At 48.0% G+C, this 254,419-nt stretch overlaps 9 protein-coding genes, 1 non-coding gene and 3 pseudogenes across 15 annotated transcripts; 2 read left to right on the top strand and 11 right to left on the bottom strand.

Moving 5' to 3' along the window:
* Window positions 1–7,199: 7,199 nt before the first annotated feature.
* On the bottom strand, window positions 7,200–39,384 carry NLRP2 (NLR family pyrin domain containing 2). Its single transcript, XM_050771670.1, has 13 exons — window positions 39,281–39,384; window positions 33,293–33,591; window positions 29,091–29,135; window positions 26,149–26,220; window positions 22,928–22,996; window positions 20,880–22,449; window positions 19,420–19,590; window positions 17,072–17,236; window positions 13,262–13,432; window positions 12,786–12,956; window positions 10,579–10,749; window positions 9,851–10,018; window positions 7,200–7,579 (listed from the first exon to the last, which is right to left on the bottom strand). Exons 2-13 carry the CDS (start codon window positions 33,570–33,572, stop codon window positions 7,441–7,443), a joined length of 3,192 nt encoding a protein of 1,063 aa, XP_050627627.1. The 5' UTR covers window positions 33,573–33,591; window positions 39,281–39,384; the 3' UTR covers window positions 7,200–7,440.
* A 19,165-nt stretch (window positions 39,385–58,549) lies between these two features.
* NLRP7 (NLR family pyrin domain containing 7) lies at window positions 58,550–79,934 on the top strand. Of its 3 annotated transcripts, XM_050771671.1 has the most exons (11): window positions 58,550–58,859; window positions 60,669–60,743; window positions 61,205–61,279; window positions 61,751–63,329; window positions 65,092–65,289; window positions 67,393–67,563; window positions 69,193–69,363; window positions 70,473–70,643; window positions 72,626–72,793; window positions 75,513–75,683; window positions 79,577–79,934. In XM_050771671.1, exons 1-11 carry the CDS (start codon window positions 58,583–58,585, stop codon window positions 79,707–79,709), a joined length of 3,189 nt encoding a protein of 1,062 aa, XP_050627628.1. In that variant the 5' UTR covers window positions 58,550–58,582; the 3' UTR covers window positions 79,710–79,934. The 3 variants fall into 3 exon arrangements, with proteins under 3 accessions (XP_050627628.1, XP_050627629.1, XP_050627630.1); XM_050771672.1 differs by lacking the exon at window positions 60,669–60,743 and having other exon boundaries at window positions 58,553–58,859; XM_050771673.1 differs by lacking the exon at window positions 75,513–75,683 and having other exon boundaries at window positions 58,553–58,859.
* Window positions 79,935–88,174: 8,240 nt separating this feature from the next.
* NCR1 (natural cytotoxicity triggering receptor 1) lies at window positions 88,175–94,673 on the bottom strand. Of its 2 annotated transcripts, none has more exons than XM_050771786.1 (7): window positions 94,525–94,673; window positions 94,412–94,447; window positions 93,938–94,222; window positions 92,047–92,325; window positions 91,507–91,554; window positions 89,354–89,404; window positions 88,175–88,898 (listed from the first exon to the last, which is right to left on the bottom strand). In XM_050771786.1, the coding sequence occupies exons 1-7, from the start codon at window positions 94,556–94,558 to the stop codon at window positions 88,708–88,710; spliced, it is 924 nt and encodes a 307-aa protein (XP_050627743.1). In that variant the 5' UTR covers window positions 94,559–94,673; the 3' UTR covers window positions 88,175–88,707. The 2 variants fall into 2 exon arrangements, with proteins under 2 accessions (XP_050627743.1, XP_050627744.1); XM_050771787.1 differs by having other exon boundaries at window positions 89,354–89,401; window positions 94,525–94,672.
* Window positions 94,674–99,417: 4,744 nt separating this feature from the next.
* On the bottom strand, window positions 99,418–115,902 carry FCAR (Fc alpha receptor). Of its 3 annotated transcripts, XM_050771790.1 has the most exons (5): window positions 115,722–115,901; window positions 114,679–114,714; window positions 106,849–107,139; window positions 103,369–103,656; window positions 99,418–101,336 (listed from the first exon to the last, which is right to left on the bottom strand). In XM_050771790.1, the coding sequence occupies exons 1-5, from the start codon at window positions 115,753–115,755 to the stop codon at window positions 101,122–101,124; spliced, it is 864 nt and encodes a 287-aa protein (XP_050627747.1). In that variant the 5' UTR covers window positions 115,756–115,901; the 3' UTR covers window positions 99,418–101,121. The 3 variants fall into 3 exon arrangements, with proteins under 3 accessions (XP_050627747.1, XP_050627750.1, XP_050627749.1); XM_050771793.1 differs by lacking the exon at window positions 106,849–107,139 and having other exon boundaries at window positions 115,722–115,902; XM_050771792.1 differs by lacking the exons at window positions 114,679–114,714; window positions 115,722–115,901 and adding an exon at window positions 108,348–108,733.
* Window positions 115,903–121,454: 5,552 nt separating this feature from the next.
* On the top strand, window positions 121,455–121,561 carry LOC126943642 (U6 spliceosomal RNA). The gene has a single exon (XR_007721786.1). It is a non-coding gene; the product is annotated as a U6 spliceosomal RNA (small nuclear RNA).
* A 2,052-nt stretch (window positions 121,562–123,613) lies between these two features.
* Window positions 123,614–163,967, bottom strand: LOC126943216 (killer cell immunoglobulin-like receptor 3DL1; annotated as a pseudogene).
* On the bottom strand, window positions 133,282–138,548 carry LOC126943266 (killer cell immunoglobulin-like receptor 3DL2). Its single transcript, XM_050771867.1, has 4 exons — window positions 138,476–138,548; window positions 136,138–136,173; window positions 135,097–135,390; window positions 133,282–133,664 (listed from the first exon to the last, which is right to left on the bottom strand). Exons 1-4 carry the CDS (start codon window positions 138,507–138,509, stop codon window positions 133,282–133,284), a joined length of 747 nt encoding a protein of 248 aa, XP_050627824.1. The 5' UTR covers window positions 138,510–138,548.
* On the bottom strand, window positions 140,508–145,803 carry LOC126943300 (killer cell immunoglobulin-like receptor 2DL1; annotated as a pseudogene).
* A 1,968-nt stretch (window positions 163,968–165,935) lies between the features above and the next one.
* On the bottom strand, window positions 165,936–178,558 carry LOC126943224 (killer cell immunoglobulin-like receptor 3DL2; annotated as a pseudogene).
* Window positions 178,559–180,573: 2,015 nt separating this feature from the next.
* On the bottom strand, window positions 180,574–221,658 carry LOC126941690 (uncharacterized). The gene is given in 20 exon segments (XM_050768357.1): window positions 180,574–181,016; window positions 181,019–181,202; window positions 181,302–181,354; window positions 181,825–181,929; window positions 184,325–184,375; window positions 186,947–187,240; window positions 204,940–205,272; window positions 206,469–206,637; window positions 206,737–206,789; window positions 207,252–207,356; window positions 211,929–211,979; window positions 212,563–212,646; window positions 215,258–215,350; window positions 215,353–215,544; window positions 217,072–217,371; window positions 219,138–219,241; window positions 219,243–219,359; window positions 219,361–219,415; window positions 220,134–220,169; window positions 221,600–221,658. Coding segments are annotated over 20 exon segments (2,670 nt in total). The 5' UTR covers window positions 221,634–221,658; the 3' UTR covers window positions 180,574–180,759.
* On the bottom strand, window positions 187,847–189,769 carry LOC126943260 (killer cell immunoglobulin-like receptor 2DL4). Its single transcript, XM_050771859.1, has 3 exons — window positions 189,449–189,769; window positions 189,216–189,251; window positions 187,847–188,415 (listed from the first exon to the last, which is right to left on the bottom strand). The coding sequence occupies exons 1-3, from the start codon at window positions 189,480–189,482 to the stop codon at window positions 188,087–188,089; spliced, it is 399 nt and encodes a 132-aa protein (XP_050627816.1). The 5' UTR covers window positions 189,483–189,769; the 3' UTR covers window positions 187,847–188,086.
* A 2,780-nt stretch (window positions 221,659–224,438) lies between the features above and the next one.
* Window positions 224,439–237,688, bottom strand: KIR3DL3 (killer cell immunoglobulin like receptor, three Ig domains and long cytoplasmic tail 3). Its single transcript, XM_050771759.1, is given in 10 exon segments — window positions 224,439–224,506; window positions 224,509–224,659; window positions 224,760–224,812; window positions 225,274–225,378; window positions 229,636–229,686; window positions 232,449–232,742; window positions 234,296–234,595; window positions 235,862–236,146; window positions 236,940–236,975; window positions 237,655–237,688. Coding segments are annotated over 10 exon segments (1,329 nt in total). The 3' UTR covers window positions 224,439–224,486.
* A 5,085-nt stretch (window positions 237,689–242,773) lies between these two features.
* On the bottom strand, window positions 242,774–248,116 carry LOC126943208 (leukocyte immunoglobulin-like receptor subfamily A member 6). The gene is made up of 7 exons (XM_050771732.1): window positions 247,595–248,116; window positions 247,148–247,432; window positions 246,696–246,998; window positions 246,191–246,487; window positions 245,633–245,935; window positions 243,279–243,329; window positions 242,774–243,130 (listed from the first exon to the last, which is right to left on the bottom strand). Exons 1-7 carry the CDS (start codon window positions 247,836–247,838, stop codon window positions 243,039–243,041), a joined length of 1,575 nt encoding a protein of 524 aa, XP_050627689.1. The 5' UTR covers window positions 247,839–248,116; the 3' UTR covers window positions 242,774–243,038.
* Between the last annotated feature and the right edge of the window lie 6,303 nt (window positions 248,117–254,419).

The raw sequence follows: 254,419 nt of genomic DNA, 5'->3' as shown, positions 1-254,419 counted from the left end.
GCTACTCAGGAGGCTGAGGCAGGAGAATCACTTGAACCCAGGAGGTGGAGGCTGCAGTGAGCTGAGATTGTGCTGCTGCACTCCAGTCTGGGTGACAGAGTAAGACTCTGTCTCAAAAAAAAAAAAAAAAAAAAAAAAAAGTGATACTGAATATTGATGTGCAGACGTAGACATAAACATTGGAAAAGAAAAAACAGTAAGAACACTGTAGAAGAACTAAGTCCCTGCCTATTATGATAGGAATCCAGTAAGTGTAAGCTCATTCACATGGTTACACATTTTTAGAAATCTAATATTAACAAGTTCCTAAAGAAAACAGCTAAAAGTGGGTGTCTCTTAGGCGGAGCAATGGAAGAGACGGTTGGTTAAGCCACTGCATTTTGTACACACCCTTTTAGTGCTATTGGAATTTTTTAAGGAGGTGTGTGTATATTTTTGTAACACAATAAATAATAACAGTATACATCTTTTCTTTTAGACATATGCTGTTAAACAGAATTAAGAACAGGAAGTCTCAAAATTGTTTCCTTCAGGAGAGAAGACTTACTGACGGGAGAGAGTTCTGAAACACCTGCTTTGCATACTGCTGCCTGAAGGGGTGGCCTACCCCTCCACACCTGTGGGCGTTTCTCGTTTCTCGTTAGGTGGAACGAGAGACTTGAGAAAAGAAATGAGACACAGAGACAAAGTATTAAGAAAAAGTGAGCCCAGGGGACCGGCGCTCAGCATACAGAGGACCCACGCCCGCACTGGTCTCTGAGTTCCCTCAGTATTTATTGATAATTATCTTACCATCGTAAAGAAAAGCAAGTGGCAGGATAATAGGATCATTGTAGGGAGAAAGTCAGCAGTAAGACATATGAATAAAGATCTCTGTGACATGAATAAATTTAAGGAAAAGTGCAGTGCCTTGATATGCATATGTAAACATCTCCATAAACCTTTTTAGTGCATAAAGAGCAGCACTGCGCTAGCAAGTCCCACCTTCAGCCCTAAGGTGGTTTTCTCCTTTCTCAGTAAACAGAACATACAATCGGGTTTTATACCGAGATGTTCCATTGCCCAGGGACGGGCAGGAGACAGATGCTTTTCTCTATCTCAACCGCCAACAACCGCCAAGAGGCCTTCTTCCCTCTTACACTAGTCCTCCTCAGCACAGACCCTTCACGGGTGTCAGGCTGGGGGACGATCAGGTCTTTCACTTCCCACCAGGCCATATTTCCGACTAGCACATGGGGAGAAACCTTGGACAATACCTAGCTTTCCTAGGCAGAGGTCCCTGCGACCTTTGGCAGTGTGTGTGTCCCTGGGTACTTGAGATTAAGAGAATGGTGATGACTTTTAACCAGCAAGCTGCCTTCAGGCACTTGTTTAACAAAGCACACCCTGCACAGCCCAAAATCCTCTGAACCTTGAGTCACCACAGCACATGTCTCTTGCAAGGACAAGGTTGGGGGTAGGGTCACAGATTAACAGCATCTCAAATACAGAACAAAATGGAGTCTCTTATGTCTACTTCTTTCTATATAAACAGTCTGATCTTTCTTTCTTTTCCCCACAGCTACTTAGTTAAAAAATCACATTTTAACTTCAAAATATCCAAACTAATAACACAGTTTTAAAATAACAAATTATTACAAATACTACAAAATAATAAAAATACAAGTAGTGCAGAGTGGAAATGCAAAGCTATGTGTGCTAGAAGGCTAACATTCAATTAGTCATAACAAACAACAACAAAATTAAAGAACAAGATAGTTGTGACTTACCTTGGTCAATCACTTTCCATAGTAATTCAAGCCACTCAATCCAGGACCTCGTCTCGGAAAATGAAGGAAAAAAACAACAGAAAATAGTGCAGAGGTCTCTGGTGTTCAAAGAATAGGCGCTGGAGGGAGATGTGGGTGCCTGAGCTGTGCCCAGTCACTCAAAGGGCACACCTGACGCTACCTGTTCACTTGGGGCTTCGGAGGAGAGGGGAAAGACAAGTTCCTCCCGGCCACTTTCTGTCTCCTGACTTCACTTCTTGCTTACCTTCGACTGCACTTCCTGGGTTGACATCACTTCCTGTCTTCTGACTTTGCCTCCTGTATGACCTCACTTCCTGTCTTCTACCTTCACTTCCTGTCTTCTGACTTTACTTCCTATATGACATCATTTCTAGTCTTCTACCTCCACTTGGTGTCTTCCGACTTTCCTTCCTATCTTGACTTCACCTCTTGTTTTTTTTTGTTTTTTGTTCTTTTTTTCTTGACAGGGTCTCGCTGTGTCACCCAGGGTGGAGTGCAGTTGTGTCAGCTTGAAACCACTTTTGCAAAATTATGACTGAGACAGTGAAAGAGACTTAACTGACTCCATTTTGCTTGTAACCTCCAAGCTGTCCTTTTTCATTCCTGGGTGTAGGCTGAACTTTGGGAGAAACTTAGTTTATGGTTTAAACAAAGACGATAGCCCTTTCCCAAAGCAGACCTCTTTGTTGCCTGGGGACTAGATTGGCTCTGTAGCACTAACATTAGCCACGAGATTAGAAATTATGATTTAGGACATGCAGCTGGAGGCTACAAGATTGTGACCCTCCCTAAACTGCTTCTAAGGTAAGTGCTTGAGATAATTTGCAGAACCTGCACTGGATGGATCAGCTGGCACCACCCATCTCAATAAACTGGCCCATCTTATCTTTTGGCCTCCACTCAGGAACTGACTGAGTTCAAGAAGATAGCTTTGACTCCCATTATTTCATCCCTGACCAATCAGCACTCCTAGCCCACGGGCTTCCCACCCACCAAGTTATCCCTTAAAACAACTCTTCTCCCTGAATGCTGGGAGACACGGATTTGAGTAATAAAACTCTGGTCTTTTGTAGAGCCAGCTCTGCATGAATTATTTCTTAATGCAACTCCCCTGTCCTGATGAATCAGCTCTGTCTAGGCAGTGGGCAAGGTGAACACCTTGGGTGATTACAATCTTGGCTCACGGCAACCTCCACCTCCTGGGGTCAAGCGATTCTCCTGCCTCAGACTCCCAAGTAGCTGAGATTACAGACGTGCAATACCATGCTCAGCTACATTTTTTTTTTTTTTTTTTGAGACGGAGTCTCATTCTGTCCCCCAGGCTAAAGTGCAATGGCTCACTGCAACCTCCACCTCCCGGGTTTAAGCGATTCTCCTGCCTCAGCCTCCAGAGTAGCTGGGACTACAGGCATGCGCCACCACGCCCGACTGATTTTTGTATTTTTAGTAGAGACAGGGTTTCACCATGTTGGCCAGGCTGGTCTTGAACTCCTGACCTCATGTGATACACCCGCCTCCGCCTCCCGAAGTGCTGGGATTACAGGTGCGATTCACCCGTCTTCCGACTTTACTTGCACAGAGCACATTTACATGATCTACACTGCTGTGTCTGGGTGAGTAGAGGAACCTTGGAGAAGCCTGGGTCAGGGCTCAGGGAATGAGCAAGGGAGGAAAGGATGTGGTGACCATGGAAGTTGTTTTGGGGCACAGGATGTGATCTGCGATTGGGGATTGTGAAAAGACCCTCACTGAGGTCTTTCTTCCAGAGCTGCGGCTGAGCCAGAGGATCTCGAACAGCAGAGAGTTCTTCCTATTCTCGTGGAAGAGTTGAGGATTGAGAGAAGCTGGGCGTAGCTCATGGGAGTGACCTTAGCTTTGAAAAGCCTGAAAATGAGACTTGGATATAGAGTGGTGTGTGTGTGTGTGTTGAGGGAGGGGATCAGGCTCTCATGACCTCTGGCTTTTTTTTTTGCTCCAGGAACACTTCCCAAGCCCACCATCTGGGCTAACCCAGCCCTCGTGGTTCGCGGGTGCAAACATGGCCATGGAATTGTGGAATGATTTTTTTTTTGTATCCTTAGCAGAGAACCCAGTGAACTTTGTTCTTGATCATCAATGTGATGAGATCCAGAATTCAGTGATGGGCAGAGGCGAGTGGTCACAGGTGAGGTGCAAGAAAACGGACAGCAGTACTTTTCATCTCTGGACATAGATTCAGACACACATGAACGAACCCATGTGCCACAGGTTTCACTGTTTAGTACTTGTAGGTCATGAGGGTAGGCATCTGAGAGCTTGGCTAGATGAAGTACACACGTTGGAGAAAGATGGTTAATTATGAGTGCAAGTTTACATTTTATGGGCCCCTGGGGTATCAATACAGTTCCTAAATGGATGTGGATACATTACTCAATTTCTTCTGTAAAGATGGGGCTAGATTACAATGGTTCTCAACCTAAGAAAATTTTGCATTTCAGCAAATATTTTCTAATGCCCAGAGACATTTTTGATCGTCATAACTGTGAGGATGCTGGTATCTAGTGGGTAGAGGCTAGGGATGCTGCCAAACATACTGTAAATGTAGAGGACCATGTTTCCTAACAAGTAGTGATCTGACCCCAAATGTCAATAGTGTGGAGAATGAGAAACCTTTAGTGTCCTTTTAAAACTCTGTGCCTCTCTTTTACCAACTTCGCCCCTTCCTCCCAGTGAACCTGAGAATAAAGATGCTCTGGAGGCCGGGCACGGTAGCTTATTTCTGTAATTCCAGCACTTTGGGAGGCTGAGGCAGGTGGATCACTTGAGATCAGTTCAAGACCAGCCTGGCCAACATGGTGAAATCCTGTCTACTAAAAATGTAAAAATTTGCCGGGAGTGTGTGGGGCAGAATTGCTTGAACTTGGGAGGCGGAGGTTACAGTGAGCCGAGATCACGCCACTGCACTCCAGACCAGGGAATGGAGCGAGACTGTCCAAAAAAAAAACAAAAAAAGAGGGGGGGGGATGCTCAGGGAATGACCTATGCTGTGTTGGATAAGGAGACCTTGAAACAGGGAACCTCAGAAGCCCACACAGTATGCAGTGGAACTGGAAAGTGATGGAGTGGTTTAAAGGTAGTATCAGAGAACTTGGATCTAGTCAGTAAAAATAAACCAATGGCCCCTGATGAAGAAATGAAAGTGTAAGAGTGAGATTAATTTTTTTAGTTTTCAATTTAAATATTGCTGGGTGCGGTGGCTCACGCCTGTAATCCCAGCAGTCTGGGAGGCCGAGCCGGGTGGATCACAAGGTCAGGAGATCGAGACCATCCTGGCTAACACAGTGAAATCCCGTCTCTAATAAAAATACAAAAAATTAGCCGGGTGCGGAGGCGGGCACCTGTGGTCCCAGCTACTCGGGAGGCTGAGGCAGGAGAATGGCGTCGGCCCAGGAGGCGGAGCTTGCAGTGAGCTGAGATCGTGCCACTGCACTCCAGCCTGGGCAACAGAGCAAGACTCCGTCTCAAAAAAAAAAAAAAAAAAAAAAAAAAAATTAAAACTACTTTTGGCCAGGTGTGGTGTTTCAGACATACAATCCCACCACTTGGGGAGGCCAAGCTGGGCAGATCACCTGAACTCAGTAGTTCGAGACCAGTCTGGGCAACCTGGTGAAACCCTGTCTCTACAAAAAATACAAAAATTACCTGGGTACAGTGGTGCACACCTGTGGTCCCAGCTACATGGGAGGCTGAGATGGGAGAATTGCTTGAAATGAGGAGGCGGAGGCTGCAATGAGCTGAGATTGTGCCATTGCACTCCAGCCTGGGCGACAGAGCAAGATTCTGCCACAAAGAAAAAAAAAAAAAAATGTTGCTGGGTGCGGTGACTCACACCTGTAATCCCAGCACTTTGGGAGACCAAGGCAGGTGGATCACCTGAGCTTAGGAGTGCTGCGATTACAGATGTAAGCCACCGTGCCTGGCAATAGAAAAGATTCTATTTTAAGTTGGAATTTTTAAAAAGCAAATCAGAGCAATGACATGGTCGTATATGAGCTACACTGAAGCACCTAATATATTGGATGTTGGTAGGAGAAATCCTCTGGCAAGTAACACTCAACAGGCAGTGATCCATGCAGGTCAAGAAATAACAAGGCAGGCTGGGCACAGTGGCTCACACTTGTAATCCCAGCACTTTGGGAGGCTGAGGCAGGAATATTACTTGAGCCTGGGAGTTTGAGACCAGCCTGGGCAACATAGTGAGACCCTGTCTTCAAAAAAAAAAAAAAAAAAAAAAAAAACCCCAAGAACTGGCCTGGTTTGGTGGCGTGCATCTGTAGTCACAGCTACTGAGGAGGTTGAGGCTGGAGGATCACTTGAACCTGCGAGCTTGAGGCTGCAGTGAGCTATCGTGCTGTTGTACTCCAACCTGGGCAACAACAGAGCAACACTCACTCTTGAGGAGAAAAAAAAAAAAAAAGGCTGGGTACAGTGGCTCATGCCTATAATCCCAGCACTCTGGGAGTTTAGGTGGGCGGATCACTTGAGGTCAGGAGTTTGAGACCAGCCTGGCCAACATGGTGAAACCTCATCTGTACTAAGAATATAAAAAAAAAATTTAGGCCGGGCGCGGTGGCTCAAGCCTGTAATCCCAGCACTTTGGGAGGCCGAGACGGGCAGATCACGAGGTCAGGAGATCGAGACCATCCTGGCTAACACGGTGAAACCCCGTCTCTACTAAAAAAAATACAAAAAGCTAGCCGGGCGAGGTGGCAGGCGCCTGTAGTCCCAGCTACTCGGGAGGCTGAGGCAGGAGAATGGCGTAAACCCGGGAGGCGGAGCTTGCTGTGAGCTGAGATCCGGCCACTGCACTCCAGCCTGGGTGACAGAGCGAGACTCCGTCTCAAAAAAAAAAAAAAAAAAAAAAAAAAAAAATTTAGCTGGGTGTGGTGGGGAATGCCTGTAATCCCAGCTACTCGGGAGGCTGAGACAGAATCGCTTGAACCTGGGAGGTTGTAATGAGCTGAGATCGTGCCACTGCACTCCAGCATGGGCAACAGAGTGAAATTCAAATCTTAAAAAAAAAGAAAAAAAAAAAAGGAAATACCAAGAAGGCAAGGCAAAGATTGACAAGGCAATAGAAATCAATGCAATTAAACACTGTCAATTTCCCCCACCCCCCAGGTTCTCCCCAGTAAGATACCTTTTTTTGGCTGGGACTACAGGAGCCCGCCAACTCGCCCGGCTAGGTTTTTGTATTTTTTTAGTAGAGACGGGGTTTCACCGTGTTAGCCAGGATGGTCTCGATCTCCTGACCTCGTGATCCACCCACCTCGGCCTCCCAAAGCGCTGGGATTACAGGCGTGAGCCACTGCGCCCGGCCAAGTATCTTTTCTCTAACGTGTCTAAGTCCATTATTAAGTAACAGCTTCATTTGTGAATGCTCTCACCTTTATTTCTCTCAATGTACCCGTGATACAGATATTTCATATGTAACAAAGTTAAGGACGTGTGCACGTGTAAAACAGAGGCAGAACCATGGCTGAAACATCTAGCCTAGCAGTGAGCTCATTATCCCTGAGGAGTGGGGGCGGGGGAGAAGAGGAGTCACAGGCAGTTCACCAACACCTGGAAAATCAACGACTTCATGGAGAATGAACGACTCTGGGGGGATTCAGATCATGAAGTCATGAGAAGAAGGTCTTTTTTTCCAGGGATCATGTTTCTCAGTATCAATAATCAGTTGTGGGTTGTTTTCTTCTATTTCTTCCAGCAGCTTATGGAGTTCATCATTAAAGTCATCTATTTTCAACCTGGGGTACAATGGGGGAGGAAAAGGTTACTTTGTGTATCAAGAAGATTTTTCAAATTCCCAAGTACCTGAAATTCTGTTGAGGTCACCTTTCCTGATTATTCTACGTGGCAAAGGAGTGTTCCATATTGATTTTCTTTTTTTCTTTGAGACAGTCTGTCGCCCAGGATAGAGTGCAGTGGCACCATCTCAGCTCACTGCAACCTGTGCCTCTAGGGTTCAAGCCATCCTATCCTCTGCCTCCTGAGTAGCTGGGACTACAGGCGCCTGCCACCATGCTCAGCTAATTTTGTATTTTTAATAGAGTTGGGGTTTTACCACGTTGCCCAGACCACACCTGGCCTGATTGCTTATTTATTTTTAAATATAAAATGAGGCCAGATGTGGTGGGTCATGCCTATAATGCCAGCACTTTGAGAGAGTGAGGGGGGCAGATCACTTGAGGTCAGGAGTTTGAGACCAGCCTAGGCAAGATGGTGAAAGTCCATCTCTACTAAAAATATAAAAGTTAGCTGGGTGTGATGGTGCATGCCTATAGTCCCAGCTACTTAGGAGGCTGAGACAGAAGAATCACTTGAACCTGGGAGGTGGATGTTACAGTGAGCCGAGATCGGGCCACTGCACTCCAGCCTGAGCAACAGAGTGAGACTTTTGTCTCAAAAATAAATAATAAAATGTAAAATTAAAGACTTTCATTTCTCTTTTTAATCCTTTTTCTCATTCCTCTTATTCTCAACCATGTCGATCTGATAGAGAAAAACATAACATCAGGTTAACCTTGTAATGGTATCAAGCCACTGTGTATTTTTAGATTCTTGTTTATCATGCACAGAAAATGCAATTGCTGAGTGTGGCTGGGCTGTAGCTCTAACACCTGCCTACCTGCTCCATCACCCACTTTGGCAACTTCTACTCAGTGGACCCAAGAGTACCAGGTTAAACAGAGGAGATGCAGGCCAGGCGCGGTGGCTCACGCCTGTAATCCCAGCACTTTGGGAGGCTGAGGCAGGCGGGTCACCTGAAGTCGGGAGTTCGAGACCAGCCTGACCAACAGGGAGCAACCCCGTCTCTACTAAAAATACAAAATGAGCCAGACGTGGTACACATGCCTGTAATCCCAGCTACTTGGGAGGCTGAGGGAGGAGAACTGCTTGAACCCAGGAGGTGGAGGTTGCAGTGAGCTGAGATAGCACCACTGCACTCCAGGCTGGGCAACAAGAGCAAAACTCCGTCTCCAAAAAATAAACTCAAAGCTTAAAAAGCCCTTAACGTCCATATGTCTTTTGACTTGCAAAGTATCTTAAGCTCAGTTTCATGTTAAATAAATAAGTAATCTATGTTTCTCCTACATAAAGATTTTAAGCCAGCAGTAGACTATATTGCTTGTGAGAATTTCTGGAAGTTCCCACACTTCTAGGAAGGGGCTCTTGGTTCTTGCCATGGTATTGAAATACAACTCAGGCTGGGTGCGGTGGCTCATGCCTGTAATCCTAGCACTTTGGGATGCTGAGGTGGGTGAACCACCAAGGTCAGGAGTTTGAGACCACCCTGGCCAACACGGCAAAACCTGTCTCTACTAAAGATACAAAAATTAGCTATGTGTGGTGGTGTATGCCTGTAATCCCAGCTACATGGGAGGCTGAGGCATGAGAATAGCCTGAACCTGGGAGGTGGAGGTTGCAGTTAGCTGAGATACTACACCACTATACCCCAGCCTGGGCAACAGAGCGAGACTCCATCTCAGAAAACAAAACAAAACAAAACAAAACAAAACCCAAAACCCCAACAAAACCCAACAAACAAAACACAATCCAATGACAACTGGCTCTCGTGAGCAGGTAGACAAGCAGCCATGGCTGGGTGCAATGGTTCATGCTTACAAACCTGGCTACTCAGGAACTGAGGTAGGAGGATTGCTTGAGCCCAGGAACTGGAGTGAGCCATCACTGTGCTGCTGGACTCCAGCCTGGGGAACAGAGTGAGTTCTTGCCTCCAAGGAAAAAAAAGGGCTGGGTGCAGCGGTTCACGCCTGTAATCCCAGCACTTTGGGAGACCGAGGCGGGTGGATCACCTGAGGTCAGGAGTTCGAGACCAGCCTGGCCAACATGGTGAAAGCCCGTCTCTACTAAAAATACAGAATTAGCTGGGTGTGGTGGCGGGAACCTGTAATTCCAGCTACCGGATCAGTCTCCTACAGCAGGTCCACGTCATTATGTTTCCCCTAAACCTACCACCCCGGAGGAAGCCTGATGGGGAAGTAAATAGATCATACCGGAGTGTCTGGAGGGTGCCAGGACGTGTCAAGGTTTTAAACAGCATCTTCACTCCACTAGACCCCAAGGGATTCTGGCCCAGGTCCAGAGTGAGGAGGCTCTGGTTGCAGCTGAGGGCAGAGCAGAGGTCTTCACAACTGAAGGGAGGGATGGAACATCCCCACAACCTGAGGAAACAGAGAAATGATTCAGCTCGTGCTGATCGATGCCCTCCCATAAGCCAAGCACAGCCTCGGGGCTTGGGGACCTGCATGACCAACACAAGTCTCAGGCCGGGCGCGGTGGCTCACACCTGTAATCCCAGCGCTTTGGGAGGCCCAGGTGGGCGGATCATGAGGTCAGGAGATCGAGACCATCCTAGCTAACCTGGTGAAACCCCGTCTCTACTAAAAAATACAAAAAACTAGCCAGGCGCGGTGGCGGGCGCCTGTAGTCCCAGCTACTCGGGAGGCTGAGGCAGGAGAATGGCGTGAACCCGGGAGGCGGAGCTTGCAGTGAGCTGAGATCCGGCCACTGCACTCCAGCCTGGGCGACAAAGACTCCGTCTCAAAAAAAAAAAAAAAGAGAGACTTAGACATAGACTAGAACTATTCCTTTAACTATCTTAGTGAAAGCTCGGTTGACTCTATCCGAGTCCTCTCAATTACCGGTTTCACTGATTGCTTCACGTTAGCCACAGATTCAATAAGGTCTAAGTAGAGGAAGTTGAACTTATAAGCTAACTCACCACAGACATCTCAAGTTGCACAGTGGTTTGCTCAAAGCCTCGCACAGGACCTTCACTCCGGTAACTCCTATGTGATTCAGTCCAAGATCCAAACACGACAGGCTTGATTTTTCTTGGAGGAGCTTTGCGAGACTGCAGCAGCCATCGCTCGTGATGTCGCAGTTCCACAGCCTAGAAATCAACCACAGGAAGAGAGCAAGCCTGAACCTGTGAGTTCTCACTGGTGTGAGGCACCTTCGACTCTGAGCCATGGGTTTTAGACACGCTTAAGAGACAATGGTGACCTGGAAATGGAATCATGGGGTGGCGTGGTAGACAGAAGAATGGCCTCCCCAAGATGTCCAAGTCCCAACTTCTGGCACCTGTGAGCAAAAGGGACCTTGCATCTTAGATGTGACTGAGCTTCTTAAGATGCTTTATATCCTGGTTTATTTGGGTAGGTCCAGAAATCACAGGGATCCTCGTAAGAGGGAGCTGACAGTCAAAGCCAGCAGGAGGTGACGCGATAAGGGAGCCAGAGCAATGTTTGAAGATGCTCTGCTGAAGCTGGAGGAAGGGCCACAAGCCAAGGAATGCAGGTGGCCAACAGAAGCTGGAGAAGTAAAAAGGATCCTCAGCGTGCACGGTGGTTCACTTCAACCTCCGCTTCCCGGGTTCACGCGATTCTCATGCCCCAGTCTTCTGAATATCTGGGATTACCGGCACATGCACACGTGTTTTTTTTTTTTTGTGTGTGTGTGTGTGTGTGTGTGTGTACCACCACACCCGGCTAAATTCTGTATTTTTAGTAGAGACAGGGTTTCACCATGTTGGCCAGGCTGGTCTCCAACTCCCAGCCTCAGATGATCTGCCCATCCTGGCCTCCCTAATGTGCTGGGATTACAATTCTATTTCCTAAATTCAGTTGCTAGAGAGGTAGTGTCTTACAGGCAAAAGACGCCAGCTCAGACTCCAACGTATCTGGTAGTTAAGATCTGAGATACCAACCAACACAGCTTATCAGACAGATTTCACCTTAAGTTCTGTTTTCTTTCTTCTGTCTCAATAGAGTTCTAAACCTTAACTATAATTCGAACTATAATGCCCACATATCTTTGGGTCCCAAGCAAAGCATACCACTAGCCGAGGGACACAGGACCTGGAAGGGCCATGGAAATAGAGGGCAGATTGGAGCCCATGACGACAGAGGAGTGAAAACATCCCCCCAAATCTTAAAGGTTTGTGAATGTACAGAAACTTTTTTTTTCTGAGACAGTCTTGCTCTGACGCCCAGGTTGGAGTACAGGAGCACAGTCTTGGCTCACTGCAACCTCCGCCTCCTGGGTTCAAGCAATTCTCTGCCTCACCCTCCTAAGTAGCTGGGATTACAGACATCCGACACCGCGCCTGGCTAATTTTGTATTTTTAGTAAAGATGGGGTTTCACGTATTAGCCAGGCTGGTCTTGAACTCCTGACCTTATGATCCATCTGCTTCAGCCTCCCAAAGTGCTGGGATTACAGGCGTGAGCCACTGTGCCAGGCCACCTGTCCTGTGATTTTAGTATTGACAGGAAGATCATATTGAGCATGTAGCTTCCAATAGCTTCCGTCGGGAGTCTGAGCCTACGATGGCCCAGACGACTACCTGATTTGCAAATCATTAAATAAATGAATTCCATTTACAACCAATTGCATGCAATTTATGTTACACAATGATAGGTCTAAGAACACAGATTAAGAGAAAACACAGCGTGGGGCGAGATGGCTCATGCCTGTAATCCTAGCACTTTGGGAGGCCAAGGCAGGCAGACCTCTTGCGCTCGGGAGTTTGAGACCAGCCTGGGCAACATAGCGAGACCCCATCTCTAAAATACATGCATAAAGAGGAGGAAAAAAAAAACCCCTGAAAACCAGCTACATTCTCCAAATCCCTATAGAATATTACTACTACTACTACTACTACTACTACTACTTATACTTTTTTTCCTATCACCATCTCCCCAGATCTCACCAGTTGTAACCATTAGCATCATGCTTGGGGCATTTAGAGGAATTAAGTGTTCTCATAACCACCCTACTAGAACCCAGAGGTGGGGGGCTATGTACATACACACACACACACAGGCAGCCAGCTATGTACACACACACACACACACACAGGCAGCCAGCTATGTACACACACACACACACACACACACACACACACACGCAGCCAGTGCAGACTTACACCAAGGCCTGCAGTTTACACTCGGGGTAGCTCAGGCCCTCACACAGAAACTTCACCCCTGTATCCTTGAGGGAGTTCTTGGCCAAGCACAGGTGTGTCAGCTCCCGGCTGACCACCAAAACAGCAGCAAGGTCCTTGCAATTGGCTTCTGTCAGGTGACAGTTTTCCAACCTGCAAAAGAATCACAAATGGCAACATGGTTGACATTTCCAACTTCAACCTTCTCGGCTATCTCCAAATGCCAGCATCCGAAAGCCCCTTCTTGTGAACGCCCCACCCTCTGTCACACGCTGGTGATCCTATGAAGGAACAGGAAGGAGAGAACAAGATTCACAAGCCATCGGCCTGGATCTAAACATGGGAGCAGCTGTTCACATCAGCGAGAGGTTGCAAACAGCCAAGTCAGGCGTGACCACGCCCCGTCTATGGCCCCAGATCGAAACCACAGCTGCTCTGGAAGAAAAGGAGAGACTTACGACAACCTCTGCAGGAAGCACTTTGGGTGCCTCAAAGTTGTGTACAGCAACTTGGCACCCTCATCCAGGAGCTCATTGTCGGAGAGGTTTACGCACATCAGGGACCGGTTGGCTTCAAGGGCCAAGGAGAGATCAGCCCACTGCTGGGTGGTAGCAGAACAAGACACCAGCCTGTGGGAGAAACGGGAACAAGTTTTTTGTTTTTTTTTTTTTTTTTGAGACGGAGTCTCACTCTTGTTGCCCAGGCTGGAATGCAATGGCAGTCTCGGCTCACAGCAACCTCCGCCACCTGGGTTCAAGTGATTCTCCTGCCTCAGCCTCCCGAGTAGCTGGGATTGCAGGCATGCACCACCACGCCTGGCTGATTTTGTATTTTTAGTAGAGACGGGGTTTCTCCACGTTGGTCAGGCTGGTCTCGACCTCCTGACCTCAGGCGATCCACCTGCCTTGGTCTCCCAACGTGCTGGGATTACAGGCGTAAGCCAGCGTGCCCAGCGGAATACGTTATTCTTGAGAATCTAACCACGGAATCATCTTTGATTTATATCTCACTGGTTATGTTATACCCCAACTTGAATTATCTGGAGCAGTGATTGTCAAAGGATGGTCCCCAGACCAGCGGCATCAGCATTGTCCAGGAATCAGCTGGAAATACATGAGCCTCAGTCAACCTGACTCAAATGTTGGATGCAGAGTCCACTAACCTATGTTTCATTGTTTGGTTTTTTGAAAGGGAATTATGCTGTGTCACCCAGGCTGGAGTGTAGTGGCATAATCTCAGCTCACAGCAACCTCCGCCTCCTGGATTCAAGCAATTCTCCTGTCTCAGCCTCCCGAGTAGCTGGGATTACAGATGCGTGCCATCTTGCCTGGCTAATTTTTGTATTTTTAGTAGAGACGGGTTTTCACCATGTTGGCCAGCCTGGTCTCAAACTCCTAACTTTGGCCAGGGCAATGGCGCACACCTGTAATCCCAACACTTTGGGAGGCCGAGGCGGGCAGATCACGAGGTCAGGAGTTCGAGAAACCCCAGCTCTACTAAACATACGAAAATTAGCTGGGTGTGGTGGCGCATGCCTGTAGTCCCAGCTACTCAGGAGGCTGAGGCAAGAGAATTGAACCCAGGAGGTGGAGGTTGCAGTGAGCCAAGATCACTCCACTGCACTCCAGCCTGGGTGACAGAGCAAGACTCCATCTCAAAACAAAAACTCCTGACTTCAAGTGATACACCAGCCTAGGCCTCCCAAAGTACTGGGATTACAAGTATGAGGCACCATGCCCAGTCCACTAACCTACGTTTCAAGGTGCTCTGTGCTCATCCGGAAAATGTGTTAGAATAAATTCGTAAGAAATGAGTGGCTGGGCATGGTGGCTCATGCCTGTGATCCCAGTACTTTGGCAGGCCAAGGCAGGTAGATCATGAGGCGAGGAGTTTAAGACCAGGCAGGACAACATGATAAAACCCCGTTTCTCCTAAAAATACAAGAATTAGCTGGGCAGCGTGGCACGTGGCTGTAATCCCAGCATTTTGGAAGGCAGGTGGATCACTTGAGGTCAGGAGTTCGAGACCAGCCTGGCCAACATGGTGAAACCCCATCTCTACTAAAGACATAAAAAAATTAGCTGGGCGTGGGGGATTCCCGAGGTCAGGAGTTTGAGACCACCCTGGCCACCAGCATGGCGTAACCCTGTCTCTACTAGAAATACAAAAATACAGCTGGGTGCCTGTAATCCCAGCTACTCAGGAAGTTGAGGCAAGAGAATCACTTGAACCTGGGAGGCCGAGGTTGCAGTGAACCAAGATTGTGGCACTGCACTCCAGCCTGGGAGACAGAGCAAGACTATCTCGAGAAAAAAAATAGATTAGTGACCCACATCTTTAATTTACTCGATGTTCCCCCTCACCCTGTACCCCATTATTCTCATGTAACAAAGAAAAGAGGGTAATTGTAGTGGTTAGTGACGACAGCAGCCACTATTGAATACATGGGCTTGGATCTGGTTTCATTTCAACCTTCAAATACCTGTGAGACGTACAGTATCCCATTCAACTGACAAGAAGATCCCATTAAGCAGCCTAGGATCGTTATCAGTAGAGCCAGAGCAATTTTTTTTACCCTCGAGATGGAGTTTTGCTCTGTTGCCCAGGCTGGAGTACAATGGCGTGATCTTGGCTCACTGCAACCTCTGCCTCCTGGGTTCAAGCAATTCTCCTGCCTCAGCCCCCACGAGTAGCTGGGATTACAGGCGCCTGCCACCATGCCCGGCTAATATTTTTGTATTTTTAGTAGAGATGGGGTTTCACCATGTTGGCCAGACTGGTCTTGAACTCCTGACCTCAAGTGATCCACCCACCTTGGCCTCCTGAAGTGCTGGGATTACAGGCATGAGCCACCGCACCCGGCCAAGATTTTTTTTTTTTTTTGAGATAGTCTCGCACTGTTGACCAGGCTGGAGTGCAGTGGTGCGATCTCAGCTCACTGCAACCTCCGCCTCTCAGGTTTAAATGATTCTCCTGCCTCCGCCTCCTGAGTAACTGGGACCACAGGCGTGTGCCAACACGCCTCGCTAATTTTTGTATTATTAGTAGAGACGGGGTTTCACCATGTTAACCAGGCTGGTTTCTAACTCCTGACTTCAAGTGATTCACTGCCTCAGCCTCCCCAAGTGCTGGCATCACAGATGTGACCTACTGTGCCTGGCCCAGGGGAACAATGAGGCCAGTGACCACCTACTATGCCAGTGTGGCCAAGTGAGGCTCCACGGAACCCCATGACACATGATGGTTCCCATCACCTGGGCAGCCACGTGGAGAGCTTCCCAAGGGGAGAGCTCTCAAACCAGAGGACTAACAGAAAAGGGGCAACTCGATGTTCCTGAAGGGATCTTGCTTGAAAAATGTCAATAGCCGGTATTCTGAATCATCATACAGGAGAAGCATGAACCATGGTGAATGATCTCTGACAGAAGCTAAAGATTCTGGGCTGGGCACGGTGGCTCACGCCCCACTTTGGGAGGCCGAGGAGGATGGATCACCTGAGGTCATGAGTTCGAGACCAGCCTGGCCAATGTGATAAAACCCCATTTCTACTAAGAATACAAAAATTAACCAGGTATGGTGGCGCGTGCTTGTAATCCCAGCTACTCAGGAGGCTGAGGCAGGAGAATCACTTGAACCCAGGAGGTAGAGGTTGCAATGAGCTGAGATCATACCATTGCACTCCAGCCTGGGAGACAGAGCAAGACTCCATCTCAAAAAAAAAAAAAAAAAGGGAACATAAGGATTCTGGCTGGGCACAGTGGCTCATGCCTATAATCCCAGCACTTTGGGAGCCTGAGAGGGGGCAGGTCACCTGAGGTCATGAGTTCAATACCAGCCTGGCAAATGTGCCAAAACAGTCTCTACTAAAAGCACAGAAGTTAGCCGGGCGTGGTGGGTGCCTGTAATCCCAGCTACTTGCGAGGCTGAGGCAGAATTACTTGAACTCGAGGGGCAGAGGTTGCAGTGAGTCAAGATTGTGCCATCGTACTTCGGCCGGGGCAACAGGGCAAGACTTCATCTAAAAAAAAAAAAAGATAAAGATTCTGGGAATTTCCTCAGATTCAGGGTCCTCACGTATGGTTGTCCAGGTTGTTTACTGCTCAAGGCAGGTAGAAACTCAAGTTCAGCCCATGCTGTCTCCTGGGTCATCTGCCTTTAGTACTGTTTCTAGTCAGAATAACAAACTTTTTCTCATTTACACAAAATTGCCACATAAGCTTGTGGTAGCTGTTCGTATGACGAAGGATTTTAACGATGAAGAGATATACCCGAGATATCGCAGGTTACATTCTGGGTGTCTCAAGACCTCACACAATGCAGGAAGCATATCCTTCTGGTCAGTGCCTTGAAGGGTCAGATGCGTTACAGTCTTGTGACCTCGAAGAGCTAGGCAGAGGTTCCGATAAGCATCAGCTGGGAAAATGTTTTTGAACCTAGGGAAAACAAAAGTGAAATCTTGACTGTCTATACCTGTGGGGAAAAGAAAGAGATCAGCCTGTTTCTGTGTCTCTACAGAAAGAAGTAGACATGAGACTCCATTTTGTTCTGTATTTGAGATGCTGTTAATCTGTGACCCTACCCCCAACCTTGTCCTTGCAATAGACATGTGCTGTGGTGACTCAAGGTTTAATGGATTTTGGGCTGTGCAGGATGTGTCTTTGTTAAACAAGTGCCTGAAGCAGCTTGCTGGTTAAAAGTCATCACCATTCTCTTAATTTCAACTACCCAGGGACACGTACACGGCCAAAGGTCACAGGGACCTCTGCCTAGGAAAGCTAGGTATTGTCCAAGGTTTCTCCCCATGTGATAGGCTGAAACAATGCTGCTGAAAGGTTTATGGAAATGTTTGCATATGCATCTCAAGGCACAGCATTTTCCTTTAAACTTATTCATGTCACAGAGATCTTTGTTCATGTCTTACTGCTGATTTCCTCCCTACAATGATCCTATTGTCCAGCCACTCCCTTATCTTTAAGATGGTAAAGATAAATATCAATAAATATTTTTTTTTTTGTTTTTTGAGGCGGAGTCTCGCTCTGTCGCCCAGGCTGGAGTGCAGTGGTGCGATCTCAGCTCACTGCAAGCTCCGCCTCCCGGGTTCCCGCCATTCTCCTGCCTCAGCCTCCCGAGTAGCTGGGACTACAGGCGCCGCCACCACACCCGGCTAATTTTTTTTGTATTTTTAGTAGAGACGGGGTTTCACCGTGTTAGCCAGGATGGTCTCGGATCTCCTGACCTCGTGATCCACCCGTCTCGGCCTCCCAAAGTGCTGGGATTATCAATAAATATTAAGGGAACTCAGAGACAGGTGCCGGCATGGGTCCTCTGTAAGCTGAGCACCGGTCCCCTGGGCCCACTTTTTCTTTCTCTATACTTTGTCTCTGTGTCTTTTTTTTTTTTTTTTTTTTTTTTTGAGACAGTCTTGTTCTGTCGCCCAGGCTGGAGTGCAGTGGCCGGATCTCAGCTCACTGCAAGCTCCGCCTCCTGCCTCAGCCTCCCGAGTAGCTGGGACTACAGGTGCCCGCCACCTCGCCCGGCTAGTTTTTTGTATTTTTAGTAGAGATGGGGTTTCACCGTGTTAGCCAGGATGGTCTCGATCTCCTGACCTCGTGATCCGCCCGTCTTGGCCTCCCAAAGTGCTGGGATTACAGGCTTGAGCCACCGCGCCCCGCCTCTCATTTCTTTTCTCAAGTCTCTCCTTACCTAAGGAGAAACGCCCACAGGTGTGGAGGGGCAAGCCACCCCTTCATATACCTATGTTGTACTTAAATAGAAACTAGGGGCTCAATATATTTAGGCTATTTTTTCCATGTTTAATTTTTTTATTTTAAATCTTTATATAGATTTTTTTTTTGAGATGGAGTCTCACTCTGTCGCACAGGCTGGAGCGCAGTGGCACGATCTCAGCTCACTGCATGCAAACTCCACCTCCCGGACTCAAGTGACTCTTACCTCAGCCTCTGAAGTAGCTGGTATTACAGGCGCCCGCCACCACGCCCGGATAATTTTTGTATTTTTAGTAGAGGCGGGGTTTTGCCATCTTGGCTAGGCTGGTCTGGAACTCCTGACCTCAAGTGATCTGTCTGCCTCGGCCTCCCAAAGTGTTGGAATTACAGGTGTGAGCCACTGTGCCCGACCCCTAAAAATTACTTTCTACGATTATCCCACGAGACAAATTTAAGGACAGGACTCTTAATTCTCTGTGTCTTCAGCACTTAAGAGTCTACGGGCCGGGTGCGGTGGCTCACGCCTGTAATCCCAGCACTTTGGGAGGCCGAGACAGGCGGAACACGAGGTCAGGAGATCGAGATCATCCTGGCTAACACAGTGAAACCCCGTCTCTACTAAAAACACAAAAAATTAGCTGGGCATGGTGGTGGGCGCCTGTAGTCCCAGCTACTTGGGAGGCTGAACCAGGAGAATGGCATGAACCCGGGAGGTGGAACTTGCAAGTGAGCCGAGATTGTGCCACTGCACTCCAGCACTCCAGCCTGGGCGTCAAGCGAGACTCCATCTCAAAAAAGTCTATGACAGGAATTTGAATATTGTTCCAATATTAAAATTGTAACATTTTCACACCCTTAGGATTTTAGTTCATGAATTAGTGTCTACTTACACCAGTCTCTGGAGATGACAGTTGTCAGAGGCTATCTGTTCACACAGGATCTTTACTAGGGAGGCACTCAGAAAGCTATTATTGATTTCTAGACCCATCAGATCCTTATTTGAGCCAAATATGGAACAAAGGTCCGTCCAGAAAGGAAGCATGTCCTGATCATCCTGGGATCTACAGGGAAGAGAAAGGGGTTACATCAATGTAGGTTCATCATGGCTGAAGTATTTAGGGTTTCTCTGGGCATATACCCCTAACAAATAAGTAGAAATAAGTATAACTGAAAGCTGGACCATTTAATCTTTTGGCACCACCATCAGACAACTCAACAGCCAAGAAGCATCACAGAAGAAAGAACCTACTCTTACACAAAAATCCAACAGAGGGTAAAAATAAGTTAAAATGCTAAGCACATCACTGATAAAAGAATACAGGCCGGGCACGGTGGCTCATGCCTGTAATCCTAGTGCTTTGTAAGGCTGAGGCGGTGGGATCACCTGAGGTCAGGAGTTCGAAACCAGCCTGGCCAACATGGTGAAACCTTGTCTCTACTAAAAGTACAAAAATTAGCCGGGCGTGGTTGTGGGTGGAGGTAATCCCAGCTACTCGTGAGGCTGAGGCAGGAGAATCAGTGAACCTGGTGGGGTGGAGGTTGCAGTGAGCTGAGATTGGGCCACTTCACTCCAACCTGGGCAAAAGAGTGAAACGCTGTCACCAAAAAAAAAAAAAAAAAAAAAAAAAAATCGTGAATATACATGTCAATAAGAAATATTTAGGCAGGGTGTATGGTACCTCATGTCTGTGATCCCAGTTCAAGACCAGCCTGGGCAACATAGTGAGATTCTCTTTCAAAAAAAAAAAAAAAAAGTCACTTAAGTTAGCTGAGCACGATGGTGCACACCTAATACTTGTCATCCTAGGTACTCAGGAGCTTCACTTGAGCCCAGAAGTTTGAAGCTGCAGTCAGCTATGATTGCACCATTGTACTCCAGCCTGAGCAACAGAGCAAGACCCTGCCTTAAAAAATAGATATTTGGGCCGGGCACGGTGAATCATGCCTATATTCCCACTTTGGGAGGCTGAGGCAGGTGGATCACCTGAGGTCAGGAGGAGTTCAAGACCAGACTGGCCAACATGGTGAGACTCTGTCTCTACTAAAAATACAAAAACTAGCCGGGCATGGTGACAGGTCCCAGCTACTCAGGAGGCTGAGGCAGGAGAATCGCTTGAACCCGGGAGGCAGAGGTTGCAGTGAGCCAAGATCGTGCCACTGCGCTCCAGCCTGGGTGACAGAGCAAGACTCCTTCTTAAAAAAAAAAAAAAAAAAAAAAAAAAAAAAAAAAAAAAAAGAGTCCAAAAAGAGGGAATTCCTGAGCCTAAGCCACAGCACATAGGAGGCTCTGGCCTCTTCCTAAGGGCGCATGGGATGAGGTTAAACGACCGGTCGAGTGAAAGGTTCCTACCTCTCAGCCTCAGCGTTGGATTCAGACGCAGCGACATTCTCCGGGAGCGTCTCCTTTTTTATCACCTGCAGTGACATTTTCTGCAAGTTTTGACAGTGCTTGAAGCAGAATGAAGAGGGCGCAATGTCTACTGCATTTAAGTGCAGGGATATTTCTTTGAACTGAGCCATCACCTCCTTCACCAGCTCGTCCTCCTGAGACTCGTACAGACAGCAGAGGAGCTCCCTCAGGTCTGCCGCCGTGAAATGTCCATTCTTACGACTTACGTCGCATCGCAGCAATTCCTGTTTGATCTCTGGTGACATCCGCCAGCCAAAGGTGGCCTCCAACTCCTTGACTCTCTTCTCATTAGCCAGGCCGAACAAGAAGCGTCCTGCCTGGATCAGGTCGGGGTTCTTGAGTCTTTCTTCTCTGGAAAGCAGTTTCTGCACGTCCCCAATGTCCCAGGCATGGCCGTCCCTGTCCTCCTCCTCCTCCTTCTCCAGGGCGTAGAACAGCGCAGTGAGAAACTGCTGGAAGCTGAGGTGGATGAAGGAGTAGCAGCCTTTGGAGACTCTGTCCTGGCGGAGGATGTCTAGGTCCAGGAACAGGCGGAGGTCGGACTCCTGCACCCCAGCGCTTTCCAGGTCCTCTCCGTGGAGCACGGACATCTGCGCCCACAAACCCTGCGCGGCCAGGAGGCTCAGCGCCCGCAGCGCGCCCCGGAGCTGTGCGCCCTGCGGGAACTGGCTGCAGAGGAAGCGCAGGAACAGCCCCGTGCTGGTGAGGCAGGTGGGGGCCGGGTCCTCCCCCTTCTCCATCTGCAGCTTCAGAGTCGTGCACACGATCCAGCACACCGCGGGCGCCGAGCCCAGCTGGAACAGGGCCGCGTTGCTCCTCATCAGCTCAAAGGCACGCATGGCTTGGTCCTCGTCTCCAAAGTGTCTCAGGAAATAGGCCCTCCTGTCCTCCTCCAGGAACCCCTCCACCCTTATGTAGATGGGCTGCTCTGCCAGGAACCGGAGGTCCCTCAGGGCCCTGGGCCGCGTGGTGACCAGCAGGGTTGCCTTGGGTAACATCTTCCTCTTCAGCAAACTCCCTAGGAGGACCGGCACCGGCTTCTGCTGCTCCCAGTCCCCGCAGATGTCCTGGATCAGCGCCCCAGGTGGGGCTCCCAGCTCATCGAAACCGTCAATCACGAACAGGATTTTCTGTGCTTGGGCTAGGATGTGTGGAATGTCATCCTGCAGTTCAGGCCAGTCCCTGAAGACCATCTGTGCAAAACTGCACGGGCCCAGGCGGCTGAGCTCCCTGCAGCTGAGGTAGAAAGCGTATTTGAATTTCTGGATGAGGTTGTCCTCTGTCCAGTCCAGCATTAGTTTATTGGCCAGCGTGGTTTTCCCAAGGCCTGCAGGACTGTGCAGCACCACTGTGTGTGAGAAGGGCCCGGGAAGCACCCTGGGGTTGCTGAATGGGATCAGCATCCTGTATCTCTCAGCCATAACATGGACCTCTTTGCTGTCTCCAGGCCAGCTCTGCCACATCTCCCGGAACTTCGTCTTCAGTATAAGCCTGTACCTATCCTCGTTATCTTTGGTGAGGAGGGAAGGGAGAGGATGTAATCAGTTATCCATAGGGAAAACCAGAACAACAAAATGTCTTGTGTTGGCTGGGCGCGGTGGCTCACACTTGTAATCCCAGCCCTTTGGGAGGCCGAGGCAGGCCAATCACCTGAGGTTGGGAGTTCAAGACCAGCCTGACCAACATGAAGAAACCTTGTCTCTACTAAAAAATAAGTTAGCTGGGTGTGGTGGAGCACGCCTGTATTCCCAGCTACTCGGGAGGCTGAGGCAGAATTGCTTGAACCTGGGAGACGGAGGTTGCAGTGAACAGAGATCATGCCATGGCACTCCAGCCTGGGCAACAAGAGTGAAACTGTGTCTCAATACATACATATATACACACATACATACATACACGCTTTGTGTTACATAGGAAAGTTAAGAGGACTTCAAGTTTATAAAGAGAAACCTGATCCCAACCTCACTGCAGGAAGATACGTTACAGACCTGACTTTTCTCCTTTGACTTTGAAGACTTCAGTCAGGACGGCGACGTCTTCCTCTGTTTCTGTGCACTCTACAAAATACAAACTCATGTGAACGTGACACAAAATCAGGTGTATTTCCTGTGGAGTCCCAATGAGGGAAAAGGAGTGAAGCTGACAGGACCAGCTGGAGAAACAGATAAAGCAAGTGAGCTACAAATATGTTTTCCGGCCAGGTGTGACGGCTCATGTCTCTAATCCCAGCACTTTGGGAAGCTGAGGTGGGCGGATCACTTGAGCTCAGGAGCTCCAGACCAGCCTGGCCAACACAGAGAAACCCCGTCTTTACTAAAAATGCAAAAAGTAGCCAGGCGTAGTGGTACACAGCTACTTGGGAGGTTGAGAGACGCGAGGTTGCAGTAAGAGATCCAGCGCTCCAGCCTGGGCAACAGAGCAATACTCCATCTCAAAAAAACAAGCTTTCTTCCATGGTTTAGAACATACAAACAAGAGGAAACAGGTCAGCTATAGGTTTTTTTTTTTTTTTTTTTTTTGAGACAGTCTCACTGTTGCCCAGGCTGGAATGCAGTGGCGCAATCTTGGCTCACTGCAACCTCCGCCTCCCGGGTTCAAGTGATTCTCCTGCCTCAGCCTCCCGAGTAGCTGGAATTACAGACATGCGCCACTGCGTCTGGCTAATTTTTGTATTTTTAGTAGAGACGGGGTTTCGTCATGTTGGCCAGGCCGGTCTAGAACTACTGACCTCAGGTGATCCACCCACCTCAGCCTCCCAAAGTGCTGGGATTACAGTGTGAACCACTGTGCCGGGCCAGGTCTGCTTTTATGGTCCAGGAGATATGGTCCAAGATGTTTAGCCTTCCTGACCAGATCACACACACAGCTGCTCACAAACTCCCTGCTTGCCATGAAACGCCTCAGTTTATCAAACATGTCTGCTGAAGGAAGATGGCAAGTTAAACCGCCTGTTGACTTGACCTTATCAATCAGCCCAAGCCCTATTCTATAAAATCTGCAGGAAGCTGTGGTCTCCTGGCAGTGAGTTTCTCCCGTGACAGCCTGCCTGCTGTGGTCTGCCAATGTCTTCTCCTACTTTCTCCAATAAATCTGCCTTTACATACGATTGTCTTGATAAATTTCTTTACCCGTCGTGCCACCAAGCACTATTCACCCCCATTTCCTGCTGAAGCATGACAGACAGCAGGCTCCACAGTGCCCCCCCAGTCTCACTGGAATTCTTTGTCGAGATTGTGTGCTGGGAATGACATTGGCCACGTCTAGAGAGATGAACAGGGCAAACAATTCCTTCAACCAAGTTACTCACCTGTATTCTACAGAGCCATAACAAGAAATACTTGCTCTATCAAAAGTCAATGTGGGCTAGGTACAGTGGCTTACACCTGTAATCCTAGCACTTTGGGAGGCCGAGGCAGGTGGATCACCTGAGGTCAGGAGTTTGAGACCAGCCTGACAAACACGGCGAGACCCTATGTCTACAAAAAAAAAAAAAAAAAAAAAAAAAAAAAAAAAAAAAAAAAAAAAAAGAAAAAGAAGAAAAAAAAAATTAGCCAGATGTGGTGGTGGGCACCTATAATCCCAGCTACTTGGGAGGCTGAGGCAGGAGAATCGCTTGAATCTGGGAGGTGGAGGTTGTGGTGAGCCAAGATCACGCCATTGCACTCCAGCCTGGGCGACAAGGGAGAAACTCTGAAGACAAAACAAAAATGCTACCAGGAAGATAAAAGGGAACATGAGAGTAAGCAAGGCTGATCTTAAACTGATCACAGGCTGGGTGTGGTAGCTCCCACCTGTAATCCTAGCACTTTGGGAGACCCAGGTAGGCAGATTACTTGAGGTTAGGAGTTCCAGACCAACCTGGCTACCCTGGGGAGACTATCTGTACTAAAAACACAAAAGTTAGCCAGGCATAGTGGTGGGCACCTAGTAGTCCCAGTTCCTGGGGAGGCTGCGGCAGAAACATCCCTTAGAACCTGGGAGGCAGAGATTGCAATGAGCCGAGATCAAGCCACTGGACTCCAGCCTGCGTGACACAGTGAGACTCCATTTCCAGAAAAAAACCCAGAAAAAACCTGATCACAAAGTCAGCTCAGACAAGTCACCTACCCGTAAGACTCAATTTTCTGAGTTGTTTAAAGTTGTCTGAACAATGTACCATAAATACATTTATACCTGTCAATTTTTTTTGAGACGGAGTCTCGCTCTATCACCAGGCTGGAGTACGGCGGCACGATCTCAGCTCACTACAACCTCTGCCTCCCAGGTTCAAGGGATTCTCCTGCCTCAGCCTTCTGAGTAGCTGGGACTACAGGTACACGCCACCACACCCAGCTAATTTTTGTATTTTTAGTAGAGACAGGGTTTCACCATGTTGGCCAGGATGGTCTCAATCTCTTGAACTCACGATCCACCCGCCTCAGCCTCCCAAAGTGCTGGGAGATTACAGGTGTGAGCTACCGTGCCTGGCCACCTGTCAACTTGTAAAGAATTTAAAGAAGGCCGCGTGCTGTGGCTCATGCCTGTGATCCCAGCACTTTGGGAGGCTGAAGGGGGCAGATCTCTTGAGGTCAGGAGTTCGAGACCAGCCTGACTGAGATGGTGAAACCTGTCTCTACTAAAAATATAAAAAAAGAAAAAATTAGCTGGGCTTGGTGGCGTGCACCTATAATCCCAGCGACTTGGGAGGCTGAGGTAGGAGAATCACTTGAACCTGGGAGGCGGAGGCTGCAGTGAACAGGGATGATACCACTGTACTCCAGCCTGGATGACAAGAACAAGGCTTCGTGTCAAAAAAAAAAAAAAAAAAAATTAGCTGGGTATGGTGGCAGGCACCTGCAATCCCAGCTACTCAGGAGGCTGAGGCAGGAGTCAGGAGAATCGCTTGAACCTGGGAGGTGGAAGTTGCAGTGAGCAGAGATCGCACCACTGCATTCCAGCCTGGGCGACAGAGAAACTCCATCTCAAAACAAAAACAAACCTGCACCATGCTCCTAACTTTCTACAGACTGGTTCTAATTCTCCGCAACGTTTGTTCTTCCCGCTATGCTTACGGAAGGGAGGTTGGAATTCTCTAGGAGACAGTGGGCAGATTAAGAATAGTGGAGGAAAAGATCGGAAAGAGACGGGGTTCTTAAAAGGAACAGGAGAAAGCAGCAAGAAGGGGCAGCTTCCCTCAGCTGACTCCAGCATCGGAGGTCCTGTCACCCACCTAGTGTTCCTGCTTTGAAACGCTCCAGCATTTCCTCCACGTCTACAGGTTGTCTTTCTTTCCGTGTTATCCCTGAAGAAAAAGGGGGGGCATTACTGGCCTGTTGCTGTGCTGGCAGTGGGCCTCCAAGATGGCTCCAGTGCGACCACTGAGTCTCAATAGTTAAGCCTAGATGAGGTAATTTACTAGATTACTAAAAAGGATGTTGACGAGGTACTGGATGTAAAAGTGCAAGTACATTAGGCCATGATCCCAGGTTTAGGTGCCTTTCTGGTGCGAATTCTAAAAGTTCAGAACTCAAGGCGTGAAAAACAGACACACAGACACACACACAGTACTCACGCATAAGGTCACTGGAAAGGCTTTGAGGATTAACTGCCTAATTTTTCTTGAGACGGAGTTTCGCTCTTGTTGCCCGGGCTGGAGTGCAGTGGCGCGATCTCGGCTCACTGCAACCTCTGCCTCCTGGGTTGAAGTGATTCTCCTGCCTCAGCCTCCTGAGTAGCTGGGACGACGGTCATGGGCCACCATGTCCGGCTAATTTTGTATTTTTAGTACAGACAGGGTTTCTCCATGTTGGTCAGGCTGGTCTCAAGCTCCCAACCTCAGGTTATCTGTCTGTGGGGCCTAACTCCCTAGTTTCTGATGAGGTAGATAAATTTAAAATGAACTGGGAAAGAATATAAGTACAAGGTGGAATCAGTTGGGTGGGGTGGCTCACGCCTGTAATCCCAACACTTTGGGAGGCCGAGGCAGGTGGATCATTAAGTCAGGAGATTGAGACCATCCTGGCCAACAGGGTGAAGCCCCATCTCTACTAAAACACAAAAAATTAGCCGGGCATGGTGGTGCCCAACTGTAGTCCCAGGTACTTGGGAGGCTGAGGCAGGGGAATTGCTTGAACCCAGGAGGCAGAGACTGAAGTGAGCCACGATTGCGCCACTGCGCTCCAGCCTGGCAACAAAGCAAGTGAGACTCAATCTCAAAAAAAAAAAGAAAAAAAAAAGAACAAGGTGGAATCCTAATATCTGGAGCTTAACCCTGGATAATGAAGGGGCGAGTCCGTGGAACTCCTGAAAAGATGCTGGGGAGGCAGCTGGACACGGGCATGTGACCCTCAGGACAAAGGCTGGTCTGAGAAGAGCCTTTAGAGTCTTCACCACCAGGCGTGGTGGCTCACACCTGTAATCCCAGCACGTTGTGAGGCTGAGGCAGACAGATCACTTGAGCTCAGGAGTTCGAGACCAGCCTGGCCAACATGGTGAAACCCTGTCTCTACTGAAAATACGAAAATTAGCCAGGTGTGGTGGTAGGCACCTGTAATCCCAGCTACTAGGGAGACTGAGGCAGGAGAAATCTCTTGAATCTGGGAGGCGGAGGCTGCAGTGAGATTGTACCACTGTACTCTAGCCTGGGTGACAGAGCAAGACTGTCTCAAGAAAGGTCTTCATGAGGCTGGGCACAGTGGCTCACACCTATAATCCCAGCACTTTGGGAGGCTGAGGCAGGTGGATCACGAGGTCAGGAGTTCGAGACCAGCCTGACGAACATGGTGAAATTAGCTGGGTGTGGTGGCGGGTGCCTGTAATCCCCAGCTACTCTGGAGGCTGCGGCAAGAGAATCGCTTGAACCTGGGAGGCGGAGGTCAGGTTACAGTGAGCCAAGATCATGCCACTGCATTCCATCCTGGGCAAAAGAGTAAGACTTTGTCAAAAAAATAAAAATAAAAATAATAATAATAATAAAATAAAAAGTCTTCATGGCCAGGTGTGGTGAATCATGTCTGTAACCCCAGCACTCTGGGAGGCCAAGGTGGGAGGATCACTTGAGACCAGGAGTTTGACACCATATCTGGCAACACAGTGAAACTGTCCCCACCAAAAATACAAATATTAGTCAGGTGTGGCAGGGCACACCTGTAGTTCCAGCTACTCAGGAGTCTGAGGTAAAAGGATCTCTGGAGCCTGGAAGGTTGAGGCTGCAATGAGCTATGATTGTGCCACCGCAATCAAGCCAGGGCAACAGAGCAAGAACCCATCTCAAAAAAGAAAAAATCTTCAGGATATAAATAGCTGGTAAGGGCCAGGTGTCATGGCTCACACCTGTACCCCAGCACTTTGGGAGGATAAGGTGGGAGGACTGATTAAGTTTAGTAATTCGAGACCAGCCTGGGCAACATAGCAAGACCCTGTCTCTACAAAAAGTGAAAAAATTAGCCAGGTGGGGTGGCAAGTGCCTGTGGTCCCAGCTACTCAGGAGGCTGAGGCAGGAGGATTGCCTAAGCCTGGGTGGTCAGGGCTGCAGTGAGCCATGATTGCACCACTGCACTCCAGCCTAAGTGACAGAGTGAAGTCCCGTTTCAAAAAAAAAAAAAAAAAGCCAGGTGTGGTAACTCACTCACACCTACAATTCCAGCACTTTGGGAGGCTGAGGTGGGCAGATCACTTGAGGTCAGGAGTTCAAGACCAGCCCGGCCAACATAGTGAAACCCCATCTCTATACATCTCTATAAAAACCACAAAAATCTAGCCAGGCCTGGTGGTGGGTGCCTGTAATCCCAGCTACTCCAGAGGCTGAGGCAGGAGAATTGCTTGAAGCCGGGAGGCGGAGGTTGCAGTCAGCTGAGATTGTGCCACTGCACTCCAGCCTAGGCGACAGAGCAAGGCTCCATCTCAAAAAAGAATTCTCTAGCTCATCCACTTTCAAAGGCCATGCTTACCCTTCCCCACTTTGTATGTATCTATAGATTTCCAACAAATGCTATCGTGTTTCAGCTTCCCAGGGCTTACTGCTACCCACCTGTGTGACCGGCTCCGTCCTGGGAGCAGGGATGAGAAGTCCGGCATTTCTTTACATTCTTAGTAGTCAGCAGCCTCTTCTTAAAACAAAGCCCCAAGTCCCCAAATCTCACATGAAGAATAAGTCATAAATGAGTAACTTACCTAATGATAAAGGCTTGTTTTTATTAAATGATTTCAAAGCTGCTTCTGAAAAAGGAAAACGGGGGGGAGATTTGCATTTTAATATAAACTCAAGATTTTATCACCTTCATAAAAGACAACACTTAGAACTGGATCACTTGGTCTTTTATATCCTCCCAGTTCAAAATGCTTGCATCTTTTTTTTTTTTTTTTTTTGAGATAGTCTCACTCTGTCACCCAGGCTGGAGTGGCAAGATCTTGGCTCACTGCAACCTCCGTCTCCCAGGTTCAAGTGATTCTGCTGCCTCAGCCTCCTGAGTAGCTGGGACTACAGGCACACACCACCATGCCTGGCTAAGTTTTATATTTTTAGTACAGATGGGGTTTCACCATTTTGGCCAGGCTGGTCTCAAACTCCTGACATCATGATTCGTCTACTTTGGCCTCCCAAAATGCTGGGATTACAGGCATGAGCCACCGCTCCCGGCCGCTTGTATCTTTTAGCCAGCATCCTTAGATCTGCAGATAGGATCAACGCACTCAAGCCTTAGCACAATCTTCTTTGTAGTTTTAGCCTTTTTCCAGAAGATTGGCTTAGTCTGCCCACCGTAGTCACTCTGCTTCCTGGTGTAACACTGCTTCCCCTGGGCACACCAAAATCCTTGCCCTGTGTCACTCTGTGGGGAAGGTGCTTGCCACACCTCTCACAGAAAGTCCGGTGGGTTTTAGGAACATTCACCATGTTTGTGTGAGCGCGATCGGCACAGAAAGAAACTCTGCATCTTTTTCAGAGCCCAGACCCTCGTAAGTTTACAACTCTCTGGGTTTCCTCCTTCTATTTTCAAACTTGTAACATCCGGAGGCCAGCTAGAGGTAAAAACCCTTGGCTGGGCATGGTTGCTCACGCCTGTAATCCCAACACTGGGAGGCCGAGGTGGGCAGATCACCTGAGATCGGGAGATTGAGATCAGTCTGGCCCACATGGTGAAGCCCCATCTCTACTAAAATACAAAAATTAGCGAGCATGGTGGTAGGCGCCTGTAATCCCAGCTGCTTGGGAGGCTGAGGCAGGAGAACCACTCCTTCCCGGGAGGCGGAGGTTGCAGTGAGCCGAGACCGTGACATTCTACTCTAGCCTGGGTGACGAGTGAAACTTCATCTCAAAAAAAAAAAAAAAAAAAAAAAAAAAAAAAAAAAAAGGGGCCGGGCCCGGTGGCCCGGTTACAAGCCTGTAATCCCAGCACTTTGGGAGGCCGAGACGGGTGGATCACAAGGTCAGGAGATCGAGACCATCCTGGCTAACACGGTGAAACCCCATCTCTACTAAAAAATACAAAAAACTAGCCGGGCGAGGTGGCGGGCGCCTGTAATCCCAGCTACTCGGAGGCTGAGGCAGGAGAAGGGTGTAAACCCGGGAGGCGGAGCTTGCAGTGAGCTGATATCTCCACACTGCCCTCCAGCCTGGGCGACAGAGCGGAGACTCCGTCTCAAAAAAAAAAAAAAAAAAAAACCAAAAACCCTCACCCATCCATTAAAGATAGGAAATATTATGCTAAGAAGTGATCTCCAACTGAAATAAAACTGGCAATTTTTACAGAAGACAGGATTTCCTTAAGGTTGAAGAGTATTCCATTGTGTAATTAATACCAATTTTTTTTTTTTTTTTTGAGAGGGAGTCTTGCTCCGTCACCCAGGCTGGAGTGAAAGGGTACAATCTCAGCTCACTGCAACCTCCAACTCCCTGGTTCCAGCGATCCTCTTGCCTCAGCCTCCCAAGTAGCTGGGACTACAGGCGCCCACCACCATGCCTGGCTAGTTTTTTTGTATTTTTAGTAGAGACAGGGTTTCCCCACATTGGCCAGGCTGCTCTCAAACTCCTGGCCTCAAGTGATCCACCCGCCTTGGTCTCCTAAAGTGATGGGATTACAGGCGTGAGCCACCGTGCCCAGCCTACCATGTTTCCTTTTTGAGGCTTGGGGTCCCAATAATCTCGTAACCCAGGCAGTAGGCAGTATACCCAACGGGCACCACATTTTCCATTTATCCAGTGATGGTCACTTAGACTGACTCTGTATCTTGGTAACTGTAAATAAAGCTGCACTGGCCAGGCACTGTGGCTCATGTTTCTGATCCCAGGACTTTGGGAAGCCAAGTCAGGAGGATCAGCTGAGCCCACAGGAGTTTCAGACCAGCCTCGGCAACATGGTGAAACCCGGTCTCTACAAAAAAATACAAAGATCAGCGAGGTGTGGTGGGAGGCTATAGTGGCAGGATTGCTCGAGTCTGGGAGGTCGAGGCTGCAATGAGCTATGATTGCCCCACTGTACTCCAGCCTGAGCCACAAGGCGAGACCCTGTTTCAAAAAACAGTATAGCCAGGTGGCGGCTCACGCCTGTAATTCCAACACATTGGGAGGCTGAGGCGGTTTGATCACGCAATCAGGAGTTCAAGAGCAGCCTGTCCAACATAGTGAAATCCCGTCTCTATTAAAATACAAAATTTAGGCCGGGCGCGGTGGCTCAAGCCTGTAATCCCAGCACTTTGGGAGGCCGAGACGGGCGGATCACGAGGTCAGGAGATCGAGACCATCCTGGCTAACACGGTGAAACCCCGTCTCTACTAAAAAGTACAAAAAACTAGCCGGGCGAGGTGGCGGGCGCCTGTAGTCCCAGCTACTCGGGAGGCTGAGGCAGGAGAATGGCGTAAACCCAGGAGGCGGAGCTTGCAGTGAGCCGAGATCGCGCCACTGCACTCCAGCCTGGGCGACAGAGCGGGACTCCGTCTCAAAAAAAAAAAAAAATAAAAAAAATAAAATAAAATACAAAATTTAGCCAGGCACAGTGGCAGGTGCCTGTGTAATCCCAGCTACTCAGGAGGCTGATGCAGGAGAATCGCTGGAACCCGGGGGGCGGATGAACTGAGATTGCGCCACTGCACTCCATCCTGCACGACAGAGTGAGACTCGTCTCAAACAAACAAAAAGTGTAAAATAAAGTTGTGGGGTAGAAAGGAGAGTTGTTTTAAATGCACTAGCTGGCTGGGTGCAGTGGCTCACGCCTGTAATCTCAACATTTTGGGAGGCCAAAGTAGGCAGATCACGAGGTCAGGACAGAGACTATCCTGGCTAACATGGTGAAACCCCATCTGTATTTAAAACACAAATAAAATCAGCCAGGCATGGTGGGACGTGCTTGTAATTCTGGCTACTCGGGAGGCTGAGGCAGGAGAATCACTTGAACCCAGGAGGCGGAGGCTGCAGTGAGCCGAGATCATGCCACTGCACCCCAGCCTGGGTGACAGAGCGAGATCCTCTCTCAAGAGAGAAATAACCACAGTTCATGTGCATTTTATTGTAATTTTTAATTGTCTTTGCCCCCATTATTTTTGATCTGGGATTGGTTAAATCCACAGATATGTCAGGCCAACGGTACGATCCCTGAAAGGGATAGAAACAGGTCGAAAATAAGGACCAGGACAGACACCAGAGTTGATGAAGATCTAGCACCTGTATTCAGAACAAGCAGTCCCTCTCTAAGCCTCAATGCCATTTCTTTTTTGAGACCGAGTTTTGCTCGTTGCCCAGGCTGGAGTGCAATGGCGTGATCTCGGCTCACTGCAACCTCTACCTCCTGGGTTCAAGGGATTCTCCTGCCTCAGCCTCCGGAGTAGCTGGGATTACAGGTGTCTGCCACCACGCTTGGCTAATTTTTATATATATATATATTTTTTTTTTTTTTTTGAGACGGAGTCTCGCTCTGTCGCCCAGGCTGGAGTGCAGTGGCGCTATCTCGGCTCACTGCAAGCTCCGCCTCCCGGGTTTACGCCATTCTCCTGCCTCAGCCTCCCGAGTAGCTGGGACTACAGGCGCCCGCCACCTCGCCCGGCTAATTTTTTTGTATTTTTAGTAGAGACGGGGTTTCATTGTGTTAGCCAGGATGGTCTCGATCTCCTGACCTCGTGATCCGCCTGTCTCGGCCTCTCAAAGTGCTGGGATTACAGGCTTGAGCCACCGTGCCCGGCCTAATTTTTATATTTTTAGTAGAGATGCGGTTTCACCATGTTGGTCAGGCTGGTTTCAAACTCCTGACCTCAGGTGATCCACCCAAGTTGGCCTCCCAAAGTGCTGGGATGACAGGCGTGAGCCAGTGCGCCTGGCCTTCTGAAAGTCCTGGAGAGGTCGCCTGCTTCCTCCTAGGACACAGTGCGGACCGATTTCTGCTTACCTCTGAGTTCGTCCTTTGCTCTCTCAGACAGATCCACTCGATGCATCTTTTCAAAGACCTGGATGGTCGCCAACTCCGTCCAGTAGCTGTGACAGTGGCTGATGAGGATTTCCGCCAGTTGCTTCCCATCCGCCTCGTCTACCTCCTTCTGGGGGATCTTCTGGACCTCATTTCCCAGGGAGACTGTCCTGAGCAGAGACTTGAACTTGCTCAGCTCATCCTGGCTGAGCTGCTCCAGGAGAGCCTGCAGGTTGAAGTTCACCTGGGTCGAAGACACCATCTTGTCCCACGTGGGAGTTCTGAGGAGAATTAAGGGAGGAATGGAGAGGGATGGTGATCAGCACTCCTGTCTCAGTGCCAGTCCCCTCGGTGCCATGAACAAGGGAACTCTCACATTACCCTGCTTCTTCAAGAACAAACTCCCAGCCTGGGCAACACAGTGAGACCCCCATCTCCACAAAAAATAAGTTAGCAGTGGGTGGTGGTGCATGCCTGTAGTCCCAGCAACTCAGGAGGCCGAGGTGGGAGGATCGCTTGAGCCTAGGAGATTGAAACTGCAGTGAGGCTTGATGGTGCCACTGCACTCCCATCTGGGCAACAGAGTGAAACCTCATCTCGTTTTACTTTTATTGACTTATTTTTGAGATAGTTTCACTCTGCTGCCCAGGCTGGAGTACAGTGGTATGATCTCAGCTCATTGCAACCTCCGCCTCCCAGGTTCAAACAATTCTCCTGCCTCAGTCTTCCGAGTAGCTGGGATTATGGGCACCCACCACACTCAGCTACTTTATTTTTTATTTTTTTTTTGAGACGGAGTGTCACTGTCACCCTGGCTGGAGTGCACTGCTACAATCTCAGCTCGCTGCAACCTCCACCTCCCGGATTCAAGCAATTCTCCTGCCTCAGCCACCCGTGCAGCTGGGATTACAGGTGTTCACCACTATGCCCAGCTAATTTTTGTATTTTTAGTAGAGATGGGGTTTCACCAAGTTGGCCAGGTTGGTCTCGAACTCCTGACCTCCTGATTCGCCCACCTCGATGCCCAGCTAGTTATTTTCATTGCAAAATAACTAGCTACTGTTAGGGTTTTCCCTGAGGGACTGCTCAGGCTCTAAAAGTTAGCCTATGAAGTAAAAACACTCTCTCATTACAACAAAGTAGTAACACAACAATGAAAGGACAAGCACAGATCGGATGAGGAAGTGGAAAGCTATGTGGATCACCCAGGAGATAAGACACTTCATGAAAACTGGGGTGAATGTGAAAATGCAAACACACAGCCAGGCACGGTGGCTCATGCCTGTAATCCCAGCACTTTGGGAGCTGAGGCAGGTGGATCATGAGGTCAGGAGATCAAGACCATCCTGGCTAAAACAGTGAAACCCCGTCTCTACTAAAAATACAAAAAATTAGCCGAGTGTGATGGTGGGCACCTGTAGTCCCAGCTACCCGGGAGGCAGAGCTTGCAGTGAGCTGAGATGGCGCCACTGCACTCCAGCCTGGGCGACAGAGTGAGACTTCATCTCAAAAAAAAAAAAAAAAAAAAAAAAAAAAAAAAAGAAAATGCACACACATGGAGACCTCTCAGGAGTGATCCAGGACTTCGCTTCGCCCTCTGGTCTTGCAGTGGCAAAGACAATGGTTTGTCAAGCATTTGAGGAGCAGTGGCCTCAGGCTAGGGTGGGGCAGCGAAGCTGGGGCAGAGAGGCCTCAGCAATTCACTGTGCTGGTGTGCTAGGGTTTGCTTTTTTGAGACAGAGTTCAAAAAACTCCCCAGGCTGGAGTATAATAGTGCAATCTCGGTTCTCTGTAACCTCCGCGTCCCAGGTTCAAGCGACTCTCCTGCCTCAGCCTCGAGTAGCTAGGATTGCAGGTATCGGCCACCACGCTAGGCTAATTTCTGTAATTTTAGTAGAGATGGGGTTTTGCCATGTTGGCCAGGCTGGTCTCGAACTCCTGACCTCAAGAGATCTGAACCACCTCAGCCCTGCAAGGTGTTGGGATCACAGGCATGAGCCACCGCATCTGGCCAACACTGTTTATTATCTAACCACTCTTTTTGGCTCTGGCCACTCCCCAGGTGGGTTGGATTCACACAGAATAAATGGAAAACAAAGAGCTAGTGAATGGAGGTTATTTAAATGGAAGTAAAATGGCAAGTTTAATTAAAACAGGCTTGAGGCTGGGCCTGGTGGCTCATGCCTGTAATCCCAGCACTTTGGGAGGCTGAGGTGGGTAGGTTGCCAGAGGTCAGGAGCTCGAGACTGTCAGGCCTCTGAGTCCAAGCGGAGCCATCACATCCCCTGTGACTTGCACATATATACGCCCACCTGGATGGCCTGAAGTAACTGAACAATCACTAAAGTGAAAATGCTCTGTCCCTGCCTTAACTGATGACATTCCACAACAAAAGTGCAAATAGCCAGTCCTTGCCTTAACTGATGACATTCCACCACAAAAGAAGTTAAAATGGCCAGTCCTTGTCTTAAATGATGACATTACCTCGTGAAATTCCTTCTCCTGGCTCATCCTGGCTCAAAAAGCTCCCCCACTGAGCACCTTGTGACCCCCACTCCTGCCCGCCAGAGAACCCGCCTTTGACTGTAATTTTCCTTTACCCACCCAAATCCTATAAAACGGCCCCACCCCTATCTCCCTTCACTGACAGACTCTTTTCGGACTCAGCCCGCCTGCACCCAGGTGATTAAAAAGCTTTATTGCTCACACAAAGCCTGTCTGGTGGTCTCTTCACATGGACGCGCATGACAGAGACCAGCCTGGCCAATATGATGAAACCCCGTCTCTACTAAAAGTACAAAAATTAGTCGGGCATGGTGACACATGCCTGTAGTCCTGGCTACTTGGGAGGCTGAGGCAGGAGAATCGCTAGAACCCGGGAGTGGGAGGCCGAGGGTGTGGTGAGCCATTGAACTCCAGCCTGGGGCAACAAGAGTGAAACTGTCTCAAAAAAAAAAAAAAAAAAAAAAAAGGCTTGAAGATGAGTTAGAGGTGGAGCCTGGTCTCAGGACACAGGTGTGTGGCTTTTACTTTACTGAAGCTGGCTGGGGGCCGTGGCTCACACCTGTAACCCCAGCACTTTGGGAAGCCAAGGCGGGAGGATTGCTTGGAGTTTCAGACCAGCCTGGCCAACATGGCAAAACTCTGTCTCTACAAAAAAAGCAAACAAACAAACAAAAAAGCGCTGGGCATAGTGGCATGCACCTGTAGTCCCAGCTACTCAGGACACTGAGGTGGGAGGATCACCTGAGCTAGGGAAGTTAAGGCTGCAGTGAGCTGTGATCGCACCACTGCACTCTAGCCTGGTAAAACAAAAACACAACACTGGGGGTGGTGGCTGACGCTTGTAATCCCCGCACTTAAGGAGGCCGAAGCGGGAGGATCACCTGAGGTCTGGAGCTTGAGACCAGCCTGGCCAACATAGTGAAACCCTCTATTGACTAAAAATACGAAAACTAGCTGGACATGGTGACAGGCGGCTGTAGGCCCAGCTACTTAGGAGGTACGAGAATTGCTTGAACCTGGGAGGTGAAGGTTGCAGTGAGCTGAGGTAGCCATTGCGCTCCAGCCTGGGAAACAGAGCTACTTTGTCTCAACAACAACAAAATTATATATATATAGCAGTAGCAACAAAAACTTTACAGAAAGGGTGTAACACCTCTCTATATGTGAATAACGTGAGAATGACAACTAGCATAGGTATTTGCATAAGACTCAGGTCCAGAAGCTGGAATAGAATGAGGATAAGAGGCTCCATCACCTCAATGAATAAAAGACAATACCTTCTGTTAAGAGGACTCATTAGACACAACCTCAGCACCGCCCAAGACTCCACACACAGCAACCACAGCATCTGACCTGTTCCATTTTTGTTTTTTGAGCTCTATTCTAAATCCCCCAAGAGAACAGAAATAAAAGCACACAAACTTATCCTCTTATGAACCAATGTAAACTAGAGACACTCTAGATCTAAGCATCTGCTACTCTTTCCCAAGTCAGAACTACTGCATTTTTTTTTTTTTTGAGAGAGTTTCTCTCTTGCTGCCCAGGCTGGAGTGCAGTGGCACGACCTCGGATCCCCGCAACCTCCGCCTCCCGGGTTCAAGGGATTCTCCTGCCTCAGCCTGAGGAAAGAGAGACCCTCTCGTATTGTTTTATACTCAGTACTTGTTTCAAGAAAAAAAACCGGGAGGTAAAACCAAAGACAGGCAGCCCGGCACCAAGCCCAGAACCAGGCCTGGGTCTGCCTGGCCTAAACCCAGTAAGTAGTTAAAAATCAACTCATGACTTAGAAACCGATGTTCCGGACGTTGTAGGGAAGAACATTGTGATACTCCCTGCCCTGTTGTTTCTGACTACCAGTGCATGAAACCCCCGTCCCGTATCCCCTAGATTGCTTAATCACAACCCTTTCATATGAAATCTTTAGTGTTGTGAGCCCTTAAAAGGGACAGAAATTGTGCACTTGGAGAGCTCGGATTTTAAGGCAGTAGCTGGCCGATGCTCCCAGCTGAGTAAATCCCTTCCTGCTACAACTCGGTGTCTGAGAGGTTTGGTCTGTGGCTGGTCCTGCTATAACCCCCCCAAGTAGCTTTGATTACAGGCATGCTCCACCATGCCCACCTCATTTTATACTTTTAGTGGAGACGGGGTTTCTACATGTTGGTCATCACCTCAGGTGATCTGCCCGCCTTGCCCTCCCAAAGCGCTGGTATTACAGGTGTGAGCCACTGAGACCGGCAGAACCACTGAACTTCTAACAGAAGATTTAGGCCTGGGACGGTGGCTCTTGCCTGTAATTCCAGCACTTTGGGAGTCTGAGGCAGTAAGATCTCTGGAGCCCGGGAGTTAGAGACCAGCTTGGGCAACATACTAACACCCTACATCTAGTGAGTCTCTACAAATAGTGATAATATTATTTAGCCATAACAGATGTGGTGGCACCCTCCCACGATCCCAGCTACTTCAGAGGCTCAGGTGCGAGGATTGCTTGCGCCCAAGAGGTCAAGGCTTCAGTGAGCTGAGATCCTGCCACAATGCTCCAGCCTGGGAAACAGAGTAAGACCCTCAAAAAAGAAAACAAACAAACAACGAAAAAAGACAACTCCAGGTTCCAGCAAGAAAAGAAAAGCTATTCAATGTTTTCCAAGCATGGTGGCTCACGCCTGTAGTCCCAGCTATTCAGGAGGTTAAGGCATGAAAAAATCGCTTGAACCTGGGAAGTGTTCAAGCTTGAACCTGATTGCACCACTGCGCTCCAGTCTGGCCGACAGGGCAAGACCGTCTCCCCGCCAAGAAAAAAAAAAGAAGACCGGGCGCAGTGGCTCACGCCTGAAATCCCAGCACTTTGGGAGGTCGAGGCGGTGGCTCACAAGGTCAGGAGATCGAGACTATCCTGGCTAACACGGTGAAACCCAGTCTCTACCAAAAAATGCAAAAAATTAGCCGGGCGTGGTGGCGGCGCCTGTAGTCCCAGCTACTCGGGAGGCTGAGGCAGGAGAATGGCGGGAACCCGGGAGGCGGAGTTTGCAGTGAGCCGAGATCGCGCCACTGCACTCCAGCCTGGGCGACACAGCAAGACTCTGTCTCAATTTAAAAAAAAAAAAAAGGCCGGGCGCGGTGGCTCAAGCCTGTAATCCCAGCACTTTGGGAGGCCGAGGCGGGCGGATCAGAAGGTCAGGAGATCGAGACCACAGTGAAACCCCGTCTCTACTAAAAAAAATACAAAAAACTAGCCGGGCGCGGTGGCGGGCGCCTGTAGTCCCAGCTACTCAGGAGGCTGAGGCAGGAGAATGGCGGGAACCCGGGAGGCGGAGCTTGCAGTGAGCCGAGATCGCGCCACTGCACTCCAGCCTGGGCAACAGCGTGAGACTCCGTCTCGAAAAAAAAAAAAAAAGAGGAGACATTTTACCAACTGTGGAATGGAGAAATAAAGAAATGAAGTTGCAGAGTTGCCAGAGAGATACTCACCTCGTAACACCTGGCACCACTCCCCGGCGGCACTGAGGGATGGAGGCTGAGAAAGCGCTAATAAAAAGGCTCCTCTCGGCCGCAGCCCTGTGATTGGCCCTCGGGGCGTAAACCCTGCTGAGCACTTCCTGTATCCGCCGGAATTACTGAAAGGTCGGGGGGCGGGGGTCAATGCCTGACCTGAGCTTCCGGTTCTGCACCTGTGGTTCTCAGTCTAGGCTGCCTGTTAAACTTACCCATCTGGGGCCTCATTTCAAAGCACGAACGCCCAGAGATGCTGGTTGATGAGTTAAACTGCGGCTGCCCAGACCCTGGAGTTCTTTAAAGAGTCCCAGATAATTGTGATTGCCGCTGAGGATCACCGCTTAGAAGCCTCAGCTGTGACTGGCTACCTTCTCCCACCACCCCAAGTATATTAATAAAAATCCAACCGCATTTCAAGTGAACTATCAATGACACGTCAACTACGAGACACATGAAAAGCACCAAGTTCATCGGTTTTACACTCACAGTATTATTATTTTTAATGGAGTCTTGTTTAGTTGCCCAGGCTGGAGTGCAATGGCATGATCTCGGCTCCTTGCAGCCTCCGCCTCCCGGGTTCGAGCGATTCTCCTGCCTCAGCCACCCGAGTAGCTGGGATTACAGGCATGCGCCGCAACGCCTGGCTAATTTTTCAATTTTTTTTTTTTTTTTTTAAACGGAGTCTCGCTCTGTCACCCAGGCTGGAGTGCAGTGGCGCGATCTCGGCTCACTGCAAGCTCCGCCTCCCGGGTTCCCGCCATTCTCCTGCCTCAGCCTCCCGAGTAGCTGGGACCACAGGCGCCCCCACCACACCCGGCTAATTTTTTTTTTTTTTTTTTGTATTTTTTGTAGAGACAGGGTTTCACCGTGTTAGCCAGGATGGTCTCCATCTCCTGACCTCGTGACCCACCTGCCTCGGCCTCCCAAAGTGCTGGGATTACAGGCCTGAGCCACCGTGCCGGGCCGAATTTTTTTTTAGTAGAGACGGAGTTTTGCCATGCTGGCCAGGCTGGTCTCAAACTCCTGACCTCAGGTGATCCACCAGTCTCAGCCTCTTAAAGTGCTGGGATTACAGGTGTGACCCACCGTGCCTGGCTGGCAGTATTAATTTTGTAAACATATAAATAAGACTAAAAAGTTGAGTTTTATTGCTTTTTTTCATGTTTTTTTTTTGTTTTGCTTTTTTTTTTTTTTTTTTTTTTTTTTGGAGACAGAGTCTCACTGTCGCCTGGGCTGGAGTGCAGTGGCACCATCTCGGCTCACTGCAACCTCCTCCTCTAGAGTTCAAGCGATTCTCCTGCCTCAGCCTCCTGAGTAGCTGGGATTACAGGCGTGTGCCACTGCACCCGGCTAATTTTTGTATTTTTAGTAGAGATGGGGTTTGACCATGTTTGGCCAGGTTGGTCTTGAACTCCCAACCTCAGGTAATCTACCCACCTCGGCCTCCCAAAGTGCTAGGATTACAGGCATGAGCCACTGTGCCTAGCCTTTTTATTTTTATTTTTTTGTATTTTTAGTAGAGACGAGGGTTCACTATGTTGGCCAGGCTGGTCTCAAACTCCTGACCTAGTGATCTGCCCGCCTCGGCCTCCCGAAGTGTTTGGATTGCAGGCAGGAGCCACCGCGCCCGGCCTTTTCCATGTTTTAGAACCAATATATGTATATGTACATCTATATTTCTTTCCTTTTTGTTTTTTTCTTTTTGAGATAGGGTCTCAGTGTCACCTAGGCTGGTGTGCAGTGGCACAATCATAGCTCACTGAAGGCTACAGGCATACGGCATCATGTCTTACTAGATTTTTGTATTTTTTGTAGAGACGGGGGTCTCACTATGTTGCCCAGGCTGGTCTCAACCCCATGGGCTTAAGCAATCTTCCTACCACGGCCTCCCGAAGTGCTGGGATTTCCAGCGTGAACCACCATGCTTGACCCTGTGTTTACTTATTAGGTCCTCTAAACTTTGCTACACAGTAGTGATTGCCATGACCTTACCCATTTTTCACATTCTTTGAGAAAATGAAGGCAAGGTATATTTAGAAAACCTGCCTGAGATCTTGAAGATCACGAACAGCTGTCAGCTTCTGGAAGCCCAGCTCTTCACTGCTGCACTCAGTTGCCTATCCTAGGAAGAATAAGGAAGTGAGGGGCCAGGTGTGGTGGTTCACTCCTGTAATCCCAGCACATTGGGAAGCCGAGGCAGGTGGATCACCTGAGGTCGGGCAGTTTGAGACCAGCCTGACCAACATGGTGAAACCCCGTGTGTACTAAAAATACACAAAACATTAGCTGGGCGTGGTGGCAGGTGCCTGTAATTCCAGCTATTCTGGAGGCTGAGGCAGGAAAATTGCTTGAACCTGGGAGGCAGAGGTTGCCGTGAGCTGAGATTGCGCCATTGCATTCCAGCCTGGACAACAAGAGCAAAACTCTGTCTCAAAAAAAAAAAAAAAAAAAAAAAAAAAAAAGTGAGGGATGGAGGGAATAGGAAGGATGAATGAAAATGTGCCAGGAGCAGTTTTCAGACCACATTTCAGTGAATTATTTTTCTTTTTTTTTTTTTTTGAGATGGAGTTTCGCTCTTGTCACCCAGGCTGGAGTGCAATGGTGTGATCTCGGCTCACTGCAACCTCTGCCTGCCAGGTTCTTGTGATTCTCCTGCCTCAGACTCCTGTGTAGCTGGGATTACAGGCAGACACCACTACAGCCGGCAAATTTTGTATTTTTATTAGAGACGGGGTTTCACCATACTGTGTTGGCCAGGCTGTTCTTGAACTCCTGACCTCAGGTGATCCACCTGCCTTAGCCTCCCAAAGTGCTGGGATTACAGGCATGAGCCACTTCCCCCCACCTTTTTCTACTTTCTTAATATGGACACCCTACCATAATTTGGAGATACCTTTTTTTTTTTTCCTTTTTGAGACAGAGTCAAGCTCTGTTGCCCAGGCTGGAGTGCAGTGGCGCGATCTCGGCTCACTGCAATCTCTGCCTCCTGGGTTCAAGCAATTCTCCTGCCTCAGCCTCCTGGGTAGCTGGGATTATAGGCGCCTGCCACCATGCCAGGCTAATTTTTAGCAGAGATGGTATTTCACCATGTTGGCCAGGCTCTTCTTGAACTCCTGATCTCAGATCCACCTGCCTTGGCTTCCCAAAGTGCTGGGATTACAGGTGTGAACCACCATGCCCAGTCACAGTGCCTTTTTTAAAAAAAAAAGTATTTTCTTTTATTTATTTATTTTGAGACAGAGTCTCGCTGTTGTTGCACAGGCTGGAGTGCAGTGGCATGATCTTGGCTCACTGCAACCTCTGCCTCCCAGGTTCAAGTGATTCTCCCGCCCTAGCCTTCCAAGCAGGTGGGATTACAGGTTCCCGCCACCATACCAAGCTAATTTTGTACTTTTAGTAGAGACAGTGTTTCACCACCTTGGCCAGGCTGGTCTCGGACTCCTGACCTCAGATGATCTACCCACCTGAGCGTCCCAAAGTGATGGAATTACAGGCGTGAGACACCGTGCCCGGCCCCCTCCCCCTCTTTTTAAAATAGAGACTGGGTCTCCCTTTGTACACCAGGCTGGTCTTGAACTCCTGGGCTCCATGGCCCTCCCACCTTGACCTCCCAAAGTACTGAGATTACAGGTGTGAACCACTATGCCTGGCCCATTTTTTATATTTTAATATAAATATTTACATTTATAAGTTTCCATCAGTGCAACACACACATTTCCACAGCTATTTCACCACCACTCAGTTCTAACATTTTAAAAAATACCCTTTGTTATTTCTTCTTTGACCTATGAATTATATAGATTTTTTTTTAAGACTCAAACACATGGGACTAAGAAATTATCTTTTGTTATTCTTGCTAAATTATGTTCTATTGAGGAAATTGAGACTGAAATGGTAAGTAGCAATCCCAAGATCACATAACTCATGGGTGGCTAGGGAGAAGGATGGATTTAAACAGGCTTCTGGCTGAGCGTGGTGGCTCATGGCTGTAATCCCAGCACTTTGGGAGGCCGAGGTGGGTGGATCACTTGAGGTCAGGAGCTCGAGACCAGCCTGGTCAACATGGTGAAATCCCGTCTGTACTAAAAATACAAAAGTTAGCTGGGTATGGCGGCAGGTGCCTGTAATCCCAGCTATTCAGGAGGCTGAGGGAGGAGAATTGCTTGAACCCAGGAAGGGGAGGTCACAATAAGCCGAGATCTCGCCACTGCACTCCAGCCTGGGCAATAGAGGGAGACAAGGTCTCAAAACAAAACAAAACAAACCCCAGACTTCTGTTGGAATAAATGAGTTTGGTTCGGGTAGATGGAGCCTGCAAAGGCGTTTGGAGATCCAAAAGCGGAACTACGTGGTCAGAACAGAGTATTGGATGAACTGATAAGAAACCACAATTTAAAAACAATTCAACAAAATGCCCAGGTCTGTGAAAGCCTGTCTAAATCAGGCCTTGGGTCTCTGTGTACATTGCCTGCTTCTAACAAGGCTCTGCAGCCAGGAGTCGGCTCTCAGGGTTGCATGGCTGGGAACAACAGAAGCTCAAGGGCAGACCTAAAACACAGCAGTTGGGTAAAATGAAGCTGTCTCCATTTATTTTCTACAGACAGACTAATTTTTATTTTTTTGTAGAAACAGGGTCTCACAGTACTTGCTTTGGCAGCACATATACTAAAATCGGAAATGGGGGTCTTGCTATGTTGCCCAGGTTGGACTCGAGCTCCTGGGCTCAAGGGATCCTCCCACTTCAACCTCCGGAAGTGCTGATCTGACCTCATAATCTGCCTGCCTCAGCCTCCCAAAGTGCTGGGATTACAGGCATAAGCCACTGCGCCTGGCCACTGGTTATTATTATTATTTGAGACAGAGTCTCACTCTGTCCCTTGGGCTGGAGTGCAGTGGCCTGATCTCAGCTCACTGCTAGCTCCGCCTCCCAGGTTTACGCCATTCTCCTGGCTCAGCCTCCTGAGTAGCTGGGACTACAGGCGCCCGCCACCTCGCCCGGCTAGTTTTTTGTATTTTTTTTTTTTTTTTTTTTTTGAGACGGAGTCTTGCTCTGTCGCCCAGGCTGGAGTGCAGTGGCCGGATCTCAGCTCACTGCAAGCTCCGCCTCCCAGGTTTACGCCATTCTCCTGGCTCAGCCTCCCGAGTAGCTGGGACTACAGGCGCCCGCCAACCCGCCCGGCTAGTTTTTTTGCATTTTTTAGTAGAGACGGGGTTTCACCGTGTTAGCGAGGATGGTCTCGATCTCCTGACCTTGTGATCCGCCCGTCTCGGCCTCCCAAAGTGCTGGGATTACAGGCTTGAGCCACCGCGCCCGGCCGTTTTTTGTATTTTTTAGTAGAGATGGGGTTTCACCGTGTTAGCCAGGATGGTCTCGATCTCCTGACCTCGTGATCCGCCCGTCTCGGCCTCCCAAAGTGCTGGGATTACAGGCTTGAGCCACAGCGCCTGGCCTGTTTGTTTGTTTTTGAGATGGAGTCTTGCTCTATCTCCCAGGCTGGAGAGCAGTGGCACAATCTCGGTTCAGTGTAACCTCCGCCTCCCAGATTCAAGTGATTCTCCTGCCTCATTCTCCGGAGTAGCTGGTATTACAGGCGCGCGCCACTGCGCCCAGCTAATTTTTGTATTTTTTTAATTAGAGATGGAATTTCGCCATGTTCACCAGGGTAGTCTCAAAGTCCTGACCTCAAGTGATCTGCCTGCCCTGGCTTCCCATAATCCTGGGATGACAGGCATGAGCCATGGCGCCCGGCCCTGTTTTTCCTACTTTCACACTCAACACAGAATACTTCACCAAAAATGTTTGTTTCTCCCCACCAACAACCAGTTCTCCAGCAGAGACCAGCTGGGTGTCCTCTCCTTTGGTTCGGTTCTGACACTCTCTACCTGGGGACAGCGTCAGATCCCACAGGTTCAGGGCTGAGTCCCACAAGACTGCCCGCCCTCCCTTCCTTCCTTCCTTCCTTCCTTCCTTCCTTCCTTCCTTCCTTCCTTCCTTCCTTCCTTCCTTCCTTCCTTCCTTCCTTCCTTCCTTCCCTCTCTCTCTCTCTCTCTCTTTCTCCTTCTCTTCTCTTCTCTTCTCTTCTCTTCTCTTCTCTTCTCTCTTCTCTTCTCTTCTCTTCTCTTCTCTTCCTCTCCCTCTGTTGCCCAGGCTGGAGTGCAGTTACGAGATCACGGCTCACTGCAGCCTTTACCTCCCAGTCTCAAATGATCCTCCTGCCTTGGCCTCCTGAGTAGCTGGTACTAGAGGCATGCACCATCACAGTTGGCTATTTATTTATTTATTTATTGAGACACAGTCTTGCTCTGTCATCCAGCCTGGAGTGCAGTCCTGTCATCTAGGCTGGAGTGCATTTTTGTATTGCAATTTTTGCAATTGTGTTGATGATCACAGTTCACTGCAACCTCAGCCTCCCGGGTTCAAGTGATTGTCATGCCTCAGCCTCCTAAGTAGCTGGGATTATGGACGTTCACCCCCATGCCTGGCTAATTTTTGTATTTTTAGTAGACACGGGGTTTCACCATGTTAGGCTGGTCTGACTTCAAACCTCGGCTTCCCAACATGCTGGGATTACAGCCACCAGGCTCAATCGAAATTTGGTATATTTTATTGAGATGAGGTTTTGTCATGTTGTTCAGGCTGGTCTGGAACTCCCAGGCAGGTGGAAGCTCAAGCAATCCACCTGCCTGGGCTTCCCAAAGTCCTGGGATTCCAGGCATGTGCCACCATGCCTGGCTCAAGGCTGCTCTTCCTAAAGAAAATTATTCCACTGATTTTATTTATTTATTTATTTATTTATTTATTTATTTATTTATTTAGTTTTGAGATGCAGTTTCACTCTTGTTGTCCAGGCTGGAGTGCAGTGGTGCGATCTCGGCTCACTGCCACCTCCGCCTCCCAGGTTCAAGTGATTCTCCTGCCTCAGCCTCCCAAGTAGCTGGAATTACAGGCATGCACCACCACAGCCAGCTGATTTTTTTTGTATTTTAGTACAGATGGAGTTTCTCCATGTTGGTCAGGCTGGTCTTGAACATCTGACCTCAGGTGATCCGCTCGCCTTGTCCTCCCAAAGTGCTGGGATTACAAGCGTGAGCCACGGTGTCCAGCCACCAATGATACTCTTTAAAAGCAAGTAAGGATGGGCTGGGCATAGTGGGTTCTTGAATCTCACGCCAGAAAGAATTCAGGGCAGGTCCATGGAGTATAGTGAAAGCAAGCTTATTAGGAAAGTGAACGAATAAAAGAATAGCTACTCCATAGACGGGTTGCTGGTTGCCCTTATTTGTTTTTTGAGATGGAGTTTTGCTCTTGTTGCCCAGGCTGGAGTGCAATGGCGTGATCTCAGATCACTGCAACCTCTGCCTCCCGGGTTCAAGCGATTCTCCTGCCTCAGCCTCCCGAGTAGCTGGGATTACAGGCGCGCGCCATCACTAATTTTTTTATTTTTAGTAAGAGATGGGGTTTCACCATGTTGGCCAGGCTGATCTCGACCTCCTGACCTCATGTGATCCACCTGTGTAGGCCTCTGAAAGGGTTGGGATCACAGGCGTGAGCCACCGCACCCAGCCTTGGTTGCCCATTTTGATGGTTCTTTCTGTGGATATGCTAAACAAGGGGTGGATTATTCATGCTTCCCCTTTTTAGATTAGGTAACTTCCTGACTTTGCCATGGCATTTGCAAACTGTCCTGGGGCTGGTGGAGAGTGCAGCAGTGAGGACAACCAGAGGTCACTCTTTTTTTTTTTTTTTTTTTTGAGACAGAGTCTAGCTCTGTTGCCCAGGCTGGAGTGCAGTGGCGTGATCTCGGCTCACGGCAAGCTCCGCACCCCAGGTTCATGCCATTCTCCTGCCTCAGCCTCCCCAGTAGCTGGGACTATAGGCGCCCGCCACCACGCCCGGCTAATTTTTTGTGTTTTTAGTAGAGACGGGGTTTCATCATGTTAGCCAGGATGGTCTCGATCTCCTGACCTTGTGATCCGCCCACCTCGGCCTCCAAAAGTGCTGGGACTACAGGCGTGAGCCGCCGCGCCCGGCCAACCAGAGGTCACTCTCATCACCATCTTGGTTTTGGTGGAGTTTGGTTGGCTTCTTTATTGCTAAGGGAGGAGACCACCCCTCACATTGTCTATGCCCAACTTCCGCTTCCAAAGAAAGAAGAAGTAAAAACTAAAAGGCAGAAATGAAATCCACAGGCAGACAGCCCGGCGCCACACCCTGGGCCTGGTAGTTAAAGATTGACCCCTGACCTAATCGGTTCTGTTATCTGTAGATTACAGACATTGTATAGAAAGGCACTGTGGGCCGGGCGCGGTGGCTCACGCCTGTAATCCCGGCACTTTGGGAGGCCGAGGCGGGCGGATCACAAGGTCAGGAGATCGAGACCACGGTGAAACCCCGTCTCTACTAAAAATACAAAAAATTAGCCGGGCGCGGTTGTGGGCGCCTGTAGTCCCAGCTACTCGGGAGGCTGAGGCAGGAGAATGGCGTGAACCTGGGAGGCGGAGCTTGCAGTGAGCCGAGATCGCGCCACTGCACTCCAGCCTGGGCGACAGAGCGAGACTCCGTCTCCAAAAAAAAAAAAAAAAAGAAAGGCCCTGTGAAAATCCCTGTCCTTTTTTGTTCCGATCTGATTACCGGTGCATGCAGGCCTCAGTCACGTAACCCCTGCTTGCTCAATCGATCACGACCCTCTCACACGCACCCCCTTAGAGGTGTGAGCCCTTAAAAAGGACAGGAATTGTTCACTCGGGGAGCTTGGCTCTTGAGACAGGAGTCTTGCCCATGTCCCCGGCTGAATAAACCCCTTCGTTCTTTAACTTGGTGTCTGAGGAGTTTCGTCTGTGGCTCGTCCTGCTACATTGCGACCTGTCTTACCAGCAAGGTCCTTATGACCTGTTATCTTGTGCTGACTTCCCATCTTATCCTGTAACTTAGAATGCTTTTTTTTTCCTTCTTTTTACTGCAACCTCCGTCTCCCGGGCTCAAGCAATTCTCCTGCCTCAGCCTCGCAAGTAGCTGGGATTACAGGCATGCACCACCACGCCCGATTAATTTTTGTGTTTTCAGTAGAGACGGGTTTTCACCATGTTGGCCAGGCTGGTCTCGAACACTCGACCTCCACTCGCCTCGGCCTCACAAAGTGCTGGGCCACCGTGCCTGGCATTTTTTTTTTTTTTTTTTTTTTGGAGAATGCCTTAATTGTCTGGGAATGCAGCCCGGTAGGTCTCAGCCTTATTTTACTCAGCTCCTATTCAAGATGGAGTTGCTCTGGTTCACACGCCTCTGACAGTAGGTGCGCTGCCCAGTGCACGCTGTGAGTCCATTTTCCGTGTCACTGGGTTGCAGAAGAGAAGGAAGTTTAATCATAGGGCTGAGGAATGAGTAGATGGGAGGAAACCTCTAATCCATCTCCCCCAGAAGTTTGGGTCTAGGGTTTTTTTTTTTTTTTAGATGGAGTTTTGCTCTGTCACCCAGGCTGGAGTGCAGTGGTAGGATCTTTGCTCACTGCAACCTCCGCCTCCCAGGTTCAAGTAATTCTCTTGCCTCAGCCTCCTGAGTAGCTGGAGTTACGGGCACCCGCTACCATGCCCGACTAATTTTTTGTGTTTTCAGTAGAGACGGGATTTCACTATGTTGGCCAGGCTGGTCTTGAACTCTTGACCTCAGGTGATTCACCTGCCTTGGCCTCCCAAAGTCCTGGGGTTACAGATGTGAGCCACTGTGCCTGGCCAGGGCTGGGTTTTTTTTTTTTTTTTTCTTCTTCTTTTTGAGATGGAGTCCCACTCTGTCACTCAGACTGGAGTGCAGTGGTATGATGTCAGCTCACTGCAACCTACACCTCCTGGGTTCAAGCGATTCTCGTGCCTCAGCCTCCTGAGGAGCTGGGACTACAGGCACCCGCCACCACACCCGACTAATTTTCGTATTTTTAGTAGAGACGGGGTTTCACTATGTTGGCCAGGCTGGTCTTGAACTCTTGACCTCAGGTGATTCACCTGCCGTGGCCTCCCAAAGTGCTGGAGTTACAGGTGTGAGCGTCTGCGCCCGGCCGCGGCTAGGGTTTTTAAGTGTTTTGGTGTGGGCCAGAGTGTGGCCATGCTGAGTGCTGGTGGAGACGGGGACCTGAAGACGCAGTGTTCTCATGCTGACCCCGTTCCTCAGTGGGGTCTTCACGCTGGTTAGTGTCAGCTGTTTGGCTGGAATTCAGGGTCTGAAAAACATCTGAAACCATCCTTAAACAAAAGCCTTGTAATTCTAACGTCTCAGAGTTTTATCTATAGGAATCATGCAGATGCAAATTCGTTTGATGACCCTCCTGTCAGAAATCCGATCTACAGGAACAATGAGGAGGCAAAGGTGCCCTGTCTAGAGCCATGTGACACTCAGCAGCCAGGACCGGGGCCACAGTGCAGGCTGATTCACACTTTTTCATTTTTGTTTTTGTTACTAAAAGAGGGTTTTCTTTTTTCTTCTTTTTCTTCTTCTTTTTTTTTTTTTTTTTTTTTTGTGAGATAGAGTCTCACTCTGTCGCATCCAGGCTGGAGTGCCGTGGTGCGATCTCGGCTCACTACAACGTTTGCCTCCCGGGTTCAAACGATTCTCTTGCCTCAGCCTCTCGAGTAGCTGGGATTACAGGCATGAGCTACCATGTCTGGCTGATTTTTGTATTTTTGTAGAGACGCAGTTTCACCATGTTGGCTGGGGCTGGTCTCAAACTACTGACCTCAAGTGATCTATCTGCCTCAGCCTCCCAAAGTGCTGGGATTACAGGCCTGAGCCACTGTGCCTGGCCTACAAAGGATATTTTAAAGGATATTTTAAAGGATATAAATGAACAGTGAAGGAGGAGATGCATTGGGGGAGGTTCAGAGGAGTCCCGAGTGCAGGAGTTTCTGTCCCTGTGGACCTGGGGTGCACCACAGTCCTGGCACATGGGTGCACCCCAGTTCACCAACCAGGAAGCTCTTCTGAACTCTTTCGTGGTTTTTTTTTTTTTTTTTTTTGAGACAGTCTCACTCCGTCACCCAGGCTGGAGTGCAGTGGTGTGATCTCAACTCACTGCAGCCTCTGCCTCCTGCGTTCAAGTGATTCTCACGCCGCAGCCTCCTGAGTAGCAGGGTCCACAGGTGCACTCCACCATGCCTGGCTAATTTTTCATTTTTTTTGTAGAGCTAGGGTCTTGCTATCTTGTCCAGACTGCTCTAGAATTCTTGGGCTCAAGCAATCCTCCCATCTAGGCCTCCCAAAGTGTTGGGATTACAGGCATGAGCCACATGACGCCCGGCCCAAACCCTTTCCTTTTGGAGTTTCTGGAGGATTCCTTAGGTGGGCTATGCTGATGATCACATAGCTGGCAGTTCATAATCAATTCAACCTTCGGCGCCTCTCCCCTCCCTGGAGGACACTTGGAGCCTGGGGCTGAAAGTTCCTAATGTCTAATCGTTGTCATCGGCAGCCAGTCCCCCGCCCTTGTGGGGTTATCTAGGGGCTTTCCAAAAATCACCTCGTTAACATAAACTCAGGTGTGGTTGGAGGGCCTGGCCATGCATAACAAGAGATACCTCTTTTACCTTTCTCTCTCTATAGCTGCTCTAGGACTAAAGGTCAAATGCTTTAACGAAATATACTCTCTCTCTTTTTTTTTTTGTCAGCTAGAATAGAATTTATTTTGATTGTTTTTATTTTCTTTTTTTTCAGAGAGGGAGTCTCACCATGTCACTTAGGCTGGTCTTGAACTCCTGGACTCAGGCCATCCTCGCGCCTCAGCCTCCCAAAATGCTGGGATTCCATTCGTGAATCACTGCGGCTGGCCATCTCTCTCTCTCTCTCTCTCTTTTTTTTTTTTTTTTTTTTAAGATGGAGTCTCTGTCGCCCAGGCTGGAGTGCAGTGGTACAATCTGGGCTCACTGCATTCTCCGGCTCCCAGGTTCAATCAATTCTCATGCCTCAGCCTCCTGAGTAGCTGGGATTACAGGTGCATAGCACCATGCCTGGCTAATTTTTTATTTTTAGTAGCGAGGAGGGGGTGTTTTGTCATGTTGCCCAGGTTGGTCTCGAACTCCTGACCTCAGATGATCCACCCGCCTTGGCCTTCCGAAGTACAGGGATTACAGGCGTGAGCTACCGTGTCCGGCCTCCACAGTGCCTGTCTCTATAGCTGGCATGCTGCCGCTGATATATCCGTCTCCATTTGTGGGATCATTTGCTTCCGTTAAATTAACAGTTTACCAAAATTCTGTGCTGAATGCTTTCCACAACATACGCTGTTTTATTTAAAAACAATTTTAGGCCAGGTGCGGTGGCTCATGCCTGTAATCCCAGCACTTTGGGAGGCCGAGGTGGGTGGATTGCCTGACATCAGGAGTTTGAGACCAGCCTGGCCAATATGGTGAAACCCCGTCTCTACTAAAAATACAAAAAATTAGTCAGGCATGGTGGTGTGTGCCTTCAGTCCCAGCTACTCGGGAGGCTGAGGCACAAGAATTGCTTGAACCTGGGGAGCGGAGGTTGCAGTGAACTGAGACTGCACTACTGCATTCCAGCCTGGACCACAGAGCGAGACTCCATCTCAAAAAAAAAAAAAAAATTAAATATCAGTTATTTATTTTTTTGAGACAGGGTCTCCTCTGTGGCCCAGGCTGAAGTGGGGTGGCACAATCACAGCTCACTGCAGCCTCAAACTCCTGGGATCAGGTCATCCTCCCAGCTCAGCCTCCTGAATAGCTGGGATTACAGGTGCAGGCCATCATGTATGGATAATGTTTTTTGTTCTTGTTTTTGTTTGAGACAGTCTTGCTCTTGTCACCCAGACTGGAGTGCAATGGCGTGATCTCACGTCACTGCAACCTCTGCCTCCTGGGTTCAAGTGATTCTCGTGTCTCAGCCTCCCAAGTAGCTGGGATTAGAGGCACCCGCTACCACGCCTGGCTAATTTTTGTATTTTTAGTAGAGACAGGGTTTCACCATGTTGGCCAGGCTGGTCTTGAACTCCTGACATCAGGTGATACACCCACCTCGGCCTCCCAAAGTGCTGGGAATACAGGCATGAGCTACCACGCCCAGCCTATGCATGGCTAATTATTAAATATTTTTGTAGAGAATGCATCTTGCTATGTTGCCTAGGCTGGTCTCAAACTCCTGGCCCCTAGAGATCTGCTGGCCTAGGCCTCTCGGCCTGCTGGGATTTATAGGCAGGAGCCACCACAGTTGGCCACAAAGTAGACTTGTTTTATTTGTAACTTAGGAAGTCACAAAAGTTTTTATCCTCTTCTTTTAAAAATTTTAATTAATTTATTTTTGTTTAATTTTTTTTCTCTGCAAGCGTTTCTAGAGCTGGGAGCCAGGTACCTTGCAAAATCCAAAATGTGTATTTCCTGTTCTGTCACCTATCACACCTGACCCCGGTGGTCTAGGAAGGGAATTGCACATTAACCTCACCTGGGGAGATTCAACAAGCAGTGCTTCCCCAAAGCCCACTGCAGCCCAATTACAGCTGAATCCCTGAGGATGGGGCCCAGGTGATGTCAAGGTGAGTCTGAGGTCAGCGGTTGGGAATCGCCCAATGTTAATCTCAGTGGGGTGGCTCCACCCTGGGCAGGAAAGGTCTCCACCCTGCGTACTGAGGGCCAATCAGAGACCTCCCCTTTTTATCCAGTTCCTTTGCAGAAAATACAGGCTGGAAGCAAGTCCAGACCTAAGGGAGGTGAGTGCTGGTTCTTGAATCAATTTATTTGTCTCTTCAAGGGAGAAGTAATTAGTGGTTGAGTTTTATATCCAGTTCCTTTGCAGAAATTACAGGCTGGAACCAAGACCTGACCTAAGGGAGGTGAGTGCTGGTTCTTACATTGATTTTTCTCCTCGTTTAAGGGAGAAGACATTATTGGTTGAGTTTCCACCATAGCCCTTCCCAAGCCTTAATGGTTGGTGTGAGGATGCTGGAAGGATGTTTTTCTTTCTTTTCTTTTCTTTTTTTTTTTTTTTAGACAGAGTCTCACTCTTGCCCAGGCTGGTGTACAGTGGCATGATCTCTGCTCACTGCAACCTCCGCCTCCTGGGATTTTCTTGCCTCAGTCTCCTGAGTAGCTGGGATTACAGGCACCCGCCACCACGCCCAGCTAATTTTTGTATTTTTAGTAGACACAGGGTTTCACCATGTTGGCTAGGCTGGTCTTGAACTCCTGACTTTAGGTGATCCGTCTGCCTCGGCCTCCCAAAGTGCTGGGATTCCAGGCGTGAGCCACCGCGCCTGGCCTAATGTTGTCTTAAGGACTTCTATTCAAATATAGTTTAGAGGAGCTCAGGAGTTTGAGACTAGTCTGGGCAACATGGTAAAACTGTCTCTCCAAAAAAGACAAGGCCAGTCACAATGGCTCATGCCTGTTATCCCAACACTTTGGGAGGCCGAGATGGGCGAATCATTTGAGGCCAGGAGTTCGAGACTAGCCTGCCCAAAATGGTGAAACCCCGTCTCTACTAAAAACACAAAAGTTAGCCAGGTGTAGTGGTGCATGCCTGTAATCCCTGTTAGTTGGAAGGTTGAGGCAGGAGAATGGCTTAAACCTGGAAGGGGGGAGGTTGCAGTGAGCTGAGATCGTGCCACTGCACTCCAGTCTGGGACACAGAGGGAGACTCCGTCTCAAAAAACAAAGAAGGCCAGACCGCGTGCTGTGTCCAGGCTACTTGTGGGGTGAGGTGGGAGGATCACCTGAGTCGGGAGGTGGGGGCTGCAATGAGGTGTGATTGTGCACTGCACTCCAGCCTGATGAGAGGTAACCCTGTTTTTTATTTTTTTTTGAGACAGAGTCTCGCTCTGTCGCCCAGGCTGGAGTGCAGTGGCCGGATCTCAGCTCACTGCAAGCTCCACCTCCCGGGTTTACGCCATTCTCCTGCCTCAGCCTCCGGAGTAGCTGGGACTACAGGCGCCGCCATCTCGCCCGGCTAGTTTTTTGTATTTTTTAGTATAGATGGGGTTTCATTGTGTTAGCCAGGATGGTCTCGATCTCCTGACCTCGTGATCCGCCCGTCTCGGCCTCCCAAAGTGCTGGGATTACAGGCTTGAGCCACCGCGCCCGGCCGACACTTTTTTTTTTTTTTTTTTTTTTTTTTTTTTTTAAAAAAAAACAGGAAGCCGGGCGTGGCGACTCACTCCTGTAATCCCAGCACTTTCAGATCACCTGAGGTCGGAAGTCTGAGACCAGCCTGACCAACATGGAGAAACCCCGTCTCTACTAAAAATACAAAATCAGCCGGGTGTGGTGGTGCGCGCCTGTAATCCCAGCTACTTGGAAGGCTGAGGCAGGAGAATCACTTGAACCCAGGAGGCGGAGGTTGCAGTTAGCTAAGATCACGCCGTTGCACTCCAGCCTGGGCAATGAGAGTGAAATTGTCTCAAAAAAAAAAAAAAAAAAAAAAAAAGATTTCTGGATGCCCTGGCTCACACCTGTAATCCTAGCACTTTGGGAGGCCGCCGCGGGTGGATCACCTTGAGGTCAGGAGTTCAAGACCAACCTGGCCAACATGGAGAAACCCGTCTGTACTAAAAATACAAAAATTAGCCAGGTGTGGTGATGCGCACCTGTAGTCCCAGCGTCTCGGGAGGCTGAGGTATGAGAATTGCTTGAACCTGGGAGTTGGAGGTTGCTGTGAGTCAAGATCATGTCACTGTGCTTCAGCCTGGGCAACAGAGTGAGACTCCATCTTTTTTTTTTTTTTTTTTTGGGACGGAGTCTCGCTCTGTCGCCCAGGCTGGAGTGCAGTGGCCAGATCTCAGCTCACTGCAAGCTCCGCCTCCCGGGTTCACGCCATTCTCCTGCCTCAGCCTCCCGAGTAGCTGGGACCACAGGCGCCGCCACCACGCCCGGCTAGTTTTTTGTATTTTTAGTAGAGACGGGGTTTCGCCGTGTTAGCCAGGATGGTCTCGATCTCCTGACCTTGTGATCCGCCCGTCTCGGCCTCCCAAAGTGCTGGGATTACAGGCTTGAGCCACCGCGCCGGCCGAGACTCCATCTTAAAAAAAAAAAAAAAAAAAAAAAAAAGTACTTGGCCGGGCCCAGTGGTTCATACCCTGCACTTTGGGAGGCCGAGGTAGGTGGATCACCTGAGGTCGGGAGTTCAAGACCAGCCTGGCCAACATGGTGAAACCCCATCTGTACTAAAAATACAAAAAAAAATTAGGGTGTGGTGGCACATGCCTGTGATCTCAGCTACTTGGGAGGCTGAGGCAGGAGAATCACTTGAACCCACGAGGCGGAGATTGCAGTGAGCCTTGCACCACTACACTCCAGCCTGGGCAACAGAGCAAGAATTTCTGGAAAAAAAAAAAAAAACCCTGAATTTTTCTAAGTAGATCAAATGTTCTCTCTGCAAAAAGGAAAGGCAACTATATGAGGGAGTGGATATGTTAATTAGCTTGATTGTGGTAATCATGTCACTGTATATATAACATTGCTCCATGCTGTACACAAGTAAACATTGTATATATGACTTTAAAAATACTTCAAAAATAGAGACAAGGTCTCCTTGCATTGTTGCATTGCCCAGGCTGGTTGGGAACTCCTGGGCTCACATGCTGTTCCCACTCTGTCCTAAAATTGTATAGATGTAATTATACCTCACAGCTGGGGAAAAAAGTTGCTGTTCCCTCCAAGGGTAAAGCTGTCCACCTCTATCACCACCTGGGCTTGGCAAGTCATTTTCTGTTATTTATTTTCCAGGCTGCCTCCCTCTTTTTTTTTTTTTTTTGGAGGCAGAGTCTCACTTTGTCACCCAGGCTAGAATGCAGTAGTACGATCTTGACTCACTGCAGCCTCAGCTTTTTCCGGGCTCAAGAAATCCTCCTGCCTCAGCTCCCCAAGTAGCTAGAGTAGAGATAGGTTTTGGCCTTGCTTCTCAGGCTGGTCTCCAACTCCCCAGATTCAAGGGATCCTGCTGCCTCGGCCTCCCAAAGTGTTGGGATTACAGGTGTGAGCCACCGCGCCCAGCCATTAGTTACTTACTTTTGAGACAGGGCCTCACTCTGTCACCCAGGCAAGGAGTGCAGTGGCTCTCTGCAACCTCCAAATCGCAGGCTCAGACGATTCTCCTGGGTCAGCCTCCCAAGTATCTGGGACTACAGGCATGTACCACCACCAGGCCTGGCTACGATTTTTTTTTTTTTTTTTTTTTTTTTTTTTTTTTTTTTTGAGACAGAGTTTTGCTCTTGTTGCCCAGGCTGGAGTACAATGACGCCATCTTGGCTCACTGCAACCTCCGCCTCCTGGGTTCAAGTGATTCTCCTGCCTCAGCCTCCCAAGTACCTGGGATTACAGGTTCCTGCCACTATACCTGGCTGGCTTCTATATTTTTAGTAGAGACGGGGTTTCTCCACGTGGGCCAGGCTGGTCTCAAACGTCTGACATCAGGTGATCCTGCTGCCTCCGCCTCCCAACGTGCTGGGATTACAGGCGTGAGCCACTGCACCTGGCCTTATTTATTTAATTAATTTATTTATTTAAACGGAGTTTCGCTCTTGTTGCCCAGGCTGGAGTCCAATGGCGCCATCTCGGCTCACTGCAACCTCTGCCTCCTGGGTTCAAGCGATTCTCTTGCCTCAGCCTCCCAAGTACCTGGGATTACAGGTTCCTGCCACTACGCCTCGCTGGCTTCTATATTTTTAGTAGAGAGGGGGTTTCTCCACGTGGGCCAGGCTGGTCTCAAACGGCTGACATCAGGTGATCCACCTGCCTCGGCCTCCCAAAGTGCTGGGATTCCAGGCCTGAGCCACCGCACCCGGCCAGTACAGTTATATTTACATCTGACCTCTTGCTATTTGTTTTCAATGTGTCTCATTCAGTGGAGGGCTGAAATGTTAAACAAGTGGCCCCGGGGGTTGGTGGCGAGGAAGTCTTGGTTTGTAGTGTTTGCTGATTTCTTTTTTTGTTTGTTTGAGACAGAGTTTTGTTCTTGTTGCCCAGGCTCGAGTGCAATGGTGAGATCTCAGATCATGCAGCCTCCACCTCCCAGGTTCAAGTGATTCTCCTGTCTCAGCCTCCCGAGTAGCTGGAATTACAGGCACCGGCCTCCATGCCTGGCTAATTTTTGTATTTTCAGTAGAGATGGGGTTTCACCATGTTGGTCAGGCTGGTCTGGTGCTCCTGACCTCAGGTGATCCACCCGCCTTGGCCTCCCAAAGTGCTGGGATTACAGGCGTGAGCCACTGTGCCCTGCCATGTTGCTGATTTCCGTGGCATAAACACTCCCCTTTGTACTATCAGTGTGAAATCACGACCCACAGACTTGGTATAGGTATGTGTAGGAAGCCCCCATTAGCCAGCACAGGCTGGCCCTAGCATGCCACTGACTCTTCTTTCTTTGTATTTTTTTTTTTTGGTTCGTCCTTTTTACCATGTTAGCCAGGCTGGTCTCGAACTCCTGGCCTCAGGCGATCTGCCCCCCTCGGCCTCCCAGAGTGCTGAGATTGCAGGCATGAGCCACTGTGCTGGGCCAGATTTTCCGTCTCTTAATTCAGTCTACGTAATATTTTAGCACTCCTGGTGCAGCGGGAACAGTCTCATTCTCGGCACATAGGCAGCTGTTGTTTCATTTAATGGTGGTAACTCATGAATTGTTTTTTCTTTCTTTTTTTTTTTTTTGAGAGGGAGTCTGGCTCTGTCGCCCAGGCTGGAGTGCAGTGGTGCAATCTCGGCTCACTGCAAGCTCTGCCTCCCGGGTTTCACGCCATTCTCCTGCCTCAGTCTCCTGAGTAGCTGGGACTACAGGCGCCCGCCACCACGCCTGGCTAATTTTTTTTTTTTTTTTTTTTTGAGACGGAGTCTTGCTCTGTCGCCCAAGCTGGAGTGCAGTGTCGCAATCTCGGCTCACTGCAAGCTCCGCCTCCCGGGTTCACGCCATTCTCCTGCCTCGGCCTCCCGAGTAGCTGGGACTACAGGCGCCCGCCACTGCGCCCAGCTAATTTTTTCTATTTTTAGTAGAAACGGGGTTTCACCATGGTGTCGATCTCCTGACCTTGTGATCCGCCCGCCTCGGCCTCCCAAAGTGCTGGGATTACAGGCGTGAGCCACCGCGCCCGGCTAATTTTTTTTTTTTGTGTGTATTTTTAGTAGAGATGGGGTTTCACCGTGTTAGCCAGGATGGTCTCCGTCTCCTGACCTCATGATCTGCCCGCCTCGGCCTCCCAGAGTGCTGGGATGACGGACGTGAGCCACCGCGCCCGGCCATGAACTGTTGTTTCTTTTTTCTCCCAGTTCTTCAGCCTTAACCTAAGGTCTCATACGTGGAGCACTATGACATCGCCACAGCTCGAGTGGACGCTGCAGACCCTTCTGGAGCAGCTGAACGAGGATGAATTAAAGAGTTTCAAATCCCTCTTAAGGGCTCTTCCCCTGGAAGACGTGCTGCAGAAGGCCCCATGGTCTGAGGTGGAAGAGGCTGACGGCAAGAAGCTGGCAGAAATTCTAATCCACACGTCCTCAGAAAATTGGATAAGGAGTGCAACTGTGACTGTCTTGGAAGAGATGAACCTCACAGAATTGTGTAAGATGGCAAAGTCTGAGATGCTGGGTAAGTAGAACCTGGGGTGTCCTGGTCATTTGTAACAAAGAAGGAGCCCTGGCCGGGTGCGGTGGCTCATGCCTGTAACCCTAGCGATTTGGGAAGCTGAGTGGGAGGGGGGGATCACCTGAGGTCAGGAGTTTGAGACCTGCCTGACCAACATGGTAAAACCCCGTCTCTACTAAAAATACAAAAATTAGCCAGGCGTGGCGGGGTGGTGGGTGTGTGTAATCCCTGCGATTCGGGAGGCGGAGGTTGCTGTGAGCCGAGATAGTGCCATTGCACTCCAGCCTGGGCAACGGAGTGAGACTCAAAAAAATTAGATAGATTTGTACATATACTCATGATCTTAACTTTCCTATTACCTGTTTTGCATTTTTAGCATATTTTAAGAGATGTGGTCTTGCTACATTGCCCAGGCTCTTCACAGCCATAATCACAGTACACTACAACCTCAAACGCCTTGCCTTAAGCAATCCTCCTGCCTCAGCCTGTTGAGTAGCTGGAGATACAGGTACCTGTCCTGTGCTTGGCTCAGCATTTTTTTCTTTTTCCTTCGAGACAGGATTTCAATCTGTTGCCCAGGCTGGAGTGCAGTGGTACGATCATGGTTCACTGCAGCCTCCAACTCCTGGGCTCATGCTATCATCCCATCTCAGCCTTCCAAGCTAATTTTTTTTTCTCTTTTGTAGAGATGGGGTCTTGCTATGTTGATGAGGCTGGTTTCGAACTCCTGGGCCTCTTGCCTCAGGCTCCCAAGAGGCTGAGATTACAGGTGTGAGCCACCATGTCTGGCAGCATGCTTTTAAACACTGTTTTGGAATAATTTTTTATTATTTTATGTTTTTTTGAGATGGAGTTTTGCTTTGTCGCCAGGCTGGAGTGCAGTGACGCAATCTCACTGCAACCTCCGCCTCCTCCGGAAACATTACGGAGAAACGATCTTTGGTCTGGAAGGATACCTATTGACTCTGTTCTGTGGGGGCAAAATTGCTAGGTCATATGGTAATTCTGTGTTTTTGAAGAAGCAAGTTGTTCTATTTTTAAATGCGGGAAAGATTCGAGTTTCTATTTGTCAGGAAATAACATGCTAGTTATTCTAGAGAGAAAAAAAAAACCAGACAATCTTCTAAACCAGGTACTGAATTGTGTCCAGAAAACTTTTACTGAAGCTCTAACCGCCTCCCCACCTGCCATGTGACTATGTATTTGGAGATAGGACTTCAGGAGTAAAGATGAAATGAGGTTACAAGGGTGGGGCCAATAGGACCAAAAAAAAAAAAAAAAGAATATTTGAGCCAAAGGCAGTGATGTGTTCCTGTAGTCCCAGCGACTTAGGAGTCTTGAGGTGGGAGAATTGCTTGAATCCAGGAGTTTGAATCCAGTCTAGGGAATATATCGAGACCCCATCTGTAAATATATGTGTATATATTTGACACTTTTTTTTTTTTGAGACAGAGTCTCGCTCTGTCACTCAGGCTGGAGTGCAGTGGTGAGATCTTAGCTCACTGCAACCTCCGCCTCCAGGTTCAAGTGATTCTCCTATCTCAGCCTCCCGAGTAGCTGGGATTACAGGCCTGTGCCATCATACCTGGCTAATTTTTTTTTTTTTTTTGGTATTTTTAGTAGAGATGGGGTTTTGCCACATTGGCCAGGCTGGTCTTGAGCTCCTGACCTTGTGATTTGCCCACCTCAGCCTCCCAAAGTGCTGGGATTACAGGCGTGAGCCGCCACGCCCGGCTGACACTTTATGTATAATAATGTCTGATTTACGCAGTGCAAATTACTGTGTCAGGCTTACATCTAAGTATTTTACAGAGGCCGGACAGGTGCAAGAAATAGATAACCCTCAGCTGGGAGATGCAGAAGAAGACTCAGAGTTAGCAAAGCCAGGTGGGTAAATATGGTCGTGTGGTCATGAGTGTGGTGTTTGAGAGCGTGCAAGGTGCATCACTTCCTGGTTTTCTTCATTTCTGGTTTTTTTTTTTTTTTTTTTGAGACGGAATCTTGCTCTGTCCCCCAGGCTGGCGTGCAGTGGTTCCATCTCTGCTCATTGCAACCTCCGCCTCCCGGGTTCAAGCAATTCTCTGCCTCAGCCTCTTGAGTAGCTGGGATTACAGGCGCCCGCCACTACCCCCAGCTAATGTTTTGTATTTTTGGTAGAGACGGGGTTTCACTATCTTGGCCAGGTTGGTCTTGAACTCCTGACCTCAAGTGATCCACCCACCTTGGCCTCCCGAAGTGCTGGGATTACAGGCGTGAGCCGCCACGCCCAGCTGACACTTTATGTATAATAATGTCTGATTTACGCAGTGCAAATTGCTGTGTCAGGCTTACATCTAAGTATTTTACAGAGGCCGGACAGGTGCAAGAAATAGATAACCCTCAGCTGGGAGATGCAGAAGAAGACTCAGAGTTAGAAAAGCCAGGTGGGTAAATATGGTCGTGTGGTCATGAGTGTGGTGTTTGAGAGCGTGCAAGGTGCATTACTTTTTCCTGGTTTTCTTCATTTCTGGTATTTTTTTTTTTTTTTTTTTTGAGATGGAATCTTGCTCTGTCCCCCAGGCTGGCGTGCAGTGGTTCCATCTCTGCTCATTGCAACCTCCGCCTCCCGGGTTCAAGCAATTCTCTGCCTCAGCCTCTTGAGTAGCTGGGATTACAGGCGCCCGCCACTACCCCCAGCTAATGTTTTGTATTTTTGGTAGAGACGGGGTTTCACTATCTTGGCCAGGTTGGTCTTGAACTCCTGACCTCAAGTGATCCACCCACCTCGGCCTCCCGAAGTGCTGGGATTACAGGCGTGAGCCACCGTACCCGGCCCTCATTTCTGGTACTTGGCAAAGTTATTTTCAGAAGAGTGTAATCATCAACCTCAACTGTCCTGTGGGCTGTCACTGCAGGTGAAAAGGAGGGACGGAGAAATTCAGTGCAGAAACAATCTTTGGTCTGGAAGAACACCTTTTGGCAAGGAGACATGGACAGTTTCCATGACGACGTCATTCAGAGAAACCAACGGTTCATTCCATTCTTGAATCCCAGAACACCGAGGAAGCTAACACCTTACACCGTGGTGCTGCACGGCCCCGCGGGCGTGGGGAAAACCACACTGGCCGAAAAGTGTATGCTGGACTGGACAGACTGCAACCTCAGCCCGACTGTCAGATACGCTTTCTACCTCAGCTGCAAGGAGCTCAGCCGCATGGGCCCGTGCAGTTTTGCAGAGCTGATCTCCAAAGACTGGCCTGAATTGCAGGATGACATTCCAAGCATCCTAGCCCAAGCACAGAGAATCCTGTTCGTGGTCGACGGCCTTGATGAGCTGAAAGTCCCACCTGGGGCGCTGATCCAGGACATCTGCGGGGACTGGGAGCAGCAGAAGCCGGTGCCGGTCCTCCTGGGGAGTTTGCTGAAGAGGAAGATGTTACCCAAGGCAACCCTGCTGGTCACCACGCGGCCCAGGGCCCTGAGGGACCTCCAGCTCCTGGTGCAGCAGCCCATCTACATAAGGGTGGAGGGGTTCCTGGAGGAGGACAGGAGGGCCTATTTCCTGAGACACTTTGGAGACGAGGACCAAGCCATGCGTGCCTTTGAGCTGATGAGGAGCAACGCGGCCCTGTTCCAGCTGGGCTCGGCGCCCGCGGTGTGCTGGATCGTGTGCACGACTCTGAAGCTGCAGATGGAGAAGGGGGAGGACCCGGCCCCCACCTGCCTCACCAGCACGGGGCTGTTCCTGCGCTTCCTCTGCAGCCAGTTCCCGCAGGGCGCACAGCTCCGGGGCGCGCTGCGGGCGCTGAGCCTCCTGGCCGCGCAGGGTTTGTGGGCGCAGATGTCCGTGCTCCACGGAGAGGACCTGGAAAGCGCTGGGGTGCAGGAGTCCGACCTCCGCCTGTTCCTGGACCTAGACATCCTCCGCCAGGACAGAGTCTCCAAAGGCTGCTACTCCTTCATCCACCTCAGCTTCCAGCAGTTTCTCACTGCGCTGTTCTACGCCCTGGAGAAGGAGGAGGAGGAGGACAGGGACGGCCATGCCTGGGACATTGGGGACGTGCAGAAGCTGCTTTCCGAAGAAGAAAGACTCAAGAACCCCGACCTGATCCAAGTAGGGCACTTCTTGTTCGGCCTGGCTAATGAGAAGAGAGTCAAGGAGTTGGAGGCCACTTTTGGCTGGCGGATGTCACCGGAGATCAAACAGGAATTGCTGCGATGCAAAGCCAGTCTTCATGCCGATAAGCCCTTATCCATGACAGACCTGAAGGAGGTCTTGTGCTGCCTGTACGAGTCTCAGGAGGAGGAGCTGGCGAAGGTGGTGGTGGCCCCGCTCAAGAAAATTTCTATTAACTTGACAAATACTTCTGAAATGATGCACTGTTCCTTCAGCCTGAAGCATTGTCGAGACTTGGAGAAAGTCTCACTGCAGATAGCAAAGGGGGTGTTCCTGGAGAATTACGTGGATTTCGAAGCAGACATTGAATTTGAGAGGTAAGGACTGTTTTCCCAACCCACGCTCCACTAGGAAGAGGCTGGCGTCTCCTGTGCCCTGTGGCTGACGGTCACAATTTCCCTCTGGCTGGACTTTCTTATTTTTTTATTTTTTTAATTTTTTTTATTTATTTATTTTTTTTGAGACGGAGTCTCGCTCTGTCGCCCAGGCTGGAGTGCAGTGGCGCGATCTCGGCTCACTGCAAGCTCCGCCTCCCGGGTTCCCGCCATTCTCCTGCCTCAGCCTCCCGAGTAGCTGGGACTACAGGCGCCCGCCACCGCGCCCGGCTAATTTTTTGCATTTTTAGTAGAGACGGGGTTTCACCGTGGTCTCGATCTCCTGACCTTGTGATCCGCCCGCCTCGGCCTCCCAAAGTGCTGGGATTACAGGCGTGAGCCACCGCGCCTGGCCATGGCTGGACTTTCTTCCAGTTTCACAGTTCAATACAGAGATGCGATTTGGCAATTAGGAATTGGGGCTTTTTTTTTTTTTTTTTTTTTTTGTGGACAGAGTTTTGCTCTTGTTCCCCAGGCTGGAGTGCAATGGCTCACTGCAACCTCTGCCTCCTAGGTTCAGGCGATTCTCCTGCCTCAGCCTCTCTGGTAGCTGGGACTACAGCCGCCTGCCACCACGCCCAGCTAATTTCTGTAGTTTTAGTAGAGACGGGGTTTCATCACATTGGCCAGGCTGGTCTTGAAACCCTGACCTCAGATGATCTGCCCGCCTCGGCTTCCCAAATTGCTGGAATTACAGACCTGAGCCACTGCACCCGGCCTGTCTGCACTGTTTGGTCTGCTGCACCACCTCCTTCCCCCTCACCTGTCTTCACTCACTCAGCCCGGCCAGGAATTGAGGCTTAAAAGACCGACTTTTCTTTTTTTTTTTTTTTTTTTTTTTTTTTTTTTTTTTTTTTTTTTTTTTTTTTTTTGAGACGGAGTCTCGCTCTGCCGCCCAGGCTGGAGTGCAGTGGCCTGATCTCAGCTCACTGCAAGCTCCACCTCCCGCGTTCACGCCATTCTCCTGCCTCAGCCTCCCGAGTAGCTGGGACTACAGGCGCCCGCCACCTCGCCCGGCTAGTTTTTTGTAGTTTTAGTAGAGACGGGGTTTCACTGTGTTCACCAGGATGGTCTCGATCTCCTGACCTCGTGATCCACCCGTCTCGGCCTCCCAAAGTGCTGGGATTACAGGCTTGAGCCACCGCGCCCGGCGGTAAGACCGACTTTTAAGTGTTTAGTTTTCAGGTGGGAATGGTGCTGAATATCCCCAAACACTTGAGCCGTTTCATATATAACAATGGCAGGGAGGGAATTTTTTTTTTTTTTTGAGACGGAGTCTTGCTCTGTCACCCAGGCTGGAGTGCAGTGGCTCAATCTCTGCTCACTGCAAGCTCTCTCGCGAGTAGCTGGGACTACAGGCGCCCGCCACCACGCCCGGCTAATTTTCTTGTATTTTTAGTAGAGACAGGGTTTCACTGTGTTAGCCAGGATGGTCTCGATCTCCTGACCTTGTGATCTGCCCGCCTCGGCCTCCCAAAGTGCTGGGAGGCCAAGGAGGGTGTGAGCCACCACACCTGGCTATTTTTTTGTAAAACTTAAGATCTATACTCCTAGCAAAGTATGTGATTCAATATTGCTTACTATAGACACTGTTTTAGGTTGGTGCAAAAGTAATTGTGGTTTTTGCCATTGAAGTGTGGTTTGCAGACCCCCGTCCCCCGACGCAGGTACTAGGCATAGGAGACGAACGTGTGTTCTCCCGCAGGTGCACCTACGTAACGCTTCCCAGCTGGGCTCAGCAGGATCTTCGCTCTCTTCGCCTCTGGACGGATTTCTGCTCTCTCTTCAGCTCAAACAGCAATCTGAAGTTTCTAGAAGTGAAACAAAGCTTCCTGAGCGACTCTTCTGTGCGGATTCTTTGTGACCACATAACCCGTAGCACCTGCCATCTGCAGAAAGTGGAGTAAGCAGAAACTCATCTTGCAGGGGAGACCCTGAACCATGACTCAGCTTCTTTTTTTTTTTTTTTTTTTTTTTTTTTTTGAGACGGAGTCTCGCTGTGTCGCCCAGGCTGGAGTGCAGTGGCCGGATCTCAGCTCACTGCAAGCTCTGCCTCCCGGGTTTTTACGCCATTCTCTTGCCTCAGCCTCCCGAGTAGCCGGGACTACAGGCGCCCGCCACCTCGCCCGGCTAGTTTTTTGTATTTTTTAGTAGAGACGGGGTTTCACCTTGTTAGCCAGGATGGTCTCGAACTCCTGACCTCGTGATCCGCCCGTCTCGGCCTCCCAAAGTGCTGGGATTACAGGCTTGAGCCACCGCGCCCGGCCGACTCAGCTTCTTGCACTTTTTTTTTTTTTTTAAATTTAGAAATGTGGCCGGGCGCGGTGGCTCAAGCCTGTAATCCCAGCACTTTGGGAGGCCGAGGCGGGTGGATCACGAGGTCAGGAGATCGAGACTATCCTGGCTAACATGGTGAAACTCCGTCTCTACTAAAAATACAAAAAACTAGCCGGGCGTGGTGGCGGCGCCTGTAGTCTCAGCTACTTGGGAGGCTGAGGCGGGAGAATGGCGTGACCCCGGGAGGCGGAGCTTGCAGTGAGCCGAGATCACGCCACTGCACTCCAGCCTGGGAGACACAGCGAGACTCCGTCTCAAAAAAAAAAAAGAAAAAAAAAATTTAGAAATGTGTTGTTTCATCTCCATGGATTTGGGGATTTTCCAGCTATGTTTTTTTCTTTTCTTTTCTTTCTTTCTTTTTTTCTTTTCTTTTTTTTTTTTTGAGACAGAATTTCACTCTGTCACCCACGCTGGAGTGCAGTGGTGCAATCTTGTGTTTTCAGTAGAGGTGGAATTTCTCCATGTTGGCCAGGCTGGTCTCAAACTTCTGACCTAAGGTGATGCACCCGCCTTGGCCTTCAAAAGTGCTGGGATTACAGGCATGAACCACCATGCCTGGCCCAGCTATCTTTTTTTTTTTGGTTTGTTACCAAAGCAAACCAAAAAGTAGGTACAAGTGCAGGTTAGTTACACAGGTAAACGTGTGTCATGGGAGTTTGTTGTACAGATTTTATCACCCGGGTATTGAGCCTAGTATCCATTAGTTGTTTATCCTGATCCTCTGCTGCTTGAGTGTTTTTTTCTTTAGACGGAGTTGTGCTGTGTCGCCCAGGCTGGAGTATAGTGGCGTGATCTCGGCTCACTGCAACCTCCACCTCCTGGGTTCCCGCCATTCTCCTGCTTCAGTCTCCTGAGTAGCTGGGACTACAAGTACCCACCATAATACCCAGCTAATTTTTTGTATTTTTAGTAGAGACGGGGCTTCACCATGTTGGTCAGGCTGGCCTTGAACTCCTGACCTCAGGTGACCTGCCTGTCTCGGCCCCCGCTAATTTTTGTATTTTTGTTGTTGAGATGGAGTCTTGCTTTGTCGCCCAGGCTGGAGTGCAGTGGCGCAATCTCGGCTCGCTGGAACCTCCGCCTCCCAGGTTCATGCCATTCTCCTGCCTCAGCCTCCCGAGTAGCTGGGACTACAGGCGCCCGTCACCACTCCCAGCTAATTTTTTGTATTTTTAGTAGAGACGGGGTTTCACTGTGTTAGCCAGGATGGTCTCGATCTCCCGACCTCATGATCCGCCCGCCTCGGCCTCCCAAAGTGCTGGGATTGCAGACGTGAGCCACTGCGCTCGGCCTTTTTGTATTTTTGTAGAGTTGGGGTTTCACTATGTTGCCCAGACTGGTCTCAAACTCCTGACCTCAAGTGATTCTCTTGCCTCAGACTCCCAAAGTGCTGGGATTACAGACGTGAGCCACTGCGCCTGGCCTTCATTTTTGTATTTTTTGTAGAGCTGGGGTTTCACCATGTTGCCCAGGCTGGTCTCGAACTCCTGACCTCGGGTGATCCTCCTGCCTCAGCCTCCCAAAGTGCTGGGATTACAGACACGAGCCGCCGTGCCTGGCCAAGAACTTCTAACAGTTTCTAAATGTGGAACAGCTTTTCGTTTATACATGTCTCTACACAATGTGAGGATTATTCGCTCAAAGTGGAATCTCTTCTGCTTTTCCCTAGGATTAAAAATGTCACCCCTGACACTGCTTACCGGGACTTCTGTCTTGCTTTCATTGGGAAGAGGACCCTCACACACCTGACCCTGGAGGGGCACATCGAGTGGGAACGCACGATGCTGCTGCTGCTGTGTGATCTGCTCAGAAATCACAAATGCAACCTGCAGTACCTGAGGTGGGTCTCACGGTCTCCGCTCTCCCCAGTACCCAGAGTCCACTGCCCCGCGTTGCCGGGGGATCTAGGGAAAAGGGTAACCACTTTGGATGCCGTCCCAGACGGGGAATGTATTCCTCAAACAGGCCTGTGTGGGGAGTCAGCCTCTCCTCTTTACCCCGCCAGCTTGGCTTCTGCGTCGCCTAACCAGCTCTCGATGCAAAGAAACCCCCCGAATTCTGTGCTGTGTTCCGGCTCTAGGGACGTGCTATTCCTGACTGCAGCTTGCCTACATGTTGGGATGGAGAGCAGCGGCCCCCAGCCTTTTGTGCAATGGGGGCCGATTTTGTGCAAGAGAATTATTCCATAGACAGAGGTTTGGGGTAGTTTTGGGATGAAACTGTTCAATCTCAGATCATCGGGCACTGAAGCTGATTGTTGGTGCCTGAGCCCTATGCAGTGCTATGATCCCAGCACTTTGGGAGTCTGAGGTGAATGGCTCATCAATCTCAGATCATCAGGAGTTAGGTACTCATATGGAGCATGCAACCTTCTCTGCACTTCTATGAGAATCTTGTTTTTTTTTTTTTTTTTTTTTTTTTTTGGGGGGACAGAGTTTTACTCTTGTTGCCAAGGCTGGAGTGCAGTGTTGCGATCTCGGCTCACAGCAACCTATGCCTCCTGGGTTTCAAGCGATTCTCCTGCCTCAGCCTCCCGAGTAGCTGGGATTACAGGCATGCACCACCATGCCCAACAAATGTTTGTATTTTTAGTAGAGACGGGGTTTCACCACGTTGGCCAGGCTGGTCTTGAACTTCTGACCTCAAGTGATCCACCTGCCTCGGCCGGATTCCCAAAGTGCTAGGATTGCAGGCATGAGCCACTGCACCTGGCCAGGATAAAATTTTTATTTTGAGTATTAAGCATCAATTTGCCCCTTCTAGTCCCAGCTACACTGGAGGCTGAGGTTGGGAGGATCATTTGAGCCCAGGAGACAGAGGTTGTGGTGAGCTGTGATCATGCCACTGCACTCCAGCTTGGGCAACAGAGCGAGATCCTGTCTCAAAAAAATTTTTTTTGCTCCCTACAAAATCATCCACACAGGCCATTTTGGTGAAACATTGCACAGAATTGTATTACAGTCTCTTGGAGATGTGGCTGGATGTTACTCTAATGGCCATGGGGATACTTGAAAGAGCAGAGGAAAGATTAGATCTCTCCAATAATTCAGGCCAGGGTTGGAGACATGAGTAGAATGAGATAAACCAAAGACGTACGTTTTGGGAAGTGAAGCAGAAGAAGCTGATCTGAGCCGGGCGTGGTGGCTCACACCTGTAATCCCAGCACTTTGAGAGGCCGAGGTGGGTGGATTACCTGAGGTCGGGAGTTCAAGACCAGCATGGTCAACATGGTGAAATCCCATCTCTACTAAAAATACAAAAATTGGCGTGTGCCTGTAATCCCAGCTGCTTGGGAGGCTGAGGCAGGAGAATTGCTTGAACCCGGGAGGTGGAGGCTGCAGTGAGGTGAGATCACGCCATTGCACTCCAGCCTGGTTGACAGAGTGAAACTGTCCCCCCTAAAAAAAAAAAAGCTGATAGGTTATACTCTGTCCTCCCAGAAGAATGACTTTTCCCACGCTTTTCACAGGTTGGGAGGTCACTGTGCCACCTCGGAGCAGTGGGTTGATTTCTTCTATGTCCTCAAAGCCAACCAGTCCCTGAGGCACCTGCACCTCTCAGCCAGTGTGCTCCTGGACGAGGGTGCCAAGTTGCTGTACAAGACCATGACACACCCAAAACACTTCCTACAGATGTTGTCGTAAGTCTCCTCTTCCCACGGGCAGCTCCGGTTTAGCTCTGGGGCCATAGAAGAGAAAGGGTAACACCTGACTTGCTGGGCCACCCACATGGCACCTCTCGCTGACATAAACACCTGCTTCAGGCTGGGCATGGTGGCTCTGCCTGTAATCTCAGCACTTTGGGAGGCTGAGGTGGGCGGATCATCTGAGTTCAGGAGTTCGAGACCAACCTGGCTAACATGGTGAAACCCCATCTCTACTAAAAAATACAAAAAATTAGCCAGGTGCGGTGGCGGGCGCCTGTAGTCCCAGCTACTCGGGAGACTAAGGCAGGAGAATGGTGTGAACCCAGGAGGCAGAGCTTGGCAGTGAGCCGAGATAGCGCCAATGTACTCCAGCCTGGGCGACAGAGCGAGACTCCGTCTCAAAACAAAACAAAACAACAAAAAAAACCAGCCAGACGTGATGGTGCACATCTGTAATCCCAGCTACTCAGGAGGCTGAGCCAGGAGAATTGCCTGAACTGGGAGGTGGAAGTTGCAGTGAGTTGAGATTGTGCCATTGCACTCCAGCCTAGGTGACAGAGCAAGAGACTCCATCTCAAAAACAAACAACACCTGTGTCCTGTGACGGCTCCAGGTGGACCGCTACATCTTGGCCTTCTCGCATTTCTGGTCTTTCGTGGCCGTGATGACTTGCACAGGACAGAAGGCAGGGGATGAGGCCGGGCGTGGTGGCTCAAACCTGTAATCCCAGCACTTGGGGAGGCCGAGGCGGGCGGATCACAAGGTCAGGAGATCGAGACCACAGTGAAACCCCATCTCTACTAAAAATACAAAAAATTAGCCGGGCGCGGTGGCGGGCGCCTGTAGTCCTAGCTACTCAGGAGGCTGAGGCAGGAGAATGGCGTGAACCCAGGAGGCGGAGCTTGCAGTGAGCCGAGATCGCGCCACTGCACTCCAGCCTGGGCAACAGCGTGAGACTCTGTCTCAAAAAAAAAAAAAAAAAAAAAAGCAGGGGATGAACAGGGAGGGCTGAAGCTGAGGACCCTAGCATGTGGACATCGCCAAGCAGGTTGGAGTTGTGGAAATGTTCTCATCCTTTTACCATTTGTTTCATACTTTTGCAGGTTAGAAAACTGTCGTCTTACAGAAGCCAGCTGCAAGGACCTTGCTGCTGTCTTGGTTGTCAGCCAGCAGCTGACACACCTGTGCTTGGCCAAGAACCCCATCGGGGATACAGGGGTGAAGTTTCTGTGTGAGGGCTTGAGTTACCCTGAGTGTAAACTGCAGGCCTTGGTGTAAGTCTCTGCTGGCTCTGTGTGTGTGTGTGTGTGTGTGTGTGTGTGTGCGCGCACGTGTGCATGCGAGTGAATTCCAGCAGGAGAGAGAAGAAAGTACTGGTTAATTCATTTCAAATGTAACTTTTAAGAACTTGATAAGAATTAAAGAATAGGCAGAGGCCAGGCACGGTGGCTCACGCCTGTAATCCCAGCACTTTGGGAGGCCGAGGCAGGTGGATCACGAGGTCAGGAGATCAAGACCATCCTGGCTAACATGGTGAAACCCCGTATCCACTAAAAATACCAAAAATTAGCCGGGCATGGTGGTGGGTGCCTGTAGTCCCAGCTACTTGGGAGGCTGAGACAGGAGAATGGCATAAACCCGGAAGGCGGAGGTTGCAGCAAGCCAAGATCTCAGCACTGCACTCCAGCCTGGGTGACAGAGCGAGACTCTGTCTCAAAAACAACAAAAACAGGCAGATACAGGTAGAAGCATGCTAATATTTGCATGTCTGCAGAACCTCTTCCTGCTACGAAGGAAGATTTGAGATGGGCAATTGGTTCTTGGATCTGATGCTTTGTGTGTGTTCTTTCAAATTCATATGACATAGCACTGCCTGCTATTGGAGGTTGATTAAGTTACATGGTAGGGCCAGTGACACCTTTTGTAAAATTTTTATTTCCATAGGTTATTGGGGAACAGGTGGTGAATGGCGGACAAATCACCTAGGGTTCGAGACCAACCCGGCCAACATGGTGAAAACCTGTCTCTACTAAAAAATACAAAAATTAACCAGGCTTGGTGGTGCGTGCCTGTAGTACCAGCTACTCAAAAGGCTGAGGTAGGAGAATCGCTTGAATCCGGAGGCAGAGCCTGCAGTGAGCTGAGATCGCGCCACCGCACTCCAACCTGGGCAACAGAGCGAGACTCCGTCTCAAGAAAAAAATAAAAAAAAACTCAACCAAAAAACCTTATTTATAAAAACATAGGTGGCAGGTTGGAATTGACCCATGAATTGTTGTTGGCTGAATCTTGTTACATGGGTAGAAGCCCGGCCTGAGTTATCTGTTCACATTAAGATCGTGGTTAGAACAATATTCAAGAGATTGCGTAGTGTCGAAGAACTATTCCTGTTCAGAAATTCTAGCTAGTGTTCATTTCTGAGATTTTTTTTTTTTTGGCATGGAGTCTCACTCTGTCACCCAGGCTGGAATGCAGTGGTGCGATCTTGGCTCACTGCAACCTCTGGTTCCTGGGTTCAAGTAATTCTCCTACCCTCAGCCTCCTGAGTAGCTAGGATTACAGGCGTGCACCACCACACCCGGCTAATTTTTGTGTATATGTATATGTGTGTCTCTGTGTGTGTGTGCGTGTGTGTGTGTGTGTGTGTGTATGTGTATATATATATATATATATATATTTTTTTTTTTGAGACAGAGTTTCACTCTTGTTGCCCAGGCTGGAGTGCAATGGCGCAATCTCTGCTTACCGCAACCTTCGTCTCCCAAGTTCAAGTGATTCACCTGCCTCAGACCCCCGAGGAGCTGGGATTACAGGCATGGGCCACCACACCCAGCTAATTTTGTATTTTTAGTGGAGACGGAATTTCTCCATGTCGGTCAGGCTGGTCTCGAACTCCCGACCTCAGGTGATCTGCCTGTCTCAGCCTCCCAAAGTGCTGGGATTACAGGCTTGAGCCACTGTGTCTGGACCAATGTTTGTATTTTTGTATTTTTTTTTTTTTAAGTAGAAATGGGATTTCACCATGTTGGCCAGGCTGGTCTTGAACTCCTGACCTCAAGTGATCTACCCGTCTCGGCCTCCCACTGCTGGGATTATAGGCATGAGCCACTGCACTGGGCCATTTGCATGCTTTTTATGTACAAGCCCACCTGCAAGTAGACAGCTCAAGGTGGAAGGTATACAGTGCTGGAAATAACTACGTCACAGGGCATTAGCCAGACGGTAACAGGCTTCTCTTCCTTTGATTATCCTGCAGGTTACAGCAATGCAGCATAACCAAGCGTGGCTGTAGATATCTCTCAGAGGCACTCCAAGAAGCTTGCAGCCTCACAAACCTGGACTTGAGTCTCAACCAGATAGCTCGTGGATTGTGGATTCTCTGTCAGGCGTTAGAGAATCCAAACTGTAACCTAAAACACCTACGGTAGGCAATTTCCTTTTTCTTTTTTCTTTCTTTTTTTTTTTTTTTGAGACAGGGTCTTGCTCCGTCCCCCAGGCTGGAGTGCAGTGGTGTGATCACAGCTCACTGCGGCTTCAGTCTTCCAGGCTTGATCGGTCCTCCCACCTCAGCCTCCTGAGTAACTGGGACTACAGGCATGTATTACCATGGCCAGCTAACTTTTTTCTGTAGAGATGAGGTCTTGTCATCTTTTCCAGGCTGGTTTTGAACTCGGAGACTCAAGGAATCCTCCCACTTCGGCCTCCCAACGTGCTAGGATTACAGGCATGAGCCATCACGCCCGGCCTCGTTTTTAAAGTTTTTCAAAATCTGGAAATCCTTAATTTCTGTTTTATTTATTTATTTATTTTTTGACACAGAGTCTCGCTGTGTCGCCCAGGCTGGAGTGCAATGGCATGATCTTGGCTCACTGCAACCTCCACGTCCCAGGTTCAAGTGATTCTCCTGCCTCAGCCTCCTGGGTAGCTGGGACTACAGATGCCCGCCACCACGCCCAGCTAATTTTTTGTATTTTTAGTAGAGATGGGGTTTCACTGTGTTAGCCAGGATGGTCTGGATCTCCTGACCTCATGATCCGCCTGTCTTGGCCTCCCAAAGTGCTGGGATTACAGGCGTGAGCCACCACGCCCGGTCAATTTCTATGTTTTCAGTATCTCAGACTGTATCACTTTGGATCCAGTTTTAAGATCAAACCCCTCCAGAAACTGAATATAGGTGGGTGGGCACTTCCAAAGTCATGTAGAGGGCCTGGAGAAGTGAAATAGGTGAGAATGGCCCCCAGTGACCTGGACTTCAGGAACATGGCTGCTTCTGCTGGGATCCAGTAATCAGGAAGCCGTGAGCCTGCCCCAGCTCATAAACCAGGGAACTGGAGATGGGATACCACCCCAGGAAATGCAAAGCCTCCACAAATGGAACAGTGAGCTGTTTATCACTTCTCTCTCCGAAGCTTGTCAGTTGTATCCTTGGATGCACCATATTTTCCAACTAGAATCTGCAATCCTAATGAGAAGAGAATCTGCATCATGTCATTATTACTTAGCTTTGCTGTAGAGACAAAAAAAACACGAGAACACAGGGTACTTTTTTTCTTCTTTGAGACGAAGTCTCACTCTGTCACCCAGACTGGAGTGCAGTGGTGCCATCTTGGCTCACTGCAACCTCAGCCTCCAAGGTTCAAGCGATTCTCCTGCCTCAGCTAAGTAGCTAGGATTACAGGGGTGCACCACCATGCCCAGCTAATTTTTGTATTTTTAGTAGAGACCAGGTTTCACCATGTTGGCCGGGCTGGTCTCCAACTCCTGACCTCAAGTGATTCCCCCTGCCTCAGCCTCCCAAAGTACTGGGATTACAGGCATGAGCCACTGTTCCTGTCCTCCTGAAGTTTCTTAACCCATCACCCTGAGGAACATTTCAAGCTGCAAGCCAGACCGTGACACCTTACTATTTCCAAAGACTCAAAAGCTCAGTGCAAATAAAGTAGTGGATCACCTGGTGGCTTGTGCCTGTAATCCTAGATTCTCCGGAGGCTGGGGCAGGAGAATCATTTGAACCTGGGAGGCGGAAGTTGCAGTGAGCTGAGATCACGTCATTGCACTCCAGCCTGGGCAACAAGAGCGAAACTGTCTTAAAAAAAAAAATCTAAGGCTTTTACAGTGGCCTACAGGGCCTTATGGTCTCGTCTTATCAGTTATGAGCCAAAATCATTCTACTTTCTTACTAGCTCAGTATTTTATTGACAAGATTCCTTCCCTCAATTAGCAAGCTGGTTCACGATCTAACATCCTTCAGTTTTTTCCCTCATATCACTTTCCCAGAGAGAACTTAAATGACTGGCATAAATCTAGCCAGTGCCTCTCTGGTTGACTTACCTCTACCCTGTTTATTTTAATACCATCATCCATTGTCTGCAATAGAACACATCCGGATGTCTGCTGTCTGCTGTCACTAAAATAAACTCTGAGGATTTCTTCATCTCACTCCTCTCTGCATTTCCTCAGTACTGGATTCCCAGCACAAATGTTCCTTTTTTTTTTTTTTTTTTTTGAGACCGAGTCTCACTCTTCCACCCAAGCTGCAGTGCAGTGGTGATATGTCGGCTCACTACAACCTCTGCCTCCTGGGTTCAAGCAATTCTCCTGCCTCAGCCTCTCGAGTAGTTGGAATGACAGGTGGCAACACCATACCTGGCTAATTTTTGTGTTTTCGTTTTATGTATTTATTTATGAGATGGAGTTTCACTCTGTTGCCCAGGCTGGAGTGCAGTGGCACGATCTTGGCTCACTGCAACCTCTGCCTCCCAGGCTCCAGTGATTCTTGTGCCTCACCTTCCCAAGTAGCTGGCATTAAAGGCACTCACCACCATGTGTGGCTAATTTTTTGTAGAGATGGGGTTTCACCATGTTGGCCTGGCTGGTCTCAAACTCCTGAACTCAGGTGATCCACCTTCCTTAGCCTCCCAAGGTGCTGGGATTACAGGTGCCTGCCTCCACACCCTGCCTCATCTTTGCATTTTTAATAGAGATGGGGTTTGACCATGTTGGCAAGGCTGGTTTCGAGCTCCTGGCCTCAAGTGATCCACCTGCCTTGGCCTCTTGAAGTGTTGGGATTACAGACATGAGCCATGGCATCTGGCCACTACCTGCTCAGTGAATGCACGGGTTTCCATGTTCTTCTTCAACAGCCTCTGGAGCTGCTCCCTCATGCCTTTCTATTGTCAGCATCTTGGATCTGCTCTCATCAGCAATCAGAAGCTTGAAACTCTGGACCTGGGCCAGAATCATTTGTGGAAGAGTGGGATAATTCAGCTCTTTAGGGTTCTAAGACAAAGAACTGGATCCTTGAAGACACTCAGGTATGGCTTTTTTTTTTTTTGACATGGAGTCTTGCTCTGTCACCCAGGCCGGAGTGCAGTGGCGCGATCTTGGCTCACTGCAACCTCCGCCTCCCAAGTTCAAGCAATTCTCCTGCCTCAGCCTCCTGAGTAGCTGGGCCTACAGGCACGCCAGCATGTCCAGCTAATATTTGTATTTTTTTCTTTTTTTTTTTTTTTTTTTGAGACGGAGTTTCGCTCTTGTAGCCCAGGCTGGAGTGCAGTGGTGCGATCTCGGCTCACTGCAAGCTCCGCTCCCTGGGTTCAAGTGATTTTCCTGCCTCAGCCTCCTGAGTAGCTGGGATTACAGTCGCTTGCCACCACGCCCGACTAATTTTTGTACTTTTAGTAGAGACAGGGTTTCACCATATTGGCCAGGCTGGTCTTGAGCTCCTGACCTCAGGTGATCTGCCTGCCTTGGCCTTCCAAAGTGCTGGAGTTACAGGCATGAGCCACTGCACCTGGCCAATTTTTGTAGTTTTCAGTAGAAACAGGGTTTCACTATGTTGGTCAGGTTGGTCTCAAACTCCCAACCTCAGGTGATCCACCCGCCTCAGCCCCTCAAAGTGCTGGGATTACAGGTGTGACCCACCACACCCAGCCCTGGGATGGCTGTTTCACATGGTGAATTTCCCATGCAGAGAAGAGCGGTTTTTTGGGAGTGGGTGCACTCTTTGTAGGAATCAACTTAAGGCATCTTTCTATAGCACACTCCTAGCTTAGGAGATAATTTAAAAATTAGATACTTCTGTAAAATGCTCTGTGAATTGAATATTGTCCAACATTCCCCCCAAACACTTAGTACTTGGCATACTGACAGTTTAAATCATCCTGGAGTACAGACTGGAAGCTTGAGTGTATGTGTGTGCATGAGCGTACACACGCACACACACCCCCCTCATCGCTACATCCAAAAATAGGTAGTTCCCAGAGTTGTCCTGGGTCTTAGCTTTTCAGAAGATCATCCTACAGATGTTCCCTTAATTGTGAACCATGTATATCTTTTCAATGACTTTTTTTTGTTTTTTTTTTTGAGACGGAGTCTCGCTCTGTCGCCCAGGCTGGAGTGCAGTGGCACCATCTCAGCTCACTGCAAGCTCCGCCTCCCGGGTTCACGCCATTCTCCTGCCTCAGCCTCCTGAGTAGCTGGGACTACAGGCGCCGCCACCTCACCCGGATAGTTTTTTGTATTTTTCAGTAGAGATGGGGTTTCACCGGGTTAGCCAGGATGGTCTCGATCTCCTGACCTCGTGATCCGCCCATCTCGGCCTCCCAAAGTGCTGGGATTACAGGCTTGAGCCACCGTATCAATGACTTATTTTGACATAATCTACCTCAGTTTCTTCTTGCCTTTTTCTTTTTCCCTTTCCCCTTTCCCTTTTCCCTTTTCTTTCCTTTCCTTTTCTTGAGACAATGTTTTGCTCTGCTGTACTATGTAGCTATGTTGCCAAGGCTGTTCTCAAACTCCTGGCTTGAGAACAGCCTTGGCAGCGATCCTCCTGTCTTGGCCTCACAAAGCACTAGGATTATAGGCGTGAGCCACTGTGCACAGCCCACTTGTCTTGTTCAAGAGTTTAGTTGTAGAGATGATACACATTTAAACTGCTTAACGATGTCTAGTGTTCCATTATTGGAATGCTAAGCATGTGGGAGTTATTTATATCCTGCTCAAGGTCATTGCCAAGGTACGATTTTTCACACATGTCTGCAGTTCAAATAATTGTAACCTCTGGCATAAATGGGTTAAGATTTTAGGGGTATATCATGAAAGTTAGCTATACAGTGTCACGCTTCTCTTGCTAGTGGGACCATGGTCTGTAATGCCACCAAGGACTATTGGTGACACATCTCTAACCCTGTGGTCTCTTGTGTCATATGTTTTGGATGTTATTTCTGTTCTCATTCCTCAGTTCCTCCTCTGGGAGGCCAAGGTGGGAGGATCGTTTGAGGCCAGGAGTTTGAGACCAGCCTGGGCAACATAGCAAGCCAGTGCCTCTACAATGACCACCCCTCATGTTCACATGCACAGGGTTGCATGCTGCTATCATGTTAGAGCCACGTTTGCTATGATTAACCCTGGGGTTCACTCTGGCATTCTCTTAGTTCTACTGAAGGTTTGATTTGCCACTAGTTTTTATTTATCTATTTGGAGAAGGAGTCTTTTTCTTGTTTGTTGGTTTGAGACAGAGTCTCGCTCTGTTGCCCAGGCTGGAGTGCAGTGGTGCAATTTTAGCTCACTGCAACCTCTGCCTCCCGGGTTCAAGCAATTCTCCTGCCTCAGCCTCCTGAGTAGCTGGGATTACAGGCGCGTGCCAGCGTGCCCGGCTAATTTTTGTATTTATTTTATTTTACTTTTTTGAGACGGAGTTTCACTCTTGTTGCCCAGGCTGCAGGGCAATGGTGCGATCTCTGCTCACTGCAACCTCAGCCTCCCAGGTTCAAGCTATTCTTCTGCCTCAGCCTCCTGAGTAGCTGGGATTGTGAGCATGGGCCACCATGCCTGGCTAATTTTTTTGTATTGTTAGTAGAGATGGTGTTTCTCCATGTTGGTCAGGCTGGACTTGAACTCCCAATCTCAGGTGATCTGCCTGCCTTGACCTCCCAAAGTGCTGGGATTACAGGCGTGAGCCATCATGCTTGGCCAGTTTTTGTATTTTTAGTAGAGATAGGGTTTTGCCATGTTGGCCAGGCTGTTCTCAAACTCCTGACCTCGTGATCTGCCTGTCTTGACCTCCCAAAGTGCTGGGATTACAGGCGTGAGCCACGACGGCCGGCCAAGGAGACAGAGTCTTGCTCTGTCACCCGGGTTGCAGCACAGTGGCACGATATTGGCTCACTGCAACGTCCACCTCCCAGGTTCAAAGTGATTCTCGTGTCTCAGCCTCCTGAGTAGCTGGTATTTCAGGTGTCTGCCACCACGACCAGCTAATTTTTGTATTTTTAGTAGAGACGGGTTTTCACTATGTTGGCCAGGCTGGTCTCGAACTCCTGACCTCAGGTGATCTGCCCGCCTCAGTCTCCCAAAAGTGCTGGGATTATAGGCATGAGCCACCATGCCCCGGCCTGATTATCTAGTTTTCAAATTTATTTTTTTAAAGACATGTTTTACTGTGTTACCCAGGCTGGAGTGCAGTAGGGCAATCTCTATCTTGTTGCAACCTCCGCCTCCTGGGCTCAAGTGATCCTCCTCCCTCAGCCTCCCGAGTAGCTAGGACTATAGGCATGCATCACCATTCCTGCCTAACTTTTTGTATTTTTGGTAGAGACAGGGTTTTGCTGTGTTGCCCAGGCTGGTCTTGAACTGCTGAGCTCAAGCAATCTGCCAGCCTTGGCCTCCCAAAGTGCTGGGACTACAGGTGTGAGACACCGTGCCTGGCCATAATCTTTTTTCTTAGACTTACAAGGATCCCCATTGTGTGGGTCTAAATTTCTTTTTAGAAAATGTTTCTGGCTGGGTGCTGTGGCTCACATCTGTAATCCCATGGCTTTGGGAGGCCGAGGTGGACGGATCACTCGAGGCCAGAAGTTCGAGACCAGCCTGGCTAACATGTCGAAACGCCGTCTCTACTGTAAATGCAAAACTTAGCCAAGCGTGATGGTGCACACCTGTAATCCCCGTTACTCAGGAGGCTAAGGCATGAGAGTCGCTTGAACCTGGGACCTGGAGGTTGCGGAGAGCCAAGATGGCACCACTGCACCCCAGCCTGGGCAACAGAGCAGAGCCAGAACCTGTCCCCCCAAAAATCCCAAAAACGTTTCCTGCTTTGAGTGTTTGAAGACAGATGTTCAGGCATCCTGGGTAGTTGAGAATGAATTTCTTGGGACAATGAAACTACAGGCGCCCTGGGAACATTTGTGTTCTCTGATCCCTGCAGGTTGAAGACCTATGAAACTAATTTGGAAATCAAGAAGCTGTTGGAGGAAGTGAAAGAAAAGAATCCTAAGCTGACAATTGATTGCAATGCTTCCGGGGCAACGGCACCTGCGTGCTGTGACTTTTTTTGCTGAGCAGCCTGGGATCGCTCTACGAATTACACAGGAAGCGGGAATCTGGTCTCCAAGATATTTTGTGAATGAAGGTCAGAGGGTCACGTGTTAACACTAGAGTCTGTGTCAAGATGTCAAATTTGACACTGGTTTTCTCACTGTTTGTGGGAGATTCTGCACAAGTCACACACCCCCTTCACATCACACTACGCACCTTCTCACAGGGATAATAAAGTGAGCACTCTCGTTGCAGCTGCGTTTGTTGACATGCTCAAGGGTAAACCTGCCATAAACATGCTACTCTGTGCTTAGTCTAGGAAGAAGTATTGCTGAGAAGTTCAGGGACGATTCTGTTGATTCTTCTATTTCTCTTTTTTTTTTTTTTTTTTTTGAGACGGAGTCTTGCTCCGTCACACAGGCTGGAGTGCAGTGGCCGGATCTCGGCTCACTGCAAGCTCCGCCTTCTGGGTCCACGCCATTCTCCTGCCTCAGCCTCCCGAGTAGCTGGGACTACAGGCGCCCACCACCTCGCCCGGCTAGTTTTTTTGTATTTTTTTTTTAGTAGAGACGGAGTTTCACCGTGTTAGCCAGGATGGTCTCGATCTCCTGACCTCGTGATCCGCCCGTCTCGGCCTCCCAAAGTGCTGGGATTACAGGCTTGAGCCACCGCGCCCGGCCTGATTCTTCTATTTCTTTTTTTCTCTAACTCAGGCACCCCTTGGTCTAGTTTACTAACTGTCTGGTTGCATCTATGTGATCAGTGTGTCTTTGTGACTTATTTGATCATATCCTAACCCACGCGTTGACAAACGGGCCAGATAGTTAATATGCTTGGCACCGTGGGCCCCGTGGTCTCTCATCAGCTCTCAGCTGTGCCTTTGTACACGGAAGCAGTGCAGATGATCCGTGCCAAGGGCCTGGCTCACACCTGCGGAGGCTTCCCAGAAACAGCTTGAGGGCCACGGGCAGCCAACCCTGTTCTAATCCATCCTGTTACCCACGAAACAAGCTTCCAGGCACTGTTGCCTTTAATTCAGAAGATGGCCTTGCCTCACACTGGCTCTGCCTGGCTCCTACGGGCCGGCTCCTACTTTCTGTGTGTGTGTGTGTGTGTCTTTCTGTTTCTCTGTATCTCTTTTTGTCTCTCTCTCTCTGTGTCTCTATCGCTGTTTCTGTGTGTGTGTCTGTCTCTTTGTGTGTGTCTGTGCGTCTGTCTCTGGGCGTTTCTGTATCTCTGTCTCTGTATGTGTCTCTCTGGCTGTCTCTTTCTTTTTTTTCTTTTTTTTGAGACGGAGTTTCTCTCTGTTCCCCAGGCTGGAGTGCAATGGCGTGATCTCGGCTCACTGCAACCTCCGCCTCCTGGGTTCAAGAGATTCTCCTGCCTCAGCCTCCCGAGTAGCTGGAATTACAGGCATGTGCCACCATGCCCGGCTAATTTTTTGTACTCTTTCTAGAGGGTTTCACAACGTTGGGCAGGCTGTTCTCGAACTCCTGACCTCAGGTGATCCACCCGCCTCGGCCTCCCAGAGCGCTGGGATCACAGGTGTGAGTCGCCGCACCCAGCCTGTCTGTCTGTTTCTGTGTGAGTCTGTGTGGCTGTCTCTGGGAGTCTCTGTATGTCTCTGTCTCTCGCCTCCCCGGTTCTCTCTGCTTCTCATTGCCATGGCAAACACAGCTTTTCCACACCCTGTATTTGGTCATTCATATAAAATGCATAGAAGCCACTCCACAATTTTCCTTAAGAATGACAAGTTGTCAGGCTGGGTGCGGTGGCTCACGCTTGTGATTCCAGCACTTTGGCAGGCCGAGGCGGGTGGATCACCTGAGGTTGGGAGTTCGAGACCAGCCTGAACATGAAGAAACCCCGTCTCTACTAACAATACAAAATTAGCTGGGCGTGGTGGTGCGTGCCTGTAATCCCAGGTACTCAGGAGGCTGAGGCAGGAGAATCGCTTGAACCTGGGAGGTGGAGGTTGTGGTGAGCTGAGATCACACCATTGCACTCCAGCCTGGGCAACAAGAGCAAAACTCGGTCTCAAAAAAAAAAAAAAAAGGATATGGGGGAAGTTGTCACGGTTCCAGGCACAAAAACAAGGGCATATGACTAATGCTTTAGGTTGAAAGCTAAGATGACAGTTTTATCTCGCTGTTTCCCAGGCTGGAGCGCAGTGGTGTGATCTTGGCTCACTGCAACCTCCACCTCCTGGGTTCAAGTGAGTCTTCTGTCCCAGCCTCCTGAGTAGCTGGGACTAGAGGTGTACACCACCACGCCTGGCTGATTTTTTGTATTTTTAGTAGAGACAGGGTTTCCCCATGTTAACCAGGCTGGTTTCGAACTCCTGACCTCAGGTGACCTGCCTGCCTTGGCCTCCCAAAGTGCTGGGATGACAGCCGTGAGCCACTGTGCCTGGGCTGACAAAGTTCTTACTAACCCAAGCCTGGAGGTTGAGTGGCGTCAGCACTGAATGGCACCATGAAGGCTGTCATTTATCTTGCTGTTGAGCATTGCTGTCTTTCGTGAGCCCTTGTCAAGATAAATCTTCTCAAACGCTCGAGATCGCCGTGGTGTTTAGGGCTACCGTCAGCTGGTAGTGATGCAGACTTTGGGTAACTGTTTAGTGGGATACAGTTCACATCAGTGGGAAGTGTGGTGGAGACACTGAGCGTGAATAAATGAAGTGGTCCAGTCATGACAGGTGGGGCTGAGTCAACATTTACGGTTCTACATGGGCATGAGGTTCCTGTGTAGAATTTGCTAAAAATAAAGACACAAAGATAGCAGGTAGAGGCTGGGAGTGAAAACGTTTGGGTCAGATTGCTGCATATTTGAAGTTTTTTTTCCCTAAATATTTTATCTACTTAAAATTTTGATTTTATTTAAGATGGTAGGTTTTATTTTTTTGGTGGGGTGGTGGGGTGGACAGGGTCTCACTCGGCTGCCCAGGCTGGAGTGCAATGGCGTGATCTCAGCTCACTGTAACCTCCATCTCCCAGGTTCAAGTGATTCTCATGCCTCAGCCTCCCGTATCTGGGATTACGTGTGCCTGCTACCACCCCCAGTTAATTTTTATGTTTTTAGTAGAGATGGGGTTTCACCATGTTGGCCAGGTTGGTCTCAAACTCCTGACCTCAGGTGACCCACCTGCCTCGGCCTCCCAAAGTGTTGGGATTACAGGCGTGAGCCACTGTGCCCAGTCAAGATAGTGGTGTTGCTCTGTTGCTCACAGCCAGGTTGGAGTGCAATGGTGCAATCTTAGCTCATGGCAGCCTTGAACTCCCGGGTCAAGCGATCCTCCCACCTGAGCCTCCTGAGTAAGTAGCTGGGATTACAGGTGCGTGCCAAACATGCCTGGCTAACTTTAAAATGTTTTATAGAGATGGGGTCTTGCTGTATTGACCAGGCTGGTCTTGAACTCCTGACCTCAAGTTATCCCCTTGCCTCAGCCTCCCGAAGTGCTGGGATTACACGTGTGAGCTGCCACACTGGGCTCTTACCCACTTATAAGTAATAAACACAGAACTCCTAAAGTGCTGTGATTACAGGCGTGAGCCACGGTGCCTGGCCAGCATTAATTACCTCTGAAAAGCCCTGTGTCCAAATAGAGTCACACCTGGGGCTAGGGCTTTTACGTGAAGTTTGGCAGGACCAATTCAGACCGTGACAAGGACTGTGCTGTGTGCCACATGATGCATAGCAGCACACCTGGACTTTGCCCAGGAGACACCATGAGCCTGAGCCTGAACCTGCCCCCACTGCAACTCGTGACAACCGAAAAGCTCTCGGGATATGGCCAGATGTCCCCATGGGGACAAAATCACCCCAAGTTAAGAATGGCTGGCTCCTTTGGGAGGCTGAGGTGGGAGGATCAAGAGGTCAGGAGATCGAGACCATCCTGGTTAACACGGTGAAACCCCGTCTCTACTAAAAATACAAAAAATTAGCCGGGCGTGGTGGCGGGTGCCTGTGGTCCCAGCTACTCGGGAGGCTGAGGCAGGAGAATGGCATGAACCCGGGAGGCGGAGCTTGCAGTGAGCCGAGATGGCGCCACTCCAGCCTGGGCGACAGAGTGAGACTCCGTCTCAAAAAAAAAAAAATAAATAAAATGTCTGACTCAAAAATTCACAATTGCAAAGATGTGGAACCAACGGAAGTGCCCATTGACTAACAAGCAGGTAAAATGTGGTATCTATACGTCATGGAATACTATTCGGCCATTAGAAGGAAGGAAATAATGTCATTTGCAGCCACTGGGATGGAGCTGGAGGCCATTATTCTAAGTGAAGTAACCCAGGAGTAGAAAACCAAAATCCGTATGTTCTCACCACTGCATGCATTCCATCCTGGTTGACACAGCGAGACTGTAATTTATTTTTTTAATTTTGAGGAGGACTCTCAGTCTGTCACCCAGGCTGGAGAGCACGATCTCGGTTCATTGCAACCTCTGCCTCCCGGGTTCCAGCGATTCTCCTGCCTCAGCCTCCCACGTAGCTGGGACTGGCTCTGGTGGTGGGGGTGCCGGTAAAACTGTCAGAAAACGAGTCACAAGAAGTGTCCGAGAGGGCCAGCGAGGTGACACCTTTGAGGAGGAAGTGGTCAATGTGTGAAATACAACAATGGAGAAGCAATAATGAGAAGGACTGAGCAGGGTCACTGTGTTCCAGGAAGCTCATCAGGGTTGGTCACACACACAGCTTCAGAGGAAGTGTGGGCAGAGAAGCCGGTTTCCAGCAGGTGGGGACCACAGGTGAGAGGTCAGAGCAAAGGCTGCCAGTGTGGGTTATGTCTTAGGGAACGTGGCCCCCAGAGCCACGGACCAGTGAGGGTCAGTGGGAGTGGGTCTCCTGGCTGGGCGCGGTGGCTCAGTAATCCCAGCTACTCTGGAGGCTGAGGCAGGAGAATCGCTTGAACCCGGGAAGCGGAGGTTGCAGTGATCCGAGATGGCAGTACTGCACTCCAGCCTGGGTGTGCAGAGCGAGATTCTGTCTCAAAAAAAAAAAAAAAGTGGTTGATCTAGAAGCAAGACTAGGTGGCGGTTACCAGGGGCTGGGCGTGGCAGGGGAGGAAGATGTTGGTCAAAAGGCACAAGTAGCTGGGCGTGGTGGCTCCTGTCTGTCATCCCAGCACTTTGGGAGGCCAAGGTGGGTGGATTACCTGGGGTCGGGAGTTCGAGACCAACATGGAGAAACCCTGTCTCTACTAAAAATACGAAAATTAGCTGGGCGTGGTGGCATGCACTTGTAATCCCAGCTACTGAGGAGGCCGAGGCAGGAGAACTGCTTGAACCCGAGAGGCAGAGGTTGCAGTGAGCTGAGATTGCGCCACAGAACTCCAGCCTGAGTGAGAGAGACTTGATCTCAAAAAAAAAAAAGTATTCAGTTATAAGATGAGTTACTTCTGGGGATCCAACGTTACACGATGGCGATTATGGTTAACACGAGCAGGTTTTAAATGTCCTTAGCCCTGTTACCAGCTGAAGGTGTGAAGTCCTGGGTCCTTGGTGGTGTGAACAAAGCATGGGTCATGATACACACACCTAGCAAAGCAGCAGCAGTTTATTAAGCACAGGATTACACTCGGAGAGGGGAGAGCAGGCGGACCTCTGCAAAATGAGATCGGCGTCAGTTTGCTGTACTTCGGGTCTTTTTTTTTCCTAATTAGGGATATACAACCATTTATTGACCACTGTTCACCAGTATTTACAATAAAGTAAACCATATACAGTTGAATAACACTCGGATTACCACAAAGTTGTGTTTCCTGGCTTTTGCTGAACCAGTAAAGCAAATACTGAAAAGACTGAGCCTACACTTTTTTTTTTTTTTTTTTTTGAGATGGAGTCTCGCTTTGTCACCAGGCCGGAGTGCAGTGGCGCGATCTCAGCTCACCGCGACCTCCACCTCCCAGGTTCAAGCGATTCTCCTGCCTCAGCCTTCTGAGTAGCTGGGATGACAGGTGTCTACATGTAAGGAATGAGTTGGGGTAAAGAAAAAATATGCAAGTCAGCAGTTTGTCTTTTTGTTTATCTATTTATTTAGAGATGGAGTCTCGCTCTGTTACCAGGCTGGAGTGCAGTGGCGTGAGCTCGGCTCACCGCAACCTCCACCTCCCAGGTTCAAGCGATTCTTCTGCCTCAGCCTCCCAAGTAGCTGAGATTACGGGTGCGAGACACTGCGCCCGGCTAATATGTTGTATTTTTAGTAAAGATGGGGTTTCATCATGTTGCCAGGTTGATATTTAACGGAAAAATCAGATTTAGAGAATAAATTTGACTGGCATGAGGCACCAGAATAATGGGAGGGTGTGGGGCCCATGTGGTGAGTATGTAAATGGGTTGATAAGTTGAAGTTCTCAGGGAGGAAAGCGATGGTGGTGTCCAGACAGCATTTAAAGGCCCCTAGTGAGAAGTCTCAAGTTGCAGGCTGTGCCACAGCCCCCGTATATACATTCCTTCATTTGACATACATTTCCTGAGAACCCCTTTAGAGTTGCCGGAGCTGTGAACGCAGCCACTAAATCTGACATAGATCAATTCACACGAGTTCACGGCGGAGACAGGAAAATGGACATGCATGCCGAATCAGGGTTCAGGTGCTGTTACAAGGAATTAGCAGGTGCTTTGGGATGAGAAAAGTGTCTTGGCCAGGCATGGTGGCTCACACCTGTAACCCCAGCACTTTGGGAGGCCAAGGCAGGGCGATCACCTGAGCTCAGGAGTTCAAGACCACCCAGGGCAACATGAAACCCCATCTCTTCTAAAAACACACAAAAAATTAACGGTGTGGTGGCGCGTGCCTCTAGTCCCAGCTACTTGGGAGGCTGAGCAAAGAGAATCGCTTGAGCCCCAGAGGCGAAGGTTGCAGTGAGCTGAGACTGAACCACTGCACTCCAGCTTGGGCTACACAGTGAGACTCCGTCTCAAAACAACAACAACAAAAAAAAGTGCTGTCTTTGTGTGAAGTCAGAGTTATTTCCATAACTCTTGGAGGAAATGGTATCTACGCAGAGCCCTGAAGAACAAGGCAAAGTGTGGATAAAGAAGAGAGAACGGTGGCCAGGCGTGGTGGCTCACACCTGTAATTCCAGCACTTTGGGAGGCCGAGGCTGGTGGATCACCTGAAGTCAGGAGTTCGAGACCAGCCTGGCCAACATGACAAAACCCCATTTCTACTAAAAATACAAAAATTAACCAGGCGTGGTGGTGCATGCCTGTAGTCCCAGCTATTCAGGAGGCTGAGGCAGGAGAATCACTTGAACCCTGGAGGTGGAGGTGGCAGTGAGCTGAGATCGTGCCACTGCACTCCTTCCTGGGCAACAACAGTGAACCTCTGTCCCAACAAAACAAAAACAAAAACAAAAAAAATAGAAGATGGAATTCTGTGGTGCTTTGGGGTAGGAGGAATTGGGGCGTGGTTGGGATGCAGCCAGGACTCATTATTATTTTTTCTTTTCCTTTTTTTGAGACAGTCTTGCTCTATCACCCAGGATGGAGTGCAGTGGTGTGATCTCGGCTCACTGCAGCATCTGCTTTCTGGGTTCAAGTGATTCTCCTGCCTCAGCCTCCTGAGTAGCTGAGATCACAGACAAGTCCCACATCATGCCTGGCTAATTTTTGTATTTGTATTTTTATTTATTTTTTGAGACAGAGTCTTGCTCTATCACCCAGGCTGGAGTGCAGTGGTGCAATCTTGGCTCACTGCAGCCTCTGCCTCGCGGGTTCAAGCTATTCTCCTGCCTCAGCCTCCCAAGTAGCTGGGATTACAGGCACACACCGCCATACCTGGCTAATTTTTGTATTTTTAGTAGAGATAAGGGTTCATCGTGTTGGCCAGGCTGGTCTCGAGCTCCTGACCTCAGGTGATCTGCCCACCTCAGTCTCCCAAAGTGTTGGGATAATGGGCATGAGCCACCGCCCCCGGCAGGATTCACTTATAAAGCTGCTTCTCTATGACTGGCTGTTGCCACAATGCCTCCTGAACCATTCGATACAAACCTATTCTATATTGGTCATTAACTATTTTGAATGGCTTCCTGCAGAGAAAGGGAAGAAAGACCAAAGTAGAAAAAAAAAATATTTCCATGGCCATCCTGTTAAAGAAGAAGAGATCTTTTCAGAAAAGACCAGAGTGCTTAAAAGTATGGTTTGCAGTAAGTGGCACAAAAGTACTTAGAGCCTAGAAGAGACCATAAGATTTTTTTTTTTTTTTTTTTTTGAGACGGAGTCTTGCTCTGTCGCCCAAGCTGGAGTGCAGTGGCGCAACCTCGGCTCACTGCAAGCTCTGCCTCCTGGGTCCACGCCATTCTCCTGCCTCAGCCTCCCGAGTAGCTGGGACTACAGGCGCCCACAACCGCGCCCAGCTAATTTTTTCTATTTTTAGTAGAAACGGGGTTTCACCATGGTCACGATCTCCTGACCTTGCGATCCGCCCGCCTCGGCCTCCCAAAGTGCTGGGACTACAGGCGTGAGCCACCGCGCCCGGCCAGACCATAGGATTTGTCTACAAAAGAAATTCAGCGGCTGGGCGCGGCAGCTCATGCCTGTAATCCCAGCCCTTTGGGAGGCCGAGGCGGGGGGATCTCTTGAGATCAGGAGTTCAAGACCAGCCTGACCAACAGGGAGAAACCCCGTCTCTACTAAAAATACAAAATTAGCCAGGCATGGTGGCGCATGCCTGTAATCCCAGCTACTCGGGAGGCTGAGGCAGGAGAATCGCTTGAGCCCAAGGGATGGAGAGGTAGAGGTTGCAGTGAGCCAAAATCACGCCATTGCACTCCAGCCTGGGCAACAAGAGCAAAACTCTGTCTCAAAAAAAAAAAAAAAAAAAAAAAACCAGAAAGAAACTTAGCATGTAGTTCTCCCACCCTCTGCGTCGTCCGGGATGCTCTGACAAATGGAATGCCAGTGTCCCCTGTCCCCTGTTCCCTGCAGTGACTCCCTCCTCCGTGGGTCTGACACAGAGCTCACGCCACCGAGGCTCAACACCAGCTTTCAGTTCCACCCATGGCCACTGCGTCTCATGGTCATTCTTCAGAGTCTTTGTGTTTGTTCAACCTTCTCCTGCCTTCCCAAGTGGAAGCTCTGCTGGCTTGCTCTCTAGTCCTCTTCCTGCTGAGCCAATCTTCAACCAGGAGACACACTAGAGCCACCAGGACTAGGAAGGCCAGGCCCATCCGAAGGAGATTCTGGGCAGTGTGGTCCCAGAGGGCAAGGTCTGTGGGCAGCAGGAGAACAGGGTGATTGCTGACAGGGATGTAAGGACACCCTCTTTTTTTTTTTTTTGTACACGGAGCCTCAGTCTTGTTGCCCAGGCTGGAGTACAGTGGCACGATCTCGGCTCACTGCAACCTCCACTTCCCGGGTTCAAGCGATTCTCCTGCCTCAGCCACCCAAGTAGCTGGGACTACAGACACACACCACCATGCCCGGATAATTTTTTCCTATTTTTAGTAGAGATGGGGTTTCGCCATATCGGCCAGACCAGTCTCGAACTCCTGACCTCAGATGATCTGCCCACCTCGGCCTCCCAAAGGGCTGGGATTACAGGCGTGAGCCACTGCGCCTGGCCAAGGACACCCTCTTGTTCCGTTCATCCCGATCTCCTTCCCAGGTCATTACTCTATGCCCAGCTCCTTCCTTCAGAGCCTATGGCCCCAGGTGTCTACTTACCTTTCTGGAGTCCCGTCTCTCTGGTTAAAAGGCAGGTGTCCCAAGAGTCTGCTGATAATAAGGGAAGTGAAGAAAAGAGAATGATGTTGACGTCTTCCGCCCCCGCCCTCCTTCCCTTGGGTCCGCCCCATGAGGTTCTGCAGCTTTGCAAGGTCCTACCCTACCCTGCAAGTCCCAGGAGCTTCATCCAGCAGGTAAAGCGGAAGGATCCACAGATGGACACATCGGAGGAGGAATTCCAGTCTAGAACTCATGAGCATGTATCTTTGCACCAATCATGTCTTCTATTTTTGTTTGTTTGTTTTTTTTTTTTTTTTGAGATAGAGTCTCGCTCTGTTCCAGCCTCCCGAGTAGCTGGGACTACAGGCACACGCCACCACACCTGGCTAATTTTTTTCATATTTTTAGTAGAGATGGCGTTTTTGCCAGCCAGGCTGGTCTCGAACTCCCAATCTCAGATGACCTGCCTGCTTTGGCCTCCCAAAGGGCTGGGATTACAGGCCTTCCAGGCTGGAGCGCAGTGGTGTGATCTCAGCTCACTGCAACCTCAGCCTCCCGAATTAAGCGATCCTCTTGCCTCAGCCCCGAGTAGCTGTAATTACAGCATGTGCCACCATGCCTACCTAATGTTTGTATGTTTAGTAGAGATGGGGTTTCACTGTGTTGGCCAGGCTGGTCTTTTTTTTTTTTTTTTTTTTTTTTTTTTTTTTTTTGAGACGGAGTCTCGCTCTGTCGCCCAGGCTGGAGTGCAGTGGCCGGATCTCAGCTCACTGCAAGCTCCGCCTCCGGGGTTTACGCCATTCTCCTGCCTCAGCCTCCCAAGTAACTGGGATTACAGGCGCCCGCCACCTCGCCCGGCTAGTTTTTTGTATTTTTTAGTAGAAACGGGGTTTCACCGTGTTCGCCAGGATGGTCTCGATCTCCTGACCTCGTGATCCACCCGTCTCGGCCCCCCAAAGTGCTGGGATTACAGGCTTGAGCCACCGCGCCCGGCCGGCCAGGCTGGTCTTGATCTCCTGATCTCAAGTGATCCACCCACCTCTGCCTTCCAAAGTGCTGGGATTACACGTGGGAACCACACGGCCCAGCCCCTGTCTTCTGTGTAAGCCTCATTTTCCTCATTAAGTCATCATTACCTCTTTCCCCTCACAGGTAGTCAAATTCAAAGTCTCACTATTTTTTTTTTCAATGTCCTAACCGTGCAGCCCCAGCCCCATCCCATCCCCACTGTCATTTTCCAAACATCATTTTCAACCCTCCTGGCCTCATAGTTATTATTTTATTACCCCAGTCATCGTCCTGCCCCAGGGCACAGGCAGAGGCCATTTCCTCTCTCTGGAGCCTCCTTTCTCATACTATGCACTATATATATATATAATTATATATATATAATATACACTATATAATATATATATACACTGTATATTATATATATATATATTTTTTGTTTTGTTTTGTTTTTGTTTTTTTTGTGAGATGGAGTCTCGCTCTGTCACCCAGACTGGAGTGCAGTGGCGCGATCTCGGCTCACTGCAACCTCCGCCTCCCAGGATCAAGTGATTCTCCTGAGTAGCTGGGATTATAGGTGCACACCACCACCACGCCCGGCTGTTCTTCATTTTAGTTTTCTTTTTTTTTTTTTTTTTTTTGAGACAGAATCTGTCTCTATTGCCCAGGCTGGAGTGCAATGGTGCAATCTCAGCTCACTGCAACCTCCGCCTCCCTGGTTCAAGCGATTCTCCTGCCTCAGCCTCCCAAGTAGCTGGGATTACAGGTGAGTACCACCATGCCTGGCTAATTTTTGTATTTTTAGTAGAGATGAGGTTTCACCATGTTGGCCAGGCTGGTCTCGAATTCCTGACCTTGTGATCTGCCTGCCTCAGCCTCCCAAAGTGCTGGGATTACAGGAGTGAGCCATAGTGCTCAGCCTAATTTTTGTATTTTTAGTAGAGATGGGGTTTCGCCATGTTGGCCAGGCTGGTCTTGAACTCCTGACCTCAAGTGATGCACCATCCTGGCCTCCCAAAGTGCTGGGATTACAGGCGTGAGCCACTGCTCCTGGCCTTGATGAATATTTTGAATGAATGCCATGTTTTTAGTGTCCCTGGGAGGCTCTGATCTCTCCTCTGAGCTTAGAAGGACTAGTTACTCACCGGGAAACGTGGGGTCTGTAGGTGCAAGGCTGGTGTTCTCAGTGTCGCCTGGAAAAGGAGATAAAGAAAAAAAGTAAGGATTTTGGGTTTCCTCCAGTCTTGCCATTTTTTTTTTTTTTTTTTTTTTTTTGAGATGGAATCTTGCTGTGTTGCCCAGGTTGCAGTGCAGTGGTATGACCTCAGCTCACTGCAACCTCTGCCTCCTGGGTTCAAGCGATCTCCTGCCTCAGCCTCCTGAGTAGCTGGGGCTACAGGTGTCCGCCACTCCATCTGGTTAATTTTTGTATTTTTAGTAGAGACAGGGTTTCACCGTCTTGGCCAGGCTGGTCTCGAACTCCTGACCTCGTGATCCGCCCGCCTTACCATTCCTTTCTCTGCTCCCTCCTCCTTCCTGCTTCTGGTGTTCTTCCTCACATGACCAACTGGGCTCCCGGGAAGTGGACGTCCCTTGGACACCCTCCCCATCACTCTCTGGGCATCCCTTAGGGCTCCGGGTAGGACATGGCGGCGGGGGCTGTGGGGAATTGAGCATTTCCTCACCTGTGACCAGGAGCTTCACTGGCTCACTGGGGAAAGACCAGGCATAGTTGTTATAGGAGCCAAAACATCGGTATGACCCTCTGTGGGCTGTGGTCACAGGGCCCATGGGGAACTCCGCCTGGACCTTCCCGTAGCTGCGCTGCACGTCTCTGGATCTTCCCTCCTTGAGCAGTAAGAACATGCTTGTTGCAGTGTCTAGACGGCAGTAGAAGGTCACCTTCTCACCCGAGGTCACTTCGGGTCCAGGATGAACCGAGAGGGTGGGTGTGTCATACATTTCTATGAGAGAAGGTGGGGCCACCGCACCAGAAACTCAGAGATGAGCAGCCAGCTATTTGTATATTTTCTTCTTTCTTTTCTTTTCTTGTTTTTTTTTTTTGTTTGTTTTTTGTTTTTTTGAGACGGAGTCTCGCTCTGTCGCCAGGCTGGAGTGCAGTGGCACGAGCTTGGCTCACTGCAACCTCCGCCTCCAGGGTTCAAGCGTTTCTCCTGCCTCAGCCTCCCGAGTAGCTGGGACTGCAGCGGCCCGCCACCATGCCTGGCAGCCAGCTTTTTTTTTTTTTTTTAAATTATTATTATTTTGGTCAAATACACACAATAGAAGATTTACCATCTAAACCATTTTTTTTTTTTTTTGAGACGGAGTCTTGCTCTGTCACCCAGGCTGGAGTGCAGTGGCACAATCTCGGCTCACTGCAACCTCTGTCTCCTGGGTTCATGCCATTCTCCTTCCTCAGCCTCCTGAGTAGCTGGGAGTATAGGTGCTTGCCACTATGCCCGGCTAGTTTTTTGTATTCTTTAGTAGAAACGGGGTTTCACTGTGTTAGCCAGGATGGTCTCGATCTCCTGACCTCGTGATCCACCCGCCTTGGCCTCCCAAAGTGCTGGGATTACAGGCGTGAGCCACCGCGCCTGGCCACTAAACCATTTTTTAAAATGGTACGGGGTCTTGCTCTGTTCCCCAGGCTGGAGTGCCATGGCACTATCTTGGCTCACTGAAGCCTCGACCTCCTGGGTCAGGAGTTTGAGACCAGCCTGGCCAACATGGTGAAAACCTGTCTCTACTAAAAATGCAAAAATTAGCCGGGCGTGGTGGCCCATGCCTGTAATCCCAACTACTTGGGAGGCTGAGGCAGAATTGCTTGAATCCGGGAGGCAGAGGTTGCAGTGAGCTGAGATTGCACCACTACACTGAAGCGAGGGTGTCTCAAAAAAAAAAAAAAAGCTAAATTTTGTTTTTTAGAAAAACACCACCTGGCCAGGCGCGATGGCTCACACCTGTAATCCCAGCACTTTGGGAGGCTGAGGCGGGCGGATCACCTGAGGTCAGGAGTTTGAGACCACCCTGGTCAACATAGTGAAACCCTGTCTCTACCAAAAATACAAAAATTGGCGTGGTGGTGGGCGCCTGTAATCCCAGCTACTTGGGAAGCTGAGGCTGGAGAATCACTTGAACCCAGGAGGTGGAGGTTGCAGTGATGGGAGACTGCACCATTGCACTCCAACCTGGGTGACAAGAGTGAAACTCTTCTCAAAACAAACACAAAAACCCCACCACCTGTGATGGGTGAGGGAAGCAAAGTGTTAGCCACTGCGCCTGGCCCACAGGCGTTGTTTTTGAGGACGTTCCTCAGTCATACCCCTGCACACAAATATCTATCTCAGAATCTGTGTCTTGGAGAACTTGACCGAGGACACATCTGCTCGTAGGACATAGAGACACTGTCTGCAGACAACGCCTTGTAGGCTGAGATTGTGATGGGGATCACCCCTCCTCCAACCTCCTACCGAGACAAGCAGTGTCTGAGTGGGGCTTGGAAGAGTTTATAGATGATGCTCCATCCCGGATGCAGACTGAGCTCACTCTCCAGTTAGAGAACCGGACAGTTACCTGTTACCACCAGATCCAGCAAGTCGCTGCGCTCTGACCAGAGCTCCCCAACCCGATAGATGCAGCTGTATCGCCCTGCCTTGCGGGAGTTCATGTCCGGGATGTGGAATTTGACTCCATTAATCCGTTCAGGTGGTTTTGGTCTCTCCACGGCAAAAAGGCTTCCTTCAAAATGCAGCTGGTATTCAACAGCTCCATAACTTCCCTGGCAACAGAGGGTCGCTTGCTTTTCCTTCGGAACCATGTAAGTGGATTCAGCCCTGATGATCGGTTTTGGGAGAGTCTCTGGAAGGGAATCAGAGGCTGGAGTTCCAGCTGAGCCCCGTCCCCCCAACCATAGGCTCCACCCTGCTGCTGGCCCCAGGCCCTCCTGGGAAGCCAGCACCCCGCCCCCCTCTCCCCAGCCGTGCTTGGGTGGAGGGTGCTTGGCCTGAACCCGAAAGAGTGACCCTGGGCTTTGAAGGAAGGACTCACGCTTTGGGGCGCTGATTCTCTGGCTCAGACACATCCCTGGAAGACGGGAATAATGAGACCCGTTGCCTCCCAGGCACACCCTGATCCCATTCCCCTTCCATGCAGGAACTCACCAAGGCAGAGCAGGGCACGGAGCGTGGAAGACATCGCTCAGATTCTACCGGCCGAGTGCTGAGCAGCGGGGTGGGGACTGAGCCCAGAGGGCCAGGGAGATGCACAGGAAGTGGTGGGTGAGCCCCAGCGCCCATCGCCAGGAAGCTTTCATGTTGACTTTTTTCATTAGAACGTTCACCACTCCCCCTCCACCTCTGACCATGAGCCTACGGAAAGGCCATGGTCCCTCTGACACATCCGCGGTCTAGCCAGCTCCTCTGACACTTGTCTGCTCAGCCTGAAATGCATTTCTGGGTCAGCTTCTCAATTCTGCAATGTGAAGGTGGTACCCAGAGCTGACGGTGAGAAGTCAGGCCTAATGACGCTCAGAGGAAACCCCCCGAGAATCGTATAAAAACACAGGGAATTTCACAGTGAGATACTGGAACAGGAATGAAAAGAAATTAAGGAAGTGTCACAGAACGAGCCGCAGACAAAACTCCTCAGACACCGGATTAAAGAAGGAAGAGGTTTTTTATTCGGCCGGGACCGTCGGCAGACTCACGTCTTAAGAGCCGAGCTCCTCAAAAAAAGAAATGCTTGGCCTTTTTAAAGGCTTACAACTCTAAGGGGTCCACGTGAAAGGGTCGTGATAAATCGAGCAAGCGTGGGAAACGTGACTGGGGGCTACATGCATCAGGTAACAGAACAAAAAGTTTTACAATGCTTTTTTCATACAGTGTCTGGAGTTTACAGATAACACAAGTAGTTTAGGTCAGGAGTTGATGTTATTATTATTCCTTTTTTTTTTTTTTTGAGAAGGAGTCTCACTTTGTCTCCCAGGCTGGAGTGCGGTGGCGCGATCTCGGCTCACTGCAAGCTCCTCCTCCCGGGTTCATGCCATTCTCCTGCCTCAGCCTCCCAGTAGCTGGGACTACAGGCGCCCACCACCACGCCCGGCTAATTTTTTGTATTTTTAGTAGAGACGGGGTTTCACTGTGTTAGCCAGGATGGTCTCAATCTCCTGACCTCGTGATCCGCCCGCCTCGGCCTCCCAAAGTGCTGGGATTACAGGCGTGAGCCACCGCGCCTGGCCTATTATTCCTTTTTTTAACTCCTAGGGCCGGGTGGTGGTGCCAAGGTTGTCTGGCTATTTATCTTACTTTTGCTTCTTTCTAACTTTTTGCTTTCTGTCTCCTCCTGTCTTGTGAACTAGGCAAGGTTGGGGGAGGAGGGCAGCAGGAGGAGTAGTGGTCTCCTCCTTCCTTAACAGCAAAAGCTCAGTTGTATGTAAGAAAACTCAATTCCCCCTGAGGAAGAGAAAGAGGTGGAATCCTTTAAAAATTAGCTGCCTGTTTTTCTTTTCTTTTTTTTTTTTTTTTTGAGACTTTGAGACGGAGTCTCGCTTTGTCGCCCAGGCTGGAGTGCACGATCTCCGCTCACTGCAAGCTCCGCCTCCCGGGTTCACGCCATTCTGCCTCAGCCTCCCGAGTATCTGGGACTACAGGCGCCCGCCACCGCGCCCGGCTAGTTTTTTGTATTTTTTAGTAGAGACGGGGTTTCACCGTGTTAGTCAGGATGGTCTCGATCTCCTGACCTTGTGATCCGCCTGTCTCGGCCTCCCAAAGTGCTGGGATTACAGGTGTGAGCCACCGCGCACGGCCTTTTTTTGGTATTTAAAAATACAACTTGATTGAGATATAATTTACATGCCATAAAATTACCCATTAAAAATGCATAATTTAATGGCTTAGATTTGGTGGTATTCAAAGAGTTGGTGCAACCGTCAACACAGTCTAATTTTAGAATGTTGTCATCACTGCCCTTCAGAACCCCAGGCCCATCAGCTGCCCATCACCATGATCCCCTCACTTTCCCGGCCCTAGGCAACCACTCATCTACTCTCTCTAAAGACCACAAGGTACTTCTCAAAAATTGTGGCAAAATATACATAACATCAATTTTAATATTTATAAAGTTTTCTAAGTTCAGGTGTGGTGGCTCACGCCTGTAATCCCAGCACTTTGGGAGGCTGAGGTGGGCGGATCACGAGGTCAGGAGATAGAGACCAGCCTGGCCAACGTGGTGAAACCCCGTCTCCATTAAAACACAAGAAATTAGCTGGGCGTGGTGGAGGGCCCCTGTAGTCCCAGCTACTCAGGAAGCTGAGGCAGGGGAATCACTTAAACCTGGGAGACGGAGATTGCAGTGAGCCAAGATCGTGCCAGCCTAGTGACAGAGACTCCATCTCAAAAAAAAAAAAAAAAAAAGTTTTCTAAGGCTAGGTGTGGTGGCTCATATCTGTAATCCAAGCACTTTGGGAGGCTGAGGTGGGCGGATCACCTGAGGCCAGGAGTTCGAGACCAGCCTGACCAACATGGTGAAACCCTGTCTCTACTAAAAATACAAAAATTAGCCGGGTGTGGTGGCGCCTGCCTGTAATTCCAGCTACTTGGGTGCGGGGGTCTGTCCTGCAGATCTCAGCTGTATGACAGATGAGACACGTACTCAGACACCAATACAATTCAGTGAAAGAGCGGGCCTGGGACTGCCGGCACTAGGGGTCAAAGAGAGTTTGCAGCCCCTCTAAGCTGGCAACGCTTGCATTTATGTAGTACAGATTTAATTGACAAAGGCTTTGAGTCAACACACCTGTGGGTAATTAACCTTGTCACCCTCACCCTGGAGAGGGCCATCCTGCCTGCGAATGATCAAAGGTTGATTTTAGGACCACATGAGTCAACAAGCTATTTAGATAAAATACTTTGCATTGCTTTGTATCTGCGCCCTAAGCTCTTTGGCTCCTGAAAAGAGAATCTGGCTGCTTTCAGCCAAACTATCTGAAGCTATGCCAACCTCCCTGGCCTTCCAAGAAGGTTTGCTTCTTTATTTTATTTTATTTTTTATTATACTTTAAGCTCTAGGGTACATGTGCACAACGTGCAGGTTTGTTACATATGTATACTTGTGCCATGTTGGTGTGCTGCACCCATCAACTCGTCAGCACCCATCAACTCGTCATTTACATCAGGTATAACTCCCAATGCAATCCCTCCCCCCTCCCCGCTCCCCATAATAGGCCCCGGTGTGTGATGTTCCCCTTCCCAAGTCCAAGTGATCTCATTGTTCAGTTCCCGCCTATGAGTGAGAACATGCGGTGTTTGGTTTTCTGTTCTTGAGATAGTTTGCTGAGAATAATGGTTTCCAGCTGCATCCATGTCCCTACAAAGGACACAAACTCATCTTTTTTATGGCTGCATAGTATTCCATGGTGTATATGTGCCACATTTTCTTAATCCAGTCTGTCACTGATGGACATTTGGGTTGATTCCAAGTCTTTGCTATTGTGAATAGTGCCGCAATGAACATACGTGTGCATGTGTCTTTATAGCAGCATGATTTATAATCCTTTGGGTATATACACAGTAATGGGATGGCTGGGTCAAATGGTACTTCTACTATGACCCAAGAAGGTTTGCTTCTTTCTATTCCCGTAGTTTCTTCTGCTACTCTGACTGATCTCCCACACTTGGGAGGTTGAGGCAGGAGAATCACTTGAACCAGGGAGACAGAGGTTGCAGTGAGCCGAAATCACACCACTGCACTCCAACCTGGACGACAAGAGTGAGACTCCATCTCGGAAAAAAAAAAGTTTTAAAAATTGTAGTGAAAGCATAACATACAATTTACCATCTTAGCCACTTTTAAGTGTACAGTATAGTAGTGTTAAATGTATTCACGGTGTTGTGAAATGGATCTCCAGAATATTTTCATCTCTATGCCTAAAAGAGGAATTGTTCAACACATAGAAGTTTCACTTTAACCATTTTTGTTGTTGTTGTTGTTTTTGAGATGGAGTCTTGCTCTGTCGCCCAGGCTGGAGTTTAGTGGTGCGATCTCGGCTCACTGCAACCTCTGCCTCCCGGGTTCAAGCCATTCTCCTGCCTCAGCCTCCTCAGTAGCCGGTACTACAGGCGCCCACCACCACACCTAGCTAATTTTTGTATTTTTAGTAGACACGGGGTTTCACCATGTTGGCCAGGCTGGTCTCAAACTCCTGACCTCGTGATCCGCCCGCCTCAGCCTCCCAAAGTGCTGGGATTGCAGGTGTGAGCCACTGCGCCCGGCCTGGGAAACGTATACTTCAGAGATGGTTGGATTTTCAGGGCCCTATGTGGCTTGACGTCATCTGGAAAAGTGTGGTCATTGGGAAGATATTACTTTGCTTGGTTGTCACTCATGCTTGCGTGTTTACTGAAATGAGTCGGATTGGATGACTTTTAGAAGCAAGGAGCTGTCTGATTGGTGGTAACATAACAATATAAAATGTATGGAGTGGCCGGGCTTTGTGGCTCATGCCTGTAATCCCAGCACTTTGGGAGGCGGAGACGGGCAGATCACTTAAGGTCAGGAGTTTGAGACCAGCCTGGCTAACAAGGCAAAACCCCATCTCTACTAAAATACAAAAACTTAGCTGGGCGTAGTGGTGCACGCCTGTAGTCCCAGCTACTTAGGAGGCAGAGGCAGGAGAATTGCTTGAACCTTGGAGGCAGAGGTTGCAGTGAGCCGAGATCGTGCCACTGCACTCCAGCCTGGGTGACAGAGCAAGACTCCGTCTCAAAAAAAAAAAAAAAAAAAAAAAAAATCAGAACAAACTGAAGATATGGGCCAGAACTTGTATAAAGTGTGAAAAGCAGTCAATAAAGAGAATTAGAAATACTTTGCATTTTTTTTTTTTTTTTATCACAGGACGTGAGTTAAGCCAAGAATACAGTAGAAATTTTATCAGGTAGAGATAAGCTCTCAGTGAAGGATAAAAGTGGGCATAAGTCCCTCCAGTTTCACTGGAAGTAGGACCTTACATTTTTATAATTTTATATATATATATATATATATATATATATATATTTTTTTTTTTTTTTTTTGAGAGACGGAGTCTCGCTCTGTCGCCCCGGCTGGAGTGCAGTGGCGCGATCTCGGCTCACTGCAAGCTCCGCCTCCCAGGTTCACGCCATTCTCCTGCCTCAGCCTCCCGAGTAGCTGGGACTACAGGCGCCCACAACCGCGCCCGGCTAATTTTTTGTATTTTTAGTAGAGACGGGATTTCACCGTGGTCTCGATCTCCTGACCTTGTGATCCGCCCGCCTCGGCCTCCCAAAGTGCTGGGATTACAGGCGTGAGCCACCACGCCCGGCCTATAATTATATTTTCATACATAAACTACTGGACGATGAAGTAAATAGTAATCAGTGAAAGAGCTACATATGACCAACTTCGATTTCCTTTGAATAAAGTCTGTGAAGGGTAAAGCTGTGAAAGTTTATAAGAAAAAAGAATGGAAGACTATTTGAGTTTTGTACACAAGAATTTAATGTTTGCACACTTGGTAATATATATGAATATTATGAAAACTAAGTGAAAAAATAAATTAATGAGTTGAGGCAAAACACATGCCTGTGTTCCTTGTATGAAAATCCCACAGAAATAGGGTTTGTGAAATAAATAGGGTAATCCCCCTGTAGGATTATGACTTTCACCCTTATCAATTTGTAGATGAACAAACACAACAGGAGGCTGAGGTAGGAGGATTGCTTGAGACCAGGAGTTCAAGACCAGCTCGGGCAACATATAGGGAGAGCCTCACTTCAACAATAAAAAATAAAGGAGGGAGGTTCCTGAATATATTTGGCATGCTTACCAACCATTTATATTTGGGGAAGACATATTTAAAAATATAAAAAGAAGGCCGGGCGCAGTGTCTCACGTCTGTAATCCCAGCACTTTGGGAGGCCGAGGTGGGCGGATCACGAGGTCAGGAGTTTGAGACCAGCTTGGCCAACATGATGAAGCCCGTCTCTACTAAAAATACACAAAAATTAGCTGGGCATGATGGTGGGAGCCTGTAATTCCAGCTACTTGGGAGGCCGAGGCAGGAGAATCGCTTGAACCCAGGAGGCAGAGGTTGCAGTGAGCTGAGATCGTGCCATTGCACTCTGGCCTGGGCAACAGAGTGAGACTCCGTCTCAAAAATAAAAATAAAAATAAAAATGAATAAAATAAATTAAAAAAAAGAACAATGAAGGAAGAAATTAAACAGGATATAAAAAATCAGAAGACAGATAAAGGTGGAAAACCATAACTGATGTTCAGAAAGGTAGGGGGCAAATCGATCAGTCCTGCATAAGAAAACACCATTTGATTGGTTTGAAAATGCATCTGGGCAGGCGCGGTGTCTCACGCCTGTAATCCCAGCACTTTGGGAGACCCAGGTGGGTGGATCACTTGAGGTCAGGAGTTCGAGACCAGCCTGGCCAACACGGTGAAACCTTGTCTCTACTAAAAATACAAAAATTAGCCAGGTGCGTTGGTGTGTGCCTGCAGTTCCAGCTACTTGGGAGGCTGTGGCACCAGAATCACTTGAATCCAGGAGGCAGAGGTTGCAGTGAGCCGAGATCGTGCCACTGTACTCCAGCCTGGGTGACAGAGCGAGACTCCGTCCCAAAAAAAAAAAAAAAAAATGGATTCAAGCTTGTTAGTGCGCTTTCCTCTCTTGTGTCCTTCAAGTAGCTTTGTCGGCCTCACAGTCCTGGCTCGTCTCTGCCTTCACTTCCAGATGTTTACTTGCAGACACTTGGTGTTCGTGCAAAGGTCCATCCTGGCTGACACATCTGGTGGCTCCAGCTCGGTTCAGCCACATCTGCCGAGGCTTCCTTGTTCAGCGCCTTATGGCTGTGCCAATTTTCAACCAGTATGGCCAAGAGAGCCACGAGGACCAGTCCTGCCATGGCCATGCGGATCAAGTTCTGCATCGTGTAATCTCGGTTTATGGAGTCTGGAGACACAATTCGGGGAGATGAATGGTTGGCGGGTGTGTTCCATTCCATCCCAACCCCAGAGCCCTGAAACGGGAGCCCATTTCCCTATTCGCTTGCCAAAATGTGACTCCCTCAGGCATCTCCTCGATGGGCTCACACTTTGCAAGCACCATATTGATCAGTCAGCAAGACTGTGTCCACAGGCAGGGAAGTTCCATAAACTGGGAAGGGGGTGATTACGGGCAGGTTGTTTTTTTTTTTTTTTGGAGACGGAGTCTTGTTCTGTCGCCCAGGCTGGAGTGCAGTGGCGCGATCTCGGCTCACTACTACCTCCACCTCCTTGGTCAAACGATTCTCCTGCCTCAGCCTCCCAAGTAGCTGGGATTACAGGCACCCGCCACCATGCCTGGCTAATTTTTGTATTTTTAGTAGAGATGGGGTTTCACCATGTTGGCCAGGCTGGTCTCGAACTCCCGACCTCAAGTGATCCACCCGTCTCGGCCTCCCAATGTGCTGGGATTACAGGCGTGAGCCACCGTGCCCAGCCATGTTTTTTTTTTTTTTCTTGAGATGGAGTCTCGTTCTGTCACCCAGGCTGGAGTGCAATGGCGCAATCTTGGCTCAGTGCAACCAACGCCTCCTGGGTTCAAGCGATTCTCCTGCCTCAGCCTCCTGAGTAGCTGGGACCACAGGCTCACGCCACCACACCCGGCCAGGCAAGTTGTGTTTTCTTTTCATTCTCTCCTCACTTGGTGATTTCACTAAATATCTAATCATATCTCTACACCACCACCAGAACTAGGTGGAATCCTAATCAGAATATCTGTAGCTCAACCCTGGATAATGAAGGGGCGAGTCCGTGGAACTCCTGAAAAGATGCTGGAGAGGTAACTGGACACGGGCATGTGACCCTCAGGACAAAGGCTGGTCTGAGAAGAGCCTTTAGAGTCTTCACCACCAGGCGTGGTGGCTCACGCCTGTAATCCCAGCACGTTGTGAGGCCGAGGCAGACAGATCACTTGAGGCCAGGAGTTTGAGACTAGCCTGGGCGACATGGCAAAACCCCATCTCTACTAAAAATACAAAAAGTAGCCTGGTGCGGTGGTGCACGCCTGTGGTCCCAGTTACTTAGGAGGCCGACGCACGAGAATTGCTTCAACCTGGGAGGTGGAGGTTGCAGTGTGAACAGAGATTGTGCCACTGCACTCCAGCCTGGGCGACAGAACGAGATTCTGTCTCAAAATAAATAAATGAATAAAATAAAAATGGGGCTCATGATAGAGGTTTTAAAAGTCTTTCCTATGACCTCTCACTCACTATTTGGTCACCAAATATGGTCACTATTTGACCCCTCACTCACTATTTGGTCACTAAATGGTCACCATGAATGACCATTTGATTACTCATGGTAAATTCTAGTACGGTTGGTGAGTTCGAGGATTTCCAGCTGCAACTGGAAAGGAGAGGTGTGGTAGACAAGGTTGAGCCTGGTATCTACTGTCTCAACATAGCCCATAAACCTGTGACTCTAAGTTAGCCTTTTTTGACTGGGCACGGTGGCTCACGCCTGTAATTCCAGCACTTTGGGAAGCTGAGGTGGGCGGATCACAAGGTCATGAGATCGAGACCAGCCTGAACAACATGGTGAAACCCTGTCTGCATGGTCCCAGCTACTCAGGAGGCTGAGGCAGGAGAACTGCTTGAACCCGGGAGGCGAAGCTTGCAGTGAGCCGAGATCGCGCCACTGCACTCCAGCCTTGGCGACAGAACAAGACTCCATCACAGAAAATAAAATAAAATAAAATGAGTCAGTCCTTCTTTTCTCCATAGACCACAAGTTTTCAATGAACACTGTCTGGAGAACTCTAGCGAGGAAGTGAAGGTGGAAAGTGTGATGGGAAGACTTTCTTTCTCCACTGTCCTGGAGTGGGTGAGTCTTTGCCTCTCTTCACATTATTCTCAGTGCACCACTTCATATTCATATTCCTGCCCAGTGACAAGGGCCTGGACAGCCAACCCGGACACAGGGCTGGACGGGGAGGTACCTACCTGTGACCACAAGCTCCAGGGCATTACTGGGGAAGGACCACAGGTAGGGACTCCTGTTGTACCAGCCGTAGCACCTGTAGCTCCCTGAGACATTGAGGTCCACAGGACCCAGAGAGAAGTTGGCCGGGTGTTCCCCACTTTGGTGCTGTGGCAGAGAAAGTTCTCCCTCCTTGGCCAGTGAAAATCTATCAAATGGGATGTGTGCTGAGCTGCACGTGACGGAAATATTCTCTCCCGGCATCAACACTGGACCCCGATCTGCAGAGAGGGAAGGTTTGCCATACAAGCCTAAGAGAGAGAAGAGTGAGCTGTTAGCAACACCTTTTCTCCTTTATTTTTTTCTTCTTCTGATTATTGCTATTATTATATATATTTTTTGAGACGGAGTTTTGCTCTTGTTGCCCAAGCTGGAGAGCAATTGTGTGATCTCGGCTCACTACAACCTCTGCCTCCTGGGTTCAAGTGATTCTCCTGCCTCAGCCTCCTGAGAAGCTGGGATTACAGGTGTGCACCACCATGCCCAGCTAATTTTTGTATTTTTAGTAGAGATGGGGTTTCTCCATGTTGGTCAGGCTGGTCTCGAACTCCTGACCTCAAGTGATCTGCCCATCTTGGCCTCCCAAAGTGCTGGGATTACAGGCGTGAGCCACCGCACCCGGCCTATTATTGTGTTTTGAGATGGAGTCTCGATCTGTCACCGAGGCTGCAGTGCAGTGGCACAATCTTGGCTCACCACAACCTCCACCTCCGAGGTTCAAGTGATTCTCCTGCCTCAGCCTCCTGAGAAGCTGGGATTACAGGTGTGCACCACCATGCCCAGCTAATTTTTGTATTTTTAGTAGAGACGAGGTTTCACCATGTTGGTCAGGCTGGTCTTGAATCTCTGACCTCAGGTGATCCACCCGCGTCAGCCTCCCAAAGTGCTGGGATTACAGGCGTGAACCACAGTGCCCAGCCTCTTTTTTCTTTTTAAAATTTTATTTATTTATTTATTTTAGAGAGGGTCTCACTCTGTCGCCCAGGCTGAGGGCAGTGGCATAATCGCGGCTCACTGCAGCCTCGACCTCCCAGGCTCAAGTGATCCTACCATCTCAGCCTCTCAAGTAGCTGAGACTACAGGTGGGTGCCACCATGCCCAGCTAATTTTTTGTTTTTTTTGTACAGATGGGGTCTTACTATGTTGCCTCGGCTGGTCTCCTGGGCTTAAGTGATCCGCCTGTCTTGGCCTCTCAAAGCGCTGGGATTACTGCACCCGGCCTCCCAAAGTGCTGGGATTACAGGCGTGAGCCACTGCGCCCGGCCTCTCAAAGCGCTGGGATTACAGGCGTGAGCCTCGGTGCCTGGTCACAGTCACTACTTCAGCCAGGCTTTCAACAACAGCCAGTTCAGCATCAACAGTCATATTCCCATGGACAGTTTAAACCTTTGCTATGAGGAGATGAAATGGCACTTTGCTTCTGTGGTCTTCAACAACCCATAACTCAGTCTAGTCATGAGCAACACATCGGACAATTTCCAATAGTGGGAGTACCCTTGAAAGTGATGGACTTCTTTTTTTTTTTTTTTTTTTTTTTTTTTGAGACAGAATTTCGCTCTGTCACCCAGGCTGGGGTGCAGTGGCCGGATCTCAGCTCACTGCAAGCTCCGCCTCCCGGGTTTAGGCCATTCTCCTGCCTCAGACTCCCGAGTAGCTGGGACTACAGGCGCCCGCCACCTCGCCCGGCTAGTTTTTTGTATTTTTTAGTAGAGACGGGGTTTCACCGTGTTAGCCAGGATGGTCTCGATTTCCTGACCTCGTGATCCGCCCGTCTCGGCCTCCCAAAGTGCTGGGATTACAGGCTTGAGCCACCACGCCCGGCCAATGAAAGTGATGGACTTCTACTCTCAAAACTGACAAGGCCATGGAAAACCAGCAACATCGGAGAAGCTGTGAGAGCCGGGAGAAAGCTAAAGATACATGACACCTGAATGCAATGTGAAACCTGTGTGTGTGTGTGTGTGTGTGTGTGTTTGTGTGTGTGTGTGTGTGTGTAACCTCTGTGTGTGTGTGTGTGTGTGTAACCTCTGTGTGTGTGTGTGTGCGTTTGTGTGTGTGTGTGTGTGTAACCTCTGTGTGTGTGTGTGTGCGTTTGTGTGTGTGTGTGTGTGTGTAACCTCTGTGTGTGTGTGTGTGCGTTTGTGTGTGTGTGTGTGTGTGTAACCTGTGTGTGTGTGTGTGTGTGCGTTTGTGTGTGTGTGTGTGTGTGTGTGAGAGAGACAGAGTCTCGCTCTGTCACCCAGGCTGGAGTGCAGTGGCGTGATCTCGGCTCACTGCAACCTCCGCCTCCCGGGTTCAAGCAATTCTCCTGCTTCGGCCTCCCAAGTAGCAGGGATTACAGGCACGTGCCACCAGGCCCAGCCAATTTTTTCCATTTTTTTTTTTTTGAGACGGAGTCTCGCTCTGTTGCCCAGGCTGGAGTGCAGTGGCGCGATCTCGGCTCACTGCAAGCTCCGCCTCCCGGGTTCACAGCATTCTCCTGCCTCAGCCTCCTGAGTAGCTGGGACTACAGGCGCCCGCCACCGCGCCCGGCTAATTTTTTGTATTTTTAGTAGAGACGGGGTTTCACCGTGGTCTCGATCTCATGACCTTGTGATCCGCCCGCCTCGGCCTCCCAAAGTGCTGGGATTACAGGCATGAGCCACCGCGCCCAGCAATTTTTTCCATTTTTAGTAGAGACGGGGTTTCACTGTGTTGGCCAGGCTGGTCTCGAACTCCTGACCTCAGGTGATCCACCCACCTCGGCCTCCCTAAGTGCTGGGATTACAGGCGTGAGCCACCGCGCCCGGCCGCAATGTGAAATCTTGAATGGGCTCCCGGAACAGAGAAAGACTGTCAGGTAAAAACTAAGAAAATGTAAATAAGTGATAGACTTTAGCTGAGAATCTGTCACTATTTGTTCATTAATGGTAAGAAATGTGCCATAGAGCCGGGCGCGGTGGCTCACGCCTGTAATCCCAGCACTTTGGGAGGCCGAGACGGGCGGATCACGAGGTCAGGAGATCGAGACCATCCTGGCTAACACGGTGAAACCCCGTCTCTACTAAAAAATACAAAAAACTAGCCGGGCGAGGTGGCGGGCGCCTGTAGTCCCAGCTACTCTGGAGGCTGAGGCAGGAGAATGGCGTGAACCCGGGAGGCGGAGCTTGCAGTGAGCTGAGATCCGGCCACTGCACTCCAGCCTGGGCAACAGAGCAAGACTCCGTCTCAAAAAAAAAAAAAAAAAAAAAAAAAATTAAAAAAAAAAAAAAAAAAAAAAAAATGTGCCATAGTAATGTCAGATGTTAACTCTGGGGGAAGTGGGTGCCAGATAGCTGAGAACTCTGTGAAGCAGTCATCTCAATTTTTCTTTTTTCTGTAAATCTAAAACTTATCGAAAAATACTCTATTAAAAATAAGAAAAAAAATCACACCAGGGCTGTGGACCCTGGATGTTTCCTTACCTGTCACCACTAGCTCCAGGGTGTCAGTGTACCGGAACGTGGAGAACCCTATGCTATATCGGCACCGATAGCGCCCTGCTTTGTTTGCGTCCATGTGGTCAATGACGAACTCAGGCGTAGTATCATTCCAAAACCCCAGTTTTTCGTCTCTCTTCTCGTACGTGGAGTTTTTTAGTATCATCAGCCAGGTCAGGTAAGCGTCAGGAATGGCCTGGCACTGGATTCTCACAGACCCACCCCAGGGAACCACAGGACTTGACCTGGTAGATATGAAAGGCGTGGAAAAGTTCCCTGGAAGAAAATTAGGGTATGAAGAACCTGTCATTCTTTTTTTTTTTTTTTTTTTTTTTTTTGAGACGGAGTCTCGCTCTGTCGCCCAGGCTGGAGTGTAGTGGCCGGATCTCAGCTCACTGCAAGCTCCGCCTCCCGGGTTCCCGCCATTCTCCTGCCTCAGCCTCCCGAGTAGCTGGGACCACAGGTGCCGCCACCTCGCCCGGCTAATTTTTTGTGTTTTTAGTAGAGACGGGGTTTCACCGTGTTAGCCAGGATGGTCTCGATCTCCTGACCTTGTGATCCGCCCGTCTCGGCCTCCCAAAGTGCTGGGATTACAGGCTTGAGCCACCGCGCCCGGCCCCTGTCATTCTTTATTTAAAGAAAAATTTAGGCCGGGCGTGGTGGCTCACGCCTGTAATCCCAGCACTTTGGGAGGCCGAGGCGGGTGGAACACGAGGTCAGGAGATGGAGACCATCTTGGCTAACATGGTGAAACCTCATCTCTACTAAAAATACAAAAAATTAGCCAGGCGTGGGGGTGGGCGACTGTAGTCCCAGCTACTTGGGAGGATGAGTCAGGAGAATGGCGTGAACCCGGGAGGCGGAGCTTGCAGTGAGCTGAGATCCCGCCATGGCACTCCAGCCTGGGCCACAGAGTGAGACTCTGTCTCAATTAAAATAAATAAATAAATAAAAATAAACATGTAAATAATTTATGATGCTGAGGTTTGGGGTACGATGGATCCTGTCACCCAGGTACTGAGCATAGTACCCAGTAGGCAGTTAGTTTTTCAAGCCCCTCTCTTCCTCCCCGTCTAGTCGTCTCCAGTGTCTATGGTTGCCATCTTTATTTTTTTTTGTTATTATTTTTCGAGACAGAGTCTCGCTCTGTCGCCCAGGCTGCAGTGCAGTGGCGCAATCTCGGCCCACTGCAAACTCCGCCTCCCGGGTTCAAGCAATTCTCCTGCCTCAGCCTCCCGAGTAGCTGGGATTACAGGTGCCCGCCACATGCCTGGATAATTTTTGTATTTTTAGTAGAAATGGGGTTTCACCATGTTATCCAGGATGGTCTCGATCTCCTGACTTCGTGATCTGCCCGCCTTGGCCTCCCAAAGTTCTGGGATTACAGGCGTGAGCCACCACGCTCCGGCAGCTCTGGGTTCCCCTGGGAAGCACTGAGATGGCAGATCAGGTGGTTCCAACCGCCCTTGCTGAGAAGGACTCACCAGCTTGGGTGGCGACTGAGCGGTGAGGAGCCCTCATTCTCAGAACACTCAGAAGAATGAAACACGTGATTTCATCAGCCTGCAGAGGAGTGGGGTGGTCCTCCCTCCGTAGGCTGGCTGGGGAAGGATACAGCCTGTCTTCCCACCATGCACTGCCTGAAGGAACCCCGTGGGCAGAACAATCCTAACAAAGGAAAGGTGTGTGCAGAGCCAGTGATTGTAGGAGGCTCCTCCAAGGCCCAGGAATGGACCAGGTGAGGGAGTCACCCCTCCCCACAACCACAGAGCACTACTGCTAACTTTGTCAAAATACAAGAGTTGGGGGGCCAAGGGAGGCAGATCACTTAAACCCAGGAGTTTGAGACCAGCCTGGCAGACATGGTGAAACCCCATCTCTAAAAAAAAAAAAAAAAAAAAAAAAAAATTACAAACATTTTCTTGGTATGGTGGTATGTGCTTGTAGTCCCAGCTACTTAGGAGGCTGAGGCAGGAGGATCACTTAGCCTGATAGATGGAGGCTGCAGTGAGCCGAGACTGTGCCACTGCGCTCCAGCCTGGGCGACAGAGCAAGACCCTGTGTCAAAAAACAAAACAAAAAACGAAACAAAACTTCAAAACAGCCGTGTGGCTAAGATCCTGTATGCTGGCCAGCCCCTTTTAAGTGCCACCTACTGGATCACACGTCAAAATACAAGACTGAAATATTTTGCCAGTAGACAACGAAGTGAAAAATCCAGCCACAAATAAAGATTCCGTGCAGAGTCCTGGCATCTGAAAACAGCCAGAAATGAAGCTAAGTGACTGTATTCAACTGACATCACAGTTAAAGGAACACCAGCCCTCACACAAGAGAAAGAATCGACACCAAGGCCGGGCACGGTGGCTCACACCTGTAATCCCAGCACTTTGGGAGGCCCAGGCGGGCGGATCACCGGAGGTCAAGAGTTCAAGACCAGCCTGGCCAACCTGACAAAACCTGGGTTCTACTAAACATACAAAAATTAGCTGTGTGTGGTGGCACGCAGCTGTAATCCCAGCTACTTGGGAGGCTGAGACAGGAGAATAGCTTGAACCTGGGAGGTGAAAGTTGCAGCCGTGAGCTGAGATCACGCCACCGCACCCCAGCCTGGGCAACAGAGTAAGACTCTTGTCACACAAAAGGAAAAAATAAAAGGAACACAAGAACGCTGGCAACTCGATAGTCCCCTGGAAATCTGGTTCTTAGCTAGATTGAGATGAATGAAACGAGGGACATAGAATTCAGAATCTGGATGGCTGGGAAGCTCATGGAGATTGAGGAGAAATTTGAAACGCAGTGCAAGGAGTCCATGGTGGGGACAAACTGGGTTTCTGAGTTCCCACAATTCTTTTTCACGTGTCGGGGACTGGTCATTATGCCACAGCCATCAGACAGAGAGGAGTCTAGTCTCTCTTCCCCGTGAGCCCCCACCCCCACTTTACCAGGCAGAGCCCCCGGGGGTGGGACTGCAGAGCAGCTGCCCTACCCTCAGCATCCTCACTGGTGGTGGCTCCGTGTTTCCCTGGGGAATGGCTCCCAGACGCAACTGACGGCCCCTCTGCCACCGCCATGGCAAGGATTCTGCCCCTGCTGCCTGTGGTCTGGGGAAGAACAAGGAGCCTAGGAGCTTCATTCATGCTTTATTTTATTTTATTTTATTATTAGTATTTTTTTTACTGAGCGTTTGTAGAAATGATATATATATATACACACATATATATACACACACACATATATACACACACATACATATATATATACACACACATATATATATATATCTTTTTTTTTTGAGACGGAGCCTCGCTCTGTCGCCCAGGCTGGAGTGCAGTGGCCGAATCTCAGCTCACTGCAAGCTCCGCCTCCCGGGTTCACGCCATTCTCCTGCCTCAGCCTCCTGAGCAGCTGGGACTACAAGCACCCGCCACCACGCCCGGCTTAGTTTTTTGTATTTTTAGTAGAGACGGGGTTTCACCGTGTTAGCCAGGATGGCCTCGATCTCCTGACCTCGTGATCCGCCCGCCTCGGCCTCCCAAAGTGCTGGGATGACAGGCGTGAGCCGCCGAGCCCAGCCTTCATTCATGCCTCTAGCACACCACAGTCACCGTAAGAGAGGAGCTCAGTCTCCTCTCCCTGCGAGCCCTCAGCCCCCTGCTCTTCACCAAGCCCCAGCCTGAGCCCGCAGCACAGCAGCCCCACCCTCTGCGGAGCGTGCCTGGGAGCTGTGGGTCTGCATTTCTCTGTGGCGGAGCTCCCAGAGGCAACTCACAGCCCCTCTGCGGCTGCTACTGCGGTGGTCCTGGCCTTGCTGCCCTCAGACTGGGGAAGGAGCAAAGACTCTGAGTGCCTTAACCACACCTCCCGCAAGCTGCCCTAAGGAGAAGAGGCCAGTCTGTCACCCCTGTGACCCACCTGTCCCCGCTGCTCATCACTAGGCAGGGCCCCTAGCTTGGGCCCACAGCGCAGTCGCCCCACTCTTGGCTCATCACACTACTGATAGTGGTTCCACATCTCTCTGGGGTGGAGTCCCAAGGGACAAGTGAAAGGCCATCTGCCACAGCCACTGCTGAGGTCCCTTCCCCTGCTGCCCCCAAGCCACGGAGGGAACATAAAACCTGAGCTCACCCCGGCGCTGTGATGGGCAGCCTGGGAGTGCGGAGCCCAGATCTGCAGCCAGCGCTTGAGTGGGAGAGGAGCCCACACGTTCAGAGCATGAGAGGGAGCACAGCGGCCGTCATGAGGAATGACCTACTGGCCATTATGCTTAAGCATCACTTACTGGATTGCAGCCCAAACTTCAACACCAAAAATGCTTGCTAATATACCCCCCGTTATACCAAGGACAAGAATTTAGCTATCAGTAAAGACCCTGTGCGAAGCCCCAGCCCTCTGAAACCACCCAGAAAAGAAGTCTACTGACTGTACTCAAATTACACCACAGTTAAAAGAAAAAAGAAAAACACTCCAATTGCACCACACTTAAAAGAACATTAGCCCACACGGATGAGAAAGAATTAGCACAAGACTCAAAAAGCAAGTGTCTTCCTTCCTCCAAATTCCCACACGAGCTTCCCAGCAAGGGCTCTTTACCAGGAGGAAGTGGCTGAAAGGACAGAAATAGAATTCAGAATATGAGTGGAAATCAAGGTCATCAAATTCAGGAGAAAGTTGAAACCCAATGCGAGGAATCGAAAGATTACGATAAAATGACACAGGGGCTAATCTATGAAACGGTCATTTTGAAAGAACCGAACGGATCTGATAGAGCTGAAAAACACGCTGCAAGATTTCATAATGCAATCACAAGTATTAACGGCAGAATAAAGCAAAACGAGGAAGGAATCTCAGAGCATGAATACTGGCTCTCTGAACTAATTCAGTCAGACAAAAATGAAGACAAAAGAATACAAAAGAATGAATGAAATTTGAAACCTCTAAGAAACATGGGATTATGTAAAGAGACCAAATAGGCAACCCATTGGGGTCCCCGAAAGAGATGGGGAGAAAGCAAGCAATATGGAAAACATAGTTTTCCATGTTGGAAAACTAGCCGGGCGTGGTGGCGGGCACCTGTAGTCCCAGCTACTCGGGAGGCTGAAGCAGGAGAATGGCATGAACCCGGGAGGTGAAGCTTGCAGTGAGCCGAGATTGCACCACTGCACTCTAGCCTGGGCAACAGAGTGAGACTCCATCTCAAAAAAAAAGGAAAAGAAAAAGAAAAAAATAAAGACAGAACATGAAGACCTAACTATCCTAAATATCATGCATCTAACACAGAAGCACCCAGATTCATAAAGCGTGTTCTGAGAGACCAACAAAGAGACTTAGACAACCACACAATAATAGGGGGGGACTTTAACATCCCGTCAACAGTGTTAGATCACTGAGGCAAACAAAGATATTCAGGACCTGAACTCAGCACTGGACCAAAGGGACCTGATGGACATCTACAGAACTCTCCACCCCCAAAACAACAGAATCTACATTGTTTTCATTGCCCCGTGGCACATACTCTAAAGTCAATCATGCAATCAGACATACAACAATCCTTAACAAATCCAGAACAGTGAAATCATACCAGGCACATTCTCAGAGCACAGTGGAATAAAAATAGGAATAGATACTAAGAAAACCACTCAAAACTGTACAATGCATGGAAATTAAACAGTCTGTTCTGGAATTTGTGGGTAAATACAGCAGAATCTCTGGGACACAACTAAGGCAGTGTTAAGGGGGAAGTTTATAGTACTAAACTCCCACGTCAAAAAGTTAGAAAAAGTTCAAATTAACAACCTAACATCACAACGAGAGGAACTGAGAGAACCAAGAGGAAATCAACCCCAAAGCTCGTAGAAAACGAGAAATAACCAAAACCAGAGCTGAACAGAAGGAGATTGAGATGCAAAAAACCATTCAGAAGATCAGCAAATCCAGGAGTTGGATTTTTGAAAAAAATTAGTAAGACAGGTGACTAGTTAGACTAATTAAGAAGAAAAGAGAGATGATCCAGATAAACACAATTAGAAACAACAAAGGGGATATTACCACTGACCCCACAGAAATACAGTCATCAGAGAATATTAGGAACACCTCTGTGCACACAAACTAGAAAATCCAGAATAAATGGAGAGATTCCTGGACACATACATCCTTCTGAGATTGAACCAAGAACAAACTGATTCCATGAACAGACCAATAATGAACTCCAAAATTGAATCAGTAATAAAAAGCCTACAGAGCAGAAAAAGGCCAGTACCAGACAAACTCACTGCTGAATCCCATCAGATACATAGAGAAGAGCTGGTACTATATCTACTGAAGCTTTCCAGAAAATTCAGGAAGAGGAATGCCTCCCCAAGTCATTCTATGAGACCAGCATAGATGCAAAAACATGGCAGAGACACAACAAAACCAGAAAACTTCAGGACAATATCCTTGTTGAACATAAATGCAAAAATCCTCAAGAAAATACTAGCAAACAATCCAGCAGCACATCAGAAAGCCAGTCCACCACCATGAGGTAGGCTTTATTTCTGGGATGCAAGGTTGATTCAATATACACAAATCTTAAATGTGATTCATAGAACAATCCCCCGGCCACACACATATAATCATCTCAATAGAGCTTTTGATAAAATCCAACATCCCTTTATGCTAAAAAACCTCGACAAACTAGGCATTGAAGAAACGTACTTCAAAATAATAAGGAAGATCTATGACAAACTCACAGCCTACATAATATTGAATGGGCAAAAGCTGGGAGTATTCCCCTTGAAAACTGACACAAGACATGGATACCCTCTGTCACTATTTCTATTCAACATAGTACTGGAAGTCCTAGCCAAAGCAATCAGGCGAGAAAGAAATGAAAGGCATCCAAATAGGAAGAAAGGAAGTCAAACCATCCCTGTTTGCAGATGATGTGATTCTATACCTAGAAAACCACAATCTCTGCCCAAACACTTCTTAATCTGATAAACGACTCTGACAAAGTTCCAGGACACAAAATCAATATACAAAAATCAGTAGCATTCCTATGCACCAAAAACGTCTCAGCTAAGAGCCAAATCAAGAACAGAATCCATTCACAATTACCACAAAAAGAATAAAATACCTAGGAATACAGCTAACCAGGGAGGTGGAAGATATCTGCAAGGAGAACTACAAAACGCTGCTCAAAGAAATCATAGATGACACAAACAGATGGAAAAACATTCCATGCTCATGGATAGGAAGAATGAATATTGTTCAACACACAAATAATTCAGGCTATAGAAGGAGCTGGAAGAGAGCAGACATGGATGGACATGGGGCTTACACCCATTAGGAGGCTAAGGCAGTAGTAGTTGGGGTGGCAGAATATTCAGTAGTACTCTAAGACTACTGCATGCTTAGTACTGCAGTAGTACTATAGAATAGTAGAATGTTCAGTAGGATTAGACTATGGCAGTATCCCTTTAAATGAAGTGACAGGAGGAAGTAGGTTGCTAAAACAAAGCATAAGGAAGGATGTTGGGCAAATGACTCCTGATTTCCTCATTCTTGCAGTTTTGAGCATTCAGTAGATTACAGATCCTTCATGGGCAGTCTAACACAGGCAAGGACTAACTATAAATCCAGGTCTGAGCATTAATGAGTCTGAAGGATTTGGCTATAACAAAGTGTGATAGAAATTATGCAAGAGAAGCACAGCAGAAACAACTGGAATGGGGACTAAAATAAGAATCTGTACTTCAGGCTATTCCTCAATTTCTTTATCCTGAGCTTCCAAGAGAGTCTAAAGGGGCTGGGAGAGATTTACAGGACACTTACCTTCCTGTGCCTGAATCCTCTGGCCCAGACAGAGCACTGGAAGAGAGAGATTTATGAAAAATCAAGCTTCCATTTCCAATCTTTATGACAAATCACCCTCTGTAATGATAGACCAGGAAAAGACCAGTACCAGATGGAGACACAGCTCAGTCCCACTAGATATATAAAGAAGAGCTAGTATTTTTTTTTTTTTTTTTTTTTGAGACAGAGTCTCGCTCTGTCGCCCAGGCTGAAGTGCAGTGGTGCGATCTCAGCTCACTGCAAGCTCTGCCTCCCAGGTTCATGCCATTCTCCTGCCTCAGCCTCCCGAGTAGCTGGGACTACAGGTGCCCGCCACCACATCTGGCTAATTTTTTTGTATTTTTAGTAGAGACGGGGTTTCACTGTGTTAGGCAGGATGTGATCTCCTGACCGTGTGTTCCACCTGCCTTGGCCTCCCAAAGTGCTGGGATTATAGGCGTGAGCCACTGCACCTGGCCAAGAAGAACTAGTATTATTCCTACTGAAACTATTGAAAAAATCCAGGAGGAGGGACTCCTCCCCAACTCATTCTATGAGGCCAGCATCATCCTGATAACAAAACGTGGCAGAGACGCAACAAAACCAGAAAACTTCGGGATAACGTCTTTGTTGAACATAAATGCAAAAATCTTCAACAAAATACTAGTAACCATATTTCTATATGGGGTTCAATCATATTTTTTCCTTCCACAACAATCACAGTTTTGAGGCTCATTCTTTATTTTTACCTTTCAGATTCCAGCCCCTAAGTCTCTCTTTGATGGGAACCTTGGAACCATCATTAATCCCAGATAACACACTATAGGTTTAATAAAAATATTAACCCTTGAGTCCCACAAGCTAGGTCGGACTTGGGCAGAGACAAAGTTATAGACATATTGATAAAGACTGCCTTTCCACTAAGGAGGTCAGAATCTCCTTGGCAGCCACTAAAATCTCCTAGTCATACTGTCAAGAGACACCCGGATTATTTTGGGATTTCCCTGTTTTCCCCTCTAACCCACTTTTACTCTGAAACTCACCGAGACACAGGAGGGTGGTCTCTTTGGGGTCCATCACGCTGACACGGCCTCAGCCCTGTTGGCCTCCTTTTGATTCACATTAGCAGGATGGCAGATACTCTTATGACAATAAGCTCCACAGGAAGTATGAGGAAGTATGAGGACAGAGCCCCTGGTCAGTGAATTTCCACATCTGTTGCCTCACAGCAAAGTGGAACAGTTTGTTCCTGAAGAACTTAGTTTCAGGTTGCTCTTGGGTGGAGCCCAAGAGAAGACATATATATATATATATATATATATTTTTTTTTTTAATAGAGATGGGGTCTTGCTATGTTGGCCAGGGTACTCTCTAACTCCCGGCCTCAAGAAATCCTCCTGCCGAAGACCTATATTTCTATGTATGTTTCAGATGAGAAGTGAATGAGAAGTGAATTTTCATCAAGCCAGTGTCTAACGGTGTTCAAATCCATCTTTGAACCAGATCCTACATCCAAATGGAAGGGCTTGGGACAGACTATAAGGTGGTGGACACCATTCAGGCAGAGATTGTCTTCACTGGGCCATCAGTCAGAAGCTCCGTGGCTTTGTCTGTTCTGAACCTATGTTTCATCTCTGGGATTCATGGTCTGAGTATATTTACTTGGGCTTGATCAGGCATGCAGTATACCCCTTACCCTGGGGATGATCTCAATGCCAGAATGTGGAGGCATTTTCTCTGGCACTCTTTGTCATCTCTAAAGAAAGAATCTACTATTTTATTATACTGTTCTTTTTATTTGTATAAATTTAAGGAGCACAAGTGAAATTTTGTTACATGGATATTTTGTGTGGTGGTGAAGTCTGGACTTTTAATGTAATTATCCTTAAATAATGTACATTGTTGCTCATTAAGTTTTTTTTTTTAACTTTTAGGTTCAAGGGTACATGTGAAGGTTTGTTATACAGGTACACTTGTGTCATGGGGGTTTGTTGTACAGATTATTTCATTACCTAGGCACCAAGCCTATTACAGAAGTGTTGCTTTTCCTGCTCCTATCCCGCCTCCCATCCTCCACCCTAAAGGAGACCCCATTGTCTGTTGTTCCCTTCTTCGTGTTCATGAGTTCTATTATTTAGCTTCCACTCATAGGTGAGAACATGCTGTATTTGGTTTTCTGTTCTTGTATACTTTGCTAAGGATAATGGCCTCCAGCTCCATCCATGTTCCCACAAAAGATATGAACTCATTCTTTTTTTTTTTTTTTTTTTGAGACAGAGTCTCGCTTAGTCGCCCAGGCTGGAGTGCACTGGTGCGATCTCGGCTCACTGCAAGCTCCGCCTCCCGGGTTCACGCCATTCTCCTGCCTCAGCCTCCCGAGGAGCTGGGACTACAGGCCTCCGCCGCCTCGCCCGGCTAATTTTTTGCATTTTTAGTAGAGACGGGGTTTCACCGTGTTAGCCAGGATGGTCTCGATCTCCTGACCTCATGATCCGCCCGCCTCGGCCTCCCAAAGTGCTGGGATTACAGGCGTGAGCCACCGCGCCCGGCGAACTCATTCTTTTTTATGGCTTCAAATTAATTTTATTTTTAATCTTATTATTTATGTTGTTTTGATTGTAGACTCCTGGCTATCATGAAGTCTTCAAGTGTGGAAAGTGAAATATTCGAGATTAAACCTTCTACAATCTTATTTTCATTTTAATACGTCATCACTTAGGCCTTCCAACGCACGAAGTAGTTTGAAGTCCTGAGCTTGTCCCATATTTCAGAAAGCAGATCCGCTTCCACGTTGGCTGTTTCATTTGTGCAAATTTAAGTGATCTTTTGTTTCACCACATTTTGTTAATTTCCACATACGTATTTACGTTCAGGAAATTTGGAAATATTATGTTCTGGAAATTTGGTGTTGATGATTGCATGAAATTGACCACATTTGGCCGGGCGCGGTGGCTCAAGCCTGTAATCCCAGCACTTTGGGAGGCCGAGACGGGTGGATCACGAGGTCAGGAGATCGAGACCATCCTGGCTAACACGGTGAAACCCCATCTCTACTAAAAAATACAAATAAAAACTAGCCGGGCGAGGTGGCGGGCGCCTGTAGTCCCAGCTACTCGGGAGGCTGAGGCAGGAGAATGGCGTAAACCCGGGAGGTGGAGCTTGCAGTGAGCTGAGATCCGGCCACTGCACTCCAGCCTGGGTGACAGAGCAAGACTCTGTCTCAAAAAAAAAAAAAAAAAAAAAAAAAAGAAATTGACCACATTCTAATTTTCTTTTGTCATTGTTGTTGTTGTTACTTATGCCTTATTTATTTATTCCTTTGTTCTCACTTGAATGGGACTTTGGGTGAAAGACAAGTAATGGCTGTACTCTTAGTTGAGTATTTAAAGTGCAGATAGGAGTAGTGGAAAATTCATAGATTGTAAAGGCAGGATGACCTGATTAAAAATACTATTGTTGACTAGGTGCAGTAGCTCACGCCTATAATCCCAGCACTTTGGGAGGCCAAGGTGGGTGAATCACTTAAGGTCAGGAATTTAAGACCAGCCTGGTCAATATGGTGAAACCCAGTCCCTACTAAAAATACAAAAAATTAGCTGGGTGTGGTGGTGGGAGCCTGGAATTCCAGCTACTCAGAAGGCTGAGGCAGGAGAGTCACTTCAACCCAGAAGGCAGAAGTTGCAGTGAGCCAAGATCACTGCACTCCAGCCTGGGCAACACAGAGCGAGACTGTGTCTCAAAAAAGCAAAAAAACAAGAAAAACGGTTGTTATGGTTTACAAATGATACGGCTTTCTATTGGGAGAGAGATACTAATTGGTTGAAGTTCAGGAACCTCAGTGGCCATCATTTACTAGTGGGCCGGAACAGATTGCGTCAACTTACCACCACGTTTGCTGTGGTTTCCTCTTTCTGTGGAACAGGAATGGTAACGTAGCCATGGGGTGCCGAGATATTTGGTTAAACATTATTCTGTGTGTGTCTGTGGGGGTGTTTCTGAATGAGATTATCATTGGAGTTAGTGTAATTTATAAAGCAGATTGCAATCCCTAATGTGAGTCGGCCTCATTCAATCAGGTGGGGCCTGAACAGAACAAAAAATTGAACTGGTAATGTAAAATGAAGTTCCTTTTGCCTGGACATCAGTCTTTTCTGGCCCTTGAACTCTCACTGAAGCATTGACTCTTTAGATGTTGCGCCTGCTAGCTTTTTTTTTTTTTTTTTTTTTTTTTTTTGAGATAGAGTCTCACTCTGTCACCCAGGCTGGAGTGCTGTGGTGCGATCTCGGCTCACTGTAACCTTCACCTCCTGGGTTCAAGCAATTCTCGTACCTCAGCCTCTGAGTAGCTGGGATTACAAGCGAGCGCCACTACACCCGGCTAATTTTTGTATTTTTAGTAAAGATGGAATTTCGCCATGTTGGCCAGGCTGGTCTTGAGCTCTGACCTCAGGTGATGTGCCTGCTGCCTTGGCCTTCCAAAGTGTTGGGATTACAGACGTGAGCCACCATGCCTGGAATGAGCCTGCAGGCTTTTGGACTGTTATGTACACTGCTGACTCTCCTGGTTCTCAGATTTTTGCATGTAGACTGGAACTACAGGTGGACTTTCCTAGGTCTCCAGCTTGCAGATGGCAGATCATGGGACCTGTCAGTCTCCATAGTTGCATAAGCCAATATATAAATACCCTATCTGTGTATCAATCGTTATATACCTGCCGTTATCCACCTGTCTGTCTATCATTATTTGTGATATCACTATATATCTATCATTATCCATCTATCATTATTTGTGATATCATTATCATTATCCATCTGTCTATCATTATTTGACTATCAATCATTACCTGTATATCTATCATTATTAGTATTGATTATTTTTTTCTGGAGAACCCTGACTGCTATAGCTTCCATGTTCCTGTCTCAACTGTCACCAATCCCCTTAGCACAGGGTCTGTCGTAGCCATTCTGCAGCCCGAGGAATTACAAGCCACATAATTATGTGAATCACAGTGATCCAAGGATTTAGACGGAGACACAGAAGAATTGAGGCGTCTATTGGTCTCTGCATATTTTGGGATTTAGGATTTCCCAGTAGGGAAATTTGCCTTGAATCTGTCTAACTGGTCACTAAGAGTTGATTGATAGGTTCCATTCTCCTTGTACAGCATAACCCTAACAAGCCCAAACTGTGACTGGCAATGGAGACCCTCAACCCTCAATGGAGACCCTCGACCCTCGATGGGACTTTACAGTGCTCAGCTGCACCTGTGTGGAGAATTTGTCCCAAACGCCTAAGAAAGGAGGAGGCTTCCGTTTCGAGGAAGAAGAAGGGGAGCTGCTTCTCTATCCACTGACCTCAGAGGTACCGGAGAGCGGCCAGCGAGGGCCTTAACTCTCTGCAGTTTTTTTTTTTTTTTTTTTTTTGCCGTGGAGTCTCACCTGTCGCCCAGGCTGGAGTGCAATGGCACAATCTTGGCTCACTGCAACCTCCGCATCCCGAGTTGAAATGATTCTCCTTCCTCAGCTTCCTGAGTATCTCAGATTACAGGTGCCCAACACCACGCACAGCTATTTTTTTGTATTTTTAGTAGAGACGGAGTTTCACCATGTTGGCCAGGCTGATCTCGAACTCCTGACCTCATGATCCGCCCGCCTTCACCTCCACCTCCCAAAGTGCTGGGATTATAGGTGTGAGCTGCTGCGTCCAGCCACTCTGCAGTTTTAAAGGCAATTTCCATGAATTAGAGTATACTTCGGTACTGAGGTAAGCATGGCACAGCTTTCTGAAAATAAAGTTGAAACTTAGAGGTTTCTTTCAGCTTTATTGCGACATGATTGACAAATGGAAATTGTATATATTTAAGGTGTATTACACTTCATGTTTTGATGTATGTATACATGGTGACATGATCATCACAGTCAAGCTAGTTAACATATCCATCATCTGGTGACATGATCGCCACAGTCAAGCTAGTTAACATATCCATCATCTGGTGACATGATCGCCACAGTCAAGCTAGTTAACATATCCATCACCTGGTGACATGATCGCCACAGTCAAGCTAGTTAACATATCCATCATCTGGTGACATGATCGCCACAGTCAAGCTAGTTAACATATCCATCATCTGTCAGGGTAATTGTTTCGTTTCTTTCTTTCTTTTTTTTTTTTTGAGAGGGAGTCTCACTCTGTCCCCCAGGCTGGAGAGCAGTGGCGCGATCTTGGCTCACCGCAACCTCTGCCTCCTGGGTTTAAGTGATTCTCCTGCTTCAGCCTCCTGAGTAGCTGGGATCACAGGCTCGTGTCACCATGCCTGACTAATTTTTGTATTTTTAGTAGAGACAGGGTTTCACCATGTTGGCCATGCTGGTCTTGAACTCCCGATCTCAAGTGATCTGCCTGTCTTGGCCTCCCAAAGTGCTGGAGTTACAGGCATGAGCCACTGCGCCCAGCCTACTGTTTCTTTCTTTTCTTTATCTTCTTTCTTTCTTTCTTTCTTTCTTTCTTTCTTTCTTTCTTTCTTTCTTTCTTTCTTTCTTTCTTTCTTTCTTTCTTTCTTTCTTTCTTTCTTTCTTTCTTTCTTTCTTTCTTTCTTTCCTTTTTTTCCTTCCTTCCTTCCTTCCTTCCTTCCTTCCTTCCTTCCTTCCTTCCTTCCTTCCTTCCTCTCTCTCTCTCTCTCTTTCCTTCCTTACTTTCTCTCTCTCTCTTTCTCTCTTTTTCTTTCCTTCTTTACTTTCTTTCTTTCGTGGTGAGGACCCTTAAGATGGACTCTCCCATGCTCGCCTCCGCAGCACATATACTAAACTTGGAACGATACAGAGAAGATTAGCATGGCCCCTGCGCAAGGATGACACGCAAATTCGTGAAGTGTTCCATATTAAAAAAAAATCTACTCTCCTGGTAAATTTCAAGTATAGAGTACAGTGTTGTCAACTACAGTGGCCAAGCTGTATAAGAGACCTTCAGACCGATTCCTCCTGAATACCTGAAACTTTGCATCCTTTGATCAACATCTCCCAATTCCCTCCCCTACACTGACCCTGTAGTTCTAGTGAGTTCCCCAAACTCTGGTGTCTCAATTTCATTTAGTCATTTTCCTGCAGATACATCTACCCCTTCCTACTGCCTCTTATTATCCTGAACCTTGGGGGCAGTTTCTGCGCCAAGTGGAAATGTGGAAATTAGATATTACAAAGAAAAACCTTTGCCCACCTAGACAGGGATCTGATATTTTCCAAGAGGACACATGATTACATGTTGAAATGATAATATTTTGAGTCTATTTGGATTATAAAATAATATTTTGGATCTACTAGGTTAATATTTTGGGTCTATTGGGTTAAGGATATTATGGGTCTATGGGATTAACTTAAATTAATTTTATCTGTTTCTTGTTAGCTTTTTATTTTGGATTCTAGCGAATTTAAAAGAATGTATGTGGTTTGCATGATGTTTCTACAGGACAGAACTTTATCTGTAGATTTAAGGGAGTCACAACAAAATTACAAGCATTGTTTTTGGTGAAAATGAGAAAAATTATTACAAATTCACATGGAAAAGCAAATAACCTATAATAATAATAATGGCAATCTTAAAGAGGAAGGAGAAATTAGAGGATTCAGGCTACCAAATGTTAAGGGGTTCTCTAAGGCTACATAAGGTGCAGCATCCTCGTGAGAGTGGACACAGAGAGCCACTAAGCAGGAAAGAGTGTAAAATACATCCGTGTACACACAGTCCCTTTATAGTTGACAGAGGCTGCCATGTGGGTTAAGGTGGAAAAGAATGTCTTCTCCATAAATAACATTGGACCAGAGGGTTACACGTAGGAAAAAATAAATCTAAGCTTATTTTCACACTGTAAAAACACTGCTTATTGTTTTATCTTATTATTGTGCATTTTGAGGATTTATTTCTAAAATTCATGAATAAAAATTATATACAGTCATCCTTCACTATTCGCGGGTGATTGGTTTCAGGATCTCTGCTCTGACACCAAAACCTGCAGGTGCTCAAGCCTCTTACATAAAATGGTACAGCGTTTGCATATAACCCATGCTCATCCTCCTGTGTACATGAAATCATCTCTAGATTACTTATAATTCCGGATACAGCCTACACACCATTCCGTTTGTGTCCATTCAACATAGTTTTGCTTTTTGGAACTTTGTGGATTTTTTCTCTGAATATTTTTGATTTATAGTTGGCTCAATAAACACCTGTAAACCCCTCAGATACGGAGGAGCGACTGTGTATTTATAGTATGAAGGATGATGTGTTGACATGTGTCCCTGTGGAGATGAGACTAACAAGGCCTATGACTCTACAAATGTTTCATCTTGGAATGGCTCTGCCAGCTTTCCAGGTCTGCAGAGAGTAAGAATATCACTTGTTCATCTCATTCACGATCCTTGCAACCTCCTATGCGCTGCATCGTTGGATGGAAATTGGAGTTCCAGACAGAAATCAGGCTCCACCTTGCTTCCAGAAGCTCAGAGTCCAGGGGTGAGAACCCAATGGAGAACATACGGGGCTATACGGACATAGTAACGATAACACCAGAAACTTTCGGCCAATAAAGGGTCACATTACCTAAAGGATGAGGGCAGACGTGTTTATTTGAAGAGGAGAGAGCTACATTGAAATGATAAAAAAATTTATAAGTTTCACTGCTGCCAAGGGCTGAAAGATAGTCTGAGGGGAGGTGGAACAGCATGAGGGAAGATGGAACAGCACGTGTCTAAGTGCTGTGTTAACAGGGAGTCTCTTGTATGTTTGGAATTGTGAGTTCCTCAGTGTGATCACAGCCTCCAGTAGGACTAGGAAGTAAGCCAGTAGGTTGGAGAGGTGGGCAGGGGTCAAGTGAAGTGGAGAATTGTGGGCTAAGCAAAGGAGTGTGTTTTCTCTGCAGCAGGCAGTGGGGACCTTAGACATTTGTAAGCGAGAGAGAGGCATGTTCAGATTCGTGGTGTGAGGAAGAGCGATGTCCTAAGATGCAGACTCACACCTTCAGATTCCTGCTGCTGGTACATTGGAGCTGTGAAGCCGGTTTTGAGACAGGGCTGTTGTGTCCCTAGAAGACCCCTTCAAGGCCTGATGGTGGTGCTCATGGATAGAAGACAACTTTCGATCTGGGCTCAGCATTTGGAAGTTCCGTGTACACGCTGGGATCTGTTGGGGGTGTCTTGGGCCTCTGAGAAGGGCGAGTGATGTTTCCCTGTGTGAGAACGCGGTGATCCAACTGTGCGTATGTCACCTCCTGAGGGTCTGGTTCATCAGAGTCCTGGAGAGAGGGAAATGTTGAGTGAGGGAGGGGCTCACATTCTTCAGGACTAGTAGGGAATAAGATTCGATCCATGAGGCTGGACCGAGGAGGACCTACCTCCCTGTTCACCGTTCTGTCCCCCGCAGGCTCTTGGTCCATTACAGCAGCATCTGTAGGAGACAAAAGTCATCAAAACAGCTGGGAGGGCACGTCTGGGTCCTCATTTCATGTGCAGAGCCCAACACACAGGGGAGGCCGTAGGTGCCTGAGGTCCCTCAGCTGCCAACAGCGAGGCTCAGACATTCTGTTTCTCTGAGTTCAAGACCCCTTCCCATGAATGGCTCTCAATTTCCATCCCATTGATTCTGTCTCCCACTTTCTGCCTGTCACGGAACCTTCTCCTGGATGTCAGGGGCTGCAGGGACATGAGGATACAGTTCAGAATCAGGCAATGGTCTGTGAGCTGAAGGCAGGGACAGGGGGTCTGGTGCTCTCTCTAGAAAGCTCTGCCTCTGTGGCTCCTGCCTTGGGCCAGAGACCATCCTGCCGGTGAGAAACACACACCCGCGTGCTCCCATCCCGCTTCCCCACAGGGCCCTGAGGTCTGTGGCCTCTGCTTCGTGAGACTTACTCTTTTTGTTGGAGCACCAGCGATGCAGGAGAAAGAAGAAGATGGTGAAGAGGATCATGGCCACTGAGGTCCCAATCAGAACATGCAGGTGTCTGGGGATACCTGGAGGAAGACGAGACTCCAATAAGAAGCTAATCATAGCAGTTCCTTGTTATGGATTGTCTCTCGTTTCTTGATTGACAGGTAACGATGTGGAATGTCTCCTCAGGACAAGCGGCCCGATGGCGGGAGACCCAGCTTTCTCCTGCTCTCTCAGTTATAGCTCTCACAGTCACCATGGAACATGCTGAATATACAACTGCTTTAGTTTAGATGTTTGACCCCTTGAAACCTTACATTGAAATGTAACCCCCAGTGTGGGAGGTTGGGCCTCTTGGGAGGTGTTTGGGTCATGGAGCTGGATTCATCATGAATAGATCAACGCTGTCCCCACATGATGGGGTTAGCAAGTTCTCCCTCTATTAGATGCTGTACAGCTGATTGTTAAAAAGAGCTTGGAAGCTCCATCTCTCCCCCTCTCCCTTGCTCCCTCCCTTGCCATGTGATCTCAGTGTTCTCTGCACGCACGGACCCTCCTTCTCTTCTGCCAGAGTGGGAGCAGCCTGAGGCCGTCACAGCAAATAGATGGTGGTTCCATTCTTCCAGTACAGTGTGCAGAACTGTGAGCCAAACAAATCTCTTTTCTTTAGAAGTTACCCAGGCTCAAGTGTTCTTTTAGAGCCACAAAAATGGACTAAGATGGCAACATCCTGAGAGCAGGAGGAACGTGCCCGAACGGGCTGGGCTCTCTTCCTGTTCTTCCTAGAAGGACTGGCTCACACCGAAATGCAGGCTTCTGTTGTCACTTGCTGGTTATCTGTTAGGAATGAACCTGCCTATGTCATGTATTCTCTGTGTGTTCTGTCTCCCTGGAGTGACGGTGAGGGACAGAAACTGGCAGAGCCCCAGGTGCAGTACAGGAGGTGTTTAGAGTCTTCTCTGGGGAGACTGGACTGGGATTGATACACAGTGAATGTGCCTTACACATTCAACATCCACAGCATTCTTGACTCAAGCAACTAACATTCTCCAAGAAAAGGAAACAAAAGTGAAATCAAGATCAAGAAAGCGAAGCAGAATTCTCTTATGTCAAACAACCAGGAAATAATGATGAAGCCCGTGTGAAACGTGCTACTCTTTGTGATCTCGGGAGACGCATATAAGGCTGCTGTTCTACCGGAGAGTCTGGGGGAAGGACAACGTCCTCCGCCATCTGTTGCTTCACCTCCACCATCTGTTGCCCTTGTGTGTATTAGTAGGAAAGGGGGACAGGAGCTAGTGCTGGTGCTGATGTCTGATTCCAAGATCTGAACTCACTCTAAGGAGAGTTAGTGTTTACCTCCTCATGGTCTATCTGAATCTCCACAGGTGATTGCAAGTTGGGGTGAGGTGGGGGATTTGCGTGAGGGGGAAAGTGTTTTGCAATGAACAGAGCACACGTTCTCTCTTCCTGGACCTGTGCTGGTGGCTTCAGGGGGCTTTTATATTTTCTCTATGATCTCATGTTCACAGAAAGTCAAATAGGGAAGAGGTTTTAGGCTGATATTCTAATGGATAAGATAAAGGATCAAGGAAGTAATTACAGAGATCTAGAAAAATGATGATTGGAATGGAGGTACCTTTGTCATTCATGTATGTTATATTATATTTTTGTATTTTTATTTTTTGAGATGGAGTCTCCCTGTGTCACTCAGGCTGGAATGCAGTGGGTGATCTCGGCTCACTGCTTCTGCCTCCGGGGTTGAAGTCATTCTCCTGGTTCAGCCTTCAAAGTAGCTGCGATTACAGGCATGCACCACCATGCATGACTAATTTCTGCATTTTTAGTAGAGACAGGGTTTCACCATGTTGGCCAGGCTGGTCTCGAACTCCTGATCTCAAGTGATCTATCCACATCAGCCTCCCAAAATGCTGGGTTAGAGGCATGAGCCCCCATTCACAGCCTTGTATATTATGCTGTAATCGGTCCCTTCATTTGCACCATGCCTCGTCTTTCTATCACTCCTCTGCCAGGAATTGATTTACATGTAGGAGAAATAAATCTCAGAAAGAAATTAATGAAGCAAGGAATAAACAACTAGGAAAAATCAAACCCAACAAGTCGTCCCTGCAAATGATTCTACCTCACAAACATATCCTGTATCCATCCACTTCATCTACTCAGTGTCTAAGTCAGCACCACATTTCACCTGTGGGGCGGGAACTGCCTTTTCCACGGTCTCCTAGATTCCAGTTACGCACCTGGGCCTCCCTTATGTTCATGTCAGTCACTATTAATCATGTAGGGATTCCTAGTTAGCCCGAGGTGAATCCAAGGGCTGTGAGTATAAAACACACACTCCTTGTCCTCCTTAGTTTCCTGTGTGCCCAGTGTGCTCTCCTCTCTCTCCAGTGGTCTTGTAATTCTCCCATCTCACTCCCAGCGTTTCAGGCAGAGCCGCTTCCTTCCACATAAGATTGTTTTCACCTTTGTGCCTTCACGGCTGACAGCTGTGTGTGGAAAATCTTTCCGCCAGTCTTCCATTTTTTTCATTAACATCACTAATACGTGATTAGTGAGAACTTCTCTGTCACCTGAAGTTATACACTCAGCATTATCTCTTATTTATTTTAAATTCTGGCTGGGTGCCGGGGTTCACGCCTATAATCCCAGCACTTTGGGAGGCTGAGGCGGTCAGATGACTTTAGATCGGGAGTTGGAGATAGACTGGGCAACATGGTGAAACATCGTCTCTACCAAAAATCTACAAAAAGAATTAGCCAGCTGTGGTGGCGGGTGCCTGTAATCCAAGCTACTCAAGAGGCTGAGGCAGGAGAATCACTTGAACCCAGGAGGCGGAGGTTTCAGTGAGCCAAGATCGTGACACTGCACTCCAGTGTACGGGATAGAGCGAGACTCTGTCTTAATAAAAATAAATAAATAAATAAATAAACAAATAAATAGATTTTATGCACAGATATTTCCCAATAGATCAGCCATTTATAGGTCCACTTGTGCATTCATTTTCTTTCCTCTCGTTTACCCATCTGCAACGTCAGTGTCCCAAGAGCACAGGCCAAATGCATCCTGTTTACTATTTGTGGAAGGTAGGAGAATCCACCCCACCCCAAAAATGTCCCTGTCCTAGCCTTCATACCTTGTGAATATGTGATTTTACATGGAAAAGAGGAATGAAGATTGCAGATGGAATCATGGTTGCAAATCAGCTGAACTGAAAAGGAGGGTATCCTGGATGATAGTAGGGAGATGATGATGGATTATCTTGGTGAATGCAATATAATCCCGAAGTCCTTAAAAGATGAGGAAGAAGGCAGAGAAAGAGGCATGGACAAGGAAGAAGGGTCTGAGTGATGCCATGTGAGTCGTGACCAGTCTTTGTGGGTTTTGAGGAAGGAGGAAGGGGACCAGGAGCCAAGGAATGTGGGAGCCTCTAGAAACTGGGACATGTGAAGAGCAGATTCTCGCCTGGAACCTTCGGAGGGAAGGCAGCCTTGCTGTCACCTTGATTTTAGCCCAGTGAGGTGCATTTCATCCTTTGAGCTACAGCACTGTAAGATAATTAAAAAGCCGTTTTGTTTTCATCCACCAATTTTGTGGAAATGTGTTATGGCAACAATAGAAAAGGATTCTAACTGCCCAGCCTGAGCATGGGGCCATGGCTGAATGAGTCAGTGAGTCGGAGTGTGCGTGCAAGGCTCTTTACTGCAAGGCTCTTGCTCTGCTGAGTCAGCCAGGGTTGCCTCATGACCCACAGGAGTTCATTCCTTGGCAAGTGGAACTTCTCTAAAACACCTCACCCTCATTAGATGTTCCCTTCCCTTCCCTCTTTCAAGCCCCCAGGAATTTATCCTCCAGTTAGGAATGCAGGGAGAACACTGCATTTTTCCTGAGAAGGATGTCAGATTTGCAATCATTCTTTCAGCTTGTAGGAGGTCTCAGCAACAGAAAATTAGAGATTAAGAGACTTCACTGAGCCCTGTGCTGGGCCAAGATCCCTTTTGCTGTTGGAGTGTCTGGAGTTCAGAGAGATGGTGGAAAACAGGCCCACGGTCAGAGCTGGGAGGTGCTGAGCCAAGGCTTGAATCCAAGGCTTCCACCTCCCCAGGTTTCCAAAAGCAGAGATAAGAGGGATTCTTTACTCACTGGTTTTGGAGCTTGGTTCAGTGGGTGAAGGCCAACTACGTGAAGGGTTTCCTAGAACAGGGACAGGAGAGAGGTGAGGAAATGAGGGTGCCTGTCCTCTACTCAAGGGAAATCTTTGAGGTTGGTTCACGGCCAACACTCTGTTATCCAACACTGGGCTCTGGGAGTCCTGGGATCCTCTTCTCCATAATTTTTGTATGTGTTACCCATTGTCTCGAGACTTTAAGATATAGAGAGAAAACAGGAACATCACATTACCTGACTTAAAAATATGTTACAGAGCTGTAGTAAACAAAACAGCATGACGCTGGCATAAAGAAAAGTGCATAGAACAATGGAGAAAAATGAAGAACACAGATATAATCTATCCGTCTACATTCAATGGTTTTTTTTTTTTTTTCTTTTTTTTTTTTTTTGATGGAATCTTGCTCTGTTACCCAGGCTGGGGTGCAGAGGTGCAATCTCGGCTCACAGTAACCTCTGTCTCCTGAATTCAAGCAATTCTCTTGCCTCAGACTCTTGAGTAGTGGTATGACAGGAGCTGACCACCATGCTCAGCTAATTTTTGTACTTTTAGTGGAGACAGGGTTTTACTATGTTGGCCAGGTGGGCCTGGAACTCCTGGTCTCAGGTGATCCACCCACCTTGGCCTCTGAAAGTGCTGGGTATGCAGGTGTGAGCCACCATGCCCAGCCAATCCAATGCATTTTGACAAAAGTGTCAAGAACCGACAATCAGGAAAGGACAGTCTTTTCAATAAACGATGCGGGGAAAACGGGTTATCTGCATGCAGGGAATGAAACTGCACCTCTACCTCTCACCATTCAGAAAAGTCAAATCCAAATGGATTAAATACATGAGTCTAAGTCCTGAACCTATGAAACACGTAGAAGAAAATATTGGGGAAATGCTTCAGGACATTTGTCTGAGAAAAGACATTTTGTTTAAAACCTCAAAAACACAAGTAATCAAAGCAAAAAACAGACCACAGGGATTATATCAAACTAAGCAGCTTCTGCACTGCAAAACAAGCAACCAACAAAGTGAAGAGACAACCCACAGAATGCGAGCAAATATTTGCAAACTATGCATCTGAGACGGGATTTATAACTGGAAATATAAGAAGCTCACATAACTCAATAAAACAAAGAATTTAACTAAAAAATGAACAAAAGACATGAACAGACATTTCTCCACAAAGAAAACATATAAATGGCCATCATGTGTATGAAACACTGTTCAGTATCACTCATTATTAGAGAAATACAAATTAAAATCACAATGAATTTTCATCTCACCCCATTAAAATGGCTTTTATCTCTGCAAGACAGGGAAAACAAATGCTGGCAAGATGGTAGAGAAAGAAGAATCCTACCAACCCTGTTGGTAGGAAGGTAAATTAGTACAGCCATTAAGCAGAAAAGTATGGAAGTCCTTTAAGAAACTAAAAAGAGGCTGGGCATGGTGGCTCATGCCTGTAATCCCAGCAGTTTCGGAGAGTGAGGCGGGCACCTTGCTTGAGGTCAGGAGTTTGAGAGCAGCCTGGCCAACATGGGGAAACCCTGTCTGTACTAAAAAATACAAAACGTAGCTAGGCGTTGTGGCGTACACCTGTAATCCCAGCTCCCAGGGAGGCTGAGGCAGAAGAATCATTTGATTCCAGGAGGCCTCTGCCTCCCAGGAGGTTGCAATGAGCCTAGATTGTGTCACTTGCCCGCCAGCCTGGGCTACAGAGGAAAGCTCTGCCTCAAAAACAAAAACCAAACAAAAACCAAACAAAAGACTAAAAAGAGAATTTTCATAGTATTCACAAATTCACTACTGGGTTTACATCCAAAGGAAAGGACTTCAGTGTATGGAAGTTCTATCTGCACTCCCATGACTGTTCCAGCACAGTTCACAGTAGCTAAGATGTGGAGTCCACCTACCTGCCCAACAGTGGGTGAACGGATAGAGAGAATGTAGTACATACACACAGTGGAGAAAACTCATCCTAGAGACAGTAACATCCTGACATTTGCAGCCACATGGATGGAACTGGAGCTCATTACAAAGATTCCCCGTCCACCTACCTCACCCTTATGCAGGAGCTCTAAAGTGGATCTCAAGAAGGTAGAGAGAAAATGGTAGCTACCAGAGGCCAGGAAGGGAATGGTGGAGGGTAAAAACAACACAAAACAAAAAACAGAACAGAATATAAATGTATTTATGACCACTAGACTTTACACTTAAAAATGGTAAAGGTGGTCAATTTTATAGTTATTTTTAACCTCAACAACTATTTTTTCAAATGAAAAGGAAAGGGTGTAAGGGTTGCTGGTGATGATATGTCTGTGTGGGTGAGAGGCCGGGATGGGCTTCTGGGAAATGGGTAAGGTTAAGGGGCTGAGGGAACCTCTGATCTCCCCAAACTGAGCCCAGTCTCCCTCCTCTGGGTCTGTCCTGACCAGTTTCTCCATCTGCCTGGGTGTCTGGAGCCCTGACCACGGACCACCACGCAGGCCATGCAGGAGGGTTTGGAGGTGCCCTCTCTGCCATCCTGCGTCCTGATCCCGCCCTCACACCGAAGCTTGGTCTTCTCTCTGAACCTGTCCATGCTTCTCTCCATCATCAGCAGCAAGTTCCTCAGCTATGGCTCTGGGATCATAAGACATGGGACAGGCATGGGGTTTCCTCACCTGTGACAGAAACGTGCAGTGGGTCACTCGGGTCTGACCACTGGTAGGGTGCGGTACGGAAAGAACCGAAGCATCTGTAGGTTCCTCCGTGGGTGGCAGGGCCCAGAGGGAAGTCGGCCTGGAATGTTCCATTGATGCTTGGCACTGCAGAGAGACTAAGTTCACGAGCCTCCCCCTCCCTGGATAGATGGTACATGTCAAACGAGTTCTGGGAGCTGCAGGACAAGGTCACGTTCTCTCCTGCCTGAACCGTGGGGCCCGGCTGGGCTGAGAGAGAAGGTTTCTCATATTTACCTGGAAGGAGAAGAGGCAGTTTCCCTCAGGGAGGTTCTTCCGTGTCACAGCTCCCCTCACATCTGAGCTGAGAACTCACTCCCCTGCTCTATGACCTAATGCTCTCTCTGTCTCTCACCCTCCACCCCGTCTCTCTTCAGGTCTATTTCCTCCTTCCACCTTCTCTGTCTCTCTAGGTCTCTGACCTCACTTCCCCAGCCCGAGGTGTGTTTTCCCTTTTTGTATTGTTTTCTTCTCTCTGATCCTCCTTGGATTGTTGACTTGATCTTCCTTTTTCTTTAATTCTGAGTTTCTCACTTTCTGTCTTGTTCATAACCTTCTGCACATTTCTATCTATTATCTATCGATCGATCTATCTATCTACTACCTGTCAATCTATCAATTATCTATCTGTAATCTATACCTATGTATCATGTATCTCTCTCTGTATCATTGTCTGTCTCTCTATCCATCCATCCATCTATTATCTATATCTATGTATCATCTGTCTATTCCCTCTCTCTCTGTCTGCCTCTCTGTCTCTATGTATCATCTACGTATCTGTGTACCTATCTATGTGTCTATCTATCTATCTATCTATCGATCTATCTATCTATCTATCTATCTATCTATCTATCATCATCATCTCTCATGATCATCTATCTCTATCAATCGCCATCTATGTATCTATAACCCATCCATTATCTATCATCTACCTATTTATCATCTATCTATATCTATCTATCCATCTACCATCTGTCTCTCTCCATCTCCTTGTCTTTCTCTGCCTCTCAGTCTCTGTAGTTCTATTTGGAATCTCTGCAATCCATCCCCACATCTTTATCTATCTCTGTTTGTGCCCCCGCCCTCAGGGTTCTGATTTTGGAGCTTTTCTCTCCTCCCTTCCATCATTCTCTCCACTCCTCTGCTCTCTTTTCTGTCTCTTTATGTGTCTGTGAGTCTCTCAATCTCCTTCCTCTGGCTCCTTCTCTGTGTGTTTTTGTCTTCGCTTTATGTCTTTGCTTTTTGTTGTTCCTGATTTCTCCCTGTGTCTCTCAGGAATCCTATCATATGTGGGATTATGTGGAATATGAGCCTCAAAATCCAGTGTGGGGACCCCAAGTACACACAGTATACAGGGATTGGTGTTCTGGGGTCATGATATCCTGGGACGATGACTGTCCACTGCACGGAAGGCAGAGGTGTCAGAACAAACACGGCATCTGTAGGTGCCACAAGGCTCTGAGGCCACAGGGGCTGACTCAGGACAGAAATATGGGCGTCCTTGGGTTCTCCTGGTAGAAACGCTTTGTGGAGGTAAAACAGAAATGAAATTTCTAACCTGTGCCAAGTCTCTGAGCAAAGTCAGCATGGAAGGACACCTCTGGGACATGTCTGTCTGTCTGGTGTCCCCTTTAACTCTTTCTCTCTTTTCTACCTCCCTGTATGGCCCCTGTGTCTGTCCTCTGTTATGACACCTGGTCTGTACTTGTGTCTCCTGTTTCTCTGTCTCTGTTGGTACAGACCTCGCCAAGTCAGTCTCTCTCCATAAGAATCCCACACTCATCTTCCTCATGACCACCCGGGGCTTCCAAGTCCTGGATCATTCACTCTGTGTCCCAGTGACAATGAGAAGAATGTCCGGACACTCTCACCTGTGATCACGATGTCCAGGGAGTCACTGGGAGCTGACAACACATAGGGGGAGTGAGTGACAGAACCGTAGCATCTGAAGGTCCCTGCAAGGGCAGACGTCGTGGGACGGATGGAATAGTTGGCCTGGGAACCCCCACCATGGAGCTCTCCAACAAGGTGCAAGGGCTCCTCAAAGTTCACCTCACTGTGCAGAAAGAAGTGCTCAAACACGGTATCTGACGAACATTGTAGGGTGACCGTCTCTCCTGATTTCACCAGGGGACCTGGGAGGGCCAGGAGGGAAGGTTTTCTGTGGACTCCTAGAAAGAGAGGTTGTGAGTTTAGAAGGCGTCTCCCTTTGTCATCATATCCATGGCACCTGGAATGAGTGAGGGTTCCCCTCCCGGCTGTCTGTCCGTCTCCTCCCTCTCTGTGTCTCCCTGTCTTTTATCCCCTGGTGCAGGTCCCTCCATCTGTGTCCCTCCCTCTTCTCTCTCTGTCTGTCTCTAGTAGCCTCGGACGCCCTTCCCACTGGGCTCAGCCTCATCTCTTAGGCTGCTGTATCTGTTTCCCACTAATCTCTTTCCTGCTGTCTATGTGGGGGTGGAAGAGGAACCACGGCAGGCTGCATGTCCAGGCTCTTAGCAGCCTGGTTCAATCTGTTTTGGACAAACTGGAGTCCCTGGCAGGAGGAATGAACTGATCAGTAAGGCAGGCACCAGTGTCCACACTCCCTGTTCCTGGTGGGGATTGGGAGCCTCTCCTGCCATGCCTGTGCCTTCTCCATGGCCTCAGCTTCCACAGGGTGGCTCCTGGTGCTGGTTCGAGGAGCATCGACCCCTCCCTATGTGGATGGAGCCTGGTGGTGGCATCAGCGTCCCGCCCTTCCTGATCTCGGGGTTGCCAACCTTCTCCTTGTTTGGTTTCTTTAATTAATTGATTAATTAATTGATTTTTGAGGCAGAGTGTCACTTTTTCACCCAGGCTGGAGTGTAGTGGTGTGGTCTTGGCTCACTGCAACTTCTGCCTCCCGGATTCAAGCGATTGAATCCAGTCGTTGGTTTACTCGCGCCCACCACCATGCCCGGCTATCGTTTGGTTTCTTAACTTGTCCTTCACCATGTTCCTGTGTTGGTTTCCTGTTGCTGTGGCAGAAAATTATCACAAACATGGCATCAGGAGAGAATACACTGACCCCTTCCACTTTTAGAGTCAGAAATTAGATCCAGTTCTCCCTGGGCTAAAATCAAGGCGTCTACAGAACTGTGTTCCCTCTGGAGACTCAGCAGAGCGGTTCTCTTGACTTCTCCAGCCCGTAGAGGCCACCTGCCATTGTGGCTCGTGGCCTTCCTCCTCCTTCAAAGCCCACAGTGGCTGATGGAGTCTCCCACGACGCTGCTCTAATCCCCACTCTCCTCCTCCTCTCGTTTGGTGCCTTGTGATTCCACTGAGCCCAGTGGGACAGTCCAGGCCGTCTCCCCATCTCAAGGTCAACTCACAACAATCTGAGCTCCATCTTCCCCTTCAGTCCCCTGCCCTATAGCATAAAGAGTCACAGGCTCCAGGGATTAGAATGTAGCCATATTGTGGACAGTTATTTTCCCATCACAGCACCCATTTCCCTGTATTCAATCCCCCTTTACCCCAAAGACAGTCAGGTCCTGGGTGATGGGACCCTGGTGGACACCCCCAGCAGAAGCTCTGGGATTCAGGAGGTGGGACAAGGAGAAGCCCAGACAGGAGCCCTCTGACCTGTGACCATGATCGCCAGGGGTTCACTGAGTGCCGACCACTCAGTGGGGGAGTGCGGGTATGAACCCCGACATCTGTAGGTCCCTGCGTGTGCCGGGGTCACAGGGCCCATGAGGAAGCTCTCCTGGAATATTCTGCTGTGGAAGACGGGAACGTGGCTTCTGTCGTCTTTGTACAGAGTGAAGTTGGTAAAGTTGTTAAGGCCACGACGATAGTGACACCGAAGAGTCACGTGTCCTCCCTGAGGCACCAGAGCGCTGGGCCGGGCAGACAGGAAGGTCTTGTCCTGACCACCTGGGGGAGAAGGAGGCGCCGCCTTAGAGAGGAGGATGTGGAGCCGCCCCTCCCTCCCTGTGCTCAGAAGATTCTTCCCCTTTCCATGTTTCTAAGGCTCCTACCACACCTGGGTGTCCAGGGCTACAGGAAGGACCCATCCCACATAGACATGGCATCTCCCTACAACAAAGGTGTCAGCTGAGAACTTTGAACAAGTGCTGAATAAGGGACTCTTACTAGATTTTAACACTTCAAGATGACTCACATAAAACAACACAAAGTAGACACGGCATGGAGGGCATGTCCTTTGTGAATGGAACATCAGCCAGTGCATGAACTGAGTCCCCATCAGAGATTTGGAATGTCAGGGTCATGGCTGTGGTTTCCCCACCTCTTCTGGTAGAATGACAGCAGCCACACTGCAGCCCTGACCGTCATGGAAACACTGGAGGGTGTGAGTTACACCTTTGTCCTCAGAGGACCTGCTGTTCCTAGCACTGCTTCCCTCCCTTCCTCAGTCGCTGACACCACTTCCTCCCTGCACACCTCAGCTTGGAGCACCCCAAGCTCACCCCAGTCTTCACAGAGCTTGACTCAGCCAAGGGTAAGAAAGGCCAGAGAGGACGAGGTCAGAAGTGTGAGCCGAGCACCCCAGGGTCCCCCCTTCTTAGTTTATGAGACACTGTCTGACAGGACTTCCCTCCTGTTTCAGGAAAATCCTCTCAGGTGGGGAGATGACACCCTAAGGTTTGGGGAAGGACTCACCCGTGTGTGGACAGGCCCTCTGGACCAAGAAGAACCCTGGAAAGAAAGATCATGATGGATGATCCATCTGCAGGCAAACCAGGGCCTCCCCTGCTGCCCCCACGGGGCTGTGCGTCTGGGCAGCCAGGCCCTTGCTGGGCTGAAGGTAAACTCACCCTGGCTGCCCACCTGCCCCCGCAGCAGGGATCTCAGCTGTGCAGAGACCCAGCCTCCTGATCCAGATCTGCACCCCAGGCCTAGATCTACACAACAGGCCCATATGTCCACTCCATGCTGATATCTCTACTCCAGGCCCATATCTATCTCCCCTCCAGGCCCATATCTCCGCTCCAAACCCATATCTCCCCGCCAGGCCCATATCTGCACTGCAGGCCCATATCTGCACTCCAGGCCCATATCTCCCTTCCAGGCTCCTATCTCCACCCCAGGCCCATATCTCCACTCCAGACCCATATCTCCACTCCAGACCCATATCCCCTTTCCAGGCTCCTATCTCCACCCCAGTCCCATATCTCCAATCCAGGCCCATATCTCCACTCCAGGCCCATATCTCCTCTCCAGGCCCATGTCTCCTTTCCAGGCCCATATCTCCACTCCAGTCTCATATCTCCACTCCAGGCCCATATCTCCCCTCCAGGCTCATATCTCCCCTCCAGGCTCCTATCTCCACTCCAGGCCCCTATCTCCACCCCAGGCCCATATCTCCTCTCCAGGCTCATATCTGCACTCCAGGCTCATATCTCCACTCCAAACCCATATCTCCCCTCCAGCTTCATATGTCCCCTCCAGGCCCAGATCTCCAGTGCAGGTCCATATCTCCACTCCAGACCCATATCTCTACTCCAGGAACATATTTCCACTCCAGGCTCCTATCTCCACTCCAGGCCCAGATCTCCAGCCCAGGCCCATATCTCCACTCTAGACCCATATCTCCACTGCAGGCCCATATCTCCACTCCACGCTCATGTCTCTACTACAGGATCCTATCTCTATTCCAGGTCCATATCTCCACTCCAGGCCCATATCTCCACTCCAGGCCCATATCTCCACCCCAGGCCCATATCTCCTCTCCAGGCTCATATCTGCACTCCAGGCTCATATCTCCACTCCAAAGCCATATCTCCCCTCCAGGCTCATATCTCCCCTCCAGGCCCGTATCTCCACTCCAGGTCCATATCTCCACTCCAAACCCATATCTCCCTTCCAGGCTCCTATCTCCACTCCAGACCCATATCTCTACTCAGGAACATATCTCCACTCCAGGCTCCTATCTCCACTCCAGGCCCAGATCTCCAGCCCAGGCCCAGATCTCCACTCCAGGCCCATATCTCCACTCTCAGACCCGTATCTCCACTGCAGGCCCGTATCTCCACTCCATGCTCATGTCTCTACTCCAGGATCCTATCTCTATTCCAGGTTCATATCTCTACTCCAGGCCCAAATCTCCACTCCAGGCCAATATCTCTATCCCAGGCCCATATCTCCACCCAGGCCCAGATCTCCACTCCAGGCCCATATCTCCATTCCAGGCCCAGATCTCCACTCCAGGATCATATCTCCACTCCAGGCCCAGATCTCCACCCCAGGACCATATCTCCACCCAGGCCCATATCTCCATTCCAGGCCCATCCCTCCATGCCAGGCCCATGTCTCTATCCCAGGCCCATATCTCCACCCCAGGCCCATATCTCCACCCAGGCCCAGATCTCCACTCCAGGCCCATATCTCCACTCCAGGCCCAGATCTCCACTCCAGGATCATATCTCCACTCCAGGCCCAGATCTCCAATCCAGGATCATATCTCCACCCCAGGCCCATATCTCCACTCCAGGCCCAGATCTCCACTCCAGGATCATATCTCCACTCCAGGCTCAGATCTCCACTCCAGGATCATATCTCCACCCCAGGCCCATATCTCCACTCCAGGCCCAGATCTCCACTCCAGGATCATATCTCCACTCCAGGCCCAGATCTCCACTCCAGGATCATATCTCCACTCCAGGCCCATATCTCCACTCCAGGCCCAGATCTCCACTCCAGGACCATATCTCCACCCAGGCCCATATCTCCACTCCAGGCCCATCCCTCCATGCCAGGCCCATGTCTCTATCCCAGGCCCATATCTCCACTCCAGGCCCATATCTCCACTCCAGGCCCAGATCTCCACTCCGGGCTCATATCTCCACCCAGGCCCATATCTCCACTCCAGGCTCAGATCTCCACTCCAGGATCATATCTCCACTCCAGGCCCATAACTCAACCTCCAGGTCCAGATCTCCCCTCCAGGCCCAGATCTCCACCCCAGCGCTTCCTCCGTCGATTCCCTTCCGGGACTCACCAACACACGCCAGGCTGACGACCATGAGCGACATGGTGCTGCCGGTGCAGACAGGCGGCCGCGCCCCAGCTCAGCTCAGCAGCGCACAGGATGTTATCTGGCGCCCTGCCCATGCAGTTGACGTGCTGACCACATCATGGGAGGGTGACGTACGCAGGCTCTTCCTACCTTGCATGAGGTGCAGCGGGTGCTCACTCAAGAGTGGAAAATGGCTTCCTGGAAATTGTTCTCACTAGAACTGACACCTTGTGTCCTTCACTATGACCAGCTCAAAACACGTCTCAGATCCAACCTCCCGGACACGAGGTGACTGAAATCTGTGCTGACGTGAAAGACTTTTCATGTATTTCTGTTGTTTTTATCTGTGTTTCAAACTCTTCTCCGTGTATAATATGCAAAATACCTAATAGGTATTATGAACGTTGTCAGAGCAATTGTGACGAATAAACCATTAAGATGTTTCATGCTTGTATTTCTAGTATGACAGCAGAACCAGTTTAAATGATTTAAATACCCAGGGAAGGATTATGCAATTATTTACAATCTTAGAACTGTTCTTCATCAGCAAAACCCACAACATGTCAATTCTGGATTTTTGTCATTTTATCTACAATTTGTCTCATGACCTGAGATTCCAGAGTCCCAGCACATGGTTCGCTCTCTGTCTGTCTCTCTGCCTCCCTCATTTTAAATTGTATGGAAATATCCAGTAACATAATGCTATAAAAAATCAAGTGTCCCCCAGCACTTTGGGAAGCCGAGGTGGGTGGATCAACGGAGGTCGGGAGTTCGAGACCTCCCTGGCCAACTTAGAGAAACCATGTCTCTGCTAAACATACAAAAATTAGCCATGCCTGGTGGTGGGCACCTGTCATGCCAGCTACTCAAGAGGCTGAGGCAGGAGAATCGCTTGAACCTGGGAGGCGGAAGTTGCAGTGAGCCGAGATTGTGCCACTGCAGTCCAGCCTGGGTGACAGAGCGAGACTCTGCCTGAAGAAATATAAAAAAAACGTAGCAAATAGCCTATAATAAGAAACTAGAGGACTCCAGCTACCAAATTGTAAGGGTTTGTATAAGCCTACGGAATGTGCAGCATCCTCAAGAGAGCGAACACAGAGAGCCCCTTATTGGAAAACAGTGTCTAAAATACATCCGTGAACACACAGTCCCGTTAGAGTTGACAAAGGCTGCCGTGTGGTTTAAGGAGGAATAGAATGTCTTCTCCATAGATAACATGGGCCCAAGGGTTACGCATAGAAAAAAATAAATCTAAACGTATTCTCACACTATAAAACACTTCTTGTTTTTTATCTTGTTATTGTAAATTTTTTATGATTCATATTTAAAATTGAGAAATAAAAGTTAGATACAGTCGTCCTTCACTATTCGTGGGTGATTGGTTTTAGGATCTCGCTCAGATACCACAATCTGCAGGGGCTCAAGCCTCTTACATAAAATGGTACAGCGTTGGCATATAATCCATGTTCATCCTCCTGTATACATGAAATCATCTCTAGATTACTTATAATTCCTGACACAGTCTACACACCATTCCGTTTGTGTCCATTCAGCGTAGTTTTGCTTTTTGAAACTTTGTGGATTTTTTCTCTGAATATTTTTGATTTATAGTTGGTTCAACAAACACCTGTAAACCCCACAGATCTGGAGGAGCGACTGTGTATTTATGGTATGAAAGATGATGTGTGGACATGTGTCCCCGTGGAGATGAGACTAACAAGGCCTATGACTCTACAGATGTTTCATCTTGGAATGGCTCTGCCAGCTTTCCAGGTCTGCAGAGAGTAAGAATATCACTTGTTCATCTGATTCACGATCCTTGCAACCTCCTAAGCGTTGCATCGTTAGGTGGAAATTGGACTTCCAGACAGAAATCAGGCTCCACTCTGCCTCCAGAAGCTCAGAGTCCAGGGGTGAGAACCCAGTGCAGAACATATGGGGCTATACGGACATGGTAATGATAACACCACAAACTTTTGGCGAATAAAGAGTCACATTACCTAAAGGATGAGGGCAGATGTGTTTATTTGAAGAGGAGAGAGCTACATTGAAATGATAAAAAAAATTTATAAGTTTCACTGCTGACAGAAGGCTGAAAGATAGTCTGGGGGCAGGTGGAACAGCATGAGGGAAGGTGGAACAGCATGTGTCTAAGTGCCATGTTAAGAGGGAGCCTCTTGTATGTTTGGAATTGTGAGTTCCTCAGTGTGACTGCAGCCTCCAGTAGGACTAGGAAGTAAGCCAGGTAGGTTGGAGAGGTGGGCAGGGGTCAAGTGAAATGGAGAATTGTGGGCTAAGCAAAGGAGTGTGTTTTCTCTGCAGCAGGCAGTGGGGACCTTAGACATTTGTAAGCGAGAGAGAGGCACGTTCAGATTCGTGGTGTGAGGAAGAGCGATGCCCTAAGATGCAGACTCACACCTTCAGATTCCTGCTGCTGGTACATTGGAGCTGTGAAGCCGGTTTTGAGACAGGGCTGTTGTCTCCCTAGAAGACCCCTTCAAGGCCTGACGGTGGTGCTCATGGGCAGAAGACAACTTTTGATCTGGGCTCAGCATTTGGAAGTTCCGTGTACACGCTGGTATCTGTTGGGGGTGTCTTGGGCCTCTGAGAAGGGTGAGTGATTTTTCCCTGTGTGAGAACGCGGTGATCCAACTGTGCGTATGTCACCTCCTGAGGGTCTTGTTCATCAGAGTCCTGGAGAGAGGGAAATGTTGAGTGAGGGAGGGGCTCACATTCTTCAGGACTATTAGGGAATAAGATTCGATCCACGAGGCTGGGGCGAGGAGGACCTACCTCCCTGTTCACTGTTCTGTCCCCCGCAGGCTCTTGGTCCATTACAGCAGCATCTGTAGGAGACAAAAGTCATCAAAACAGCTGGGAGGGCACGTCTGGGTCCTCATTTCATGTGCAGAGCCCAACACACAGGGGAGGCCGTAGGTGCCTGAGGTCCCTCAGCTGCCAACAGCCAGACTCAGACATTCTGTCTCTCTGAGTTCAAGACCCCTTCCCATGAACGGCTCTCAACTGGCATCCCATTGATTCTGCCTCCCACTTTCTGCCTGTCATGGAACCTTCTCCTGGATGTCAGTGGCTGCAGGGACATGAGGATACAGTTGAGAATCAGGCAATGGTCTGTGAGCTGAAGGCAGGGACAGGGGTCTGGTGCTCTCTCTAGAAATCCCTGCCTCTGTGGCTCCTGCCTTGGGCCAGAGACCATCCTGCCGGTGAGAAACACACACCTGCGTGCTCCCATCCCGCTTCCCCACACGGGGCCCTGAGGTCTGTGGCCTCTGCTTCGTGAGACTTACTCTTTTTGTTGGAGCACCAGCGATGCAGGAGAAAGAAGAAGATGGTGAAGAGGATCATGGCCACTGAGGTCCCAATCAGAACATGCAGGTGTCTGGGGTTACCTGGAGGAAGAAGAGACTCCAATAAGAAGCTAATCATAGCAGTTCCTTCTTATGGATTGTCTCTCCTTTCTTGATTGACAGGTAACCATGTGGAATGTCTCCTTAGGACAAGCGGCCTGATGGCGGGAGACCCAGCTTTCTCCTGCTCTGTTTTGAGGAAGGAGGAAGGGGACCAGGAGCCAAGGAACGTGGGAGCCTCTAGAAACTGGGACATGTGAAGAGCAGATTCTCGCCTGGAACCTTCGGAGGGAAGGCAGCCTTGCTGTCACCTTGATTTTAGCCCAGTGAGGTGCATTTCATCCTTTGAGCTACAGCACTGTAAAATAATTAAAAAGCCGTTTTGTTTTCATCCACCAATTTTGTGGAAATGTGCTATGGCAACAATAGAAAAGGATTCTAACTGCACAGCCTGAGCATGGGGCCATGGCTGAATGAGTCAGTGAGTCGGAGTGTGCGTGCAAGGCTCTTTACTGCAAGGCTCTTGCTCTGCTGAGTCAGCCAGGGTTGCCTCATGACCAACAGGAGTTCATTCCTTGGCAAGTGGAACTTCTCTAAAACACCTCACCCTCATTAGATGTTCCCTTCCCTTCCCTCTTTCAAGCCCCCAGGAATTTATCCTCCAGTTAGGAATGCAGGGAGAACACTGCATTTTTCCTGAGAAGGATGTCAGATTTGCAATCATTCTTTCAGCTTGTAGGAGGTCTCAGCTACAGAAAATTAGAGATGAAGAGACTTCACTGAGCCCTGTGCTGGGCCAAGATCCCTTTTGCTGTTGGAGTGTCTGGAGTTCAGAGAGATGGTGGAAGACAGGCCCACAGTCAGAGCTGGGAGGTGCTGAGCCAAGGCTTGAATCCAAGGCTTCCACCTCCCCAGGTTTCCAAAAGCAGAGATAAGAGGGATTCTTTACTCACCAGTTTTGGAGCTTGGTTCAGTGGGTGAAGGCCAACTACGTGAAGGGTTTCCTAGAATAGAGACAGGAGAGAGGTGAGGAAATGAGGGTGCCTGTCCTCTACTCAAGGGAAATCTTTGAGGTTGGTTCACGTGGCCAACACTCTGTTATCCAACACTGGGCTCTGGGAGTCCTGGGATCCTCTTCTCCATAATTTTTGTATGTGTTACCCATTGTCTTGAGACTTTAAGATATAGAGAGAAAACAGGAACATCACATTACCTGACTTAAAAATATGTTACAGAGCTGTAGTAAACAAAACAGCATGACGTTGGCATAAGAAAAGTGCATAGAACAACGGAGTAAAATGAAGAACACAGATATAATCTATGCGTCTACATTCAACGGCTTTTTTTTTTTTTGAGATGGAATCTTGCTCTGTCACCCAAGCTGGAGTGTAGAGGTGCAATCTCGGCTCACAGCAACCTCTGTCTCCTGAATTCAAGCAATTCTATTGCCTCAGACTCTCGAGTAGTGGTATGACAGGAGCTGACCACCATGCTCAGCTAATTTTTGTACTTTTAGTGGAGACAGGGTTTTACTATGTTGGCCAGGCGGGTCTCGAACTCCTGGTCTCAGGTGATCCACCCACCTTGGCCTCTGAAAGTGCTGGGATTGCAGGTGTGAGCCACCATGCCCAGCCAATCCAATGCATTTTGACAAAAGTGTCAGGAACCTACAATCAGGAAAGGACAGTCTTTTCAATAAACAATGTGGGGAAAACGGGTTATCTCTATGCAGGCGAATGAAACTGCACCTCTACCTCTCACCATTCAGGAAAACCAAATCAAATGGATTAAATACATGAGTCTAAGTCCTGAACCTATGAAACATGTAGAAGAAAATATTGGGGAAATGCTTCAGGACATTTGTCTGAGAAAAGACATTTTGTTTAAAACCTCAAAAACACAAGTAATCAAAGCAAAAAACAGACCACAGGGATTATATCAAACTAAGCAGCTTCTGCACTGCAAAACAAATAACCAACAAAGTGAAGAGACAACCCACAGAATGGGAGCCAATAATTGCAAACTATGCATCTGAGACGGGATTTATAACTAGAAATATAAGAAGCTCACATAACTCAATAAAACAAAAAATTTAACTAAAAAATGAGCAAAAGACTTGAACAGACATTTCTCCACAAACAAAACATATAAATGACCATCATGTGTGTGAAAAAGTGTTCAGTTTCACTCATCATCAGAGAAATGCAAATTAAAATCACAATGAATTTTCATCTCACCCCATTAAAATGGCTTTTATCTGCAATACAGGCAAAACAAGATAGTAGAGAAAGGAGAACCCTGGTGCCCCGTTGGTAGGAATGTAAACGAGTACAGCCATTATGGAGAAAAGTATGGAAGTTCTTAAGAAACTAAAAAGAGGCTGGGCATGGTGGCTCACGTCTGTAATCCCAGCATTATGGCTCTAGGGTCATAAGACATGGGACAGACATGGGCTTTCCTCACCTGTAACGGAAACGGACAGTGGGTCACTCGGGTCTGACCACTCATAGGGAGAGTCACGGTAAGAGCCGAAGCATCTGTAGGTCCCTCCGTGGGTGGCAGGGCCCAGAAGGAAGTCGGCCTGACAAGGTCACGTTCTCTCCTGCCTGCACTGTGGGGCCCGGCTGGGCTGAGAGAGAAGGTTTCTCATATAGACCTGGAAGGAGAAGAGGCAGTTTCCTCAGGGAGGTTCTTCCTTGTCACAGCTCCCCTCACATCTGAGCTGAGAACTCACTCCCCCGCTCTATGGCCTAATGCTCTCTCTCACCCTCCAGCCCCTTCTCTCTTCATGTCTATTTTCTCCTTCTGCCTTGTCTGTCTCTCTAGGTCTCTGACCTCACTTCCCCACCCCGAGGAATGTTTCCCCTTTTTGCATGGTTTTATTCTTTCTGACCCTCCTTGGGTTGTTGACTTGATCTTCCTTTTTCTTTAATTCTGAGTTTCTCACTTTCTCTCCTGTTCACAACTTTCTGCATATTTCTGTCTATTATCTATCGATCTATTTATCTATTTGGTGTCTATCTACAAATTATCTATCTATCATCTATATTTATGTATCATCTATCTATCTCTGTATCTATCAATTGTCTATCTATCTATCCATCAATCACCTATGTGTTACCTATATCTATGTATCATCTATCTCTCTCTCTGTCTGCCTCTATATCTCTATGTATCATCTGTCTATCTTCATCATCATTATCTCTATGTATCATCTGTCTATCAATCAATCCATCAATCATCATCTATGTACCTACAACCTATCTATTATCTACCATCTACCTATTATCATCTAACTATATCTCTCTGTCCATCTCTCAGCTGTCTCTCTCCATCTCCCTGTCTTTCTCTGCCTCTCATTCTCTCTAGTTCTCTTTGAAATCTCTGCAATCGATCCCTACATCTCCATCTTTGTCTCTCCTTGTGCCCCTCCCTCAGGGCCCTAATTTTAGGGATTTCTCTGCTCCCTTCCATCATTCTCTCCACTCCTCTGCCCTCTTTCCTCTCTCTTTATGTGTCTGTGAGTCTCTCAATCTCCTTCCTCTGGATCATTCTGTGTGTTTAGGTCTTGCTTTTTGGTGTCCCTGATTTCTCTCTGTGTCTCTCAGGAATCCTATCATATGTAGTTATTTGGAATATGAGCCTCAGAATCCAATCTGGGGACCCCAAGTACACCCAGCATACAGGGGTTGGTGTTCTGGGGCCACGATATCCTGGGACGATGACTCTCCACTGTACGGAAGGCAGAGGTGTCAGAACAAACACGGCGTCTGTAGGCGCCACAAGGCCTAAGGCCACAGGGGCTGATTCAGGACAGAAATATGGGTGTCCTTGGGTTCTCCTGGTAGAAACGCTTTGTGGAGGGAAACAGAAATGAAATTTCTAACCTGTGCCAGGTATCTGAGCAAAGTCAGCATGGAAGGACACCTCTCTCTGGGACATGTCTGTCTGTCTGAGTGTCCCCTTTAACTCTTTCTCTCTTTTCTACCTCCCTGTATGGCCCCTGTGTCTGTCCTCTGTTATGACACCTGGTCTGTACTTGTGTCTCCTGTTTCTCTGTCTCTGTTGGTACAGACCTCCCCAAGTGAGTCTCTCTCCATAAGAATCCCACACTCATCTTCCTCATGACCACCCGGGGCTTCCAAGTCCTGGATCATTCACTCTGTGTCCCAGTGACAATGAGAAGAATGTCCGGACACTCTCACCTGTGATCACGATGTCCAGGGGGTCACTGGGAGCTGACAACACATAGGGGGAGTGAGTGGCAGAACCGTAGCATCTGTAGGTCCCTGCAAGGTCAGACGTCGTGGAATTGATGGAATAGTTGACCTGGGAACCCCCACCATAGCGCTCTCCAACAAGGTGCAAGGGCTCCTGAAATGTCACCTCACTGTGCAGAAAGAAGTGCTCAAACACGGTATCTGAGGAACATTGGAGGGTGACCGTCTCTCCTGATTTCACCAGGGGACCTGGGAGGGCCAGGAGGGAAGGTTTTTTGTGGACTCCTAGAAAGAGAGGTTGTGATTTAGAAAGCGTCTCCCTTTGTCATCGTATCCATGGCACCTGGAATGAGTGAGGGTTCCCCTCCCTGCTGTCTGTCTCTCTCCTCCCTCTCTGTGTCTCCCTGTCTTTTATCCCCTGGTGCAGGTCCCTCCATCTGTGTCCCTCCATCTTCTCTGTCCGTCTGTCTCTAGTAGCCTAGGACGCCCTTCCCACTGGGCTCAGCCTCATCTCTTAGGCTGTTGTATCTGTTTCCCACTCATCTCTTTCCGGAGTGGAAGAGGAACCACGGCAGGCTGCATGTCCAGGCTCTTAGCAGCCTGGTTCAATCTGTTTTGGACAAACTGGAATCCCTGGCAGGAGGAATGAACTGATCAGTAAGGCAGGCAGCAGTGTCCACACTCCCTGTTCCTGGTGGGGACTGGGAGCCTCTCCTGCCATGCCTGTGCCTTCTCCATGGTGCCAGCTTCCACAGGGTGGCTCCTGGTGCTGGTTCGAGGAGCATCGACCCCTCCCTATGTGGATGGAGCCTGGTGGTGGCATCAGCATTCTGCTCTTGCTGATCTCGGGGTTGCCAACCTTCTCCTTGTTTCGTTTCTTTAATTAATTGATTAATTAATTGATTTTTGAGACAGAGTGTCACTTTTTCACCCAGGCTGGAGTGTAGTGGTGTGGTCTTGGCTCACTGCAACTTCTGCCTCCCGGATTCAAGCAATTGAATCCAGTCGTTGGTTTACTCGTGCCCCCACCATGCCCGGCTATCCTTGTTTGGTTTCCTAACTCATCCTTGACCTGATTCCTGTGTTGGTTTCCTGTTGCTGCAGCAGAAAATTATCCCAAACATGGCAGCAGGAGAGAACACACTGACCCTTCCACTTCTGGAGACAGAAATTGGATCCAGTCCTCCCTGGGCTAAAATCCAGTCATCTACAGGGCTGCGTTCCCTCTGGAGACTCAGCGGAGCAGTTCTCTTGACTTCTCCAGCCCGTAGAGGCCACCTGCCATTGTGGCTCGTGGCCTTCCTCCACCTTCAAAGCCCACAGTGGCTGGTGCAGTCTCCCACAACGCTGCTCTAATCCCCACTCCCCTCTCCTCCTTCTCTCGTTTGGTGCCTTGTGATTCCACTGAGCCCAGTGGGACAGTCCAGGCCGTCTCCCCATCTCAAGGTCAACTCACAACAACCTGAGCTCCATCTTCCCCTTCAGTCCCCTGCCCTATAGCATAAAGAGTCACAGGCTCCAGGGATTACAATGTAGCCATATTGGGGACAGTTATTCTTCCCATCACAGCACCCATTTCCCTGTATTCAATCCCCCTTTACCCCACAGACAGTCAGGTCCTGGGTGATGGGACCCTGGTGGACACCCCCAGCAGAAGCTCTGGGATTCAGGAGGTGGGACAAGGAGAAGCCCTGACAGGAGCCCTCTGACCTGTGACCATGATCGCCAGGGGGTCACTGAATGCCGACCACTCAGTGGGGGAGTGTGGGTATGAACCCCGACATCTGTAGGTCCCTGCGTGTGCTGGGGTCACAGGGCCCATGAGGAAGCTCTCCTGGAATATTCTGCCGGGAAAGATGGGAACGTGGCTTCTGTCGTCTTTGTACAGAGTGAAGTTGGTAAAGTTGTGAAGCCCACCACGATAGTAACACCGAAGAGTCACGTGTCCTCCCTGAGACACCAGAGCGCTGGGCCGGGCAGACAGGAAGGTCTTGTCCTGACCACCTGGGGGAGAAGGAGGCGCCGCCTTAGAGAGGAGGATGTGGAGTCGCCCCTCCCTCCCTGGCTCAGAAGATTCTTCCCCTTTCCATGTTTCTAAGGCTGCTAGCGCACCTGGGTGTCCAGGGCTACAGGAAGAACCTATCCAGCATGGACATGGCATCTCCCTACAACAAAGGTGTCAGCTGAGAACTTTGAACAAGTGCTGAATAAGGGACTCTTACTAGATTTTAACACTTCAAGATCACTCACATAAAACAACACAAAGTGGACACAGCATGGAGGGCATGTCCTTTGTGAATGGAATATCAGCCAGTGCATGAACTGAGTCCCCATCAGAGATTTGGAATGTCAGGGTCATGGCTGTGGTTTCCCCACCTCTTCTGGTAGAATGACAGCAGCCACACTGCAGCCCTGACCGTCATGGAAACACTGGAGGGTGTGAGTTACACCTTTGTCCTCAGAGGACCTGCTGTTCCTAGCACTGCTTCCCTCCCTTCCTCAGTCGCTGACACCACTTCCTCCCTGCACACCTCAGCTTGGAGCACCCCAAGCTCACCCCGGTCTTCAGAGAGCTTGACTCAGCCAAGGGCAAGAAAGGCCAGAGAGGACGAGGTCAGAAGTGTGAGCCGAGCACCCCAGGGTCCCCCCTTCTTAGTTTATGAGAGACTGTCTGATAGGACTTCCCTCCTGTTTCAGGAAAATCCTCTTAGATGGGGAGATGACACCCTAAGGTTTGGGGAAGGACTCACCCGTGTATGGACAGGCCCTCTGGACCAAGAAGAACACTGGAAAGAAAGATCATGATGGATGATCCATCTGCAGGCAAACCAGGGCCTCCCCTGCTGCCCCCACTGGGCTGTGCGTCTGGGCAGCCAGGCCCTTGCTGGGCTGAAGGTAAACTCACCCTGGCTGCCTACCTGCCCCCGCAGCAGGGATCTCAGCTGTGCAGAGACCCAGCCTCCTGATCCAGATCTGCACCCCAGGCCTAGATCTACACAACAGGCCCATATGTCCACTCCATGCTGATACCTCTACTCCAGACTCACGTCTCCACTCCAAACCCATATCTCCCCTCCAGGCTCCTATCTCCCCTCTAGGCTCATATCTGGACTTCAGGCCCATATCTCCACTCCAAGCCCATATCTCCCCTCCAGGTTCATATCTCCCCTCCAGGCCCATATCTCCTCTCCAGGCCCAGATCTCCACTCCAGGTCCATATCTCCACTCTAGACCCATATCTCTACTCCAGGAACATATCTCCAGTCCAGGCTCCTATCTCCACTCCAGGCCCAGATCTCTAGCTCAGGCCCATATCTCCACTCTAGACCCGTATCTCCACTCCATGCTCATGTCTCTACTCCAGGATCCTATCTCTATTCCAGCTTAATATCTCTACTCCAGGCCCATATCTCCATTACAGGCCCATCCCTCCATGCCAGGCCCATATCTCCACCCCAGGCCCATATCTCCACCCAGGCCCGTATCTCCCCTCCAGGCCCATATCTCCACCCAGGCCCATATCTCCACTCCAGGCCCATAACTCCACCCCAGGCCCCTATCTCCACCCCAGGCCCATATCTCCACCCCAGGCCCATATCTCCACCCAGGCCCATATCTCCACTCCAGGATCATATCTCCACTCCAGGTCCAGATCTCCACTCCAGGATCATATTTCCACTCCAGGATCATATCTCCACTCCAGGATCATATCTCCACTCCAGGCCCATCACTCCACCCCAGGCCCCTATCTCCAACCCAGGCCCATATCTCCACCCCAGGCCCATATCTCCACCCAGGCCCATATCTCCACTCCAGGATCATATCTCCACTCCAGGCCCAGATCTCCCCTCCAGGATCATATCTCCACTCCAGGCCCAGAACTCCACTCCGGGATCATATCTCCACCCCAGGCCCATATCTCCACTCCAGGCCCAGATCTCCACTCCAGGATGATATCTCCACTCCAGGCCCAGATCTCCACTCCAGGATCATATCTCCACTCCAGGCCCATAACTCAACCTCCAGGTCCAGATCTCCACCCCAGGCCCAGATCTCCACCCCAGCGCTTCCTCCGTCGATTCCCTTCCGGGACTCACCAACACACGCCAGGCTGACGACCATGAGCGACATGGTGCTGCCGGTGCAGACAGGCGGCCGCGCCCCAGCTCAGCTCAGCAGCGCACAGGATGTTATCTGGCGCCCTGCCCCTGCAGTTGACGTGCTGACCACATCATGGGAGGGTGACGTACGCAGGCTCTTCCTACCTTGCATGAGGTGCAGCGGGTGCTCACTCAAGAGTGCAAAATGGCTTCCTGGAAATTGTTCTCACTAGAACTGACACCTTGTGTCCTTCACTATGACCAGCTCAAAACACGTCTCAGATCCAACCTCCCGGACACGAGGTGACTAAAATCTGTGCTGACGAGAAAGACTTTTCACGTATTCTTGTTGTTTTTATCTGTATTTCAAACTCTTCTCCGTGTATAATATGCGAAATATCTAATAGGTATTATGAACCTTGTCAGAGTAATTGTGACGAATAAACCATTAGGATGTTTCATGCTTGTATTTCTAGTACGACAGCAGAACCAGTTTAAATGATTTAAATACCCAGGGAAGGATTATGCAATTATGTACAATCTTAGAACTGTTCTTCATCAGCAAAACCCACAACATGTCAATTCTGGATTTTTGTCATTTTATCTACAATTTGTCTCATGACCTGAGAGTCCAGAGCCCCGAACTTATGGTTCACTCTCTCTCTGTCTCTCTGCCTCCCTCATTTTGAATTGTATGAAAATACCCAGTAACATAATGCTATAGAAAATCAAGTGTCCCCCAGCACTTTGGGAAGCCGAGGTGGGCGGATCAGCGGAGGTCGGGAGTTCGAGACCTCCCTGGCCAACTTAGAGAAACCATGTCTCTGCTAAAAATACAAAAATTAGCCATGCCTGGTGGTGGGCACCTGTCATGCCAGCTACTCAAGAGGCTGAGGCAGGAGAATCGCTTGAACCTGGGAGGCGGAAGTTGCAGTGAGCCGAGATCGTGCCACTTCAGTCCAGCCTGGGCGACAGAGCGAGACTCCGCCTCAAGAAATATTTTAAAAATCCTAGCAAATAGCCTATAATAAAAAAGTAGAGGACTCCAGCTACCAAATTGTAAGGGTTTGTATAAGCCTACGGAATGTGCAGCATCCTCAAGAGAGTGAACACAGAGAGCCCCTTATCGGAAAACAGTGTCTAAAATACATCCGTTCACACACAGTCCCGTTAGAGTTGACAAAGGCTGTCGTGTGGTTGAAGGAGGAATAGAATGTCTTCTCAATAGATTACACGGGCTGAAAGGTTACGCATAGAAAAAAATAAATCTAAACGTGGTCTCACACTATAAAACAGTTCTTGTTTTTAATCTTGTTACTGTAAATTTTTTATGATTCTTATTTAAAACTGAGAAATAAAAGTTAGATACAGTCGTCCTTCACTATTCGTGGGTGATTGGTTTCAGGATCTCCGCTCAGATACCATAGTCTGCAGATGCTCAAGCCTCTTACATAAAATGGCAGAGCGTTTGCATATAACCCGTGTTCATCCTCCTGTATACATGAAATCATCTCTAGATTACTTATAATTCCTGACACAGCCTACACACCATTCCATTTGTGTCCATTCAACATAGTTTTGCTCTTCGAAACTTTGCAGATTTATTCTCTGAGTATATTTCATTTATAGTTGGTTCAATAAACACCTGTAAACCCCACAGATCTGGAGGAGCGACTGTGTATTAATAGTATGAAGATGATGTGTGGACATGTGTCCCCGTGGAGATGAGACTAACAAGGCCTAGGACTCTACAGATGTTTCATCCTGGAATGGCTCTGCCAGCTTTCCAGGTCTGCAGAGAGTAAGAATATCACTTGTTCCTCTGATTCATGATCATTGGAACCTCATATATGCTGCATCGTTGGATGGAAATTGGAGTCCCAGAGACAAATCAGGCTCCACCTGCTTCCAGAAGCTCAGATTCCAGGGATGAGAACCCAGTGGAGAACATGTGGGGCTATATGGACATAGTAATGATAACACCGGAAACTTTAGGCAAAAAAAGAGTCACCTAAAGAATGAGGGCAGACACATTTATTTGAAGAGGAGAGAGCTACATAGAAATCACAACAAATTTTTATAAGGTTTACTGATAACAGAAGACTGAAAAATCGTCTGAGGGGAGGTGGAACAGCATGAGGGAAGGTGGAACAGCATGAGTCTAAGTGCCGTGTTAAGAGGGAGCCTCTTGTATGTTGGGAATTGTGAGTTCCTCAGTGTGACTGCAGCCTCCAGTAGGACTAGGAAGTAAGCCAGTTAGGTTGGAGAAGTGGGCAGGGGTCAAGTGAAGGGGAGAATTGTAGGCTAAGCAAAGGAGTGCGTTTTCTCTCCAGCAGGCAATGGGAACCGCAGACGTTGGTAAGCAAGACAGAGCCAGCAGATTTGTGGTGTGAGGAAGAGCAATGCTCTAAGATGCAGAGTCGACATTTCAGATTCCAGCTGCTGGTACATTGGAGCTGTGAAGCTGGTTTTGAGAAAGGGCTGTGGTCTCCCTAGAAGACCCCCTCCAGGCCTGTCTGTGGTGCTCCTGGGCTGGAGACAACGATCTGGGCTCAGCATCTGGAAGCTCTATGTACACGCTGGTATCTGTTGGGGGTCTCTTGGGCCTCTGAGAAGGGCGAGTGATTTTTCCCCATGTGAAAACGCAGTGATCCAACTGTGCGTATGTCACCTCCTGAGGGTCTGGTTCTTCAGAGTCCTGGAGAGAGGGAAATGTTGAGTGAGGGAGGGGACTCACATTCTTCAGGACTATTAGGGAATAAGACTATAACCATGAGGCTGTCCTTTGGAGGACTATCTCCCTGTTCATTGTTCTGTCCCCAGCAGGCTCTTGGTCCATTACAGCAGCATCTGTAGGAGACGGAAGTCATCAAAAGAGCTGGGAGGGCACGTCTGGGTCCTCATTTCATGTGCAGAGCCCAACACACAGGGGGAGACTGTAGGTGCCTGAGGTCCCTCAGCTGCCAACAGCCAGACTCAGACATCCTGTCTCTCTTAGTTCAAGGCCCATCCCATGAAGAGCTGTCAGTTCCCATCCCAGTGATTCTGCCTCCCATTTTCTGCCTGTCATGGAACCTTCTCCTGGATGTCAGTGGCTGCAGGGACATGAGGATACAGTTGAGAATCAGGCAATGGTCTGTGAGCTGAAGGCAGGGACAGGGTGTCTGGTGCTCTCTCTAGAAAGCTCTGCCTCTGTGGCTTCTGCCTTGGGCCAGAGACCATCCTGCCGGTGAGAAACACACACCTACGTGCTCCCATCCCTCCTCATCCTTCCTCCCCACACGGCCCTGAGGTCTCTGGCCTCTGCTTCGTGAGACTTACTCTTTTTGTCGGAGCACCAACGACGAAGGAGAAAGAAGAGGAGGATGGTGAAGATGATGGTGGCCACCGAGTACCTAATCACAATAGGCAGGTGTCTGGTGATACCTGGAGGAAGATGGAAATCCAATGAGAAGCTCACCATAGCAGTTCCTCTTTGAGGATTGTCTCTCATTTCTTGGTTGCCAGGCAACCCCATAAAACATCTCTTTAGGACAAGCACCCACGTGGTGGGAGACCCAGCTTTCTCCTGGTTTCTCAGTTATAGTTTTCATAATAACCACAGAATGTGCCGATGAGACACCTGCTATCGTATGGATATTTGACCCCCCGAAGCTTCACTTTGAAATTTAACCCTGAGTGTGGGAGGTTGGGCCAATCGGGAGGTGTTTGGGTGATGGGGCTGGATCCATCATGAATAGATTAATGCTGCCCCACACGACAGGGTTAGCACGTTCTCCCTCTATTAGTACTCTGGAGAGTTGGTTCTTAAAAAAAAGAGCTTGGAAGCTCCATCACACCCCGTTTCTCCCTGTCTTGCTGTGTGATCTCGGTGGTCTCTGCACATGTAGGCCCCCGTCTCTTCTACCAGAGTAGGAGCAGCCTGAGGCCACAGCCAGAAATAGATGCTGGTGTCCTGCCTCTTGTACACCTTGCAGAACCGTGAGTCAACCAATTTTCTTTTCTGTAGAAGTTACCCAGGCTCAAGTGTTCTTTCACAGCCTCAAAAAGGGACTAAGACGGCAACATCCTGAGATCAGGAGGAACGTCCCAGAACAGCCTGGGCTGTCTTCCTGTTCTTCCCAGAGGAGGACGTCATGCAGTGCTTTAGCTCAGTGCTTCCTGTGGCTCCAGGGTACAAAACCCAGGCTGGGCTGCTTTCTGGGTTCCCCCAGCTGCAGTGCAAATGGGGTGACTCCATATGTCTCGAGCAGCTTTTCTGAGCCTTGGGGGACTGGCTCACACTGAAATGCAGGCTTCTGTTGTCACTTGCTGGTTAGTTTTTACCTTCCCACGGTCTGTCTGTGTCTCTTAATGTGATAGGAAGTAGGCGTGAGGTGGGGGATTTGGGTGAGGGGGCAAGTTTTATGCCATGAACAGAGAACTTTCTCTATTCCAGGGCCTGTGCTGGTGGGTTCGGGGGCCTTTCATATTTTCCGTATGATCTCAGGCTCACAGAAAGCAAACAGGGAAGACGTTTTTGGCTGATTTTCTAATGGATAAGATAAAGGATCAAAGAAGTCATTATAGAGAAACAGAAAAATGATAATTGGGATTGAAGTGCTTTTGTCATTCGTGTATGTTATATTAGATTTATGAGTCTTGTATTTTTATTTTTTGTGATGGAGTCTCACCCTGTCACCCAGGGTGTAGTCCAATGACGCGATCTCGGCTCACTGAAACCTCTGCCTCCCGGGTGGAAGCCATTCTCCTGCTTCAGCCTCCCGAATAGCTGGTATTACAGGCACCTGCCACCACACCCAGCTAGTTTTTGTTTATTTAGTAGAGTTGGGTTTGACCATGTTGTCCGGGCTGTTCTTGAACTCCTGACCTCAATGGATCCATCCGTCTCAGCCTCCCAAAATGTTGGGTTACTGGTGTGAGCCACCGTTCACAAACTCCTGTGTTACATTATAATAGGTCTCTTCCTTTGCACCACCCCTCATGTATCAATCAGTCCTCTGCCAGGTATTGATTTACATGTAGGAAAAATAAATCTCAGAAAGAAATTAAACAATTAGGAAAAATCAAACCAGGCAAGCCCTCCCTGCGAAGTATTCTACCTCACATAGACATCTTCTATCCATCCACTTCATTCATTTAGTGTCTAAATACACAACACATTTCACCAGTGGGGCAGGAATTGCCTTTTCCACAGTCTCCTAGATTCCAGTTACGCACCTGGGCCTCCCTTATGTTCATGTCAGTCACTATTAATCATGTAGGGATTCCTAGTTAGCCCGAGGTGAATCCAAGGGCTGTGCGTATAAAACACACACTCCTTGTCCTCCTTAGTTTCCTGTGTGCCCAGTGTGCTCTCTGTCTCTCTTCAGTGGTCTTGTAATTCTCCCCATCTCATTCCCAGCACTTCAGGCAGAGCCTCTTCCTTCCACATAACATTGTTTTCACCTTTGTGCCTTCACAGCTGACTGCTGTGTGTGGAAACTCCTTACGCCAGTCTTCTGGGGATTTCAGTCTATTTTTTTCATTAAGATCACAAGTACTATTTGATCAGTGAGAACTTCTCTGTGACCTGAAATCATACACTCAGCATTATCTGTTATTTAGTTTAAATTCTGGTTGGGTGCCGTGGTTCACGCCTATAATCCGAGCACTTTGGGAGGCTGAGGCGGTCAGATGACTTTAGATTGGGAGTTGGAGATAGACTGGGCCACATGGTGAAACATCGTCTCTACCAAAAAAACTACAAAAAGAATTAGCCAGTTGTGGCGGCAGGTGCCTGTATCCAAGCTACTTGAGAGGCTGAGGCAGAAGAATCACTTGAACCCAGGAGGTGGAGGTTGCAGTGAGCCAAGATCGTGACACTGCACTCCAGTGTACGGGATAGAGCGAGACTCTGTCTTAATAAAAATAAATAAAAAAATAAAATAAATAAATAAGTAAATAAATAAATAGGTTTTATGCACAGATATTTCCCAATAGGTGCCCTTGTGCATTCATTTTCTTTCCTCTCGCCCATCTGCCACGTCAGCCCAAGAGCACAGGCCAAATCCTGATCCCAGGAGAATCCCCCCACCCCAAAAATGTCCCTGTCCTACCTTCATACCGTGAAGCATGGAGAGGAGGAATGAAGATTGCAGATGGAATTACTTGCTCTGAACTGTCCATGATATTAGGGAGATGATGATGGATTATCTTGGTGAATGCAATCTCCAAAAGATCATCAGCAGCAAGTTGAGACCTCAGCTAAGGACCGTGGCTAGAAACTGGGATCATAAGGACATTGGGACAGGCATGGGGTTTCCTCACCTGTGACAGAAACGTGCAGTGGGTCACTCGGGTCTGACCACTTGTAGGGTGCGGTACGGAAAGAACCGAAGCATCTGTAGGTTCTCTTTCAAGCATCCACCAATTTTTGTGGAAATCCGTGGGTGGCAGGGCCCAGAGGGAAGTCGGCCTGGAATGTTCCATTGACGCTTGGCACTGCAGAGAGACCAAGGCTTCCAAGTTCACGAGCCTCACCCTTGGTTCAGTCCCTGGATAGATGGTACATGTCAAACGAGTTCTGGGAGCACTGCAGGACAAGGTGTTGCACGAGAGTTCTCCTCCTGCCAGCTGAAAACAAAACAGCATGATGTTGGGCCCGGCTGGGCTGAGAGGAGAAGGTTTCAATCATATAGACCTGGAAGGGTAGAAGAGGCAGTTTCTTCAGGGAGTTGTTCTTCCCTGTCACAGCTCCCCTCACATCTGAGCTGAGAACATTTGTCTCATTTTGTTTAAAACCTCCACAAGGAATCTGATCTATGAAGAGACAACCCACAGAATGGGAGAAAATATTTGCAAACTATGGGTCTGAGTCGGGATTTATTAACTAGAAATAAAGAAGCTCACAATGCTCTCTGTCTCTCACCATTTCCACCCCATCTCTCTTCACGTCTATTTCCTCCTTCCACTTTCTCTGTCTCACTCAAATAGGTCTCTTTTAAAAAAAAATAAAATAAAATTACAATGACCTCACTTAAAATGGCCCAAGACAGCCTGAGGTGTGTTTTCCCTTTTTGTATTGTTTTCTTCTCTCTGGTGGCTCCTCCTTGGATTGTTGACTTGATCTTCCTTTTTCTTTAATTCTCCCAGAGTTTCTCACTTTCTGTCTTGTGTCATAACCTTCTGCACATTTTTCTATCTGTTATCTAAAGATAGATATATCTACCTGCCACCTGTCAATCTATCAATTATCTATCTGTAATCTATACCTATGTATCATGGATAACCGGAGCTCTCAAAGATTCTCTCTTATCAGTTGTCTGTCTCTCTATCCACTATCCTTAAAAATGGTAAAGGTGGTCACCATCTACTAAGGGTTATGCTATATGTAAATGTATCATCTGTCTATTCCCTCTCTCTCTGTCTGCCTCTCTGTCTCTATGTATCATCTACGTATCTATGTACCTATCTATGTGCTCTATCTATCTATACGCCTGAGCCCACTCCCTCCTCTGGGTCTGTCCTGACCAGTTTCTCCATCTGCCTGGGTGTCTGGAGCCCTGACCGCGGACCACCACACGCAGGCCACGCAGGAGGGTTTGGAGGTGCCCTCTCTGCCATCCTGCTCCTGATCCCGCCCTCACACCGAAGCTTGGTCTTCTCTCTGAACCTGTCCATGCTGTGACAGAAACGTGCAGTGGGTCACTCGGGTCTGACCACTTGTAGGGTGCGGTACGGAAAGAACCGAAGCATCTGTAGGTTCCTCCGTGGGTCTATCGAATCCATTTACGCTATGCTATCTATCTATCCCTATAGATGGTAATGTCTTCTGGGATCAGGACAAGGTCACGTCTCTCCTGCCTGATGTATCTCATCTGGAAGGAGAAGAGGCAGTTTCAATCGCCGTCTACAGTATCTGAGCTGAAACTCATCCTCTGATCTATGACCTATGCTCTCTGTCTCTCACCCTCCACCCCATCTCTACGTCTATTTCCTCCTTCCACTTTCTACTCTCTAGGTCTCTGACCTCACTTCCCCAGCCTGAGGTGTGTTTTCCCTTTTTGTCTCTCTGATCCTCCTTGGATTGTTGACTTGATCTTCCTTTTCTTTAATTCTGAGTCTCACTCTCTGTCTTGTTCTATTCTGCACATTTCTATCTGTTATCTATCGATAGATATATCTATCTGCCACCTGTCAATCTATCATTATCTATCTGTATCTATACCTATGTATCATGTATCTCTCTCTCTATCAGTTGTCTGTCTCTCTATCTATCCACCATCTATCTATTATCTATATCTATGTATCATCTGTCTATTCCCTCTCTATCTGTCTGCCTCTCTGTCTCTATGTATCATCTACGTATCTATGTATCTATCTATGTGTCTATCTACCTATCTGTCTATCGATCCATTTATCTATCTATCTATCTATCTATGTAATCTATCATCATCATCTCTATGTATCATCTATCAATCGCCGTCTAAGTATCTATAACCCATCCACTACCTATCATCTGCCTATTTATCATCTATCTATATCTATCTACCCATCTACCATCTGTCTCTCTCCATCTCCTTGTCTTTCTCTGCCTCTCAGTCTCTCTAGTTCTATTTGGAATCTCTGCAATCCATCCCCACATCTTTATCTATCTCTGTCTTTGTGCCCCTCCCTCAGGGTTCTGATTTTGGAGCTTTTCTCTGCTCCCTTCCATCATTCTCTCCACTCCTCTGCCCTCTCTTCTGTCTCTTTATGTGTCTGTGAGTCTCTCAGTCCCCTTCCTCTGGCTCATTCTCTGTGTGTTTATGTCTTTGCTTTTTGATGTTCCTGATTTCTCTCTGTGTCTCTCAGTAATCGATCATATGTAGGATTACGTGGAATATGAGCCTCAGAATCCAGTGTGGGGACCCCAAGTACACACAGTATACAGGGGTTGGTGTTCTGGGGCCATGATATCCTGGGATGATGACTGTCCACTGCACGGAAGGCAGAGGTGTCAGAACAAACACGGCATCTATAGGTGCCACAAGGTCTGAGGCCACAGGGGCTGACTCAGGACAGAAATATGGGTGTCCTTGGGTTCTGGTAGAAACGCTTTGTGGAGGTAAAACAGAAATGAAATTTCTAACCTTTGCCAAGTCTCTGAGCAAAGTCAGCACAGAAGGACGACTCTCTCTGGGACATGTCTGTCTGTCTGAGTGTCCCCTTTAACTCTTTCTCTCTTTTCTACCTCCCTGTATGGCCCCTGTGTCTGTCCTCTGTTATGACACCTGGTCTGTACTTGTGTCTCCTGTTTCTCTGTCTCTGTTGGTACAGACCTCGCCAAGTCAGTCTCTCTCCATAAGAATCCCACACTCATCTTCCTCATGACCACCCGGGGCTTCCAAGTCCTGGATCATTCACTCTGTGTCCCAGTGACAATGAGAAGAATGTCCGGACACTCTCACCTGTGATCACGATGTCCAGGGGGTCACTGGGAGCTGACAACACATAGGGGGAGTGAGTGACAGAACCGTAGCATCTGTAGGTCCCTGCAAGGTCAGACGTCGTGGAATTGATGGAATAGTTGGCCTGGGAACCCCCACCATGGAGCTCTCCAACAAGGTGCAAGGGCTTCTCAAATGTCACCTCACTGTGCAGAAAGAAGAAGTGCCCAAACACGGTATCTGACGAACATTGTAGGGTGACCGTCTCTCCTGATTTCACCAGGGGACCTGGGAGGGCCAGGAGGGAAGGCTTTTTGTGGACTCCTAGAAAGAGAGGTTGTGAGTTTAGAAGGCGTCTCCCTTTGTCATCATATCCATGGCACCTGGAACGAGTGAGGGTTCCCCTCCCGGCTGTCTGTCTCTCTCCTCCCTCTCTGTGTCTCCCTGTCTTTTATCCCCTGGTGCAGGTCCCTCCATCTGTGTCCCTCCCTCTTCTCTGTCCGTCTGTCTCTAGTAGCCTCGGACGCCCTTCCCACTGGGCTCAGCCTCATCTCTTAGGCTGTTGTATCTGTTTCCCACTAATCTGTTTCCTGCTGTCTATGTGGGGGTGGAAGAGGATCCAGGCAGGCTGCATGTCCAGGCTCTTAGCAGCCTGGTTCAATCTCTTTTGGACAAACTGGAGTCCCTGGCAGGAGGAATGAACTGATCAGTAAGGCAGGCACCAGTGTCCACACTCCCTGTTCCTGGTGGGGATTGGGAGCCTCTCCTGCCATGCCTGTGCCTTCTCCATGGTGCCAGCTTCCACAGGGTGGCTCCTGGTGCTGGTTCCAGGAGCATCGACCCCTCCCTATGTGGATGGAGCCTGGTGGTGGCATCAGCGTCCCTCCCCTCCTGATCTCGGGGTTGCCAACCTTCTCCTTGTTTGTTTTCTTTAATTAATTGATTAAATAATTTATTTTTGAGACAGAGTGTCACTTTTTCACCCAGGCTGGAGTGTAATGATGTGGTCTTGGCTCACGGCAACTTCTGCCTCCCGAATTCAAGCGACTGAATCCAGTCGTTGGTTTACTTGTGCCCACCACCATGCCCGGCTATCGTTGTTTGGTTTCCTAACTCGTCCTTGACCATGTTCCTGTGTTGGTTTCTTGTTGCTGCGGCAGAAAATTATCCCAAACATGGTGGCAGGAGAGAACACACTGACCCCTTCCACTTCTGGAGACAGAAATTGGATCCAGTTCTTCCTAAAAACAAGGCGTCTACAGAACTGTGTTCCCTCTGGAGACTCAGCAGAGCAGTTCTCTTGACTTCTCCAGCCCGTAGAGGCCACCTGCCATTGTGGCTCGTGGCCTTCCTCCACCTTCAAAGCCCACAGTGGCTGATGGAGTCAGCCACGACGCTGCTCTAGTCCCCACTCTCCTCATCCTCCTCCTCTCGTTTGGTGCCTTGTGATTACAGTGAGCCCAGTGGGACAGTCCAGGCCGTCTCCCCATCTCAAGGTCAACTCATCAACAACCTGAGCTCCATCTTCCCCTTCAGTCCCCTGGCCTATAGCATAAAGAGTCACAGGCTCCAGGGATTAGAATGTAGCCATAACTGGGGACAGTTATTCCTCCCATCACAACACCTATTTCCCTGTATTCAATCCCCCTTTACCCCATAGACAGTCAGGTCCTGGGTGATGGGACCCTGACGGACACCCCCAGCGGAAGATCTGGGATTCAGGAGGTGGGACAAGGAGAAGCCCAGACAGGAGCCCTCTGACCTGTGACCCTGATCGCCAGGGGGTCACTGAGCGCCGACCACTCAGTGGGGGAGTGCGGGTATGAACCCCGACATCTGTAGGTCCCTGCGTGTGCCGGGGTCACAGGGCCCATGAGGAAGCTCTCCTGGAATATTCTGCTGTGGAAGACGGGAACGTGGCTTCTGTCGTCTTTGTACAGAGTGAAGTTGGTAAAGTTGTTAAGTCCATCACGATAGTAACACCGAAGAGTCACGTGTCCTCCCTGAGACACCAGAGCGCTGGGCCGGGCAAACAAGAAGGTCTTGTCCTGACCACCTGGGGGAAAAGGAGGGGCCGCCTTAGAGAGGAGGATGTGGAGTCGCCCCTCCCTCCCTGTGCTCAGAAGATTCTTCCCCTTTCCATGTTTCTAAGGCTCCTACCACACCTGGGTGTCCAGGGCTACAGGAAGGACCCATCCCACGTAGACATGGCGTCTCCCTACAACAAAGGTGTCAGCTGAGAACTTTGAACAAGTGCTGAATAAGGGACTCTTACTAGATTTTAACACTTCAAGATGACTCACATAAAAGAACACAAAGTAGACACGGCATGGAGGGCATGTCCTTTGTGAATGGAACATCAGCCAGTGCATGAACTGAGCCCCTATCAGAAGATTTGGAATGTCAGGGTCATGGCTGTGGTTTCCCCACCTCTTCTGGTAGAATGACAGCAGCCACACTGCAGCCCTGACCGCCATGGAAACACTGGAGGGTGTGAGTTACACCTTTGTCCTCAGAGGACCTGCTGTTCCTAGCACTGCTTCCCTCCCTTCCTCAGTCGCTGACACCACTTCCTCCCTGCACCCCTCAGCTTGGAGCACCCCAAGCTCACCCCGGTCTTCACAGAGCTTGACTCAGCCAAGGGTAAGAAAGGCCAGAGAGGGCGAGGTCAGAAGTGTGAGCCGAGCATCTCAGGGTCCCCCCTTCTTATTGCATGAGAGACTGTCTGACAGGACTTCCCTCTTGTTTCAGGAAAATCCTCTTAGGTGGGGAGATGACACCCTAAGTTTTGGGGAAGGACTCACCCGTGTGTGGACAGGCCCTCTGGACCAAGAAGAACCCTGGAAAGAAAGATCATGATGGATGATCCATCTGCAGGCAAACCAGGGCCTCCCTTGCTGGGCTGAAGGTAAACGCACCCTGGCTGCCTACCTGCCCCCGCAGCAGGGATCTCAGCTGTGCAGAGACCCAGTCTCCTGATCCAGATCTGCACCCCAGGCCTAGATCTACACAACAGGCCCATATGTCCACTCCATGCTGATATCTCTACTCCAGGCCCATATCTCCGCTCCAAACCCATATCTCCCCTCCAGGCTCATATCTGCACTCCAGGCCCATATCTCCACTCCAAACCCATATCTCCCCTCCAGGTTCATACCTCCTCTCCAGGCCCAGATCTCCACTCCAGGTCCATATCTCCTCTCCAGACCCATATCTCTACTCCAGGAACATATTTCCACTCCAGGCTCCTATCTCCACTCCAGGCCCAGATCTCCAGCCCAGGCCCATATCTCCACTCTAGACCCGTATCTCCACTGCAGGCCCATATCTCCACTCCACGCTCATGTCTCTACTCCAGGATCCTATCTCTATTCCAGGTTCATATCTCTACTCCAGGCCCATATCTCCACCCCAGGCCCATATCTCCTCTCCAGGCTCATATCTGCACTCCAGGCTCATATCTCCACTCCAAACCAATATGTCCCCTCCAGGCTCCTATCTCCCCTCCAGGCCCATATCTCTACTCCCGGAACATATCTCCACTCCAGGCTCCTATCTCCACTCCAGGCCCAGATCTCCAGCCCAGGCCCATCTCCACTCCAGGCCCATATCTCCACTCTAGACCCGTATCTCCATTGCAGGCCCGTATCTCCACTCCATGCTCATGTCTCTACTCCAGGATCCTATCTCTATTCCAGGTTCATATCTCTACTCCAGGCCCAAACCTCCACTCCAGGCCAATATCTCTATCCCAGGCCCATATCTCCACCCAGGCCCAGATCTCCACTCCAGGCCCATATCTCCATTGCAGGCCCAGATCTCCACTCCAGGATCATATCTCCACTCCAGGCCCAGATCTCCACCCCAGGACCATATCTCCACCCAGGCCCATATCTCCATTCCAGGCCCATCCCTCCATTTCAGGCCCATGTCTCTATCCCAGGCCCATATCTCCACCCCAGGCCCGTATCTCCAACCAGGCCCAGATCTCCACTCCAGGCCCATATCTCCACTCCAGGCCCAGATCTCCACTCCAGGATCATATCTCCACTCCAGGCCCATAACTCAACCTCCAGGCCCAGATCTCCCCTCCAGGATCATATCTCCACTCCAGGCCCAGATCTCCACTCCAGGATCATATCTCCACCCCAGGCCCATATCTCCACTCCAGGCCCAGATCTCCACTCCAGGCCCATATCTCCACTCCAGGATCATATCTCCACTCCAGGCCCATAACTCAACCTCCAGGTCCAGATCTCCCCTCCAGGCCCAGATCTCCACCCCAGCGCTTCCTCCGCGGATTCCCTTCCAGGACTCACCAACACACGCCACGCTGAGGACCATGAGCGACATGGTGCTGCCGGTGCAGACAGGCGGCCGCGCCCCAGCTCAGCTCAGCAGCGCACAGGATGTTATCTGGCGCCCTGCCCATGCAGTTGACGTGCTGACCACATCATGGGAGGGTGACGTACGCAGGCTCTTCCTACCTTGCATGAGGTGCAGCGGGTGCTCACTCAAGAGTGCAAAATGGCTTCCTGGAAATTGTTCTCACTAGAACTGACACCTTGTGTCCTTCACTATGACCAGCTCAAAACACTTCTCAGATCCAACCTCCCGGACATGAGGTGACTAAAATCTGTGCTGACGAGAAAGACTTTTCATGTATTTCTGTTGTTTTTATCTGTGCTTCAAACTCTTCTCCGTGTATAATATGCGAAATGTCTAATAGGTATTATGAACGTTGTCAGAGCAATTGTGACGAATAAACCATTAGGATGTTTCATGCTTGTATTTCTAGTATGACAGCAGAACCAGTTTAAATGATTTAAATACCCAGGGAAGGATTATGCCATTATTTACAGTCTTAGAACTGTTCTTTATCAGGAAAACCCACAACATGTGAATTTTTAATTTTTGTCAGTTTATCTACAATTTGTCTCATGACCCGAGAGTCCAGAGTCCCAACTCATGGTTCGCTCTCTCTCTGTCTCTCTGCCTCCCTCATTTTAAATTGTATGGAAATATCCAGTAACATAATGCTATAGAAAATCAAGTGTCCCCCAGCACTTTGGGAAGCCGAGGTGGGTGGATCAGTGGAGGTCGGGAGTTCGAGACCTCCCTGGCCAACTTAGAGAAACCATGTCTCTGCTAAACATACAAAAATTAGCCATGCCTGGTGGTGGGCACCTGTAATGCCAGCTACTCAAGAGGCTGAGGCAGGAGAATCGCTTGAATCTGGGAGGTGGAAGTTGCAGTGAGCCGAGATCGTGCCACTGCAGTCCAGCCTGGGCGACAGAGCGAGACTCTGCCTCAAGAAATATAAAAAAAGCGTAGCAAATAACCTATAATAAGAAACTAGAGGACTCCAGCTACCAAATTGTAAGGGTTTGTATAAGCCTACGGAATGTGCAGCATCCTCAAGAGAGTGAACGCAGAGAGCCCCTTATTGGAAAACAGTGTCTAAAATACATCCGTGCACACACAGCCCCGTTAGAGTTGACAAAGGCTGCCGTGTGGTTTAAGGAGGAATAGAATGTCTTCTTCATAGATAAAATGGGCCCAAGGGTTACGCATAGAAAAAAATAAATCTACACGTATTCTTACAGTATAAACCACTTCTTGCTTTTTATCTTGTTGTTGTAAATTTTTTATGATTTATATTTAAAATTGAGAAATAAAAGTTAGATACAATCGTCCTTCGCTATTCGTGGGCGATTGGTTTCAGGATCTCTGCTCAGATACCACAACCTGCAGATGCTCAAGCCTCTTACATAAAATGGCACAGGGTTTGCATATAACCCATGTTCATCCTCCTGTATACATGAAATCATCTCTAGATTACTTATAATTCCTGACACAGCCTACACACCATTCCATTTGTGTCCATTCAACATAGTTTTGCTCTTAGAAACTTTGTAGATTTATTCTCTGAATATATTTGATTTATAGTTGGTTTCTGTAAACCCCACAGGTCTGGAGGAGCGACTGTGTATTTATAGTATGAAGATGATGTGTGGACGTGTGTCCCCGTGGAGATGAGACTAACAAGGCCTATGACTCTACAGATGTTTCATCTTGGAATGACTCTGCCAGCTTTCCAGGTCTGCAGAGAGTAAGAATATCACTTGTTCATCTGATTCACGATCCTTGCAACCTCCTATGCACTGCATCGTTGGATGGAAATTGGTGTTCCAGAGACAAATCAGGCTCCACCTTCTTCCAGAAGCTCAGAGTCCAGAGGTGAGAACCCAATGGAGAACATGTGGGGCTATATGGACATAGTAACGATAACACCAGAAACTTTCGGCGAATAAAGAGTCACATTATCTAAAGGATGAGGGCAGACGTGTTTATTTGAAGAGGAGAGAGCTACGTTGAAATGATAAACAAATTTATAAGTTTCACTGCTGACCGAAGGCTGAAAGATAGTCTAGGGGGAGGTGGAACAGCATGAGGGAAGATGGAACAGCACGTGTCTAAGTGCTGTGTTAAGAGGGAGCCTCTTGTATGTTTGGAACTGTGAGTTCCTCAGTGTGACTGCAGCCTCCAGTAGGACTAGGAAGTAAGCCAGTAAGGTTGGAGAGGTGGGTAGGGGTCAAGTGAAGTGGAGAATTGTGGGCTAAGCAAAGGAGTGTGTTTTCTTTCCAGCAGGCAATGGGGACCTTAGACATTTGTAAGCAAGAGAGAGGCACGTTCAGATTCGTGGTGTGAGGAAGAGCGACGCCCTAAGATGCAGACTCACACCTTCAGATTCCTGCGGCTGGTACACTGGAGCTCTGAAGCCGGTTTTGAGACAGGGCTGTTGTCTCCCTAGAAGACCCCTTCAAGGCCTGATGGTGGTGCTCATGGATAGAAGACAACTTTCGATCTGGGCTCAGCATCTGGAAGCTCCGTGTACACGCTGGTATCTGTTGGGGGTCTCTTGGGCCTCTGAGAAGGGCGAGTGATTTTTCCTTGTGTGAGAACGCGGTGATCCAACTGTGCGTATGTCACCTCCTGAGGGTCTGGTTCATCAGAGTCCTGGAGAGAGGGAAATGTTGAGTGAGGGAGGGGCTCACATTCTTCAGGACTATTAGGGAATAAAGCAGTATTTACGAGTCTGGGCCGAGGAGGACCTACCTCCCTGTTCACTGTTCTGTCCCCAGCAGGCTCTTGGTCCATTACAGCAGCATCTGTAGGAGACAAAAGTCATCAAAACAGCTGGGAGGACACGTCTGGGTCCTCATTTCATGTGCAGAGCCCAACACGCAGTGGGAGACTGTAGGTGCCTGAGGTCCCTCAGCTGCCAACAGCCAGACTCAGACATTCTGTCTCTCTGAGTGCAAGGCCCATCCCATGAAGAGCTGTCAGTTCCCATCCCAGTGATTCTGCCTCCCACTTTCTGCCTGTCATGGAACCTTCTCCTGGATGTCAGTGGCTGCAGGGACATGAGGATACAGTTGAGAATCAGGCAATGGTCTGTGAGCTGAAGGCAGGGACAGGGTGTCTGGTGCTCTCTCTAGAAAGCTCTACCTCTGTGGCTCCTGCCTTGGGCCAGAGACCATCCTGCCGGTGAGGAACACACACCCGCGTGCTCCCATCCCGCTTCCCCACACGGCCCTGAGGTCTGTGGCCTCTGCTTCGTGAGACTTACTCTTTTTGTTGGAGCACCAGCGATGCAGGAGAAAGAAGAAGATGGTGAAGAGGATCATGGCCACTGAGGTCCCAATCAGAACATGCAGGTGTCTGGGGATACCTGGAGGAAGAAGAGACTCCAATAAGAAGCTAATCATAGCAGTTCCTTCTTATGGATTGTCTCTCGTTTCTTGATTGACAGGTAACCATGTGGAATGTCTCCTTAGGACAAGCGGCCCGATGGCGGGAGACCCAGCTTCCTCCTGCTCTCTCAGTTACAGTCACCATGGAACCTGCTGAACATACAACTGCTTTAGTTTAGATGTTTGACCCCTTGAAACCTCACATTGAAATTTAACCCCCAGTGTGGGAGGTTGGGCCTCTTGGGAGGTGTTTGGGTCATGGAGGTGGAATCACCATGAATAGATCAATGCTTTCCCACACGACGGGGTTAGCAAGTTCTCCCTCTATTAGTACTCTGGACAGCTGGTTGTTAAAAAGAGCTTGGGGCCGGGCGCAGTGGCTCACGCCTGTCATCCCAGCACTTTGGGAGGCCAAGATGGGCGGATCACAAGGTCAGGAGATCGAGATCATCCTGGCTAACACGATGAAACCCCGTTTCTACTAAAAACACAAAAAATTAGCCGGGCGTCGTGGTGGGCGGCTAAGTAGCTGGGTTAGAGGCATGAGCCACCATTCACAGCCTTGTATATTATGCTGTAATAGGTCCCTTCGTTTGCACCATGCCTTGTCTTTCTATCACTCCTCTGCCAGGTATTGATTTACATGTAGGAGAAATAAATCTCAGAAAGAAATTAATGAAGCAAGGAATAAACAACTAGGAAAAATCAAACCCAACAAGTCCTCCCTGCAAATGATTCTACCTCACAAACATATCCTGTATCCATCCACTTCATCTACTCAGTGTCTAAGTCAGCACCACGTTTCACCAGTGGGGCGGGAACCGCCTTTTCCACGGTCTCCTAGATTCCAGTTACGCACCTGGGCCTCCCTTATGTTCATGTCAGTCACTATTAATCATGTAGGGATTCCTAGTTAGCCCGAGGTGAATCCAAGGGCTGTGAGTATAAAACACACACTCCTTGTCCTCCTTAGTTTCCTGTGTGCCCAGTGTGCTCTTCTGTCCTTCCAGTGGTCTTGTAATTCTCCCCATCTCATCCCAGCGTTTCAGGCAGAACCTCTTCCTTCCACATAAGATTGTTTTCACCTTTGTGCCTTCACGGCTGATAGCTGTGTTTGGAAAATCTTTCCGCCAGTCTTCCATTTTTTTCATTAACATCACAAATATGTGATTAGTGAGACCTTCTCTGTCACCTGAAATTATACACTCAGCATTATCTATTATTTATTTTAAATTCTGGCTGGGTGCCGTGGTTCACGCCTATAATCCCAGCACTTTGGGAGGCTGAGGCGGTCGGATTACTTTAGATTGGGAGTTGGAGATAGACTGGGCAACATGGTGAAACATCGTCTCTACCAAAAATCTACAAAAAGAATTGGCCAGGTGTGGTGGCGGGTGCCTGTAATCCAAGCTGCTCGAGAGGCTGAGGCAGGAGAATCACTTGAACCCAGGAGGTTGCAGTGAGCCAAGATCATGACACTGCACTCCAGTGTAGGGGATAGAGTGAGACTCTGTCTTAATAAAAAAAAAAGAAAAAAAAAAATAAACAAATAAATAGATTTTATGCACAGATATTTCCCAATAGATCAGCCATCTAAAGGTCCACTTGTGCATTCATTTTCTTTCCTCTCGTTTACCCATCTGCAACGTCAGTGTCCCAAGAGCACAGGCCAAATGCATCCTGTTTACTATTTGTGGAAGACAGGAGAATCCATCCCACCCCAAAAATGTCCCTGTCCTAGCCTTCATACCTTGTGAATATGTGATTTTACATGGAGAGGAGGAATGAAGATTGCAGATGGAATTATGGTTGCTAATCAGCTGAACTGAAAAGGAGGGTATCCTGGATGATATTAGGGAGATGATGATGGATTATCTTGGTGAATGCAATATAATCCCAAAGTCCTTAAAAGATGAGGAAGAAGGCAGAGAAAGAGGCGTGGACAAGGAAGAAGGGTCTGAGTGATGCCATGTGAGTCGTGACCAGTCTTTGTGGGTTTTGAGGAAGGAGGAAGGGGACCAGGAGCCAAGGACCGTGGGAGCCTCTAGAAACTGGGACATGTGAAGAGCAGATTCTCGCCTGGAACCTTCGGAGGGAAGGCAGCCTTGCTGTCACCTTGATTTTAGCCCAGTGAGATGCATTTCATCCTTTGAGCTATAGCACTGTAAGTTAATTAAAAAGCCGTTTTGTTTTCATCCACCAATTCTGTGGAAATTTGTTATGGCAACAACAGGAAAGGATTCTAACTGCACAGCCTGAGCATGGGGCCATGGCTGAATGAGTCAGTGAGTCGAAGTGTGCGTGCATGAGCTCTGTTCTCTGTTACTCAAGGCTCTTGCTCTGCTGAGTCAGCCAGGGTTGCCTCATGACCAACAGGAGCTCATTCCTTGGCAAGTGGAACTTCTCTGAAACACATCACCCTCATTAGATGTTCCCTTCCCTTCCCTCTTTCAAGCCCCCAGGAATTTATCCTCCAGTTAGGAATGCAGGGAGAACAAACACTGCATTTTTCCTGAGAAGGATGTCAGATTTGCAATCATTTTTCCAGCTTGTAGGAGGTCTCAGCTAAAGAAAATTAGAGATTAAGAGACTTCACGGAGCCCTGTGCTGGGCCAAGATCCCTTTTGCTGTTGGAGTGTCTGGAGTTCAGAGAGATGGTGGAAGACAGGCCCACAATCAGAGCTGGGAGGTGCTGAGCCAAGGCTTGAATCCAAGGCTTCCACCTCCCCAGGTTTCCAAAAGCAGAGATAAGAGGGATTCTTTACTCACCAGTTTTGGAGTTTGGTTCAGTGGGTGAAGGCCAAGTACGTGAAGGGTTTCCTAGAATAGAGACAGGAGAGAGGTGAGGAAATGAGGGTGCCTGTCCTCTACTCAAGGGAAATCTTTGAGGTTAGTTCATGGCCAACACTGTGTTATCCAACACTAGGCTCTGGGAATCCTGGGATCCTCTTCTCTATAATTTTTGTATGTGTTACCCATTGTCTCGAGACTTTAAGATATAGAGGGAAAACAGGAACATCACATTACCTGACTTAAAATATGTTACAGAGCGGTAGTAAACAAAACAGCATGACGTTGGCATAAAGAAAAGTGCATAGAACAATGGAGTAAAATGAAGAACACAGATATAATCTATGTGTCTACATTCAACGGCTTTTTTTTTTTTTTTAGATGGAATCTTGCTCTGTCACCCAGGCTGGAGTGTAGAGGTGCAATCTCGGCTCACAGCAACCTCCGTCTCCTGAATTCAAGCAATTCTCTTGCTTCACACTCTCGAGTAATGGTATTACAGGTGCTGACCACCATGCTCAGGTAATTTTTGTACTTTTAGTGGAGACAGGGTTTTACTATGTTGGCCCGGTGGGCCTTGAACTCCTGGTCTCAGGTGATCCACCCACCTTAGCCTCTGAAAGTGCTGGGATTGCAGGTGTGAGCCACCATGCCCAGCCAATCCAATGCATTTTGACAAAAGTGTCAAGAACCTACAATCAGGAAAGGACAGTCTTTTCAATAAACGATGTGGGGAAAACGGGTTATCTGCATGCAGGGAATGAAACTGCACCTCTACCTCTCCCCATTCACAAAAGTCAAATCCAAATGGATTAAATACATGAGTCTAAATCCTAAACCTATGAAACACATAGAAGAAAATATTGGGGAAATGCTTCAGGACATTTGTCTGAGAAAAGGCATTTTGTTTAAAACCTCAGAAACACAAGTAATCAAAGCAAAAAATGGACCATAGGGATTACATCAAACTAAGCAGCTTCTGCACTGCAAAATAAGCAACCAACAAAGTGAAGAGACAACCCACAGAATGGGAGCAAATATTTGCAGACTATGCATCTGAGATGGGATTTATAACTGGAAGCTCACATAACTCAATAAAACAAATAATTTAATTAAAAATGAGCAAAAGACTTGAACACACATTTCTCCACAAACAAAACATATAAATGGCCATTATTGAACTTGAACACACATTTCTCCACAAACAAAACATATAAATGGCCATCATGTGTATGAAAGTGTTCAGTATCACTCATCATCAGAGAAATACAAATGAAAAATCACAATGAATTTTCATCTCACCCCATTAAAATGGCTTTTATCAATATGACAAGCAAAACAAATGCTGAGGGAACCTCTGATCTCCCCAAACTGAGCCCAGTCTCCCTCCTCTGGGTCTGTCCTGACCAGTTTCTCCATCTGCCTGGGTGCCTGGAGCCCTGACCGCGGACCACCACGCAGGCCATGCAGGAGAGTTTGGAGGTGCCCTCTCTGCCATCCTGCCTCCTGATCCCACCCTCACACCAAGGCTTGGTCTTCTCTCTGAACCTGTCCATGCTTCTCTCCATCATCAGCAGCAAGTTCCTCAGCTATGGCTCTGGGATCATAAGACATGGGACAGGCATGGGGTTTCCTCACCTGTGACAGAAACGGGCAGTGGGTCACTCGGGTCTGACCACTTGTAGGGTGTGGTACGGAAAGAACCGAAGCATCTGTAGGTTCCTCCATGGGTGGCAGGGCCCAGAGGGAAGTCGCCCTGGAATGTTCCGTTGACGCTTTGCACTGCAGAGAGACTAAGTCCACAGGCCTCCCCCTCCCTGGATAGATGGTACATGTCAAAGGAGCGCCGGGAGCTGCAGGACAAGGTCACATTCTCTCCTGCCTGCACTGTGGGGCCCGGCTGGGCTGCTCTATATGAGAAGGTTTCTCATATAGACCTGGAAGGAGAAGAGGCAGTTTCTTCATGGAGGTTCTTCCTTGTCACAGCTCCCCTCACATCTGAGCTGAGAACTCACTCTTCTGCTCTATGCTAATGCTCTCTCTCACCCTCCACCCCATCTCTCTTCATGTCTGTTTCCACCTTCCACCTTTTCTGTCTCTCTAGGTCTCTGACCTCACTTCCCCAGCCCGTGGTGTGTTTTCCCTTTTTGTATTGTTTTCTTCTCTATGATCCTCCTTGGATTGTTGACTTGATCTTCCTTTTTCTTTAATTCTGAGTTTCTCACTTTCTGTTTTGTTCATAACCTTCTGAACATTTCTATCTATTATCTATCGATCTATCTATCTATCTATCTATCTATCTATCTATCTATCTATCTATCTGCTACCTGTCAATCTATCAATTATCTATCTGTAATCTATATCTATGTATCATTTATCTCTCTATCAATTGTCTGTCTCTCTATCTATCCACCATCTATTATCTATATCTATGTAACATCTGTCTATTCCCTCTCTATCTGTCTGCCTCTCTGTCTCTATGTATCATCTACGTATCTGTGTACCTATCTATGTGTCTATCTATCTCTCTATCTATCTATCGATCTATCTATCTATCTATCATCATCATCATCTCCACGTATCATCTATCTATCAATCACCATCTATGTATCTATAACCCATCCATTATCTATGATCTACCTATTTATCATCTCTCTATATCTGTCTATCTATCCATCTACCATCTGTCTCTCTCCATCTCCTTGTCTTTCTCTGCCTCTCAGTCTCTCTAGTTCTATTTGGAATCTCTGCAATCCATCCCCACATCTTTATCTTTCTCTGTCTTTGTGCCCCCCGCCTTCAGGGTTCTGATTTTGGAGCTTTTCTCTCCTGCCTTCCATCATTCTCTCCACTCCTCTGCCCACTTTTCTGTCTCTTTATGTGTCTGTGAGTCTCTCAGTCCCCTTCCTCTAGCTCATTCTCTGTGTGTTTATGTCTTTGCTTTTTGATGTTCCTGATTTCTCTCTGTGTCTCTCAGGAATCCTATCATATGTGGGGTTATGTGGAATATGAGCCTCAGAATCCAGTGTGGGGACCCCAAGTACACACAGCATACAGGGGTTGGTGTTCTGGGGCCACGATATCCTGGGATGATGACTGTCCCCTGCACGGAAGGCAGAGGTGTCAGAACAAACACGGCATCTGTAGGTGCCACAAGGTCTGAGGCCACAGGGGCTGACTCAGGACAGAAATATGGGTGTCCTTGGGTTCTCCTGGTAGAAACGCTTTGTGAAGGTAATACAGAAATGAAGTTTGTAACCTGTGCCAGGTATCTGAGCAAAGTCAGCACAGAAGGACGCCTCTCTCTGGGACATGTCTGTGTGTCTGGGTGTCCCCTTTAACTCTTTCTCTCTTTTCTACCTCCCTGTATGGCTCCTGTGTCTGTCCTCTGTTATGACACCTGGTCTGTACTTGTGTCTCCTGTTTCTCTGTCTCTGTTGGTACAGACCTCGCCAAGTCAGTCTCTCTCCATAAAATCCCACACTCATCTTCCTCATGACCACCTGGGGCTTCCAAGTCCTGGATCATTCACTCTGTGTCCCAGTGACAATGAGAAGAATGTCCGGACACTCTCACCTGTGATCACGATGTCCAGGGGGTCACTGGGAGCTGACAACACATAGGGGGAGTGAGTAAAAGAACCGTAGCATCTGAAGGTCCCTGCAAGGGTATACATCATGGAATTGATGGAATAGTTGGCCTGGGAACCCCCACCGTGGAGCTCTCCAACAAGGTGCAAGGGCTCCTCAAGGGTCACCTCACGATGCAGAAAGAAGTGCTCAAACACGGTATCTGAGGAACATTGTAGGGTGACCGTCTCTCCTGATTTCACCAGGGGACCTGGGAGGGCCAGGAGGGAAGGCTTTTTGTGGACTCCTAGAAAGAGAGGTTGTGAGTTTAGAAGGCGTCTCCCTTTGTCATCATATCCATGGCACCTGGAACGAGTGAGGGTTCCCCTCCCGGCTGTCTGTCTCTTTCCTCCCTCTCTGTGTCTCCCTGTCTTTTATCCCCTGGTGCAGGTCCCTCCATCTGTGTCCCTCCCTCTTCTCTGTCCGTCTGTCTCTAGTAGCCTTGGACGCCCTTCCCACTGGACTCAGCCTCATCTCTTAGGCTGCTGTATCTGTTTCCCACTCATCTCTTTCCTCCTGTCTGTGTGGGGGTGGAAGAGGAACCATGGCAGGCTGCATGTCCAGGCTCTTAACAGCCTGGTTCAATCTCTTTTGGACAAACTGGAGTCCCTGGCAGGAGGAATGAACTGATCAGTAAGGCAGGCACCAGTGTCCACACCCCCTGTTCCTGGTGGGGATTGGGAGCCTCTCCTGCCATGCCTGTGCCTTCTTCATGGCCTCAGCTTCCACAGGGTGGCTCCTGGTGCTGGTTCGAGGAGCATCGACCCCTCCCTATGTGGATGGAGACTGTTGGTGGCATCAGCGTCCTGCCCTTCCTGATCTTAGGGTTTCCAACCTTCTCCTTGTTTGGTTTCTTTAATTAATTGATTAATTAATTGATTTTTGAGGCAGAGTGTCACTTTTTCACCCAGGCTGGAGTGTAGTGGTGTGGTCTTGGCTCACTGCAACTTCTGCCTCCTGGATTCAAGCGATTGAATTCAGTCATTGGTTTACTCGCGCCCACCACCATGCCCGGCTATCGTTGTTTGGTTTCCTAACTCGTCCTTGACCATGTTCCTGTGTTGGTTTCCTGTTACTGCTGCAGAAAATTATCCCAAACATGGCAGCAGGAGAGAACACACTGACCCTTCCACTTCTGGAGACAGAAATTGGATCCAGTTCTCCCTGGGCTAAAATCAAGTCATCTACACAACTGCGTTCCCTCTGGAGACTCAGCAGAGCGGTTCTCTTGACTTCTCCAGCCCGTAGAGGCCACCTGCCATTGTGACTCGTGGCCTTCCTCCACCTTCAAAGCCCACAGTGGCTGATGGAGTCTCCCACGACGCTGCTCTAATCCCCACTCTCCTTTTCTTCCTCCTGTCACGAGGACCCTTGTGATTCCACTGAGCCCAGTGGGACAGTCCAGGCCGTCTCCCCATCTCAAGGTCAACTCATCAACAACCTGAGCTCCGTCTTCCCCTTCAGTCCCCTGCCCTATAACATAAATAGTCACACGCTCCAGGGATTAGAATGTAGCCATATTGGGGACAGTTATTCTTCCCATCACAGCACCCATTTCCCTGTATTCAATTCCCCTGTACCCCAAAGACAGTCATGTCCTGGGTGATGGGACCCTGACGGACACCCCCAGTAGAAGCTCTGGGATTCAGGAGGTGGGACAAGGAGAAGCCCAGACAGGAGTCCTCTGACCTGTGACCCTGATCGCCAGGGGGTTGCTGGGAGTCGACCACTCAGTGAGGGAGTGCGGGTATGAACCCCGACATCTGTAGGTCCCTGCGTGTGCCGGGGTCACAGGGCCCATGAGGAAGCTCTCCTGGAATATTCTGCTGTGGAAGATGGGAATGTGGCTTCTGTCGTCTTTGTACAGAGTGAAGTTGTTAAACCCACCACGATAGTGACACCGAAGAGTCACGTGTCCTCCCTGAGGCACCAGAGCGCTGGGCCAGGCAGACAGGAAGGTCTTGTCCTGACCACCTGGGGGAAAAGGAGGGGCCGCCTTAGAGAGGAGGATGTGGAGCCGCCCCTCCCTCCGTGTGCTCAGAAGATTGTTCCCCTTTCCATGTTTCTAAGGCTCCTACCACACCTGGGTATCCAGGGCTACAGGAAGGACCCATCCCACATAGACACGGCGTCTCCCTACAACAAAGGTGTCAGCTGAGAACTTTGAACAAGTGCTGAATAAGGGACTCTTACTAGATTTTAATACTGCAAGATTACTCACATAGAAAAACACAAAGTAGACATGGCATGGAGGGCGTGTCCTTTGTGAATGGAATATCAGGCCAGTGCATGAACCGAACCCCCATCAGAAGATTTGGAATGTCAGGGTCATGGCTGTGGTTTCCCCACCTCTTCTGGTAGAAGGACAGCAGCCACACTGCAGCCCTGACCGTCATGGAAACACTGGAGGGTGTGAGTTACACCTTTGTCCTCAGAGGACCTGCTGTTCCTAGCACTGCTTCCCTCCCTTCCTCAGCTGCTGACACCACTTCCTCCCTGCACACCTCAGCTTGGAGCACCCCAAGCTCACCCTGCTCTTCACAGAGCTTGACTCAGCCAAGGGTAAGAAAGGCCAGAGAGGACGAGGTCAGAAGTGTGAGCCGAGCACCCCAGGGTCCCCCCTTCTTAGTTTATGAGAGACTCTCCGACAGGACTTCCCTCTTGTTTCAGGAAAATCCTCTTAGGTGGGGAGATGACACCCTAAGGTTTGGGGAAGGACTCACCCGTGTATGGACAGGCCGTCTGGACCAAGAAGAACCCTGGAAAGAAAGATCATGGTCGATGATCCATCTGCAGGCAAACCAGGGCCTCCTGTGCTGCCCCCATGGGACTATGTGTCTGGGTAGCCAGGCCCTTGCTGGGCTGAAGGTAAACTCACCCTGGCTGCCTACCTGCCCCCGCAGCAGGGATCTCAGCTGCCCAGAGACCCAGACTCCTGATCCAGATCTCCACTCCAGGGGTAGATCTACACAACAGGCCCACATGTCCACTCCATGCTGATATCTCTACTCCAGACCCAGATCTCCAACCCAGGCCCATATCTCCACCCCAGGCCCATCCCTCCATGCCAGGCCCAGATCTCCACTCCAGGCCCAGATCTCCACTCCAGACCCAGATCTCCACCCCAGGCCCAGATCTCCACTCCAGACCCAGATCTCCACCCCAGGCCCATATCTCCACCCCAGGCCCAGATCTCCACTCCAGGCCCAGATCTCCACTCCAGGCCCATATCTCCACTCCAGGCCCAGATCTCCACTCCAGGCCCATATCTCTACCCCAGGCCCATATCTCCACACCAGGCCCATATCTCCACTCCAGACCCAGATCTCCACCCCAGGCCCATATCTCCACCCCAGGCCCAGATCTCCACTCCAGGCCCTGATCTCCACTCCAGGTCCATATCTCCACTCCAGGCCCATATCTCCACTCCAGGCCCATATCTCCACTCCAGGCCCATCCCTCCATGCCAGGCCCATGTCGCCTTTCCAGACCCAAATCTCCACTCCAGGCCCATATCTCTACCCCAGGCCCATATCTCCACTCCAGGCCCATATCTCCACTCCAGACCTGTATCTCCACTCCAGACCTGTATCCCAACTCCAGGTCCATATCTCCACTCCAGGCCCATATCTCCACTCCAGGCCCATATGTCCACTCCAGGCCCATCCCTCCATGCCAGGCCCATGTCTCCATTCCAGACCCAAATCTCCACTCCAGACCCAAATCTCCACTCCAGACCCAGATCTCCACCCCAGGCCCATATCTCTACTCCAGGCCAAAATTTCCACTCCAGACCCAGATCTCCACCCCAGGCCCATCCCTCCATGCCAGGCCCATGTCTCTATCCCAGGCCCATATCTCCACCCCAGGCCCAGATTTCCACTCCAGGCCCATATCTCTACCCCAGGCCCATATCACCACTCCGGGCCCATATCTCCGCTCCAGGCCCAGATCTCCACTCCAGGCCCAGATCTCCACTCCAGGCCCATATCATCACTCTGGGCCCATATCTCCACTCCAGGCCTAGATCTCCACTCCAGGCCCATCTGTCCATGCCAGGCCCATATCTCCACACTAGGCCCAGATCTCCACTCCAGACCTGTATCTCCACTCCAGGCCCATATCTCCACTCCAGGCCTGTATCTCCACTCCAGGCCCAGATCTCCACTCCAGGCCCATATCTCCTCTCCAGGCCCAGATCTCCCCTCCAGGCCCATATCTCCACTCCAGGCCCAGATCTCCATTCCAGGCCCATATCTCTAATCCAGGCCCATATCTCCAATCCAGGCCCAGATCTCCCCTCCAGGACCATATCTCCACTCCAGGCCCAGATCTCCCCTCCAGGCCCATATCTTCACTCCAGACCTGTATCTCCACTCCAGGCCCGTATCTCCACTCCAGGCTCAGATCTCCACTCCAGGCCCAGATCTCCCCTCCAGGACCATATCTCCACTCCAGGCTCAGATCTCCCCTCCAGGCCCATATCTCCACTCCAGGCCCAGATATCCACTCCAGGCCCAGATCTCCACTCCAGGCCCATATCTGTACCCCAGGCCCATATCTCCACTCCAGGCCCATATCTCCACTCCAGACCTGTATCTCCACTCCAGACCTGTATCCCCACTCCAGGTCCATATCTCCACTCCAGGCCCATATCTCCACTCCAGGCCCATATCTCCACTCCAGGATCATATCTCCACCCCAGGCCCAGATCACCACCCCAGTGCTTCCTCCACCGATTCCCTTCCAGGACTCACCAACACACGCCACGCTGAGGACTATGAGCGACATGGTGCTGCCGGTGCAGACAGGCGGCCGCGCCCCAGCTCCGCTCAGCAGCGCACAGGATGTTATCTGGCGCCCTGCCCATGCAGTTGACGTGCTGACCACATCATGGGAGGTGACATACGCAGGCTCTTCCTACCTTGCATGAGGCCCAGCGGGTGCTCACTCAAGAGTGGAAAATGGCTTCCTGGAAATTGTTCTCACTAGAACTGACACCTTGTGTCCTTCACTATGACCAGCTCAAAACACGTCTCAGATCCAACCTCCCGGACACGAGGTGACTGAAATCTGTGCTGACGTGAAAGACTTTTTATGTATTTTTATTGTTTTTATCTGTGTTTCAAACTCTTTTCCGTGTGTAATATGCAAAATATCTAATAGGTATTATGAACGTTGTCAGAGCAATTGTGACGAATAAACCATTAGGATGTTTCATGCTTGTATTTCTAGTATGACAGCAGAACCAGTTTAAATGATTTAAATACCCAGGGAAGGATTATGCAATTGTTTACAATCTTAGAACTGTTCTTTATCAGCAAAACCCACAACATGTCAATTCTGGATTTTTGTCATTTTATCTACCATTTGTCTCATGACCCAAGAGTCCAGAGCCCCAACTCATGGTTCGCTCTCTCTCTGTCTCTCTGCCTCCCTCATTTTAAATTGTATAGAAATATCCAGTAACATAATGCTATAGAAAATCAAGCGTCCCCCAGGACTTTGGGAAGCCGAAGTTTGCGGATCAACGGAGGTCGGGAGTTCGAGACCTCCCTGGCCAACTTAGTGAAGCCATGTCTCTGCTAAAAATACAAAAATTAGCTGTGCCTGGTGGTGAGCTAATGTTAGCTACTCAAGAGGCTGAGGCAGGAGAATCTCTTGAAGCTGGGAAGTGGAAGTTGCAGTGAGCTGAGATCGTGCCACTGCAGTCCAGCCTGGGCGACAGAGTGAGACTCTGCCTCAAGAAATATTTTAAAAAGCCTAGCAAATAGCCTATAATAAAAAAGTAGAGGACTCCAGCTACCAAATTTTAAGGGGTTGTGTAAGCCTACATAATGTGCAGCATCCTCAAGAGAGTGAACACAGAGACAAACAGTGTCTAAAATACATCCGTGTACACACAGCCCCGTTAGAGTTGACAAAGGCTGCCGTGTGGTTTAAGGAGGAATAGAATGTCTTCTCAATAGATAACATGGGCCCGAGGGTTACGCATAGAAAAAAATAAATCTACACGTATTCTCACACTATAAAACACTTCTTGTTTTTTATCTTGGTATTGTAAATTTTTTATGATTTATATTTAAAATTGAGAAATAAAAGTTAGATACAGTCGTCCTTCACTATTCGTGGGTGATTGGTTTCAGGATCTCCGCTCAGATACCACAATCTGCAGATGCTCAAGCCTCTTACATGAAATGGCACAGGGTTTGCATATAATCCATGTTCATCCTCCTGTATACATGAAATCATCTGTAGATTACTTATAATTCCTGACACAGCCTACATACCATTTCATTTGTGTCCATTCAACATAGTTTTGCTTTTTGAAACTTTGTGGATTTTTTCTCTGAATATTTTTGATTTATAGTTGGCTCAATAAACACCTGTAAACCCCACAGGTCTGGAGGAGCGACTGTGTATTTATAGTATGAAGATGATGTGTGGACATGTGTCCCCGTGGAGATGAGACCAACAAGGCCTATGACTCTACAGATGTTTCATCTTGGAATGGCTCTGCCAGCTTTCCAGGTCTGCAGAGAGTAAGAATATCACTTGTTCATCTGATTCGTGATCCTTGAAACCGCCTACGTGCTGTATCGTTGGATGGAAATTGGAGTCCCAGAGACAAATCAGGCTCCACCTCTTCCAGAAGCTCAGATTCCAGGGGCGAGAACCCAGTGGAGAACATATGGGGTTATATGAACATAGTAATGATAACACCAGAAAATTTAGGGAAAAAAAGACTCACCTATAGAATGAGGACAGTCACGTTTATTTGAAGACGAGAGAGCTACATAGAAATCACAACAAATTTTTATAAGGTTTACTGATGACAGAAGACTGAAAAATCGTCTGAGGGGAGGTGGAACAGCATGAGGGAAGGTGGAACAGCACGTGTCTAAGTGCCATGTTAAGACGGAGCCTCTTGTATGTTTGGAATTGTGAGCTCCTCAGTGTGACTGCAGCCTCAAGTAGGACTAGGAAGCAAGTCAGTTAGTTTGGAGAGGTGGGCAGGGGTCAAGTGAAGTGGAGAATTGTGGGTTAAGCAAAGGAGTGCATTTTCTCTCCAGCAGGCAGTGGGAACCACAGACATTGGTAAGCAAGAGAGAGCCAGCAGATTTGTGGTGTGAGGAAGAGCAATGCTCTAAGATGCAGAGTCGAGACTTCAGATTCCAGCTGCTGGCACTGGAGCTGTGAAGCCGGTTTTGAGACAGGGCTGTTGTCTCCCTAGAAGACCCCTCCAGGCCTGTCTGTGGTGCTCGTGGGCAGGAGACAACGATCTGGGCTCAGCATTTGGAAGTTCTATGTACACGCTGGTATCTGTTGGGGGTGTCTTGGGCCTCTGAGAAGGGCGAGTGATTTTTCCCCGTGTGAAAACGCAGTGATCCAACTGTGCGTATGTCACCTCCTGAGGGTCTTGTTCATCAGGGTCCTGGAGAGAGGGAAATGTTGAGTGAGGGAGGGGCTCACATTCTTCAGGACTAGTAGAGAATAAGACCATATCCATGAGGCTGGGCCGAGGAGGACCTACCTCCCTGTTGACTGTTCTGTCCCCCGCAGGCTCTGGGTCCATTACAGCAGCATCTGTAGGAGACAGAGTCATCAAAACAGCTGGGAGGGCACTTCTGGGTCATCATTTCATGAGCAGAGCCCAACACACAGCGGGAGGTCCTAGGTGCCTGAGGTCCCTCAGCTGCCAACAGCCAGACTCAGACATTCTGTCTCTCTGAGTGCAAGGCCCATCCCATGAAGAGCTGTCAGTTCCCATCCCAGTGATTCTGCCTCCCACTTTCTGCCTGTCATGGAACCTTCTCCTGGATGTCAGTGGCTGCAGGGACATGAGGATACAGTTCAGAATCAGGCAATGGTCTGTGAGCTGAAGGCAGGGACAGGGTGTCTGGTGCTCTCTCTAGAAAGCTCTGCCTCTGTGGCTCCTGCCTTGGGCCAGAGACCATCCTGCCGGTGAGAAACACACACCTGCGTGCTCCCATCCCTCCTCATCCTTCCTCCCTACATGGCCCTGAGGTCTCTGGCCTCTGGTTTTTGAGACTTACTCTTTTTGTCGGAGCACCAGCAACGAAGGAGAAAGAAGAGGAGGATGGTGAGGAAGATGGTGGCCACCGAGTACCTAATCACAGCAGGTAGGTGTCTGACGATACCTGGAGGAAGATAGGAATCCAATAAGAAGCTCACCATAGCAGTTCCTCTTTGAGGATTGTCTCTCATTTCTTGGTTGCCAGGCAACCCCATAAAACATCTCTTTAGGACAAGCACCCACGTGGTGGGAGACCCAGCTTTCTCCTGGTTTCTCAGTTATAGTTTTCATAATAACCATGGAATGTGCCGATGAGACACCTGCTATCGTATGGATATTTGACCCCCCCAAACTTCACTCTGAAATTTAACCCTGAGTGTGGGTGGTGGTGCCTATGGGGACGTGTTTGGGTCATGGGGGTGGATCCATCATAAATAGATTAATGTTCCCCCACATGACGGGGTTAGCAATTCTCCCTTTATTAGTACTCTAGAGAGTTGGTTCTTAAAAAGAGCTTGGAAGCTCCATCACACCCCGTTTCTCCCTGTCTTGCTGTGTGATCTCGGTGGTCTCTGCACATGTAGGACCCCGTCTCTTCTACCAGAGTAGGAGCAGCCTGAGACCACAGCCAGAAATAGATGCTGGTGTCCTGCCTCTTGTACAGCTTGCAGAACCGTGAACCAACCAAATCTGTTTTCTGTAGAAGTTACCCAGGCTCAAGTGTTGTTTTACAGCCACAAAAATGGACTAAGACGGCAACATCCTGAGATCAGGAGGAACGTCCCAGAACAGGCTGGACTGTCTTCCTGTTCTTCCCAGAGGAGGACGTCATGCAGTGCTTTAGCTCAGTGCTTCCTGTGGCTCCAGGGTACAAAACCCAGGCTGGGCTGCTTTCTGGGTTCCCCCAGCTGCAGTGCAAATGGGGTGACTCCATATGTCTCGAGCAGCTTTTCTGAGCCTTGGGGTACTGGCTCACATTGAAATGTAGGCTTCTGTTGTCAGTTGCTGCTTATGTGTTAGTAATGAACCTGCCTATGTCATGTATTCTCTGTGTGTTCTGTCTCACTGGAGTGACGGTGAGTGATAGAAACTGGCATAGCCCCAGGTGCAGTACAGGAGGTGTTTAGAGTCTTCTCTGGGAAGACTGGACTGGGATTGATAAACAGTGAATGTGCTTTATAATTTCTACGGCCACAACCCTCTTGACTCAAACACATTACATTCGACAAGAAAAGGCATAACATGAAATCAAGATCAAAAAAGTGAAGTAGAACTGTCATATATCAAACAGCCAGGAAATAATGATGAAGCTCGTGAAGAACGTGCTCCTTTTTGTGATCTCGGGAGTCCTATATTAGGCTGCTGTTCTACCTGAGAGTCCAGAGGAAGGACAACCCCCTCCATCATCTATTGCTTTGGTACAACCTGTCCTTCTGTGAATTCGTATAAAAGGTGACCACGAGATGGTGCTGGCGCTGGTCTCTGAGTCCAAGATCTGAACTCCAAAGAATATTAGTTTTTACCTTCCCACGGTCTATCTGTGTCTCTTAATGTGATAGGAAGTAGAGGTGAGGTGGGGGATTTGGGTGAGGGGGCAAGTTTTATGCCATGAACATAGATTCCAATAGAATCCCAAGGGCTTTAAAAGATGAGGAAGAAGGCAGAGCAACATTCAGAGAAAGAGGTGTGGTGAGGAAGAAGGATCTGACTGATGTCATGTGAGAGATGTGACCAGCCTTTGTGGGCTTTGAGGAAGGAAGATGGGGACCAGAAGCCAAGGAATGTGGGAGCCTCTAGGAGCTTGGAAAAGTGAGGAAGCAGATTCTTGCCTGGAACCTTCAGAGGGAAGTCAGCCTTGACGTCACCTTGATTTTAGCCCAGTGAGATGACGCATTTCATAATTCTGAGCTACAGCACCGTCAGATATTTTTTAAAAATGTGGCTTCCATCCACGAAGCCTGTGGAAATTTGTTATGGCAACATAGGAAAAGGGTCCACACTGCACAGCCTGAGCATGGAGCAGTGGCTGAGCCAGTAAGTGGAAGTGTCATGTGCGTGGATGAACTCCGTTCTCTCTTACTGCAAGGCTCTTGCTCTGCTAAGTCAACCAAGATTGGATCATGACAGACAGGAGCTCATTCCCTGGCAAGTAGAACTTCTCTACAAACACCCCACCCTCAAAAATGTTCCCCTTCCTTCCCCCTCTCAAGCCCCCAGGCATTTGTCCTTTGGTTAGGAATGCAGGCAGAACAAACACCACATTTATCCCGAGAACAACGTCTGATTTGCACTCAACCTTCTACCCTGAGGTGTCAGCAGCAGAAAATCAGAGGTTAAGAGATTTCACTGAGCCCTGTGCTGGGCTCAGATCCCTTTCGTTGTTGGAGTGTCTGGGGTTCAGAGACGGCGGAAGACAGGCCCACAATCACAGAGCTGGGAGGTGCTGAGCCAACGCTTGAATCCAAGGCTTCGACCTCCCCGGTTTTCAAAAGCAGAGGTAAGAGGGATCCTTCACTTACCAGTTTCGAAGCTTGGTTCAGTGGGTGAAGGCCAACTACTTGAAGGGTTTCCTAGAACATGGGACAGGAGAGAGGTGTGGAAATAAGGATGCCTGTGTTCTACTCAAAGGACATCTTTGAGGTTGGTTCCTGGCCAACATTCTGTTATCTAATATTGGGCCCTGGGAGTCCTGGCATCCCCTTCTCCATAATCATTGTACGTGATGCCCACTATCTTGAGACTTTAAGGTATAAGGAGAAAACAGGAGTATCACACTACCTGACTTAAAAATATGTTACAGAGCTGTAGTAAACAAAACAGTATGACACTGGCATAAAGAAAAGCACGTAAAACAATGGAGCAGAATGAAGAACACAGATGTAATCCACCTATTTACATCCAATGGACTTTGAGAAAGGTTCCAAGAATCTACAATCTGGAAAGGACAGTGGTTTCAATAAATGATGCAGGGAAAACTGGATAGCTACATGCAGAGGGATGAAAATGTACCTCTACCTCTCACCATATACAAAAATCAAATGAAAATGGGTTAACAACTTAAGGCCTGAACCCATTAAACATCTAAAAGGAAACACTGGGGAAATGCTCCAGGACATTTGTCTGAGGGAAGACATTTTGTTTAAACCTCAAAAACACAAGTAATCAGAACACAAAAACATAGACCATTGGGATTATATCAAACTAAGCAGCTTCTGCACTGCTAAGGAACCAACCAACAAAGTGAAGAAGAGACAACCCATGGAATGGGAGCAAATATTTGCAAACTATGCATCTGAGAGGGGATTAAGAACTAGAATATAAAAGAAGCTCAAACACCTCAATAAAATTACTAATTTAATTATAAAATTAGTAAAAGACCTGAACAGACATTTCTCAATGAACAAAACATACAAATGAACATTGCATATATGAAAAGTGCTCAGTATCACTAATCATCAGAGAAATGCAAATGAAATCACAATGAGCTATCATCGCACCCCATTACAATGACTTTTATCTCAAAGACAGACAAAACAAATGCTGACAAGGTGGTGGAGAAACGAGAACCCTGATACACTGTTGACAGGAATATAAATTAGTACAACTTTCACAGAGGAGAAGAATATGGAAATTCCTCAAAAAATAAAAAGAGGCTGGGTGCTGCAGCTCACCCTTGTAATCCCAGCAGCTTGGGAGGCTGAAGTGGGTGGATCACTGGATGCCAAGAGTTTGAGACCAGCCTGGCCAACATGGTGAAAACCCGTATCTACTAAAAATACAAAAATTAGGCGGGTGTGGTGGCAGGTGCCAGTAATCCAACTACTCAGGAGGCTGAGGCAGGAGAATCACTTGAATCCTGGAGGTAGAGGTTGCAGTGAGCCCAGATGGTGCCATTACACCCCAGCCTGGGCAACAAGAGTGAAACTTCTTATCAAAAAAACAAAAAGCATAAACCAAAACCTAAAAAGAGAACTTCCAGAGGATCTAGCAATTCCACTAGTGGGTGTAAACGCAAAGGAAAGGACTTCAGTGTATCAAAGTGACATCTGCACTCCCATGACTGTTCTAGCACCATTCACAGTAGTCAGGATGTGGAGTCAACCTACCTGCCCATCAGTGGGTAAATGGATAGAGAGAATGTAGTACATACACACAGTGGAGACTACTCATCCAGAGAGACAATAACATCCTGACATTTGCAGCCACATGGGTGGAACTGGGGGTCATTACAAGGAATGCCATTTCTCACTAACCTGCAGAATGTAAAATGTGAAGCTCATGAAGGTAGGAGTAGAATGGTAGATGCCAGAGGTTAGGAAGGAAAGGATGGAGGGTAACAAAAAAAAGAATATAAATTTATTTACTTATCTATTAGAGACAGAGTCTCTGTGTGTCACCAGGCTGCAGTGCAGTGGCATGATCTCGGCTCACTGCAACCTCTGCCTCCTGGGCTTAAGTGGTTCTCCTGCCTCAGCCTCCCAAGTAGCTGGGATTACAGGCAAGTGGCACTATGCCTGGTTAATTTTTTTTCATCTTTTTAGTAAAGATGGGTTTCCCCCATGTTGGCCAGGGTGGTCTCCAGCCCCTGATTTTGAATGATCTACCTGCCTTGGCCTCTCAAATTGCTGAGATTACAGGCGTAAGGCACTGCACCCGGCCTATATAGGTATTTATGACCCCTAGATTTTACACTTAAAAATGGTAACGTTGGTAAATTGTACAGGTATATTTAACCTCAATCAGCATTTTTTCAAATGAAAAGAAAAGGGTGTAAGGGTTGCTGGTGATGACATCTCTCTGTGGGTGAGAGGCCGGGATGGGCTTCTGGGAAATGGGTAAGGTTGAGGGGCTGAGGGAACCTCTGATCTCCCCAAACTGTGCCCAGTCTCCCTCCTCTGGGTCTGTCCTGACCAGTTTCTCCATCTGCCTGGGTGCCTGGAGCCCTGACCGCAGGCCTCCATGCAGGCCATGCAGGAGGGTTTGATGTGCTGTGTCTGCCCTCCTGTGCCCTGACCCCAACCTCACACCGAGGCTTCATCTTCTCTCTGCATCTGTCCATCCCTCCCTCCATCATCAGCAGGAAGCTCCCCAGCTATGGCTCTGGGATCCTAAGACATGGGACAGACATGGGGTTTCCTCACCTGTGACAGAAACGGGCAGTGGGTCACTCGGGTCTGACCACTCGTAGGGAGAGTCACGGAGAGAGCCGAAGCATCTGTAGTTCCCTCCGTGGGTGGCAGGGCCCAGAGGGAAGTCAGCCTGGAATGTTCCATTGACGCTCGGCACTGCAGGGAGCCTAAGTTCATGGGCCTCCCCCTCCCTGGATAGATGGTACATGTCAAAGGAGCGCCGGGAACTGCAGGACAAGGTCATGTTCTCTCCTGTGGGAACCGTGGGGCCTGGCTGGGCTGAGAGAGAAGGTTTCTCATATAGACCTGGAAGGAGAAGAGGCAGTTTCCTCAGGGAGGTTCTTCCTTGTCACAGCTCCCCTCACACCTGAGCTGAGAACTCACTCCCCTGCTCTATGACCTAATGCTCTCTCTCTCTCACCCTCCACCCCCGACTCTCCCTGTCGTTCCCTCCCTATGTGGCTCCAGCCTGGTGGTGGCATCAGCAGTGCACCTTTGCTGATCTCAGGGTAGCCAACCCTCTTGTTTGGTTTTTAAACTTGTCCTTGACCTGGGTTCCTGTGTTGGTTTCCTGTTGCTGCTGTAGAAAATTATCGCAAACATGGCGGCAGGAGAGAACACACTGACCCTTCCACTTCTGGAGAACAGAAATTGGATCCAGTTCTTCCTGGGCTAAAATCAAGGCATCTACAGGGCTGTGTTCCCTCTGGAGACTCAGGGGAGAATCAGTTCCCTTGACTTCTCCAGCCCCTATAGGCCTCCTGCCTTTGTGACTCGTGACCTTCCTCCACCTTCAAAGCCCACAGTGGCTGATGGAGTCTCCCATGATGCTGCTGTAATCCCCACTCCCCTCTTCCTCCTCCTGTCATGAGGACCCTTGTGATTCCACTGAGCCCAGCGGGACAGTCCAGGCCGTCTCCCCATCTCAAGGTCAACTCATCAACAACCTGAGCTCCATCTTCCCCTTCAGTCTCCTGCCCTATAACATAAAGAGTCACAGGGTCCACGGATTACAATGTGGCCATCAGTGGGGACAGTTATTCTTCCCACCACAGCACCCATTCCCCTGTATTAAATCCCCCTTTACCCCAAAGACAGTCAGGGCCTGGATGATGGGACCCTGACGGACACCCCCAGCAGAAGCTCTGGGATTCAGGAGGTGGGACAAGGAGAAGCCCAGACAGGAGCCCTCTGACCTGTGACCATGATCACCAGGGGGTTGCTGGGTGCCGACCACTCAGTGGGGGAGTGCGGATGAAAAACTCGACATCTGTAGGTCCCTGCATGTGCTGCAGTCACAGGGCTAATGAGGAAACTGTTCCAGAATATTCTTTTGTAGAGCTCAGGGACAGGCACCCCGTCTTCCTTGTACAGCGTGAAGATGTTAAACCCAGGACGATAGTGACACCAAAGAGTCACGTGTCCTCCCTGAGGCACCACAGCGCTGGGCCAGGCAGAGCAGAAGGGCTTGTCCTGACCACCTGGGGGAGAAGGAGGTGCCGCCTTAGAGAAGAGGATGTGGAGTCGCCCCTCCCTCCGTGTGCTCAGAAGATTCTTCCCCTTTCCATGTTTCTAAGGCTCCTACCACACCTGGGTGTCCAGGGCTACAGGAAGAACTTATCCAGCATGGACACGGCGTCTCCCTACAACAAAAGTATGGGCTGAAAACTCTGAGCAGGTGCTGAGTACGGAACCCTTACTAGATTTTAATACTGCAAGATTGGTTACACCAAACAACACAAAGTAGACACGCGGCGGAGGGTACGACCTTTGTGGATGGAATATCAGCTAATGCCTGAACCATAATAAACAACTGAGCCCCATCAGAGGGATTGGAATGTCAGGGTCATGACTGTGGTTCCCCCACCTCTTCTGGTAGAATGACAGCAGCCACACTGCAGCCCCGACCATCATGGAAACACTGGAGGGAGTGATTTACCCTCTTGTCCTCAGAGGACCTGCTGTTCCTAGCACTGCTTCCCTTCCCTCCTCTGCCAGTGACACCATATCCCATCCCCCGACACCCCAGCTTTGAGCGCCCAAGTCTCCACCTGGGCCACACAGAGCTAGACTCAGCCACGGGGAAGAACGGCTGGGGAGGGATAAGACAGAACTCAGGGCCGAGCATCCCAGGGTCTCCTCTTCCTAGTTCACGAGAGATTTCCCCACAGGCTTTCCCACGGTCAGTCCATCAGCCGCCCTCTGTGCTGCCTGCCTCCCTTCTCAGGAAAATTCACTTGTATTGGTGGGGATGGCAACCCATCATTTGGGAAGGACTCACCCACGTGTGCCCGCACCCTCTGGTCCAAGAAGAACCCTGCAAAGAAAGATCATGATGAACTATTCATGTCTGCAGCAACCTGCCCTTTCCTCCCAGCCATTGGGCGCCTCGCTGGGCTGAACGTTCACTCAGCCTCACCACCCGCTTGCTCCAGAACACGGCTCCCTGTTGGGAGACCCCGAATCTGCAGGCCCGTAGTGTAACCCTGGTGCTCCTTCCCTTCCAGGACTCACCAAGACAGGCCAGGATGACGACCGTGGGCGACATGGACTTGGTGCAGCTTCTGCTGCCAGGACGCAGTGACTCTGCTCGACTGACCGGTGCAGAGGATGTGGTGAGGAGCCTGGATCATGAAGTTGACACATTGACCACAACATGTGAAGGGGACACAGGTAGGCTTCTTGTACGTCATATGAGGTTCTAGTGGGAGTCCGGTCAAGGGAGGAATGTGGCTCTCTGAAAACTGCAGACTAGACTTGTCACTTCCCGTCATGCGTGACGGCCAGACTCAAAGCACATCTCAGACCCACTTCCCCCAGCCCAGGAAGACTGAACTGTGCACTCACATGAAGGACTTTCGTTGTAATCTTTTTCTGTTTGTTTGTTTTTCTCTGCGATTGAAACTCTCCTTCGTGTGCAATATGCAAAATACCTAATAGGTCTTATTATCATTATTGAGCAATTGTATTAAATAAATCATCATAATTTCCCATGCTGGTATTTCTACTATTAAACCAGAAACAGGTAAAATGATTTAAATCTCAGTAGAAAGACTGTGCAGTTATTTAGCATCATAGATTTCCATCTCATTAGCAAAAATACAACATGTTGATTGAGGATCTTGTCGTTTTATCTAGAGTTTGTCTTATGACCCAAGACTTTAAACTCACGGTTTCCTGTCTCTCTTTCTCTCTCTCTTTGGCTTTGCGCTTTTCTGCTCTCTATATTGCTTGTGTGTCTTTCTCTCTCTGACTCGAAGAAAAAATACCAGAATGATAACATCCTCCAACTTGATACCGGAACACTGCAGTAACTGAAGGTTCAAATCTACTCATTTACTGTGCTGTCATTCTTACAAATATCTCTTACTTACAGCTGCCTTTCTGGACTTTGTGAGAACTTTTTCACTGTGTATTTTAAATTTGTAAAACTCCAACTTTTTAAAAAATGATGGGCCTCTCTGTTTTGCCCAGGGTGGCCTTTACTCATTTTGTAAGGCTGACATCACCCTAATACTAACGACAGAAAAGAACATTAAAAAAAGAAAACTACAGGCCAATATTCCTGATGAACGCAGGTGCAAAAATCCGCAGAAAATACGAACAAACTGAATCCCGCAGCACATCAGAAAGCTAATCCACCATGATCACGTCGACTTGATTCTTAGGATGCAAGGTTGGTTGAACATACACAAATCAATACATGTGACTCATCACCTAAACAAAACTAAAGACAAAAACCACATGATCTTCTCAATACATGTAGAGCATGCTTTTTACTCAGCATTTCTTCATGTTAAAAGCCGTGAACAAGCTAAGCATTGAAGAAACATACCTCAATATAATATGTGCCACCTATGACGAACCCACATCCAACATCACACGGAATGAGTAAAAGCTGGAAGGAGTTCCTTTTATAAGTGAAACAAGACAAGAATGCCCACTCTCACCATCCTATTCAACATAGTACCTGAAGTCCTAGACAGAGCAATGAGGAAAAAGAAAGAATAATAAGGCATCCAAATTAGACGACAGTAGTAGAGAGAGGTAGTCAAATTATCTCTGTTTGAAAATGATATAATTTCTATACCTGGAAACCCCATAGTCTTTGCCCAAAGTCTCCTGCATCTGAGAAACAAACTTCAGCACACTTTAAGGTTAGAAAGTCAGTGTACAGGCCTGGTCCTCACGCCTGTAATCCCGAAGGGGTGGCCTGCCTCTCCACACCTGTGGGCGTTTCTTGTTAGGTGGAACGAGAGACTTGAGAAAACAAATGAGACAGAGACAAAGTATAGAGAAAGAAAAAGTGGGCCCAGGGGACCGGCGCTCAGCATACAGAGGACCCACGCCGGCACCGGTCTCTGAGTTCCCTTAGTATTTATTGATAATTATCCTCACCATCTTAGAAAAAAGGGAAGTGGCAGGATCATTGTAGGGAGAAGGTCAGCAGTAAGACATATGAATAAAGATCTCTGTGACGTAAATAAGTTTAAGGAAAAGTGCTGTGCCTTGATATGCATATGCAAACATCTCCATAAACCTTTTTAGTGCATAAAGAGCAGCATTGCGCTAGCAAGTCCCGCCTTTTGCCCTAAGGCGGTTTTCTCCTTTCTCAGTAAACAGAACATACAATCAGGTTTTACACCGAGATGTTCCATTGCCCAGGGACGGGCAGGAGACAGATGCTTTTCTCTATCTCAACTGCCAACAACCGCCAAGGGGCCTTCTTTCCTCTTGTACTGGTCCTCCTCAGCACAGACCCTTCACGGGTGTCAGGCTGGGGGACGATCAGGTCTCTCCCATCCCACGAGGCCATATTTCCAACTATCACAGGGGGAGAAACCTTGGACAATACCTAGCTTTCCTAGGCAGAGGTCCCCTGTGACCTTTGGCCGTGTACTATCCCTGGGTACTTGAGATTAAGAGAATGGTGATGACTTTTAACCAGCAAGCTGCCTTCAGGCACTTGTTTAACAAAGTATACCCTGCACAGTCCAAAATCCTTTAAACCTTGAGTCACCACAGCACATGTCTCTTGCAAGGACAAGGTTGGGGGTAGGGTCACAGATTAACAGCATCACAAATACAGAACAAAATGGAGTCTCTTATGTCTACTTCTTTCTATATAGACACAGTAACAGTCTGATCTTTCTTTCTTTTTCCCACATAATCCCAGCACTTTTGGAGACCGAAGAGGTTGGATCACCTGAGACCAGGAGTTCGAGACCAGCCTCGAGAAACCCCGTCTCTAATAAAAAATACCAAAATTAGCCTGGCATGGTGGCACGCACCTGTAGTCCCAGCTACTTGGGAGGTTGAGTCAGGAGAACCGCTCGAACCTGGGAGGAGGAGGTTGCAGTGAGCTGAGATTGCACCACTGCACTCCAGCTTGGGCGACAAGAGCGAAACTCCATCTCAAAAAAAAAAAAAATTTAATCTATGAGGAGAAAGGTATTTGTGGTGTACATTGTGATGTTTTTATATAGGTACACGTTGTGGAATGGATGAAATAACCTCTTTATCATATTTATTTTCTCACATACTTGTTGTATGTTTTGTGTGTGTGGTGAGAACACTTAAAATCCAATCTCTTAGTAATGTTCAATACACCACATGTTGTGATTAACTGGAGTCCACAAGACGTACAATAGATCTCTTGACCCGATTTCTTCAAACTGAAATTTTGCATCCTTTGACCAACAACTCTTCAATCCCTCTCCTCCCCAGGAGGAGGCAACCATTTTACTGTTTCTCTGGGTTCCACTTCTTGCACTCCACATATGAGATCTTGGGGCATTTGTCTTTCTGTGTGTGGATTGTTTCCCTTGACATAATGTCCTCTAAGTTTATTGACATTGTCACAAATGACAGGACTTCCTTCTTTGTTGTAAAGGTTGTATAGTACTTCATTACATTCTTATTGTATACCACATTTTCTTTGTCCATGCCCCCACAGATGGGCATTAAAGTTGATTCCACATCTTGACTGTTATGAATAATGCCGCTGTAAACGTGGGAATGCAGCTATCTCTTCAATGGACTGATTCCACTTCCTCTGGATACGTGGACGGTAGTGGGATTGCAGAAACATGGGAATTCTATGTTTAATTTTTTCAGGAACTTCCAGACTGTTTTCCATAATGGTTGTATTAATTTACATTCCCATCAACTGCATACAAATGTTCCCTTTTCTCCACATCCTCATTAACCCTTGTTATTTTTTATGTGTCTGATAATGGACTTTTTTTTTTTTTTTGACACAGTCTTACTCTGTCACCCAGGCTGGAGTGCAGTGGCAGAACCTCGGCCCACTGCAACCTTTGCCTCCTGGGTTCTAGGGATTCCCCTGCCTCAGTCTCCAGAGTAGCTGTGACTACAGGTGTGCACCACCAAACCCTGCTAACTTTTGTTTTTTTAGTAGAGATGAGATTTCGCCACATTGGCCAGGCTGGTTTCGAACTGCTGACCTCAGGTAATCTCCCTGCCTCGGCCTCCCAAAGTGCCTGAATTACAGGCATGAGCCACCGTGCCCAGACCATTAATGGTCATTCTAAGAGGTGTGAGGTGATATCTCATTCTAGTTTTAATTTTTATTTAGCTGGTGCTAATCATTTTTTTGTATAGCTTTTGGTGATTTGTCTTATTCTTAGAAATGTCTATTCAGATACTTTGCCTATTTTTTAATTGGATTATTTGATTTCTTATCATTGAGTTGTTTGAGTTTCTTATATATTTTGGATATTAATTCCTTATTAGATGTATGCGTGCAAATATATTCTCACATTCCATAGGTTGTCTTTTCACTTGTTGAGTTTTTTTTTTTTTTTTCTTTGCAGAAACTTTCAATTTGATATAATTTCATTTGTCTACTTTTGCTTGTGTTGCCTGGGCCTTTGGGATAATATCCAAATAGGTTTTGTGCAAGCTAGTGGAGTTTTCCCTTGATTTCTTTTAGTAGTTTTTTGTTTTTTAGATGGAATCTTACTCTGTTGCCCAGGCTGGAGTGTAGTGGTGTGATCTCGGCTCACTGTAACCTCTACCTCCTTGGTTCAAGTGATTCTCCTGTCTCAGCCTCCCGAGCTGCTGAGATTACAGGCACCCACAACCACACCCAGCTACTTTTTGTATTTTTAGTAGAGACGGGATTTCACCATGTTGGCTGGGCTGGTCTTGGAATCCTGACCTTAGGTCATCCGCCCACCTTGGCCTCCCAAATTGCTGGGATTATGGTCTTTCATCTTACATTTAAGTCATTAATCTATCTTGAGTTGACTTTGTATGTTTTGTGAGATAAGTATCCGCTTCCCTTCTTCTTCATGTGGACACGAATCTCCTAACCCTATTTATTAAAGAGGCTGTTCCTTCTCCATTGTGTATTCTTGACAACATCCCCAAAATTGTTTGACCCTAAATGCATGCATTTTTTTTCCTGTGCTATGAATCACTTCCATTGGTCTATGTGTCTGTTTTTATGCAAGTACTATGTTGTTTTAATTACTGTAACTTTGTATTGTAGTTTGTGTTTAGGTAATGTGATGCTTCCAACTTTGTTCCTTTCCCTCTAGATGGCTTTGGTTATTTGAGGTCTTTTTTGGTTCCACATGAATTTTAGGATTGTTTTTTCTACTTCTGTAAAAAAAAGTCATTGGATTTTTGATAATGGTTGCATTGAATCACTTTGGATAGAATGGACATTTTAACAGCATTAATTCTTCTAATCTGTGAACATGGAATATCTTTTGATTTATTTGTTTTTTCTTGAGTTTTTTCATCAATGTTTTATAATTTTTTATATACGGATCTTTGTACTCTGTGGATGAATTTATTCCTGCATGTTTTGTTTTCTGTAATTATTGTAAATGGGCTTATTTTCTTGGAAAATGTTTTGGATAGTTTGTTGTTAGTGTGTGGAAACTCTGTTGTTGTTTTTGATGATACCCATCCTAAGGGGTATGAAGTGGCATCTGGTGTAGCTTTGGTTTGTATTTTCCTAATGATTCATGATGTTGAGTATCTTTTCATGTGTATATTCTTTGGAGAAATGTCTGTGTAAGTTCTTTGCCCATTTTTGAATTGAGTTTATTGTGGTCGAGTTTTAGGAGTTCTGTGTATATTGTGGATGTTAATCCCTTACAGGTGATATGATTTGAAAACATTTTCTCCCATTCTGTGGGTTGTCTTTTTACTTTGATAATATTGTCTTAAATGTTTTTTTTTTTTCCTTGGCATATGAAGTAACTGATGATGTATTTTGAGGCACAATTTTTCAAAATTTTCATAAAGTCTAATTTGTGTACTTTTTCTGTAGTTGCCTGTGCCATTGTTGTCACATCCAAAGAATCACTGCCAAATCCAATCTTGTGAAGCTTTTCCCCTGTGTTTTCTTCTAAGAGTTTAATAATTTTAGGTGTCAATATTTAGGACTAACAAAAACTTTTTAACTTTCCTGGCACCATCTCAGTTACTGTTCTAATCCCAAGATGGATCATTTCAATTAAAACATTTAAAGAATGACCTCACCTGAATGTGTTTGAACTTGCTCTTCTCCCTTTCAATCGACTTCCTCACTTACATAGTTTGTGTGAAAATGTCCACAAATAAAACATAAAATGAAATCAAACCTTTTCATAGACTCTTCATCTAAAATGGAATAGTAAATGCGGTGACATTTCATTTCCTCATCTTGAATTATTTACATTTCTAGGTGAACCCATCCATTCTTCTGTGTGTGTGTGTGTGTGTGTTTATTATCTGTCTACATATAATGTAAACTACATAAAATAAGAGATATTTACTAATTTACAAGTGAGACTTCAGGAATTAAGAATGGCTTGCCATTTTTAGTGTGTTATTATTATTCATATTGAGACGAACAGAATCGCCTCAGGAACATGGCCAGGGGTTTATAGTCCAGGAGAACTGCAGCATGACTCAGGTACATTTTACCTGCAATGACATCTATTGCAGGTCACCAGCGTCCATCACAATTGATTGGGGACAAGTGTAAGACAAGAATATTTGCAGTTTCCCCAGACTGACACAGTTGCAGGTCCCGTGAAGTAGTGAGTCCTGAGACACCTCCAATAAGAGCTAGAAAAGGTATCATTTCATGAGGAGCTGCAGCCTACCCATTTAGACAAATGGAGCAAAATTAGAGTATCACATCTTTTCCTTTCTCCTTCACAGAGTCTGGGTGAACAGAATAAAGGAGTTAGTGGAATATAAGATTCCAATTCTCTGGCATGAGAAAATGGACAAGGAAAGGAAGATCCATCTTTATCATATCTCAGACATGCTTGGACACAGAATCCAAGCACAAAAAACAAACACATACTTCTTCCCATCCACACTGGGATCCAGGGTCTTCTCCCTCCTCTCAGGCCAGAACTGAGTCTCCATTCCCTACTTGTAGTCACCAGAGATGAAGCCCAATTCTCCTCTGTCTCAAGCTTTGAAGGCCAACTTTAGTGTGTTCACCGTGGAAGAATGAAGGTGAGGTCAGAGGTTTGGGAAACGGTCAAGAATTGAGGTGAGAAGAGTGCATGGAGGCATCGCCCTGGGCAGTTTGGTGCCCCCATATTCACAGCCTGTCTGATCCGGGACAGTTCCCAACGCTGTGAGCACCAACTCCGGATATTCTGGGCAATGACCCAAGGGACAGCCTCTTATGAATACCGGCTGTTTTCCTCCAGTGTCTGCTGTGAAACCAGGATGTACAACATGACTGCGTTTAACCCAACTATGGGCTTAGTGTTTAGCTGTACACCAAATCTCAGTGTCCAATTTCCACTCTGTTTAGGTGGAAAAAGAAGGGGTTTGTTCCCACACACCTCACTCCTGTGTTCCTCTTTCAGTCTCAAAGCTCAGATGAAAACAATGAGTGTCACTTACTGTCAATCCTCTTCCTTGCCTTTTCCACATTCATCAGTATTACTGTTTACATTGAGACTAAAGATGGCCAATCACCATTTTTCTTTGGAAAAATCAACCCGATGTTGTACCTACCTTTTTAGAGGTGGAATCAGCCTACCTTAAGATGCCGACTACATTTTACTGAATGGACTTTTGTGGATCCCCTCGATGTATATAGTGGGACTTTGAGGTATCATCTCTGTCTGTAGCAAATTAATATTTTCCCAAGGACAGAGTTTCCTCACAATTATTCGGGATGGACTAGCGGATATTGTGGTAGAACATGAAATGTGGCAAGAACATGAAAAAAAGTCACAGCTGATACAACACACGGGAAACCCATCTGGCCAATCTCCCACAGACAGAATGTCTAGGTTTCTTCACTTTCATGAAAATTGTTTCTTAGGAGGCTTGCTTAATGTAGTTCTGCAGCCATTTCTGAGTTGTAATTACCTTATTTACAACAGGTGAAATTGTTCTGATGCATTAATTTACAAGTATTTTTATGTCAGATTATTTGCAGCGTAAAACATCTCGAAGATTTGACTACCTAGTTTTCTGTGAATCAGTACTGGCTACAAAGTATTTTTGTGCAGATGGGCTAAGAAGGTACCTACACTACTTGAATTCCAAAGACTTGGAAAAGACCAACATATGAACATTCTGGCTGTTGACATTTGATTTGAACTTCTCTCTGGGGCAAAAATTGAATTTTCTCTCTTAATGTATTAAGACTCCAAAACTATGTTCAAAATTTAAAATTAACAGCCAAGAGTGTAATTTATACTGGAGTAGTTTGGAGATGTGACAGGTCAATGTATAAAAAGAAGCCTTGAGACTACCAAGAAGGCAAAAGTCACTATTTTAATCATGGCCTCAGAACAAAGCTGTGTTTGCAATAACATGGCATTTAAACAACTCATTAATAAAAATAGTAATCTATTAATTTCATAGTGTTTCAAAATTATTTCTTCTAAATTTGGAATATGTGCATTAAAGGACATATGAGTTTCAAAAGATTTAATAAAACATGTAACACAAAATTTTGACACTTCTTGAAAGATTTTAACTTTGTGGTTGTCTCTGTGGTGATAAGTGTCATTGCTACAGAAAGTAACACTTTAAATTTGGGTTATTTTAGACATTTGGGTTCATATATATATAGAAATTAGATCACAAAGATTAACATAAGGCAAACTGTGGGAAGAAAAGCCAACAGTTCAAGAGAAGAAGCTGAGAAAACAAGTCAAAAGTTAGAGGAGAAGAAGAAAGAGAAGAGGAGGAAGAAAGAGAAGAAGGGGAGAATGAAGAGGAATAAAAAAGAAGAAGAAGGAGGACAAGGGAACATGAATAAGAACAACAACCACCAAAAAAAAAAAAAAACCCCACACACAGAGTGGAACATTAGATGTAATAATGAGGAGAATGGAGAAGATACACAGTCCAAGATCCCGCAGAGACCTGGAAAGAATTTTATGTGGGTTGTCTGTGAGTGGGTCCAAGTGTGTCATTGAGAGTTCCCTTGTGTGCTTCACCTATCCTCTTTGACCTTCAGAAAATGTTCCCTGAATATTGAAGAAAGGTATTCCTTGTATATTTTGCAAAGCTCCCACAAAGACTTGGGTCTCCATGCATCTCAGATCCACCCTGGCAATGGTTGCAGTGGGGGTTGCAGCCAGAATCCGTTCACTAGGAGTCCGCCATTCACTCCTGCCAGCTTCAGTCACGTTTCTTCCATTTCCACCTGTGTCCCCGCATGGCTGAACCAGGTCTTAGCCAGCATTGCCAAAAGAGCCAGGAAGACCAGACCAGCCACAGCCATTCTGATGGAATTCTCCACAGTATAGTCCTGGAGAACAGGGGCTGGAGGGTGGGGGCAAGATCAGAGACTTTTCCATGTGGGCTAGGCCCTCCCTCCCCAGGAGCTCTGAAATGGAGCTATTTCTCCATCTCACCTTCACAAAATTCTTCCTGTCTAGAGCCCCTCTTCTCCCTATATCATCCTGAGCACCTTCAGAAGCCTTTTGCCACAAACAGAAATTTCTTTTGAAGATACACATTTTTTTTTTTTTTTACATTTCAAAATAGTTCCCAAACTAATTCTCCAAAGCAATAAATGTTTGTGTGTATTGCTGGGCAGGTTATGCATACAAGGAAAGAAAGCACAGTGAGTCAGATTTGGCAGAGGAAACGTATGTGGAAATTATATCATTTATTCTCTTTATAAAATTAAGTACAAAATGGAAAACACTGATAAAGAAGAATGAGCTGTAGAGAAAGAAAACATCTGAGATGCTTGTTTCCAAGATGGCTGACTAAGTGCTTTTTTGGCATATGTCATCCTCCTGGAAGAATGAGCCGAATCCAGAACCAAAAACATGTGATCATCTCAATAGACATAAAGAAAAGCATCTTTAAAAAAATTCAACGTCCTTACCTGATGAAAACCCTCAAAAAATTAGGCATAGAAAGAATATACCTCAAAGTAATAAAAGCCATAGATGACACATCTAGAGTCAACATCATACTGAGCAGGGAAAAGTTAAAATGACTGACTCCTCTGAGAACTGGCACAAGACAAGGACACAGACATGCACCACTCCCTATCAATATAGTACTGGAAGCCCTGTCAGAGCTATCAGGCCACAGGAAGAAATAAAACATGACTAAATTAGAAAAGAGGAAGTGCAATTATTTCTATTGCTGATGCTATGATCTTAAATCTAGAAAATCCTAAAGACTCTGAAAAAATTCTTATGATTGAAAAGTGAACTCAGTAAAGTTTCAGAGTAAAAAATCAATGTGTAAAACCCGGTAGCATTTCTCTACACCTATAATGATCTAACTGAGAACCAAATCAAGAAGGCAACCCATTTACAATAGATACACAAAATTAAAACACTGAGGAATACACTTAACCAAGGTGGTGAAAGATCTCTACCAGGAAGAGTGTAAGACACCCATGAAAGCAATTATAGATGATACCAAAAAAGAAAAAAATTCCATGCTCATGGATCATAGGAATTAATATTGTTAAAATGCAATCTACAGATTTAGTGCAATTCTTAAATGAAAATAGTAACACCAGGTCTCACAGAATTAGAAAAAGCAATCCTAAAATTCATACAGAACCAAAAAAGAGCCTCATAGACAAAGCAATTCTAGGCAAGTGTAGAAACTTGGAGTCATCAGGCTCTCTGACTTCGAATTATGCTCTAAGGGTATAGTAACTTAAACAGCACGGTGCTGGTATAGACACAGAAACAGAGATCAATAGACCAGAATAGAGAGCCCAAAAATACAGCCTCGTATCTACAGTGAATGATCATGGACAAAGTCAACAAAACATACACTGGGGAAAGATATGCTTTTCCATAAATAGTGCTGAGAAATCTAAATAGTCATAGGCAGAAGAATAAAACTGGACTCATATCTGTCATTATACACAAAAATTAATGTAAGATAATTAACGGCTTAAATGTAAACCCAGAACTATAAAATCACAGGTGGAAATGCAAAGAGAAACTCTCCTGGACATTGGTCTAGGCAAAGAATTCATCAGTAAAACCTCAAAACCACAGGCAACAAAAATAAAACTAGACAAATGGGACTTAGTAAACGAAAGAGCTTCTGAACAGCAAAGGAAATAATAGCAGAGTGAACCGACGACCTGCAGAATGAAAGAAAATGTTTTTAAACTGTGCATCCGACAGGGGACTAACATCCACAATTTCTAGGCAACTCAAACAACTAATCACAGCCCTCAAATAATAGCATTCAAAAGTGGGCAAAGGGATGTTTACACAGATTTTTCAAAAGAAGACATACGAATGGCCAAACAGCATATGAACAAATGTTCAGCATCACGACTCATCAGAGAAATGCAAATTGAAACCACAATGAGATATCATCTTACAGTAGTCAGAATGGCTATTACTGAAAATGCGAACCAATATAACAGATGTTGGCAAGGAAGCAGAGAAAAGGAAACTCTTATACACTGTGGGTCAGAATGTAAATTAGTATAGCCTCTGTGGAAGACAGCATGGAGATCTGTCAGAGAACCAAGAATAGAAACACCATTCGACCTAGCGCTCCCACTGTGGGGTGTCTACCCAAAGGAGAAGAAGCACTTATGTCAAACAAACACCTGCACCTGTATGTTTATTGCAGCACTGTTTGCAACAGCAAAGACATGAAATCAATCTAAGTGACTGTGAAAGAACGATTGGATTAATAAAGTGTGGTGTGTATCAACAATGAAATAGTATTTGGCCATAAAATATAAAATCCTGTCATTTGGAGTAACATGGATGGAACTGGAGGCCATTATTTTACGTGAAACAACTCAGAAAGACAAACACCACATCTTCTCACTCTAAGCGGGAGGCGAGTAGTGCATACACCTGGACGTAGAGTGTGGAATGACGGACAGTGGAGGCTTGGAAGGCTGGAGGGTGGTGGGACCTGGATGCGTGATGAGAAATTGCTTAACGAGTACAATGTACAGCATTTGGGTGATGGATATAGTCAAAGTCCTGACTTCACCACTCTGCAATATATTCATGTCACAAAGTTACACGTGTACCCCATAAATGTATGCAAATAGAAAAGAAAGTCTGTGCACAGTAATCAATTGTGATATCTAGATATAGTCAACATTAAATTTAAAGCAGAATAATTAGTTAAAACATTGTGTACACAACAGTGAAGAGAGCATTTATCATCTACGCCACAGGAAACTGTCAATATTAGTGCACAGAAAAAGAAAACAACTGAAAAAGAAAGAGCAGTTTTGTGACAGGGTAAAAACTGACAACAGTTTTAGAATGCTCCTAACTTGAGTTCCAAAAGGAAAGAATGAGAAAACAGGTCAGAAGCAATCTTTAAAGAGGCAATTGTTGATTATTTGGAGGAAGTAGACACATCCATCAATCCATGGGTTCAAGAAATGCAGTGAATGCCAGGCAGAATGAATTAAACACACCTCACGTTCAACGTTACAGAAAAGCTGCAAAAAAGCATAACCAACCCTTAAACTTAGCCGGAGGAAAAGGATCAGCTGGTAAGGATTCAAAGGGAGCCAAACATTGTCTTCCCCACAGAAAAAAAGGAAAACATAAGCCAGTAGAACAGCATCTTTACCCAGCTAAGATACCATCACCAGCCACCGACAATTCCTTACATAGTACTGTCCAAGATCAACACGGGAAAGAAACAGCACTGAAAGATAAAAGGGCAAAGAAAGCTTTTCTCACTGACCCTAAAGGAAATTCTGATGACTGTGTCTCAAAGAGAAGGAAAGTGAAACCAGATTGGGTGTCGAAGACTCTGACGATAACTAAGAGCAGAGAAAGAACTTAAAATATGGCTATGCCTAAAATGAATATGGACCATACAGTCGTGTATGAAAACATGCCCCTGTGTAATTTCTGGAAAAGATAGAATTACATATACCACAAAACATCATATAAGTAAATACAAACATATGTAATAAATATACTCTAAAATCCTGTTCTTACACAGGAAGAGTGGAAATATGTTTTTATATTTGCAGTTTAATCTCTGAAATGATGAATTTCAGTTTTAAAAATATGTAACAACTTCAGGATGAGTACACCATACATGTATTCCTAAACGACATAGATCAAAAATAGAATGTTTGAAATAGAAAACCACCAAAGAAGTCCGTGGGAAAAAGGGAATCAGGAAAACACAACGTAATAATAACACAAATATGATTGGAAGAACTGCTCAAACACGAACAAAAGATTGTCAGCAAATCTTGTTTTCTAAGGTGCGTTGTTGAAATTTACAAAGGACACGTGTCAGTGTTAACAATTCACAGGGTTTGAAATTAAACAATGTAGAAATATACCAAGCAATCACTAACTGTTGGAAATGTGGTGTAGTTATAATAAAATTAGACAAAATAAGTCTTTGGGAAAAATCAGTGGAAAACATTAAGCATAAAATTTAGGAAAAAAGCAGGTAAATTTATAGTATTTTTAATTTACCGGGAATATATAATCAATTTACACTTAATCACTCCCAGTAATATTCCTGCAAATATACATGGAGGAAGTGTCGCCGAAGTAAACGGAGAGATAGGCACATCCACGGCCACAGTGGGGTGTTTAACACTCTTCTCTCAGTTGTTGATAGAAGTGTTTCAGGCAGTTAGAGAGGATTTAGGAAGAGAATTGCTGGACTTGACCTAAGGTACAAGTTCACTTGCAACCACAGGACTCACACTCCTTACAAGCCCAAGGACACTTAGAAATCTCACTGGATTCTGAGCAGCCCTCACCATACGGCAGGTCCATGGACTTCTTGGAACACACCAAGCTCATTCTCACATTAGGGTCATCCCCAGCATCCTAAGTACATGAAACTTCCTTTCAACACGCTCCCCAGGGCTCACTCCCTCTTGTCTCTAAGATCGGAGTTTAAATGTGATCTCCTTGGTGAGTTCTCAGTGAGATGTTCCCTCCTGTACACTCCAAATGACAACGTTCCATGTTCCTTCATTTCATTCTGTGCACGGCACTTTCACCAGGTGCTGAGGATTCACTCATTCATTCACTCATGCATCCATTCTACAAGTTCATTCACTCATTCATCCATTAACTCATTCATTTGTTCATCCGTCATTCATTCATCCATTCACTCATTTATCCATTCACTCACTCATTCATCCATTCACTCACTCATTCATCCATTCGCTCATTCATTTATTCACTCACTCATTCATTCATTTACTCATTCATCCATTCACTCATTCATTCATTCGCTCATTCATTCATTCATGTTCTGCCTCTCTCTCCCACCCCACAGCAATGTGAGCATCATGAACCAAGGAACTTGGCCACACTGTTTACTCCTGGCCATGCAACAGAGATAACTGATGGTAGCTGTGAAATAAATATTAGATGAATGAGTTAATGAAGAGGTCATTTACTGGGTGAGCTCAGTTCTCTCTAATCTAATGCCCTCCCTCGGCTGACTTCCCTGAGTTGCCTCCTCGGCTGAGTGCAGTCCCTTCACTGGCAAATGGAACCTCAGCCAGCAGCACCTAGATGGTTCCATACTTTGTTCTTTCCTTCTCCTCTTGCTCCCTAAAGATGATCAATCTCCATGACAGGGCTGGAGAGCAGACAAGCCACACATTCGTTCTGGGGAGAGAGTAATATGGAGTACAAGGCATTCCACATTTAGGAAGAGAACTCAATTATGGAAGGTCAGAAATGAAAAGTTCCTACAGACTAACACCCAGGTTGGTGGCCACAGCCCTCAATGCTGATGGAGAATCACTGGAAGTCTGCAGGGAAGATGTCTGGCTTGAGGCCACTGAGTGGAGAAGTGGCACATCCTTCTCAGCCTTCAGTGCTGAGCCTCTGTCCCCTCAGGGATCCACTGACCAAAGAGAAGAGCCTCTTCTCATCTCCTGGGATGGAGCTTGGCTCCCTGGATGGAGGAATGGGCCTCTTTCCACCTGCCATGTTGTCATCTAGCTTGGAAATCCTGGGAATCCCAGGAGGCCCTCCCCGAGTCCTCAGAGAAGGCTCCCCCACTGAGGCTCCAAGGTGTGGAGGGAGCAGGAGACATCCAGGGTGGAAAATGCCTCCCATCAAGAGACATGGAGGCTCCCCCAACAATGGTTGCATCTGTGCCTCCCACGTGGAAATCACTCTTTGGTGAGATGTGGGGGCTTCTGGAAATGGGGAATGGTGGGCGGCCAATGCTACCTCTAGTCTTTCCAATCTGAGCCTGGCCTTTCACGCTGCCGAGTCAGCACTGATGCTGCTTAGATGTGTCCCATGTAGGCCTCTGTACAAAGACCGGGAAGTGTTTTTTGTGGCCTGTGCTCTATCTGCAAGCTTCATGTAGGGTTGCAGTTACCGCCCCCAATCCTGATGTGATCTGTCTGCCTTGCTCTGTCTGTCTGTCTATCTCTTTCTGTATGTTTGCTCTGTGTCTTTTCTGTCCAGTATCTCTGGCTGGCACCACCATGGCCATCTGAGGTTCCCCTGAATGTGGCCATTGTCGTCTGTCTGAGTCCCACTATTTGGGGAAGAGATTGGTTTCCTCACCTGTGACAGAAATGGGCAGTGGGTCACTCGGGTCTGACCACTCATAGGGAGAGTCACGGAAAGAGCCAAAGCATCTGAACGTCCCTCCGTGGGTGGCAGGCCCCAGAGGGAAGTCGGCCTGGAATGTTCCATGGACCCTCGGCACTGCAGGGAGCCTCAGTTCATGGGCCTCCCCTTCCCTGGATAGATGGTACATGTCAAAGGAGCTCCGGGAGCTGCAGGATCAGGTCATGTTCTCTTCTGCATGAACAGTGGGGCCCGGCTGGGCTGAGAGAGAACATTTCCTGTATAGACCCGGAAGGAGAAGAGGCAGTTTCCTCAGGGAGGTTCTTCCTTGTCACAGCTCCCCTCACACCTGAGCTGAGAACTCCCTGCACCTGCTCTAGTGACCTAATGCTCTCTTTCTTACCCTCCACCCCATGTCTCTTCCTGTCTATTTTCTCCTTTCACCTTCTCTCTCTCTGTCTCTCACCCTTCACTCTGTCTCCCTTCATGTCTATTTCCTCCTTCCACCTTCTCCATGTCCCTAGGTCTCTGACCTCACTTCCCCATCCCTAGCTATGTTTTTTTTCTTTGTACCATTTTATTCTCTCTGACCCTCCTTGGATTGGTTGACTTGATCTTCCTTTTTCTTTAATTCTGAGTCTCTCACTTTCTGTCTTGTTCAAAATTTTCTGCATATTTCTATTATCTATGTATCCGTTATCTATCTATCTATCTATCTATCTATCTATCTATCTATCTATCTATCATCTATTTAACTATTTGGTGTGTATCTACAAATTATTTATCTATCTATCATCTATATATATGTATCATCTCTCTATCAATTAACTATCTATGTATCCATCAATCAGCTATTATCTATATCTATGTATCCTCTCTCTCTCTCTCTGTTACCTGTCTGCCTCTCTATCTCTATGTATCATGTATCTATCTCTTTGTCTATTTATCATCATCATTAGTAATGATCAGTAATGATAACACCGGAAACTTTCGGCAAGAAAAGAGTCACATTACTGAAACCATGAGGGTAGACATGTTTATTTGAAGAAGAGGCAACTACATTTAAATTATTTTTAAAAATTTGTAAGTTTTACTGCTGACAGAAGGCTGAAAGATAGTCTGGGGGGAGGTGGAACAGCATGAGGGAAGGTGGAACAGCACGTGTCTAAGTGCCGTGTTAAGAGGGAGCCTCTCGTATGTTTGGAATTGTGAGTTCCTTGGTGTGACTGCAGCCTCCAGTAGGACTAGGAAGTAAGCCAGTAGATTGGAGAGGTGGGCAGGGGTCAAGTGAAGTGGAGAATTGTGGGCTAAGCAAAGGAGTGTGTTTTCTCTGCAGCAGGCAGTGGGGACCTTAGACATTTGTAAGCGAGAGAGAGGCACGTTCAGATTCGTGGTGTGAGGAAGAGCGATGCCCTAAGATGCAGACTCACACCTTCAGATTCCTGCTGCTGGTACATTGGAACTGGCGAGTTGGGTTTGAGACAGGGCTGTTGTCTCCCTGGAGGACCCCCTCAAGGCCTGACTGTGGTCAACTTTCGATCTGGGCTCAGCATCTGGAAGCTCTATGTACACGCTGGTATCTGTTGGGGGTCTCTTGGACCTCTGAGAAGGGCGAGTGATTTTTCCCTGTGTGAGAACGCAGTGATCCAACTGTGCGTATGTCACCTCCTGAGGGTCTTGTTCATCAGAGTCCTGGAGAGAGGGAAATGTTGAGTGAGGGAGGGGCTCACATTCTTCAGGACTATTAGGGAATAAGACTATATCCATGAGGCTGGACCGAGGAGGACCTACCTCCGGATTCACTGTTCTTTCCACTCCAGGCTCTTGGTCCATTACAGCAGCATCTGTAGGAGACAAAAGTCATCAAAACAGCTGAGAGGGCACGTCTGGGTCCTCATTTCATGTGCAGAGCCCAACACACAGGGGGAGGCCGTAGGTGCCTGAGGTCCCTCAGCTGCCAACAGCCAGACTCAGACATCCTGTCTCTCTTAGTTCAAGGACCCATCCCATAAATAGCTCTCAATTTCCATCCCATTAATTCTGTCTCCCACTTTCTGCCTGTCATGGAACCTTCTCCTGGATGTCAGTGGCTGCAGGGACATGAGGATACAGTTGAGAATCAGGCAATGGTCTGTGAGCTGAAGGCAGGGACAGGGTGTCTGGTGCTCTCTCTAGAAATCCCTGCCTCTGTGGCTCCTGCCTTGGGCCAGAGACCATCCTGCCAGTGAGAAACACACACCTGCGTGCTCCCATCCTGCTTCCCCACTTGGCCCTGAGGTCTGTGGCCTCTGCTTCATGAGACTTACCCTTTTTGTTGGAGCACCAGCGATGCAGGAGAAAGAAGAAGAGGATGGTGAAGAGGATCATGACCACTGAGGACACAATCAGAACATGCAGGTGTCTGGGGATACCTGGAGGAAGACGAGGCACCAACAAGAAGCTAATCATAGCAGTTCCTCTCTATGGATTGTCTCGCATTTCTTGATTGACAGGTAGCCATATACAACGTCTCTTTAGGACGTGTACCCACATGGTGGGAGACCCAGCTTTCTCCTGCTTTCTCAGTTATAGCTCTCATAGTAATCATAGAATGTGCTGAATATACAACTGCTTTAGTTTAGATGTTTGACCCCTTCAAACAGCACATTGAAATTTAACCGCCAATGTGGGAGGTTGGGGCTATTGGGACGTATTTGGGTCATGGAGGTGGATCCATCATGCATAGATTAATGCTGTCCCATACGACAGGGTTAGCAAGTTCTCCCTCTATTAGTTCCTGGAGAACTGGTTGTTAAACAGAGCTTGGAAACTCCATTGCACCCCTTCCCCTTGCTCCCTCCCTTGCTGTGTGATCTCTGTGGTCTCTACACACACAGACCCTTCTTCCCTTCTGCCAGAGTGGGAGCAGCCTGAGGTCATTACAAGAAATAGATGCTGGTGTCATGCTTCTAGTACAGCCTGCAGAACTGTGAGGCAAATAAATCGCTTATCTTTAGAAGTTACCCAAGCTCGGCCGGGCGCGGTGGCTCAAGCCTGTAATCCCAGCACTTTGGGAGGCCGAGACAGGCGGATCACGAGGTCAGGAGATCGAGACCATCCTGGCTAATATGGTGAAACCCCGTCTCTACTAAAAATACAAAAAACTAGCCGGGCGAGGTGGTGGGCGCCTGTAGTCCCAGCTACTCGGGAGGCTGAGGCAGGAGAATGGCGTGAACCCGGGAGGCGGAGCTTGCAGTGAGCTGAGATCCGGCCACTGCACTCCAGCCTGGACAACAAAGCGAGACTCCGTCTCAAAAAAAAAAAAAAAAAAAAAAAAAAAAAAAAAAAAAAAAAAAAGTTACCCAAGCTCAAGTGTTCTTTTATAGCAACAAAAATGGCCTAAGACATTAGCATCGTGAGATCAGGAGGAACGTCCCAGAACAGCTGGACTGTCTTCCTGTTCTTCCTAGGGGAGGACGTCATGCAGTGCTTTAGCTCAGTGCTTCCTGTGGCTCCAGGGTACAAAACCCAGGCTGGGCTGATTTTCGGGTTCCCCCAGATACACTGCATATGGGGTGATTCTATATGTCCTGAGCAGCTTTTCTGAGCCTTGGGGGACTGGCTCACCTAGAAATAAATGCTTCAGTTGTCACTTGCTGCTTTTGTGTTAGTAATGAACCTGCTTATGTCACGTATTCTCTGTGCGTTCTGTCTCCCTGGAGTGACGGTGAGGGATAGAAATTGGCATAGCCCCAGGTGCAGTACAGGAGGTGTTAAGAGTCTTCTCTGGGAAGACTGAACTGGGATTCATGCACAGTGAATGTGCTTTAGGATTTCTACATGCACAGCACTCCTGACTCAAACAACCTACATTCTCCAAGAAAAGGAAAGAAAAATGAAATCAAGATCAAAAACAAGAAGCAGAATTCTCTTACGTCAAACAGCCAGGAAATAGCGTTGAAGCCCGTTGGAAACGTGCTACTTTTGTGATCTTGGGAGTCATATTTTAGGTTGCTGTTCTACACGAAAGGCTGGGGGAAGGACAATGCCCTCCACCATCTATTGCTTCAATACAACCTGTCCTTCCGTGGATTAGTAGGAAAGGGGACCAGGAGCTAGTGCTGGTGCTGATCTCTGATTCCAAGATCTGAACTCACTGCAAGTAGTATTAGTGTTTACCTCCCCATGGTCTATCTGAATCTCCACAGGTGATTGGAAGTAGGGGTGAGGTGGGGGATTTGGGTGAGGGGGCCAGCATTTTGCAATGAGCAGAGCACTTTCTCTATTCCAGGACCTGTGCTGGTGGCTTCAGGGAGCTTTCATATTTTCTATATGATCTCACGCTCACAGAAAGCAAATGGGGAAGAGGTTTTAGGCTGATTGCCTAATAGATAAGATAAAGGATCAAAGAAGTAATTATAGATAAATAGAAAAATGATGATGGTAATCCAGGTGCCATTGTCATTCATGTGTGTTACATTGTATTTATGCATGTCTTATTTTTATTCTTTGAGACGGAGTCTCCTTGAGTCACCCAGGTTGGAGTGCAGTGATGTGATCTCGACTCACTGCAACCTCCACCTCCTGGGTTGAAGTCATTCTCCTGCTTCCTCCTCCAGAGTAGGAGCTGGGATTACAGGCATGCACCACCATGCTCAGCTAATATTTGTATTTTTATTAGAGATAGGGTTTCACCATGTTGGCCAGGCTGGTCTTGAACTTCTGACTTCATGGAATCCACCTGCCTTGGCCTCCTGCAGTGCTGGGTTAGAGGCATGAGCAACCGTTCACAGCCTTGTATATTATGTTGTAATTAGGTCCCTTCATTTCTACCACCCCTCATCTATCTGTCACTCCTCTGCCAGGTATTGATTTACATTCAGGAGGAATAAATCTCAGAAAGAATTTAATTAAGCAAGGATTAAACAACTAGGAAAATCAAACCCAGCGAGTCCTCCCTGCAAATGATTCTACTTCACAAACATATCTCATATCCATGTCCTCCATTCATTTAGTGTCTAAATCAGCACCACATTTCACCAGTGGGGCGGGAATTGCCTTTTCCACGGTCTCCTAGATTGCAGTTACGCACCTGGGCCTCCCTTATGTTCATGTCAGTCACTATTAATCATGTAGGGATTCCTAGTTACCCTGAGGTGAATCCAATGGCTGTGAGTATAAAACACACACTCCTTGTTCCTCCTTAGTTTCCTGTGTACCCAGTGTGCTCTCCTCTCTCTCCAGTGGTCTTGTAATTCTCCCAGCATTTCAGGCAGAGCCTCTTCCTTCCACATAAGATTGTTTTTACCTTTGTGCCTTCAAGGCTGACAGCTGTGTGTGGAAAATCCTTCCACCAGTCTTTCAGGGATTCAATCCTTTTTTTTTCATTAATGTCACAAATATCTGATTAGTGAGACCTTCTCTGTCACCCAAAATTATACACTCAGCATTATCTATTATTTATTTTAAATTCCGGCTGGGCACAGTGGCTCACACCTGTAATCCCAGTACTTTGGGAGCCTGAGACGGTCAGATCACTTGAGGCTGGGAGTTTCAGATAAGCTTGGCCAACATGGTGAAACATCCTCTCTACAAAACATATACAAAAAGAATTAGCCGGGCGTGGTAGTGGTTGCCTGTAATCCCAGCTACTCAAGAGGCTGAGGCAGGAGAATCACTTGAATCCAGGAGGCACAGGTTGCAGTGAGCTGAGATCGTGCCACTGCACTGTAGCCTGGAAGACAGAGGGAGACTCCGTCTCGATAAACAAACGAACAAGCACGTAGATTTCTTGCACAGATGCTTCCCAATGGATCATTCATTTATTGGTCCACTTGTGCATTCTGCCCTCCCATTTAACCATCTGCAATATCAGTGTCCCAAGAGCAGAGGCCAAATGCATCTTGTTTCCTGTTTGTGGAAGGCAGGAGAACGCTGTCCCACTCCAAAATGTCCCTGTCCTAGCCTCCATAGCTTGTGAATACGTTATTTTACACGGAAAGGAGGAATGACGATTGCAGACAGAATTACGGTTGCTAATCAGCTGAACTTAAGACAAGGGTATCCTGGATGATTTCAGGGAGATTATGATGGATTTTCATCTTGGTGAACCCAATACAATCCCCAAGTTTTCCAAAGATGAAGAAGAAGGGAGAGCAGCATTCAGAGAAAGAAGTGTGGTAAGGAAGAAGGGTCTGAGTAATGCCATGTGAGATGTGACCAGTCTTTGTGGGTTTTGAGGAAGGAGGAAGGGCACCAGGAGCCAAGGAATGTGGGAGCCTTTAGAAGCTGGGACAAGTGAGAAGCAAATTCTTGCCTGGAACCTTCAGAAGGAAGGCATCCTTGCTGTCACCCGATTTTAGCCCAGTGAGATGCATTTCATCCTTTGAGCTACAGCACTGTAAGATAATTAAAAAACCGTTTTGTTTTCACCCACGAATCTTGTGGAAATTTGTTATGGCAACAGTAGGAAAGGATTCCAACTGCACAGCCTGAGCATGGGGCCATGGCTGAATGAGTCAGTGAGTCAAAGTGTGCGTGCATGAGCTCTGTTCTCTGTTACTCAAGGCTCTTTCTCTGCTGAGTCAGCCAGGGTTGCTTCATGACCAACAGGAGCTCATTCCTTGGCAAGTGGAACTTCTCTAAAAACCCTCGCCCTCATCAGATGTTCCCTTCCCTTCCTTCTGTCAAGCCCCCAGGAATTTATCCTCCAGTTAGGAATGCAGGGAGAACAAGCACTGCATTTTTCCTGAGAAGGATGTCAGATTGGCAGTCATTTTTCTAGCTTGTAGGAGGTCTCATCTCCATAAAATTAGAGATTAAGAGATTTCACTGAGCCCTGTGTTGGGCCCAGATCCCTTTCACTGTTGGAGTATCTGGAGTTCAGAGATGGTGGAAGACAGGCGCACAATGTCAGAGCTGCAAGATGCTGAGTCAACGCCTGAATCCAAGGCTTCCATCTCCCCAGGTTTCCAAAAGCAGATATAAGAGGGTTCTGTACTCACCAGTTTTGGAACTTGGTTCAGTGGGTGAAGGCCAACCATTTGAAGGGTTCCCTAGAACACAAGAAAGGAGAGAGGTGAGGAAATGAGGCTGCCTGTCCTCTACTCAATGGAAATATTTGAGGTCGGTTCATGGCCAACACTCTGTTATTTAATATTGGGCCCTGGGAATCCTGGGATCCTTTTCTCCATAATGTTTATATGTGATGCCCACTGTCTTGAGAGTTCAAGGTATAAAAAGAAAACAGGAGCGTCACTCTACCTGGTCTAAAAATATGTTACAGAGCTGTAGTAAGCAAAACAGCATGGCATTGGCATAAAGAAAGGCACATAGAACAACGGAGCAGAATTAAGAACACAGATATAATCCATGCATTTACATCCAATGGTTTGTTTTTTTTTTTCTCTTTTGAGATGGAATCTCGCTCTGTCACCCAGGCTGGAGTGCAGAGGTGCAATCTTGGTTCACTGCAACCTCAGCCTCCTGGGTTCAATCAATTCTTTTGCCTCAAACTCCTGAGTAGTGGTATTACAGGCGCTGACCACCATGCTCAGCTAATTTTTGTATTCTTAGTACAGACGATGTTTCACCATGTTGGCCAGGCTGATCTTGAACTCCTGGCCTCAGGTGATCCACCTGCCTCGGCCAAAGTGCTGGAATTGCAGGTGTGAACCACCATGCCCAGCCCATCCGATGGACTTTGACAAAGGTGCCAAGAACTTACAATCAGGAAAGGACAGACTTTTTAGTAAACCATGCAGGGAAAACTGGATATCTACATGCAGAGGAATGAAACTGCACCTCTACCTCTCACCATACACAAAAATCAAATGAAAATGGATTAAAGATGTGAGTCTAAGGCTGAACCTATGAAACACGTAGAAGAAAGTCTTGGGGAAATGCTCCAGGACATTTGTCTAAGGAAAGACATTTTGTTTAAAACCTTAAAAACACAAGTAATTAAAGCAAAAAATAGACCATTGGGATTACATCAAACTAAGCAGCTTCTGCACCGCTAAACATTAACCAACAAAGTGAAGAGACAACCCACAGATTGGGAGCAAATATGTGCAAACTATGCATCTGAGACGGGATTAATAACTAGACATAAGCTTAAACAACTTAATAAAACAAATGATTTAATTAAAAAGGAGCAAAAGACCTGAAATTTCCCCGCATATGAAAAAGTGCTCAGTATCACATCATTAGAAAAATGCAAATTAAAATCAAAGTGAGTTGTCATCTCACCCCATTAAAATGGCTTTTAGGCTGGGCGTGGTGGCTCAAATCTATCATCCTAGCACTTTGAGAGCCTGAGGTGGGCGAATCACCTGAGATCGGGAGTTTGAGACCAGCCTGACCCACGTGGAGAAACACTGTTTCTACTAAAAATGTAAAAATTAGCTGCGCGTGGTGGCGCATTCCTGTAGTCCCAGCTATTCGAGAGGCTGAGGCAGGACAATCACTTGAACCCGGGAGGTGGAGGTTGTGGTGAGCTGAGATCGCGCCACTGCACTCCAGCCTGGGTGACAAGAGCAAAACTCCCTCTCAAAATACATAAAATAAAATAAAATAAAATAAAATAAAATAAAATAAAATGGCTTTTAGCTGCAAGACAGGCAAAACAAATGCTGGCAAGGTGGTAGAGAAAGGAGAACCCTGGTACCCTGTTGGTAGGAATGTAAATTAGTACAGCCATTACGGAGAAAAGTATGGAAGTCCTTTAAATAACTAAAAAGAGATTGGGCACAGTGGCTCCCACCTGTAATCCCAGCACTCTGCGAGACTGAGGCAGGCGCCTCACTTGAGGTCTTGAGTTTGAAAGCATCCTGGCCAACATGGGGAAACCCCATCTGTACTAAAAAGTACAAAAAGTAGCCAGGCATGGTGGCATGCACCTGTAATCCCAGCTACTAGGGAGGCTGAGGCAGGAAAATCGTTTGAACCCAGGAGATGGAGGTTGCAATGAGGCAAGATCACATCACTTGAACTCCAGCCTGGGCACAGAGGGAAACTGTCTCAAAAACCAAAACCAAAACAACAAACGAAAAACTAAAAAGAGAACTTTCATAGTATCTAGCAATTTCACTACTGGGTTTATATCCAAAGGAAAGGAAATCAGTATATCGAAGTAATATCTGCGCTCGTATGATTGGTCCAGCACTGTTCACAGTAGCCAGGACATGGAGACAACCTACCTGCCCATCAGTGGGTGAACGGATAGAGAGAATGTAGTACATACACACAGTGGAGACTACTCATCCATAGAGACAGTAACACCCTGACATTTGCAGCCACATGGATGGAACTGGAGGTCATTACAAAGATTCCCATTTCTCACCCATAGGCGGGAGATAAAAGGTGATCTCATGAAGGTAGAGAGTAGAATGGTGGCTACCAGAGGCCCGGAAGAAAAGGGAGGAGGGTTAAAAATATACATATATATGCACACACATATATATACACATATACACACACACATATATATATACACATATACACACACACATATATACACATATATGTATACACACACACACACATAAATATATAAATGTATTTATGACCACTTGACTTTACACTTAAAAATGGTAAAGGTGGCTGGGCGTGGTGGCTCACACCTGTAATCCCAGCACTTTGGGAGGCCGAGGCGGGCGGATCACGTGGTCAGGAGTTCGAGACCAACCCGACCAATATGGTGAAACCCTGTCTCTACTAAAAATACAAAAAGTAGCCTGGCCTGGTGGTGCACGCCTGTAGTAGCGGCTACTCAGGTGGCTGAGGCAGGAGAATTGCTTGAACCCAGGAGGCGGAGGTTGCAGTGAGCCAAGATTGTGCCACTGTACTCCAGCATAGGGGACAGAGGTAGACTCCGCCTCAAAAAAAAAATTGTTAAAAGTGGTAAACTATATAGGTGTATTTAACCTCAATAAATAATTTTTCAAACAAAGAGGAAACAGTTCTAGGGTTTGCTGGTGATGACATCTCTCTGTGGGTGAGAGGCCAGGGTGGGCTTCTGGTGAATGAGTAAGATTGAGGGGCCGAGGGAACCTCTGATCTCCCCAAACCGAGCCCAGTCTCCCTCCTCTGGGTCTGTCCTGACCGCTTTCTCCATCTGCCTGGGTGCCTGGAGCCCTGACCGCGGACAACCACGCAGGCCACGCAGGAGGGTTTGGAGGTGCCCTCTCTGCCATGCTGTGCCCTGATTCCCCCCTCACACCCAGGCTTCGTCTCTCTGCATCTGTCCATGCTTCTTTCCATCATCAGCAGGAAGCTCCTCAACTATGGCTCTAGGATCGTAAGACATGGGACAGGCATGGGCTTTCCTCAGCTGTGACAGAAACGGGCAGTGGGTCACTCGGGTCTGACCACTCGAAGGGTGGGGCACGGAAAGAACCGAAGCATCTGTAGGTCCCTCCATGGGTCCCAGAGGGAAGTCGGCCTGGAACGTTCCATGGACACTGGGCACTGCAGGGAGCCTAAGTTCATGGGTCTCCCCCTCCCTGGATAGATGGTACATGTCAAAGGAGCGCCAGGAGCTGCAGGACAAGGTCACGTTCTCTCCTGCCTGAACCGTGGGGCCCGGCTGGGCTGAGAGAGAAGGTTTCTCATATAGACCTGGAAGGAGAAGAGGCAGTTTCCTCAGGGAGGTTCTTCCCTGTCCCAGCTCCCCTCACATCTGAGCTGAGAGCTCCCTGCCCTGCTCTATGACCTAATGCTCTCTGTCACCCTCACCCCGTCTCTCTTCATGTCTGTTTCCTCCTTCCACCTTCTCTGTCTCTCTAGGTCTCTGACCTCACTTCCCCAGCCCGAGGTGCGTTTTCCCTTTTTGTATTGTTTTCTTCTCTCTGATCCTCCTTGGATTGTTGACTTGATGTTACTTTTTATTAATTCTAAGTTTCTCACTTTGTGTCCTGTTCATAACTTTCTGCATATTTCTATATGTTATCTATTGATCTATTCAGTGTCTATCTATAAATTATCTGTCATGTATATCTATGTATCATCTATTTATCTCTCTATCAATTGTCTATCTATCCGTCAATCATCTATTATCTATATCTATGTATCATCTCTCTCTGTCTCTGATTTCTCTCTCTGTTTGCCTCTCTATCTCTCTCCATGTATCATCTATTTATTTATCTTCATCATCGTCATCTCTATGTATCATCTATTAATCAATGAAACAAGCAATCATCATTTATGTATCTATAACCTATCTATTATCTGTCACCTAACTATTTATCATCTCTCTATATCTATCTATCTATCTATCATCTGTTTTTCTCTGCCTCTTGGTCTCTCTAGTTCTCTTTGGAATCTCTGTAATTCATCCGCACATCTCCCTTTCTCTGTCCTTGGGCCTCTCCCTCAGGACTCTAATTTTGGAGCTTTTCTCTGCTCCCTTCCATCATTCTCTCCACTTATCTGCCCTCTTTTCTCTTTATGTGTCTGTGAGTCTCTCAATCCCCTTCTTCTGGTTCATTCTCTGTGTGTTTATACCTTTGCTTTTGATGCCCCTGATTTCTCTCTATGTCTCTCAGCAATCCTATCATATGTGGGATTATTTGGAATATGAGCCTCAGAATCCAGTGTGGGGACCCCAAGTTCACAAGGCACACAGGGGTTGGTGTTCTGGGGCCACGATATCCTGGGACGATGACTCTCCCCTGCACACAAGGCAGAGGTGTCAGAATCAACACGGCATCTGTAGGTGCCACAAGGCCTGAGGCCACAGGGGCCAACTCAGGTCAGAAATGTGGGTGTCTTTCGGTTCTCCTGGTAGAGAACACTTTGTGGAGGTAAAACAGAAATGAAACTTCTAACCTGTGCCAGGTCTCTGAACAAAGTCAACATGGAAGGACGCCTCTCTCTGGGACATGTCTGTCTGTCTGAGTGTCCCCTTTAACTCTTTCTCTCTTTTCTACCTCCCTGTATGGCCCCTGTGTCTGTCCTCTGTTATGACACCTGGTCTGTGCTTGTGTCTCCTGTTTCTCTGTCTCTGTTGGTACAGACCTCCCCAAGTGAGTCTCTCTCCATAAGAATCTCACACTCATCTTCCTCATGACCACCTGGGGCTTCCAAGTCCAGGATCATTCACTCTGTGTCCCAGTGACAATGAGAAGAGTGTCCGGTCACTCTCACCTGTGATCACGATCTCCAGGGGGTCACTGGGAGCTGACAACACATAGGGGGAGTGAGTGACAGAACCGTAGCATTGGTAGGTCCCTGCCAGGGCAGGTGTCACTGGACTGATGGAGACATTGGCCTTGGAGCCCCCATCATGGAGCTCTCCGATGAGATGCAAGGGCTCCTCAAACTTCCCCACTCGGTGCAGAAGGAAGTGCTCAAACTTGATATCTGACCAGCACTGCAGGATGACCGTCTCTCCTGATTTCACCAGGGGACCTGGGAGGGCCAGGAGGGAAGGTTTTCTGTGGACTCCTAGGAAGAGAATTTGTGAGTTTAGAAGGCGTCTCTCTTTCTTTTTTCTTTTCTTTTTTTTTTTTTTGAGACGGAGTCTCGCTCTGTCCCCCAGGCTGGAGTGCAGTGACCGGATCTTAGCTCACTGCAAGCTCCGCCTCCCAGGTTCACGCCATTCTCCTGCCTCAGCCTCCCGAGTAGCTGGGACTACAGACGCCCGCCACCTCGCCCGGCTAGTTTTTTGTATTTTTTAGTAGAGACGGGGTTTCACCGGATTAGCCAGGATGGTCTCGATCTCCTGACCTCGTGATCCACCTGGCCTCGCAAAGTGCTGGGATTACAGGCTTGAGCCACCGCGCCCGGCCGCATCTCTCTTTTTCATCTCATCCACGGGATCCGGAATGAGTGAGGCTTCCCCTCCCTGGTGTCTGTCTCTCTCCTTCCTCTCTGTGTCTCCGTGTTCTTTTCTGTGCCCTTAACTCCTGGTGCAGGTCCTTCCATCTGTCTCCCTCCCTCTTCTCTGTCTCTCTGTCTCTAGTAGCCCCTGATTCCCTTCCCACTGGGCTCAGCCTCATGTCTTGGGCTGTTGTATCTGTTTCCCACTAATCTCTTTCCTGCTGTCTATGTGGGGGTGGAAGAGGAAACAGGACAGGCTGCATGTCCAGGCTCTTAGCAGCCTGGTTCAATCTCTTTCGGACACATTGGAGTCCTTGGCAGGACGTATGAACTGATCAGTAAGGCAGGCACCAGTGTCCACACTCCCTGTTCCTGGTGGTGACTGGGAGCCGCTTTTGCCATCCCTGTGCCTTCTCCATGGTGCCAGCTTCCATAGGGTGGTTCCTGGTGCTGGCTCGAGGACTATCAACCCCTCCCTATGTGGATCGAACGTGGTGATGGCGTCAGCGTCCTGCCCTTGCTGATCTCGGGGTTGCCAACCTTCTCCTTGTTTGGCTTGTTTAATTAATTAATTAATTTTGGAGACAGAGTCTCACTCCTTCGCCCAGGCTGGAGTGAAGAGGTGTGGTCTCAGCTTACTGTAACCTCTGCCTCCTGGGTTTAAGCGATTCTCCTGCCTCAGCCTCCCGAGTCGCTAAGATTACATGTGCCTGCGACCACGCCTGGCTATCCTTGGGCCGTTTCTTAACTTGTCCATGACCTGGATTCCAGTGTTGGTTTCCTGTTGCCGCTGTAGAAAATTATCAGAAGCATGGCAGCAGGAGAAACACACTGACCCCTCCACTTCTGGAGACAGAAATTGGACCCTGTTTTTCCTGGGCTAAAATCAAGGCATCTGCAGGGCTGCGTTCCCTCTGGAGACTTGGGAGAATCAGTTCCTTGACTTTTCCAGACTCTATAGGTCACCTGCATTGGTGGCCCATGGGCTTCCTACACCTTCAAAGCGGATGGAGTCTCCCACGATGCTGCTCTAATCCCCACTCCCCTCATCCTTCTCCTCTCGTGTGGTCCCTTGTGATTACACTGAGCCCAGCGGGACAGTCCAGGCCGTCTCCCCATCTCAAGGTCAACTCATCAACAACCAGAGCTCCGTCTTCCCCTTCAGTCCCCTGCCCTATAGCAGAAATAGTCACAGGCTCCAGGGATTAGAATGTAGCCATCATTGGGGACAGTTATTCTTCCCATCACAGCACCGATTTCCATGTATTCAATCCCCCTTTACCCCAAATAAAGTCAGGGCCTGAGTGACCAAATCCTGACGGACACCCCCAGCAGAAGCTCTGGGATTCGGGAGGTGGGACAAGGAGAAGCCCAGACAGGAGCCCTCTGACCTGTGACCATGATCGCCAGGGGGTTGCTGGGAGCCGACCACCCATTGGGGCAGTGCGGGTGTGAACCCCCACATCTGTAGGTCCCTGCATGTGTGGGATCAAAGTGCCATGAGGAAGCTGTTCCAGAATATTCTGTTGTAGGGCTCAGGGACAGGCACCCCGTCTTCCTTGTACGGACTGAATCTGTTAAACCCAAGATAAGAGTGACACCAAAGAGTCACGTCCTGGAGACATCATAGCACTGAGCCAGGCCGACAGCAAGGGCTTGTCCTGACCACCTTGGGGAGAAGGAGGCCCCGCCTTAGAGAGGAGGACCGCCCCACCCTCCGTGTGCTCAGAAGATTCTCCTCGCTTTCCACGTTTCTATGGCTCCTACCTCACCTGGGTGCCCAGGGCTAAAGGAAGGACCCATCCCGCAAAGACATGGTGTCTCCTTGCAACAAAGTGTTAGCTGAGAACTTTGAGCAAGTGCTGAGTAAGCGACTCCTAGATTTTAATACTGCAAGATTACTCACATAAAACGACACAAGGTAGACATGGGGTGGAGGGCATGTCCTTTGTGAATGGAATATCAGCCGATGCCTGAACGAAAATAAACAGCTGAGCCCCCATCAGCGGATTTGGAATGTCAGGGCCATGGCTGTGGTTTCCCCACCTCTTCTGGTAGAATGACAGCAGCCACACTGCAGCCCTGACCGTCATGGAAACACTGGAGGGTGTGAGTTACACCTTTGTCCTCAGAGGACCTGCTGTTCCTAGCACTTCCCCCCTCCACACCCCAGCTTTGAGCACCCCAGTCTCACCCTGGTCCCCACAGAACTTGACTCTGCCAAGGGAAAGACAGGCTGGGGAGGGCGAGGTCAGAACTGTGGGTTGAGTATCCGAGCGCCCCCTCTTCCTAATTGATGAGAGACTCCTGGACAGGACTTCCCTCCTGTTTCAGGAAAATCCTCTCAGGTGGGGAGATGACACCCTAACGTTTGGGGAAGGACTCACCCGTGTGTGGACAGGCCCTCTGGACCAAGAAGAACCCTGGAAAGAAAGATCATGATGGACGATCCATCTGCAGGAAAACTAGGCCTCCCTTGCTGCCCCCACTGGGCTGTGAGTCTTGGCAGGCAGGCTTTTCCTGGGCTGAAGGTAAACTCACACTCACTGCCTACCTGCCCCCGCAAAAGGGCTCTCAGCTGTGCAGAGACCCAGCCTCCAGGCCCAGATCTCCACTCCAGGCCCATATCTCCACTCCAGGCCCAGATCTCCACTCCAGGCCCATATCTCCACTCCAGGCCCAGATCTCCACCCCAGGCCCAGATCTCCACTCCAGGCCCGTAACTCCACCTCTAGACCCATATCTCCACTCCAGGCCCATATCTCCACTCCAGGCCCATATCTCCACCCCAGGCCCAGATCTCCACTCCAGGCCCAGATCTCCACTCCAGGCCCAGATCTCCACTCCAGGCCCATATCTCCACTCTAGGCCCATATTTCCATCCCAGGCCCATATCTCCACTCCAGGCCCATATCTCCACCCCAGGCCCAGATCTCCACTCCAGGCCCATATCTCCACTCTAGGCCCATATTTCCACCCCAGGCCCATATCTCCACCCCAGGCCCATATCTCCACCCCAGGCCCATATCTCCACTCCAGGCCCGTAACTCCACCTCTAGACCCATATCTCCACTCCTGGCCCAGGTCTCCACTCTTGGCCCAGATCTCCATGCCAGACCTGTATCTCCACTGGCCCATATCTCCACTCCAAGCTCATATCTCCACTCCAGTCCCATATCTCCACTCCAGGCCCATATCTCCACTCCAGGCCCATATCTCCACTCCAGGCTCATATCTCCACTCCAGGCTCATATCTCCACTTCAGGCCCATATCTCCACTCTAGGCTCATATCTCCACTCCAGTCCCATATTTCATTCCAGGCCCATATCTCCACTCCAGGCCCATATCTCCACTCCAGGCTCATATCTCCACCCCAGGCCCATATCTCCACTCCAGGCTCATATTTCCACTCCAGGCTCATATCTCCACTCCTGGCCCATATCTCCACTCCAGGCCCAAATCTCCACTCCTGGCCCATATCTCCACTCCAGGCCCATATCTCCACTCCAGGCTTATATCTCCACTTCAGGCCCATATCGCCACTCCAGGCCCATCATTCCACCTCCAGGCCCGTATATCCACTCCAGGCCAAGATCTCCACTCCAGGACCATATCCCCACTCCAGGCCCAGATCTCCACTCCAGGCCGAGATCTCCTCTCCAGGCCCACATCTCCACTTCAGGCCCATAACTCCATCTCTAGACCCATATCTCCACCTCTAGGCCCAGATCTCCACTCCAGGCCCGTAACGCCACCTCTAGACCCATATCTCTACCTCTAGGCCCATATCTCCACCTCCGGGCCCAGATCTCCACCCAGTGCTTCCTCCGTCGATTCCCTTCCAGGACTCACCAACACACGCCACGCTAACGACCATGAGCGACATGGTGCTGCCGGTTCAGACAGGCGGCTGCTCCCCAGCTCAGCTCAGCAGTGCACAGGATGTTATCTGGCGCCCTGCCCATGCAGTTGACGTGCTGACCACATCATGGGAGGGTGACGTACGCAGGCTCTTCCTACCTTGCATGATGCCCAGCAAGCCTCCAGCCAAGAGCAGAAAATGGCTTCCTGGAAATTATTGTGACTACAATTGCCACCTTGCTTCATTCACTATGACCAGCTCAAAACACATCTCAGATCCAATCTTTCGAACACAAGATGATGGAATTCTGGGTTACATTAAAGACTTTTGATGTATTTTTGTTGTTTTTATCTGAAATTCAAACTCTTCTTCATGTGTAATGTGCAAAATATCTAACAGATACTATTAACATTATCAGAGTAATTGTGACAAAAAGTCAGTCTAATTTTCCTTCTTGAATTTCTAGTACTAAACCAGAAGGAGTGAAAATGATTTAAATTCCCAGTGAAGGATTATGCAGTTATTTATGCTCTTAGAATCCTACTTTATTAGCAAAAAACACAACATGTAAATTCTGGATTTTGTCGTTTTATCTAGAATTTGTCTCATGACCCAAGATTCCAGATTCCAAACTCATGGTTTGCTCTCTCTCTGTCTCTCTCCTTCCCTGGTTCGCTCTCTCTCTGTCTCTCTCCCTCCCTCATTTTAAATTTTACAGGAATATCCAGTAACAATACGATAGAAAATCAAGCTTCCCCCAGCACTTTGGGAGGCAGAGGTGGGTGGATCACTTGAGGTCGGCAGTTCAAGACCAGACTGGCCAACATGGTGCAACCCTGTCTCTGCTAAAAATACAAAAGTTAGTGGGGCTTGATGGTGGGCACCTGTACTCCCAGCTACTCAAGCGGCCTAGGCATGAGAATTGCTTGAACCTGGGAGGCGGAGGTTGCAGTGAGCTGAGCTTGTGCCACGGAAATCTAGCTTGGGTGACAGAGGAAGAGTCTGTCGCAAGGAAAAAAAAAAAATAGCAAACTAAATAACCTCTAATAACAAATCAGAGGACTCAGGTTACCAAATTTTAAGGGGTTGTATAAGTTTACATAAAGTGTAGCATCCTCATCAGAGGGGATACAGAGAGCCACTGGGCAGAAAAGACTGTCTAAAATACACCCTTGGATGCACAGTCCCTTTGCAGTTGACCCAGGCTGCCATGTGGTTTAAGGTGGAATCGAATTCTCAACAAATAACACAGGGCCATAGGGTTACACGTAGGAAAAAATGAATCTAAACTTATCCTCACACTATAAAAACACTTCTTATGTTTTATTTTGTTGTTGTAAATTTTTTATGCTTTATTTTTAAAATTGACAAATAAGAATTATATACAGTCGTCCTTCACTATTCCTGGGTGATTGGTTCCAGGATCCCCATTCAGAGACCAAAATCTGCAGATCCTCAAGCCTCTTGCGTGAAACGGCACAGTGAAGCTGGGCGTGGTGGCTCACGCCTGTAATCCCAGCACTCTGGGAGGCTGAGTTGGGTGGATCACGAGGTCAGGAGTTCGAGACCAGCCTGTCCAACATACTGAAACCACGTCTCTACTAAAAATACAAAAAAATTTATCTGTGCATGGTGGCACATGCCTGTAATCCTAGCTACTGGGGAGGCTGAGGCAAAAGAATCACTAGAACCTGGGAGGCAGAGGTTGCAGTGAGCTGAGATTGCGCCACTGCACTCCAGCCTGGGTGAGAGAGTGAGACTCCGTCCCAAAAAAAAAAAAAAAAAAAAAAAAAAAAAAAGCATACTAATTGCATATAACCCATGCACATCCTCCTGTATACATGAAATCATCTCTGGATTACTTATAATTCCTGACACAGCCTACACCCCACTCCATTTGTGTTCATTCAACATGGTTTTTTGGTTTTTGAACTTCGGGGATTTTTTTCCCCAAAATATTTTTGATTTATAGCTGGTTCAATAAACACCTGTAAACCCCACAGATCTGGAGGAGCGACTGTGTATTTATGGTATGAAAGATGATGTGTGGACATGTGTCCCCGTGGAGATGAGACTAACAAGGCCTATGACTCTACAGATGTTTCATCTTGGAATGGCTCTGCCAGCTTTCCAGGTCTGCAGAGAGTAAGAATATCACTTGTTCATCTGATTCACGATCCTTGGATCCTCCCATGAGCTGCATCTTTGGACGGAAATTGGAGTCCCAGAGACAAATCAGGCTCCACCTGCTTCCAGAAGCTCAGATTCCAGGGATGAGAACCCAGTGGAGGACAGATGGGGCTATATGGACATAGTAATGATAACACCGGAAACTTTCGGCAAGAAAAGAGTCACATTACTGAAACCATGAGGGTAGACATGTTTATTTGAAGAAGAGGCAACTACATTGAAATTATTTTTAAAAATTTATAAGTTTCACTGCTGACAGAAGGCTGAAAGGTAGTCTGAGGGGAGGTGGAACAGCATGAGGGAAGGTGGAACAGCACGTGTCTAAGTGCCGTGTTAAGAGGGAGCCTCCTGTATGTCTGGAATTGTGAGTTCCTCAGTGTGACTGCAGCCTCCAGTAGGACTAGGAAGTAAGCCAGTAGGTTGGAGAGGTGGGCAGGGATCAAGTGAAGTGGAGAATTGTGGGCTAAGCAAGGGAGTGTGTTTTCTTTCCAGCAGGCAGTGAGGACCTTAGACATTGGTAAGCGAGAGAGAGGCACGTTCAGATTCGTGGTGTGAGGAAGAGCGATGTCCTAAGATGCAGAGTCGCGCCTTCAGATTCCTGCTGCTGGTACATTGGAACTGGCAAGCTGGGTTTGAGACAGGGCTGTTGTCTCCCTGGAGGACCCCCTCAAGGCCTGACTCTGGTGCTCACGGGCAGGAGACAATGATCTGGGCTCAGCATTTGGAAGCTCTATGTACACGCTGGTATCTGTTGGGGGTGTCTTGGGCCTCTGAGAAGGGCGAGCGATTTTTCTCTGAGTGAAAACGCGGTGATCCAACTGTGCGTATGTCACCTCCTGAGGGTCTGGTTCATCAGAGTCCTGGAGAGAGGGAAATGTTGAGTGAGGGAGGGGCTCACTATTCTTCAGGACTAGTAGGGAATAAGACTATATCCATGAGGCTGGGGCAAGGAGGACCTACCTCCCTGTTCACTGTTCTGTCCCCTGCAGGCTCTTGGTCCATTACAGCAGCATCTGTAGGAGACAAAAGTCATCAAAACAGCTGAGAAGGCACGTCTGGGTCCTCATTTCATGTGCAGATACCAACACACAGGGGAGGCCGTAGACGCCTGAGGTGCCTCAGCTGCCAACAGCGAGGCTCAGACATTCTGTTTCTCTGAGTTCAAGACCCCTTCCCATGAACGGCTCTCAATTTCCATCCCATTGATTCTGCCTCCCACTTTCTGCCTGTCATGGAACCTTCTCCTGGATGTCAGTGGCTGCAGGGACATGAGGATACAGTTCAGAATCAGGCAATGGTCTGTGAGCTGAAGGCAGGGACAGGGCGTCTGGTGCTCTCTCTAGAAAGCTCTGCCTCTGTGGCTCCTGCCTTGGGCCAGAGACCATCCTGCCGGTGAGAAACACACACCTGCGTGCTCCCATCCCGCTTCCCCACACGGCCCTGAGGTCTGTGGCCTCTGCTTCGTGAGACTTACTCTTTTTGTTGGAGCACCAGCGATGCAGGAGAAAGAAGAGGAGGATGGTGAAGGGGATGATGACCACTGAGGACACAATCAGAACATGCAGGTGTCTGGGGATACCTGGAGGAAGACGAGACACCAATAAGAAGCTAATCATAGCAGTTCCTCTCTATGGATTGTCTCGCATTTCTTGATTGACAGGTAGCCATATACAACGTCTCTTTAGGACAAACAGCCAGATAGCAGGAGACCCAGCTTTCTCCTCCTCTCTCAGTTATAGCTCTCATAGTAACCATAGAATGTGCTGAGGATACCACTGCTTTAGTTTAGATGTTTGACCCCTTGAAACCTCACATTGAAATTTAACCCCCAGTGTGGGAGGTTGGGCCTCTTGGGAGGTGTTTGGGTCATGGAGGTGGATCCATCCTGAATAGATCAATGCTGTCCCAAGGAGACGGGGTTAGCAAGTTCTCCCTCTATTAGTTCCTGGAGAGCTGGTTGTTAAAAAGAGCTTGGAAACTCCATCGCTCCCTCTTCCCCTTGCTCCCTCTCTTGCTGTGTGATCTCTGGTCTCTGCACACACAGACCCTCCTTCCTTTCTGCCAGAGTGGGAGCAGCCTGAGGCCATCAGAAGAAATAGATGCTGGTTCCATGCTTCTAGTACAGCCTGCAGAACTGTGAGGCAAACAAATCTCATTTCTTTAGAAGTTACCCAGGCTCAAGTGTTCTTTTATAGCCTCAAAAAGGGACTAAGACAGCAACATCCTGAGATCAGGAGGAACGTCCCAGAACAGCCTGGGCTGTCTTCCTGTTCTTCCCAGAGGAGGACGTCATGCAGTGCTTTAGCTCAGTGCTTCCTGTGGCTCCAGGGTACAAAACCCAGGCCGGGCTGCTTTCTGGGTTCCCCCAGCTGCAGTGCAAATGGGGTGACTCCATATATCCCGAGCAGCTTTTCTGAGCCTTGGGGGACTGGCTTACATCGAAATATAGGCTTCTGTTGTCAGTTGCTGCTTATGTGTTAGTAATGAACCTGCCTATGTCATGTATTCTCTGTGTGTTCTGTCTCCCTGGAGTGACGGTGAGGGATAGAAACTGGCATAGCCCCAGGTGCAGTACAGGAGGTGTTTAGAGTCTTCTCTGGGAAGACTGGACTGGGATTGATACACAGTGAATGTGCTCTACAATTTCTACAGCCACAACCCTCTTGACTCAAAAAAATTACATTCTCCAAGAAAAGAAATAAAAAGTGAAATCAAGATCAGAAAAGGTGAAGTAAATCTGACTTAAATCAAACAGCCATGAAATAATGATGCAGCCCAGGAATAACGTGCTACTTTTTGTGATCTCCTGAGACATTATTAAGCTGTTGTTCTACCTGAGAGGCAGTGGGAAGCACAACCACCTCCATCATCTATTGTTTCAATACAGCCTGTTCTTCTGTGAGTTAGTACGAAATGTGACCAGGAGATAGTGCTGGCGCTGGTCTCTGAGTCCAAGATCTGAGCTCACTCCAAAGAGTATTGGTTTTTATCTCCCCATGATCTATCTGAATCTCCACAGGTGATTGGAAGTAGGAGTGAGGTGGGGGATTTGGGTGACAGGGCAAGTTTTATACCATGAACAGAGCACATTCTCTATTCCAGGGCCTGCGTTGGTGGGTTCAGGGGGCTTCCACATTTTCTGTATGATCTCAAACTCACAGAAAGCCAAATAAGGAAGAGGTTTTAGCCTGATTGTTTAATGGATAAGATAAAGGGTCAAAGAATTAAAGACAGAGAAGTAGAAAAATGATGGTTGGCATTCAGGTGCCTTTGTAATTTGTGTATGTTATATCATATTTATGTATTTTTTATTTTTTATTTTTTGAGACAGAGTCCCCCTGTGTCGCCCAGGCTGGAGTGCAGTGGCACCATCTCAGCTCACTGAAACCTCTGCCTCCAGGGTTGAAGCCATTCTCCTGCTTCAGCCTCCCTAGTAACTGGGATTACAGGCACGTGCCAATGCACCAGGCTAATTTTTGTATTTTTAGCACACACAGGGTTTCACCATGTTGGCCAGGCTGGTCTCAAACTCCTACCCTCAAAGGATGCACCCACCTTGGCATCCAAAAGTGTTGGGTTACAGGCATGAGCCCCCATCCAGTCTCGTATATTATGTTATACTAGGTCCTTTCATTTGCACCACCCCTCATGTGTCCATTACTCCTCTGCCAGGTATTGATTTAGATGTAGAAAAAAAATACATCTCAGAAAGAAATTAATGAAACAAGGATTAAACTACTAGGAAAAATCAAACCCAGCAAGACCTCCCTGCAAATGATTCTACCTCACAAACATATCTTATATCCATCTTTCATTCATTTAGTGTGTAAATCAACTCTACATTTCACCAGTGGGGTGGGAATTGCCTTTTCGACAATCTCCTAGATTCCAGTTACGCACCGGGGCCTCCTTTATTTTCACGTCAGTCACTATTAATCACTTAGGGATTCCTAGTTAGCCCTGAGTTGAATCCAAGGGCTGAGAGTATAAAACACACACTCCTTGTTCCTTCTTAGTTTCCTGTGTGCCCAGTGTGCTCTCTGTCTCTCTCCAGTGGTCTTGTAATTCTCCCCATCTCATTCCCAGCGTTTCGGGCAGAGCCTCTTCCTTGAACTTAAGAATGTTTCCACCTTTGTGCTTTCACAGCTGAGAGCTCAGTGTGGAAAATCCTTCTGCCAATCTTCCAAGGGTTGAATCCATTTTTTTCATTAAGGTCATAAATATTATCTGATCAGTGAGACCTTCTCTGTCACCTGAAATTATACACTCAGCATTATCTATTATTTATTTTAAATCCTGGCTGGGCACAGTGGCTCACGCCTATAATCCTTGCACTTAGGGAGGCCAAGGCGGTCAGATTACTTGAGATTGGGAGTTTGAGACAGCCTGCACAACACGGTGAAACCTCATCTCTACTAAAAAATATACCAAAAAATTTTAGCCGAGTGTGGTGGTGTGCGGCTGTAATCCCAGCTACTCGGTAGGCTGAGGCAGAAGAATTGCATGAACCCAGGAGGCAGAGGGTGCAGTGAGTTGAGATTGTGCCACTGCACTCCAGCCTGTGGGACAGAGTGAGACTCTACCTCAAAACAAAACAAAAACCAAAAAAACAGATTTGGTGCACAGATGCTTCCCAATGGATCATTCATTTATTGATCCACTTGTGCATTCATTTTCTGCCCTCGTTTTTAACCATCTGCAATATCAGTGTCCCAAGAGCAGAGGCCGAATGCACCCTGTTTACCATTTGTGGAAGGCAGGCGAATGCTGCCCCACCCCAAAATGTCCCTGTCCTAGCCTCCATAGCTTGTGAATATATTATTTTACATGAAAGGAGGAATGAAGATTACAGATGGAATTACGGTTGCTAATCAGCTGAACTGAAAAGGAGGGTATCCTAGACGATTTTAGGGAGATTATGATGGATTATCTTGGTGACCCCAATAGAATCCCAAAGTCCTTAAAGATGAGGAAAAAGGCAGAGTAGCATTCAGAGAAAGAGGTGTGGGTGAAGAAGAGTCTGAATGATGCCATGTGAGACGTGACCAGCCTTCATGGGCTTTGAGGAAGGAGGAAGGGGTCTAGGGGCCAAAGAACGTGGGAGCCTCTAGGAACTGGGAAATGTAAGGAGCAGATTCTTGCTTGGAACCTTAAAAAGAAGTTCAGCCTTGCTGTGCCTTTGATATCAGCCCAGTGAGATGCATTTCGTACTTCTGAGCTATAGCACTGTGAGATAATTAAGAAAAACATGCTTTCATCCACAAAGCTTGTGGAAATTTGTTATGGCAACAATAGGAAAATATTCCACACTGCACAGCCAGAGCATGGGGCATTGGCTGAACAAGTGAGTGTCATGTGCATAAATGAACTAAATGCTCTGTTACTACAAGTTTCTTGCTCTGCTGAGTCAACCAGGATTGCGTCATGACAGACAGGAGCTCATTCCTTGGCAAGTAGAACTTTTCTAAAAACATCCCACCCTCATCAGATGTTCTTTTCACCTCCCTTTCTCAAGCCCCCAGGCATTTATCCTGCAGTTAGGAATGCAGGCAGAAAAAATACTGCATTTTTTTTTTTTTTTTTTTTTTTTTCTGAGAAGGGTGTCAGATTTGCACTCATCCTTCTAGCTTGGAGGTCTCAGGTGCAGAAAATTAGAGATTAAGAGACTTCACTGATTGTGTTGGCCCCAGATCCCTTGTGCTGTTGGAGTGTCTAGAGTTCAGAGACAGCAGAAGACAGGCCCATAATCCCAGAAGGAGCTGAGCTAACGCTTGAATCCAAGGCTTCCACCTCTCCAGGTTTCCAAAAGCAGAGACAAGAGGGGTTCTTTACTCACCAGTGTTGGAGCTTGGTTCTGTGGGTGAAGACCAAGTACTTGAAGAGTTTCCTAGAACACAGGACAGGAGAGAGGTGTGGAAATGAAGATGCCTGTCTTCTACTCAATGGAAACCTTTAAGGTTGGTTCATGCCCAAACATTCTGTTATCTAATGTTGGGCCCTGGAAGTCCTGGTGTACCCTTCTCCATAATCATTGTATGTGATGCTCACTGTCTTGAGACTTCAAGGTATGAGGAGAAAACAGGAGCATCACACTACCTGACTTAAAAATACGTTACAGAGCTGTAGTAAGCAAAACAGCATGACATTGGCATAAAGAAAGACCCATAGAACAATGGAGCAAAATGAAGAACACAGACGTAATCCACCCATTTACATCCAATGGAGTTTGACAAAGGTTCTAAAGGTCTAAAATCAGGAAGGGACTGTCATTTCAATAAATGGTGCAGGGAAAACTGTATATCTACATGCAGAGGGATGAAACTGCACCTCTAACTCTCACCATACACAAAAATCAAATGAAAATGGATTAAAGACTTAAGGCCTAAACCCATTAAACATTTAAAAGGAAACATTGGGGAAATGTTCCAGGACATTTGTCTGAGGAAAGACATTTTGTTTAAAATCTCAAAAACACAAACAATCAAAACAAAAATAGACGATTGGGATTACATCAAACTAAGCAGCTTCTGCACCGCAAAAGAAGCAACCAACAAAGTGAAGAGACAACCCACAGAATATTTGCAAAGTATGCACCTGGAGGGGATTAGCAACTAGAATATATGAGAAGCTCAAACACCTCAATCAAACAAATAATTTAATTATAAAATTAATGAAAGATCTGAACAGACATTTCTCAACGAACAAAACATGCAAATGGATATTGTGTATATGAAAAAATGCTCAGTATCAACTAATCATCAGAGAAATGTGAACTGAATTCACAGTGAGCTATCATCTCACCCCATTACAATGGCTTTTTATCAGAAAGACAGACAAAACAAATGCTGGTAAGGTGGTAGAGAAAGGAGAGCAGCAAGAATGTTTTCATCCAAGAAGCTTCTGGAAATTTGTTATGGCAACAATAGGAAAAGATTCCACAGAGCCAGAGCATGGGGTATTGGCTGAACGAGTGAGTGAGTGGAAGTGTCGTGTGCATAAATGAACTAAATTCTCTCTGACTGCAAGTCTCTTGCTCTGCTGAGTCAACCAGGGTTTCATCTGGTACACTGTTGATATGAATGTAAATTAGTACAGCCATTACAGAGGAGAAGAGTATGGAAGTTCCTCAAAAAATAAAATGAGGTTGGGCACGGTGGTTCATGCCTGTAATCCCAGCACATTAGGAGGCCGAGGTGGGTAGATCACTTGAGGTCAGGACTTGAAGAGCAGCCTGGCCAATATAGAGAAACCCCATCTCTACTAAAAATATTAGCTGAGTGTGGTGGTGGGAGCCAGTAATCTCAGCTACTCAGGAGGCTGAGGCCGGGGAATCTCTTGAATCCCGGAGGTGCAAGTTGCAGTGAGCCCAGATGGCGCCACGGCACTCCAGCCTGGGCAACAAGAATGAAACTCTGTCTAAAAAAAAACAAAAACCATAAAACAAAACGTAAAAAGTCAACTTGCACAGGATCTAGCAATTCCACGACTGGGTGTAAACCAAAAGGAAAGGACTTCAGTGTATCGAAGTGATAGCTGCACTCCTATGACTGTTCTAGCACAGTTCACAGTAGCCAAGATGTGGAGTCAACCTACCTGCCCCTCAGTGGGTGAATGGATAGAGAGAATGTAGTACATACACACACTGGAGACTACTCATCCATAGAAACAATAACATCCTGACATTTGCAGCCACATGGGTGGAACTGGAGGTCATTACAAGTATTTCCATTTCTTACTCATATGCAGGAGCTAAAAGGTGGATCTCATGAAAGTAGAGAGTAGAATGGTGGCTACCAGAGGCCAGGAAGGGAAGGGTGGAGGGTAAAAAAAAAAAAAAAAAAAAAAGTACTAATTAATTAATTAATTAATTTTGAGAGAGTGTCTCTCTCTGTCTCCCAGGCTGCAGTGCAGTGGCATGATCTTGGCTCACTGCAACCTGTGCCTCCTGCAACTAAGTGCATCTCCTGCCTAACCCTCCCAAGTAGTTGGGACTACAGGCATGTGCCACCATGCTCGGCTAATTATTATTATTATTTTGTATTTTTAGTACAGATGGATTTTCCCCACGTTGGCCAGGGTGGTCTTGAGTCCCTGATCTCAAATGATCCACCTGCCTTGGCCTCTCAAAGTGTTGGGATTACAACCGTGAGCCACCGTGCCCGGCCTATAAATGTATTTATGAACAGTAGACTTCACACTTAAAAATGGTAAAGGTGGTAAATTATATAGGTATATTTCACCTCAATAAATACTTTTCCAAATGAAAAGAAAAGGGTGTAGGGGTTGCTGGTGATGACATCTCTCTGTGGGTGAGAGGCCGGGATGGGCTTCTGGGAAATAAGTAAGGTTGAGGGGCTGAGGGAACCTCAGATCTCCCCAAACTGAGCCCAGTCTCCCCACCTCTGGGTCTGTCCTGACAGCTTTCTCCATCTGCCTGGGTGCCGACAGCCCTGAACGCGGGCCTCCATGTGGGCTGTGAAGGAGGGTTTGGAGGTGCCCTGTCTGCCATCCTGCGCCCTGAACCCACCCTCACACCCAGGCTTTGTCTTCTCTCTGCATCTGTCCATGCTTCTCTCCATCATCAGCAGGAAGTTCCTCAGCTATGGCTCTAGGATTACAAGACGTGGGACAGGCATGGGGTTTCCTCACCTGTGACAGAAATGGGCAGTGGGTCACTCGGGTGTGACCACACATAGGGCAGGGCACGGAAAGAGCCAAAGCATCTGTAGTTCCCTCCGTGGGTTGCAGGGCCCAGAGGAAAGTCAGCCTTGAATGTTCCACTGACCCTCGGCACTGCAGGGAGCCTAAGTCCATGGGCCTCCCCATCCCTGGATAGACGGTAAATGTCAAACGAGCTCTGGGAGCTGCAGGACAAGGTCACGTTCTCTCCTGCCTGAACCGTGGGGCCCGGCTGGGCTGAGAGAGAAGGTTTCCCATATAGACCTGGAAAGAGAAGAGGCAGTTTCCTCAGGGAGGTTCTTCCTTGTCACAGCTCCCCTCACACCTGAACTGAGAACTCACTCCCCTGCTCTATGGCCTAATGCTCTCTCTCACCCTCCACCCCGTCTCTCTTCATGTCTGTCTCCTCCTTCCACCTTCTCTGTCTCTGACTTCACTTCCCCATCCCTATCTATGTTTTCTCTTTTGTACCATTTTATTATTTCTGACCTTTCTGACCCTACTTGGATTGGTTGACTTGATCTTCCTCTTTCTTTAATTCTGAGTCTCTCATTTTCTGTCTTATTCATAACTTTCTGCATATTTCTATCTATTATCTATTGATCGATCTATCAATTATCTATGTATGTATCTATCATCTATCGTCATCTGTGCATCTATGACCTCTCTCTCTGTTATCTATCATCTATCAATCAATGTATGTATGTATCTATCCATCTATCTATCATCACGTGTCTGTCTTTCTCTCTCTCTGTCTCTTTATGTATCATCTGTCTATCTATCTACTTCTCTATCTATATCGTCTATCAGTCATTCATCATCTATTTATCTATCACCTATCTCTCTGTTATCTATCATCTATCTCTTATCTTTCATCCATTTATATCTATCTATCATCTGTCTTTCTCCTTCTCCTTTTCTCTGCCTCACAGTCTCTCTAGTTCTCTTTTGGCATCTCTGCAATCCATCTCCACATCTTTATCTTTCCCTGTTTTCGTGCCCCTCCCTCAGGGCTCTGATTTTAGGGCATTTCTCTGCTCCCTTCCATCATATGCTCACTGCTCTGCCCTCTTTTTCTATCTCTTTATATGTCTGTGAGTCTCTCAATTCCCTTCTTCTGGCTCATTTTGTGTGTGTGTTCATGTCTTCGCTTTTTGGTTTCCCTGATTTCACTCCGTGTCTCTCTGTGGGCTTTTGTTCTCAGTAATCCTATAACATGTGGTGTTATTTGAATATGAGCCTCAGAATCCAGTCTGGGGACTCCAGGAACTCACAGCATACAGGGGTTGGTGTTCTGCTCCCTCACCTGGGGCCATGGTGTCCTGGGACGATGACAGCTCCACTGCATGGAAGGCAGAGGTTTAAGAATAAACATGGCATCTGTAGGTGCCACAAGCCTGGGGCCACAGGGCCCAACTCAGGCCAGATAGACGTGTCTCTTTGGGTTCTCCTGGTAGAGAACACTTTGTGGAGGTAAAACAGAACAGAACCTTCTAACCTGTGCCTGGTCTCTGAACAAAGTCGGCATGGAAGGACACCTCTTCTGGGACATGTCTGTCTCTCTGTGTGTCTTCTTTACCTCTTTATCTCTTTTCCTAACACGCTGTATGGTCCCTGTGTCTGGCTTCTACGTTATGATGTGCGGTCTGTACTTGTGTCTCCTGTTTCTCTACCTCTGTTGGTACAGACCTCATGAAGTCACTTTCTCTCCATGAGAATCCCACACTCATCTTCCTCATGACCACCTGGGGCTTCCGGTGCTAGATCATTCACTCCCTGTCCCTGCAAGGGTGAGAGGCAGGTCTGGATTCTCTCACCTATGATCACGATGTCCAGAGGGTCACTGGGAGCTGACCACTCATAGGGGGAGTAAGCGACAGAACCAAAACATCTGTAGGTCCCTGCAAGGGCAGGTATCATGGGACCCATGGAAGAGTTGGCCTGGGAACCCCCATCATGGAGCTGTCCAGTGAGGTGCAAGGGGTCCTCAGTGATCCCCTCTCTGTGCAGAAGGAAATGCTCAAACCTCATATCTGACCAACATTGCAGGACGACCATCTCTCCTGATTTCACCAGGGGACCTGGGTGGGCCAGGAGGGAAGGCTTTCTGTAGACTCCTAAGAAGAGAGGTTGTGAGTTCAGATGGCGTCTCCCTTTCTCATCCCATTCATGGGACCTGGAATAAGTGAGACTTCCCCTCCATGGTGTCTATCTCTCTCCTCCCTGTCTGTGTCTCCATGTTCTTTTCTGTGCCCATAACCCTGGTGCAGGTCCCTCCATCTGTCTCCCTCCCTCTTCCCTGTCTCTCTGTCTCTAGGACCCCTGATTCCCTTCCCACTGGGCTCAGTGTCATCTCTTAGGCTGTTGTATCTGTTTCCCACTAATCTCTTTGCTGGTGTTTATGTGGGGCTGGAAGAGGAACCACGACAGGCTGCATGTCCAGGCTCTCAGCAGCCTGAATCAATCTCTTTTGGACAAATGGGAATGGCTGGCAGGAGGTGTGAACTCATCAGTAAGGCAGGTACCAATGTCCCTGTTCCTGATGGGGGTTGGGAGCCTCTCCTGCCAAGTCTGTGCCTTTTCCGTGGTCCCAGCTGCCATAGGGTGGCCCCTAGTGCTGGTTCCAGGAGAATCAACCCCTCCCTCTGTGGATCGAGCCTGGTGGTAGCATCAGTATTCCGCCTGTGCTGAAATCAGTGTAGCCAACCTTCTCTTTGTTTGGTTTCTTAACTTGTCCTTGACCTGAGTTCCTGTGTTGGTTTCCTGTTGCTGCTGTAGAAAATTATCACAAACATGGTGGCAGGAGAGAATACAATAACCCCTTCTACTAATGGAGAACAGAAATCTGACCCAGTTCTCTCTGGGCTAAAATCAAGGCATCTGCAGGGCTGTGCTTCCACTGGAGACTCAGGGAGAATCAGTTCCCTTGACTTCTCCAGCCCTTAGAGCCACCTGCCTTCATGGTTCGTGGCCTTCCTTCACCTTCAAAGCCTGTAGTGAGTCTCCCTCCCACGATGCTGCTCTAATCCCCACTCTCCTCATCCTCCTCCTCTCATGTGGTCCCTTGTGATTACACTGAGCCCAGTGGGACAGTCCAGGACGTCTCCCCATCTCAAGGTCAACTCATCAACAACCTGAGCTCCATCTTCCCCTTCAGTCCCCTGCCCTATAACATAAAGAGTCACAGGGTCCACGGATTACCATGTAGCCATAACTGGGGACAATTATTCTTCCCACCACAGTACCTATTTTTCTGTACTGAATCCCCCTTTACCCTAAAGACAGTCAGGTCCTGGGTGATGGGACCCTGGTGGACACCCCCAGCAGAAGCTCTGGGATTCAGGAGGTGGGACAAGGAGAAGCCCAGACAGGAGCCCTCTGACCTGTGACCGTGATCACCAGGGGGTTGCTGGGAGCCGACCACTCAGTGGGGGAGTGCAGGTGTGAACCCCGACATCTGTAGGTCCCTGCGTGTGCCGGGGTCACAGGGCCCAGGAGGATGTCCTTCCAGAATCTTCTGTTGTAGAGCTCAGGGGCAGGCACCCCATCTTCCTTGTACAGACTGAAGATGGTAAACCCAAGATGAGAGTGACACTGAAGACTCACGTGTTCTCCTTGAGGCACCACAGCGCTGGGCCAGGCAGAGAGGAAGGGCTTGTCCTGACCATCTGGGGGAGAAGGAGGCACAGCCTTTAGAGAGGAGGATGTGGAGCAGCCCCTCCCTCCCTGTGCTCAGAAGATTCTCCCCACTTTCCACATTTCTAAGGCTCCTACCACACCTGGGTGCCCAGGGCTACAGGAAGAACCCATCTCGCATAGACATGGCATCTCCCTACAAGAAAAGTGTCACCTGAGAACTTTGAGCAAGTGCTGAATAAGTGACTCTTACTAGATTTTAATACTGCAAGATTACTCACATAAAAAAACACAAAGTAGACACAGGATGGAGGGCATGACCTTTGTGAATGGAATATCAGCTAATGCATGAACCAAAATAAACAACTAAGCCCTCATTAGAAGATCTGAAATGTCAGGATCATGACTGTGGTTCCCCACCCCGCTTCTGGTAGAATGACAGCGGCAACACTGCAGCCCCGACCATCATGGAAACACTGGAGGGTGTGAGTTACGTTCTTGTCCTCAGAGGCTGGCTGTTCTTGCACTGCTTCCCTCCCTTCCTCTGTCGGTGACACCACTTCTTCCCCACACACTGCTGCTTTGAGCACTCCAGTCTCCCCCAGGGTCCCCACAGACTCAGCCAAGGGAAAGAAAGAACAGGGAGGGCTAGGACAGAACTGTGGGCCAAGCTTCCCATGGCTTCCTTTTCCTAGTTCATGAGAGATTCCCACATGGCTTCCCATCGTCATCCCATCAGTCAACCCCTTGTGCTGCCTGCCTCGTGTTTCAAGAAAATCATCTTATGTGGGGAGATGACAACCTAAGGTTTGGGGAAGGACTCACCCACATGTGACCAGGCCCTCTGCAGCAAGAAGAACCCTATAAAGAAAGATCATGATGGATGATCCATCTGTACATCACCTCCAGGCCCATATCTCCACTCCAGACCCATATCTCCACTCCAGGCCCATATCTACAGTTCCAGGTTCATATCTTCACTCCAGGCCCATATCTACAGTTCCAGGCCCCTATCTACACTCTAGGCCCATATCTCCACCTCCAGGCCCGTATCTCCATTCCAGGCCCATATTTGCATTCCAAGCCAGTATCTCCACTCCAGACCCATATCTCCACTCCAGGCCCATATCTACAGTTCTAGGCTCATATCTTCACTCCAGGCCCATATCTACAGTTCTAGGCTCATATCTTCACTCCAGGCTCATATCTCCACTCCAGGCCCATATCTCCACCTCCAGGCCCGTATCTTCATTCCAGGCCCATACTTGCATTCCAAACCAGTATCTCCACTCCAGGCCCATATCTCTATCTCCAGGCCCATATCTCCATTCCAGGCCCATATCTAAAGCTCCAGGCCCATGTCTCCACTCCAGGCTCATATCTCCACCCCAGGCCCATATCTCCACTCCAGGCCTATATCTCCACTCCAGGCCCATATCTCCACTCCAGGCTCGTATCTCCACCTCAGGCCCATATCTTTACCTCCAGGCCCAGATATCCACCCCAGTGCTCCCTCCCTCGATTCCCTTCTGGGACTCACCAACACATGCCATGCTGATGACCATGAGCGACATGGTGCTGCCGGTGCAGACAGGCGGCCGTGCCCCAGCTCAGCTCAGCAGCACACAGGATGTTGTGAGGGGCTCATGCAGTTGACATGCTGACCACATCATGAGAGGATGACGTACACAGGCTCTTTCTGCCTTGCATGAGGCCCAGTGGTTGTTTGCTCAAGAGTGGAACATGGCTTCCTGGAAATTGTTCCGACTAGAATTGACACCTTGCATCCTTCACTATTGCCAACTCAAAACACGTCTCAGATCCAATCTCTCATACAGGAGATGATTGAATTTTGTGCTGACATGAAAGACTTTTGACGTATTTTTGTTGTTTTCTTCTGAGATTCAAACTCTTCTCCATGGGCTATTTTTTGCCCATTCAATATGATGTTGGCTGTGGATTTGTCATAGATGGCTCTTAATATTCATTTGGAAACAAGTTGTTAAATCTCCATGTTTTTCTGTAGTTTTAAGAGATGATCTTGGTATTTTTTTCCATTTTTATTGTGTGCCTTGTTATGATTTCGATTCTTTGAATTTATTGAGACTTGCTTTGTGGCCAGTCTTAGAATATGGTATGTTTTTTTGTGTGTGCAGATAAGAAGAATCTATATTCTGCAGTTGTTGGGTGGAATACTCTGTAGATGTCTCTTACATTCAATTGGTCCAGTGTTGTCTTTAAGACCAGAATTTCTTTGTTAGTTTTCTGTTTTAGTGATCCATCTGATGTTGTCAGTGGGATGTTGAAGTCCGTTACTATTATTATGTGACTGTCTAACTCTTTTCATAGGTGAAGAATAACTTGTTTTATGAATCTGTGTGCTTCAAAGTTGGGTCCATATATATTTAGAATAGTTAAGTCTTCTTGTCAAATTGAACCCTGTATCATTTTGTAATGCCCTCCTTTGTCCTTCCTGATTGCTGTTGATTTAAAGTGTGTTTCATGTGATATAAGGATAGGAATGCCTTCTCTTTTTTTTGTTTCCTGGTTGCCTAGTAAATATTTCTCCATCCTTCTACTTTGAGCCGCCTGTGGGTGTCATTTCATGTGAGATGGGTCTCTTGAAGACAGCAGGCAGTTGGCTCTTGGCTTTTTATCCATGTTGCCACTCTATGCCTTTTACGTGGGGAATTTAGGCCATTTACATTCAGGGTTCATATTGATATATGAAATTTTGGTCCTGTCATTATGTTGTAGGCTGTTTTATAGACTTGATAGTGTAATTGCTTTATATTATTTGTGAGCTATGGCTTGAGTGTGTTTTTGTGGTAGCAGGTTTTTATCTTCTGTTTCCTATTGAGCACTCCACTAAGGATCTCTTGTAATGGTGGTCATGGTGGTCTAGTGCTAACAAATTCTTTTAGTGCTTCCTTGTCAGAGAAGGATTTTATTTCTCTTTTGCTTATGAAGCTTAGTTTGATGGGATATGATATTCTTGGTTGGATTTTCTTTTCTTTAATAATGCTGAAACAGGCTCCTAATCTCTCTGGCTTATACGATTTCCACTGAGAGTTCTGCGGTTAGCCTGATTGGGTTCCTTCTGTAGGTGACCTGCTCCTTCTCTCTAGCTGCCTTTAAGATTTTTTTCTGTTGTGTTGACCTTGGAGGATCTGATAACTGTGTGTATTGGGGATGGTCACCTTGTGTTATATCCCACATGGGTTTTCTGCATTTTTTTTTTTGAATTTATATGTCTTCCTCTCTAGCAAGATTGGGAAAATTTTCATGGACTATGTCCTCAAATATGTTTTCTACATTGCTTACTCTTTCTTCTTCTCTTTCAATAATTCCAATGAGCCATATATTTTGTGTCTCTACATAATCCTATATTTCTCAGAGATTTCATTCAGTTTTTAAAAATCTTTTAAAAAATTTTTGTCTGACTGGGTTGATTCAAAGATCTATTTTTCAAGCTCTGAGATTATTTCCCTAGCTTGATCTCTTCTGCTTTTGTTGCTTCTGATTGTATTGTGAAATTCTTGAAGCGAAGTCTTCAGTTTCAGGAGTTCAGTTTGGTTCTTTCTTAAAATGGATATTTCATGTGTCAGCTCCTAGATCATTTTGCTGGATTCTTTGGATTGGTCTTCATCTTTCTCCAAGATTTTGGTGAGTTTCCTTAGTATCCAGATTCTGAATTCTGTGTCTGTCATTTCAGTCATCTTAGTATGGCTAACAATTGGATTTCTGGGGAACTATCGAGTTGCCAGAGTTCTTGTATTGATTCTTCTTCATGTGTGAGGCTGGTGTTCCTTTAACTATGATGTAAGTTAAGCATAGTCAGTTGTCTTTATTTCTGGGTATTTTGAGAGGACTGGGACTCATATAGAATCTTTATTTGTGGCTGAGTCTTTGCCTTAGTTTTCACAGGTGCTGTATACTGGCAAAATATTTTGGTGTTGTGTTTTGGTCTGTGATTCAGTGGGTGGTGCTTAAGAATGTTGGCTGGCAGATAGTTTGTTACTCAGCCACATGGCTCCTTCGTATTTTTGTGCAGCTCTCCCCAGCACTCTGTGGTGAGGGCGGAGAAATGACCCCCTCACCTAGTCCACTCCTGAGCTTTTGAGGAGCCCCCTTTAATGACCAGCTCCACGACTGTATTTCCTTTGTTAGGTGTTCTAGTCAAAGGTGTGGGTGTGATGTCAAAATCACCTCACACCACAAGACGCCCAGCTAATTTTTGAATTTTTAGTAGAGACAGAGTTTTGCCATATTGGACAGGCTGGTCTCAAACTCCTGACCTCAAGTGATCCACCTGCCTCGGCCTCCCAAAGTGCTAGGATTACAGGTGTGAGCCCCTGCACCCTGCCAGGGGTTCTTGAGTTGACACATCAATCATCCACTTGGACTGGTGATTGGTAATTCTGATATTGGTCCTTTTCCTAGGGTGGAATTCTCATCCTCCTTCCACGGCCCTAACTTCAAACTTTAGGGAGCAATGAGTTGGATTATTGCTCTGATTTTGAAGGGGAAGCTGATTTGTATTTAAATATTCATTTTTTAAATTTTCTTAAATTTTTTTGACCAATTAAAAAATTTGTTTTCAGCTAAGTTTATATGAGAAACTAACTCATATAAAACTCAGAGATGGTCTTCTCCTGATATATCCATTTTATATTTTTATGATTGCCTTTTAAATTATATTGAATGCTTGTAATTCCAGGGACATGTCTTTCAGAACAGTATTTATTCTTATCTACATGTTTTGGAGAGTGCACTAAGGGACATTGAAGTTTATTTCCTGAAAAGAGTTTAATTTTAAAATGTATTTTATTTAATAACTCAATGATTTTGAATGTCTAGGTATTTCAGAGATTGTTTTAGACAATTGGTTTTCTTGTGATATGTGACCACTTCATCTAAGCTGAATAATGTCTTCATAATGTCCACTTAGAATCTTTGGAATTCTGTAGCATCTGTACTGATGTCATTGTTTCCTTTCTGATATTGGTAACTTTCCTGGGGTAGGATTCTTATCTCCCCCTGAGGTTCTGCCTCTAAAATTCAGGGAACAATGAGTCAGATTAGTACTCTGATTTCAAAGGGAAAGCTGATCATCTACCATTTTTTATTTATGTAAATGGACACATTAACATCCCTTGCCTGAACCTTAGTTTCCTTGTTTGGAGCATTTTGCTATAAATCTCACTTCTCAGAGTGATTGTGGGGCTTGATGTGGCTGGGGTATGGGATGAGCTCAAATATAATTTATTTCCAGATCAGGTTAAGGCATGAAGGGGTTGGGACTTGTTAGAATCCTGTTGTTGGACTCCACAGTAAGGGTAGACATTTGAGGCACTCAATCGAAAACCTCAGTTGTTCCTAGCACTGAGAAATTTAATAGAAAGTTTCTAAAACATTACTCATGGTCTTATGCACAAAAAGTAAAGTGATAGCACCGGAAGTAGACAGAGAATCATAAGAAAAAAGAGAGAGCAAAGCTCAGTGGTCACCAGTGCCTGGGACCATCAAGGGGTTATTAAGGAGGAAGTTTCCACTTCTGTGTGGAACAGAAGAGGCTCCCTAGGGTCCTCACAGACAGGGAGTGAGTCAAGACTCTGGGCGAGGCTGGAAGCTCTGGTTCTCCTTGAGTTTTTTTTTTTTTTTTTTTTTTGAGACAGAGTCTTGCTCTGTCCCCCAGGCTAGAGTGCAATGGCGTGATCTTGGCTCACTGCAACCTCTGCCTTCTGGGTTCAAGCAATTTTCCTGCCTCAGCCTCCCAAGTAGCTGGGACTAAAGGTGCCTGCCACCACGCTCAGCTAATTTTTATAATTTTATTAGAGATGGGGTTTCACCATGTTTTCCAGGCTAGTCTTGAACTCCTGACCTCAGGTGATCCACCTGCCTTAGCCTCCCAGAGTGCTGGGATTGCAGGCATGAGCCACCACGCCTTCTCTGAGATTTTACAGATGGGCTCTGGGACATCTCTGCTCATTGACCGGAGCCCCTGGTCAGCACTGAGCCACCTCCTCCGTGTGTGTATTTGGGACTTTGAAACATGAGTCCAACAGAAAGGACCAAGGAAGTGTATTTTTTATTTTTAGTTTTTGAGATGGAGTCTTGTTCTGTTGCCCAGGCTGGAGTGTGGTGGCCCAATCTCGGCTCACTGCAGCCTCCGCCTCCCAGGTTCAAGCAATTCTTCTGCCATAGCTTCCCGAATAACTAGGATTACAGGCATGCCCCACCATGCCCAGCTAATTTTTAAAATTTTTAGTAGAGATGGGGTTTCACCGTATTGACCAGGTTGGCCTAGAACTCCTGACCTCAGGTGATCTGCCCACCTCGGCCTCCCAAAGTGCTGGTATTACAGGCATGAGCCACTGTGCCTGGCCTCAGACTCATGTTTCAAAGTCCCAAATACACATTTGCCCACCTATTCCAGTTATTTAATCCAGATGTATGCTCAGAACTGAAGAGATGGAGAATCAATAGTTCACTTCAGGGAATGTGGCAGTTGGAAACAAAGAAAAATGCATTACATGACAGTGGACCAGAGCACATGATCACAGGGGTGTGGACGCAAACCCACCACGGGGGATGTGCCCTCACGTCACAGGGAGCAAAAGGAAGGGAGGGGCAGTCACAGAGGGTCCACAACAGCAGGATGGAAATCACCGCCATTTAATGGAGGTTTAATAGAGGAAGCATTCTCTACAGGCACCCAGATATCTTCCTGCACCTGACCCATACCTCCCCTTCTCGACCTTCTCAGTAGACAGTTTCCTGAATGATGGTCCAGACTTTCTTTCAGAACCTTTTGGGACCATCAGATTCATTGCCAAGGCTCTAGCACTCTGACGGGTGTATTGTTCTCTCTTGTGTTTACCTCCTGGTTGCATCTTGGGAGTTTCTCTGGCTGTGCCAATCCTAAAACAGCAGAATCCCAAGGACCACCAGGACCAAGCCAGCCACGGCCATGCGGATGAGATTCTCCACGGTGTAATCCTGGGGGTGTGAGGCTGGGGATGGTGGACAAAGAGGTCACAGAGGTCAGGGTAGATCATCATGACCCAGGACCCCTGGATGTCCACCCAGGATGCCCACCTCCCCTTCACAGGACCTGACCCTCTGTGCCAGCCCCATAACGGAGAGCATCTCCTCACTCACTAGTCTTGGAGTCTGTCTGGTTTTGTGACGGGCTGAGGGTCTCAGCTCCTCCTGAGAATCAACCAAAAAAAGAGGGGAGGTGTGTGAGGAGTTGAAGAGACTTAAGTCAACATGTCCCTCAGTTACTGCATTCCTTTGTGTCTACATTTCTCCTAACTGTTCTGTAGTTATGTGATAGAACCTTTTCCTGATGCGGCAGAGGTGCATACATACATATATGCACAGGAATAAATATGTGTATATACATAATTGAGATATAATAGTGTGTGTATGTAAATATATAATGCTTATGTATTAGAAGATATATCATAGTGTGTGTATATACAAATGTGTAATACATAATATATATTATGAGATATATAATATGTGTGCATGTAAATATAAAATGCATAGTATGTATTATAAGATATATAATAGTGTGTGTATAAATAAATATATAATACATAATATATAATAACATATATAATAGTGTGTGTATACATATAAATATGTAATAAGATATATAATAGTGTATATATCTAAATATATAATACATAAAATATAATAAGACATATAACAGTGTGTGTATATCTAAATATATAATACATTATATAAGATACACAATAGTGTGTATATATAAATATATAACACATAATATATGATATATAATAGTGTGTATATATAAATACATGATGCATAATATATAATAAGATGTATGATAGTATGTGTATCTCTAAATATATAATACAATATATAATAGTGTGTTAATATATGTCATATATAAATATGTAATATATTTATATATAATATATATATATATAAAAATATCATATATTTATTTAATATAATATATCAAATATATTTATTAATATATAAATATATTTATTATATTAATGATATATTTATTTAATATAATATATCAAATATTTATATATTTTATATATTATATATTAATATATAATATAAATATATATACTTTATGTATTTATATATTTGTATGTAAATATATTTATATATTTATATGTTATATATAAATATATTGATATATATAATAAATATATTGATATATATATTTATGTATAACATATATGTTAATATATAAATATATAATAAATAATATATAAGATATATAATAGTGTGTATATATGTAATGCATAATATATATTATAAGATATATAATACTGTGTGGGTGTATATACATAAATATATAATACAAAATATATAATAAGATATATAATTGTGTATACATAAATATATAATACACAGTGCATAATAAGATAGATAATAGTGTGTGGGTATATATAAATATATAATACATAATATATATTATAGGATAGATAATAGTGTGTAGGTATATATAAATATATAATACATAGTATACATTATAAGATAGATAATGGTGTGTGGGGTATGTATAAACACATACATACAAATTTGAAGTGAGGAGAGTATTATAAAATTTAGAAACAAGTTTGTCCTCCATTTTCTTGTGGTTAATGTAATTATTATCAATAAATCAGAAGAGATCATTTGGGAAAGGATTGAAAGGGAGTGTGTCAGGGGTAAGTTAATGGGAACTAAAATTAGCATACTCAAACCAAGAACTTTCTCATCTATACTTAACTAATTTTAGAAGATAGAAAGGAATCAAAGCCTTTCAAATTATTCAAGTAGTAAAACAATCCTTAAAATTCACAATGTCCACAGTTGTTATGAATATAACTTCAAAAGCCTGCTGATATAAATGTATAAAGTTTAATTTTAAATGTATTGGATAAACAGACATTATTAATAAGAAGTTATTCTCCATCATGAATGCACATATTTAATTTAATCCCAAAGAAAATCAGAGCACAGTCATTTTACATCATAACGCTACCTACCAAATTAAATGTGTAAATTATAAATGCCAGCATTGCTTTGAAATCTTCAGAAACAGAAAGAGAAACAATAGATACGTGGACGTAAAAAATAAAGGACAGAAAGGAATTGCGCACGAGGTTTGCTGTTGAATATTTGCCTGCATTGCTGCAGTGAGCAGGTGCACAATCTCCCCTTAGTCTCAGGTATGCACTGAGTGTTACGGGGCCGCTGGGGGAGCCCAGGTGGGGAGTGGGTGGAGCCTCCATCTTCTATCCTCAGTCTGATTCCTCCGAGGTTCCTCCGTATCTCATTTCAGTCCTCCCTGGCCTTTAGCCCCATCTGAGGTCTCTGGGGTGGGAGCCCAGGATTAGGAGGTCCCTGACAATTTCCACCCTCTTATGGGCTGGGCCCTCTCCCTTTACTCCCCTCTTTCCTTAGCATCCTGAGCTCTGCTGGGGGCAGGGCCTGAGCTGAGCCTTTGAGCTCAGAGAGGACAAGGTCAGGGCCCTCACCTGAGACCACGAGCTCCAGGGGGTCACTGGGGTGAGACAGCAGGTAGGGGAAGAATCTGTGTGAGCCGTAGCACCTGTAGGTCCCCGCGTGGGCTGAGGTCACAGGACCCATGGGGAATTCAGGCTGGTGCTGCTGAGCTCGGTGCTCTGATCTCAGACGCAGCGGGGGATGGGCTGCCCCCTCCTTGGTCAGAAGGAAAGTGTCCATCGGGCTCCGTGACTGACACAGCAGGGTCACGTTCTTTCCTGAGGCTACTGTGGGGCCCGGCTGCACTGAGAGGAAGGGTCTGTCAGGGATCTGTCCTGGAGAGAAGAAGGATGGGTGAGGGTCTGTCCCACCTTGTTCTGAGCTGAGACTTCCCCAGGCCTCTCTCTGGGGCCCTCAGTCTCTCTGTCTCTGTTTTCTCTGAGTCTCCCCCTCCCCACCCATCCCCTGTCTCTCTCTGTGTCTTTCTCCCTTAGGACCCCCACCCCTCATCCTGGCCATCACCACCTGGGCTCCCCCAGCAGGGCCTGAGCAGAGCCTGGGTCCCTGACTGAACCTGCTGGGCTCCTCACCTGCGATCAGGATGTCCAGGGGGTCACTGGGGGCCGACCACTCGGAGGAGAGGTTGTGTGCACCATAGCATCTGTACTGGCCCCCGTGGGACACCCTCACAGGGCCCAGGGTGAAGCTGGCCTGGGAGAGCCCAGCCTGGTGCTGCTGGCCAGAGCCCTGGAGGAGGTCATGTCCCTGCTCCTTGTACAGAGCAAATCTGTCGTAGCCGACATCAGAGCCACACTGCAGGGTCAGATTCTCTCCAGGGGCCACGACAGGGCCCTGTGGGGTCAGGAGGGAGGGCTTCCTAGACACGCCTGGAGGAAAACAAGAGTTGAGACTAGGAGGACTGGTTCCTCCCACACCCCTTCCTTCTCCCGTTCTGGCCCTGCAGGTCTCACTGTCTCTCACACTCAGTCTCTCTGGGCTCAGGAGTCCCAAACTTCCCTTGTTCCACCCTCCTACGTGGGACTCCCTGAGAGTGAGTTCTCAAAAATAAATCGGGCAAGGAGCAGATGTCTGTACCTGAGACCAGGATCTCCATGGTATCACTGGGTTCCGACCACACCCGGGTGATGTTCCTGTAATATCCATGGCATCTGAACATCCACCGGTGACTGGGGGCCACAGGGCCCACAGGGAACAGGGCCAGGAACAGCCCGTTGGAGAGTTCCTGTGAGTCCAGCATCCAGGAGAGCTTGTTTTCTCCTTCCTCAATCAAAATGAACCTCTGAAATCCCAGCCTTGAGCTACACTGGATGGTCACGTTCTCTCCTGAGGTCACCACAGGGCTCGGCAAGGCTGAGAGGGTGGGTTCTCTGTAGGCTCCTAGGAAAGAAGGAGACACTGTCTTAAATGGGACTCATGCCTCCCACATCATCCCCCAGGGCTGAGTTATTAGAACGAAGATGCCCCTGAGAACTGACCTCCTTCCTGAGGGCAGAGCCTGGGGCTGGGACCCCTGAGTGTCCTCTTACCTGTCACCACCAGTTCCAGCGGGTCACTGAGCTCTGACCAGCCTGCAGAGCTGAGATAGTGACAGCGGTATGTCCCTGCATAGTGCTCTCTCATGGATGGGATGAAGAAGTTGGTCTTGTTCCTGGGCTCTGGTGGGCTCTGTTGGTGCCAGGTCATGGTGCTTCCTTCCTTGGTGAGATGGTAACCCTGGGTATCCAGGGTCCCCTGGCACCAGAGGGTCACGGAGCTCCCCCAGCTGATCACAGAGCCTGGCTCAGCCCAGAGGCTGGGTTTGGGGAGGATCCCTGGAAGAAACCACAGGCTGGAGTCCACAGACCTCCCCTGCCCCTCATTCCCAGCTCAGGCCATGGACCCTCTTGATTTTCTCACCCTCAGTTCAGAAGGCCCTGAGATGAGAGTCGGGTGCTGAGTGTGAGGTAGGGCAGGGGAGCTTAGCAGAGACTCACCCGCAGGTGCTCGGGTATTCTGGCCCAGACTCAGCCATGGAGGAGAGTTTCCTGTGGGGGATTTGGAAGACAGAGGTGTGACTGCTTCCCTTCCTGCTGGAGCACCAGTAGCCACTGGACCCCTGAGGGTTTCCAGTGAACAAGGCTGCTGTGGGAGCCCCCTCACCCCAGCCCAGTGCCCCTCCTGTCCCTCGTCTCTCCACCACTGACTGAGGCACAGAAGAACAGGGAGAATGGACACCATGATGCCTGCTCTGCGTGCTCCAGCTGTGGGACAGGAGACCACACGACCCTCCAGGACAGACAGACGCGCGGATGTGGTTAGGTCAGAGCCTGCTGCCGCCTGTCTGGGTCCCCACAGCTGTCAACCCACAGGAAGTGGACACAGCCTCTTGCTGGGCCTGTCTCTGATTCCCCCCAGTGTGGGGGCTCAGGAGGACCCAGGCCCTCTGCACACATCTCAGCCCAAACCTGAGGTGTCCCCTGATGGCCAGGGCTCCTTTGTCTGAAAACCTGCCCGTGAAGGGTAGACCTAACATCACGTCTAGGTCAGCTACCAACTGGGCGGGAGTCTAAACTGAAAACACAGCCCTTATTTTCTCAGAGCCTCCACTCATGACATCGACTTTCCTTTTCCCCACCGATGCGAAGACAAATATGTCCCCAGGAGACAGTCATCCTGATCTGAAGAGACCCACTTCCTGCTTTCAGTAAATACAGTCGATTTCATTAGGGGAGGCTCTGGGAAAATTAGGGGATGCAGTTTAGCAGAAGATGAACATTCAGCAACTTGTTTCTCAATTAATTAATTTATTGCCAAAGAGAGAGAAGTGGAAATATGAGAATAGGGACCATGACTAGAATGTGGTTGAGGGAGTGTTTTCTATCTTATTCCCTGGCAGAGAACTAAGGGATAAGAACAAGAAAGCTGGCCGGGCGCGGTGGCTCACGCCTGTAATCCCAGCACTTTGGGAGGCTGAGGCAGGCGGATCACAAGGTCAGGAGTTCGAGACCAACCTGACCAACATGGTGAAACCCTGTCTCTACTAAAAATACAAAAATTAGCCGGGTGTGATGACGTGCATCCGTAATCCCAGGTACTCAGGAGGCTGAGGTGAGAGAATCGCTTGAACCCAGGAGGCGGAGGTTGCAGTGAGCCGAGATCACACCACTGCACTCCAGCCTGGTCAGGAGAGCCAGACTCTGTCTAAAAAAAAAAAAGAACAAGAAAGCCCAGTGAGAGGTGGTTGTGAGAACACACTAAAGAGGAAAGATCACTCAGGACTGGGAGTGGTGACTTACGCCTGTAATCCCAGCACTTTGGGAGGCCGAGGCGGGTGGATTATCTGAGGGCAGAAGTTCGAGACCAACCTGGCCAACATGGTGAAACCTCATCTCTACGAAAAATACAAAAAATAGCCGGATGTGGTGGCATGCAACTGTAATCTCAGCTACTCAAAAGGCTGAGTCAGGAGAATCTCTCGAACCCAGGAGGCAGAGGTTGCAGTGAGCCGAGATTGCGCCACTGCGCTCCAGCCTGGGCAACAGAGCAAGGCTCTGTCTCAAAAAATAAAAATTGAAAAGAAAAAAGGAGAAAGAGAAGAGGAAGGAGACAGAAAGGAGAGGAAACACGCCTGAGGTGGAACATTACATGTAACATGGAGTAGGCAGGGAATCCGACAGAGCACTGAAACTCTTGCTGGGTGCGGTGGCTCATGTCTGTAATCCCAGCACTTTGGGTGGCCGAGGCGGGCCGATCACATCTCATGAGGTCAGGAGTTTGAGACCAGTCTGGCCAAGATGACGAAATCCCGTCTTTACTAAAAATACAAACGCTACCTGGCTGTGGTGGCAGGCGCCTGTAATCCCAGTTACATGGGAGGATGAGGCAGGAGAATCGCTTGAACCCAGAAGGCAGAGGTTGCAGTGAGTCAAGATCGCACCATTGTGCTCTAGCCTGGCCAACAAGAGCAAAACTCCATCTCAAAATAAAATAAAATAAAATAAAATAAAATAAAATAAAATAAAATAATAAATAAAAAGAGGACTGGACATCTCCTGTGGGTTGTCAGTGAACAGAACCAAGCAAGCCACCGCCCTTTCCCTTTTGTCCTACAAGTGCCTTTCTTGGCTTCAGGAAGTGAGTTCCATTGTCAGACCCCATGTTTATTGCTGCTGGGTTCATCGAGTCTCCTCCATTTCCACCTGTGGCTCCCCATGGGTTCCCAGGCCCCAGCCAGCATTGTGAATAGAGCCAGGAAGACCAGCCCTATCACACCCCTCCTGATGGAATTCCCACAGTGTCATCCTGGAGAACAGGGGCTGGGGGCTGGGGTAGGATCAGAGACCTTTTCATGTGGGCCAGGCCCCTCCCTCCACAGGAGTTCTGACACGGAGCCCATCACCACCCGTTTCACCCCGACGATATTCTTCCTGCCCAGACACCCCCATTCTCCCTATATCATCATGGGCACCTCAGTGAAATCCACGGTTGAGGGTCTCTGTCACTTACTCTTCCCTCTTCTTGGAAACGTTCCTTGGATCCTTCCAGAGCCCTTCCTGAGTGTGCTGCAGGGTCTCTGACACACGGCACACTCTCAGGAGCCCTCATCCTCCCCCTCACCTACTGCGCCCACACAGCCAGGTGCAGGCTCCGTTTCTTCATCTTCCCTTCCCCACAGGCCCTGATGGAGAGTGGATTAGACTCGCTCCTGAGTAGGGGCTCAGGTCACTCTGACCCCTTCCTCCCTGTGGACGGGGCCTCCGTCCCAGAGCATTGGAGGCTGAAGGGTCTTGCGGATTCCCGCACTGACCACAGTCTCAGATGCACTGACCACAGTCTCAGATGCGGATGGGGAACCTAGGAACTCGGGAGGGGCTGCCTAGCCCAAGGTCCCACAGCTGGAGGTGGCACAGCCTTCACTCACACGGGGGCCTTCCATCTCCCCAGGGACTTCACACTGGAGGCTAACAGCACCACTTTGTACACCACATTCAAGGGTGGATTCTGTGGGTGACTAACAAGTTCTCCTAGGGTTCCAAGGTAACAGGACAGCAAATGGGTGAGGGAGAGCCTCCCTTGTCCCACCGAAGTAGGACCATTCTCTATGGAGTGTTGGTCCCCTGCCTTCCTCTACTCTGTCATCTCCCTAGTGACTGATAGGGGTCCTGGGGGTCTTCCCTGGAATCCCATGAGGGACAATTCCTTTCCTGAGAGGGAAGGTATAGAGAGGACTAGCAGGTGCCTGGTGATGGAAAGTGCCCATAATCAAGAGACATTGCCTCCGCCTGGGATAATAAATATCCGAGTTTCCAAATGGGAAATCTCTCTTTGGTGAGAACTCAGGAGGGGCTTCCGGAAGATGGAAAAAGGCGAGGGGCTGAGGCCACTACTTATCTCCCCAAACTGCATCTGTGTTTGTCCTGACCTCTTTCTTCACTCACTTGGATAAGTAGGACCCCAAAGTGGGCCTCCAGACGGGAAGCAGTGGAGAGTGTGGAGCTGCCCTGTCTACCTGACACCCCCGTCATACTCAACCTCTCTTTTCCTCTTTGTGTTTCTCATTGCTTCAATTTGTCTGGAATCCCTAAGATTCCCATGTCTCCAGCAGGCTGTCCCTCAGACATGGCTTTATGATTTAGTGTTTCACAGGACCTGCAGCAGGCATGGGTTCCCCTCAATAACAGTGGTCACCCAGGGCTGATCACTCACAGGCAGAGCTGTTGACAGAGAGCTGCAGCATCTAGAGGTCCCATCACCGGCCCCAAGACCGAGAGAAGCTGGCCCGAATGCTCCACTGTGTCTCTGCACCCCAGTGAGCCAGTGTCCAGGGGCCTCCCCTCCCTGTAGAAGGCACAGGTCAAATGAGCTTCCAGAGCTGCAGAGCAAAGTCACGTTCTCTCCATCATTACTTACTGCAGGGCACAGTTGAGCTCAGACGGAAGTTCTCTTGTAGACAGCTGGGGAAAAAAATAGTCCTTGATTGTCGATCACAAGCCTTAGTCAGCCTATCCTCTGGGCATGAAAAAGGCATTCTCTCCACCTGTTCTGGGGAGCACACTCTGTGCCCACTCGTGCCTGTCTCCATCTCGGTTCTAGCTCTGCAACGTGACTCATCGTGTGAGTGTTTTCCTGCCTCTCTTTGCTCAGCTTTTCCTTGAATCTCTTGCTTTTTGCCTGCGTGTGTGTGGCTTTCTGCCCTTAGAGATCTAGGGTTCTCCTGGAACATAGAACTGTTTACTTTGAGGACCCTCAGAACATAGCCCTGGGCTAAGGCTGTCTGACCTGGAACTAGAAGGTTATGGCTGTCACCATTTCCCAATAGCATGTCTGAAAGTGCTAGAATCTTCAAAGAATTTGCAACATGTTTGTAGGATCTCTATAGGGTCTGATATTGCAGGGACCAACCAAGGTGCCCTCACACCTCAAGATGCAGGAATTAACCCCTTGGTGAAAGTGGTTGGAAGTTTTATATAGAAGTTTGTGTTAAGCCACATTGCTGAGCAATGCCTCAGGGTCCCAGTCTTCACCCAGACCTTCCAGGAGCCTGGCTGGAGAGGGTGTCTGGTGTGTCACTGAGCCTCATAGCAGAGGAAGGGGGCTGTGGTGGAAACTACCTCCAAGATACCACTCAGTCCTAACCTGGGGAACCAGCTGAACTAGGACTCTGGTGGTGAATGAACCGGGGCACATTTATTTGAAGGGTTCTGGGGGTAGCATGGTGTAGGTGCGTTAATTATATGTGAAGGGGAAGATCCTGAGAAAACGACAGCTGCTCCACTCTGTGCCTGGGTTTACCAGAGGGACCAATGAGGCCCTCACACGACCCAGGAATCCCACCGGGGAAGGAGGCTTAGGGAGATGTGTTTAAGACTGTTAACTGAGTCACAGAGAGAAGCAGAACAAGCTAGGTTTGTGGTTTTGTTTCTCCTAAATTTCCTTTCTCTAACTTCTTCCTTTCTGTAAGTAGCAGAACCTTCTCATCACCATCCTTCAAAACCTTTGCGTTGTTTGAACTCCTTGTATATTCTGGAGATTGATTTCTCGCTTGCAAATATTCTTTTCCATTCTGTAGGTGGTCTCTTCACTCTGCTGTTTGTTCCCATGATTGTGCAGGAGGTTTGTAGTTTGATATGATCTCATTTGCCTATTTTTGCTTTTGCTGCCTGTGCTTTTGAGGTCTTAGCTAAAAAATCTTTGCTCAGATCATTGTCCTGAAGTGTTTCGCCTATATTTTCTTCTCATAGTTTCATAGTTTCCAGTAGTACATTTATTTCTTTAATTCATTTTGAGTTGATTCTTTTTTTTTTTGACAGAGTCTCACTCTGTCACCCAGGCTGGAGTGCAGTGGTGCGATCTTGGCTCACTGCAACCTCCACCTCCCGGGTTCAAGTGATTTTCCTGCCTCAGCCTCCTGAGTAGCTGGGATTACAGATGCATGCCAAAGCACCTGGCTAATTTTTGTATTTTTCTTTTTCTGATAGAGATGGGATCTCACCATGTTGGTCAGGCTGGTCTCAAACTCCTGACCTCAAGTGATCTGCCTGCCTCAGCCTCCCAAAGTGCTGGGGTTACAGGCATGAGCCACCGCACCTGGCCTTGAGTTGATTATTGTGTAGTGTGAGATATAGAGGTCTAGTTTAATTCTTCTGTACATGCATGTCCAGTTTTTCCAGAACCATTTGTTGTGGAGACTTTTGTTTCCCCAATGTATGTTCTTAGGGCCTTTGTTGAAAATCTCTCAACTATAGATGTGTGCATTTATTTCTGGGCTCTCTGTTCTGTTCCATTGGACTACATGTTTTTTTTTTGTTTTTTTTTGTTTTTGTTTTTGTTTTTTATGCCAGAACCATGTTGTTTTGGTTACTATAGCTTTGTAGAATGTTTTGAGGTCAGGTAGTGTGATACCTCCAGCTTTATCCTTTTTGCTCAGAATTGCTTTGGCTATTTGAGGTATTTTTTGATTCCATACACATTTCAGAATTTTTTTTCTCTATTTTAGTGAAGAATGTCATTGGTATGTTGATAGGGATTGCAATGAATCTGTAGATCACTTTGCATAGTATAGTCATTTTAAACAATATATATTCTTTCAATATATGAATAGGGAATATCTTTCTGGTCTTGGGTGTCCATTTCAATTTCTTTCTTCAGAGTTTAACAACTTTTATCACAGAGATTTTTCACCTCCTTGGTTTAATTTATTCCCAGGTAATTTTTGCTGGCTATTGTAAATGGGATTGCTTTCCTGACTTCTTTTCAGCTAGACTATTATTGGTGTAGCTGAAAAAGCTGCTAATTTTTGTATGTTGATTTTGTATCCTGCAACCTTACTAAATTTGTCAGTTCTAAGAGTTTTCTAGTGGAGTCTTTAAGTTTTTGTAATGCAAATTTAAAGCGCAACGAGATACCATCTCATGCCAGTTAGAATGGCGATCACTGAAAAGTCTGGAAACAACAGATGTTGGCCAGGATGCTGAGAAATAGGAATGCTTTTACACTGTTGGTGGGAGTGTAAATTAGTTCAACAATGTCAAGACAATGTGGCAATTCCTCAAGGATCTAGAACTAGAAACACCATTTGACCCAGCAATCCCATTACTGGGCATATACTCAAAGGATTATAAATCATTCTACTATAAAAACACATGCACACATATATTTACTGCAGCACTATTTATAATAGCAAAGACTTGGAATCAATCCAAATGCCCATCAGTGATAGACTGGGTGAAGAAAATGTGGCACACATACACCATGGAATACTATACAGTCATAAAAAAGGATAAGTTCATGTCCTTTGCAGAGACATGGATGAAGCTGGA

The sequence above is a fragment of the Macaca thibetana genome, chromosome 19, assembly GCF_024542745.1.
Source record: "Macaca thibetana thibetana isolate TM-01 chromosome 19, ASM2454274v1, whole genome shotgun sequence".
NCBI classification, from domain to species: Eukaryota; Metazoa; Chordata; class Mammalia; order Primates; family Cercopithecidae; genus Macaca; species Macaca thibetana.
Note: the sequence above shows the minus strand (reverse complement) of the source record. Positions and strands in the feature narration are given on the sequence as shown.

Bases quoted from the DNA above. Each gene is read 5' to 3' on its own strand.
- FCAR (XM_050771790.1), bottom strand. From the start codon at position 115,755: ATGGACCCCAAAGAGACCACCCTCCTGTGTCTCG. The intron at 114,715-115,721 runs GTGAGTTTCAGA...TCTCTCTTCCAG, and splicing joins GACCACCCTCCTGTGTCTCG to TGCTCTGTCTGGGCCAGAGG. The intron at 107,140-114,678 runs GTAAGTGTCCTG...ATTTTCTTCCAG, and splicing joins GAGGATTCAGGCACAGGAAG to GGAACTTTTCCACGCCTTTC.
- LOC126943208 (XM_050771732.1), bottom strand. From the start codon at position 247,838: ATGGTGTCCATTCTCCCTGTTCTTCTGTGCCTCAGTCAGTGGTGGAGA. The intron at 243,330-245,632 runs GTGAGGGCCCTG...GTTGATTCTCAG, and splicing joins CCTGGAGCTCGTGGTCTCAG to GAGGAGCTGAGACCCTCAGC. The intron at 243,131-243,278 runs GTGAGTGAGGAG...CACCATCCCCAG, and splicing joins CCAGACAGACTCCAAGACTA to CCTCACACCCCCAGGATTAC.
- NLRP7 (XM_050771671.1), top strand. From the start codon at position 58,583: ATGACATCGCCACAGCTCGAGTGGACGCTGCAGACCCTTCTGGAGCAG. The intron at 60,744-61,204 runs GTGGGTAAATAT...AGTATTTTACAG, and splicing joins CTCAGAGTTAGCAAAGCCAG to AGGCCGGACAGGTGCAAGAA. The intron at 67,564-69,192 runs GTGGGTCTCACG...CGCTTTTCACAG, and splicing joins TGCAACCTGCAGTACCTGAG to GTTGGGAGGTCACTGTGCCA.
- NLRP2 (XM_050771670.1), bottom strand. From the start codon at position 33,572: ATGGTGTCTTCGACCCAGGTGAACTTCAACCTGCAGGCTCTCCTGGAG. The intron at 17,237-19,419 runs GTAAGTAGACAC...TGTTTTCCCTAG, and splicing joins TGTCATCTCCAGAGACTGGT to GTTCAAAAACATTTTCCCAG. The intron at 10,750-12,785 runs GTAAGTCTGCAC...GTTGATTTCTAG, and splicing joins TGTAAACTGCAGGCCTTGGT to GCTGTGGAACTGCGACATCA.
- NCR1 (XM_050771786.1), bottom strand. From the start codon at position 94,558: ATGTCTTCCACGCTCCGTGCCCTGCTCTGCCTTG. The intron at 89,405-91,506 runs GTGAGTAACTAG...CCTTATTATCAG, and splicing joins TACAGACCCCACGTTTCCCG to CAGACTCTTGGGACACCTGC. The intron at 88,899-89,353 runs GTAAGTAGACAC...TGCTGCCCACAG, and splicing joins AGAGACGGGACTCCAGAAAG to ACCTTGCCCTCTGGGACCAC.
- LOC126943266 (XM_050771867.1), bottom strand. From the start codon at position 138,509: ATGTCGCTCATGGTCGTCAGCCTGGCGTGTGTTG. The intron at 136,174-138,475 runs GTGAGTCCCGGA...CTTTCTTTCCAG, and splicing joins CGTCAGCCTGGCGTGTGTTG to GGTTCTTCTTGGTCCAGAGG. The intron at 133,665-135,096 runs GTCAGAGGGCTC...CTCTCTTTCTAG, and splicing joins CCTGGCGATCATGGTCACAG to GAGTCCACAGAAAACCTTCC.
- LOC126943260 (XM_050771859.1), bottom strand. From the start codon at position 189,482: ATGTCGCCCACGGTCGTCATCCTGGCCTGTCTTG. The intron at 189,252-189,448 runs GTGAGTCCTGGA...CTTTCTTTGCAG, and splicing joins CGTCATCCTGGCCTGTCTTG to GGTTCTTCTTGGACCAGAGG. The intron at 188,416-189,215 runs GTGAGTCCTTCC...CTTCTCCCCCAG, and splicing joins GAGGGTGCGGGCACACGTGG to GTGGTCAGGACAAGCCCTTC.